The 288,358-nt window shown below is 41.2% G+C and overlaps 1 protein-coding gene across 6 annotated transcripts; it reads right to left on the bottom strand.

The window, feature by feature from the left end:
• Positions 1–123,581: 123,581 nt before the first annotated feature.
• On the bottom strand, positions 123,582–274,632 carry pcdh7b (protocadherin 7b). 6 transcript variants are annotated; one of them, XM_011487541.4, is made up of 4 exons: positions 270,530–274,626; positions 202,663–202,882; positions 128,680–128,698; positions 126,160–127,591 (listed from the first exon to the last, which is right to left on the bottom strand). In XM_011487541.4, the coding sequence occupies exons 1-3, from the start codon at positions 273,605–273,607 to the stop codon at positions 128,682–128,684; spliced, it is 3,315 nt and encodes a 1,104-aa protein (XP_011485843.1). In that variant the 5' UTR covers positions 273,608–274,626; the 3' UTR covers positions 126,160–127,591; positions 128,680–128,681. The 6 variants fall into 6 exon arrangements, with proteins under 6 accessions (XP_004079867.1, XP_011485841.1, XP_011485842.1 ...); XM_078936317.1 differs by having other exon boundaries at positions 202,687–202,882; XM_004079819.5 differs by lacking the exon at positions 128,680–128,698 and having other exon boundaries at positions 123,582–127,591; positions 270,530–274,632.
• Positions 274,633–288,358: the final 13,726 nt, after the last annotated feature.

Below are 288,358 nucleotides of genomic sequence, written 5' to 3'. Positions count from 1 at the left end.
CTTTTTATTTCAAATTAGACTGTTTTCGAGTGTTTTCTCACCCCCGGCTGGGGTGTTTGGGTCTATACTGACACCCCTGCCGAGAGGAGGACAGGGCAGACGGCGCTTTCTGGTTTCTCTTTATTCTGGTTTCTCTTTATTTGAATCACTTATTTATTATCCACTGGTGTTTGTCTTTGTGTATTTTATTGCGCGGGGCTAATTGAATGTATTTTATTGTATTTTATTGCATTTGTTTTTGTTTTTATGTACAGCACCTTGAGCTGTCTTTTCGTCATGAAAGGTGCTATATAAATAAAATTAATTTAATTTAATTTCCCCAAAAATGAAACCAGCACTCAATAACAGTGGAAAGTAGTCCGATCATCTGGTGGTCCCAAGTAGTAATCCAAGGACTATCCAGGCCCAACTCTGATTAGCTTCTTAAGATCAGATGGGATCAGATTTATCCAGAGACATTTCTTATGTTTGCGACCTGGCTGTGCAAAATCATTTTATCAACCATTCATTAAACCCACCTAATCCTTTTTTGTGGCCACATGGTTGCTGGAGCCTATCCCAACATCTGTTTGGCAAGGTGCGGGTCGATATATATATCCATACAACTACCATATTTTTCTGAGTATAAGTAGCATTTATTTGCATAGTTTGGTGAGAAGTGGGCCTTATACTCAAATGTGACTTGTATGAGATTTAAAAAAATAAATATCAACAACCACCAGGGGGCACTAAAGGTGTGTGTATCAGCATTTGCTTCTGACAGCAACACAGAAGAACAAATGCCACTCAATCTTACACCGGGTTTGGAAGATTTGTTCCAAAGAAACAAAAAGGATGGAGAAGTCAATGGATTTACTTATTTAAAGTGATATAAAGATTTGTGTTGACTTGTTAGCACGTTATTTATGCTACGTCATTGACCTTTCGGCATCTGCCTTCAGGGTTCGCCATTAGCTTTCCCTAATTTGCATGGGTGGTTAAACTGAGATTTTTAAGATGGATGCCCTTCCTGACATTACCCTGTGTTTTATCCGGGCTGGGGACCGGCACAGGGAGACCCAGACCCCGACTATATAGCTAAGCAATAGCGTAAAAGGTCTTGGCTAACGACATGCACTGGATGAAGCTCATTGCACCCCATGGTTTGCCTGGGTAGCACTTAAACGACTATGCTATCCAGCTGCTAGCATGTTTTTAATGATAATAATTTTTTATATGTTGAGCTGATATACTAGATTCCTCCTGTTTCATAAAGCTAAATAAGCACCAGTGTTACGTAGTGAAGCGTGCATTTACTAAATCTATTATTGTAATTTATTACATTATTATGATTTGCCTTTAAACAAGAATTATCTTCTCTTATTTTCTGTAGTTTCTTAAATACATTTCTCCCAAAAGTGCGACTTTGATATGAATTTTTTCTTCTTTGGCTGCTTCAACTTCTATTACAGACCAACTTACAGTCTGAAAAAGACGGTACACAAAAACTTACTATGCCACTCTGAAGAGCAAACAGTCAAGACCAGCATCATAACGTGTGCACAAACCAGCAAAATACCTTTACCCAAGATTTTGTCAAAGCATCTTTGCTGTGCTTTGTTGTGCTAATATAGCCAAAAAAGGGGGAAATAAATCCTTTTTGACAATGATCCTCCCTATAGTTTGCAGCAAAGCATTGTGGAAAGAAAAGAACAGTGGCTGAAAAAACAAACAACTTTAAAATGTATGGCTTTGAAATAAACTCAGGTCAGTTATGGTGCTTTTCCATGATACGCTTGTAGCACAACTCTCTTCTATGCGGCTTGACTTGTTTTCCATAACAATTGAGAACTTTTCTTTTGCGGGTTTCAGTGGCATAAAACTCCCTTCATGTCCTTCATGTCCACACAAAAGACATAAATAATGTAAGACATCAAGGCAATGGTCTACCTGCTGCTCGGTCTATGGCTTTTTGTCACACTCGAGATGAAAGAAGAGAAGTTAAGGAGGCTGCAGGTGGCAAGATGAAACATTCTTTAAAAAGTACAGCAGAGTTTGAGAAGTCAGACTGCAGCATCAAGTCAAGCACAGGAGATCTGCCGGCATAAGCGCTACTAATGTTAGCTTCCAAAAGATTATTATGAGAGATATGTTCTAAGTAAAATATTAGAATTAGGGGTGTGTATTGAAAAGGGTCTGGCGATACGATACACATCCTGATATTGTACCGGAACACATTTTCTTTCTTTTTCTTAAGAGTATGACCTAGAAAAAAACTCTACCTAAATATCAATATGTCTTTCACTGTAATAAAATTGTAAAATTCTGTTTATTTAATGATCACAATCTTAAGCACTGTGACTGTATTTCATACACAAGTTGCTTTTACCCAAGCAAATTCATAGTGCTTTTATTTTGGTTTCTTCAAATATATAAAGAGAACAGTCAACATTGATTTCCACAAAAAAAAAATATTTTTCAGGATATGAAAAAAATAATAATAATAGAATGAATGTGCCTTAACTGATAAAATTCTCAGAGTACGATTGAGGAAATAAATCCTCAATTCATTTTCAATATTCGTTAATGTAGCTTCTCCAGTACTTTTAAATGGTTCAGGGGCCTGAACGGTGCTTCAAAAATAAAGGGGAAAAAGAGCACAAATTCTTTTCAGAAACTGTAAACTGGGACAAGTCAAAATGACAGGGTGAAGGAGAGTGCAGTAATGTGGCAGTTTTCTCACATGCGGAAGTAAACAGGTATTACACCGGTCATTGCTTTGGCCTTTTTTCAGAGGGTTGTACACATCAGTCTGATCAATCGGGTCGCTAAACTAGAATCTATTGCTGTTAGGTTCAGCAGAACTTTGGCCTGCTTTGCCGACAGCATTTTGGCTGGTGCATTAGCCGCTGTTTCACATGCTCTTATCTGAGCTACAAAGCACCGCAATCCGCCTTTTTATATGATACTGGCAGAAGCGTGGCACACAGTTTCGGTTCGGTACCCATCCTCAAAGAGATCTTGTAGTCGTTTTGTGCGGTGTGGAGCTGCTCCAAGAGGCTTAGTGTGTTCTGCTGCCAACTAGTGGTCGGAGGTTTAAGTGGGAAAACAGGAGTCAGACGCTAAAGGACGCTCATAAATAATAAAATAAATTTCGTCCTGACAGCATACAACTATCGCCAAATGAAACATCATGATATATTGCCGAAACGATTTTTTCCAAGTCCCTTAATCAGAATGACTGAAAATCATCACTATTGAGGTCTAAAATAGTTATTTTGTTAGAAGTTTGGATGCTTTGTCTGTTTTTGGCATTATACTAAAAACAGAGTAGCATTAGCCGCTAGGGGTAGGTCCTACTCTAACCAGCAAGTTTTTGCAGACTAGACTTACTGGTGTGTTTCCGATGTGATTGCAATATAGAGTGGCATCCTGTTTTGATGAAAATAAAAAATAGAAGCTATTGCATTTCACAAACTTAAGGATGTGTCACGTGATACATGCGTGATAAACGTATTTTATAAGTGTTTCTTGCGTTTTTCATTCGGCGATGTGCGCAGATGTCTGTCAAAGGTTCAACCGTTGAAATAGACTTTGAGTTGTTCAAAAGTTTTGGTCTGTAGAGAATTACCCACTTTAGTATAAAATACATAAAATATGGGATTATTGCGTAAATTTTATCCAATTGTGCATGATTTTTGCTAAATGCATATGCAAATATGTAGCTTTCCACGACCGATCTAACAGACTTTTCACATATGTACCACAGATGTATAACTATTATACATTAACTCAACAGTCCTCCCAGATTGAAACTGTTTGGAGCCATTGTGCTTTTGAAACATGCCCAGCAGTGTCTACACTGTTAATGAATGTTATGTACCATGATTGTGTATTTGGGCTTTATGACAAAAAACTAACCAATTACAGCAGAGTATGTCCGAGGGCATTCGTTAACTTTAGACACTTGATACAAATACTCTCAAGGATCATTGATGTGGCTGCAATTGTGTGAGATGACAAATTATTTCAAAATACAGCAGAGTTTGGGAAGACATGCTACGGCATTAAGTGCTGATTTGCTAGCATTAGGGGTTGTTAGCGCTAGCTTGCAAATAATTGCCATCCATACATAGTATGTTCTAAGTACAACATCCGCATGACTGAGCACCGTCACTATTGGTGGTGTTGTTTGTGATTCTGATGCTGTTCTTGTTTTGGGTCCCACAAAAAAGACCCACTATTGGCTGTAGCACACAGAGGGGCGTAGCTTTGGCCGCCAGGGGTTGGGCCCACTCTAACCAGGATATTTGGAACACTGGCAAAATCACTGCAGTTGTGAGGTAGTTTAGAAGTGGAGCAGCATCATGTTGTGATGAATAGCAAAACTGACAAAAAATAGTCTTATGGTTTAGTCACAGCTGCCCTTACATGTGGATACGGGATGTCTGCGGGTGAAAAATGGACAAACCTGTACAGGGCACGCAGGTAGCCCTCACAGAAGATTAGGATTGTAGACTACTTGGTAAGCCCTTAGTCCAAAAAGGTTCATGCACATTTTTTCTATGGGCTTGCTGCAGGTGACGGGTCGTAGTGAACACTTACACAACACGAAAGGGTATTTAAGTGTTAAGTAGGTGAGACGCAGGCACGTCGTACAGATCTTTCATTTTTTCAACCCTTCCCCAAACCCTGCGTACTGTCCAAGGGCCACATTACAGCTGCCACACCAATATCAGTAAGGGACCAGTGCACACCCCTTACTAATGACTAAAGTGTGGCATAAGGGTACCGTACGATAACATGACATGTACGTCATAAATGCATCTTACGTCTGCGTCTGACAAATACTGCACGAAACACACACTCTACAATAGTACGTTACATTTTCATGATGCCTCCTAGGTTGGCTGTACGAGCCTCAAGGAAACTGCGGGACACACCTTTGATCATCTTAAGGTGCACCCCTCTATCCTACAACCCTACAACGTCTGCACTTGGAGGGACTTGGGGGGGGTCCCTGAGTCCATCCACCTTGAACAAAGCCTTCGTCCCCCCAAGTGCAGACGTAGGGACCCGGGCAACCCAAAAACCTGCAGCATACGGTTGACCCCCCATACAAGGCCTTACTAGAAAAATCTAATATGATAGGGGAAGGACAATAAATCACATGTTCTGGGTTAGCTTTGGGGAAACTCAATTTCACAAATCATGTCGAATGGAGACTGTGTGGAACGACTGAGCTTTTGTAGCATGTCAAGCAGGACCCAAGATCTGGGCCTTAGTAGTGATGATGTTTATTTTCTCATTGTGTCCAAAGCATGACATATAAGTCCTAACTTGGCACATTTGCTACTTTTTTCTAATGGGTTCTGAAAAAAGTAGCTTATATTATTATCCCTAATGAATAAAAAGCAAAACCTGGGTAGAGTCCAACCAACAACGGCCAAATACGTGCAAAGTGCATTAGTCAAGTGTACACGCAGGATGAGGGTATTCTTTAGGATTATGGTTGTAGCTGATTTAATGCAGTTCAAAGGAGTGGCATGGTGAATGGTGTTGTTTGTAGTTGCCTACAGTTGGTAAAAGCCTAAATTCACCCCGACATGGCAAAAGCAAAACACGACATTTGCTTCAGAGCTACTTTTCCAAAGAGTATTCCATTGAGTGTATAAGGCAATTTGAAGACTTCAAAACATCTAGGAGTAAAATGCTTTGGATGTTTTTTTCCATCAATTCAGATAGTGGATTATCTGCTCAGTGATGTTTGGCTCAAGCTAATAATCTATACCCATAGAAGACGGACATGTTGGCTTCTACTTTTGCTTTGTTCAAAAGTACAGATATGGGTATTTTAATGATGACTAATCTAAAAATAGGTAGTCTCTTAATGCCATGACACACAGCCACTACGTACAATTTGCACGCATTTTACAAATGAAAATTGGTCATATGTGAATATACATGGAAAAAGGGACAAAAGTTGTGGTCTTTATGTCAAATTTTCACAGATGTATCACAAATAAACCACTTTAAAAGTATCAATATACCACATAAACACGTAAACCATCATAGAACATGAACCGTTTGTGATTATTGTGCCGTTTATATGCAATTCATTAGTGATTTGTGCATCGATTAAGGAATTTTGACTAGATATGTGCACCGTTAACACCATGTAAAAGTTATTCATCGGTGGTACATGCATTAAAAATGGTCTGTGAAACAGGCGTGGAAATCCCAAAATTTGCCTATGTATCTCGCAAAAATCACACACAATTGTGTAAGAGTTACATAATAACTGAAAACAGACTACGTGAAATGTGTGGAAACGGTGTAAATTCACATAAAGACCCATTGGCCAACACTTCAACGGAAATCTGCGCACATCGACGAAAAGAAACGCAAAAAACCACTTATGAATTACGAACATCATGCATGGATCACGATAGACCGAAACTTCATACATGGAAAATACACAAAATGAATGTAATGATTGTGTGACATGGCCTTTAAAAACAACTCCCCGCCAATGTTTGCATTCATCTCAGTTACTCTGCCTGACTTCTGTGGATTAGCTTAAGCCAAACTCATTCTATTTTTCCCCCCCATTAATAGCTGAAAAAAACAAAATTTCATAAAGGTAATTAAACCACAAACAAGGCAACAAAAAAACCTTTGTAGAGTCTTAGCTTTGAAATACAGCAAAAAACATGCATGTTTTTTGCACTTCTTGTTATGAGTGTTCATTAAATTTTGATATGAAATTGGCTCTTTCAAGTATTCCCGCTTCAACATTTTTCAGCGCTTAATTGTAATATCTGCTATTACCACGCGCAGCTTATCAAAGCTGTGCTGTTTGAGGCTTACCATAAAGCGATAAAAATTCATACTTAGTTGAGTTAGGTTTTGCCTATTTGTCTGACACTCAACAGTTCCACATCCCCATGAGAATGCTGGAGGGGGGGAGGGCGTTTAAATGCCAATCTATGGTTTACAGATTCTACTTTCAGTTTGCAAGCTTGACTAACATTTATTCAAGTTTGAAGACTTTTTTTTTTTTCCCTTTGAATTTCCAGCCACAACCATTTTTAAAACACAGACAAACAAAGAAATAGGTGGCGAGACTGAAGCTTCTACATCTGGTATAGGTTGTGTCTAAATTCCTTCACTAGTCACCACTTAGTGCACTAAATTGGGCATTGGCCAATTTGTTGCGGTGTCCGAATCTACGATTCCAAAATCTTGAACACGTGTCGCCGAGGCGGATGTGAACATAGCCTTTTAGTGTAGTAGAGCAACCCGGACACTTGTCTTCTCCTTTCCAGGCTTTTCCGGTATTAACACAATTCTGTCAGAGCCATATAAAGAAGGCTAACCTTTTGTTACCAGGCCTCCATCCAAGCACTCACCTTCCATCTCTGCCACCACAGAACCCCCCCCCCCCCCCCCCCCCTCCACTCCTAAAATCACTGCAGCCTTTCCGCTCTGCAACTGGAAGCCATAATTATGCCGTCCCTCATCTGCAGAAGTCCCACTGTTGACCCTCTAGGGGCCTCTTTCTCATTTTTTAGGTGGCCATTGATGCCAAACACCTGATTCTCAAGAATGAGTTACATTTCCTTTTTATTGCGCTTCATGGTTAGTTAACTCTAAAGGCTTTTTATGGCAACGCCTGGAGTCAGATAGGTTTTCCCAAAGAACTTCATCACTGTGTCAAGATTTTAGACTGTCATGTACAGGTTTTGACAACGTCTTGGTTAAATATTTTAAATATAGGCTTTTATTTTGTAATTATATCAGGAATTTTCTTTTTTTTAATTGTCAGGTAAATCGGAAGTCCTGGTGATGCAGCACTTGTTTTTTTTTGGCTCTCTTTGAGTCCAGATGCCTCTTGCCTCGTGGCAGCTGCACTTGAGGATAATCCATTTAACTAATAGGCCAGTTTTTAAATGCATCTGTTCAGAGGAGGCGGTTGCGTTCCAAGCGGGCACATTGTGAGATGCTGACATTTCCACAGGAAGAGAAAGCAGACGGTGTGAAAATAGTCTTTGCTGAGGCAGATGCAAACGGAGGAAAATGTGACATTTTCAATCCAGCGTTTCGCGCCGATCTTTTATCATCTGTTAAAGTAATAACTGCGCGGCACAATGCCATGGAAACGGGGATGCGCGGCTGTTTGCGCTGAGGTCGTAGAGAGAGAAAAATAAGTTACCTCTGACATACACTTTTTTTTTTTTGTTCCTCTGTGAAAAGATTTGCCCTTTTAAGGCTGTAGCGACAGTCAGGACTGTATCAGTTACTTTAAATGTATCAAACGCAATGATCTTTACTATTTTATGAGATTTTCTTGCTGACACAACTTTCCCAGGCAGTTTGACAGACATAAGCACTTTTTACAGCAAATCCATATGAGCCCTGCTCACAAAGTAACTCCCGTCGTCGTAGGGGGCCATTTCTTTTGACATCATCAGTATAGGTTTTAAGTTACTCTATTTGAAATACACAGAAAAAAAACTGAATCAGAAAGACAAAAGGTAACGATGAAAAAGCTGGATTCACGTAGCTTGGAATTCAAGCTGTCTGATAGATATATATTCTCAAAGACAAAAACTTGTTCCAACAAGAAATTTATACAAACATAATTAATCCATAAAAACCTAGACCCCATTTTTGCTTAAATTTGGTCGGAGTTCCCCCGGAGTAAAGTTTGGTTGGATATTTCACAGACCAAGTGGACTAGAACGCACATTTCTGATGTTTTTCTGTTGCATTGATGTCATCAGTGGTTCTTATGGGTTAGTTTAGAATACTTTAGATATGAAAGTATCGAAAGTATTGACCTCATCACACTACTGTAGTAGCAATACGTCACCTTTGTATCATTACCCCCAAATGACTGCGCGCCTTATAATTAGGTGCAGAAAATACGGTACATAGAAAGCAAAACATTCTTTTAAAGTCTGATGGGGCACAACAACTTGGAAAAGTACAGTATAGGTATACACCATTTACCATTACGTATTTTGGGGTGTATTTTTTTTTTAATGACAGGTGTGTTGACCAAAAAGTGAATCCAATAGTTTTAAACATTTAAGGTACCCAATGAGTGTTGGGTTGGCGGGAGTTGACTCCAATCCATGTGCCGGCTTCACATCAGGTTTAACTTTTCCAGTGTATGTCTTTTGGTTTGACACATGGTATGTGTGAGAGGCCTTTTAGGAGGTTGTGTGCATTTGCTTTATGAAGACTGTTTTTTTTTCTTCACACCATGGAGCATCAGATTGCCAAAAGCCCAAGGGCATATGGGCGCTCTACCTCTGCACCATGCCTATTGCTCATATTGCATATTTTGTTGTGAAAGCAGACATTTATTTCTGTAAATCAGAATCTCTTCATCAGCTCCAACAAACAAGCCACACAAACTACAATAGCAACCGTGAGACTAAGACGCGGTGTTTCACATTAGTGCCACACCCAATACACACAGTATTTGCTGCATTTACCAAATAGCCATCATGACGTTTCCCTTGTTTTACTCAACTACTAAAACTTTATTATCGTTATGGTATTTTGGGCATTTTCTACTCATCAAATAATTCATTATTTCTCTGCCAGTTCTAAGTACTGTGTTTTACCACAGTGATTACCATTCTAGGAAGAGGTAATGGAGGGAAGGATGGGAGGAAAGGCAGGGAAGAAAAAAAAAACTGTGGCAGATTCAGAGGCAATACAGCCTACACAACAAATCAGCATTACTTTGTATGCATGGAGTGGCCAAAGCCGTCGTGTTATAAATTGGCATGTGGCAGCAGGCCAGCAGTGCATTGCATTAGTTAGATGCCCTCAATGTAATAAAATGCAGTGGGAGGAAAGAGAGTGGAAAAGAAAGGCAAGGGAGCTTTCTGTAGATTGAGATCTTAAAAAGGGAAGCTGCTGAACAATATATCTGGGCAGAAGCTTAGGCCAGTGGAGAAGATTGTATCAGTATGCAGGATTACGGTGAACTAAATGAGATGACATTCACTCTGACAAATAATTTCCTCCTGTTGTGTGCATATATGAACGGGGGACATGGTTTCCAACCAGAGCCACGCATATGAAGAGATAGAAAAATGAAGAAAAACCTGCAGTCAACCTTTTGTGCAGACTTCCATACTCACCTAGAGACCATCTAATGAGTAAGATCCAAATTGTAATGTTTTTTTCTTTTTTTTTTTCTTTTTTCAAGCAGTCAGACCATTTCAATTGCATTGGAGAAAAAGGAAGTGCATTTTACTTATTTTTTGTAAAGCTGCATAAATGCTGGGCATTTGACGCACATTCAAGAACACGGGTTCAGTCCCTGGTGTCAACACAGAACAGGCAGGTAGGGGCTTCTTCTTCCTTTTCACATGTTCATCACCTCCAGTTTAAAGGGCTAGGAGAGAAATGTCAAAACGGTGCAAATTCCACGATTTGTGGACAAAACAGAAACGTTTGCTAGCATCCTTGCAATGACAAATATGGATTAGCATCAAAGTGACCTTGGTTTACTTTTATTTTACTGACATCGCCAGGCTTGTTCCCCTGTCTGGGTCCATCAGTTTGGTGATTTTGCAGCCTCACTACATAATCTAAGTACCTAATAGGACAATGTTTGACCTGGTTTGGCAAGCAATGCACATTCAATGGCCACGCGTTTTGTACAAGTAGCCCAAAAACGGTTGTAAAAACCTGCGTAGCTATGCATAAATGCAAAATTGTTGAATTCTGATAGATGGATTTATGCCTATTCACATAGACTTTTGATTGGAAGTGGTCGCTTGAACGCGCATTGCCAAGTGTATTGTGCATGTAGCATTGTGTATGACTAATACTGTAACGGTTTCAGTTCTTTATGTTTGGTTCTTTGATTTTCTGTGATGTTTTGAGTTAACTTCCTGTTTTATTTTGAAAGGTTCCTTTGTTAGACCTTGGTTGTGAGTTTTACCTTGGTTCTCCTCTGTCCTGATTGTTTCCACCTGTGTCTCGTTGTCTTGTTTGTATTTAAGTCCTGTCTTTCCCTTCCTCCTGTGCTGGTCCATAAGTTCGAGTTTCTAGCATGGCGTATGCAATGGTTTTGGTTTATAGTCTTTTGTTAATATTAAAGCCCTTGTTTCCCCTGCAACCTCCTGCCTCCTCTCCTCTCTGCGCCTGGGTACATCCCCTACCATTCCCCGTGACAGATACCTGGTTCAGGCGCGTGTCACCTATTAGAACATGCCAGGGAAACCGTGCAGGATTGTGGCCCTCGATGCCTGCAGTTGCCCATCCCGGATCAAACCTCAACAACCATCAGCATCTAGGCTCTGTTTGTTTTTGTATTTTTATCATGATCTAAGGTCATCCTTTTCATGCTTGATGTCAATGGCACAGAGCCTAATCATCAAAGACTATGGACATATTCAATACTTATTTGGGCACAAAACATTGAATAAAGCTCAATGCACCCCCTGGGAAACAAACTGTAGTTCCCTACGTGTCAGTCCTACATGCAGCCAACTGAGCCATCCAGCCCCTTTTCTCCAAACCACCATAAACTCTCAAAGTATATTGTGTTACAATGTAAAAATTCAACACAGATGCAAAACAGCAATATGATTTTACAACAGCTAAAGTCATGGGACAACAAACATGATTTACTCTAAAAATGTAAATATTGGGGCAAATCAAGTTGGTCAAACATGTGGTTTGAGTAGAACGATGATCATTAACATATTATTTAAGTGGATTTGTCTTCTACGGTAATTAGATGCCGATTTCATGTCGGCAGATTGCTCGTGTGGGCAGAGATCTCGCCTTGAATCAGCTGTTGTCTGCTTTAACATATACTTAATGAGAACCTTCAAATAAGATATGAATGGCGACTGCATGTTATTAATAAAAAAAAAACTGTCTCTTTGTACTCCATAAAAGCATAGAGCTTTTTATTATGTGCAATTAAACGTTGCCCACATGAATTTACATCTAACAACACAGAGCAACTTTAATGCGCTTTTCTTTTAATCCATACATCATGAAATAACTTTTTTAAATATTTAAGATCATGTTCCACAGAGTCTGTGTTCAACTAATTAATTGAGTCATACTACTTTGATATTTCTTGTAGGAAAAAGGATCACAATATCGCCTCCAGTCTTGATAATATCTGCTTTCGGCGAACAATAGATGCTTTTGACATGTGAACCTAACAGCTTTTAAATCTACAGAGTCATTTTTCACAAGAACGATTGATTAATTGGTGGTAAAAGTCCCAAAGTGCTGTAGGTGGCAGGAATTAATACTGACTGGACTTTTGGTGGGTGAGTCAACCGCTCCGTCTGGGGATCTAAGGATAGTTCCCTCCAAACTGAACAGTGGCGCTCATTTCATCCGTTCCTGTTATTCTGCTTTGTATATGCTTACTGGTTATTGTAATAGAGAAAAGAATGTTGTGTCATCTACTCTTTCTGTGTTTCTACTCTTTCTGTGTTTTTTTAATGAATCTATATTGAATTTTTTTTTAAGTTTGCTCTTTAAATCGCAAAATTACTAAAGGAGAAACTTAATTAAGGAACCGTTTTATTAATTTTGTCTTTTTAATTTTCGCAGATTTTTACCCCAGTCACAAGTTATTTTAGGGTACCATAGTGGCCCGTCTCTAATAGACGCTGATCTCCAATCAACTAATAAACTCGGGTCTAACAGGTCTTCTTTACTTTAGAAGCTGGCATATAATGGTGGCCGAGCCTGAAACACGCTTACATTGCATGTACATAGACTATTCATTGGAAGTGGTCGCTTGAACACGCGTTTCAGAGCCTGGTGTGAACGTAGCATTGAAGTATTTTTTCTCTCTGGGTTAACTGTTTTCCTTTAATTATTTTAAAGTCTCTAATATTTTAAAATAAACCCACGTTGACATCCATGCAGAAAAAATTTAGCAAAAGATCTCAGAAACTGCTTTTGCAATGTCTAAATTGTCCAAAATGACTATAAAGTTAAATATTTGTTTACAGATGTGTGATATTAATGTACCAACATATAAATAAAGGTTTTATTAAACTAACTTTTTTTTATCTTGTGATTTGATCAGCGACTTGAAGAAGAAAAAAAAAAAAGCTTTTACTTCTGCACCAGTGCCTCCCCTTGCTCTTGCACCAGCTACAAACTTTGGACTCTCCTGAGGAATTAAAGGGAACCTCAACCTCATTCCAGTACCTGCCACCTTGGATTCTGTATTTCCACTCCATCACCTGAAATAACTCAGTTTAATGAATGAGGAAATTCAGTTCCACAGCGTTCAGCTCCGGTTCCTGTGGGAACGTTGGCTCCGCTCCATGTCACCATGGATTCTGGGAGCTGGCAGAGGGTTTAATGGCTGACTGGTATCTGTCAGGATTTTAAATGTATAATTTGGAGCAAATTTTGTCGGAATAACAGCGTAATAGGAAAAGGTTTGTTATGAATACGGAATTAGAAGACAACCCAGTGGCCTGAGGAAATGCATTTAAGCTAAAATTGACTAATTAAAGCATTGCACTTAAAAAAAATATTACAATAAAATGACTTTTTCTGAGGAAATACTAATCAATTAGCCTTGTACATGTTTTGCATTTTTCATGTATGAATTTTCGGTCCTTTGTGATACATTTGTGATATATGTAATTTATAGGTGTTTTATAGGTGCAGTTTCAAATTTTTGGTCGTTTGAGAATTACAACATATATGGGTATTGAACATACGCAGTTATTCTGTAAGTCATATGCAATTGTGCGTGATTTTTATGAGATGCATACACAAATGTGTACGTCTACCGTCAATGTATAACTTTTATTTCACGTTTACGGCACATATATCACATAAATTACGTAGTTGACGAACGAATCGCTAACAAATTGCATATACAGTATTCCCCCTGTGTTCGTGGAGGTTAGGGACCAGAGACACCCACAAATACGCAGAATCCGCGAAAACAGAGAACTTCCTCCTGCAGCAGAAGATCTATTCAGTGCCCCCCTGACCCTGAGGTGGGGCCCCAGTGTCAGTCTGGGAGATGTAGGGGACCTTATGTTAACAATGGTCCTGATCTAAGTTTGGCTCGCCACCTAGAACCCTTCTGCCACCCTTACCCCCTCCCTGTGATCACTCAAGCTCTCAACCCCACCCCACTGCGAAAACATGAGCTGAAGGGAAATGTTCTCCTTAAGGAATCTACGCATCATGTGAGTCAGGGCTGCCTAATCCTGGTCCTCGAGATCTACCACTCTGCCGGTTTTCCAGTTCTATCTTCACTGCTTTCTGCAAATTTATTGATTCAGGTGTTTCCTTATTCTGATTGACTCAACTTACCTGATTCTGGTACTCAGCAGCTGGAAAACTGTCTGGATGGTAGATCTTGAAGACCAGGACAGGGCAGCCCTGGTGAGTGGTTTCAATTCACAGTGAAAGAAAAACATGGTGATATTTGCCCTCTTTTGGCATTTTTGTGCCTCTCATTTGAAAACTGTAGGTATTTCCCTATGAAGCTGGAAATAGATGCACGTAAGGATGGGTGAGTAATAAAAAAGTCAGGTTTTTAATGTGGACTTCCATCAAATAGGCCGTCTATATGTACAGAAGGAGAACCAATGTTTACCATTACATCCTAAAGAGCTTTTATTTTGAAGACAAAAAAAAGAGAAAAAAGTCATCTTGATGGACCATAAACAAATTTCAGAGATGACTTCAGTCATTAGGGAGCATTATAGTATTTCTGGAGATCGCCTAGGGAAAAGATTTGGAGTGAAATCAAACGTAATAAAAAGAATATACAGTAACGGTAAACAAACAAGGATTTTTTTAATACTCAGTTTTTCTTGGATTTATAGATAATCATTTTAATAGGTTTTGCAAGAATCAGAGTTGCAAAGAACAGAATGTAGGGAAGGGTCTTGCGAAATCTATTTATTTATTCATTAAGTGTATTTTAGATTATTTTTTTATTTTGAAAAACCCATTGGGCCTTTTTGCCAGCGAATACAACCAAGTGGGAGCCTTTTGCATCTTGTTACTATACTACTGAAAAAAATAGACTTACTTTATTTATTTATTTATTTTCAAAATATAAAAAAAAAGTTTCAATAAAAATGAAAATTTTACTGAAGGATTTTACGTTTTGTTTTTTATTATTTATGTAATGCAAAGACTAATGTGTTGACCTTCCTAATGCCTTTGTCTATATGCTAACTATATTTACACATCACATCTACCAACTGTGTTCTTAAATTATTTATTTCTCAGACACGGCTGATTTGACAAGATAGAACAAAATAGGAAATGCAACGTCATTTATGAAATACCATGTCACACCTGCAATAAAACATACATTGGAGAAACAGGACGCACCTTCATCACAAGAAAAACAGAACATCAAAAAGAATGCGAAAAGGAAACAAGCAAAAAGAGCCAGACGACAACAGGCAGTTCGAGAAACTATGAAATCAGCCATTTCGGACCACTGCAAACAAGAAAACCACGTCATGGACTGGGAAAAGGCCAAAGTCATCCGCACTGAAGACAACAGACACCGCAGATGGATCATGGAGGCGGTGGAGATCCGAAAGCGAGGCCACACTTTCATGAACCGGGATGAGGGGGCCGTCCTTCTCTCCAATTCCCGGAGCAACATCCTCCAGCAAAAATCAGACATCAAGGGGCGGAGTCACCCGCCAAAGTCTGACAGGTGACTCCGCCTCAGTCACAATCATCTGTTTTTACAGACGTCACATCACCACCACCTGATGACGACTCTGACGAAGTCGTCATCAGTCGTCTACTATTAAAGGGTTAATGCTACGTGCACATTGGGTGTTCAAGAATCTGCTAAATGGTCGGTCTTGTATCATATGGTGTTTACACTGGACAGATACTCAATACAAGAGCATGTATTTATAGTTGGAAGAGTCTTGGTCTGAAATGTCAAAGCAATGCAAATCTCGCAAATATATTTTACAGTTCTATTCCGATATATAAAAAACTTGGTGAGATAGAATTCCGTCCGGACTCAAACTGCAATTATTAATTTCTCCTCCTTGAGCAATTTTCAAACAGTTGCCAGTTCTGTGTTTTGAAAAGGGACATTGTCCATATGTCACTGCCAAATCCGAATCCCCGATTGGTCAAAGTTCAACTGATTTATCTTAAATGCACCTTGAATGGACGCATTTCTACATAGTCCAAAACCGGACCATAAAAGTTGCACAGTGATGCATGACGAAGGGAATTTTCAACGTGAAATATTTTCGTCTGCAGCATATTTTTATAAACATAAATGTTTTAAGGGCTAGGCCGAAGACTGTTCTTATGGCTTTAGTCTACTTTCATACTTTTCCCACTTCCATTAGGGCTAAATCTAAACAAAACTACAATTCCTGGAATCCAATGTGAGTTTATGCTAATGGAAATTAATATTTTTTCTTGTGATAGTACAGGTAGCTGTAAACTCAGCCGTAACTCAACGCATCCAACTTTCAATCTGTGATTTCGCTTTGAAATGTATGCAAAAATCCATGTAAATGACATAAATAAAGGTTGACTTCTTTTATAGACACTTTTGTTATTATCCTTTTTTTTTTTTTTTTTTTTTACAATAGTGAGCCACAATGGCAAGATAAAATGAGCCACCTGTCGCTTCAGAGCCACAGGTTGTAAACCCCAAAGAATTGGGAAAAACAGACAAAAATCAGGAGGAAGGTCGAAGCTTTTTTCGCCTGATAGTAGCCATCTAAAGACTGTAGGATCGCTGCGAAGTGAAATCGAAAACCCAGGGAGCACTGACAGAGAAAGAAGTGGAGTATTGGTAAGGCACCATGTGGCAGCACATCTCCAACATGCTGCAGCTTCCAGACAATGGGGGTTAGACGATCAGAACAGCTATGGACTTATTTTTTTTTGTGTTGTGTTTTCGCCCTAGTTACGCTGTGCTACCTGCAGATGCAGCCATGTCCTGATGTGGGCACTTTCCTCTCTGCTGTATCCACTTGTTGGAGAGTAAAAAATAAAATAATAACAGTTCTTTCTTTATGTATTCTTCTCCTAATAATTTACTCTGCAACAGTGTAATTTCCACTTGGGGATAAAACAAAATTTGCTTCAGCTCAATTTATTTTTGGTTCCTTTGTTGTTTTTATAGTTGTGAAGGAGCAGTTTTAGGATTGTAAATCCTTTTAAGCCTCTGGAGTGGCTAACACGAAAAAAAGTTTTATGTGAGATTGATTGGTGGAATATTTTAGGTTTTGTTTACCCAATAGCTTAGTCCCATGCACCCACACAAGGGTCGACGCCTCAAGAGATGGCTGTCATGAAAGTAGAACATACAATTGTCTTGCGTGTGGTAGGTGTATTGTTAAAGTTGTATGCACTGATGCTGTCTTATGGTGCCATTACACCAGACTCTAGTCGTTACTCACCTGTGCCCTTATGAGTGGATACAGGGCCAAACATGGGCAAACTTGTAGGGGCACGCAGGTGGCCAGCCAGAAATAGCAAAGTCGTAGACCACTCCGTGAGTCAGTGGAGCGAAAATCTTCCATCCATAGATTTTCTATATGTCATGATTTGCAAGAAACGAAACAGACCCAGACGCTGGAACCCGGAAGGAAAACAGGAGAAAGTAAGGTAAGTTAAGATGATTTATTTTTTTGCAGGGCGTGGATCCGTTGGCGAGGATGACGGCTGGTGAATGCAGGTGAGTAGCTGAGCGAGAGAGGGGAAAACAGGGTTGAGGTCGTGGCGTGGCTGGAGGTTTGGCATGAGCAGGATTGTGGCGTAGCGAGGAGGTCCAAAAGATTCTAGAAGAGGTCCCCTGGTTTCCACTCGCGGAGGATTTGTTTCCTGGAAGCAAAGCGTAAGCAGAAATTAACTTGGTACAAGGGTTCGAGAGCAAAAACATAGATAACCAGACTAGGCACCATGGAGGAGCAACAAACTGGCGATGAATGCTGGATCTGGATCTCCTTATGAAGGCTGCAGGTAGATAAGTTGAGTGGAAACAGCTGGGAGTCCTCAGGAGCAGAGCAGCGAAGGGAGGGGGAGAAGCGTTGCCAGAGGCATCATGACACTATATCCCTTTTGGGGTTGAGGGGTTGCCGGAGCCTTTACCGACTACTGTTGGGCAAAGGTGGGGTACATCCTGGATAGGTTGCCAGTCTGTGGCAGGGCACCCAAGCACTGCATGCAAAACTAGGAACACGTTACACAAGGGTGGGCAATTTTTGACTTGTGGGCCACATACGGTTCTAAAATTGGATTAAAGGGCCGGACCAGGAGCAGATGCATGGAGTGAGAAAGAAACAACATGGAATCTGGATGAAAATATGTGGATTGAAAAATTATATTTTAAAACAAAACAGTTTAAAGTTTTTCGGTTAAAACTTTTGTTCTCAATTTAGAGCCAGTTGCACCAATGGCTTGATGTACCTCATGCTGTGTTCATTTGGTGTTTGAATGATAGGAAGAATGAAAAACAAATCTTTCAAACCACATGGATGCTAGAGCAGGGGTCCCCAAACTTTTTCTTGTGAGGGCCACAATAACCCTTTTCTTTAAACTTCTTTGATCTTTCTTTTAAAACCCTATAATATAGTTTTATTAATTCATGATCCTTTTAATAAAATAAATAACACTATTTATGAATAAAAAATGACCAAATAACTGATTTTCAACGACAAAAAGTCAGGAAAAAATATACTGATACATTTAAAAGAAAAAACAATAAATAATGGATCCTCTCCCGTCATTTTCCCGCTCAGACTTTGAGGACTGCAGCTCCTCAAACGTCTCACAGTTTGGATTAAAACTGAGCAGCAGTGTCCTGCATATCTGTTTCTCATCCAGTAATTATGAAAAAAAGCAAATTTGTATGTCTTCTGCTGCAGCTACATATATATCTGCGTTACCTTCTCACCAGTACAGAGTTCAGTAGTTTATTGCAGGAGGTACGTTCTAAAAATAACCGTGATCGGTGAAATTCACAGAGTTTGATTACAGGCATTTATGGCAGTAAAACTCCTCACTTCACACTTTCTACAGTTTTCTCAGACAGACATGAACATTTTCACCTTTTTCTCTTGTTTAAATTCTCAAACCTTCATATAAATGAAGTCCAGGATCTTGGAATGAAAACAAAGATCTGATCCATCAAAGATTTCTTTACTTTTGAAGAGCTCCGCGTGTCTGTACAGGAGGACATTGATTGACAAGGTTTATGTTTAAAAAAATGCAGCAAATTCGCTCTAAAGAATTAGCTAAACCAGGAAACATGAACTGCAACGTAGAAAGGGAAGACTGTCCTCTGTTCAGTTTGACAGGGATTTTAGAGGGTTTCAGGTTGGAGCACAGACTGCAGAAGGTGGGGAATAAAATGTCACGTTTTGATTGTGTGGCCAGATAAAAAAAAAAAAACATGGGTCTCTGATATTGTTCAGCGGGGTGGACCAAACATGGAGGCAGGCCGGATCCAGCCCGCGGGCCGTAGTATGCCCACCCCTGCTTTAGAGTAACCAACTAACCTACAGAGGGGAACATGCAAACTCCACACCCAACCGGTATTTGAACTAGAGCCTTCTCGCTGTGAGACGAGAGCACTAACGACCACACCACCGGCGTGCTACGGGCTATAGGTCATAGCAAACACTTGAACAACACGTAGGGGTAAGTAAGGGTGAAGTTAAGATGTTTTTATAGTTCATCTTTCCTAAACCTTATGCACTTCACAATGGGCCCATTAGTGCTGTTAGTGGCTCAGGTGGTTGAGCGGGTCGTCCAATGATCGAAGGGTTGGCGGTTCGATCCCCGCTCCCACCAGCCAAAATGTCTTGTGTCCTTGGGCAAGACACTTCACCCTCCTTGCCTCCAGAGCGGCTCCACTGGTGTGTGAATGTGCATGAATGTCCCGGTGATGGTCAGAGGGGCCGTAGGCGCGAACTGGCAGCCACGCCTCTGTCAGTCTGCCCCATGGCAGCTGTGGCTACAACCGTAGTTACTATCACCAAGTATGAATGAGGAGTGAATGAATAATGGACACACTGTAAGCGCTTTGAGTGTCTTGAAAAGCGCAGATAAATCCAATCCATTATTATTATTATTATTATTATTAATTACTACATGTATGCTACTTAGTGTCAAAAATAGGAAATTAGACAATCAGTGTAGGTTGTGTGGACATCCTACAGGCGTCCTACGGGTGCCTACGTATCACCAGCACACACGGTATCCACGGCATTTGCATGTGGTCAGTGAGGATACAGTAAAGAGCAGCCATTATGTCTTTGGTCTCAAAGGATTCAAGGATTCAAATGGGTTTATTGTCGTATGCACAGTAAGGAAACGGGTTTCCCTGTCCAATGAGTTGCTTACTTTGCTGTCTGCTCTGAATGCCAAAAGGTTAAATAAAATAAAGATAGAGTAGGATGTATACAGGATACCTGAAAACTTCACACATGCATCCACACAGGAGGTTAACCTATACAAGGTTATTGGGTTGTCTGGACCTGTGTGTGTGTGTGTGTGTGTGTGTGTGTGTGGGGGGGGGGTCTTAGACAGGAGGGGCTGCATTTTAAAGAGATCCCAGCTGCGTCTTGCAGTTCCCTTGTGGCCTGTACGTCCACCTTAAAGACTTCATGACGTGTTGTGGTAAGTGTATCGCGAAGCAGTCGTAAGGCCAATGCAAGCTACACTCACTTTTGACGCACAGGTGATGCTGTCATTCGATGGACAGTTGGGACTGAGACTGCAGTTGCAGGTTCATTAGAACAGTTGCAGTTACAGACTGTTCTCTATCGCAGCCACATCTCTCAGAGTTGATAATAATTCTCAAAAGGCCTTAATAAAACGTCTTCTTGTCATTAATAAAGAAACTAATGTCGAGACAATGATGGAGCCCTGAGATTTCCCTCACCGAGAATCACCAGGCAAAGTGCCTCATAAAGGGATCGCTCCCTTTGAATTCTCTGCTTTTTCTTATGAGCCACATTCACTTTCCATTTCGGGCTTCAAATTATTGTCTTTTACTGCTTAGAAGTGTATTTTCTAAAGACTTTGACGTCTGGTGTTTTCAGCAAAAGGACAGGTGTACGTCACATCCCGATCCTTCGCTTTCAGCTGAGGTGAAATTGGTTTGAAAATGTCAAGCGTGCTTTTAATGCACACTTACAAATGAGCTCTGACATTACATAATTCTAAGTAATAGAAGGCGTTTTCTGCTGGCTAATGGATAAAAGTAAGTGAACTGTTTTTGGTGTAATTTTATATTTCACCCTACAGTTACAGAGGAAATAAACTCCATACCGAACAAAATAATGGCAATTTAGAGTTCTCTGTCACATGGCGTCAGGGACTTAATATTTCAAGTAATTGTGTAAGTATTGATTCAGCAAACAATATGCAGCACCACTTTGTTTTTTATTACTCTGGAGACATCTCTGACCACACTGGCTGACTTGCTTGTGAAGCTGTGCATTGTGCGCACATCAAACATATTTGCATAAGGAATTTAAGGGAGGAAAGGAAAGACAGCTAAAAACAAAATAAATGGGTCTAACACATACTGTTCGCATCAAGGCTCTTCCCACTGTAGGTACGCACTGGTAAACCATAGAAAGAAAAGGAAGACGCATTCCCTGCTAGTCCAGAGCCACTTATAGTCAGAAAAATATAGTAGTCATAGTCGGACTAGTTTTTTTATTGGATTTTGTTATACTTCGGAAAAGCACAAAATTGCAACTCGATGTGAATTTTGGCCATGTTAGGAAAAATTTCAAGCATAATAAATTATAGCAGAATAGCAAAAGAAAGTGTGTTGTTAGCCACAATACACAGACGATGCTTGTTTTGGAAGCTTTGGTTGAATTTAACCACATTTAGGCGAAGAAATAAAAGATGCCGTGTGTTGACTTTCTGCACATTTGCTGCTATGTTACTTCTGTGACGTGTCAACTGTGGTCATGTGGCATATCGGTTTGCATTCGACTGGTTTTAAAAAACAAATACCAGGCGAACTTTGTGAAAAGAATCGAATTGAACATTTTCCTTTCCCTAAAAATACTTATGCAACTGACAAAAAAATTGCATATCAGAAATTGTACTCATAATGCCATATATTCATTCCTTTACAAAAAATAAATTAAATAAGATTCATATAATGGATGTTGTGTTAACACACAGTCTTGGTTGTGCATTTACGACTGTACAACTAAACTCATACACCGGGAGTCTCAAAATGTAAATTCACCACGGCCCCGGTGGTAGTTACCGTTTGCCCTCTCATCTGCTGTTTTCTAATCATCCCCCGTTATCTACGAAAAAGGAGACTGCAGGAATATTGTCAGAGTACAGCAGCCAATTTCTTTGCATATTTCCCCTTCGCTCTCCTGGCCATTCCGCCATCATTTGTGAAATCAGCTGTAGCAGCGGGAGGAGACTTTGCACAAAACGTACTTCCTGGAGTGTCTATTTCATGCCAGGAGGAGAGGAGACGGCAGCATCAACTAAGGGGAATAAGTGAGTGAGTGGAAGGTAATGAATAGAACAGTTGGAAAGCTAGCTGGAGATGGTCTCTGAACATTTTTCACTCCAACAGGACTTGTCTGTTTTGTGATATTGGATTTTGTTTTGTTTTTTATCGTTGTTTTGCAGGGACAGTTTTCAGGAGCCTTTTTTTTATTTCTTTTTTAGAACCAGTTTCTGGCATTGTGTCCTGTGGGATTTTAGCAATTATATGCCATTTCTGCCCTTTGCTTGGCTCATGCATGAGGAGAGAACAAAAGCAATCTAATCCTGGAGCCTATTCTATGGGGGGCCGTGGCGCAGTCACGCTACCTTATTGTTCCTTTGGGTTCAGAAATAGGCGAGTGGTGACTGTTGGCCCATCAAGTTCCTGCACCTCAATCCATCGTGACTGGCCTGGCTCTCACAGAAACCATCACACACAACAGCCAACAGTATCATTCCAAATATGCCAGTTTGTGATATGGTAGAGTGACCATTATGGCTGCCTGCTTGACCGTTTCCATGAACTTTCAAGCGTTTTGTTCACCTAAGCATTCCCTGAAAGGCGTTTTTTCACTACCTTGAAAGAATACAATAGACATCTGTACTGTATTTTCCACACTTAAATTAAAAGGCGCATTGAGTGACACAATTGAGTCAGGGAAAGGGTCATCAACTGGACTTTATTAACTGCGTTCACAGTAACTCTAGACCTTCTTTGGAACACGCTACACGTTAGAATTTTCAATTTTCAGAATGGAAGGTAGTGGGATTGGTTAGAACACAATTGTTCTCTAATGGGGGCGTGGCTTGAAGACATGGTTTTTGGAACCACTAGCATTTGCTGTCATGTTCAGCCAAAAGCAGTCCAAAGCAGAAAGAAAAACACGTTTTTCAATTAGACCAATGCGAACTGGTGGGTGAACTCAGAAAACAACTTTTAATTTGTAACTACTTATTGGTGTCAATAGAGATAAACATAGCTCCCAAAGGTAGGCTGAGATATATATCTCTACTTAAAGTGCATAAAACTGAATTACACAATTACAACTTTAAAAACAACTGGAATCTGGAATACTCCACTGCCTTTTCTTGTCCATCAAGTACTATTATCTCCAGATAACCATATGAAGAAGGCTTATTTATCTGTAACTGGTCTTTTCTTGGTGTTTTTGGCATTGAAGTGTAGATTTGAATATCTATTGACGACCATTATTTACCTTTAGTGCATCTTTGAATCTGGTGCTCATTTAAAGACATCCTCCAGGCTTGTTCCCTGTCTTCCCCCGTCGTCCTCTTGTCCCAGGAAAGCCCTTGGGTTGAAGAACTCTTGAGAAAATCAAGGGCGCAAATATACATGTGTGATGTTCAGGACTGGATAATGGCGCTCTTGTGCGGCGTAATTGGCCAGGAAAAGCACTGTAATTTGTAACTGGAGAACCCGCGACTTGACTTGAGGAAAATGTAAATGTGCAGCAGAGGAGCCCTTTGGTTAATCAGTTCTCACAAAGAGAATACTTTAAGTTCATTAGTGCTCCATTTGCATATTCACCCTCATAACGGAAGCGTTAATCCCAAATGAACCTGCATATTTCTTTCATAAAAGAGGGTTTATTCTGTAATTTCCCCCCTCATTGCCCCAGCTGAAATGCATTTGTGTGATCAGAACAAAAATACATCTTCCCATTAATAATCAATCCATTTGCCTTTCATGTTCTATGTTTTATGCAATGTGTACATTTATATGCTCAATCACTTGACTGCTTGATTATGATGAACATTTAGGTCTTATTTTAAAATGTTCATCTCATTAACTCATTCATTCCATCAATAGAAACACTAATAAAATAAAACAAAAAAGAAGAGTTAAATACATATCCAAAACATTAAAGCAAACTAATAAGGCCATTATATCTAATTATAGATTTTTTTTTTTTTTTGTAACTATAGAGCAGTGGTCTCCAACCCCCAGGCCGCGGAATGTTACTAGTCCATGGGAACGTCCCACAACCTACACATTTTCCATTTTATTAATAATCTGATTTTAAAGGAAGTTTTATTTTGAAAAAGTTTGATTTTTCTCCACCAAATCTGACTCATTCTTGACGCATGTCAATTCCGACATAAACCGTGTGTGACCATTGCACTGTTTGTGTGCAGTTCAGTAGTGATTCGTGTATCAAGTACGTAATTTTAACGTGATGTGTGCGCCGTTACGCAATAATAAAGCTATACAGCGGTGGTACAGGTGTGAAAAGTCAGTCAGAGATTCATGGAACGGTTGTGGAAAGCCACAAAGTTGCATTTTCACCTCGCAAAAATCACTCACAATTGCGTATGATGCATGTAATAACTGTGTTTAAACTACGTATAATTTGTGAAATCTGTGTAATTCTTAACTGACCAAAAAATGTTTACAGCTCAAAACCAAATAAAGGTAAAGACCCTTCGGCCAAGACCCTTGCTGGACATTTGCGCACATCAAAGAATGACGAACGCTAAAAGCACTTATGAATTTTGTATAGTTCAATTCAATTTTATTTTATTTATCTAGCCCAATATTTATAACAATAGTCAGGTAATTGTAATTGTGTAATAAACCCGGTAATTGTGTAATAAACATGAATCATAAAGAACATAAAGTCATTGAATTCAATAAGAAATAGCTAAACTAAACCGAGCATCCCTGCTCTCAGACCCTCCTTCGCGGTAAGGAAAAACTCCTAAAAAACAGATTCTGGTAAAAAAGAAGAAATCTCAAGGATGCGCACATGAAAGAGGGATTCTCCCCTCTGGAGGGACAGGCGATGTACCAGAACTCTTAGAGAAGAATGAGTTTATCTAACCCTACAACTACATGTTTAAATAGTCCAGTAGATGGGCTTCATCCAGATGAGTTGGGGGACAGCTGGGGGCGTGGGACGAGCTTTAGGTAGTGTCCACAAACAAGTGTGTAACCAGGAGCAGAGACGAGGTACACGGTCATATCAAGCAAGGATCACGAAAGACCGAAATCTCATGAGTTGAAAACTTACGTACTGGCCTTGGGACACGACCTTTAGATAATTTTAAGTAAGTGCATTATCAGAAATCAACACACTTCACGAAAGCAACCGTTTGACGCAAAGCAGGTTTCCTTGTCTAAAGGGAATTTTTGATAATACACAATTCGAAGGGCACAATCCCACTTATACCATGGTCACTTACAGAAGAAATAAGTATTCTATCAATTTTTCGTATTTTTTTTTTTTTTGGTTTAAACCTTTTGACTACAAGGGCAAAAGAAAGCGATATATGTGCTAATTCTGCTGATAGGTTAAATAAAGCATCAGTTCAGATTGAAGATTCCACCTTAACACCTGTTTTACTCCACTAAGCAATAGTTTGTTTTAAAGAAGCCAGTGTAGTGAAATCAAACATTTGTCTATGTGACTGGAACTTCTTTTTTCGGTGTGGATTGCCTTTTTAATCCACACCCAGCAGCCAATCAGAATCGAGTATTCCCACAGGGCATTGGTTCAACAAGCAGATAGGATGCTACACATGCATAGAAATGCGTTGCATGCACTCCATCCAGGCTTTACATTGGGGTATTTGCATTCACACTCTTGGGGGCAATTACAAAGTCCTCCTAACACGTGTACAGTTCAAGCGCAAAGGCCGGACAAAATGGACAGATGAACGCAGACAGGACGTGCTGGGAGCCGGTACAGAGATGCCCCACAGATTTGGCATCCTCCCGAACTCTCATGTGGGGACTTAAAAGGCTTGAAGAAAAGCACCCTACCCTCCTCACCCTCCAGCCCCCTTCCTCCCTGCTTTCATTATCTCCCCCTCCCACCTTCTGTCCTCAGTTTGGCCTCTGGCCAGACAACCAATCACATTGATGGCTTTGTTTTCAACTCTCTCAACTGCCTCACCCCTCCCGACCGTCAGACCATCGCATCATTTCCTCCTGCGGTGTGGGCAACATCCAGGAATCTAGAGCTGACGAGCCCAAAGAGATGTTTTGGGAAACAGCCAGCACTGCCTCGCCTAACTGAGACCAACGTTACTGTGATATTTGCTCAGTAAAAAAAACAAAAAAAAAATAACACATTAGTGGATTATATTACTTGTGCATCCTTGAATGGGTTTGATTTTAGTGTCTGTGCCCCTAAATCCTTTAAGCTCTCTGATACGTGACTTCAGCTGTGGAAGATTCTCTGTGGCATGATTAAATTGTCAAGTTCCAGTGGTTTTGACCAAATAAAAACTGTCACTTGAAAGTAAAGTCAACATGTCAATACATGGAAGGACCCATGTCTGTGATGCAAGTATCCAGTATCTTTAGGAGTAAAGCTGCATTCACTCCAAACACAATGTGTGCATACCATTTATTTTGTCGTGCATCAAATTCTTTGCCAAAAATGTGTTCATAAAATCTTGGTGTAAAAGAAGAAGGCATACCACACTTGGTCATTTGAAGGATTATGGACCCTTTTTTATTTTATTTCTCAGCATTACCTTAATATACTTTTTTTATTTACAAAATTCATAAAAAAATGCTTAATCATTTATTGATGATGGTTACATTGATTGATTTCTAATTATATTACTTCACTTGCTCCAAAAATGGATTTATAATTTTTCCTAATGAAACATATTTTGCACATATTTTTAACTTTTGATACTTGATCAATTTATGCTATGAAGATTTTTGAAACAGTGTTTTGCCTATTTTACTGATATAGTATTTTGTTAATCATATGCATGATTTTAATAATTAATATAATCTGCATATATTTTAGATAACTGATCTGCATTTGCCTTGTAGATTTCTAAAATAGTTATTTTTTACATAATATTTAAGTAATTCATCTTTGTCATGTGCTTTATTGATACTTAAGGATTCTTAATTCTGTCTGATAAAAGTTATGAACCGGATAATGATAAATCATGTAATAAAATGATCACGGTAGAACTGGGGCGGGAAAATATGAATTCACTTTCTTCCACTCCCTTTAAGCAATCTTTAATTTAATGTCTAATTATCCTAAGTTTTATACATCATTGTATGAATAAATAACTGATGGTTGTAATGTTTTTGTGTACTATTCTTATAGTTTAACCCTTGTGCTATCCTAGGCATTTTACCATTGGGAGTTGGGTCATCTAGACCCACTAGACAGTGCGCTGAACCTTTTTTCTTCAATGATTTGTGATCTTCACTGGTGTCCATGGATTACAATAAATCTTTCCACCTTTATCCACCTTTGTCATGGTAGGGAGAACACGTCAATGTAAGGGTGGGATCATCTAAGATAGCACAAGGGTTAATTGCCCAAACAGTTGAAGAGTTTTGGTAAGCAAAAAAAGAAAAAATGGTAAAGGATAAAACAATAGTTAACCCTGAAAAGGAAGGCGGGAAAAATTATGCTGGCAGGGGCAGATTTACTTGCTTAAGGCTACAAAACAGAGAGGGTGTCAAAATAAAAGCACTAGAGTCTAGTACAGTGAAAGTCTCATTGTTTGCAGCTAATTAGGTGGGACCACCTACTTTTATTGAAGCACCTGATTGGCCAGCATGAATAATTTGCACTAAAGAAAAAGTGTAATATTGATGAACATGATTGTGACGAAGTAGCGTCACAGGTTGCAGAACAGTGCCTGAAAATGAGCCTAAATTGTTTGTTTTTCTCTTTTCTCCCAGCCCAGTAACAGTTAATAGTTTTTTCAGACACAAATCATTCATTCATTGTTTTTAATTCTAAGGGTGCACACTTGGTTTTAAACAGAATCTCACTAACCATTCAAGTTTGCTTCCACCAACAGCCATATCCACAGGAAAGCACCTGCTCACTGGAATAACTTATAAAAGGTAAATTGATTTACTCAAACAAATTAATTTAAGTAAGCGGAAGGTGTCATATTTATCATTAATGTTATTTGTTTTCACGGGGAAGAGATTTGTAATCCACTTTTGTCCTTAAATGTTAAAGTTAAAGCTCTGCACGCCACTTTTGTCCCTGCTGGCCGCAGCCCTCGACGACAGGTAGGGTTAAGCAGTAAACGCGGTGTTTTCCAATGATGTGCGAGGAAGAGTGGTGAGTAGTAAGCCTTGGGAATTCGCTTTTGACAAAGGGGCAATGGGCGCTCTGTTCTTTTTCCACAGGCAGAAACTTTGCCAGGGGGAATCATCTTCACTGTCGTGGATTTCTTTTTGCTAAATTCCGCATCGTGGAGACCGAAAATGTGAGAAACTATTATTACGATTGTCATTATTTAGTTTTTCCATACTGTTCCACCCATGGGCTACCTTAAAGGATGGCATTATTCGATCAGGACACGGTGTACTTCTGTGTCTCAGTCAGCTGTCAATCATTCTCTGTGCACGTCTCCCGCAAAGAATGCGTTCGGTTTGTCAAGTTTACATAAATCGTCGATTTCAATCAGAGCTTTATTTTAATTTTAGAATGCTAAACTAAGTTTCTATGGAGATTTTTGCTTTGAGAGTTTAAAATGGAGAGAAAATGTTCCTGTCCTTTGGGAACAAGTGTATCAGTAAGGGTTAATGCCCGACGAAGTATGCATTATCACTTTTTAACGCACGCCGTGGAAGCCTATACTGTTCAACGTGAAGCGGTTCAGACCGTGTTTGTATACATACATACATACATACACACACACACACACACAAACACACACACACACATATATATATATATATATATATATATATATATATATATGTGTGTGTGTGTGTGTGTGTATGTATGTATATATATATCTATATACATAAATATATATATATATATATACACACATATATATATATATATTAATATATGTGTATATATATATATGTATATATGATAGTATATACGATATAAGTAATAACTCAAAAGTCAAAAATATGTTAAATACTGAAAAGAGAAACAAATGTAAAGTCGCATTAAGTTGTTTTATTTCAGAGCAATGGGAGCAATTCTAGCTTTTTCATTAGTTCACGGCTCACTGCCTTCATATCAGTCATTTGCTATTAAAAATAAACTTTCAAAACATTAAAATCAGAGTTACTCAGAAGTCTTCATGAAAAACAACTAATTCGACAGGAAATATCATCAGTGGTTTTGTCATTTTGTCTGCTAAAGTTCATTTCCTCCCTTCATGGGTGTTTGGCTCTCTCTGGCATCCGGTCCATATGTGCTGTTTCGCCACATTTCGAGGGGGGTTTGTTACCCTAAACCTCAACTCGGTGGCATCGCAAAAAATTGGAAATAACAGCCAAAATTGGGTCTTTGCTCACACCACAGTTGTCCTCCCTGTCACCTTTTATCAACTTTTTCTTGCTGGCTGGAGTTTTTATTTTTTATTTCTCCTTTCAGTTTAATTCGTGCTTCTTTGCTATTAGTGGCAATTTTCTCCTGTTTTCTTCCTGCATTTTTTAGGCTTAATTTGGCTCATCCTAAATACTCCTAGGATAATGTGATTAACCACGGTGAGCGTTTGAAACTCTGCAGTGGATAATGAAGGCAAACCCAATCCATTCTACTAAAAGGCATTACATTAGCGAGAAACTATCTTTTCTTTTTTTGTCCCTTTTTTGAGAAACACAATAGGAAATGAGGAGAATGGGGAAAATTTCGCTTTTCACACCAAATGAGGTGAATAACTTCGATTACCACTGAGGTTTTTTATTTTTTTTTAATCGAAGAAATGGCCTTGAGCTGGAAATGGCAAAGATATAAAAGAAATAAACTCACATACACAAGTCAGACAGATGTTGGCGCCGCACGCCGCCTCTAACTGTACAGAATGAAGGGAACTCACTGCTTTGTTCTGGCTCTAGCCCACCCCACGCTCAGTCAACTCTTTCACACCCGTCCTGTTCCCCTTCGTCTTTGCACCCTCCTCTTCCCCTCACATTTCATTCTCAGTCCAGCTTTTTGGGTGAAGAAGGGCTGAGGAGGAAAGCGAGTGGCGAAGGGAGTAGAACTGCAGGACAGCTTGGACACCAGCGTGGGGCCCATGCTTGTCCCTTCTCCTTCCACCCCCACCCCTCCGGCTGGCGGGGGGGCTGGCTGTACCTGGGCATCTGCGGAGCTCTGCTGGGTGGGTGGGGCGAGCGCCACAGGCCCCTGCACCTCTTTAGCAGCCAGGCAATCTGCTCTGTCAGCCTTGGCGCGCTTGTTGGACTGGGGAGGACGCGCACACGACATGCCGACCACCCGCTAAGGAGCACGGTCAGAGCTGAGGCAAGATGGTCGATGAAGCACAACAAACACATGCAGCCTTTACAGCACTCATTGGTGTCATGTTTTTCCTACTTTGTGGGAATTTGGAAGGATTTCGTCAGGGACACCAAGACTAATTTATGAATAATCAGATTGTCAGATTTATATTTTAATTAATGAGAAACTTTTAGACGTTTCAGATCTATTGGAAGGGTTTGCCCACAATAGTGCCGAGTTCATCCAGAGATCACCAGTGGATTATAGAGCATGGCTTTAGATCATTAAACTCTATTTACAAGAATCTGAGTACATCTTGGATGCTTCCTGTTTTGAAGTGTAATCAATTATGTTCTTGCTTTTACCTTTCTTGGTAAAACCCCAAATAATTGGGTGAATGGTTTATTGTAGTGCCAAAGAAGGATTCAATGTGTCCTTTACCAAAGGAGATTGTAAATGAATCGCTTGTTCGCATTTCCCTTTTTCCCAACTATCCATCTTTTATACCCACGTAACCCTTGTGTTATCGGCACTTTAACATTGGGAATTGGGTCATCTAGACCCACTAGACAGTGCGCTGAACCTTTTTTCTTCAATGATTTGTGATCTTTACTGGTGTCCATGGATTTCATGAAATCTTTCCACCTTTATCCACCTTTGTCATGATAGGGAGAACACGTCAATGTAAGGGTGGGGTTATAGGATAGCACAAGGGTTAAACCCTTTTGAGGCCATGGTGTTGCTGGAGCCTATCTTAGCCCCTGGAGGTACACCTGGATAGTTTGTCCGTCCATTACAGGGCCACACACTCTCACACGGAAACCTAAGGGACAATTTAGAGTCATCAATTAACCCTTGAAGATGTTTTTATCTTTATTCTTTGTTTTATAGTTAAACCTGTAAATATGTGGGGTCTGCTGCTTGAAAAGAGCAATACAATGACTTCTTAGATTTATTCAAATGTGTATAAAGTATGTGTTTTCCTGTCTAGATCTCACTTCTGCATCTGTAGAGGAAATGTATATCAAGCAGTGGATGCAGTTTATTTTTTCCCCAAACAGAAATGCAATTTTGGAAGTTTTGTTTCTGGATCCCATAGTGATGCTGTATGGACAAAATTCATTACAAATTTTGTCTTAATGGCTTGTATGTCCAATAATCTTAATCGGTTTATATTTTACTGTTTCTCTGTATAACTTTAAAAGTATTTGTTGTCCCCCATAAATAGTCTTCTTTCTCTTTCGGCTTTTCCCATCAGGGGTCGCCACAGCGAATCATCCTTTTCCACCTCACTCTATCATGAACATCTTCTACCCTAACGTTAGCCAACTTCATGTCCTCTGTTAAGACATCCATATATCTCCTCTTTGGCCGTCCTCTTGCCCTCCTGCCAGGCAGCTCCATCTCCAACATCCTTCTACCAATATATCCACTATCCCTCCTCTGAACATGTCCAAACCATCTCAGTCTGGCTTCTCTGACTTTGTCGCTAACACAGGCAACATGAGCCGTCCCTCTGATGTACTCGTTCCTTATCCTGTCTAACCTGGTCACTCCTAAGGAGAACCTCAACATCTTCATCTCCGCTACCTCCATCTCAGCCTCTTGTCTCTGTCTCACTGCTACCGTCTCTAACCCATAGAGCAGAGCTGGTCTCACCACTGTCTTGTACACCTTTCCTTTGAGTCTTGCTGACACTCTTCTGTCACACAACACTCCTGACACTTTCCTCCACCCGCTCCAACCTGCCTGCACTCGCCTCTTCACCTCTTTTCCACACTCCCCATCACACTGAACTGTTGACCCCAAGTACTTAAACTCCTGCACCTTCTTCACCTCAGTCCCCTGTAACCTAACGCTTCTACCTTGATCCCTCTCGTTCAGACACATGTATTCTGTCTTACTACGACTGACCTTCATACCTCTTCTTTCCAGAGCAAACCTCCACCTCTCTAGCTGTTCCTCCACCTGCTCTCTACTCTCACTGCAAATTACAATGTCATCCGCAAACATCATTGTCCAGGGAGATTCCTGTCTTACCTCGTCTGTCAGCCTGTCCATCAGCATAGCAAACAACCATCAGCATAGCAAACAAAATGTCCCCCATAAATATGTCCCCCATAAATATGTCCCCCATATATATGTCCCCCATAAATAGTAAACCTACTAATCTGATTTCCCACTATCTTTTTGGAAAATCAGATAAGTAATAATATTTCATGTATTTTCATTATTTTTTGTTTTTAGGTAAAATTTGTTAATGTGTGGGCTCTACTACATGAAAATAGAAACACAAAAACTCATTGAATTCATTAGAATTCACATTTCCCTCCATTTTATCAGGCAGTGGATGCAGTTTATTTATTCTTGACCTAAATGCAACACAATAAGTTTAGTTTGTCCATCACATTGTGGTGCTTTCTTGACAAAATTCATTGAGGGACTATCTTAGTTGATTTGAGGTTGCTAAAATACAACAAAAAAGTCTTTAAGTGTCCAACTCAAACACATGGGGGAAAAAAACAGGTAGAACCATAGCACAAAAGAAAAGGAAAAACTACTGGTAACATTTCTAAAATTAGAACCCCAGATTGACTTCCAGCATCAAAATAGCTCAAATTTTTTTAATTTTTCTTTAGGAATGGGTCATGTGAGCAAATATAAATACCCAACAGCTGTTTGGGGTTTCCTGTTTTGTACAAAAAAACTATTGGAAAAAAAAAAGATGCGCTGCTGTCTGTTGACATCCCTACATTCCTGTAGGTCACTTTTCTCTCATGTGCTGAATGCAGTCTACAGATTGGGGATGAGTTCTACCCCCCCCCCCCCCCCCACACACACACACACACGCACACACACACTCACTCCTCTTTTTCCGATTCCTCAGTGGAAGTGCTCTGGGCGTCTGGAGTAAGGAGCGAACAGCTGTTTGAATTAAATCTGCAAGAGTGAGTTTAGACGGGGCCAGGTTTATTGAAGCGATGCTGACTGTCAGATTGATGGAAGACAAGGGTGGGAGGGGGTGGCTGGTGGTGCTGGGGGGAGTGCTTAGCTCGTATACAGGTGAAGCCAAACTGGATTCTCTGCCTGTAAGCTGCTGTAAATCGTGTCTGTTTGATGGGAAGATTAGTTGTAATTCTGAAGACATAAACACTGTGAGCTTTAAAGTGAAGTTGGCTGGGAAACCATGAGACTGACAGTTGTACTGAATGTTGACTCGTAACAACCTCGCTTACACAAGCACACCAGAGCATTTGCTGTTGAATCGCTATCACCAATTTCCAGATGTGAACTTTTATCACGATTCCCAAAAGTATTACAATAACTGGTGATTTTTAAAAAATATTTCACTTTTTGAATTTTTTTGTTTTTCTGTTAACTTTCTGACACCCCATGTGCAATGATTTTCAATTATTCCACTTTAAAACTTGGTGTATCTTATTTCTTGGACCATGAGGCACATTTAAAATGTTGCAATTTTCTCGAAATTTGACAGTAATTTTTGTATAAATGTTGGTTATATTTACTGATCACAAACTAGTTTTCTGTGGAACACAACAATCAAAAATAAGCGACCTTGGGAGCATTTCGGGGCAGGCAACTCTGCAGGCTTTACTTCGGTTACTCCCCTAGGGCGGTTCAGTTAATCAACTCACCTGTGCAGCGTCCTATTTAAGTCCTGAAGCGCTGCGTTTGTCGCCCCACCATCCCACCCAGCTTCCACCTGTGAGCTCCGTTAGGGTAGTTGTTACCCAAATGTTTATGGAAATTTGTTTCATGGAATTGTACAGAGTCTTATGCCAAAACTAAAGGAATGTGAAATGCCAAATAGAGGAATGTGAAATGCAAAGTTAAAGGAATGTGAAATGCCAACTAGAGGAATGTGAAATGCAAAGTTAAAGGAATGTGAAAGCAAAACAAAGTATGTGAAAGCAAAACTAAAAGATGTAAAAATAAATATCATTACTACTGCATGAGTTGTCTGACTGAAATGTGGTAAAGTACAAAGCTGCACCACATTATTTATTGTTGGAGCATTATGGGTACAGTAGTCAGGACCCTGGTGGAGTGGACTTCAACATAATGAACTAAAAAAAGTGAGTTAATTATTTTGTATTTTAAGATTTTACAACTAAACAAAGTTGAGTTTTATTGTCAATACAGGTTTGACATATACTGTGTTGTCATCTCTGCAACATCAGGTTGTTAAAAGCTAGCGGCGCCCCGCCCATGTTGGTGATTTGGCTGGGCTGGATCTGTTTACTGCAGTAGGAGCGGAAGATGGAGAGCTTTACATTGGAAGTGGCTGCACCACCGTAATCCTCGCCTGGATTGAAGAATAACAGCGTTTCATAAAACGAAAGGTAAAGCTGCAAGCGCTACTGCCCTCAGTCGAATGGTGACTGTAGAGACGCTTCTCCCAGCTCTTCTCATCTCTAATCCATTGCTGGAGTTGCCTTTTTTTCTGGGGAAACTCAGCTGCGTCTTCTTGTCTTTTTCTGAGTTCGTTTTTCAGGTTCCTCCACTTGTGACCGGATTCATTCATCTTGAATTTTCTCGCAGCTGCTCGCATGTTCCTGGTGCAGTTTAAACTGTGCTTTGGCCATGTTGTTAACAATAATGCTCTGTGGTTTTCGCCCAGACTTCCCTCCCCCGTTCTGATGCTGTCTTCTTCTACGCCCCACAACACATTATGCGCACCGCCTCACAGGGCGCCCTCTACATTTACAATACATAAACTGCAGGACATTACATGAATCGCAAAACTGAGAATTTTGACTGAGCGCGGTGTACCTCTCAAAGTCACTTTGACATCTGTAAACACAACCAGAATTATTCCATAGATGAAGCACTCCATCATCCGGTCATTTTTTGAAATAAGGAGTGTGCCCCAAAGTGCGAGAAAATAGATTAGTTTCCTTTAAAAAGGTATATATATATATTCATTTTAAGGATTTGCAAATGACAAAACTGTGTCTATTTTTCAATAGACACATGCACAAAAATAATTTACTAGTTTTTTGTTTTAAAAGACAAAATGTGGTTTTGATTTTGAATATGCAATTTAGCAGCCCTATCTTTTTTCTGATTCCGTCCAAGATGCTTGGAATTGTTTGTTTTTCTTGCCACACATAAAGGATCATAGCAGTGAGGAACAATACAGAATGAGACAAACAATCGGTTGATCATTGACAAAATAACACTAGAAGCATCTTTGAAGGATCAGAGTTGGCTTCTGGCTCCTTGTCCGTTTATAAAAAAAAAGCCTAGCTGAGTCCAGACTTTTGACTGGTAAAGTGATATGCTATGGGGAGTTTACCCAACACGGCAAAAGACAAGACGGAAGGGATGGAGCAAAGTGGCAACAGCGGCTACAAGCAGAAAAAAGCTGGGAAAAACGTTTCATGAACATGATAATACAGAAACTGAATACAGCAGGAACGTCAGCCCTTCTTGAAATAATGGTTTCCAAACGAGGAAGTAAAAATATTGATAGTAATGTATTTGTCAATGCCACTGTCTGGGTAGACGATAAATGAAACAAAAATATGGATCACTTCATCAAGGTTTAGTTAATCATCTACCTGGTATCTGGATTATTTGATTCTTTTGTTGTGTTTTCTTTTATTACAGTTTTGCATCTCTTTTCTATGGTTCTTTGTTCTATAACGTTATATCATTTAAAAAAAAAACTTATTTGAAGGGCCTATACCATGCAATTCTTATGCCGTCAGAGTGAACTATATCCATATATATATAATAATATATTACATTTGGCACACTAATAAACATTTTTTGAATGAAATATAAGTTATTTTCGCAGCTCATTTTCCTACCTGGAAGTAGGAGGTAGGAGACTCAAGCTTTCGCTCCTTGTTCCTCCTACCTAGAGTTGACTTAGTCAGCGTGTCTACATTTCACCCACAAATACAGACAACATCTGAACTCTTCCAAAAATTGATGTGCATATAAAAGGAAATCGTTTCGCCAATCACTGCTAGCTCAGTGCTGTCAGCACAGACTCTTCCTGTTTTATGCAGTCGCACTATTAACTCCCATACGGCCGCACAATTCTCTGCAGCTTTTAACTCTACCATCATTTTACCAGAACATCAGAGCTGCAATTCAGATGTTGAGAACATGTCATCCTGCTTGTATTCAACCTGTCAAACTGTTTTAGACAGTGTAGCTCCACTAAAAGCAAGGCTCTCCAGGTTGAGGTCTGAGCCCTGGTTAGATGAGACCACTCGTGCCGTCAGGCGAGAGTGCAGGAGAGCCGAGCGGAAATTGAAGAAAGACTGGCTGCAAGTTTCCTTCCAGTTGTTGAGAGGCAGCTGGCGATCTTATCAAAAGACCATGAAGGCTGCTAAAACTAAACATTTTTCAGACATCATTGCAAGCAACCAGCACAATCCTCGGGTTTTATTTAAAACCATTAACTCTGTTTTAAATGTTCCACAACCGGTCTCTCTTGAGAACTCAACTGAGGTTTGTGAGATGTTTATGACCTTTTTTATTGATAAAATCAAGAACATTAGGACCCTCATTAGCCCCCCCTCTTTCAGTCACTCCGTCTCCACCTCATGTTCTACTGTTCTCCACCGGTTTGAGCATGTCAGTCTGTCTTACTTGGAAAAATTAATTAGTCAGATGAAGCCATCAGGATCTCCCAATGATCCAGTTCCACCTCGTCTTTTTAAAGAAGTGTTTACCACTCTGGCTCCCTATGTTCTCGATTTAATTAACGGCAGTTTAATTCATGGGAGTGTGCCTTCGTGCTTCAAACATGCAGTAGTAACACCACTTATTAAAAAGCCTGGCCTGGACTCCTCCATTTTGTCAAACTTTAGACCAATTTCTTTTTTTTTTTTTTTTTTTTTTTTAACTTGTCCTGTCCAACAGCTGGGCAGACAGACGAGAGCTGAGGGCCTCTTGTGTTGGACATATTTTGCTTTAACAAGAGGGGTTATTAATCTTCTGACAAACCAAAGGTATGTCTGAATAAACCCCTTTTGTAATTGAGGCCAAACTTTATTAATTTCAATCATGTCTGAAAATCTTTGGTGTTGGACCGGACGGAAAAGGAAAGAGGGGAAGAAGAGAGAGGGACGCTAGAGAGAGGGGGGGTAGGGGGTGATAATAGGAGGGGAAGGGGGATAAGACCATGAAGCAGCATACAGCAACAAGTTTACTGGTTGTTAATCATTATGGTAAGGTTCAAATGCAGTACAAAAAGGGCGGGGCCTGTCCACACACACTCAAATGTTATAAACACACCTGCTAGCTGCAAAAATGTCCACCTGTCGACATGTACACAAAACAGATAGTGTTCACACGCATACTTATGCCTGATAACCAACTAGTGTGAAATATTTCAGTCATTCAGTCATGCAAGCTATTAGTGCAAAGGTGAGCTAACACCAGTGCTCAGGTGAGGTTTTATGTTCTTCTAAAATGGATGGTGGAACGTGAAAAGAAGGAGGGAGAGTGCCCAGCCATCCCCACCCCAAGACCCCCACCGCAGCAGCAGCGGCAGCCGGAATCCCCCCAACGCCACACGGGAACCGGCAGGGAACAACCGCCGCCCGGGCGACCAAGCCCGCCACCCAGGCCAGGGCCAGCAGGGCCGCCGCAAGGCCCCCAGAGCCAGAGGCCAGGGAAGCACGGAGGGAAAGAGAGCGCCGCCCCAGCCCAACCAGGAGAGCAGCCCCCCCGCCGCGCCGGGAGAACCCAACGCAGAGCCCCACCGGAGAAGGACGCCCACAGCCCCAAACGAGCACCCCACCACCACCCAGGAGTTCCGGGCATCCCCCCGCCCCAACCCCAGGTACGAGCCAGGACCCCCCAGGCAACCATCCGCCCGGCCCACGGTTGGTCCAGGGAGGAGCGAGGCAGGGGGCCCGCCGCCCCCGCCCAGGAGGGGGGAACCCCGGGGAAAAAAAGAGGGCCCACAAGGGGTGTTATAAATATGGCCCGACCAGGCTCGGCCACAGTTGGAAATTTGGCGGGGCCCAGCACTCAGGAGCAAGGACCAGAACCCACCCCCCAGGGACCAGACACCCCCGGCTCAGATGTAATGTGAACTCCCCCACCGCGCGGAGAGAGCACCGCCGGGCCCAGGAAGCCGGCACCCCGGGGACACGGCCGCCGTTGCAAAGGGGGGCCCGCACCCCCCACCAGGGAAGAGGCAGGGGACAGACGGACCCAGGTCCCACCTTCCTTGCAAATTGTGTGTGCGTGTATGTGTGTTTGAGATGGTGTGTGTGTGCATGTGTGTGTGTTTATGTTGGGATGTATATATTGAGGGGGGAGGGGTGTGTGTACTAAGGGGGGTGCAGTTAAAATTGGCAGGTAGGGCACTAAGGGGACATCTCCTGATTACTCACAGTGACGTCCCCTCACCCTCCCCACCAAGGGGCCCTAAATGTCTAATGTGCGGTTAAAATTGGCGGGTAGGGTGCTAGGAGGACATCCGCTGCTTGCTGGCAGTGATGTCCAAGCACCCCCCCTACCAAGGGCCCTACATGTCTAAGGTGCAAATAAAACCGAAAGAGGGGGGGCCCACTCCATACGGCAACCATAGGAGGGGGGCCACTGCCTAGTAAACCCCCCCCAAGGCTCATCGCAGGCTAAGCCCCCCACCCCCTCACCCTATTATGAGGTTATATGAGGAAGGGGGTAAGTTGGGGACAGCTGATAAACTGTCCCCCGGTGGTCAAACAGCTGTCCCCCGCCAGTCCCCCAGCAAGGGGGCCACGCCCACCCAGCCCAGGGGCCCCACCCCCGGAGGCGCCGACACCCCAGGCCCAGCACCACCCCCCCCACACAGAGAGAGAGGAGCCAGAAAGCGCCGGCCCCCCCCCGGAGCAAGCCCAGGCCCCCACCCCCAAATGCCGGCCCTAGAAGAGCTCTGGTCAGGCCTCGACGGGACCGAGGCAGCCAACCGGCCGGGGAAACCGCCGATGGCCTCAGCGGAGACCCCGACCCGTCAACCCCCCCTGCCCCGTACCAATAGTGGACCCCCCCCCTCCCCCAGAATGCCCCCCCACAGGTCAGGGCCGACAAGACCCCCCACCCCACCCCCCCCCAGACCCCGCAGCCGAAGCGGAGGACACCCAGAGCGACCGGGGGCCCCGGTTGTCCCGTCCCGCCCCAGAGCCAGGGAAGGGCCGATCCCAGCCCCAGGCGTAGATGGGAAGCCCATCCAGTGCCGCTGCCCCACCCCCCCCCCCCCCCGAGCAGCGCCCCCCGCCGACCCCCCCCAGCACAGGCAAAGGGACCACCCCCCCAAGCCAGGCCAGACCACCACCCAACCCCCCCACCACGCACCCCCACACCCAAGCCCAAAGGACCACGCAGCGCCCCAGCCCGCCCCACCCAGGCGCCGGACCCGATCCCCCGACCAACGGAGCCCCCAACAACCCCCGCCAGGCACCGGAGGCCCCGACCCCCGTCCCCGGCCAACGACAGAAGGGCAAGGAGCAGCGACGACCAGGCCCCCCCCACCCCCTAAGTCACGGAGTTAGCTATGGGAGACCAGAGAGACCGAATTCTTTCGAAGTTACTTGAACTTTGGGCTGACATTTTTTCCAAGCTGATATGATCAAGCAGCAGATTTCTGTGTTGACTTATATTTATATTTTTTTTGCTTTTCCAATTTATTAAAATAGTTTTTTTAGCAATGCAAAGAGTTATGAAAATGATAGATGCTAATCCTCCTTCTACATCGATGGCACTCATGTCACCAAGCACACAAAGTGACGGTGAAGCTGTGATTGAAACCTTAAGCCAGACTGATAGATCGGCACATACCTGCCGCCAGAGAGCCTGGACAGGCGTGCAGAACCATAGTGCATGCATGTAATTGTCGGGTAGATTACTGTCACAGTGCTGACAAATGTCTGAGTTACTGAGACCCATCTTGAACATCCTCTGTCCAGTGTAGTAAATTCTGTGAAGAGTTTTGAAATGGATTAGCTGTAGATTTGGACTTTTTGTCATTTTAAAGGTGTTTAGACAAAGTTCTGACCAAAAACTTTCATCTGTGCTGATGCTTAAATCCGCATCCCATTTTGTTGTCGGAAGTGAAATATTGTTATCTAAATTGCATAAAAGTTTGTATATTTTGGAGAGAGTTTTATTCATTGAGAAATTGATCAGAGTGGTAACTACATCTGGTAGCTTTAAATCGTTGTCTCTGTATTTAAACTTTTTAGTAATAATTGATTTAAGTTGCTGATATTCCAAGAAGTTATATATTCCATGTTTGTCTTGAAGTTCCTGGGGAGTTATGAATCTTCTATCAATAATTATGTGCTCTAGTTGTTTTATGCCCCCTGCTTGCCAAGCTGGGAAGTGGATAATTTTTTTGTTTATGAGGATGTCTGGGTTGTTCCAGATGGGTGTCATTTTGCACGGTTGAATTGATAATTTTGATATTTTGAGAAATTCCCACCAGGCTGTTAAAGTGGCATTTATATTAATACTTTTGAAACAATCCTGTTTTTTAACTATTTGGCTAATAAATGGAAGATCTGACAGGTTGATCTTTCCACATAACGCCTGTTCCAAGTCTAACCATGAGTTAGTTTCTGGATTATTTTTTAACCATTTTAAGATATATTGTAATCTATTTGCAAGAAAGTAATTGTGGAAGTTAGGTAATTCTAATCCTCCACAGCTTTTTGCAGATTTTAAAGTTTTTAGACTAATTCTTGCAGGTTTATTGTTCCATAGAAAGCTTGATATGGATGAGTCTAATGTTTTGAACCATTTTAATGGCGGTTGTGTGGGAATCATTGAGAAGAGATAATTAACTTTGGGTAAGATTTTCATTTTTACCGTGGCTACCTTGCCCATAAGGGACAAAGGCAGGTTGGTCCAGCGTGTTAGATCGTCCTGTATGTTTTTCAGTAATGGGGTGTAGTTTAGCTGCACCAGTTCTGATATTTTGGGGGAAAAATAAATACCTAGATATTTGATATTTCCTGTTTTAACTGGTATTGTGAGTCCTTGCTCCGCATTACTGTTCAGTGGTAATAAAACAGATTTATTCCAATTAATGGAATAGTCTGATATAGAAGAGAATTCATTAATGATTGTTGCCGTTTCATTTACAGAATGTATATTACTTAAAAACAGTAATATGTCATCTGCATAGAGACTAAATTTATGATGGCTGTGTTTGGTTTTAATTCCTTTAATACTCTCATTCTGTCTTATTGCTGCAGCTAGAGGCTCGATAAATATTGCAAAAAGAGAGGGGGAGAGTGGGCAACCCTGTCTAGTTCCTCTTCCAAGAAAAAACCTGTTGGAAGCCTGTTTATTAGTTCTAACTGATGCATTGGGGTTGTGATATAATATTTTGATCCAATTGATGAATGATTCTCCAAACCCAAACTTATGGAGGGCAGCAATGAGGAACTTCCAGTTTACTCTATCAAAGGCTTTTTCAGCATCCAGTGATAGTATAGTCATTTCCTGGTTTTTGATGGTGGCAAAGTCTATTATGTTAACGAGTCTGCGGAATTTATCATCCGAGTGTCTGCCTTTGATGAATCCAGTTTGATCAAAGTCAATTATGTGAGGAGTGACTTTTTCTATTCTCTGTGCTAGTGCTTTGCAGATAATTTTTACATCTGCATTAATTAAAGAAATGGGGCGATAGCTTGAAGGACTCGTGGGGTCTTTGTCTGGTTTTAGAAGAAGGATAATGTTGGCAGAGTTCATGTTAGGTGGTAGAGATTGGCTTTCATTGATAAATTTTACCGTTTTATAAAACGTTGGTGCCAGTTGTTCCCAGAATTCCTTATAAAATTCTGCAGGAAAGCCGTCGGGTCCTGGTGCTTTGCTGTTAGGCATAAGTAACAGAGCTTCATGAAGCTCAGACAGCGAGAGCGGAGAGTCTAAATTTGTGATTTGATCTTCGTTTAACTTGGGCAGGTTTATATTGTTGAGAAATGAGTTGATGCTTTGTTCTGATGGATTGATCTGTGGAGTGTATAAGTTTTGATAAAAGTCTTTAAACGCATTATTAATTTTTACCGGGTCATGGGTGACATTCCCTGTTTGGTCCATAATAGAAGTGATTGTTGATTTTTCTTTATTAATTTTAAGCTGATTAGCTAGAAATTTGCCAGATTTATTTGAGTTTTCGTATCTTTCCAGTCGAAGCCTTTGTATCTGGAATTGTGTTTGTTTATTGATGATGTCATTTAACTGTAGCTTTAAATTTTTCATGTCGCCCAGTATGTGTTCCTGTGCAGAAGCAGCATAAGCAGTCTCCAGAGTTTTTATTTTATTTTCTAATTCTAATAAATCTGCTTTCTCTTTGCGTTTTTTATGCGTTGAATAAGAGATGATTTTCCCTCTCATGACTGCTTTTGCTGCTTCCCAAAGAATACTTGGTGATATTTCAGAAGTATTGTTGAATTCTAAGAAGGTTGCCCACTCTTTTTTAAAGAATTCAATAAATTCCTGGTCTTTTAACAGAGATGTATTAAACCTCCAGGTTGAACCCGAGGGTCTGGGTACTTCCCTTGAAATAGTAACAGAAACTGGTGCATGGTCACTGATAATAATTGGATGAATGTTGGAACTTTTAATTTCTTTCAAAAGGGAGTTACTGACTAATAAATAATCTAAACGAGAGTGTGAATGATGAACTGGAGAAAAAAAGGTGAACCCCTTAGTGCTTGGATGACATGAGCGCCAAGCGTCGCAGAGACCCAGATCATTCATGTACTGCTTTAGAATACTTGCAGACTGCCATGTACGCTGATTTGCTGGTGTGCTGAGTCTGTCAAGTTCAGGGTCCAAAACCAGGTTGACGTCTCCTCCTATAATGATTGTGGAGTCAGAGTGAGCTGAGAGTGAGGTGAAGAATCTGTGAAAGAAGGAAGAGTCGTCAACATTAGGGCCATAGATACTGGCGATGCAAAAGTCCTTATTCTGAATGGATATATTAATGATTACAAATCTGCCTTCTGGGTCAGTAACTGTATCCTTATGAGTAAATGTAACATTTTTATTAATCAAAACTGCAACTCCTCTTTGTTTGGAGTTGAAACTGGCAGAATACATAGCTGGATACTGGGAACAGCACAGGAGATGACCAGCTGATAAAGATAAATGGGTCTCCTGCAGTAGAGCTATATCTGCTTTAAGATCATTCAGGTGATTTAACACTTTCAATCTCTTTGGCCCAGAACCAAGTCCACGCACATTCCAGCTAACGATGTTAAGACTGTTCATAGCTGTTCTAACCGGGAGAGTGCAAGGCTAAATAGTGCGTGTGCCCGTCCGTGTGCGCGTGCACGCTGTGCGTTTCTGTTACACTGACAATCGCTGTGCGTTGTGGGTGAACGTGTCTTGGCTATGAGCTGCATGTTACGTGCGTCCTGTGTGAGCCTAAGTGAGGTTTTTGCAGTTTATCAACGTGTGTGTGCGGGATCGCGTGTGCATGCTCTTATGCGCGCTAGTATGCGCGCGCGCCCGTTCCGTGCATAAATAAATACTTACCGTGGTTGCGTTGACTTTACCTGATTCACATATGAGGAAATGGGAAGGGGGGGGGACAAGAGAAAAGAGAGAGGAAAAGAGAAAGAACAAAAAACAAAAACAACGAAACAACAACAGAAACATGAATGTGAGAGAAAGAAAAAACACTTTTCCTGAGAGGTGTGGATTATTGATGATCCGATTATTTCCTATTCAATTAAATAAGTTTGCGGGTTTCTTCTGGGCAGCGCAGATGTCAGTGCGCCTCTGAAAGCCTTCAGCACAGCCAGGGTGTTACTTCTGGGTCCCGGAACAGCTTGCCATTCACAAAAAGTTTATCAACGGCAACCACCGCGCGTGCTCCAGCAGACAGGTGCTTCCTCCTCAGCGGGAAGAGGATTTTCCGCCGGCGGAGGATCTCGCCTGGAAACTGATCATTAACACTGTAATGTGTGTCTTTCAGCTCTCGCCCTCTGCTTTTTACCTGCATCTTTTGTTTATAATGTTCAAATTTAGCAACAATAGGACGGGGACGCTGATTGTCCGGCCTCTTTCCTCCGAGCCGGTGAACCCTGTGGAAGGAGATCTTCTGGACTTCTTCCTTGGGGAGTTTCAGGTGGACCTCTATAAAGGACTTAACAATGTTCTCCGGGACTTCTCCTGCCTCTTCTGGAATCCCTGCGAACACTAGATTGTCCCTCATGCTCCTCGCCTGAAGATCCAGGAGGGTTTCCTTGATGGATCGGTTTTCCTCAGAGAGACGGGCGGTGTCGTGGCCCAAGGTCTTGACGGTCTCTCTGAGGGCCTGGTTCTCCGCTGCGAGCTCCTGCACCTGCTGTTGGCTGAACTCCAGAGACTCTCGCAGACCTTGGAATTCCTTATGGAGGATCTCCAGCAGATTTAAACGGCAATCAAGGCTGGAGAGCCTTTTATCAATTGAATCCAGGATGTCACTCATGTTGCTGCCTGGAGAGGAGGCAGCCCCGGGGGAGTCTTCGGGACGGTTGCGTTTGGTGGACGGAGTGGCGGTGTTGGATTTCTTCATGAGGCAGGTGTTGAAACACTCGTCGATGTAATTCTCCAGATCCTCCAGGTCCTCCAGGTCATCCAGGCTGGCAAATGCTTGACAAACTTTTTCAGATTTTTTTATTTTTTAACTTTCTGGATTATTTAAATATGGCGGTGTAATAAAATAAATCAAAAATGTTTGTTCACAACTTACGCGCCGCCAAGTAAACTCACCACACTCCTCTCGTCGGCTCTCGCGATACTACAGCATCACGTGTCCCTTGAGACCAATTTCTAAGCTCCCATTCCTTTCGAAGGTTTTGGAGAAAATTGTGTACTGCCAGTTAACAACGTTTTTAGAGGAGAACAACATTCTTGAGGTGTTTCAGTCAGGATTTAAACCCCGTCACAGTACCGAGTCTGCGCTATTGAGGGTTTCAAATGACATTTTTCTAGCAACGGATGCCGGTCACCATGTTGTTTTGGTTCTGCTCGATCTGGCAGCTGCATTCGACACAGTTGACCACCAAATCCTTTTGTCTCGCCTGGAAAGCTGGGTGGGTCTTCGAGGTAGTGCTTTAGAATGGTTCAGATCGTATTTAAATGAGAGGAGCTTCTGTGTCCGTCTTGGACGTGCAGAATCCCGTAGAGCAACTTTCACATGTGGTGTACCTCAGGGCTCTGTTCTGGGGCCTCTTCTTTTTTCATTGTACCTGCTTCCACTTGGGTCTATTCTCCGCAAACACGGGATTTCATTCCACCTCTATGCTGACGACAGTCAGATTTACATACCGTTAAAACAGGAAGAAGCATATTCTGCTCACCAGTTACTAGAATGTCTTGATGACATTAAGACATGGATGTCATGTAACTTCCTGCACTTAAACCAGGAAAAAACAGAGGTTCTGCTATTTGGTCCAAGTGATGTCTCTAAGGCACATGTCGACTTAGGCGTTTTAAATGATCACCTGAAACAGACAGCAACAAGTCTAGGTGTGAAACTGGATAGCAATTTAACTTTTAATGCTCATATAAACTCAGTGGTGAAATCCAGCTTTTTTCACCTGAGACAACTGGCCAAGGTTAAACCTCTCCTCTCCCGCCATGACTTTGAGATTTTAATCCATGCTTTTATTTCAACACGTTTGGACTACTGTAATGCTCTCTATGTTGGGCTTTCCCAGAAATTACTTGCTCGTTTGCAGTTAGTCCAAAATGCAGCTGCCCGTCTTCTAACTGGTACACGGAAACAAGAACATATCACTCCCATTTTTGCATCTCTTCACTGGCTCCCAGTTCGCTTACGCATTGATTTTAAAATTCTCCTATTTGTTTTTAAATGTCTCCATGGACTCGCCCCAAAATATCTGTCTGACCTGATTCAGGTGTACAATCCCCCCCGCTCCCTTAGGTCAACAAATCAGACACAGCTGGTCGTCTCGAAGACCAGGAGAAAACTGAGAGGTGACCGAGCCTTCTCGGTCTTCGGACCAAAAATCTGGAACGAATTGCCCCTGTACCTCAGACAGATAAACTCACTCAGTATTTTTAAATCTGCTCTTAAAACATATTTTTTCACTTTGGCTTTTAACTGAGTTGGAATCCGGACCTATTTTATGTGTTTTATGCTTTATATTTTCAAGTGCTTTTATTAATTTTTGTATTGTTCAGCACTTTGGTGAACCTTGTTCTGTTTAAAGTGCTTTATAAATAAAGTTGAGTTGAGTTGAGTTGAGTTGAGTTGAGTTGGAAGGGGCTGTTCCTCATTTATCTACATCACAAAGTGATGTCTTTGTGGATTGGGGTTTCTTTTAGTGAGGAATGAACATTACAGTACACTTAAAGGCTCAAATAACTTAATTTAGCATGATATAGGTCATTCAATAGGTGTTGTTTACACTATGCTATTTGCGATAGTGAAACATTTTGAATAGAACTTCAAAAATAAGAAACAGTTAACACATTCTCTGCAAGGTTGACACGTGACAAAAGAGTTCACGAAACATCAAAATAAAAACTACTAATCTGCTGATAAACCCTGCATCCATCTTAAAATAAAGTGGCGGAGTGCACAAGACAAAATCTTTGCAAACGTTGCTAAATTCTACTCCGAAGTAACTCTGGACAAAGAAATTAGTATTTGGTCACCATTCCATAAAAAAACACTTGTGTTTCTCAAGCAGTTGTTTGTTGTAATTTATATAAACCACCTAAATGACAACTGAACTGAGTGTGATGTCACCCATAGAAAACAACTTACTGTCGGCTCCAATCAAATGAAGTCATTTCAATCACCGCTTTTTTCCCCCGAAACATGGGGTCATGTTGGAGCCAAACGACGTCAGTGAAGTGTTAGTAATCTATCAATCAAACGTTTGTAATGTTGGACATGGAGGCCAGCAAACACCACATGCTTTTACTGAGGCATCTGATCGGTCAGTTTATAATTTAAATAATTTTTGATCAAGAAACAATATCATGAAAAAAAAAGGCTTATCAAGACCTTGTTAAAAAAAAATTTACGTAGAATATGAATGTTTAGTCTGACAAATATGATGACTGAGTAATAGCTGTTTACTTCTCAATAGAAGTCTATGGGATTTTGGATTCTTGGAGTCAGCAGCTACTTCCTGTTTGGAACGCAGAGGGGGAGGGGTCAAATTTTCAAAATGTTTGATTGGCAGATTACGTTTAGTCCACCTTCAAGTAATTGGGGTGTGGACTGCCCAAAAAGCTCATTCCTGATTGATTAGAGTGGTTACAATGGTAAATTTGACTCAGACCACCTTTGGTTCCAAAATGGAGATGTCTGTATCGCAAAAAAAGAAAAGAAAAAAAAGACTGAATTGACTTTATTTGGTTGAAGCTGGGTGAGTGATGTCACATACACAGGATCCTTTTTACATCGTAATATTCAAATGATTACATTATTTTTCCGAAAATCATGTGTTTCTGCTGACCCAAATTAGGCACATTCGCATCGTGTAAGAGAGCTATGCGCTTATGTTTGACATATTTTTATGAGAAATGCCAAATTTTTGGATTTTTGTCAATTTTCAAGGGGTCAAATGTAAAGGCCTTTCACAAATACAAACAGGGTAAAATAGTTTTTGCAAATTTCAGACGGTTATTTGTCCCATAATAGAGATTTTAAGATTAAATACACATTTATTTGTTTTTTTTATTCTAAATTTTAATGAAAAATAAACTTTACATGGCAGTTTTAAGAAAAAATAAATATATCTACTTTTTGAATGTTATGTGTATATAATACATCTTTACTGGACATGCAGCTTGTGAATACATATTAAATAAAATAAAAAAACAAAAAAGTAGGCACTGATTGTGTTTTACTGAGTCTACTCAAACTGACAGTTTGAGTATCGGTGCCACCCACTCGTGCACAGAGACAGACACACAAGCACCACCTCCGACGCGCTGCCTTCAGATGGCACGCCGCTCCAACGCCAGGAGTTGGAGGCCAGCTTATAATTAACTCGCCTGCCAAGTGGCATTATATATCATCAAAGGCTCAATGCAGGCCTGCAGGAAGTCCAAAAAAAAAAAAAATGCCAGCTCAATTCTTTCCAACCTAATAAGGTCAACACTGTGGCAAAATAAATTACAGCCATTTAGAACAGTTACACAACAAATGCAGTGAGACATCAACTGCCTCTTAAACAAAAGCTTCTCTGCGGGAAAAAAAGAGATGCAAATCAGCTTTTTTTTGTCCAGCAGGATCAGCATGAAGAGCTTGTTTAATAGAAGTTTGGTTGTAATTATTTTTTTTGTCGGCGAGGGTAAGAAAAAGGAGTTTTTCTGACTTTAGATGGCGTTAACACTTGCTGTTTTTGAGCTCAAAGGCATTTTTTTTTTGTCCTCTTCGATTAACTCAGTGTGAGGGCACTTGTGGTTTGATGAGTACATAATTCATCTAAGTGGACACTCTTGCTCCACCTCCTACTGTTTGTTGCACTGTTTATTATTCAATGACGTTTAACAATTTTTATACCATGGTCCGGATAAAAAGCCGATTCTGATTGGCTGCTGGGTGTGGATTAAGTAAGGGTTAATGGGCGACGAAGTGTGCATTATCACTTTTTAACGCACGCCGTGGAAACCTTCTCGTTGGACGGTTGCTTCTGCGAAGTGCGTTAAAAAGGGATAAATCATACATCAAAGGCCATTAACCCGCTTATACCATGGTCACTTACAAAATAAATAAATATTAACCAATTTTTAGTCCTTAATTCTTTTTTTTTTTTTTTTTTGGATCGCTTTTTTCACGAAAAGCAGACTATTTGCGCATTGTCCCTGTAACGTGACACCACGGCTGCAGTAAAGATTCGGCAATACATATATGCTGATTGTCCCGATGGGTTGAATAAAGCATCAGTTTAAAGAAAAAGTTCACCTCTTACCGCTTGTTTTTGTCCAGGTGATGAAGCAAAAGCTTGTTTTAGAGAAGCCAGCGCAGTGATATAGCACATTTATGCTATAATGTGACTGAAACTACTTTTTTAGGCATGGTATATCACTGTGGTATATACATTTTTTAACCCTTGTGCTATCCTATGACCCCACCCTTAAATTGATGTGTCATTCCTACCATGAAAAAGGTGGATAAAGGTGAAGAGGATTTTATATACTCCATGGACACCAGTGAAGATCACAAATCATTGAAGAAAAAAGGTTCTAGATTACCTAACTCCCAATGTTACAGTGCCTAGAATAGCACAAGGGAAAATCCACACCCAGTAGCCAATCAGAGTAGAGTATTCACCCGGACCATGGTATAAAAAGTGATAATGCACGCCTAAAAAACGAGTTACGGTCACATAGCTTCTTTAAAACAAACTTTAGTTTAATCCTCTGGACGAAATCAAGCGGTAAGAGGTGAACTTTCTCTCTGAACAGATGCTTTATTTTCACCACGGCACTGGCGCTTATCATCATCTATCAAAGAAGACGTTGGCGTCTTATTCAGGCCATGGAGCGACAAGGTGTGGCCATCCGTAGCCGCATATGGGAAATCGTGGTTGGTGATTTTACAGAAGAGCCATGGATCCAATAATTCTGCATGACACGCTGAACTCTTGATGAGCTGTGTGATGCTGTGCGACCTCCTGTGGCGCCCGTTGTGCAGTGTCCGAGGACGCCAGATCCTACAAAGACGCGCACTGCCATCGCTATCTACAAACCAGATACCTGTTCTTTTGATTGGACTCCTTTGATTAGAAAAAAGTCTTTCTATTGCAGTTTTCCAAAAATATGTGTAACGGGGTGAAATTTTATTTTTTGCTTGTTCTTTGAAGGGGCCACCTAATTATTGGACACAGGTGTGCACTGGGGGCGTGCCCATGAGACTGCATTTAAAGACAGTAGGACATGAGGCAAGAGGGGAGATGAGCAGAGAGGCTCTGAAGGAGCAACTCTGGAGAGAGGCTCGGAAGGAGCCGCTCCAAAGGAGCAGGCTCTGGACAGCAGCAACACGAGAGCAGCAGCTCTCTACAGCCAGGAGACGGCGGGGGGTGCGGCTTTCAGCTGTTGATTACGTGGACGAGCGGAGCCACCGGAGCAGCGCCGATAGCAAAATACCGCGCTTGGAGTGAGGCATCTCCGGGTGAAGTGGCGGTGGAAGAAGTCCAGAAGCAGACGCCCCTGTGGATGGACGAGCGCTGACCGGCACCGGAGGAGCAGTTGAGCCAGGGGCCAAACAGCGTTCAGAGGGGGAAGCGACGTTGGAACGCAGAGGGGTGTGGTTGTGACCCGCCCCTCTTCGAGCTAAGTACGCCTCTGCTGTTTTATCTGTCTTCTTTAGATTACCCAAGAAAGACGCCAGAGCCACATTTTAATAATTGCATGCTATTAACATAACATTCGAGTGTGTGTGTGGACAGGCTCCGCCCTTTTTTTTTTTGTTTTTTTTCTACATTTGAACCTTACCATAATGATTAACAACCAGTAAACCTGTCTGCTCTATGCTGCTTCATGGTCTTATCCCCCTTCACCTCCTATTATCACCCCCTACCCCCCCTCTCTCTAACGTCCCTCTCTCTTCTTCCCCTCTTTCCTTTTCCGTCCAGTCCAACACCAAAGATTTTCAGACATGTTTGAAATTAATAAAGTTTGGCCTCAATTACAAAAGGGGTTTATTCAGACATACCTTTGGTTTGTCTGAAGATTAATAACCCCTCTTGTTAAAGTAAAATATGTCCAACCCAAGAGGCCCTCAGCTCTCATCTGTCTGCCTAGCTGTTGGACAGGACAAGTTAAAAAAAAAAAAAAAATTGCATGCTATTTATTTTCTGCTAATTGTGTGTGTTTTTAGTGGGTTTTATTGAGCCTGGTGTTTTAGCTTTTTTTTATGGACTTCTTGGGTTTTTACTTTATAGACGCAGGCTCCTGGCTCCAACGGATGGAAAGAGCAACGGACTCCTCAAATATTGCCTCCCTTAAATAAACTTTTTTTTGTGCTCCCTGTTGAACTGTGGTCCTGGGTGTCCTGTCTCCACGCAAATCCAAATCTAAGAATTCTGCGAGGCTACATATGTCCATTTCGACACGCCTCAAAAACCACCTCTTCCACGCCCACAAACTTTTATCGATACATTTTGAATTTGTAATGCTTACTTTAGGTAAATTTATCATCGCAAATCCAATATGCACAATTTAATAGTCACTAGCTGTGTCTCCATTGATTAAGAGTAAAAGAATTGTCTTGTTTTTTTTTAACTGCTCAAAAACCTTATAGACATCAAAAAACAGTAACACAAAAACACAAAGATGTTAACATTATCTATCATGTTGAGATGAAGGGTCTTTGTTATGTTGTTTATCTTGTTTGTGTATTTGTTTTACATCATAGCCAGTTAATAAGTGGTAACATAAATAATACATCTATAAGTTACTACTGGAGTGACATAAATAGTTTCTTCTGCAACACAAAACAATGTTTGATTTAAAATCAAGGTAATTTGTGCATACCTCTAGGTCTCATCGTCTATTCCATTATATTGTTCATAACAACCCTTATAAATTATTTGATATTTTTGTAAATCTTGGAAAAGTGCCTGAACTTCCTTGAATTTTTCTAACAATACAACCGAACAAGAATTTTGGTTCATGATGAAAGATTATTACCTTTTCTCTGCTCAATTAACCTGTTTCTGCAGAACGAATACAGAATTTTCAAATGTCAAAATTCCAGCTAAATTGTAGTTTTAACATAATAACTTAAGTGTGCGCTTGAATGTGTCACAATGTGTTCCGTACTTGAAACCACTGCCAAAAAACTTTATTTCCATACAAAATCCACTCAATTCATCTTAGAATAATACACAGCAATACTGGAAGTGTTAGGATTATACAAAGCTTTGAAGAACTGCAAGAAAAATGTGGATTTTGTGCGTTGTTGGTGTTTTTAAGCACATCGTGACTACATCAAACATGAAGGTTACACTATATTCAAAGTCCCAATACAATCTTCAATGATATGTTGTAAAAGCATTCCCAGTGGTTTCCTAATTATGATTATGCGGCAGGAGTTGATTAGGAATTCACCTCTGAGTTGTGGGCGGGACTGTTGGCACAGAAATAAGCCTCTGCTGATATCCCATCATCATCCCATTTGTTTACACTTTCTCCCGCTAGCTTACATCCCCTCCCTACCCCAAGTCGCACAGTTTTGAGCCAGACACCACCTTTTTTTGACAGTTAGTAGTTTTTGTGCTAATGGGTGAGAAGCATCATTAATACAGTAAATAAAAAAGCACCAATATAAGAAAGCATTTGTGTAGCATAATAAAAAATAAGTCAATACCAAAAATGCTTTTTTATTTTTAAAATGAAGCTACATTTGTCGACTCAAAATAAAAAGGAAAAATAAATCATCCAAACCCCTTTTTTTTTTTCCTTTTTCAACACCGCTTTTAATACTTTTGCATTTTACTTTTTCGTCAAACCTCAAGGACAAGTGTGCTTGGATGAATAACAAAGTTGCCCCATGGTCCACCCAATTTCTCCAATTACCCTCCCAAACAAAGCAGAGAGTCTATTTGCAATTGAGCAAACCATCAATTTGCACTAATGAATTTATTTCCCTCTGTGATCACACAAACAAAATACCCACAGTCCAATTTTCTTTATAGATAACATGACTTGGATAAACCAAATGGTCCCTTTCTTCAAATATGGATTCTCTTTTTAAAGATTATTTTTTCCTCCTAAATTTACGAACCCTCTGAAAACTGTTGCTTTGCTCATTCCCTATTACAGTTCAAATTGAAGTTTTAAGTAAAACAACTCAGCCTGTAGGTGTTGTTCAAATGATAGGTGCTTGTCTGTTAGACTATAGGAAACTAGACAAAGAGAGAGCTAACCCAGAATGCAAAGATCGTGCCAATACTCACCTATGGTCATCAGCTCTGGGTCATGACCAAAGGAACGAGATCCCAAATACAAGCGGCAAAAATTAACTTTCTTTGTAGGGTGGCTGGATGTTCCCTTAGGGGTAGGGTGAGAAGCTCGGTCACCCGAAGAGAGCTCAGAGTTGAGCCGCTTCTTCACGTCAAGAGGCATCGGGTCTGGATGCCTCCTGGACTCCTCCCTGGGGAAGTGTTTCGGGCTTGTCCCAATAGGCGGAGACCTCAGGGAATACCCAGGACCTGCTAGAAAGACCACATCTCTTAAATCGCCTGGGAACGCCTGTAGTTCCCTTAAGATGTGGGGGATTGACCAGCACAGGTCAATCCTTATACAGATACATGTGAGTAATGTCTTAGTCACATGGGGTTGACCTGTGCTTTGGGTAATTGGGTTGTCTGGCTCCGTGGAAGGTTGATGTCAGGAGTTGCTGCATCTTAAAGGGGGCGTAGGTGTTTCAAATCCACTGTAACCCTTGTGCTATCCAAGGCAAGTTGGGAGTGGTGTCATCTAGACCCACCTTTTTTATTATTAATAATAATGACTGCGGGAGTGAGTCCATGTCCCGTAGACCTGAGGGGAGTGAGTTCCTGAATGCTCTGCCCCCCATGGTGACGAGCTGAGCATTTTTCCACCTTTATCCACCTTTTTCATGGTAGGGAGAACACATCAATGTAAGGATCTGGTCATCTGGACCCCATAGGATAGCAAAAGGGTTAAGGGACGTCATCCAAACAGAACACAGGATTGTTGTGTGTGTTGTACATGTATGTTGAAGTATTTGTAAGGATAATGTAGATCACACACACTTGTGATGTACAAGCTATGCTATTGTAGGGTGCACTTCCATTAGTGAGGCTCCTTACTAACCGCACGCAAATACTGATCACACGGGATGTGCCCGTAGGATGCCTACACATACTGCACTCTGTCTAATTCCCTAGTTTCTTACAGTCAGTTTGAACAGCACTAACAGACCCCTTGTGCAGGGCGCAAGTTTCGAGGAGTTGAAAAAAAAAAGTCAAATCTGTACTACATGACATTGTCTCACCTACTTCACCTTTTCTTACTTTTACGTGTAGTTCAAGTGTTGGCTATAACACTGACCTGGAAAACAAATATGCATGAACGTTTTCAATCTAAAGTGGTCATCCAGTGGTCTTTGATCTTAAAATGTTGTCCGGGCCAAATGCGTACCATGTGCAGATTTTTCGCCCATTTTTCCAAGAGGACCTGGCTGCAGACAACGAGATGGCACCCAGACATCGTTTGCCACAACCGGATGTCCTTAACCCTTGTGCTATCCTATGGGGTCCAGATGACCCAATCCTTACGTTGACATGTTATCCCTACCATGATAAAAGTGAAGATGATGTCATGCAATCCATGGACACCAGTTCTGGTGGGGTCTAGATGACCCCAATCTAAATGTTAAAGTGCCTAGGATAGCACAAGGGTTATCCAGAACCAGAAGTTCCCGTCTCCCCCACCCCATTTTGGTTTTTAAAATACAAAAAAGATTTAACTTGCAACTCTAACAGTTCCGTTGCTTGTTTGGTTCCCCCCCCCCCCCCCCCCCCCCACCACCAGTTTTAGGCTTTAACCTTTTACACCGGAGACGTCTCTGTCAAAACAATACCCTCTGAATTACTGTAATTCCTTAAGCAATCAACAGAAAACGTCAGAAAAAAGCAGCTTTTGTGTCGGTATGAAACACAATGAAGTGGCTAGTCACCTACATGCAAACAGTATGTTAAGGGTTGAAAAGTTCCAGTAGTCAAAGGAATATGAACACTGGAGCTAAAGCTCCATTGTAACAGTTTTCCAGATCTGAACACTTTTGTTAATATCAATCTTGATAGGAATAAAACCATTACCATTTTTTTGTCCCATTCTAAGGTTATCTTGCACACCGAACCGTTTATTCACATTGAAATTATTTATTTTTTTAGTAAAGATGCTACAATTCTAAAGATGTGTGGAATTTTTGCTTGTGGCTAATGTCTGTGCGCCATCTTGTCTGCAGCCTGGTCCCGTATCATTTTTACCAGCAGACAGCCCAGATCCACCCATAAGGGAAGTTGTGACTAAACCACATGGCTTTACCATTTATTTATTTTTTAAAATGTACTGTTTTATACTAAAGGTTTTGGTGTGCAGGAAGCTTTCTCAGGCAGAGACATGGCTGTTTTTCAATCCAATAGTTCTCATTCTTCAACAGCTGGTTAAAATGACAAAATTCCATTGGGAGAGATACCACTTTTAAACACGCTCTTCACTTGTACTTGTACATTTCTCTTCAACTGGAATGTCAGCAATAATAATATAACCTAATAGGGCCAAAGCGACTGACCAATTCCCAGAAACAGACCATATTTGCCCAAGATGGTCATTCAAACATGTACCTGGTGATAAAGCAAAGATGTCTTATCGGTGCGCGGGTCTGGCGGAGGTTTTATTTCCACGTTTGTGTGTGTGTGTGCGTGTGTCAAACAAGATCATGTAGCTGATAATGTGTGTGCTTGATCAAATACAAGCCTGATTGTCCATTTTGTTCATCCAGCTGGAACCTCTCTATTCCATCTGGAGTCCTTTGCCTTTCCTAATCTTAAAAAGAAGGGCATAAAATGTAATAGAGATCTAAATTACACTCACCCAATATTACCTTTGCCAATTACAATTACACACTATGGATTAGGCAAATCATTTGGGCTGAGGCAGTTATTGGAGTTGAATGTCACCTTTGCGGGAGAAGTATTTCCATAAGGAGCAGCAATGATTAAACAGGTATATTGTCTCCTATAGATGTGTGACCCTTCCCCTCCCCCCAAGAGTGTCTTAACTCTTTAACTTGCACCATTTTTTTCTTCGACAAACCGCTGACTTTCTTAAATAGAGTATTCCCAGGGGTTTAACCTGTTTTTCTTCTCGTTTAGTGCATATTCCTGCATTTTTTTTTTTTCTGCTCTTGTGCAACTCTATGGTGGAATTACAATAAACTAATTCCTGCCTGTTTGGTGTAGACTTTGAATAATGGGAGTGGAGGGACAAAAAAAGGGGAAAAAAAGGGTCACGGAGCAGCAATATTGGTACAGCCTCCGAGCTCTGTTTTGTTAGGCTTGACTAGCTTTTGTAATTATGTTCTCGCCAACCGTCCCCTGACCGTGGCCCAAAACTGCCGAATTCAAATTACTGAAGTATAAATTGCATTCCACGTCGCATTGTGGTGGTCTAATTTAAAGCAATGTGGTTTTATTTTTTGAGCATCATCATTTGAGCAGGTATTGTTTACCTTCAGGAGGTGTTGGAGCTGTTTGGATTGTGAAATAATTTGCACAAGATGTGGCAAGATCAGTGTTTTTTTCCCCATCTTTTAAGCAGTATTTATTTAGGTTTACATGTCTGCTTTTGACCTAGGAAAAACACTGACTTCCTGTTTTAAGCTGGTTCGAAAAAAGAAAAAAAAGTCACAGGTCAGTTCGCCAACTTACCACTAGGTGGCTTATTAAACATAAAAGTGAATTGGTCAAAGACCATACAGAGACAACATTACCTACAGTCTAGGCTTGCATGTTAATTTGAAAATGTGTCGTCATCGTGACATCAGTCAGTGCGATGTCTGTATTGCAAAAAATGGCATTAGCTGCAATGATTACCTTATGTGTTTACACACATGTTACAACAATATCATGGCAGCTTGAAGTATGTAATATTTAAAATACAGACCTTAACACATTTTACCAATCAGATGGATCCCCTTCACGTTGTTGACCAATCAAGTGTAGCTCTTTGATCTCTGATGCCCACCTCTTATGTAGACATGGGTCTTTTGGAGTATAATTCAAGTTACGTTGACTTTTAAATAAAACTGTTGCAGTAATATGGAGATGTTGCATCAGTTGTTTCCTGTTTGCTATTTTTTGTTAGATCGCAAGTAATATCTTCATCGCAATATTGATCATTAATATCGCACATCATAAGTTTACCTCATATCGTGCCCCTGTATACAGTCTACTTTAACCCTTGTGCTATCCTAGGCACTTTAACATTGGGAGTTGGGTCATCTAGACCCACTAGACAGTGCGCTGGACCCTTTTCATTCAATGATTTGTGATCTTCATTGGTGTCCATGGATTACATGAAATCTTTCCACCTTTATCCACCTTTGTCATGGTAGGAAGAACACGTCAATGTAAGGGTGGGGTCGTCTAAGATAGCACAAGGGTTAAGAAGATTTTTGCCTTTCTGATGATGTCAATAACTAAGAGAAGTGTTTTCATTTGAGCTTTTACATTGGGGTGTGGCCATCTGATTGACAGGTGTATCCTCAGCAATGTAAAAGCCTTTCTGGGTAAATTGCAAGTATTGACTGTATATAAAATGGACTAAGTTAGTGTGACGTCACCCATAGTACAGGGCTTACTTGCCACTTTAACAAATTGAAGTCAATTCGGTCACGATATGGAGATCGTGGACACAATCAGTGATTGGTCCGAATTGATCTGAGTCATCACTTCTTGGGCAACCATTCTTGCCAAACAGGAGTTAGCTTGTTGCAACTCCACACCATTAGGACTTGAAAGCAGATGACATCAATTGAACGAAACGCTATGAATGTTCAAAGTAATACTATATAATTTTATCAAGGCATCTGATTGCCACTTTACAGCAATTAACTTGCACTACAGAAATGTTGAAAGAAAGGTAGCAGAGCAAGAATGATTAATATGACAAATAGAATGAGTGAGTAATAGCTGTTTATTCCTGATTAGAAGCCTGTGAGATTTTGGCTTCTAGGAACCAGCGGGTACTGGGGTTTATTGACATAATCAACCAAGAAATGTATATGTTGGGCCATCACCACACAGTCATTTTTTGTGACATCTTTGTTGTTGATGTCTGTCACAACTTGCAAATCAAAGCAATCACTCAGTGTGACTTTTTAGGACTCTAAACTGACTGTGAAGCACTTCAGAATGTGCCTATGTGCTTTCTAAAACAGTGTAATTACTCTTAATAGTTATTTTGAATAGTGCCATCTTAAGAACAGTACCAAAAAAAATGTCACAGAATCTTGCTAAACTTATCTTGCAGGACGTAATTGCCTCAGCTTAATGAGTCACAATCAACAAATGTTCCCCCCAATTTCCCAGTGGCATCCCAGCACGAGTTTGGGTTCAGGGGCTTGAAGTGGGGGGGAGTGTGTTTCCTTAATGAAACCCAGCATGGCGTCCCTCAAAAACGCAGAACACAGTGATTAGAAGCTTACACAAACACACACAAAAAAAGATTGCAAACAGTGATTAGGGTCTAATTGTAATCCTGTAAAAGAAAAGGGGGAGAAATCTCTGTCGAGAAAGGGGTTAATTAAGAGCAGGAAGGCGCAGGAGGTTATCCAGTGGTCTTGAAAAGAACATAAAAAGGAAAACATATTTAATATTCAGGGTTACCCTTTCATAGGTGCTGAAATTAATTGAAATAGTCATTCTGTCCGGACTAATAACACAGTTCCAATTGCCCTTAAGGGTAGATATGGGCTGTCTGGGGAATCTTTACCGGACAGGGACTTGGGCCACAAGAAATATCAAAGTTGTAGACCCCTCCGTGAGCCAATAGGTTGTACATTTTCTTGCACAACATTCTGCTGTGGACATGTCGTAACAAAGACTTATACTATGTGCAGGAGTAAGTAAATGTGAAGTAGGCAAGACCCAGGCACGTTGTATGTATTTATCACGATATCAACCCTTCACATAGTGCAGGAACCCCTTCAGTGCTGCTCAAATATCTTGCGTGAAGCCTGACTGTTAGAAATTAGACAATCTGAGTGTAGTTTGTGTGGATATGCAACACATGTCTTACGGACACTTACTAATGTATTTCCTGCACACCCAACATGTGCAGCATTTGGTTGCGGTCAGTAAGGAGCCAAAACTTGCGTCTTCTGATGACTGTAGTGTAGCATAAGGACACCGAACGATAGCATCACCTGTATGTCATAAGTGCATGTAACTCACACTATCCTTGCATTTGACAACCATGTTCCATTGTCACATCATTTTCTTGAGGCAGCCAAGGGAACTTAACAGTTGTACTATCCTAGGCACTTTAACAATGGGAGTTGGGTCATCTAGACCCCACAAGACAGTGCGCTGAACCTTTTTTCTTCAATGATTTGTGATCTTCACTGGTGTCCATGGATTTCATGAAATCCTCTTCACCTTTATCCACCTTTGTCATGGTAGGGTTAACACGTCAATGTAAGGGTGGGGTCATAGGATAACACAAGGGTTAAACATTTGCACCTGTGCTCCCCTCAAGATGTGTCTACGACCCTCTACAGGCCCAGGAAACCCACAGCACCTGTTAATTCACCCTGATGTGAGCGAGTGTGGTTGTATGGCCCTGCGATGGACTGGCAAACAAACTGTGGATAGGATAGGCTCCAGTCTCCCCGTGACCCCAACAAGGATTTGGCAAAATTTAATTGATTGATGAATGAATGGATGTTTACAGTAGAGCAGCTGTGTGTTCTCACTTTAACCATGAATCAGAATCACCCGATCCTAGCAGGAATTGAGAGCCACCCCTTTCCCCAACCCCTCTCTTTTAAATGTCAGTGCCACTCTAAAGTCTGCAGGCTATCTGTGCATATGGCCAATTTGGACCGGTCACAGCTGGCAGGATTGACGTTGGGGCTCTTGACCTTTCGTGGACAGTGTAGACCCAACCTGCAGCCCCCCTCTGTTTATCCCCACTATCCGTCACACCAAAAAAAGGTAGGATTGAGTGGGATGTAGTGAAACCTGCCCCCCCACAGAGGCTTTATAATGATGACAAGGTCTTCCTCCAAGGCTCATTAAGGATATCATCTACAGGAGACTCCCTTAAAAGTGCATAAAATCACTGTCTGGATGTACGAGCAGCCTGAGCATGTTCTCTCCCAGGGATTACAGGCCAATTTGCGGAGTGTGAACTAGAGCAGCTCATGCACACGGCATCCAATCTTCCACCCCAGCGTGTCCCTCAGTTCTTTGGAGATAAAAGTTTCAGATAAATAGCAATTAAACGGGCAACACAACATGTCCCTGGTGCAAACGTGATGCTGGAATGGAGATTCATGACTTCATTAATGACTTTGTTGATCTCGTCAGCACAACAAGACTGTTGTCCCTGACTCTGTGCATGCTTGCTAGCCCTTCTGTCTCCCTCTCAATCCCCACCACCACCACCTCCCTTCTCTCCCTCCGTATGATCTTGTCGACGGAGAGTTAAAGATCTTCCTTAATCAGCCCAATGTTCACGCTGGCAGGTGTTTGCTTGCTTTTTTTTCTCTCTCTCTTTGGCATCCTGACCATGCCTCAGGGAGGGTTCCAGCCTCCGAAGCATGGTGCTCGGCAGGAGATGTCATCAGGAGGAGAGCCCTCCCATGGTGCCGACAGAATCCAGTAAACTGCTCTCTTCGCAGCTACAGGGAAAGGTTAAGGGCCACAGATTTAATCCGGGCTATGATCCAAAAAGATTCAGTAAGAAGGTGGTGAGGTACAGCAGTTTACCACTACCATCATCAGGTTTAAGTCATTAAAAGATGCTACAAAGTGAAAGCAATTACAAAAGAATAGCTAAGCGTGCTGGTATTGCAATCAGAATAATCCATTACTTAAGAAAAACATATCGTTAAAAAAACCAAACAAATTCTTCTAACAATGCTAACTATGCTATTACTGAGTTTAGCATCATCAATTACCTAAAAAATCATTGCTAAAAATGCTAATTTTGCTAACACTGCTAACTATGCTCTTACTGCTATGGGTGTTAGCCACTGTGTTTTTCTGAGGTAAACATAATACTATGTCCGAATTCCTTCACTACTCACTAAAAAGTGTACAATATACAGTGATGGACAAAATTGTTGGTACCCCTCAGTTAAAGAAAGTCCACAATGCTCACTGAAATGACTTGAAACGTTCAAAAGTAACAATAAATTAAAATTTATTGAAAATTAAATAATCAAAATCAGCCATTATTTTTGAGTTGTTGATTAATAGAATTATTTAAAAAACAAACTAATGAAATAGGGCTGGACAAAAATGATGGTACCTTCATAAATGACTGAGAATTAATTCCCCAGGGGGTCATGATGAACTCAGGTATGACATTTAATTGACATCACAGCTGTTTTCAAACCCATAATCAGTCAGTCTACCTATTAAAAGGGAGACAAATAGTCACGTTGCTGAAAAGGTGTGTACCACACTGAACATGGACAACAGAAAGCGCCGGAGAGAATTGTCCCAGGACATTAGAAACAAATTTATAGACAAACATTGTAAAGGTAAAGGCTATAATGCCATCTCTAAGCAGCTTGAAGTTCCTGTGACGACAGTGGCACATATTATTCAGAAGTTTAAGACCCACGGGACAGTAGCCAACCTCCCTGGACCGTGGCCGGAAGAGGAAAATTAATGACAAATTGAGGATACGGATAGTTGGAACTGTATCCAAAGAGCCCAGAACAACCTCCAAAGACATTAAAGGTGAACTCCTAGATCAAGGTACATCAGTGTCAGATCGCACCATTCGTTATTGTTTGAGCCAGAGTGGACTTCATGGGAGACGACCAAGGAGGACGAAATCATGAATGCATGTTGACACGCCACAAAGCTTCTGGGAAAATGTCCTTTGGACAGATGAGACAAAACTGGGGATTTTTGATAAGGCACATCAGCTCTATATTTGTAGACTCAAAAATGAAGCATACAACAAAGAGAATACTGTCCCTACTGTGAGACATAGATGAGGCTCAGTTCTGTTTTGGGGCTGCTCTGCTGGATCTGGCCCAGGGTGTCTTGGAGTTGTGCAAGGTAAAAGGAAATCTCAAGATTATCAAGACATTCTGGATAGAAATGTGCTGCCTGGTGTCAGAAAGCTTGGTCTCAGTCGCAGGTCATGGGTCTTCCAACAGGACAACGATCCAAAACACACAGCCAAAAACCCCCAAAAATGGCTAAGAGAAAAGCGTTGGACTATTCTGAAGTGGCCTTCTATGAGCCCAGATCTGAATTCCATTGAACATCTGTGGAAGGAGCTGAAACATGCCATTTGGAGAAGACACCCGTCAAACCTGAGACAACTGGAGCAGTTTGCTCATGAGGAGTGGGCCAAAATACCTGTGGACAGGTGCAGAAGGCTCAGTGACAAATACAGAAACTGTTTCATTGCAGTGATTGCCTCAAAAGGTAATGCAACAAAATATTAAGTTATGGGTACCATCATTTTTGTCCAGCCCTATTTCATTAGTTTTTTTTTTTTTAAATAATTCTGTTAATCAACAACTCAAAAGTAATGGCTGATTTTGAACATTAAATTTTCAATAAATTTTAATTTATTGTTACTTTTGAACGTTTCAAGTCATTTCAGTGAGCATTGTGGACTTTCTTTCATTAAGTGAGGGGTACCAACAATTTTGTCCACCACTGTATTGTGCGTTTACCATTTTTAGTTTTTTAATGATGTCTGAATGTACATTCCAAGTGTCCTAGAAATTTCCCAGAAGTCTCTGCGAAAACCCAGCGGGCATCGATGCTCACTCGATTGTCGAATATAGACCACGATGCATTGCGTTTGACCAATTTTTGCAAAGAAAATGTATTTAAATGTTTTTTTTAAATAAAATATCAACGTTTTCATTTTCAGAACAGTGGATTCATAAATGGCCGTCGCAAAACATTCATATCAATAAGATTTTTTACTTCTCGAAATAAAAAATAAGTAAAAGTAAAATTAGTAGTAAGAATGGTGTCCGAATTGCTTTTAAAATCCAGGGTACTACATAGACCCACTCTTTAGTTTTTTAGGGACTAGGGTGGGAATTCGGAGACAACAGTTGTTAAAAATCCTAGTAATGCTAACTTTGTTAACAACTAGCAATATTCATATATTTGTTTTGTTTTCCGCGGAGAGGGGCAATGGGTGGCCTTATTTTCTTACTGTAATTCACTTTTCTGTAACCCTTGTGCTATTCTAGGCACTTTAACATTGGGAGTTGGGTCATCTAGACCCACTAGACAGTGCTCTGAACCTTTTTTCTTCAATGATTTGTGATCTTCACTGGTGTCATTGGATTACATGAAATCTTTCCACCTTTATCCACCTTTGTTATGGTAGAGAGAACACGTCAATGTAAGGGTGGGGTCATAGGATAGCACAAGGGATAACCAAGCGAGTTGCTAGTTTTCGAAATGTTGCTCAGTCACCATGGCAAAGCCAGTTTAGGTTTTATTTTCAAGTGATCATAACCCAATAGGTGGTGTCAGAGATGATTGCTCCAGTATTTATTTATCTTAACTCCAACGACAAAGCAGAATCAGCTTCACTAGAAATAAAACCAATTGGCTAATGTTCTGGTTTAGGTGCAATCCTGCTAATTCTAAGCAAATCATCATAATTTATGCTAGAACTAGGCCATGAAGACTGTGTTACATGAGGAAGATTTTTCTATTATTATTATTCTAGGTTTGGGGGACTGCTAATTTTCTGAATATACCCCCCCCCCCCGCCCCATACTAGCTCTTTTCAGCACAATCAAAGAGGCTTTCACAAAGAGTTTCACGTAATCCTAACAATGTCCACAATTAGGCGCCTTGAGAAGCATCAAACGCAGTCAACAATTTTAAATTAAGACAATTTTACCTGCAGAGCTTTGCAGAAAGATTGTGGTATCAATAAAAAGCCAATACACTAAGTTAGTCTTGGCTGTTAATTCTGACTGTTGAGCTGCAGAAGACATCAGTTCACCTTTTGGTTATTAAGGTAGAATTTAGGTGCTTTAGGATTAACATCACTCTTCTTTTTCAACACCAAAAGGAAAAAAAAGAAATCCAACAGGTCCAATTTTAATAAAATATTCTGTAGGGCAAAGTAATACATTTTCACTTCAATTGGCAGAATTATTATTATTCGATTGCATTCTTCCCTTGTTATTCTGACTCCTGCGTTGACACCTTGGAATTTGACATTACAGTCTGCTAAGACCCAAGTTCTTAAGTGTGTCCCTAATTGGATGACTTCTTCATAAATATTGCATTTAATAAAAGCTTTAAGACAGTTTTCACCTGAGTAAGTTTGTTAATGACTATTTCCATAAATTGAGTTGGAAGTTGCATTACACAATAATTCCTCAAATGTGTCCTTAAGTTTAAGAAGTTAATTTGAACTTTGTGGTGGTGTCAGCAGCACATGTAGGTGCTGCAAGAAACCCTACAGCTTTGGTTTTTTTCTTCTTCTTTTTTTACCCTGGTTCCAAGAATAAACAGGATTCAAAATTTGACATATTAGAAACTTGTTTATACAAAGTATTTTTAAAAGTCCTTTGGTCATTTTTCCGAGTACATTTTTTTGTAAATATCCCTCTTGAGATAAGATAATCTGCTGGCATGCTCTGTAAAAAACTCTAAATAAAAATTGTATGTAGCCACGGTTAAAATGAAAATCTTACCCAAAGTTAATTATCTCTTCTCAATGATTCCCACACAACCGCCATTAAAATGGTTCAAAACATTAGACTCATCCATATCAAGCTTTCTATGGAACAATAAACCTGCAAGAATTAGTCTAAAAACTTTAAAATCTGCAAAAAGCTGTGGAGGATTAGAATTACCTAACTTCTACAATTACTTTCTTGCAAATAGATTACAATACATCTTAAAATGGTTAAAAAATAATCCAGAAACCAACTCATGGTTAGACTTGGAACAGGCGTTATGTGGAAAGATCAACCTGTCAGATCTTCCATTTATTTGTCAAATAGTTAAAAAACAGGATTGTTTCAAAAGTATTAATATAAATGCCACTTCAACAGCCTGGTGGGAATTTCTCAAAATATCAAAATCATCAATTCAACCGTGCAAAATGACACCCATCTGGAACAACCCAGACATCCTCATAAACAAAAAAATTATCCACTTCCCAGCTTGGCAAGCAGGGGGCATAAAACAACTAGAGCACATAATTATTGATAGAAGATTCATAACTCCTCAGGAACTTCAAGACAAACATGGAATATATAACTTCTTGGAATATCAGCAACTTAAATCAATTATTACTAAAAAGTTTAAATACAGAGACAACGATTTAAAGCTACCAGATGTAGTTACCACTCTGATCAATTTCTCAATGAATAAAACTCTCTCAAAATATACAAACTTTTATGTAATTTAGATAACAATATTTCACTTCCGACAACAAAATGGGATGCGGATTTGAGCATCAGCACAGATGAAAGTTTTTGGTCAGAACTTTGTCTAAACACCTTTAAAATGACAAAAAGTCCAAATCTGCAGCTAATCCATTTCAAAACTCTTCACAGAATTTACTACACTGGACAGAGGATGTTCAAGATGGGTCTCAGTAACTCAGACATTTGTCAGCACTGTGAGAGTAATCTACCCGACAATTACATGCATGCACTATGGTTCTGCACGCCTGTCCAGGCTCTCTGGCAGCAGGTATGTGCCGGTCTATCAGTCTGGCTTAAGGTTTCAATCACAGCTTCACCGTCACTTTGTGTGCTTGGTGATATGAATGCCATCGATGTAGAAGGAGGATTAGGCTCTATCATTTTCATAACTCTTTGTATTGCTAAAAAAACTATTTTAATAAATTGGAAAAGCAAAAAAAATATAAATATAAGTCAACACAGAAATCTGCTGCTTGATCATATCAGCTTGGAAAAAATGTCAGCCCAAAGTTCAAGTAACTTTGAAAGAATTCGGTCTCTCTGGTCTCCCATAGCTAACTCCGTGACTTAGGGGGTGGGGGGGCATGGTCGTCGCTGCTCCTTGCCCTTCTGCCGTGGGCCGGGGTGGGGGTCGCGGCCTCCGCTGCCTGGCCGGGGGTGGTGGGGGCTCCGTTGGTCGGGGGGTCGGGTCCGGCGCCTGGGTGGGGCGGCCTGGGGCGCTGCGTGGTCCTCTGGGCTTGGGTGTGGGGGTGCGTGGTGGGGGGGTGGGGCGGTGGTCTGGCTTGGCTTGGGGGGGTGGTCCCTTTGCCTGTGCTGGGGGGGGTTGGCGCGGGGCGCTGCTCGGAGGGGGGGCCCAGCGGCGCTGGATGGGCTTCCCATCTACACCTGGGGCTGGGATCGGCCCTTCCCTGGCTCTGGGGCGGGACGGGGCAACCCTCTTGGGGCCCCCGGTCGCTCTGGGTGTCATCCGCTTCGGCTGCGGGGTCTGGGGGGGGGTGGGGTGGGGGTTTTGTCGGCCCTGTCCTGTGGGGGGGCTGGGTGGGCCTGGCCCCCTTGCTGGGGGGGGGGGGCGGGGGACAGCTGTTTGACCACCGGGGGACAGTCTTTCATCTGTCCCCAACTTACCCCCTTCCTCATATAACCTCATAATAGGGTGAGGGGGTGGGGGGCTTAGCCTGCGATGAGCCTTGGGGGGGGTTTACTAGGCAGTGGCCCCCCTCCTGTGGTTGCCGTATGGAGTGGGCCCCCCTTCTTTCGGTTTTATTTGCACCTTAGACATGTAGGGCCCTTGGTAGGGGGGGTGCTTGGACATCACTGCCAGCAAGCAGCGGATGTCCTCCTAGCACCCTACCCGCCAATTTTAACCGCACCTTAGACATTTAGGGCCCCTTGGTGGGGAGGGTGAGGGGACGTCACTGTGAGTAATCAGGGAGTGTCCCCTTAGTGCCCTACCCGCCAATTTTAACCGCACCCCCCTTAGTACACACACCCCTCCCCCCTCAATATATACATCCCAACATAAACACACACACATGCACACACCCTTTCAAACACACATACACGCACACACATTTTGCAATGAAGGTGGGACCTGGGTCCGTCTGTCCCCTGCCTCTTCCCTGGTGGGGGGTACGGGCCCCTTTGCAGCGGCGGCCGTGTCCCCGGGGTGCCGGCTTCCTGGGCCCGGCGGTGCTCTCTCCGCGCGGTGGGGGGGTTCACATTACATCTGAGCCGGGGGTGTCTTGTCCCTGGGGGGTGGGTTCTGGTCCTTGCTCCTGAGTGCTGGGCCCCGCCAAATTTCCAACTGTGGCCGAGCCTGGTCGGGCCATATTTACAACACCCCTTGTGGGCCCTCTTTTTTCCCCGGGGTTCCCCCCTCCTGGGCGGGGGCGGCGGGCCCCTGCCTCGCTCCTCCCTGGACCAACCGTGGGCCGGGCGGGTGGCTGCCTGGAGTGCGGAGCGGGTCTCCCTTGGGGGGTCCTGGCTCGTACCTGGGGTTGGGGCGGGGGGATGCCCGGAACTCCTGGGTGGTGGTGGGGTGCTCGTTTGGGGCTGTGGGCGTCCTTCTCCGGTAGGGCCCTGCGTTGGGTTCTCCCGGCGCGGCGGGGGGGCTGCTCTCCTGGTTGGGCTGGGGCGGCGCTCTCTTTCCCTCCGTGCGTCCCTGGCCTCTGGCTCTGGGGGCCTTGCGGCGGCCCTGCTGGCCCTGGCCTGGGTGGCGGGCTTGGTCGCCCGGGCGGCGGTTGTTCCCTGCCGGTTCCCGTGTGGCGTTGGGGGGATTCCGGCTGCCGCTGCTGCTGCGGTGGGGGTCTTGGGGTGGGGATGGCTGGGCACTCTCCCTCCTTCTTTTCACGTTCCACCATCCATTTTAGAAGAACATAAACACTCACCTGAGCACTGGTGTTAACTCACCTTTGCACTAACAGTTTGCATGACTGAATGACTGAAATATTTCACACTAGTTGGTTTTAAGGCATAAGTATGCATGTGAACACTATCTGTTTTGTGTACATGTCGACAGGTGGACATTTTTGCAGCTAGCAGGTGTGTTTATAACATTTGAGTGTGTGTGTGGACAGGCTCCGCCCCTTTTTTTTTTCTTTTTTTTTTTTTCTACATTTGAACCTTACCATAATGATTATCAACCAGTAAACTTGTTGCTTTATGCTGCTTCATGGTCTTATCCCCCTTCCCCTCCTATTATCACCCCCTACCCCCCCTCTCTCTAACGTCCCTCTCTCTTCTTCCCTTCTTTCCTTTTCCGTCCGGTCCAACACCAAAGATTTTCAGACATGATTGAAATTAATAAAGTTTGGCCTCAATTACAAAAGGGGTTTATTCAGACATACCTTTGGTTTGTCTGAAGATTAATAACCCCTCTTGTTAAAGTAAAATATGTCCAACACAAGAGGCCCTCAGCTCTCATCTGTCTGCCCAGCTGTTGGACAGGACAAGTTAAAAAAAAAAAAAAAAAAAAAAATTGTATGCTGCTTTATAATATATTTTTTTAAGAATTCAAAATGAAGTTTTTTAGGTCTTGCTTTGAAACAGTCTCTCTTTGTCTCTGTTTTCTGGTATGCATTTTAAAACCATATGAATTTCTCTCACCACCCCCCACCTATACATCGCCCCCCTCCGTGGGTGGTTTCTCACCCAAGTTCGGGTCCTCTACCAGAGGCCTGGGAGCTTGAGGGCCCTGCACTGTGCTTTTCTAGACTGAGAGGTCTGAGGTATTTCCAGGTATCTGTTGTAGCCACTCCTCCATCTTGGGGGTTACTGCCCTGAGTGCTCCAGTTACAACGGGCACCACTGTCACCTTCACTTACCAGGCTTTCTCCAGTTCTTCTCTGAGTTCCTGCTTTAAAACATGTCGCCTTGTCCTGCTATAATTATCCATCATAAGATGGTATACACTGTGATCATAAGGGGATGATCCGTAACAATACTAAGGTAGGCTGTAGCGTTGGAACCCTGCTCAATTGATACTAGGAGCCCAAAGTGTGCTAAGAAAATATCCCCCACACCATGACTATACCACCACCAGCCTGAATTGTTGCCACCCCTCACCCTCAGGTCTCTTCCAGTTCACTGTGATGCCTTTTGGATTGCATGGAGCACCTGCAACATTCCAAAGGCTCATGAATAGGGTACTCCAGGGGTGTGAGGAGTTCAGTGCAGCATACCTGGATGATGTTGTGATCTTCAGTAGTACCTGGGAGGAACATCTCCAACACTTGAAGAGGGTCCTGGGGAAACTCAAAGACTCGGGGCTGACCCTCAACATCTCTAAATGTGAGTGGGCAAAACAAGAAACCCAGTACCTGGGATACCAGCTTGGAAAAGGTGAGGTGCGACCACAGTTGGACAAGGTGGAAGCTGTCCGGAATTGCCCTCGGCCTAAAACCAAGAAGGAGATCCGGTCTTTTCTTGGGCTAGCTGGTTGGTACCATCGGTTTGTGCCAGACTTTGCTACAATTGCAGCACCACTCACTGCATTCACAGCTAAAGGCCAGAAAAATCCACTTTGTTGGAGTGAGGAATGTGAGAGAGCCTTCAATGCATTAAAAGCCTGTTTATGCTCTACTCCAGTCCTCAGAAGCCCAGACTTCAACAAGCGATTCCTGGTTCAGGTGGATGCCTCTGAAGTGGGTCTTGGAGCTATCTTGGTACAAGGGGATCCAAGTAAAGAACATCCTGTCCTGTACCTAAGTCGGAAACTGCTTCCAAGGGAAACAAGGTATTCTGTAGTGGAGAAAGAAGCCCTTGCCATCAAGTGGGCATTGGAACGTCTGCGGTATTACCTTTTAGGAGGAGAGTTTGACCTAGAGACTGATCACAGAGCGCTGACATGGATCACAACAGTCGAATCACCCGATGGTACCTGTCCCTGCAACCATTTAGGTTCGATGTTCGTCATCGATCTGGCAAGATGAACCTGGTGGCTGATTATCTTTCCATACAGCGCCAACCTTGGAGAGGAGGGGGATGATGTAACGAAGTAGCGTCACAGGTTGCAGGACGGAGCCTGAACATGAGCCTTAGTTGTTTGTTTTTTTCTCTTTTCTCCCTGCCCAGTAACCGTTTATAGTTTTGTGGGACAAATTATTCACATTTCATGTTTTGTTTCATTCTAAGGGTGCACACTTGGTTTTAAACAGAACCTCCCTCACCATCAAAGTTTTCCTCCACCAACAGCCAAACCAGAGCCATGGACACATCAGCATTTATATCCACAGGAAACAGGAAGTGACTTCACATGTCAGAATTGTTGTTGTTTTTTTGCTTCGTTCCCCTTCTTGTCCAATTGATTTTGTTTCAAACCTATTTCCGTATTTCAATTGTTGTTTTTTCCTGTTAAATATCTGTAAGTTTGAAGTTGTGTTGATTCTTCCAGTAATTTGTTTTAAGGAATTGTTTGGATAATTGGCCTGTGGGAGGGGCTAAGCCTTTATAAGGGGTGAACTTTTCTCAGTTGAGGGAGAGCAGTCTTGGTTGCAGTGGTGGCAACAAGCTCTCCCAGAATCAGCTGAATTCTTTGTCTGATTGTTATTTTTTTGGGGGGATCAATAAAATCCCATTTTTGAAATTTTGAGTCTGCTGGCTTGGCCATCTTATTTGCGAGTTATTTATTTTTTCGCTGCTGAGAAGAACCCTGTCACAGTTGTTGATGTCAAATTCTGAGCCTACCATCTGAATGTCATAACAGAAATGGAGACTCATTAGAGCAGATAAATGTTTTTTTCAATCTTCTTTTGTCCACTTTTGGTGAGTATGAATTGGAGCCTCAGTTTCCCGTTCTTAGTTGACATGAGTGGCTCATGGTTTTTGGCCTTCTGCTGCTGTAGACCACCTGCTTCAAGGATATTGTTAGAGTTACTGGCTTGAACCAGTCTGGTCATTCTCCTCTGACCTCTAGCATCAACAAGGCGTTTTTGCCCACAGAACTGCGGTTCACTGCATATTTTCTCTTTGTCAGACCATTCTCTGTAAACCCTAGAAATGGTTGTGGGTGAAAATTCCAGTAGATCAGGAGTTCCTGAAAAAACTCCGACCCAACCACTGCATTCAAGGTCACTTCAATCAACTTTCTTCCTCTTTCTGATGCTCAGTTTGAACTGCAGCAGATCAGCTTGACCATGTTTGCATGTTTCTCAATGCATCTAGTTGCTGACATGTGGTTGGTTGGATGATAAGACATTTGCATTAACAAACAGTTGAGTATAGAAAGAGGCCATTGAGTGTATATGCACCAAACACACTTAAATTAAATTTAAAAAAAAAGCAAACCTACCAAGTCCATTTTAAAATTTTGATTTGATTTATTTATTTTTGATACGGTTGATTTTGATTTGATTTATGGATTTATTTCAAGCATTGTAGTCAAAGCAATAAAGAATTTACACATTTTTATCCAACTCATTTCAGAAATGTTGAAAAGACAGAAAATAAAACAAAACAACAATCATTGATTACTATTAGAACAGATGATCACAATAAACTAGTAATTATTGCTACACATTGCAGATCAAGTAAAGAAAATCAATAACTTATTGATTGTAATTAAAACCTTTCAGTAATCATTATTGCACATTACAATGTAATACTCTTTGATTGTAATTAAAGAGCTTTGACTATTTCACCACAATCAAGTTTACACATTTTTGGAAATAATTTGGAATTATTCAAATACCTATTGATTCCTAACTCCTCTTATCTTAATATTGTGAAATCAGAGTTTCTTTATACCTTTTCCTTGAATATTTGGACATTTGAGCTCATTACTTAACCCGTTCCAAAGTTTAGTGCCACACACCGACACAGAAACTTTTCTTTGTGGTTCATCTCTATTTGATCTTGATCCTACATCCCCTCAGTTTGGAGCCACCTTTATTTTCTAAGAACTGTTTTTGGATGTTGAATGGTAACGATTTCACACTGACTCTGTATAAAAATTGCACAGTGTAAAAATCAACAAGGTCATACAGTTTTAAAAGTTTAGATTGATAAAATAAATTGTATGATCAAGATATCCGATATTATGTACAATTCAATATAGTAATATGAAGGAACAGTATAATAAATATCTACTGTTGTATTCTAATATATATTTAGACTTATTTATGATTGAAATCCTTTTTGAGACTACAGTTTGTATGTGTCTGATGTGTGAATTCCAACTTAGTTTGTCATCGATAACAACCACCAAGAATTTAATTTCTGTACCACTTTAAATTGAGACATTATTTATTTCAATTGAGAGCTCTGTAATTGGTGTTCTACTCACCAAAAAATATCACTTTGGTTTTGGTTTTTTTAAAGATAATTTGTTGTAATCCATCCATGATTTTATTTTGTTTAACTCTGTGTTTACCACGTTGATAAGTTCCCTATGATTGTCTGTAGAATAGAATATGTTTGTGTCATCAGCAAATAATATGAGTTTCATAAGCTTTGAAACATTGAATATATCACTTTTTTTTTTTTTTTTTTTTTTTGAATATATCACTTGTGTATATATTGAATAGCAGGGGGCCCAGAATTGATCTTTATGGGGCACCGCAACTTTTCTCTATGGTTTCTGATATAAATTCATCAATTTTGACAAAATGTTTTCTTCCCGGTAATCCTTGTGCTATCCTAGGCACTTTAACGTTGGGAGTTGGGTCATCTAGACCCACTAAACAGTGCTCTGAACCTTTTTTCTTCAATGATTTGTGATCTTCACTGGTGTCCATGGATTACATGAAATCTTTCCACCTTTATCCACCTTTGTCATGGTAGGGAGAACACTTCAATGTAAGGGTGGGGTCATCTAAGACAGCACAATAGCTTTTGACCAAGTTAGCGCTAGTCCCTGAATCAAACCACAAAGTCCTTACATCCTGGTTTCATGGATCTATCATGGACTCTTTTCTTTACTTTCTATGAAAGTGTGTGTGTGTTAGTGGTAGGGGGAGTTGTCAATCATTTCAATTCTTTTTTAAATTTGCATACATTTAAAGATGTGTATTGATAAGCAAGGCAAATCAGCTTCAAACTATGTTTTGTCCCACCCAATTGCCTTTTTTGGAAGGTTCTCTAGTTGGAAACAGCCAAATTCTGTCAATGTGCCTGTCCCACTTCCTCCAATAACACATTCGTCAATTATTTGACAGGCCGATCATTCTCGCTTCCTCCGTTGTCATTCAGGCTAGTCCCCCAGGACAAGAAAGTGTATTTAACTTCGCCGATGGTAAGTATGAGGGCGCCTGTCACCTGCCTGAAGTGTAAAAGCCACAGGATGACATGTCAAGTATTTCCCGGTACAGCGTTGGCGATGTAGCTGAACACATATGCCCAGTACAGCAGTTCTTGCTTGCCAGGTAAATTGTTGAACTTTTCAGAAAAAAAAAAAAAAAAAGTTTCATACAAAGAGATGTGTGGATCCAAAGCACGCTCTTTTTTCCCCCCTGCAGCTTCTCCCTCTCTGGAGAAAGCTCAGCCACATTCATCCCTCAATCTGTCCATGTCAGCAGTCTCAACTTGACAGGGAGGCGCTTCACAGACGGAAGTGATTTCTATCCTTCCATGTGTGGTATATTCAACACGCGACGGAAATGTGGGACTCCTTCTCGGCGCTATCAGCCCACGGCTCTTTCAAAAGGTCTTTGGATAGCTGGAAGGCAGATTTCCATCAGGCCGCTTTCAACTAAAAACAGCATTACTGTCTTGTGTTGCCTTCTTTTTTTTTTTATTTTTTGGTCCACTTGAGCAACATGCTTCTCAGAGGGAACCTGAGGGGGGCCACTTTAATGACCAAACCTTCCTGCCTCACGTTTTTGTTTTTTTTTCACAGCAGAAATCTGGCTGTGTCATAGCAGGAAAAGCATAAGTGAAACACATTTTGTTAATGACGGCTCAGTTCCTTTAAGTGCCTGGAAAAGCGGTGGCAGTGAGCCAGCATGCATTACACGTTGGCTTTTTCTGCCTCGACTCCCCACATGTCTGGAAATAAAATGGAAAATTAAAAAAAAAAAGCCAATCTTTATTTTATGAAAGGGAAGCTCCATTTAATCTTTCATTGTGTTGACATGCAATGTCATGTCATGAAGAAATTGAAGGCTGAATTCTACAAAGGGGACTTTTTTGTATGTTATAAAGAGGAGGTAAACCCTTTTAGGCTCAGCTTTTGCATATTGCATCTGTCCGTTTGGATTTAAGTTAGTCCAAAGTGACTGTTCAAAAGCCAACCATTCCCCTAAAAAAAAAAGCTATTTTGATATTTGTTGACCTAAGGGAGCGGGGGGGAGTGTACACCTGAATCAGGTCAGACAGATATTTTGGAGCGAGTCCATGGAGACATTTAAAAAAACAAATAGGAGAATTTTAAAATCAATGCGTAAGCGAACTGGGAGCCAATAAAGAGAGGCTAAAATGGGAGTGATATGTTCTTGTTTCCGTGTACCAGTTAGAAGTCGGGCAGCAGCATTTTGGACTAACTGCAAACGAGCAAGTAATTTCTGGGAAAGCCCAACATAGAGAGCATTACAGTAGTCCAAACGTGTTGAAATAAAAGCATGGATTAAAATCTCAAAGTCATGGCGAGAGAGGAGAGGTTTAACCTTGGCCAGTTGTCTCAGGTGAAAAAAACTGGATTTCACCACTGAGTTGATATGAACATTAAAAGTTAAATTGCTATCCAAGTTTCACACCTAGACTTGTTGCTGTCTGTTTCAGGTGATCATTTAAAACGCCTAAGTCGACATGTGCCTTAGAGACGTCACTTGACACAAATAGCAAAACCTCTGTTTTTTTCCAGTTTAAGTGCAAGAAGTTACATGACATCCATGTCTTAATGTTATCAAGACATTCTACTAACTGGTGAGCAGAATATGCTTCTTCCTGTTTTAACGGTATGTAAATCTGACTGTCGTCAGCATAGAGGTGGATTGAAATCCCGTGTTTGCGGAGAATAGACCCAAGTGGAAGCAGGTACAATGAAAAAAGAAGAGGCCCCAGAACAGAGCCCTGAGGTACGCCACATGTGAAAGTTGCTCTACGGGATTCTGTACTGGAGTACTGGATAAAGAACAGAGGAAAGCCGTTGTGGTGGATGTGGCAGTGCCAAGCGATGGGAACATCAGGAAGAAGGAACATGAGAAACTGGAGAAATACTAGGGACTCAGACAAGAACTGGAGAAAGCATGGAAAGTGAAGGTGACAGTGGTGCCTGTGGTAATTGGAGCACTCGGGGCAGTAACCCCCAAGCCGGAGGAGTGGCTACAACAGATACCTGGAAAGACCTCAGACCTTTCAGTCCAGAAAGCACAGTGCTAGGAACAGCTAAGATACTGTGGAGGACCCTCAAGCTCCCAGGCCTCTGGTAGAGGACCCAAGCTTGGAGGAGAAACCACCTGCGGAAGGGTGAGAGGGGCGTTTTTATTTTTTAATCAGTTGGGACCTCTCCCTCCAGGTCGGCTACTGTTCAGTCTCTGCAGCTCTAGATGGGGAGTTGCACCACCATTTAGCTGTGGTGAGGCTGGTCCCCACCTGTGATGCTGCATTTGGCTGGCTATGCAAGTATTCACAGAGTGGGAGGTCCCAAATATTAGCAATTTAAACAACTAATATTTTGCTTTCGTGCTCAGCCTATTTCTCATTGTCTATCCCCATCAGCTAGGGGGTGGGAGGGTTGAAAGGGGTGGGGTGTAGATCTAGGGAGGGGGAGCTCTAGTTTTCATTTTTGTGCTTGTATTTATATTATTTATATGGTATTAAGAAAGTTTTTATTTTTTTTAACTTGTCCTGTCCAACAGCTAGGCAGACAGATGAGAGCTGACGGCCTCTTGTGTTGGACATATTTTACTTTAACAATAGGGGTTATTAATCTTCATTCAAACCAGAGGTATGTCTGAATAAACCCCTTTTGTAATTGAGGCCAAACTTTATTAATTTCAACCATGTTTGAAAATCTTTGGTGTTAGACCGGACGGAAAAGGAAAGAAAGGAAGAAGAGAGAGGGATGTTAGAGAGGGGGGGTGATAGTGAGAGGGGGGAAGGGGATAAGACCATGAAGCAGCATAAAGCAACAAGTTTACTGGTTGTTTATCGTTACAGTAAGGTTCAAATGTAGTACAATAAGGGCGGGGCCTGTCCACACACACACTCAAATGTTATCAACACACCTGTTAGCTGCAAAAATGTCCACATGTCGACATGTACACAAAACAGATAGTGTTCACACGCATACTTATGCCTTCAAACCTACTAGTGTGAAATAGTTCAGTCATTAAACCATGCAAACTGTTAGTGCAAAGGTGAGCTAACACCTGTGCTCAGGTGAGTGTTTATGTTCTTCTAAAATGGATGGTGGAACGTGAAAAGAAGGAGGGTGAGTGCCCAGCCATCCCCACCCCAAGACCCCCGCCGCAGAAGCAGCGGCAGCCGGAATCCCCCCAACGCACCGAAAAGGCAGGGAACAACCGCACCCCGGGCGACCAAGACCGCCAGCAGGACCGCCGCGAGGCCCCCAGAGCCAGAGAGCAGGGAGGCACGGAGGGAAAGAGAGCGCCGCCCCAGCCCAACCAGGAGAGCAGCCCCCCCGCCGCGCCGGGAGAGCCCAACGCAGGGCCCCACCGGAGAAGGACGCCCACAGCCCCAGACGAGCACCCCGTCACCACCCAGGAGTTCCGGGCATCCCCCCGCCCCAACCCCAGGTACGAGCCAAGACCCCCCAAGGGAGACCCACTCCGCACTCCAGGCAGCCACCCACCCAGCCCACGGTTGGTCCAGGGAGGAGCAAGGCAGGGGCCAGCCGCCCCCGCCCAGGAGGGGGGAACCCCGGGGGGAAAAAAAAGGGGGCCCAACAGGGTTGTTGTAAATATGGCCCGACCAGGCTCGGCCACAGTTGGAAATTTGGCGGGGCCCAGTGCTCAGGGGCAAGGACCAGGACCCACCCCCCAGGGACACGAACACCCCCGGCTCAGGTGTAATGTAAACCCCCCCACCGCGCGGAGAGAGAACCGCCGGGCCCAGGAAGCCGGCACCCAAGGGACACGGCCCACACCCCCCACCAGGGAAGGGGCAGGGGACAGATGGTCCTAGGTCCCACCTTCCTTGAAAAATGTGTGTGCGTGTATGTGTGTTTGAGAGGGTGTGTGTGTGCATGTGTGTGTGTTTATGTTGGAATGTATATATTGAGGGGGGACGGGTGTGTGGTATTAAGAAAGTTAATGACGGGAGCATGCAGGCTGGAAGATATAGGCCCCAGGCTGGACTTTGGAAATGCCTTTTTTGGGGTTTGAGGCTTTTTTTTGTTTTGTTTTTTTCCCCTAAAACATTGCTTTCTTAGTATATTTGGGCTTAAGAAAGTAGACAAGCATTGACAAGTTTTTTTTACCAGATCTTCACAGTAAAGTTTAAATCAGATTATTAGAAAACTCTGATGACCCTGCACTCTAGAAGCTTTTGAACACATCATTTACACATGAATCTTGAGACTTGGAAGGAGTCTCAAATTTGATTTTTACTTAAATGCGGTTTTGTGTGTGCGTCATTGGTGTGTACCTTTTAAAGATTTGTATACATATGGAGCTATTTTGAATTCATAATAAGTTTTAAGCTGTTGTCATTTTTTATTTTATTTTATGTTCGCTTTTGATATTCAAGTGTACATGTGAATACATAATGGCGAGTACACACAGGCAAACCCAAAATCCATTGCATGAATTACAAACCAAGAATTATGCACACACAAATCCTAAGTTACACACTAACTTGCAGGCACAAGTTAAAAATCTATGTAAATTACGGACTGTTTAGTCTTACAAATCGGGTGAAACTAATTTCTCCTCATATCCCATTCAATGAAAACAGCAAATAAGATACAGAATCTCATTATTTATAACTATCATTTAACTGAATCAGACAGAAAGAAGCGAATAACAAAAACCACTATAAATGTTTCATGTGAAACTTGATCTGTGTCTGCCTTTTTTAGTATAAAAAAAAATCATTTGTTGCAAAAAAGTATGGTAAATCCATCCAGACCCAATAGTTCTGGCCTACATCTGTTTAAAGGCAGCTCAGATCACAGCCAACAAGCCTGTCAGTAGAATTTTAGACATCTGTGTAGACAGGAGCAGTGAAGCTGCTGACCAAAAAGAAAAGAAAATAAAAACAGCCTACTCTGGAGCAGCATCATTTGCTTGGCTATATATAGTGGTGCCAAGATGGAAGAAGCAGATAAAATAGCGACATGATTATATTGGCGATGTCAGAGAGAGTTGAACAATTTTCTAGTTTGTCGGTTTAAGGGTAAAGAGTTGAAAACATTCATCGTCTTTTGTTTGAAGACGTTGAAAATGCCGGAATTAGCAAAAAAAAAAGAAAAAGAGTTTGCTCGGAAAAAGATGATGCCGAAACAAGCGTAAATAGAACTCCACCACGATAATCCCTGGCGGGGAAAGGGCCCGCTCTCTCTGTTTTTTTTACCTTCTGCTTCAAAGCATGGATGAAACCTCAGATATAAGCAGTCTTAAAGGGAATGTGGGTCGAACATTACTGGCCTGAAAATGTGGAGCTCCATCTTGGCTCTTCTCTTGCTGCCCTCGCTCTTTTGCCTCATCTGTTCGCTCTCTTTAATTAGCTTCTACAGCAAGCGCAGACTGGACAGCTGCCTATAATGGAGCCAGATGTTTGAAGAGATTTCACCCCGCAGGGGAAAGTTTTGTTTGCTACAAGATGAAAACAACATTCTTGCCCTTGCTTTTACGTTTTGATTTTTTTAATAAGAAAAAAAGATAATCGCATTTCCATTTTTGTTTTGGTAGAGATTCAAAAATCAAACCTCAACAACCACTTATAACAAACTATATATTTTCTCTATTAATATTTTTGGTTAGTTATTTGACAAATCCATGCGATTATTATATTTTCTGCACTATTATACACTCCTAAAAGCCTTATTTTTTTTTTTTTTTAAAGTGTGGTTTACAATCGTAAGAGCCTTATATATAGATTCATTCAAGTTCTGCTTACCCCTGTTGAAGTGATTTAGAGAGGTATGGGTCAAAAATGTTTTGTTGGGTGTTCTTGCGAATACGCTAACGCTGCTAGCTTGTTGCAATATCGTACTGTGTTTTTTTTGTGTGTAACTAACGAGTTGGGGAATAAGCTTAGTGGCAGTATTGTTGGTTTTAGTAGTACCGGTATAGGTAGCGTAAACATACGGCCTGCAATAACCGTTCGGTCATTCATCCTTTCGACTGAGGATAACGTCACACTAAGGTAGCCCCACTTGGACATACTACGTAGCGCTGAGATCTGCTCGGACTCTACTTATTTTCATTTCACGTTTCCCTCGTAACCCTTGTGCTATCCTATGGGGTCAAGATGACCATTGACGTGTTTTCCCTACCATGACAAAGATGGATAAAGGTGGAGAGGATTTCATGTAATCCATGGACACCAGTGAAGATCACAAATCATTGAAGAAAAAAGTTCTGTCTTGTGGGGTCTAGTTGACCTCATTCCCAATGCTAAAGTGTCTAGGATAGCACAAGGGTTAAGTTGTGTCTGACATTATTCTTTGTAGTGTTTATAGAGAGATTATGCCACAACCCACTTTGTAAAAAGATCTCTTGCTGTTAGAATAAACCTGCTGCTCTACACAAGCAAACCGTGTCTGTGATCAGAGCAGATGGAGTCTCGTAGCTTCGTGTTTGCAGGCAGGGAAGGTGCTTTGTTATAGAGTGCGGTCCGGAGAAGGGTTCAGAATGCAGTTCGTTCTGCTGCAAATGCACTTAATAATCATTACAATAATAAAAGCATGTTTAGAAGATAATGGAGCTCTGTTTGTTTACAATGGAACGCATAATTTCTTCTTCTATGGTAGTATCATAATTTGTCCAGACCAATCAATATCTGACATGTCATCAGACCAACGGACAGCCAATCACATAATGTGACGTCAGCACTAGTCCAAGGACCCCAAACGGTTTGTCCAGGCTGGTTATGGTATCTACACTGGTCTGGGAGTTACAGGTGTTGTGAATATGCTAACACAGCTAACTTTTATCAATATCAGTCTGTGTTTTAAACATTTTGCTAACATGGTTGGGAGTTAGTGTAGTCACAGTGATGTTTGTTTTAGCTGTATCAGTCTGTTGTTTTTGCGTAACGTCAACAAGGTTGGGAGTTCCAGGTTTTGTGAATACACTGATGCGGCTACCATGAAGTCGTGTTGGACCGTGTTTTTTTTTAACATGTTACTAACGAATTTGGGAATTAACTTAGCTGCATTAACGTTGGTTTTAGCGGTACCAGTGTGGGTTTTTATCGTGTTGCAAACAAGGTTGGTGAGATAGAGGTATTGTGAATATGCTAACACAGCAAACATATAGCAATATTAGTCTGGGTTTTCTACATGTTGCTAACAAAGTTGGGAGTTAGCATAGTCACAGCAACATTTGTTTTATCTGTATCAGTTTTTTACTTGTAATTGAGGTTGGGTATTGTCGATATGCTAACGCAGCTAATTCGAGATTCAAGATTCAAAGGGTTTACTATCACATGCACAGTAAGGAAACGGGTTTCCCTGTACAATGAAATTCTTGCATTGCTGTCTGCTCCGAATGCCAAAAGTTAAATAAAATAAAATAAATAAATTAAAATATAACAAAAATAAAAATAGGACTACGATATGTACAGGATAACGGAAATTCACACATAACATAAAATATAATATAACTATGCATCAGTAAATGGCTAAACCTATATACAAAGCAGAAGTTATGCAAATACAGCTGAGTCTAATTGCGCAAAGTGACTTACATGAGCTAAATGCGCAAGAAAAATTATTATAAGCAATGAGTATGTGCAAAGGTGTAGTTTGTTGTTCTAGACTCCTGTCAGCTGTTAAGGAGTCTGATGGCAGAGGGAAAGAGAGTTTCTGAGTCTGGTGGTCCTGCATGTCACAGTCCTGTACGTCCATCCCGAGGGGAGGAGAGTGAACAGACCAAGTTGCGGGTGGGTGGGGTCCTCGATCCCTCCCTGCAGCGAGGGCAAAGGAGTCCCGGGGATCTCAGACGCAGTCTTCACCACTCTGCAGGTGTTTGCTGACCATGGCGGTAGAGCTGCCGTACCACACTGTGATGAAGCTGGTCAGGATGGACTCAACAACGCAGCTTTAGAAGTTACGTTGTGTAATGCACAACTGTGTTAAATTATTAATTATATATGTTACTAACAATGTAGCATATTCATAGTAACATTTGTTTTAGCTGTATCAGTTTTTACTTTTTACAAGTTACACAATGGAAAATATGGGGAACGGTGATATTGATGTTGTGGGCACCAGGTTGAAATGTTTGTTGAGGAATGGTGCAACGTCCAATCCAAAACAAATTCATATCAGTAGATCAGCATAAATGTGCCAGTGCATCTCCATTACATCATCCTACCCAACACTTATCACTCCCAAAAATTGTCATATAACCTATCTCTCGGATGATTCATTTAGCAATGGTCTAGCCTATTGAGGATGTATCTTAATCAACAGGGAGAGAAAAGGGGAAAGAGTGCCTGGGTCTATACATCAAGTACAGCAGAAAAACAAATGAAATCACTTGAAATCAACTCCATCAGCATCTCGTAGTGATTCTTGAAGCAGGATTAGGACGGCGAGTCGATGAGCCCAATGTAGAATGTCACAGGCGGGTGTGTGATTGGACAGTAATGCCCTCACTCTCATCAGTGTCTTGAGATCTGCCGAGTTTGTAATTGGGTAGTGCTCAAGGCTCAAACTACTGATAAGGATGATTAGTCCAACGGCATTGGAAGGCACTGCAGAGCTTTACCAAAGACAGCCGCAAATGAAATGGACTTCAGAAGTTGATCGCTGGGTCATTAGAGAAAAAAATAAGGAGTGGCACTGAGTTTCTGCAGTCAGTGCACTGTATCTGGGGAAAGGAATTATTCTGCCAATCTGGAACACCCAAAACTATGCCATTTGTCCACCGAAACGGTATTTTGGTGACTATTTTCCTTTGTTTTGTTTTTCACCAGTTATTTTGCTACTCCTGGTTTCAATTACTGCAAATGAAAAAGAAAAAAATATATATTTTTAAAAAACTATTTTATGTCACTACACTCAATTGAGAGCAAAAGAACATATTACTTTACGCCAACAACTTATAGAGCTCTGACAGACAGTGCTCATCTTTTTCCCACCTCCGGTAGTAGTATTAATATTTTTTTATTGAATTATTCATAAAAAACCTATTGATGCTTAATTTTACTCTTATTTTTCGAAAGTGATACGATACAAACCTTAAGAGACAATTGTCTGGATTTATTTTATTTTATTTTTTACTATCATATTTCATTTTAATTTCTAAAGCAGGAATGGTCGCTCTAAGGCTAGCCTTTAGCCTCAGTTAGCCATGTACCAGAAATATCAAAAATTAGATGTAAAACTTGTAAAAGTCCCGTTGAAAATACAATTAGTAACAGTAAATTAATAATTGTAATGCTGTAATTGTAATAACTGAATCATGTTTACAGTCAGGAACATAAATATTTGGAAAGAGACACATTCTTTCTAAAAAATGCTTTAAATGTTAAAATGCTTTTAACATTTTTATGCAATCTTTTTGTTCAACCCATGGTATAAAAGCTTAAAGTCTGCACTTCAATGGCATCTCAGTTGTTTTATTTAAAATTCACTGTGGTAATGTACAGAAACTAAATTAGAAATAATGTGTCTCTGTCCAGATATTTATGGTCCTGACTGTAAACATGATTCAGCAGATCATCAATTGTCTGAAATCAGCTAACTAGCATGTATTTCTAACTTAGCTTTGGGATAATTTATCTAAACCGTATTTATCATTAAGTTAAAACAAAAACAAGGTATTTTTAAAGCTGAACTTCATTTTTGTATTTCAAGCTTGGTTCTTTTTTAAGGTATGGTCATACTGAAGTTGGACTAATTTAGGCTAAAGGCTAGCCTTAGAGCTACCATTCAGTTTTTGAAAGTGCTTAAAATATTGTAATTGAAGCGCTAGTTGTTTCTTTCAATACAAGCAGACAATCCTAGATCCTAGTGTCATATTGATCGAATATCAAATCTTTTAAAAAAAGTTTGGGACATGTTTTATTTGTATTAATTTTTTATTATCCCATTCAATTCAATGGTAAGTAACAAAACCAAATTTGTTTTTTGGTTTGTGTGTACTCTTTGAAACTGAGGTCAATAGAACGACAAGGGGGAAAAAAATGAAACTATCAGCCACAAGAGTTTTGGATCTAACCCTTCTTTTTGTTGTTTGTTTGTTGTTTGAACGTGTAAGTAGGAGAAAATCACAATCACATTAGCATGAAGTCAAATCTGCCTTTTCAGAAACGCCAATCCAATTAGAACGTTCTCGTTTAGCTCCCCGTTTCTAAATGCAGGTCTTTTTGCGTCTTTTATAAGGATGATGTGGAATAAAAAGGCACAATTTGTAAACTGTGAGGCCCCTGGGCTCCCCTTTGTGGGATTTCTAACTAGGTGGCTAATAAAATGGGTAAATAAAAACAGCGAGGCACTCTGAAAGGGAGGTCACGTGGAGCACAAGCTCACAGTAGAGACGGGTTTTCTGGAAAGTTAAGCTTAAAGGAAGGGTATCTTGGATGTACGGATAAGATATTTATGGATAAATCAACTTTAAAAAGCTAAGAGCACCATATGACAGAATCAGTTGTAACTGTTGCGCAGCGTTCACATCGGGCATGTGATTAACGCTCAAGAACACACTAAATTCCTATTGTTCAACGCGCTGTCAGCATATGGTCTTCACACTGGACAAGCAGGAAGGGGGATCTTCATATTTTTCTTTTGCTAATACTTACCAGCTCATACCCCCCCCCCCCCCCCCCCCCCCCGAGTTGGAAGAGACTTGGTGCAAAATGTTGAAGCGGTGCAAATCTGGTATATCTTGCTCCAGGCTTTTTCCTTCACAGATGTCACGCAGCTTCAACCGGCTCTATTTTAATAAATGTGGTGTCATGGAATTCCGGCCGGACACAAACTGTAATTAAGAAATTCTCCTTATGATCAATTTTGAAGCAGTTGGCACTTGCGTGTTTCATACGCCGCTACCAATGTCAAGTGTCTGATTGGCCAAAGTTTTAATGGTTTACCTTTTGGCGCAGGTTCAACTACCACGCAATTTGTACGTAGAGCCCGCAAACAGATTTGGAAGCTTATTTTACGACGCTTGAACGCGAGAGTTTTGAACGTGGAAGCCCCGAAACGCGCATATGGGTGCGTTTACATTGACTTTTCAGTGGAAACAGTCGTTCCAACGCACGTTTCCAAGCCCGGTATGAACGTAGCATTAAACCCCTTGTTCTTTAGTATAACCACAACATAGACTGTCTGGAAACAACCTCATTGTTTTTATTTAAAAAAAAAAAGAGGAAAAGTTTGTTTTGTTTTTTTTTATAAATGCAATCAAATAAACCAGGGGTCGGGAACCTTTTTGGCCAAGAGAGCCATAAATGCCACATATTTTGAAATGTAATTTTTTTTTTTTTTTTTTTTTTTTTTTTTTTTTAAACTTGTCCTGTCCAACAGCTGGGCAGACAGATGAGAGCTGAGGGCCTCTTGTGTTGGACAGATTTTACTTTAACAAGAGGGGTTATTAATCTTCAGACAAACCAAAGGTATGTCTGGATAAACCCCTTTTGTAATTGAGGCCAAACTTTATTAATTTCAATCATGTCTGAAAATCTTTGGTGTTGGACCGGACGGAAAAGGAAAGAGGGGAAGAAGAGAGAGGGACGATAGAGAGAGGGGGGGTAGGGGGTGATAATAGGAGGGGAAGGGGGATAAGACCATGAAGCAGCATAAAGCAACAAGTTTACTGGTTGTTAATCATTATGGTAACGTTCAAATGTAGTACAATAAGGGCGGAGCCTGTCCACACACACACTCAAATGTTATAAACACACCTGCTAGCTGCAAAAAATGTCCACCTGTCGACATATATACAAAACAGATAGTGTTCACACGCATACTTATGCCTTAAAACCAACTAGTGTGAAATATTTCAGTCATTCAGTCATGCAAACTGTAAGTGCAAAGGTGAGCTAACACCTGTGCTCAGGTGAGTGTTTATGTTCTTCTAAAATGGATGGTGGAACGTGGAAAGAAGGAGGGAGAGTGCCCAGCCATCCCCACCCCAAGACCCCCACCGCAGCAGCAGCGGCAGCCGGAATCCCCCCAACGCCACACGGGAACCGGCAGGGAACAACCGCCGCCCGGGCGACCAAGCCCGCCACCCAGGCCAGGGCCAGCAGGACCGCCGCAAGGCCCCCAGAGCCAGAGAGCAGGGAAGCACGGAGGGAGAGAGAGCGCCGCCCCAGCCCAACCAGGAGAGCAGCCCCCCCGCCGCGCCGGGAGAACCCAACGCAGGGCCCCACCGGAGACGGACGCCCACAGCCCCAGACGAGCACCCCACCACCACCCAGGAGTTCCGGGCATCCCCCCGCCCCAACCCCAGGTACGAGCCAGGACCCCCCAAGGGAGACCCGCTCCGCGCTCCAGGCAGCCATCCGCCCGGCCCGCGGCTGGTCCAGGGAGGAGCGGGGCAGGGGCCCGCCGCCCCCGCCCAAGAGGGGGGGAACCCCGGGGAAAAAAAGAGGGCCCACAAGGGGTGTTGTAAATATGGCCCGACCAGGCTCGGCCACAGTTGGAAATATGGCGGGGCCCAGCGCCCAGGAGCAAGGACCAGAACCCACCCCCCAGGGACACGAACACTCCCGGCTCAGATGTAATGTGAACCCCCCCGCCGCGCGGAGAGAGCACCGCCGGGCCCAGGAAGCCGGCACCCCGGGGACACGGCCGCCGTTGCAAAGGGGCCCGTACCCCCCACCAGGGAAGAGGCAGGGGACAGATGGTCCTAGGTCCCACCTTCCTTGCAAAATGTGTGTGCGTGTATGTGTGTTTGAGAGGGTGTGTGTGTGCATGTGTGTGTGTTTATGTTGGAATGTATATATTGAGGGGGGAGGGGTGTGTGTGCTAAGGGGGGTGCAGTTAAAATTGGCGGGTAGGGCACTGAGGGGACATCTCCTGATTACTCACAGTGACGTCCCCTCACCCTCCCCACCAAGGGACCCTAAATGTCTAAGGTGTGGTTAAAATTGGCGGGTAGGGTGCCAGGAGGACATCCGCTGCTTGCTGGCAGTGATGTCCAAGCACCCCCCCTACCAAGGGCCCTACATGTCTAAGGTGCAAATAAAACCGAAAGAGGGGGGGCCCACTCCATACGGCAACCATGGGAGGGGGGCCACTGCCTAGTAAACCCCCCCCCCCAAGGCTCATCGCAGGCTAAGCCCCCCACCCCCTCACCCTATTATGAGGTTATATGAGGAAGGGGGTAAGTTGGGGACAGCTGGTAGACTGTCCCCCGGTGGTCAGACAGCTGCCCCCCCCCCCCCCCCCCCAGCAAGGGGGCCAGGCCCACCCAGCCCAGGGGCCCCACCCCCGGAGGCGCCGACACCCCAGGCCCAGCACCACCCCCCCCCACACAGAGAGAGAGGAGCCAGAAAGCGTCGGCCCCCCCCAGGAGCAAGCCCAGGCCCCCACCCCCAAACGCCGGCCCCGGAAGAGCTCTGGTCAGGCCTCGACGGGACCGAGGCAGCCGACCGGCCGGGGAAACCGCCGATGGCCTCAGCGGAGACCCCGACCCGTCAACCCCCCCTGCCCCGTACCAATAGTGCCCCCCCCCCTCCCCCAGAATGCCCCCCCACAAGGCAGGGCCGACAAGACCCCCCACCCCACCACCCCCCAGACCCCGCAGCCAAAGCGGATGACACCCAGAGCGACCGGGGGCCCCAAGAGGGCTGTCCCGTCCCGCCCCAGAGCCAGGGAAGGGCCGATCCCAGCCCCAGGTGTAGGTGGGAAGCCCATCCAGCGCCGCTGGGCCCCCCCCCGAGCAGCGCCCCCCGCCAACCCCCCCCAGCACAGGCAAAGGGACCACCCCCCCAAGCCAAGCCAGACCACCACCCCACCCCCCCACCACGCACCCCCACACCCAAGCCCAGAGGACCACGCAGCGCCCCAGCCCGCCCAACCCAGGCGCCGGACCCGACCCCCCGACCAACGGAGCCCCCACCACCCCCCGCCAGGCACCGGAGGCCCCGACCCCCACCCCAGCCCACGGCAGAAGGGCAAGGAGCGGCGACGACCAGGCCCCCCCCACCCCCTAAGTCACGGAGTTAGCTATGGGAGACCAGAGAGACTGAGCTCTTTCAAAGTTACTTGAACCTTGGGCTGACATTTTTTCCAAGCTGATATGATCAAGCAGCAGATTTCTGTGTTGACTTATATTTATATTTTTCTTGCTTTTCCAATTTATTAAAATAGTTTTTTTAGCAATGCAAAGAGTTATGAAAATGATAGAGCCTAATCCTCCTTCTACATCGATGGCACTCATGTCACCAAGCACACAAAGTGACGGTGAAGCTGTGATTGAAACCTTAAGCCAGACTGATAGATCGGCACATACCTGCTGCCAGAGAGCCTGGACAGGCGTGCAGAACCACAGTGCATGCATGTAATTGTCGGGTAGATTACTGTCACAGTGCTGACAAATGTCTGAGTTACTGAGACCCATCTTGAACATCCTCTGTCCAGTGTAGTAAATTCTGTGAAGAGTTTTGAAATGGATTAGCTGCAGATTTGGACTTTTTGTCAGTTTAAAGGTGTTTAGACAAAGTTCTGACCAAAAGCTTTCATCTGTGCTGATGCTCAAATCCGCATCCCATTTTGTTGTCGGAAGTGAAATATTATTATCTAAATTACATAAAAGTTTGTATATTTTGGAGAGAGTTTTATTCATTGTGAAATTGATCAGAGTGGTAACTACATCTGGTAGCTTTAAATCGTTGTCTCTGTATTTAAACTTTTTAGTAATAATTGATTTAAGTTGCTGATATTCCAAGAAGTTATATATTCCATGTTTGTCTTGAAGTTCCTGGGGAGTTATGAATCTTCTATCAATAATTATGTGCTCTAGTTGTTTTATGCCCCCTGCTTGCCAAGCTGGGAAGTGGATAATCTTTTTGTTTATGAGGATGTCTGGGTTGTTCCAGATGGGTGTCATTTTGCACGGTTGAATTGATGATTTTGATATTTTGAGAAATTCCCACCATGCTGTTAAAGTGGCATTTATATTAATACTTTTGAAACAATCCTGTTTTTTAACTGTTTGGCTAATAAATGGAAGATCTGATAGGTTGATCTTTCCACATAACGCCTGTTCCAAGTCTAACCATGAGTTGGTTTCTGGATTATTTTTTAACCATTTTAAGATGTATTGTAGTCTATTTGCAAGAAAGTAATTGTGGAAATTAGGTAATTCTAATCCTCCACAGCTTTTTGCAGATTTTAAAGTTTTTAGACTAATTCTTGCAGGTTTATTGTTCCATAGAAATCTTGATATGGATGAGTCTAATGTTTTGAACCATTTTAATGGCGGTTGTGTGGGAATCATTGAGAATAGATAATTAACTTTGGGTAAGATTTTCATTTTTACCGTGGCTACCTTGCCCATAAGGGACAGAGGCAGGTTGGTCCAGCGTGTTAGATCGTCCTGTATGTTTTTCAGTAATGGGGTGTAGTTTAGCTGCACCAGTTCTGATATTTTGGGGGGAAAATAAATACCTAGATATTTTATATTGCCTGATTTAACTGGTATTGTGGGTCCTTGCTCCGCATTACTGTTCAGTGGTAATAAAACAGATTTATTCCAATTAATGGAATAGTCTGATATAGAAGAGAATTCATTAATGATTGTTGCCGTTTCATTTACAGAATGTATATTACTTAAAAACAGTAATATGTCATCTGCATAGAGACTAATTTTATGATGGCTGTGTTTGGTTTTAATTCCTTTGATACTCTCATTCTGTCTTATTGCTGCAGCTAGAGGCTCGATAAATATTGCAAAAAGAGAGGGGGAGAGTGGGCAACCCTGTCTAGTTCCTCTTCCAAGAAAAAAACTGTTGGAAGTCTGTTTATTAGTTCTAACTGATGCATTGGGGTTGTGATATAATATTTTGATCCAATTGATGAATGATTCTCCAAACCCAAACTTATGGAGGGCAGCAATGAGGAACTTCCAATTTACTCTATCAAAGGCTTTTTCAGCATCCAGTGATAGTATAGTCATTTCCTGGTTTTTGATGGTGGCAAAGTCTATTATGTTAACGAGTCTGCGGACATTGTCATCCGAGTGTCTGCCTTTGATGAATCCAGTTTGATCAAGGTGAATTATGTGAGGAGTGACTTTTTCTATTCTCTGTGCTAGTGCTTTGCAGATAATTTTTACATCTGCATTAATTAAAGAAATGGGGCGATAGCTTGAAGGACTCGTGGGGTCTTTGTCTGGTTTTAGAAGAAGGATAATGTTGGCAGAGTTCATGTTAGGTGGTAGAGATTGGCTTTCATTGATAAATTTTACCGTTTTATAAAACGTTGGTGCCAGTTGTTCCCAGAATTCCTTATAAAACTCTGCTGGAAAGCCGTCGGGTCCTGGTGCTTTGCTGTTAGGCATAAGTAACAGAGCTTCATGAAGCTCAGACAACGAGAGCGGAGAGTCTAAATTTGTGATTTGATCTTCGTTTAACTTGGGCAGGTTTATATTGTTAAGAAATGAGTTGATGCTTTGTTCTGATGGATTGATCTGTGGAGTGTATAAGTTTTGATAAAAGTCTTTAAACGCATTATTAATTTTTACCGGGTCATGGGTGACATTCCCTGTTTTGTCCATAATAGAAGCGATTGTTGATTTTTCTTTATTAATTTTAAGCTGATTAGCTAGAAATTTGCCAGATTTATTCGAGTTTTCATATCTTTCCAGTCGAAGCCTTTGTATCTGGAATTGTGTTTGTTTATTGATGATGTCATTAAACTGCAGCTTTAAATTTTTCAGGTCGCCCAGTATGTGTTCCTGTGCAGAAGCAGCATAAGCAGTCTCCAGGGTTTTGATTTTATTTTCTAATTCTAATAAATCTGCTTTCTCTTTGCGTTTTTTATGCGTTGAATAAGAGATGATTTTCCCTCTCATGACTGCTTTTGCTGTTTCCCAAAGAATACTTGGTGATATTTCAGAAGTATTGTTGAATTCTAAGAAGGTTGCCCACTCTTTTTTAAAGAATTCAATAAATTCCTGGTCTTTTAACAGAGACGTATTAAATCTCCAGGTTGAACCTGAGGGTGTGGGTACTTCCCTTGAAATAGTAACAGAAACTGGTGCATGGTCACTGATAATAATTGGATGAATGTTGGAACTTTTAATTTCTTTCAAAAGGGAGTTACTGACTAATAAATAATCTAAACGAGAGTGTGAATGATGAACTGGAGAGAAAAAGGTGAACCCTTTAGTGTTTGGATGACATGAGCGCCAAGCGTCGCAGAGACCCAGATCATTCATGTACTGCTTTAGAATACTTGCAGACTGCCATGTACGCTGGTTTGCTGCTGTGCTGAGTCTGTCAAGTTCAGGGTCCATAACAAGGTTGACGTCTCCTCCTATAATGATTGTGGAGTCAGAGTGAGCTGAGAGTGAGGTGAAGAATCTGTGAAAGAAGGAAGAGTCGTCAACATTCGGACCATAGATGCTGGCGATGCAAAAGTCTTTATTCTGAATGGATATATTAATGATTACAAATCTGCCTTCTGGGTCAGTTACTGTGTCCTTATGAGTAAATGTAACATTTTTCTTAATCAAAACTGCAACCCCTCTTTGTTTGGAGTTGAAACTGGCAGAATACATAACTGGATACTGGGAACAGCACAGGAGATTACCAGCTGATAAAGATAAATGGGTCTCCTGCAGCAGAGCTATATCTGCTTTAAGATCATTCAGGTGATTTAACACTTTCAATCTCTTTGGTCCAGCGCCAAGTCCACGCACATTCCAGCTAACGATGTTAAGACTGTTCATAGCTGTTCTAACCGGGAGAGTGCAAGGCTAAATAGTGCGTGTGCCCGTCCGTGTGCGCGTTGAAATGTAATTTTGAAAGAGCCATACAATAATGTAGCGTTTCCCACACTGAGGCACGGAGACTTAACCTCTTTTAAGATTCTTTATTCTGGTTACTGCAGACCGCAACAAACGCCGTACAATTAATTCAGCAACTCCTGAATCTCTCCCGCCGAGACGAGAGCGCTTCTCCCAACTTTATATTCCCCTGCTCCCGCTGCAGCCCTCCCATTTCCCTTATTCGGCCCATAGCTGAACCCCATTGGTCCAAACTACCTAACAACAGGCTGAGCGACAGAACTGAGAGCCAATCAGATCTCTGCTTGACGCGTTCAATGAACTCCAGAACTTTTAACGCGGCCCAACAGCCACCCAGTCCAACTCAGTCCGCGACAATTTGTTTAAAACTAAATATACACATTAATGAGTGCATTTGATTTAATTTCAACATTTTTAAAGTACAATAAGTCTGTAGATTCTTTTTAATAACATTGTTATTCTGTTGCTAATAAATGATGAGTATTTCTCGTGGTAGTTTTGCTGATGGTCTAGTCTGGTTGATACGTGGTGAGTTTCTGCTTCGTGCAGGCGTTGAGACTTTAAACGTGATCGTAGGTATGAATGTTCTGTAGATGTGAGAAAGACTGCTCACATGCAGACGGGGAGCCAAACATATACTCACACGCCGCAGTGGGTGACAGGCAGCGGGTTTTACGTTTTTATAATCCCTGCGCGATTCACCTGCTGTCCCCACAACCCCTCACCCCCACCCCTCTGCTTTCTCCCTCACACATCCCGTCCCCGCATCTGCGCGCTCTTTCTCAGAGACGGGAGCGCGCAGTTTTAGGCACGGCAATTCACAGGTTTCCAGCTGGTACAAACTCTGTGAAATAATAGATAATAGTAACTGATAGCGCTGGCGCAGATTTCTCTCTCTAAGCACTGTTACTACTGCGCGCCTCTGGCATCGCATCGCGCCCGAGAAGGACTGGTCTAATGAAAAAAAGAACTATAATTAAAGATTTGTCTGCGAGCCACATGTGACCATCAAAAGAGCCATATATGGCTCGCGAGCCATAGGTTCCCGACCCCTGAAATAAACCAACAGTCATGGAACTTTTATAGTGTAACTTTTTTTTTTTTAAGTGACAGACTTGTATGGTATCAAACTCCATCTAAAGGCTTCTGGTCATTCGTGTTTACCTTTTTTTTATTTTTTTTTACAACCCCCCATCCCCCGAGTGGATGCAGCTTGCAGGAAACCCAGCGGACCTTAAACTATCCCTTTTCTTGTGCGGGCTCTTTTCATTATTTCAGCTCTCTTGCACACCATTCCTTTACTCCAGGACATTTTACCCACAGTTCTATCTGTTGTCGCTTGAGCGTTATTTTCTTGCTTTCTTCTCCTCTCCTCGCTCCGGTCCCTGCTCCTGCCAATTTCAAGCCAGGCCAGTCCTTGGAGAATCACCAAGGGCATTGTAAACAATCAGCAAACTCTTCCACTACCCCCAAAAAGAAATGTAAAAACCTAAGTTCCCCATAGGTAACCATTGACTTTGCTGTCTCCCACAATTAAGAAGCAAAAGATGGAAATTATTTTTAGACATCGTTCTTGGTTTCCATTTCATTTTTCACAGTTCAAGATTATTTATCGAAACACAGCACCATGCGACTGAGCATTCTATAGCCCCACAGCTATTTTCCACATGGGCAACCGTGAAGTCGTATTGACACTAAACATATGGTCGGCCCCTGTTCAGATACACTTGCAGACTGGCAGCATTTTCACTTGTCTTAATGAATAATACCATGGTGGATTCTGGCGTCTGGAATCAGTGGGACTTTTCTTTTTTTTTTTTTTTTTTTTGCAGCGGCACCGACCCTGCTCTTTCATGCACGAATTAACGCTGGGCATTTCCATTCCCTACACGCTACTAGAGAATGCAAATGTTTGTTATTTCATTTGCAAAATTAGAAGTGAGAGAATGCAACAACAACAAAAAAAACAGGGGAAAAAAAGATGCCCGTTCTGCATGTCATAAGTGGGCCCGATTCATCCTGATTCCAATTCCATTCCAGCTGAGTGCGTCTTGGCACAATGAAAAGATTTGAAGCATTTGAGCAAAATCAATTATATTTTACAGTGCTAAACCACCAATGCTTAGGGATAGATCCCTTTTGTTTTTGAAATGCATTTCTTTTAGAGGACCTTGGCTTTGTATCAAGACTGGAGCTATTCCTGTGCGCTCCAAAATGAATAAACCTAATACCAAATGACAGGATAGCAGTAGGGGAAAATAATGAGATCTCATAAATATAGTTTCGGAAGACAAACCATCGACGAGAAACAGGGATATTTCTGTCCTCAGACCTATTTTTGGTGACCTCTGAGGGGGGAGACATAAGCAGATGTGTGCGTAAGTTTTATGTGTGTGTTTGTGCCTCCTGTAAAAGGTCAAAACAGGAACAGAATGATGCCAGCAAATCTAACAGGAGATACAGAGAAGATAAGATTAACTCTCTCACCAGTGTTTTGTCATTGTTGGCTCAAAGCGAGAGCTGATCTGAAGATGACGGTGACATATTTGAATAGCTTTTTTAATCTTTTTTTTTTGTTATAAAACTGCAGTTTGACAGGCTGTTAAAACACGAAATGTTGAAAAATGTGAGCTATTTTTTGTTTTTAAATGACCAGAGTTTGGGTTGCAGAGGCACCCACCTTTGACCACATTGCATCGACCCCTTTGCAGCTCTCTTGCAGGTGGTGAGCACACAGGAGAGTCATCCCACATTGTTCTTTCGGGCCAGACCAGGCCCCAATCCTGGTGACGTTACAAAATCTTTGATCGTACTTCTCTTAACCCTTGTGCTGTCCTAGGCACTTTGACATCGGGAGTGAGGTCAACTAGACCCACTAGACAGTGCGCTGAACTTTTTTCTTCAGTGATTTGTGATCTTCACTGGTGTCCATGGATTATATGAAATCCTCTTCACCTTTATCCACCTTTGTCATGGTAGGGAGAACACGTCAATGGTCATCTTGAACCCTAAGGATAGCACAAGGGCTAAAGGGGTTCTGAACTGTCTGGCTCGTCCCCCAAGACCCGTCTGGCATGGGAGACCCTAACATGGACCGAAGCCCCAGACCTCATAGGTCCTGAGATCACTCAAGCACTGAAACCCCAACACTACATTAAGGTTGCAGTTCAAGGAGGGTGGCTGGGCGCTCCCTTAGACCTTGTGCTATCCAAGGCACTTTAACATTGGGAGTTGGGTCATCTGGACCCCACTAGACAGTGCGCTGAACATTTTTTTTTTTCAATAATTTGTGATCTTCACTGGTATCCATGGATTACATATCCACTTTTGTCATGGTAGGGATAACACGTCAATGTGAGGGTGGGGTCATCTGGACCCCATAAGGTAGCACAAGGGTTAGAGATAGGGTGAGATGCTGTGTGTCCCACAGAGAGTTCGGAGAGCCGCTGCTCCTCCACATTGAGAAGAAACAGTTGAGTTGGCTCGGGCATCTGGTTTGGATGCCTCCTGGACGCCTCCCTGGGGAGGTGTTTCGGGCATGCCCCACTAAGCGGATGCCCTGGGGAAGACCCAGGACACGCTGGGGAGGCTATGTCTCTTTGCCTGCATGGGACTTACTCAGGGTCCCCCCCAGAAGAGCTGGAGTAAGCGGCCGGGGAGAGGGAAATCTGGGTATCTTTGGTTAGACTGCTGCCCCCACAGATGAGCGAAAGAAAATACATGTTTCAGAAAGAAAATTTAAATAAATTAAACACGTTTAATTAGGTGATTTCAGGCAATGTTAGGCAGAGTGGTACTTTCTGTTATCTGTAATTAATAATTACAAAAATAACTTCTTGAATAGAAATGTTACCTACCCTATGGTTTGTCATGGTTTGTTACCAGTAATCTACCACTCTGCCACATCTCAAATGTACTCTATTGGGTTGAGATCTGGTGACTTTGGAGGCCATTTCAGTCCAGTGAAATAGTCATTTTCAAGAAACCAGTCTGAGATGATTCCAGCTTTTTGACATGGCATTATCTGTTCAAGACATTATCCTCCTGGAAGTAGCCATCAGAAGATGGTACACTGTAGCCATAGGGATGGACATGGTCAGCAACAATACTCAGGTAAGCTGAGGCGCTGGAACCATTCTCAACTGGTATTAAGGGACCCAAAGTGTGCCAAGAAAATATCTCCCACAGCATGCCTCCACCACCACCAGCCTGAACAATTGATACAAGACAGGATGATTATTTCTTTCATGTTTTTGACAACAATAAGTCACTTCTGAGTATACAGTATGTCCCACCTATGAACTGAAAAGAAAATGTATACTACAGAAAATACAGTACATGAATCCTGATGCAGATTTAACCCTTGTGCTATCTCAGATGACCCCACCCTTACATTGACGTGTTCTCCCTACCATGACAAAGGTGGATAAAGGTGGAAAGATTTCATGTAATCCATGGACAGCAGTAAAGATCACAAATCATTGAAGAAAAAAGGTTCAGCACAGTGTCTAGTGGGTCTAGAAGAGAAAGAATTGGTAATACTTATGCTTACTAACCGCCAAATTTGGTACACTTTTGAGTTCATGCAAATTCCTTACTAGAAAAGGATAAAGTATTAAATAATAAAGACTTTGACAAAAACGGTTATGCCTGCAAACCGGCTAACACCGGAGCTCTAGCTCTAGTGTTGACATTCTTGCTATTTAACAAACAAGTGTGTCCTTTTATCATTTAATCTATAGACGTGGAGAATATTTTTGTGCTGTTGCAAGTCTGCAATTGGAGGTTCCGGGGCCACATGTGGCTCTGGTTGAACAATTATAAAATGTCCTTAATTTAAAAAGAAAAAAAAGCATTATTTTTGGACAATACGGCACATGACGTACAACAAAGCAGATGAGTCAAACTTCTTTCAACAAAGCATTCCGCCAGTCCCTCAAATTTATGTTCACACTGGGCATATGACGCCTGTTTGTTAAAGGAATGTGTACATTTTTGTTGTGGTTTTAACTGCAAATTAAAAGAGTGATTGAACGCTAGTTGGCCTACACATCGGGTTTGACCTAATGTGCTTGACTAATGAAGAAGTTATGCTTTGTTGTCGGCCGGCACAATAAATTTATCGTTATTGCAATATCAAGCTGTGAAATACGCATATCGCAAAAGTTGGCGAAAATTGCGATAAAAGGTTGCCTTAAATGTGCTAAAACAATCTTATAGCAGCTTGAAGTATTTAACAATTTAAATAAATACCTTTGACGAATCGGATAAAGGCCTTGATGCTCGCCTCCTATGCAGAATTGGGTCATTTGGAGTAGAATTTAAGTTACGTTGACTTTTTTTTTTAATTATACTGTTGCAGTGAATCACTAAAATCACAAATTTGTGAGTTTTCCTCATACCGTGCAGCTCTACTTTGTGTGCAAAGTAACTTTCCACATGCCAGTCTAAGAGGAAACATCACTGCCAGGAAAAGGGGAATTGTGTGGAAAGTAGCTGACAATGTTTGAAAGCATAACTGCTCTATACAGGATATTTGCATTTGCCCCAGTTTGACTCTTTCTAGGACTGCAACAAGGAAGCAACGACATATCAGGCTTCCAAAAAATTGTACTGATAACTAATGATCCACTCCCATGTAATTAGGACTAACAAACTAAATAAATAGAGGAGGGGGATCCTCAGAGTAGTTAAGCAGATGTAACTGGATGTTCGTCTGTCTTTGTCTGCCGGTGCGAGAAATCGTACTCAGGCTCCAAACTCTGTTTGTTAACCCTTGTGCTATCTTACATGACCCCACCCTTAAATTGACGTGTTATTCCTACCATGACAAAGGTGGATAAAGGTGGAAAGATTTCATGTAATCCATGGACACCAGTGAGGTTGACAAATCATTGAAGAAAAAAGGTTAAGAGCACTGTCTAGTGCACATGTGTCAAACACAAGGCCTGCGGGCCAAATGTGGCCCTCCATGTTATTTTATGTGGCCCGCGAGAGCATAAAAGTTTTTAATTTCTTGAAATAAAATTAAAAATTGGTGTGTATTTATTCATATTTTGGGGGAATCAGGCTTGAAATATGGGACTGGGCAACTATACATTAGGACTTAAACACTGTCCATATAACCTAACCTGACAGAATCAAATTTAAAAGGATTTATGCTAGAGTAACATGCAAACATATGTTTTCTATGCAACTGTAATTGTCACTTCAAAAAGTTATAATACATAAATAATTAATTATTTATTTTTCATTACATTTAGTTGCATGTTTAAGTTACACCTGGCCCTTTGAGGACAGCCACTATGCTGATGTGGCCCTCGGTGAAAATGAGTTTGACACCCCTGGTCTACTGGGTCTAGATGACCCAACTCCCAATGTTAAAGTGCCTAGGATAGCACAAGGGTTAAGTTGTGTCTGACATTATTCTTTGTAGTGTTTACAGAGAGATTTTGCCACAAAGATCTGTGGCAGTCAGAATAAACCTGCTGGTCTACCCAAGCGATGTGTTGCAGACCTCTGATCTAAGGCCGAACATTGAATAAAGTTTTGCTCTCCTTTACAAAAAAAAATGTAAATCCTGATTATTTTTATGCACATCATAAGCAATCCGAAGAATTAAAACTCGCATTACCTGAAATTTCCTGTCTCACCTGTCCAGATAATTCAAATCCGGCAGCAAATACAAGCTGACGTGGAGCCCTAATTAAGGGGGAATGTCAGGGTCGCTGCATTTATGCTTCCAGGAACGAGAAGCAAACATGAAATCTCAAGTTACTGACAGCTCGGATGGAATAAGCTTTTAGGCAAAGCCACTTAAGACATTCTTGCTCGCTCCTCTGCCTCACCATTAATTGTTGCAAAGTTGCTAAATTCAAAAAAGTGTGTTTAAGTTGATACTAAGCTAAGTTTTTATCAGATTTTAGTAAGTATGCATATTTTTCCCCCGAAAAAATAAAAATAATCCCAAAAGGCTTTGACGAGTGGACAATCTTCAATTTTATGGAAAAAAAATAAAAATAATGAAATCTGACAAAGCAAAAAATAGAAATAAAAGCAATAGAAAACTAAAAACCTGTTTAAATTCTAAAGGAGAAAAAGTATTTTGACTCTGCTAAAAATCTTTTTTAACCAAAATGAAAGCATCTCATTGGGACAAAGTGAACAAAGTGATCTTTGCATTTTTAAAATGTAATTGAGCACAACTTTGATCAAGGTGTTAATATGTTTCCATTATGGATACGTTCTACGAGAAATCTCAATAAAGGGAAAAAAAATAGTAGTACCTTTAGTTGTTAAATTACAGAGGTCTAAACAAATGAGCCTATTCTGATTTTTCCTGCTTTTTAACTAAATCAACCCTTGTGCTATCCTATCCTCTTTATCATTGGGTGTTGGGTCATCTAGACCCACTAGACAGTGCTCTGAACCTTTTTTCTTCAATGATTTGTGATCTTCACTGGTGTCCATGGATTACATGAAATCTTTCCACCTTTATCCACCTTTGTCATGGTAGGGAGAACACGTCAATGTAAGGGTGGGGTCATCTAAGATAGCACAAGGGTTAATATTAAAAAAAAGTTATGAATATCAAAAACAATGGTAAAAATAATGCTTATGTTCGTTTGGATGCTTTTAGTTAAGGTTAAAAAGCTCTGAACTGTAGCAAGATCAAGTCTCTATCAGACTTTTGCTATTTATAAGAGCATGTTGTGCTTAAGGGATGAAAAAGTAAAACTGAAGTGCCATTCAAGGTCAATACAGTTTAAGGATGTTTTGAAGTCGATTCATTTCCGCACAGATAAAGAAAGGTTGAGGGGCCACTAATTTGCCTTTTGACCATTTTCAGAGAAGTTCAAGCACTCTCAAATTGCTCTTAATTGCAGCCCTCAAACAAACCATCCTTCTGCTTTGTCAACAGCTTTTTCACATATAAAATTAATATAAAATCATTTCTAGCATGTGTGTCTGGTTCACTATTACTGATTTCACCCTCCTAATTTTTTATGTATAACAGAAAAAATAGGAACATTTTGTCCGCTTCCGAACACTGTTGACTATGAATCATGTTGGACTGGAGCATCGAAATCCTGCAGATTTATAGCGGTTGTTTCGCTGCGTCTTCTAATGCAACCTGATCGATGGCTTTGGATGCTTTTGAAAGATGAAACTAAGAAAAATATTTAAAAACGTCGTCCTCACTGTGATGAATTACCCAGAAAAAAAAACACATTTTAGGGAGACACATTATTTTATGAGTAGAAAAGTGAAATATTTGTAATAATCTGCTCCGAGGCTGGTTTGCTGCTTAACAGGCAGAAAAAAAGCACCAGAAACTTTTTTTTTTTACATAAATGCATTTACTGGGTAAAAACACAATGAAAAAATTATTTTACCTCAAAGGGAAAAAAAACAAATGTAAATTCTTATTCCAAAAAACTCACTCATACCACTTTTTTTGCATTACCCAAAAAACAAGAGGATATTGATGACGGTGCAATACCAACCAGTGTAATGAATACCCAAGTAATATTGAAAGGACATTGAGAGCAATGTGGGCCATTTATCACCCTCTGCCTTGCTTATTCTTAGCCCATTGAGCAATTAGAATGACTTGGCTGAGTAGATTGTTAATTCTGGATCAAGCCCAGGGAGATGTGGTCAGGGGAGGCAGGTGAGGCAGTGCCTCACTTGTCATCATGAGATGTATGCTACTAATAAAATATGTTTTTTTTATTTTTATGTATAAATGTAATCATTTCAATTAATTTTTTAAATTGCTGTAATATGCATATTTTCTGTTTAATTACAGCTTGGCTATGAGGAGAGTCAGGACCGAGTTCTGCCTAACCCTTGTGCCATCGTTTGGGGTCAAAATGACCCCACCCTTACATTGATGTGTTCTCCCTACCATGACAAAGGTGGATAAAGGTGGAGAGGATTTCATGTAATCCATGGACACCAGTGAAGATCACAAATCAGAGCAGAAAAAAGGCTCAGTGCACCTTTAGCATACGCTACTAATGAATAAGATCGTTTTTTTTTTTTACATTCTTAACATTTTTATGACATGTCCTCACTTTAACAGGCCCCTATTTTCTGCACTTCAAGGCAATCCTGGTTATGAGGCGTAACGTCCTTAAATTGACTATCTTCAAACTTTTATCTTATATAAAGGTACACCAATTATTAAATTAAACGCGACAAAACAATCATAGAAGAGTCTGTCCATCAGACTTTTTTACCTCACTAACCACACTAACTCTAAAACTTCTTTGGAACACGCTACGTATTAGCCGCGCTAAAAGCCTTAGCCGTGTTAGCATAGTCACAACACCTCTAACTCCCAACCTTGTTTCCAATACGTAAAAGAAATTAATAAATAGAGTCTGATAATGCTAAAACAAATGCTAATGTGACCACACTAACGCTCAACCTTGTTTGTCAAAAGTAAAAAAAAAAAAAAACAACAACATTAAGCATTAGCTGTGTTAGCATATTCACAGCAACACCCAAGAGAGCGCTCAAAATTGCTGCAACATCGGTTAGCACAATCCGAATTAATCTATTTGTGTGGGGCAACGAATTATAAGGCACATTGTTGTTGTTTGACACAAACGCAAAGTTCAGGATTCAATCCGGACCAAATTAACCCTTTTGCTATCCAAGGCACTTTAACATTGTGAGTGAGGTCATCTAGACCCACTAGACAGTGCGCTGAACCTTTTTTCTTCAATGATTTGTTATCTTCACTGGTGTCCATGGATTACATGAAATCTTTCCACCTTTGTCATGGTAGGGACAACACGTCAATGTAAGGGTGGGGTCATTTTGACCCCATAAGATAGCACAAGGGCTAAGTGTGCCTTGTGGTGCGGAAAATATGGTAACATAGTCCAAGTTTGTGTAGTGTTCATTTAGTGTTTGGATCTGCCTCACCAGACACAAATTTCACTGCACGTCACTCCAACGCCATCCTGAAACCCGAAAAACTCAAGAAAGTCCAGCATTAAGCCAGCCCTTCCATGTTTTTCTTCTTCAGGTGTCATCGCTTCACCGCTGCTGCATGTGCAGCCAAGAAGAGAGCAAACACACACACACAAACGCACGCATGCATGCTGGATAAGTCACTGAAAACGATGAGAGTCCGTCACACACGCTGCATGGCCTCGGAGTACATTACAAAAGTCGGCGGGAAATATCTCACAGCCCCTCGAACTGACAGGGAAAGAGGATTGACCACCGCTGAGCCTAAAACCAAACACTTTAACTTTGTCTGCGATGCACAAGATTATGGCAGTGAAGTGCTGAGGCTTTAACACAAAGAATTCTGGGCTGCAATAAAAAAAAAAAAAAAATGCCACAAATAGGCCTAACTGTTTTTGATTCTCACACTTCTTTACTTTATTTTTTTTTTCCAGGAGAAAAGCATATTTTCTTTATTTTCGGATGTAAAGGTCAAGGTAAAAAGGCATGTTTGAGGAGTCTGATTGAAAACCGAAATGTCAGACAGGGAAACACGGGAGAGGTGGAAGTAGGACGGCAGAGCGGCAGGCAACCTGGGAGTTACAGGCCAACATCACAGCGGCTTAGCTGGGCGACACCCTGAAGAAACTCGAGGAGGTGTGGTAATAATGTTAGGAAATCCAACCATGGTACTAAACTGGTAGTATAGTAGTCTTCTTCTTTCACTTTCGGTTTCTCCCATCAGGGGTCGCCACAGCGAAACAACCCTCCCACGAGGATGACTCGCATGGTTAACTTGGCAATGTTTTTACGCCGGATGCCCTTCCTGACGCAACCCTCTCAATCCAACCGGGCTTGGGACCGGCACAGCAGCAGAGAAGGGAATTAGCTGGTAGTATAGTAGTAATGAACAGAATTAAAGCGTCATAGGTGGTACCCGCCCCCTTTTGACCCACCCTTACTTGCTGGGTGGCTGTTACATGCCCCTTACTCTCCCCTTCTGTCCCTGCCACCCCGGTCAGAGCTGTGGCTTTTCTGTTGGTTTTATCCCCATAGCAACCATTGTGTGTTTTGGTCTCCTGGTAGTGACGAACACGTCTGTGTAAGTTTTAGAAAAAAGAAAAAATCAGCGAAAGTACATTTTTTTATTTCCTTAGCAATGGAGATTTTTATGTTATTCTCAAGTCTACATTTCTAGTATGTTGATATTGTACGTTATACTATTGTTGTTTAGCTTGAGCCAAGAATTCCTATGTTCAATTTTAACAACAGTCAAAAATAAGAAAAAACAACAGACAAAAATAAGTAATAGAAACGCCACCTTTGGGAGCTAGCTATGCTAACAAAAGTAGCTTCCAAATGAAGCTTCAGGAGTTGGCAGGTGATAGATTTAAATCCCTGGGAGGAGTTTATATTTATGAATGGTACAAAAAATGTCTTTTTTTATTCAACTTGGCGACCCTTCCCTAAGGTCAAAAGTCAACAAAAATTCGGTTGTGGTTGTAGACTTAACTTAGTGGCGTGTATGAGTAAAGTTTTGTGCAGATCACTCCAACAATTTTTTTTTTTCATACTTTGGAAAAAGTTGAAAATTGCCACTTTGCAACACTCCCATAATCATCCCATAATAATTTCAAGGCTTCCATTGGATATTCTGGAGATCTGTGTTTCGGTTTCATGAATTGACTTTGAACATTTTGAGCCCCATTCGTTCTTTTTTTTAAGGTTCTGTGATGTCATCATTTTATGGAGGGCGGCGGGCGGTGTCATCTATTTAGTCAAAAATTCATTTTTTTTTGAGTACAACATTTTTGCTAAAAATGAAGAGAGAAGAATGGCAAAAACAATGTGGTCCTTATGGCTGCTCTGGGCCATAAGAGTTAAAAGGTAGCACCCATATCGGCATGTTAGCAACCACCGCAGTGGCTACTCCAGGCCAGATAGAAGGACAGAAAAGCCTGAAAGATGTCCGCTCAAATCTGGCTGCGCTCTTCATAGTTCCTCCAAGTCACAGCTTCCTCTGTTGTTTCATCGTTAGTTCACGTCTCCAGTGGCCAACTGTCAACTCAGAGCCGCCCAGAGAGAAAAATGCAAATATTTTAAAACTCAAGCCCTCATTGAGATGCACTGCAAACAAGACGCCAGCGGCCTCCGCTCTTCCAAACACTTGTGTCAATAGAGGAAGGGGGCAGAGATATAATGCGGTTTGATAGACTGCCGACTTTCTTCTGTGATCAGAAATGTTGGCCGAATGACGGATAAACCATTAAATCTCGCAGAAATACTGAAAGTAGGGAATGCTGAAGCTCCAAAGGTCCTTCTATTCGCTCTTGTGTAGGTACGGGCACCAGGGAAACGAAATCCTGTTTTTTTCCCCCACATGTGCTTCTCTGGCATGTTCGAATTGGCCGGACACACCTGGTCCAGCTAATCAGCCGTGAACAAGCCAAGGAGATCTGGAAAATATGCAGACATGCCGACCCATAAGGGCTTGAATTCCCCATCCGCTTATCTAGAGTGTGTTGGTCAAAACACCAAATGACAGCTGTGTTACACTTGTCCCACATTGTTTTTTGTTTTTTTTTAATAGAATGCCTTTTTAACTCATAAAATAATTTTTTTTATTGTGTAATTCATAAGTCTTTAATGACACTAAAACGGATTTGTCACAAGCACAGGCTCCAAATGCTGCAGGTTTATTAGCGAAGCTAAAAGTCCACAAAGCTAAATCATGGTCAGGCAGGAAGAAGTCAATAACAGGTATAAGTAGGGATGGCCCGTTTGACACGGACGCTTCAGCGCCTGTTTCACCTTCATGAAACAGAGCGGTTCGGCACTATGTTTCGGGGCGTGTGTCAGCTAGCGCAGATCCCGTGGTTAATGACGTATGAAGTGCCAAATGGATGGTTTGGTCGAACCACGGCTTTTGTTTGAACAGTGGGCGCGCTATTCTCTGTAAATACAAATAAATCCCTAACGTTTCCCCGACAAGTTCTATTGTTTCGCCTGTATTGGAATCAGCATCAGTTCATTGCACTTTAACATGGTTCCTGGTAAAAAAAAAAAAAAAAAACATAATGTGGCTCAGGATTGTTTCTACTCAGTTTCCCCTAATAAGACAATTCACTATGAACGTTATTTATAAAGAAAATACTTCTACCATTATTTAATGGCAATATAACATTGGAGTGGTAGAGATAGCTCAGTGGAATAGTCATAGCGTCTCCATTCAGAGAACCTGGGTTTAAGACTACTGTTTTACAATTATTTTTTTTTATTTTGCGTTGCGTTTATTTTCTTCATGTGATGTGTGTTTTGCTGTGTTAAGCACTTTTCATAGAAAATGTAACTCGTTGTGTTGTTTTACGTTATTTTTTTATCATCATTAACAACATTGTTTTGTCTTACGTTTTTTTCATATTCATTTCCCCATTGAAGTGTTACGAGGGGCTTAGTTGAAGCATATGATATACGTCCAGTCCGCCACCAGATGCCGCTGTTCTGTGTGGTTTCAAAGCCCTGAATGGTTGGTTCATTTTTCCCGGCACAATTACATGAACCCCTAGGAAAGCTTCATGGGGCTTCTATTCCCATCCGTAGGCATAAGTACTTGAGAGGAGAGACAGGGTAGTCAGGATGCGGGGCAAGTCGGGGCAGCCAAATAGAATCAGACACAGGGTCAGAAAATCAGAAGAACAGGTCCAAATATAATGCACAGTAAGGACAGCAAAGTGACCCAAACAATACTTCACACTGCATGTAGCTCAGTGCAGAGCTTAAGTAGATTGTGGTTGATTGAGTGAATGACAGTCAGGTGTGTGGCATCCAGGAAGTGCCTGCTGGAGTTGCTTGCTGGGAGATGAGGTGCATCCAGGACTCTTCCTGCTGGTGACCAGAGGGGGAGACAGAGTTCTGACTTCTGACAGGAACAACTGAATCCATCAGAAAACAATGCTCATACTTTTGGCCACCTTATCCACCTTAATCATTTTGATTTAACGTATTGCTTTATTTCAAGCATTGTAGTCAAAGCAATAAAGAATTTGCACATATTTATCAAACTCATTACAAACATTATTACATTACTTAAATACAGTGATCATCAACTAAAGTCGAGTAGAGCTTGATTTATTGCTTGAAAAGGAGTGGAAAGAAGCAAGCTTATATAATCCCACCCCTACTGAGTTCATTCATTTTATAGTTTTACAGTTTTTGTAATCCAGATCTGATATGATAGATTATTTTCAAGCAACAAAATCCAGTGCCTAGAAGTGATTGATTATCTTCAGAAAACATTCATTCGTGATTTTAGTAAACAGTAACGGTAGGGATAACACAATCGCGGTAGAGATAACATGTCAGTGGAAGGGTGGGTCATTTTGACCCCACAAGACAGTCCAAGGGATATGGAGGCGTGTATATATAGCTCTCTAAAGGTTTCATTTCAAAAAGCTAACAAGGGATCATTGGGGTGAGTCATTTCCTCTTCAGTCTGGATTCTGCTTCAGCATGTCATTTTTTTATTTATTTTTTTCCTGTGGAGGATGTTCTCGCCTTCATGCCTATCGATGCAAATATGGATCAAATTACTTTGGCTCCAACAGTACCTTCATGCAGCATCTACATGAAAGCAAAAACACAAGGAAAAATCTTTTTTCAAAGCTGGAAATGAATTCAGACATCAAGGGATTAAAAAGTTGTGTCCTTTTTCTTACAGTTGAAAAGGTTTTCCAGCCTTGGTTTGAAAAAGAAATGCTGCAAAAGCAGCAAAAATCTAGTATTATAAAAAAAAAAAAGCCTTTATTTATGAGACGGTTTATCCGTTTTTATAATTTTGCACTTCTGAAACATTCAACAAAAGAGGCATTTTTTTAAACTTCATGGAACAAATACAATTATCAAAAAGTACCAAAAATCAAACAATTAAAGACATTTTTTTTAGAATTAATTTTGACCTTGTGTCTAAATTTTTGGTGGAGTCTCCAGTGTAGCTAATAACTGATAACAGAAATCAAGAATTTCAAAGTCAGTATAACCTCTTTCAAATAAATGTTTAAAACCAAAATTCTTGTAATATACTTGTTTTTAAATCCAGGCTAAATTATAAGAAATATTAAAAATCAGAAGCAGTTTTTAACTGCTTTAGAACTGATGGGAGAGTATACTTAATGTCTTATTGAAAGTGAAAGTTAGCACTAACATTAGTTTCAGAGGGGTCAAAATGAGGTTCTGTAGGTTTAATACCAGTGCTCCCAGGGTCACTTACTACAGGTATGAAGCCCCTTGAGATGACTATTGTTGTGATATTGGGCTATATAAATACAATTGAATTGAATGAATTGTTGCCTTTAAAAACAGTGTTCTGGTTGGGAACCCCAAACACAACTGAAATATAAACACAGTCGTTTAAAATAGACATATAAAGCGATACAGTGTGCATGAAAAAGAGTGGGTTGAAGAAAAATCTTTTCTGATCCTACCCAATTTTTACAACACCTGATGATGTGCATATTTTTTTTACAGATGTGTACAGAACATTCACATTACATTCTGCATGCCGACTGCATGCCGACTGTGCAAAAGTGACATTTTTTGTTTTATTAATCATTCAAAAAAGAAATGCACAAAATCAGGAAAAATCCTACTCACGATACCCAAGTTGGACATTCATTTGAGTCGTCAGCTGTCTTAGGTGCCAACTTAACCTGTGTTTTATGGGCTGTAGCGCCCTATCATAATGTATTAGGCTAGTTCACGCTATGCAAGTGTAAATTAGACCTGAAGCTGCTCTGACTTGGTAAGACTCATTTAATGAGACTGTCATCGCAACACGATGCCGTCAAATTTATGGAAATCTCTTGCATCCGCTTTCCCTTCTTTCACCATGATTGTGCTCTCAAACTTTAACTGACGATGCATGGAGAGGATGAGAGCCAATGCCCAAATACTACCACTGCGCAGCAGATAGACAGACAAGACATCTGCATTGTGCAGTTGTGTGCACAATTCATCTCTTTAACTTTCCGGCTCCCTCGTCTCCTCACATCTGTCCCCTCTGCCCCCAGGCTAAACACACTATTGTGTTTCTTTGTGTTGACTTGCTACATAAACTGTCACCAGTGCTCTAGTCCTGTGCCATCATCTGGCTCTCTTTAGAGCTGAGCAGTGGTGGCTCTGTGTGATGCTGTGTGGTGTTTGCATGTGTCTGTGGGTGGGATGCCATCCCCTCTGTTTCTGCTGAACTGATTGGCATGGCAGCAGAGAGAGCAGACACTAATCTCCTGTGCCAGGTTGGAGGCGCTGCATGGGCTGCTATCACTTCCACAGATAAACAAGTTACTCTTACAGAAGTAGTGCTGCCACATTAAGTCGGCAGACTCAATCAGTGACAAAGAGACGAGGAAGCTGAGCTTTATGCAATCGCCTTGCATGAAGTAGGTACTGTTTTGCACAAAACGTATCCACAACACAAAGAACATTGTCTATTTTGTTGTATACATTTGTAAAAAAGAAAAAAAAAAAGAACAACAAGGGAGGCAAACAGGATATTGTTGATCATGGATTTTAGCTGGATGAAGTAGAAAATGATCTACATTTTTTCCCCATTTATTTTATTTGCTTCTTTCAAAAGCAAAGAAATTATGTTTTACTTTTGCAGAGAAAGACCAAAAGTTTCCTTCATTTCTTTTTATTGATCTAAAAATTTAGTCACCACTACAGTCCTTTGTCTCATCTGGAGTAGTGATTAATACCATGGAAATATACAGTAAATATATACTGGACAGCTGACCTGATGTCACCCATTAATTCTAAATGGGAATGGCTGAGAGACACTCATATTGGTTGGATTTTGCTCCGCCCACTTTAACATGATAAAATGGACCCATTAAATCTGCCCGAAATGTACCATTTTTAGGCTCCGGTTGGCTGTAGGTCCATGGAAAAATGAAAAAGGCCCAGATAGGGCGGAGGAGTCTTCTCTCAAACAACGTCAAATGCTTTGTATATATGAAGTGCCAAAAAAAAGTGGTAAAAATTAGCTGGTGGCTACACCTCCATTGTTGATGATGTTGGCTTCAATCCACATGCGCCATGACGGTCCAACTTTGAGAGGAAAACGAAAAAACAAACCCACCTCTTAAAATCATTCTAGAATCTTATAATTATAATCTTATCTTATCTTATAATCTTATCTTTGCCTTGGGCAAAAGATAAAAGTTCAGATACTGTAAGCTTTCAATTTTTTTAACTGAATAAGATGGACCAACAGACTGATAAATCAGTGTAAAAGTGTGCTAAAAGCCAAATACATTGATAACAACCAAGACACAACAGACAAAACTGAGGGAAGTGTTCAACAATGCATTCAATAGTGTGTAGCTTCTCACAGTTACTCTACATGTCTAGAAATGGGGGTTTTGCGATGTAATTGATAAGCCGCTAGTAGCAAATCTCATGTGGGCATAAACTCACAGGAAAATTGGATTATAATTTACTTTGCTTTTCTTCGCTGAGCAGAAATGCATTTACTGATTCAAAGAAATAAGATTCGTAGAAGAATTCTCTCTGTTTGCCTGAGCCACCTACGCTCACCGCACAAATTAGTGACACAAAGGTCAAAAACATTAGCATTCCTCTTTGGTCTTAATATTTGACAGGTTTAATTATGCTCTGCATTATTTGTGGAGACTCGGACTAAAGCCCTCCAAATGTGGATTTTGATCGGGAAAGTTTTCCCTGAAGAATGCTTATTGCAAACGGAGAATCGACTCAGATGGTGTTTGTTTGGTCACGTAGCCATTGCACTTTATCTAACCCTTGTGCTATCTTAAATGACCCCACCCTTCCATTGACGTGTTCTCCCTACCATGACAAAGGTGGAGAAAGGTGGAAAGATTTCATGTAATCCATGGACACCAGTGAAGATCACAAATCATTGAAGAAAAAAGGTTCAGCGCACTGTCTAGTGGGTCTAGATGACCCAACTCCTATTGTTAAAGTGCCTAGGATAGCACAAGGAATACATGGGTATTAGCTGCACAATGATGCTATTTGTTGCTGTTCTGGGGGATTTCTGCAGCCAACACTGATGCAGACGGACAGATTTTATTATTACCCTTCATCTTCACTGCATCCAGAAAAAAAGAAAAAAGTCGTTTTTCTTAGCTGCCGCTTTCAGTGCAGCAATTGACCCAGTGTCATACTCTGACTGAAATGCAGTGCCTTATTTTTTAGCAGCAATCGGGTAACAGGGAAGGTCGAAGGTCTTGCTCAAGGGCGCTCTTTTGGCAGCTGCGAATGGAGCGGCAAATTCCATGGCAGTAAGAACAGCAGACAGAAAAGAAACCTCCAATGAAATCTGACGTTTCCAAATAAAAAAATCATAATAATCCTGAACTTCCCCATGGCGACACAGGTGATCTTAACACAGATTTATGCTGCTCGTGACCCAATTGCTCAGAGACGGGAGACTGAAATCAAAACAGCAATGGGAGCCGGCATCGCTAGACCCATGCGATTAATAAAGAGGATGAGAGCAGGGGTGGAGGGGATGCTGACATTAGGGTGACATTGTGCACGTAAACATCTGTTTTGTTTTGTCAAGACAGCTTGCTCCCTGGGGTGCTTGCTGCTTAGCGTCATCAAATCCATGTGGATTTTGCTGTGCGAGTGTGTTTATGATTACACACGTGTGTGGGATTACCACACGTGTGAGGGGTGAGTGTGTGAGGCAATCTGTGGCTTCTGTGTGTGTGTGTGTGTGTGTGTTTTTTTTGCAGAAAAAAAGGTTTAGCTCATGACACAAAGCACACAATTCCTTGTTGGGGGATGAAAGCTGAGGTGTTTAGAAAAAGGAAGAAGATGGCCTTTGAAGGGAAATACGCTGTTAGCGCCATTGACTGAAATGAGAACTGGACTGAGTGACCCCTCCCCCTTCACATTCCAAACAGGAAGTACCCAATGGCTCTACAAAATCCCATAGACTTTTCTGTAAAAGTAAACATCTATTAATCAGTCATTCTATTTATCAGAATAGCAGCTCATTTCTAACAAGTTCTTGATTGTTTTTGTTCATGATATTATTTCTGTAGTGCAAGTTATTCACCTTACAAACTGACCAATCAGATTCCTCAATAAACGTAAGTGGTCTCGCATCAAACGTTCCAAATTTCTGTTTGATAGATTTTCCCGAGCCGGCTTTCAAGTGGTACAGGTGTGGACTTCCAACAAGCTCACTCCTGATTGGTGAGAGTGGTTGCCATAGAAATTTTGACTCGGACATACTCGGCCCAATTGCTACTTACTGTCGTCATCTGGCTCCAACATGGCATCTGTATCATGAAAAAAATGGCGACTGTATTCACTTCATTTCGTTTGAGCCAAAAGTCAGCCATTTTCAATGGGTGACATCACACTCACCCTGTCCAGTTCTCATATACAGTCAGTGGTTGGTGCCAAGCCCAACTAACCCCACCACACTGATATTTTCATGCTACTTTCTTGTGTTTGCTCTTACAGGGATTTTTTTAAGCTAAATTATAAAGAGTGGTGTTACCCTTACCTTTGGGCTTCACACGCAAATGGCTTTGCAGTTGCTGAGGACGTTGCTGAGGGGATTTGCCCGCCTTAGTTAGTTGGCACATCAATCAATCAATAAATACTTTATTGTCCCGTGAGGAAAATTTGTCTTGGGCTGAGGAGCCCACAGCTACAACATATAGAACACAACTGAATAAACATACACAATAAGACAACACCCACAAAAAAAAAACAACCAGAGGCACTGCCTCTAGACCATTCACAGTTTGTTCAGCAGTCTCATGGCTGATGGAACGAATGAGTTCTTATATCTGTTGGTTTTGTATTTGGCTGCTCTGAAGCGTCGTCCGGATGGTAATAATTCAAAGTCAGAAAACAGAAGATGAGATGGATCACTGGTGATTTTATGAGCTAGACGTGTCGCAGAACACTCATAAATTTGCTGCAAAGATGGAATTTCATGTGTACCCATGACCTTCATAGCTGTTTTTACCATATTACCAATCCCATTTTTTCTTTTGAACAGACAAACAGCCAAACCAGACACATACTGTCTGGTGCTACTGACACCAAAGAGCCTCAGATGTTGTAAAAAGCGTATCCTTTGGGCCAGAAGGGCACAGAGAGAGTCAGTGTGAGCATGAAAGAATAAACCTATACATTAAGAAGACAAGAAGTGTCACTTCTTTATTGCCACCAAATTATGTATTACATTATAAATGATAGAGTCCTGTTTAGCCTGAATTTATGTCGGTGAAGGTTGTCATTCATCCAGGTCTTCATGTTGAGTCATAGCAACTGCACTTACTGTATTTTTGGCACTATAAGATACACTTAAAAGCCTTAACCTTTTCAAAATTCAACAGTGTGCCTTAAAATCCGGAGCCTCTTATACTGTCACAAAAACAGGAAGGATCCAAATGCAGTAAGTTAATTAGCTCAGCTAAAAGTCCACAAAGCTAAATCAGGGTCAGGCAGGCAGGAATCCATAACAGGCATGAGATCATCAGAGGAGAAACAGGGTAGTCAGGATGCAGGCGAGAGTCGGGGCAGGCGGCGGGCAAACAGAGTCAGACACAAGGCAAATACAACGCTCAGTAAGGAAGGCAGAGGGGCACAAACATTACTTAAGTATGCTGTGGTTAATGAATGAATGAGTGTCAGGTGTGCGGCATACAGGAAGCATGTGCTGGGGTTGCTGGGAGCTGTAGTGTGGCTAGAACTTTGGGGACGGCTCCCACCGGTGACCAGAGTGGGAGGCAGAGCTCTTTCTGCTGACATTTACAATATATGGATTAATACTGCCGGAAACAGGGTTGGATGTTATAGTTAATTCGCTAACGCTAAAGTGCTAATGTGTGTTTATCTGAGTTTTTTTTTACAAGATTGGGCATTAAAGTAGTCACAAAAGCTATGGTATCAGTCTGGTTTTTATGTGTTATGAACAAGGTTAGGAGTTAAAGGCAATTGTGAATATGCTTCTAACTTAGCTAACTTGTAGCATATTACAAACAAGTTCTAGAGTTATTGTGAACGCAGTTTATCAAGTCTGACTGACTGACAGAGTTATCTCTGACTCTTTTGTTTTGCTTAATGTGCCTTATAGATGGTGCACCTTATATGACGTAAGTTGGAAAATAGACCATTGATTGACCTCCTCAGTCTGAGTGGTCGTTTGGCGTCATCGCGACACCGTGACCCTCTTGTAAGAGGGATTACAAGAGATTTCTCTGGTTTTTCTTCCTTTTAACCCTTGTGCTATCCTAGGCACCTTACCATTGGGAGTTGGGTCATGTAGACCCTCTAGACAGTGAGCTGAACCTTTTTTCTTCAATGATTTGTGATCTTCACTGGTGTCCATGGGTTACATGAAATCTTTCCACCTTTATCCACCTTTGTCATGGTAGGAAGAACACGTCAATGCACGGGTGGGGTCATCTAAGATACCACAAGGAGTAATGAGCCACCCAATGGCAGGAATGGAGGTGATCCATCTTTGTAGTTCACCTTTCAGCATTTCCCTTCAGGGGTCGCCACAGTGAATCATCTTTCACTGATTCATACGGGTGGTTTGGCAGAGATTTTTTACGCCAGATGCCCTTCCTGAGATAACCCTGTATTATAACCGGGCTGGGGACTGGCACACGGAGACCCAGACATGGGCCCCCTTTTGGGGCAGTAGCGCAAACGGTCTTACCAAGGACCCACACTGGATGAAGCTCATCATGCACACTGGGAACTGAACCCCACCTGGAGGACGCAAGACTGACCTCAACACCATTCAGACTGATGAAGGCACTTAAATGAGCGGCGAAGTTTTTCAAGAAAGAAGATTTTACGTCCAGTGGGCTCAACTTTATAAGCCACCTCCCTCCAATCAGAAAAGACTAAGGCTCAAAGGGGGTGGAGCATCAACAAAAACCACTCGTGTCTGAAAGAATGAAAGGGAAAAAATATCCAATGAATGACCATTAGAAACCAATGCAACAAATGAACATTAAATATGATGATGTGGACCATTTAAAAATCATTTTACATTGGAGCTTTTAGGAGGATCTGAAACTCATGGTTCCTCTTTATTGAGTGGTAATCTCCATGAAAACTTTTAATGTAAGCAAACATGAAATGAATAAAATAAAAACAACCCCCGCTATGGCATCCCATACCTTAAAATATACATTTTGCACACTTTAGCAAAATTCTTGCTGCAGTCAGATGCAAATTAATTATGTAAAAGGGGGAAAAAAAAACATAGAAAATGCATATAAAAGAAAACCAATTCATCACATCATCACGAAGACAGACTGCAGTCTTGGTTTGGAATAATCTGTGCATACATTTTCTTTGTACATGTATCAAACGAGTATTTTGCTCAGTGGAGCTGATGATATGGAAAGAGGGAATGAGGAGACAAACAAGTAAATAACATAAAAGAGCAGACAAAAAGAGGAATCTCATGAGATTGGGCTCTTGGATCAAAACTGTTTCTTTTTCATTAGTTGTACCGTATTAGCCTGCGTCGATCTCCATCTATTGATCTGTGCCGAAGCTGGTAATTAATTCACATAGTTGTGAGTGAGGATCAGTGAGAAGACAGAGACGTAAGAAAGACGTGTGGTAGTTGTATCCGGCGCCAGAGGACACAAAAGCTTGGTACCTCATGTGAACACCCCATTGGTGAATTATTCATGGGCGTGGTGGTGGTGGGCAGCATTATTATTAGTCAAAAGAGAAAGAATGTTCCTAATTTCAGAAGCAGTGGGGCTTTCTCTGTCGTTCCCATTTTTTCCCTTTTTCAATTTGGCTTCTTTATGAAGTTTTTGAGGGGGTTTAACAATTATGGAAAAGTGTAGCGCTGGGGTAGAGCTAGTACTTCAGGGGCAGGGAAATGGATCGGCGTCTATCAAAGTGTCGGAGCGCAATATTTCTGCAACGCACTCTGCCTCGCAGCCACTGTGTGAGTCAGAAGGTCTGCACACATTTGCAGCGGAGTGCAATGTCCACACAATCTCGGTCAATGCCTGTATTTGTGTTTTTGCATCGGAGTGTGAAGAGCCTGGGAGAACCATGCTGGAAACATCTCTGCAACGGCAAGACAGTAGGTTAATTCTCCCTTTGTGTGTCAAGAGCTTCAGGGCTCCTAAGACACAAAAGAGTTCACTTCCATGTGTGCGTTCTGGCCCCCAACGCACGGCTGTGCCGCGCATTATACATTTACCCACATGGGAAATATTGAGATCACTAAGATCATTCTCATAAAAACAGGGAAATCTATTGCATTTTCATGGCTAGTGCCCTGTGCATTCTATCAGCATGAGGCGAGAAGCATCTCCACGCGCCGCTCATACTTTATTTCCCTTTAGCTCTTTTTAATACACAACTTTTAATATGCAAAGAAAACCAAATAGGATTATTGTAGACCTGTTCAGGGTCTACCAATCCTTCACCCAACAATAGCCAGGAAGGGCTACGTCAACTAGGCGTGTGTATTGGCAAGAGTCTGGCGATACGATGCGTATCCTGATATGCGCCCCACGATACGATATATATCCCAATATTGTACAGGAACACATTTTTTCTCTTTTTTTAAATAAAAATATGACTTAGAAAAAAACTCTACCTGAATTTCAATACGTCTTTCACTGTAATGAAATAGACAAATTCAATTTATTTAATGATCACAATGTTAAGCACTGCAACTGTATCTCATATATAAGTTGCTTTTACCCAGGCAAATTCATAGTGCTTTTATTTTGGTAACTTAAAATATATAGAAAGGGAACAGTCAACATTGTCCTATTTCCACGATAAAATATATTTCAGCATAAGATAAAAAATTGAATGAATGTGCCTTAAACAATAAGGTTGTAAAAGGATGATCGGGGAACTAAAGCACTTTTTATTTTCAATCTTGCTTAATGTAGCTTCTCCACTACTTTTAAACAGTTCAGGAGCCTGAACTGTGTTTCAAAAATACTACTTCTTTCCAGGAACAATAAAGTGTGATGATGAGGCAGCATGACAGGATGAAGGAAAGCTCTTTTAATGTGACAAAGATGGTTTGTTTACATATCTGCACTTCACCGTTGCAGCCACGCAACGGCTGTAAATTAACGCTGATCCCCACGATGTCGGCCTTTTTTCAGAGCGTTGTACACATCACTCTGATCGATCAGGTCGCTGAACTAGAATCCATTGCAGGGAGGTTCTGCAGAACTATGGCCTGCTTTGCCGATAGCATTTTGGTTGATGCTAAGTGCATTAGTCTATTAGCCGCTGTGCAGCTGCGGTGCTTCACTCTTTCTTATCTGTGCCTCTAAAAAGCACTGCATTCTGCGTTTTTACATGTTACTGGCATCAACATGGCTCAGAGTTTCATTTCAGTACCCATCCCAAGTAAAAACTAAGTAGTTCATGTCTCATAACAACGAAAAAAGCTGCCTCTAGCTGAGGTCTTTGTGTTGTTTGTGCAGATTAGAGCTGCTCAAAGAGGCTCTGTGTGCTCTGCTGCCAACTAGTGGTCAGAGGGTGAAGTTGAAAACAAGAGTCAGACACTGAAAGACTCTCAGAAATAATTAAATAAATATTGTCCTGACAGCATTTTGAATCGATATTGAATATCGCGAAATGAACTATCACGATATATTGCCAAATACATTTTTTGTAACACCCCTAACGTCAACCCAGTGATCCTGAAAGGGCTCTAACGGGTTTAGAAAATGGATGGATGGCTTACTGTAAAGTAAGGACCTACTGCCACCAGCTTGAAAGTAGAGTGTTTCACCTTTTCAAATCAATCTAACCAGTTGACATCAGGTGATTTTTGTCTTCTTTTTTTTCCAAAAATTAGTGCAGCATAGCAAAATGGTCAAATTCAAACATGAATACACCATCTTGCATGTGGAAAAGTGCAACGATGATGGATATGACCGCCACCCCCAAAGTGTAAGCAGTGAAACATCACCACCGAGGCTAGTTTTGGATGATTTATTTCAATGAATCACAAGTCAAAGATGAACTTTTGTTTCAGTAAATGTCTTAACCGATCAGCTCTTTTTTGGCAGCCTTAACTAAGCAGTCAAACAGATCCTTCCAGCCCTGCAACAGACGGGTCAGGGTATACCTTGCCTTCACCCCAAAGGAGACTGGCATAGACTCCAGCAACCCCATGAGCCTGAAAGGGATTCAGTGTTTGGATATTCCGTCCCTGTAGATGGATGGATGGATGGATGGATGGATGGATGGATGGATGGATGGATGGATGGATGGATGGATGGATGGATGGATGGATGGATGGATGGATGGATGGATGGATGGATGGATGGATGGATGGATGGATGGATGGATGGATGGATGGATGGATGGATGGATGGATAGATAGATAGATAGATAGATAGATAGATAGATAGATAGATAGATAGATAGATAGATAGATAGATAGATAGATAGATAGATAGATAGATAGATAGATAGATAGATAGATAGATAGATAGAAGTCTATCGACCGATCTATAGATCTATAGATCTATCGATATGGGGAGTTCGTCTCACAAGCATTAGTTAGTTTACATTAACTCTGTTACGTGTCCGGCCCGTCCCCCCTCCCCCTTGGCTCCCAGAGGAGTGGTTTGTCCTGCCACCCCCATGTCGAGTAGTTCGTCCCGCTTTTCATGCTCATCCAAAACTTAAGCAATCAGGCCTCATGCCGTCTCCTTTCTTCTAAAAGGTTTTTTGTACGTCCAAAATTAAATTCAATGGTGTTATATGCGGTGTCTGTTACTGTGTAGACACATCACCTTAAAAATAAAATACAATTTCATTAAGTTTTATTTTGAAAGCACAAAGGAAGTCATTATTTTGAAAACCTGGGCCATTTTCTGGTTCTCGTTAACTGTCTGGAAATAGAAGTCCTGCGTAAAGCTTGGGTTGCAGAGAGATGGATGCCAGATGCAGACATGACAGTCAATGTGAACATTCTGATTGTTTAAAGAATTCTTTATGTTTTGTGTTCACGCAATGCAACAGCCTAAACAGGCCATCGTAAATCAGCCTATAGGAGGCTCAAAGGCCAAACACTGGCGCCAACCTAACACCACCAGGAGCGATGTGATGTCCAGCGTCTTGCTCATGGACACTTTGACACATGGGCGAGCAGAGGCTAAACTGGACCTGCGATCTTTCAATCTGACGTTGTCTGCTCTACCTTTGCACCACGCCGCCCCTATGATACAGAAGAAAATACAGAAGTGTTACACAACCAGAATTTTAAGGATTAAAGTCCAAAAGTTACTAGTAACAAAAGACTGCAATAAAAATATGTGTGAACAAGTACGATTACTTACCCAAAAGTAGCTTCAACTGAAGGGTCCTCTGTCTAACACACTTTCAAATGGTACCATAGGGTGCGCTTGATCTTCAAACAAAAAACAAAAACACAATATTACAACAACAACAAAAATAAACCCAACCCACCCTTCACCCTTCCCACTCCCCTCCGTAAAAACTTACGACTGATGACCCCACACACATTGAATACTGATAAAAGTAACTTCTAAAAGAAATGTAAGGCTTGGTTCTCCTGTGAGGAAACAGTATTTAGGAATCTTTTCATATCAGAAGTCAGCTCGGCCATAGGAGCATCGCCGCAGTGCCCGCCCAGAATGGGACATCAAGGGGTCCAATTTACAGCTGTGAGGCTGCAATGTTAAACTCCAGCCGCCCCAGCAAGGGCGACAACCGCAGCACCAACCACCGACCAAGTCAGCAAGTCCTGTCAGAAAAGAAAACATGAGACATATTTGTGCCCTGGGTCCAAAATGTCTTGGAATCATCTCCGCACTCACAGCAGGAAAGGGCATCTGCCAGTGACTTTGATGGCAGTGGGATGTGGGAGGGGCAGACGGAAATACCTGTAACTGTGTAAATGCGTATATATATATATATATATCAAAAAGCTTGGCTGCACCAAAAATGTCTCATTTTGTAAAATATTAAAAGAGTAAATCATAACCAACTTGCAGTTTTAGCTGTTGAGAGTTGCAGCAATTTTCTGAAATTCTCAGACTGAATTGATTGAATTCCATTTGTAAACATCGACTTTTGTTGGATAAAATGCAATCGCAAGTTGGCCTGCTTACTGTATGCACGCCCCCCCCCCCCTTACCCCCACCTCAGAAAGAAATAATATTATCCCTAACGACATCATCCTCTCGGGTGTGATTGCGGAAAAAAATTGACGGGATTTACCCGATGACGATTAAATCAAAGTTAAAGTTATTGCCGGAGTTTGCTCATGAACTTGTTTATTTGTTTCAAGCACCACATAAAAAAAAATAAAAATAGCCTTTAATACTTCCATGCTCTCATAAAATAAACATGAAATCAATTTAACAAAGAGTAAATAGCTATTCTTCGTCTGCCGTTCCCCTGCAGCTGAGCTAGGAAAAAAAAAAAATTAAAGGCAATAAAGGGAGTCATGAATTGTGGATATATCAAATAGATTCTTTCAAGGTTTATGGTTGGATTCCCCAAAGCTAATATGATTCGGGGGGGTCGTTATTTTGCACCAGTGAGCACAAAAGAAATTGGAAATTTATATGGGGAATTTGTGTTTGATGTGATGTAGGTGATCAATGGTTTCATTAATTGGCTTCATATAGTTGAGCTGAGGGAGCACTATCTTTTCTATGCTCTTTATCTCTCTTTACCCGCTGTGCTATGCTCAGACCGTCACGCTCTTATCCTCATAGGTCTTTTATCTGCCCACCTGCCCCACGTTATCTGTCCTCATAGGCTGTTTAACACAAACAAGCTGCACAGAATACCTTTGATTTAGGAGAGGGAGTGTTTACCTTCCATGTCAAAGGTAAACCAAGGAATGGTGGGCCCTAAACACAAAGGACCACATTTGTACAATTAGACTAAAGATGACTTCAATTACTCAAATGGCCAATTCAATTGTTCAATCTTAGTATGTGAGTAGAATTGAATGGAATCAACACCAAGCATCAGGTATGCATTGTTTTACTTATATAATATGTATCTATTTACACAAGAGTCTGAAATATAAATCAATCGTTGCATCTTGTAAAAAACAAAACAAAAAAAAACACATTGATACCATGATCTACGTCTTACTTTTGTCATTATCAGTTTGTTTGTTTTTGTAAATCGGACCAAAATTAAGCATTTTGTGTTCATTTTCTGTATCTGCTAAGCTTTGTGTCATTGTTTATTGCCTTATCCAATAAAGCATCCATCTTTACATACATTAGCATCTCTGGTCTGTAGAACTCATCGGGCTCAACAATCAGCGTGGTGACTGAAAAATTCATCGACTATGATCAATCACAATCTCATAACTTACCTGAACTATACCAAAACCTCTTCTCACCCCCTGTGGGTGATTTTTCACCAAATCTTGGGTCAGCTTGAGGTTCCAGTGCAGTTCCAAGCAAAACACATATCTGCTGTGGCCACTGCTTCAGTTTGGGGGATACTGGTCCGAGTACTCCAATCACCACAGCCACCACTGTCTCCTTCACCAGTTCTCCACAGAGTCCTTGTTTTGTCTACGATTTCTTAAAGTTTTTTCTTGATGTTGCCATCACTTGGATAACAAACACAAGGTTTCTCTTCTCAGAAATATATTCAATAATTTAACCCTCGTGCTATCCTATGACACCCCCCCCCCCCCCCCCCTTACATTGACGTGTTCTCCCTACCATGACAAAGGTGGATAAAGGTGGAAAGATTTCATGTAATCCATGGACACCAGTGAAGATCACAAATCATTGAAGAAAAAAGGTTCAGAGCACTGTCTAGTGGGTCTAGATGACCCAACACCCAATGTTAAAGTGCCTTGGATAGCACAAGGGTTACATACTTTGATTTGAAAAGATACAAAACCCTACTTTCAAGCAGGTGGGAGTAGGTCCTTTTTAACCTTTTCCTCCTCCATCGTCAGATAAAAATCTCCTCATAAAGACTAAATATTAAATGTTTTTTCATGGAAAGACAAGATGCTTTAGTGCTTCTTTCTGTGAGAATAGCATCTAATTTCTCACAAATGATTGTTATTCATCCAGTAGCTGGTATGCATTAACTAAATATTAATAATGTTCAGGTTCAGCCTAAATTGTCAGAACTCTACCTTATTTAAAACCTGAATCCAGCCCTTTACTGAGGCTGTTGAAATTCCTCCGCCAGAACAAAACAATGAGTTTAGCAATTAGCATACCAGCAGGGATTAAGTGTTGCTTAAATAAAGCATCTATGAATAGAAAACAATAAGATAAAAGGCCAGGTGTAAGATTTTTCAGTTGAAATCATGTATAACTTGCCAGTAACATAAAAAAATACATCTTTTTTTATTTTCAGACAGCATTTTTAAGGTAATCCTGTGACACTGCTGTTAACCATGTTTTACAACACTAAACACTTTTTGAACATCTGATAAGCAATTTTACGCCTTCATTGCAATTCTCTTTTGGCAATCAATACCACTTTTTTATTTATTTATTTTTCCAGCTGACTGTTGCTTACATAGTGAGATGCCTTTGGTTTTAGGGTGCTAAAGAGGCTGCAGCCTGCTGTTCATCCCAGCGTAAGGAATGGATTAAAACGGATTACCTACACTGTAATCTCCGTCTGCATCAAAGCAGACACACCGAAGGTGTAACAAATACTGAAAACAAATTTATAAATATGAATTTTTGGCTTCAAATATTATCATTGTCTAAGTTTACATAGAAACAAATTACAGGGTTTAAAATGGTGTCTTGATAAATAAAGTGTGTGGACAAAACCTTGTCTGATAACAAAAGAACAAAGAAGTCACACTTGTGGATTTGTATCATTTGTCCTTCTTTTAAAAAAAAAAAAAAGCGAAAATGCACTTAATAATCCGGAGCGCTCTGTATATGGAAAAATTCTGGTTGTGCGTACCATTGTTGGAACGATTTTGAGATTAAGACAAAATCGGATTTTTGATTCATTTAGTTCAAGCATTGTAGTCAATACAAATTTTTTTTAAATCCCACAGATTTATCAAACTCATTACAAAAATGATGAAATGCATAGAAAAGAAAGACAAAGAAAACTTAAGTCACATTGGATTAATTAAATATTTAACTAAAGTCAAGTAGAGCTTGTTTTATATCTTGAAAAGGAGTGAGAAGAAGCAAGTTTATATAATCCCATCCTTACTGAGTCCCCTATCAGTCTGTTTGTTTTGTTTTTTTTACGAGCTGCAAACCAGATTGTGAGTTACATTTCTTGTAAATACGCTAACATGGCCAACATGTGGTGGTATCGGACTGTTTTTTTTTTTATTCATTTTTTATGAACAAGGTCGGGAGTTAGCGTGGTCACAGTAACGTTTGTTTTACCTCTATCAGTCTTTTTTTTCCCTTTTTTTACATTTTATAATCAAGGTAGGGAGTTAGCGTAGTCGCAGTAACGTTTGCTTTAGCTTTACCAGTCTTTTATTTTTTTACATGCTGCAAACCAGATTGTGAGTTACATTCATTGTAAATCCGCTAACACGGCCAACATGTGGCGGTATCGGACTTTTTTTTATTTTTACATTTTATAAACATGGTAGGGAGTAGGCATAATCACACTAACGTTTTACGTGAGTCTTGTTTTTTGTGTGTGTTGCAAACAAGATTGGAAGTTCCAGGTATCGTGAATACGCTAACATGGCTAGCATGTAGCGTGTTACGAAGAAAGTTCTAGAATTATTGTGAACGCATTTAATCAAGTGTGACTGACCTCTGGACTTATCTCTAACTCTTTTGTCTCACTAAATGCCCCTTATAGTTTGGTGCGCCTTGTATATGACATAAAATTGAAAATTTGATAATTCATTGACGGTGTACCCTATAGGGCAGAAAATACAGTATATAAGACAAAAACACAAGTGACATAAAATGAAGCTTTCTATAAAAGGGTACATAGTGTGAACTGTTCTAGATTCATGATGTTTTCCTCTTGAAAATGGTCTAAATATAAACACAATAACTTGTAATTGCTTGCAAGAAGCTATTACTATGACCAAAAGTTGTCCTGTGCACAGGACAAATCGATTACACACCACATGCTCACCGGTTGTCCGCAGAACGTGGTGACTTTGAAAATCCAAACTGCTGTACAGTTTTCGATATTAAACCAAATTAAGTGTAAAGAAATAGTGTCAATGACTTTTAGGTGCATAGAACAAATAAATGGTTAAAATATATCTAAGGAATCTCCAAAAGGGGAGTATACATTTATTCCTGACACATGTATTTCACTTTACTGAGACAGTGCAAGACTCAAACTTATTTGAGAAAAATCATTTGAAGTCACACTAAAACAGCCTTTTATGACAAACATGATCACAAATGTAATATTGATAGTTGCGCTTTTTCTGGCCTGCTAGAATGATGACGCCAACTCTTTTATATTTTGGAATAACCTGGCGCAAGATTTGCAATAAGCCTCTTTTCACTGTAGGTGGCGGACAAGCGCTAGAAAAGAGTAAAAATACAACAGAAGAAGAAGCCGCTGTGTGAAGAACACCACCGGCTGGATGTACATTCATGAGACCATGTATACAAGATCTCGAATGCGTCACACTGTAGCTACTTTTACAATGGAACATCCATGATACTATAGTGCAGGGAAAATTTGTGCAGGTCCAGTGAAATAAACAACTTTTATATCAGATTTTTTTTTTCCTTAGTTCATTGGATTGTAGACTTTTAACTGAAGCCAAAGCACTTTTGACTCGTATCGGTTACATGTCAGTTATAAAAGGTCATCACTAACTATTACTATCACTAAATATTTTTAGTAGGGACCTTTTTATCTTCAAATGAACCAAAGAAAAAGAAATGTACATTTTACATATGTCCTTTTAAAACATAATTAAATGCATTTTTAATGTTCACATTCCTTTGGTTACAGATAAAAAGCACCATGCTTAAATTAACCCAGCATATTAGGTGGCCAGGAGGTTTAAACATAATGAGTCAGGAGAAAATGAATGAATAATATATTATATTAGAATAATATTATATTATTATTCTAATATTAATATTATTTCATTACACAAAATAGCTATAAAAAGAGAGGAAAAGATTCATGAATACATTTTTTTAACCATGTTATATTTTATTTTCTGCAGAGACAAAAATGACAAGCAATTTATTTACACAAACCTGTACAAAAGCAAATTAAATTATGTAAAATATCTCATAAATAGAAGTGGACTTGCGTTCAATACACTGCCAATGTTCAGCTAAGCTGCGTGCATAGTGACTCATATTAAACGATGATAAGTTTGTTCCTCAAATTTCTATATCAACATCCAGGTCGCAGGACAAATAGTAATGGTTAATATTACATATCTCATCACACGTTGTGAATGCTTCACAAATGGGGGGAGAGCGCCTCCAGAACACAAACCCCCAGGCTGGTGTACCTTGTGTTTTCCGACAGCCGGGAAGATCCCCGGAAGCCAGATTTCGGTTGTAACGAATTGCGGATTAGCAAATGGAAAAGGATAGAGTGTGGATTCAACTCAGTGTGTCAAATTTCTGTTTTTAACGCATAAACACGGAGTCGAGGCGCAACGCTCCAGCACTCAAGCTTTCGGATGTATAGAAATTCGTAATAGTGCGAATGTAGGCTACATAACCCTGTGGGTGTGCGTTCTGCTCGGCGCTCTCCTTTACTGACCCCCACCCACCCCCTCCCCTCCCCCGATCGGCATTTTATTTCCACAAACTTTCTACTCTTAAGTGTCTTTCCATATTTTTTTCTTCCCCTTCCAAAATTTTCGTTGTCAGACTTAGAGCTTGTTTCATGCATTAACTTGTTTCTGTTGTCACACATGTACATGAGCAAAAAAGGTTACCAAAATAAAAATAAAAAGGTATACGAAAAAAAATTAAAACGTAAAAAAAAAATGATGTCAGTGTTTTGTTTTGTTTTCCCCAAAAGTAACTTTCCTTGATAATATGAATATTTCTGGCCTAATTGAATCAACAGAACAGCCAATTAGACTCCTACATCTAAAGGTTCACTGACATTTAACTTTCCGGGAAACTAAAATAAAAAACAAAACAAAAAAATCAGTATTCCACTTCTAAAATATGCAAATGTATTTCAGTCCTTAAAATGCCACCCCGTCTACTTTTGTGAGCTTGTCAGTGTAATCATGTATGCACCATCCCATACCCACATTTAACCATACCAATTGGTATAAAAAGGCACAGTTGCATATTAGCATTCACTCTATTTTTTATTTTATTTCGTTTTTATGTTTTTATTTGTGTTTTTTTTCGTCAGAAGCACTCTAAATATACAAAGTGGCACCACAAAGAAAACACGTAGTACATCGTAATGAGCATTTCCACGTTTTTGTTTCTTCGTGGGATTCAAATAAAACAAAAATGTCATTACAAGTTATCTAATCTAATGGTATGAAGCTCGTAAAAAAAATTAGGGGTGTCGTGATATGGGACAATTATTAAATTTGATGTTTAAGTAAAAAGAAAATGAAAAACCGATTTGATGTACTAAGTGTTACTACAGTACATGGCTAATGTTCCAGGTGATGACGAATGCAATCAACAAGATGAGTTTCCATGTTTACAGAGATTTTTTTTTGTCATTTTCTTTTCTTAAATCCTCCTTTTCCGTAGGTGAAGTAAGTTCCCATTAAACGTGCAGTAAAAAGTATTTATTTATGTATACAGCTGATAAGTATAGGAGCACTTTCTTTCAAACAACAAGTAGTACTTACAGGTTATAGATTGCCGGAGTGCCTCAAAAAAGAAGAAGAAAGAAAAAAAAAAGCACATCCGATCAAACTGAAAGGGGTTTTTGCTAACATACAAAAAGTTCAGTTGCATCGAATATTTTTTGATTACAGTTGTGAGATTTTTGTGCCTCTGCAGCTGCAAAGTAAAACAATAACAAAAATAAAAAAAACGTAGACAGGGAGGCACACCATCTCAACATTTAAACGTGTCAAGTGTCTGATCTGAGGATGTAATAGATGTTTTGTTGAGACATCACATTCTTATCATTCAAGGTAAATCGTTCCATAGCGAAATAAAAAAAAGATACTGAGAAAATTGATGTCATTAAAGCAAAGTTCTCCAAGATTTCCTTTGTGTTTGCGTGAAAGGGGTGGGCACAAAAAGAGTGTTTTTTTTATCCTCTTTGCGATGCTTTGGTTTCACTTTGACACCAACCGTCTCAGCTTGTGATGCAAACAGCTCCTTCTCACTCAGATGTTTTGTTTCCTGTTTTTTTTTTTTTTTTGTGTGATTGTTAACAAATGATGATTCTTACATTCATGCCAATGAATGCAACAGCTAAGAGGACTCCAGACTAGCGTCAACCTTGTAGGCTTTGAAAAGGGTGTTGAAGAAAGATGCTCGTCGTCTGCGTGTCGCGGACAGTGTTGCATTTATTGCTCATATCACACACGCTCATAAAAGAAAGGAAAGTAGCTGTAAAACGCTGTCCTTACAGAGGTTTCAGGATCAACTTGCCGTTGCTTACACCTCTTTTAGCTTTTTACGTGTATAAAGTCACTCTGAGCCAACAGTTCAATTGCATCTCCAGAGCTGCAATCTCCAGCCAAACACTGTGCTTCCCCAGGACTTTCAATCAGTAGCAGCATCACTGGCCTCAAATGACTTCATTTGGCGATGTGTGCCTACGTAGTTTTCTTTACTTTTTTTTTTTTTCTCGGTGATCAAAACCAGTTTGGTAAGACAGAACGTCTGGCTAAGGAGTTCCAAAGGGAACCACCCCATACTTTTTTGAAGCTGATGTGTAAGATCTTGTATTACTCAGACGGGGATTTTGGTTTCCAACTCACCAAACAAAAGAAAAACTCAAAAAGCTACGAAAAAGGTAAAAAGACTTAAGGGAACAAGAGTGATGTCACTGTGGTCCAATGGCTGTGTACAAATGAGTGACGGTATGCTCTCCGTTGGTTAGCATCAGTCCTCCGGTGTATCGTAGACGGCAGCTAAAGTGTTGCTTCCGCGAATTCTAGTCAACTAATCTCTATGCGAAAGTATCCATCTCAAAGTGAGGACTATGTACTTAAAGCTCAGTCTTTTCCATGCTTGTGAGACTCACTTCCACCTTTTGCTTTTAGGTTTAAAAGTTGACAGTGGTCGGCGCAAGTCCCGTTGGTTTCTTCAACCATGGGGGCTCTTGGCCGGACTGTTGGACTGTACTTAAATTAAAGGCAAATCCACTGTAAAAACTGTTTACATGTACATTTTATGATCTAAAAAAATGAAAGATGTGGCTTTTGCCTCATTTCAAAGAAGAAGAACGGGGAGAACCTGGCATGCTTCATGTAAAATGAGTTCCTGTACAGATTGACTGTCAGGCAGCAGAATGTGTCCCAAGAGCCCGACGAGCTAGTAAAACAACCTCCACCACCTCTCCTTCTGGTCAGGTGCTGGAGTTATCACTTTATATTATAAAAAAGGTAGGGTGTGATATCCACTTGCATCCTTCATGAAGGGATTCTTGCAAAAGTCTTTGGAGAAACTGTAGTCCTACTTGGTTGGCTAAAGGCTTCTAGAAATGCGACGGTCACGGGTAAGCAGCTATGCTTAATAGTCAGTGGAGATGTGTAAGCCATCTTGCTCACAGGTACACCTCCCGTCGCGTCAGAGTACCACAGGAAGTGGGTTTATACTCTCCGGTAGGTGCAAGGGGGATCTCCTCGGTCGGGTGGCCCAGCACTTCCTCCCCAACTCCCGGCGATCCGTAGGACGGTGAGCCAAAGGCCTCGTAGGAGGAGGAGGAGGAGGCCATTTTCCTATTGAGCAGGTTACAGTTGCGGTCTCCCATCATATGTGCGGCTGTGGGGTCTCCGTTGGCCATGGCGGCCATGGCGAGGGTCTCCTGGCTGCCGGGCTGTTCGGCACTGCTGCTGCCGCTGCTGCCGTTGCCGGTCATGAACGTGGAAAGTTTTGGTTGTTGAGGGTTAGTGGTTGGTTTGGATGGCCGTAGCTCGGGCGATGTGCGCACAGGCATCCAGCAGGAGTCTGAGTGGCCGTACTCGTCACATTCCCGGGTGCACTTGCCAGTCATGGCTACGTCAGGCAGAGGCCGGGAGTCTGGAAAAAACAGGAAAAGAGGAAGTCAGTCACTAAAGTTAGCATCCACCAAATAAATCATTTTTAAGGGTGATCTATCAATGGAGAGGTAAAACTTGCTATCACTCAGTGTTTGTTGTGATATGTGTCATATGACTTGGTTATCACAGTAGATGCGTGAACCTCTCTTTTATCGTTCCATCAACGCATCTGAATGTTAATGGAGAAAATACGAAGCAACAAAAAGTGGCCACAATGGTTAACCGGCACAGATTTCGAAAGGACATTAAAATCTTTTGTGTGTTTTTTTTCAGATCACTGGCAAATACAACATATCTGTTACCAATACAGCTGCATTGTGTTCATGCAGAACCCATACCACATGACAGAAAAAATAGCAAAAGATGACGACAATGAACAGAAGAAAACACCACTATCTACGTCAACAGTCTCCAAAATGATAAAAACAAAAGAAGTGATGTCAATCAGTGTTCAAATAAGGTCATGCTTCATCTGTGCTGAAAGACGGGGGAGGGTGGGAAGGAAGGGCAGCAAATGGAGGCAAGGGGAGGAGGTCAGTTTGTGTACTCTTGAAGGTAGTGCCGTCGATTTTCTTATCTCCGCTGATTGACAGATGGCAATCACGCTCTAGTCTAAGTAGCTTAATAGCTTTGTGTGGCTCAGGCGCTCTGATATCCTCTTAAACCCACTATTAGAGGTCTTAACCAATTACCTAGTGGAGCACTGGACTCAGATTAGCTACGTCTGTTGCTCTATTGCCAAAGAAAATAACAGCAACTATTGTGCTTCATCGGGACAACTGCTGCCAATCCCTACGGTTGGATGTGAAAAAATAATCCAATGACATAACGGGATGGTGAAGGAAGTTAGGAAACAAGGAACCTGCTCTGTTCCTCAAAATGATTGTACAGGACATATGCTAGGAATGCTGTTAGGCGCTATTTTTATTTTTTTAATGGCCTTATACAAATTATGAGAAACCAAAATCAAGCAAGAGCGAGGGTGAGTGGAAATCAAGCCAAGCATGCCTTTGCCCAAGGTTGAAAAAAAAGGAAAAAAGAAAGTGATCAGTTTGGACCATGGCTTACTTTTAATGTTCTTTATCTCCTGTAAAAGAAAAAAAATAAAATAAATCACTCTTCAGGACTTTAACTCTGCATTATTATTATTGAGTTGTATGAGAAGTCTTGAGAAACGCAGACACTGGAAGTGAAAGACATATCGACAACAGCATGAAAAAAAGTGTTGTGCAGAGCAGGCACATGACTGAGAACAACATGCAGCTCAGAAAAGGACAGGAAGAAAAAGACAAGACAGGAAAAAGTAGAATGACAGCTAAGGTCCTGCAACTTTTTTTAATTCTACTTTTTTAAGGTAAAGGAAGTGAATCCTTGTTCTTAAATTTAATTCTAGACAATGTTCATTCAAGAGTGCCATTCATTGATTATGGTTCTGATTGTATTCTCCTTGCCTTTGGTGCAAAAATACTTCAAAGGACTACACGCCATTTTGGCTGTTTGGGGAAACGCCCAAAAAACCCACTAACCGCTACCTTTTAATATTGTTGTTCACCTTTAGGCAAAGGGGTCACCACAGCAAATCAGCTTTCACTGATCTTCACAGTTGGTTTGGCAGAGATTTTTCCTTCAGATGCCATTCCTGACACAACCTTGTATTCTTTTTGGGTAGGGTTGCTACCCTTGTGGCTACATAGTTAGACAGCAGCACAAATGGGCTGGCCCAAGGACCCACACTTGATGAAGCTCATCGCGCCCCTTGGAAAACCCTGGTTTTCTATGCACCAGTCGTACACACAACCAACTGAGCCATCCAGCTGCCTTACCGCTACCGTCCGACTCGCCAATAAATAAGACAAGTAAAATGAAGAAACAGAGAGATGGAACTGCATTTATCGCCCAAGTCACAATTTCCCTTACAGGTGGATATGGGATGTCGATGAAAATTTGCAAACTTGTATGGGGCACATAGGTGGGCCATATGCAATTTTTGCATAATAGACCATTTGGTAGGTCCGCAAAGTGAACATTTGTGACAGGTTGTACAGTGCTAACGAGTACAGTGCTGTGTACAACAGCATCACCCATATGTCATGAGTGCATGTAACTTCCATTGTCCTTACAAATACCCCGCGATACATTTACCACACACACAACATCGTACATTCCATTTTAATGACGTCACTTAACCCTTGTGCTATCTTAGATGACCCCACCCTTACATTAACGTGTTCTCCCTACCATGACAAAGGTGGAAAGATTTCATGTGAAGATCACAAATCATTGAAGAAAAAAGGTTCAGCGCACTGTCTAGTGGGTCTAGATGACCCAACTCCCAACGTTAAAGTGCCTAGGATAGCACAAGGGTTAAAGTGTCCATACTAGCTTCAAGGGAATTGCAAGACACACTTCGTAAGATGCGGACACACCGTCCTACAACCCTCAATGCCAAAAAACATGCAGTCCCCGTACAGGTCAACTAAGGTCAACATAAGACTAAGGCATAACTGATGTGACGAGAATAAGAAGTGTGCCTTTGGATGCCAGCATTGGACTTTGCTTGGCGATCACAGCCATCAACTAGGGTTCCAGGTACAAACTACAACCCCCTTGAGGAGGGCCACCCACAGGATACAGCAGCGACCTCGCCCATTCTTTTTCAGCAAGCTTTTCCAATTGGCTCCCAACTTCCAATCAAATTCAATAGTTACATTTTTAAAAACATAGCCATGGTGGGTAATCAGCCAACATTTGGCAATGCATCTCTCTTAGCCCTGCACAGTTAGACACCAGTGTAGTTAGGCAGGGCTCTGCTTGTTGTGTATGCCGAATGAGAGTTGATTTCTTAGCCATGGTCCATTGACTCTGCAGGCTTGCTAAAATTGAGGAATTTTCCCACTGAGTTAATGAATTTGGCTGCCTTTCCAAAGCAAACAGAAAAAATAGAATCGTTCCCTTTCTCTCTGTTGGGCTGGGTTATCTGTGTGAGTAATTTCAAACCCATCTGTCCTTTTTACCTTTAACTGGGTATAGGCACAGACCTTTTTCTGTCGGTTGACTTGCTTTAGATTGAACTTTTGCAGTCCAAAAAGCTCCAGGTGTTCATGGATGTCCCCTTTTGTCGACAACATAGACCCCTCTCCGATTTAAAAATAAAAAATGCGTTTGCGTCAAAAAAAAAAAAAATTACATAGAGTGAGAGAGAAAAAAAATAGACCTTTGATTGTTTGATGTAGTTACTTTGGAAAAGGGCTCGAAGCTTTGCTTCCATACGCATCATATGCCCCGACAAGACCCAGTTCAGAAATCAGGACATATACAAAGTATCTTCAAAGAAAAATCCCTTTGAGCACACGCAGCACAGTAGCTGACTTTTGTTACATATTCAAAAAATATCCTGCAAACCCACACTACTAACCATAACACAGCACAATACAACTGGGTCACCCTGCCATATTAAAAAAATAATAATAATAAAGAAAGAGAGAGAGAAAAAAAAGCCACACTGAACACTTAGAGCCAAATAAGCAGGCCTCTGCGTCCCGGGTTACATCCCCAGGGCTAAGACCTTGTAATTTGCAGGGCTAGAGTAGCTACACGGTGGCATTGTCTGGGAGCCGCAGACAAGGTCTGCTCTCTCCATCGTTGGAAGACAAAAAGCTTTCAGCGGAGGCTCCTGATGGAAACCGAAAGGGTGGGCAGGGCTGAAGAACGGCGGCTTTTGTTAAGATTTCGTACACTTCCACGCTGATGACTACAGTCAGACATCACCCTTCAGTGCAGCTGTGAGATATTAGTCGTCATCCCCACCCCATGCTGTGCCTATTCAGAGAGTCTTTAGAGTCTATGGAGAGGACTTTGTCTGCATTTGTGCGAGGAAAGCAGCAGAGCGTGGGCATTTGGCTGCACTGGTTAAGCTGTGGCTTTTCTTAGCGGGGTTTAGTCAGCCGCACTTTCAGCAGACTAGCTTACACTAGAGATATTCGAAAAAGAAACAGAAATCAATAAAAGTTCGTTTTGCATACAATCCGATGTGGTGTCTTTAGGATTTGTCGCAGTCGTACGAGAAAAAGAACAAAAGAGGTTTCTGGTTCCTCCAGAGGACATGCATCCTGCTGTGTAAGGGGGGAAGATTTGGAAGTGTTTACCAGTTGTTGTTGACATGTTTCATGTTTAGAAGCCCAGAATGTTTATACAGTATTTGCAAAGTGACGAGGCAGAACTTAACCTGCAACCGTGCTAGACTTCCTCCTAAGCCACTGTATTTGTGTAAGTATTATTTTGCATGGATGTAGATTCTTTCTAATACAATCACTGATGAATGAAAAAAAGGGTGGATGAATGAATTAACGCCCCTGTTCAGGGTCAGATTGACCGGTTTGAATTTTAAAAAGCAAAAAATAAATAAAAACTGAAAAGCATTTTTCTACTTTGATGTTATCAGCATATTAAGTAAAAAGGGTTCATAAACTTTAATTGTAATTCAATAGGGACTGCATATCGGTGAATAGCATGTGTGGGTCTCCTACGGATTCTCTGGTTTCTTCCTGAAATCCAGAAACATGGTTCATAGGCTGATTAGTGAATCTAAATTGCCCTTAGGTCTGCAGGTGTGTGCATATGTGTGGCCCAATGACAGACTGGCGACCTGTTCAGGGTGTACCACGCCCTTGCCCAACACTAGCTGAGTTGGCGCCAGAAAACCCTGTAAACCCAAAAAGAGATTCAGTGGGTTTTTAAGATGGATGGATGGACGGACAGACGGATGGATGGTAATTCAAATAGAAACAAGCATCAACGCTGTTCCTCAAAAACAAACAAAGCAAGAGGGTTAAGGTCAGAAGGAAGGAAGTAATCAATACATAAAAGGGATTGAATGAATGAAAAACCGATTAACCAATGGATGGATGATTGAGTGAATGAAAGAATAAACAAACAAGTCCATGAATGAAAAGATGGATGAATGAATCAATTAGGTAATCAATAAATACATTTATGAGTGAGGTAATAAATGAAAAAAATCAACGAACAAACAAACAAATCAATGAACCGATGGTGGGTGGATGAATGAATGAATGAGTGAGTGAATGATTGAATAAACTGATGACCAAACAAATGGATGGACCAATTAGTGACTAAAAGAAATGAATGCATGAGTGATTGAGTGGACGTAAAAACAAACAAGTAGATGAATAAATAAATAAACAAACAAATGAACAAGATGGATGAATGAATGAATGGATAAATGCATGAACGAACAAAGAAACGAATGGACAGCTGAATGAGTGAGTGAGTGAGTGAGTGAGTGAGTGAGTGAGTGAGTGAGTGAGTGAGTGAGTGAGTGAGTGAGTGAGTGAGTGAGTGAGTGGAAAATAATGGAAGCCAATATAAACCAGTTTTGCACCAGCATCCATTTCTGACTTTAACAGACGCTGCATACAGCTGGATGGCAGAAAGGTGTTATTGCAGGCAGAATTTAAAAATTATATATATATATATATATATATATATATATATATATATATATATATATATATATATATATATATATATATATATATATATATATATATGAACGAATGAAGACAGGAATGCTGTGGGAATCCCATAGATTGACAGAAAGTGAATAAAAGAGACGAAGGGGAGAGTGTGTGGCGAGCACAGCAAGGTCAGGGCATGGGCGAAGGGAAAAGGCAGTATGAGTGAAGAAGACAGCACGGTTGCCTCTGGCCCGTCACATGGCAAAGTCGCTGCTAAAAGAGAGCAGCGAGTGGACAGGAGGGAAGACAGGATGAGAGAAAGGAGAGTTGAGGGCATTACTGAAGACAGGAGAGAGAAGCGGGAAGAGGTAAGGACAGGAGGGGAACAATGAGATGACAAAAAACCGCTTTGATAGCAAAATGTACCGTGGCAGTAAATAGATTTTGGGAACATGTGCTCCCCAGGAACGCACACATTAACTTATCAATCCAAAGCATGTTTAGGCCTTCAAATGATCTTTTCAACAATGGGGCTCTGTGTCCAGGCAGCTGCAAGGGCTGCAAAAACTCTCCTCTAACTCAATCTAATATGCTTCTATCTCATTCCCTGCATTACGGAGGCATAAAAATAAACACTTTAACCTACAAATTCCATTTGCAACCATCCGCGTGATATCAATTTGAAACCAAAAGGGGGGCATCTTCTCCATCAAGACAAGAAATGAAGTTCAACTGTCCTGGGAGTCTGAGTGCATCAATAAGTGTAATCTGGAAATGGGTTTGAAACCTCCGGAAAAGTATTTTGCAAGTAGGGAGGGAGGCCTTAAAGATGATCACATCAACTCACTTTATTTTTATGAAGAGTAAAAACTCTTTTTTTTTTTTTTTTTATTCTGCATTGGTTTTTTAAATTATATTTTCAAAGTTCCGATACTAAAAGTACACAGAAATCTATAATTATTCTCAACATCCAACCATCTGTTCCAGTGATCTGACAAACAGTTTTTTTTAAGAAAAAGAAAAAAGAAAAACTGAGGTTGGTTGTAACGCAAACAAATCATGGGTAATTGCTAACTGCTTCCAAATGCTAACTGTTGTTTTTTTTCCAACTTTTCGGTACGTCCCTTTGGGGGTGCCGCTTTTTCGCAAATTTGGCAGAGATTTTTACTCCAGATGCCTTTCCTGATACCACCCTGTATGTTATCCGGGCTAAAATGCCCATGCTAACTAAAAGAATTAGCATTTGGGAACTTAACTGCCATGTTTTGGTTTTTCTTTCTTCTTCTTTTTTTTAAATATATCTGAAAATGTGTATTCTGGAAAACGTTGTTTCTGACAAAATGCTCAAAAAGAAACGCTAACACTGATAGAACGGTGAGGGCTAACAAGCTAAAAAGCAATCCACAGCAAAAAATCCTACTAAAAAAAAAAAAAACAAAGGGCGACTGTTGCCATAGACATCACTAAAAAGAGCTACATTTCCCTCTGCAATTGCTCTTTCTTATTTCCTCCTTTTTTACTCATTCTCACCTCGAACAGGGTCCTGTTTAATTTGGTGAAATGTGCAGACTAATTACAGTGTGGCAGCGTGTCTCCTTGTGTTTAGCTGTCTCACTTTGCAGGGGTCCCTGTGGTAATGCCTCACAACCGAGAGGTCCTGAGCAGCAAACCCAGATGAGGAGGCAGATCCTCTGCATGAGCACAACTTAAGGAGACTAGGGCAAGAAAAAGAAGGTGATGGAAAAAGGAAAAAACAAACAAACAGAGGAGATAGAATGGCCTAAGAGGAAAAAAAAAATAAGGTGAGGCAGGAAGTGTTTCTGAACTGTAGGAGCAGCGAGACAGAGAATAGGTGCTAAATTATTTACGTGGCAGCGTAGGGTTCAGAGAGAACAATATCCACAGGAAAAGAGTGATATTTGTCTTTCTCTCACAGAGATGTTTGCCAGACAATTAAAGAAAGACAGAAGGGATGCACTGGAGGGGTGACTGCGGATGGAAACCAAAGACATGGGGCGTTGGGACTTTTCACGGCTGAACTCGTGGCAGTAAAAGCATTGATTGATCGCATTTTGTCATCAGTTGGATGTGTTATAAATGGCACACAAGTTAAATGCCCCAGGTCCCTCACTACTCAGTGCACCATGTAGAGTGTTTGCCTATTTTTAGGGCTGTCCAAATCTACAATTCCAAAAATCAGAGGTGCCTGGAAATTTCCCAGATGTCTCTGCAATAAACTAGTGTGTGCCGCTTCTCACTAGATTGGTGAATTTAGACCACAATGCATTTGAACGATAAGTCATTTAAATTCTTTCTAATTAAAATTCATTTCATGTAAACCATCCAACTTTTTTCATCACAAAACACTGGATTCATAAATAGTCTTTGTAAAATGTTTGTATTTATCAGGTTTTTACCTTGACTAATGGCGAACGTCATATTTGGCGTTTAAAAAAATAGTGAGTGTGGGTCCAAATTGCATCAAAATCCAGGGCACCCAATATCGGACAGAAGCGTATATTGTAAACATCTGCCTCATCTTGAAGTTCAAACCCTGCTGCAGAAAGCTATAAAAACTATGAGCGTTAGAGAAGTGGAGAGCCATTCATTCAAATTGCCATTCTAGGGTGACACACTTAAATTTGGGACTATGACGCAATCTCACCTAGACCTACACTATAAATTGAAAATGTACCATCATTGCGCTACCAGCTTTTGCGATACGCATATAGCAAAAGACGGCGTTAAATTACCATTTAAGGTAACCAAAAACCATTTTATGGCAGCTTGAAATATAGCGCCTATATATTTGACCAATTGGATTTGTCCTTTTATCCTATTGACTAAACTCCTTTGTAGTTGCTTCTTGTTTTTTTTTAGTTGTTCATGTATCTCAAATCATGTTTCCGTGTTGATCACTAATTTTGCACACTGTGAGTTTTACGACAACCAACATTTTATGAGAACCATGTTTATTGTTTCTATTGTAGCCTTTAGTAACGTCGCTGTATGTGGACCTATATACCCCAGCCTTGAAAGCTTCTTGAAGTCCTCACTGCCTGACAAGTGCAAGTCAGGGAATCATCTGAAACCCCACAACCACCACCACCCTCCAGAGTTTCAAGATGGACACGGTGAAAAACGTAGAGAAGTGAGAGCAAGCGAGGGGGACGCTTCAGAGCCCTGATCAAGTTTTGTAATGAGCTGTCACCTCCTTTTGCCTCACTTTCCAAGACGCCCGTACCTTTCAGTGGAACGAAAGCAGGACACGTGAAGCTACTCACTCCTTATAGGAGGAATGTCTAGGTTTTATTCAGGCAGGTGATGACACAGCTCCCATTTCAGCATTTCTCTTTTGCCCTGCAGCCTGTTGGCTAACAAGCGATGCAACAACACTCTAAGTTTAGGGTAAGATATGGCTGCCATTGGCTTCTAGCAGATATTCTCTCTGAACCGTGGCCTGCTCCTCAGGTAATTAATTGTCGGTTAATTAACTAGCCAGATTTCATTCTGGCGTCCATCTTTCTGGCCAATTATCAAAAACCAGCTTGCTCTCTCCTGCCCTCTGTGTGTGTCACATTACCCTGGGGTCGCCGTATGACCATTTGAGAAATGATGGGAAGGAGCTGAAGAGCTCATACAGCATCACTGCACGTCTCCCCGCATCCTCATTCATCTAGGCCGTGCTTGGACAGATGGAGCCTTTTAATACAGCTAAGTAGGTGGTTACTGTTTAGTAAAAAAACATTTTCTTCTCTGTCATCCAGGTGTAGAACAGTGCAATTAAGAACAACACATCTTTATACTATCTTTGACCTTAAAACGAAGTCTCATATGTTACTACTTAAAAAACAGACACTACACCCACTTTAAGGATCTGGAAATACCAATTGATGCCATCTAACACCTTAACTTTGGCTCCAGTATTGATATTCTTTAAATTACCATACCTCTTCAAAATTTTATGCAATCAATGGATTATGAATTGGAGAAAAACTGTTCTGCGCTAATATGCAACATCAAGTAGTTTTGATGTTTTATGTTGTTTAGCCCGCCTTTAAATCCAGTGCGTCTCATGGTCCGAAAAATACGATACCACTCTCTCCAGATGTTTTGCTGGTATATAAATCCAACCCAAAAAAGTTGCCCTGTCATTGTTTACCTGATATATCAACATTTAGCATGCTAACGAATTTAGCATATGCTAGCTTGTTGAGTCTGAAATCTCCATCTAATGCTGGTTTCTCACATCACTTCTTCATTATAAAGACTGGAAAGATCCTCTTAGAAGTTTTCTACACACTAAAATGTTTTTTTTTAATGGTTGCTTGTTTTGGCAGGTATACGTGAACCCAGGTCAATGCAGGTGCAGTTTAGTGACAAGTTAATTGCAGGTGGCCTTTTATTTAGCGTTAATTTGCTCAATCAAACCAAATTCACTTGGTTAAATTAAAGCTCCCATATGAGTAACATATTGCTTTAACATATTTTATAATTTTCTTTAAGTCTAGTGCATATTGGTTTATGGAACATACGATAATGATTTGATATTATATCTACCAGCTCTAAGGTTTAGAATCCGGACCACCTTTAAAAACCACCTTACATGCTACAGTTTTCTTCCCTGTAATTTAACCATCTTTGTAAAGCAGCCATTTTAAATCCAATGCGTATACGTTCAGTAAGAGGCAGAAGGATTAAAATTAGCCAATAAAATGGTGTATACATGCAACACTGTTTGCAACTGATAAAACATTATGGCGAGTTTAGCTTATTGTATCCCTGCACACACACACATCCAGGCAAACCTTGCATTTAGCAGGCAGTGTGTGTATGAAGCTTTACGTATCTGAAAGCTTGGGATTCCCAAGCAGGAAGGCAAGCACACAGCGTTAACTGATAACACAGACAGAACACACATGAAGGAGAAGAGTGTGGAAAATGGTAGGGCTTGTTGTTCTACCATGTGTGTGTGTAATGGGTTGATCTCATTTTAGCTTATTTTTATGTACTTTCACATTTATTATTTTTCTAAATTCTCTTGCCTTGCTTATGCATGCACACACTCGCACACACAAACACCCTTCTTTCCCTCGCATTTCTTTGGAAAAGAAGTGTCATTGCTTCTCCCTCCACTGTTAGTCTTATCGCACACACCCAGGCACACTCACACAATAGCCCTTTTTACACCATTAAATGGTTATTTGTCAAAATACAATTTCAATTAAATCCTCCTCAAAATAAAAAAAATAAATAAACGGTAGGCAGTCTGTGGTTTGTGCTTTTCAATCATTGTACAAATGATGGCAAACATCTGAATCCTTGGTTTAAAGTAGGTCTACCTGGAAAGAGGGGTGAGTAATGGAGAACACGGAGTCTTTGTGAGAAACTAACAGCCATAATATATATTTCTTATTTCTTTAGTTGTTTTTACAACTCGAGTAGACACAATCCTCGCAGGAGAAATAGTTGTGGCTAATGCTAAGCAACAAATGGTGAATTTCTTAACGAAATGTAAGAGACTTGCAGCAACTAACGCTAAGCTACAAGTATCATATTTCCCAACATTATGTTGCATTTATGTAGCAGCTAACGCTAAGCTACAACTAGCATATTTTCTAACACTATATTGCATATTGGTAGCAGCTAAGTTTAAGCTACAAGTAGCGTATTTCCCTGAGCTATGTTTTGTTCTGGTAGCAGCTAACATTAGGCTACAAATAGCATATTTTCTAATGCTATCTTAGGTATTGGTAGCAGCTAACTACTAGCTACAAATAGTATATTTCAAAACGCTAAGCTACGTATTGGTAGCAGCTAATGCTAAGCTACAAAGAGCGGATTTCCTACTGCTATCCTATTTATTGGTATTAGCTAACACTAAGCTACAAATACTGTATTTCCTAACGCTATTTACGTTTTTTAGAATTTTGTTTTCAGCACAAGACAAACTTTAGTGACAAGGCTAAAGTCTTCAACTTGTTTATACACAGTATACATAAAAAAGGTAAATATAAAGATTTCAAAATCATCCAAATATCACATCTGTAATGCTAGTAGTATGCCAGTTATAAAAGCGCAATAAAGTTTGTTATTTTGTGAGTCAGCCAAATAACACCTGCAATCTACCATTGTTGCTAGCCCAAGTTGTCAACCTGAGAGTGGAAATTAGCCCTCAGCTCTGGCTGCTTGCACATTCTGGGCCACAGCGAGCTGGGCATGGTGAGTCACAACCTTAATGGAAAGCTAGTGTTGAAAACGTGGAGGGGGTAATTATGTTGACCTAAAGCGACAGGCTTTCAGTTTTTTTCAGCATGTAGGCTCATAAACAGGCAAAGTGAGCTCTACTCTGGGGCAGAAAAGCCAAATTATCTAGAGCCTGCGTTACCCCAGAGGGATTAGTTCTCAGTTTCTTAGCAGGTTCAAAATGAAAAAGAACATGACAGGCTGTTGTATTCTATCAAAGCTTTTTGGGGAAAAAAAGAACTTAAAATACTACTTTTTTATACAGAATTTGGACTGTAACTAGATCTCATGGCAAAATATATACACAAAATGTCCATCCATTTTTACTTTTATGAGTACTTTCAACATCACAGATATACCCGGTATATTTGCCCAAACCAACAACATCACACGCATCCACCACAATACCTACTGATGAATTTGATCTTTATTAGCAAAAAAAAAGAAAGGCATAAATGGTCTACAAAGGTGTAGCGTAAAATTACATGAAGAAAAAAAAGCCAAAGAAGTCAAAAAAGAATTCACTGATATTTTGCTCCAGAGACTGATAGAATACCTACTGGGAAGGTTAAAAAACAAACCGCATCAAGTGGCTGCTCACAGTGCAGCCCCTGATAAAAGTGCTAAAAGGATGTGCCAGTCAGTAAATCGGTTTTCCAACAGCCCTTTAATGTATCCTTGAGTCTGTCCGGGGTGCCTCAGCTGTGTAAAACCTCCCACAGTGATTGAGTGTTCAAAAATGAAAGTAAAGGCTTCAATAACCACATTACGGCCGCATCCGATGGTAGACATCTGTGGAGAGACTTTTAATCAGGGCATTTGCACATTACTTGTATGTAAATAGCTAGCATATTTTTGACAAGAAAAAATGTTTATGTTGTGATCGTTGGGTTTATGTGTTTGTTTGAGATCTCAGTAGTATCAAACAAACTTTCCAGTCAATCTTTATTCAGGCAGAGGCAAAGCGCTATGCATCTTGATAACACCAAGGTGTCCTGGATTATGGGCTATCTCTCAGTTGGACCACAGTGTCTTCACTGTTGGAGCTGATATTGGATTTTCTGATGAAAGGAATCAGTGCACTGTCACTGTTGTTTTTTTTTTTTCCACTCTTTATCTTTGATTAAAGTCAAGGGGGAGATTATGCCACCTTTGGATGCTTGTGCCATTTATGGAACAGGTCTTTAGAAAAGTAGAGGTGGTGTGCATGACCTTGGTGCAAGATCAATTATCTGGACATTTAATATATGTGGGAAATTTTGACCAGGTCTTCAGCAGTCTGTAAGTACAACCAAGATGGTTAATGTATTAGCGCTAACTTTTATCTAGTGAATAGATAGTTGTGCGAAAGAGTTTAGGAAGAAGGGTTCAGCTAATTGAGTGGAAAGCAATCCAGGATGTTATGGAACAAGCTAGTATTGAAAATGGATGGATGGATGGATGGATGGATGGATGGATGGTTTCCAGCTTGGTCCATTGTCTACCAATATACAATAGAGATACAACGATTCAATTTCCCTACAATTTGGTTTAAACCTTCATTTCTGGTTTTATTTCTGTTCGATACAAGATTTGATTATTACGAAATAACAACGAAAAACTAAAAATTCAGAAAAATCATTTTTGTTAATTTGCTATTAAGGAGAAAACAATTAAGAAAACCCTTACGATTATACTAAGCCTGGTCTGATCTAACGAGACAATAAATAATAACTCCTTCTTACACACTTGTTTGACACTTAAGGTAGACATACTGGTATGTTGCATGTATACAACAATTTACTTTCCCCATGATTCAGTTCAAATAAATAACATTTACAGTTTTGAACAATTGTGGCATCCCTAGTGGAAACCAAGAATGAAGCCAGTATAGACTGTATCTAAAAGGAAGTTGGACCATATATGTTTCCTAATATACTCATTTTCCTTGGCTAAAGCTGGACTTAATTGGGTCTTAAACTACTCTCACACCACCCTTAGCAACGAGCATTCAAGGGACCACTTCCTATGAAAAGTTTATATAAATGCAGGCAAATGCAAGTTCCAGGCTTCTGCGTTCAAAACTCTTTTGTTACACATTTTAGCACCATTTTCAACCATTTACATTAGTACATAGACCATTTTTTGAGTTCTATGTAGAAATGCCATTGAACACGTATTGATAGTTAAACCAGGCCAAACCTTGACAAATCAGGGACTTGGATTTAGTAGTGACAAATGGATGGAGTCTCTTTTAAATGACGGAAGTATCAACCATTTGAAAAACAGATTATGAAGGAGAAATTTATAATTGTGGTTTGTACCCGGCTGGAATTATATACCATTTCGGAATAAAGCTGTGAAAGAAAACGTCTGGAGCAAGATTCACAAGATTTGCGCCACTTCAACCTTTCACATTTAGTCTCTTCAAATTAAAGGTGGGGAACATGTGCAAGTAAACACGAAAAGGAGGAAGAATCCCCTCTCTGCTTGTCCAGTGAGAACACTATGGCATATCCAAGAATCATCGTTGAATGCATTCTTGGATGCGCATCAAATGCCCAGTGTGTCCGTAGCTATAGACAGAAGAAGCATTTACCATTTATCAAAATTATTTTTAAAGTACTTTTAACAAGATTTTCAAAGGTGATAAACCCAACAATCTGGCAAGCTAGTTATCTCTTTAAAATTCGTTTTTTTGTAATTTTAATTTGATGCGTTTGATACATTACTGCAGGGACATTATAATTGGATCCCTTTTTTTTTCTGAGCAACGTGCATGCATGTCTTAAGATCACACAAACTCTGTGTGTCCTATTCACGCACATCTCCCCAAGGTTTTGGAAGTTGGGTCAGATTTTTCCATAGGAAAAGGCATAAGCACAGCTGTACTCTTTTTCATCTTTGCTCGCTTTGCCCTCACCATCTAAGAAAGCGTAAGCAACAGTGGCACATTACAACTGAAACTTTCATCATCCTGTAATTCTGTAGTAGGGAACGCTACAGGGAGACGACAGTACTTGTGTGAACATAGTTGCTTCCTGTAACTAAAACTCCAGATCCAGACAGGCATAAAAGTGGACACCTAAAAGTAAAGCTTATTTAAAACATAATAAACTTTTTTTTTTTAAGTTTGGAATTAAAACCTTTTAAGTTAGGGTAACCCCTCTCAACCTAAAAACCCTTCTTAACAGACCAGTTTAGCAGTATAAAAATAGAGTGCTGTAGTCATATCCATACACAGTTTTATTTAAAGCACCAGGGGCCCAATTTGTCACTCTGGCGAGCTCATCACAGACGAATATCTTTTATGAAATGCAGTTTTCACGCTGCCTGTCGGAGGGATCAAAGGGAAAGCAGCAGCCTTGCCCGCTTCTCCCTCTACAGCATCCATGCTCCGATTCCCACTGACAAAATGAGTCAATTTAAACCAAATGGATCCCCCATCAAAAAACGAGTACGACGAGGGAGACAGACAGGAGGGAAAAAAAAGAGAAGATTCATATTGTGGGTAGGTAAAATTTGAAGTAACTAGGGACCTAGGACACTCAGCCCCACTTATGTGGAGAAAAAATAGTTGGATAAAGGATAGAAATGCAATCATCGACCTTGGGGCTGAACTCAATTTTGAGCTACATGGGGAAGATGGTCACACTAGGCTGTTAAAAACAGAAAGAATGTCAGGCCACTCAGATTGAGTAAAACAATTATCCATCAAAATCAAATTCAGTCAAGGGAAAAAAGTTAGCAGCATCCGGTCAAAACTGTTAGAAATGGTAGCAATGACGACTGTAACTTCATTTTTTCCGCAAATAATTAACTAAGCAATTTAAGACCTCCCAAAATACTTTAGCTTGTTTTAATTTGGTAAACTATATCTAAGGAAAGCTCCTGCTAACTTCTGCGTGTTCATTGATGAGGAAGAAAGTGACAAGAAAACTCAATCGGAATTGAGTCCTTTTCATAAAAAGTTGGATCAAAGGCATACAGAGTACTCTGGATCGTCACCATGACAAACACCCAGTAAATTGGACCCTACAGATATATATCCCCAGGGGTGTGCCCTATGCGGCTTCAGGCCAATGTCTGGAAGGACAAAAGAAGCCCCCATTGTCCATTAATACCTTAAATTCATCTTCACCAAATCTACGCTTTGAGTGGTCAGTGTCCCTGTCCCCCTGCTCCTGCCAGCAAGATAATTGATACCCTTGTTTTTCAGTCCTAATGAGGTCCTTGAAGAACCCCCTAAGTGGTTTCAACAAGCTTACAGCGGCTTAGGATTCGGTAAGTGGGTTAATGTTAGAAAAATGTATTCATCAATGTATAAGTATAGAAAGCCTTTATTTAGAATAAGAAGCCTTTCAAGTGACAACAGTATTACTAAACAACTACAAAATTTAGCTCAGACTACTACAAAATGTAGCCAGGGGGTCACTTGCCTTGCATAGGTGGGATGTCCCTTAAATTGCACTATGACTTGTGTGTTAGACTTTGTTGTTTGTTTGAAAAAATACATTTTAGGGGTTTTAGGATACACCAGGGGTTATTACAGCTACATTACTAAGAATTGTTTATTTCACCTACAAATATGTGAATAATGTAAAGTTGTTTGTTTAAAGCCTACAGTTAGCACTTTGAACAACTGTACCGTATTTCATAAGGCGCACTTAAAAGTCTTAAAATTTCTCCAAAATGTAGTGGGCACCCTATGAGAGACAGACTCTGACGATGACGAAAGGGAAGCTGGCGTGTTTGATAGAAATGTAGCCCGGCTGTTCATTTTAGATACAGAAGATGAGGACTTTGATGGATTCTTGGATGCTGATTGAGGACTGAAAAAATGAAAAATAAATCACAACCAACTCAGTTTTGCTCCCGCTGCTTTTTTTAATACGTGCCCGCGCCTTAAAACCCTGTGCACCCATAACTGAAACTGCGCCCTACAACCCAGTGCGCCCTATGGTCGTGAACATATGGTATATGACTAGTCCATCATTTACCTTTAACCCTGACCCCTTGTGTCAATGTGTTGCATAACGACTGATCCCTTACAAAGACGAGCGAGAATACTAATCGGAGACTTAAAAGAGTTCGTAATGGTCTCAATCGCCTCAACCATCGCTGCGTTTGTTCTCTTTGCACTCGGTCTACACTGAAAAGCAAGCATGTATCATAACTTCACTGTTTCCTGCCTTTGAAGCACAGAAAACATGTTTCATTATTCACCCAGCTTGGCAGGCCTATTTTCAACGCTTCAACCCCTTCCTCGCCCACCACCATCACCACTCCACCCCATTTTAAGCAAAGCTCTCAGCCAATTGATTTTTTTCTTCCTTCCTCAGCCTTTCTGTGTGTGTGTGTGTGTGTGTGTGTGTGTGTTCTGTTGTTGTTGTTTTTTTTTTTTGCCCTTGATTCTAATGCTTCTGGGTTGTGGGAAATATTTATTCACATTGATCGACGACAAAGCTGATAGGTCTTTCATGGGCGTCAGAATTCAAACTGTTTTTGTCCCAAAGATGTCTCCAAAAATCAATCATTGGTGGGAAGAAATGCTGGCTGGACTGCAGATTAGGCACGTGAAGGCCCAGAGGCCAGACTGATTTTTTATACAGCTGCATGGAGAAACAGGAAAATAAACACCAAATAGTAGCAGTTTGACCGATGATGGAGTGTTCGCTCATTTCTCCCGTTGGGTTCTTTGGTCAAAGACAGTGTTTCAAAGGGACGGATTCGTAAAACGCTATAGCAAAAACCTGAAGCACGTCCGGAAGAAGTCGTCCTAAAGCTGCAAAAAAGTTTTTTTTTAAATTGAAAGCCCCGCAGGTCGTGGTACATAAAGCCACGGAGAGCATTCTGATAACAATTCCTACTTTTGCTTGGCCCGTATTAAAAATGCAGTGCAGACAGGACTTTTTCTCCATCAAAATTTCATCGCGCCAAGCAGTCTCGACAGCCCCATCTAACAGACACAAAGACTCTCACGTAAGAATGATGAAGTTCCTCAAGCCTGTTTATTCCCTCTAAATGGATGCAGACTGGAAACAGGGGATGTGGGAGCAAAAACAGTGCTCATGTACGATCGTCTTCATGCAGCGTGATGTTAAGACACTAAACTCCTTTAAAAACAACAATAATTGCTCCTCAGTGAGCTTTATCATGATTTTATTTATTTATTTATTTTTGCTTGATGTGTGAAATGAAATGTCACTCCACACGTCCAGTTGGTAGAGTACAGTCAGCAGCAGCTAAGGTAGTAAATACATTATGGCTAATCCTCATGAATATCCCAGTCCTATGCTGACTCAAATACTTTTATTTATTTATTTTTTATCCAACTTCTAAGCACATCATTCCGACAAAATAAGTCTCACCGTTCTACCAATTTCTGCAAGCAAGGTCATATGTAAATACTTTTTCTTAGTTGGAAGGCAGCATCAGCACCCTTGTTGGCGTCACATAAAAAAAAAGAAAAAAAATGAAGAGGTGTATTTGATAAATATGCCTGGTCCTGAGCCATGGGCATTACCCGGGGCCTGGGAGAGCTGCATTACATTATGAGGGGAAAAGAAAGATGTGGTAGGGTTCTTTTGCTTTTTCTATTCTTTTTTTTTTTTTTTAAACTGCTGTGCTGGCCCGATGAAGATCTATGCACTCTACATCCTCATTATCACGCCTGCACACAGCGTGTTCTCCTCCTATGTGAGGAAACCAGAAACAGGTCAGCGTGAGGAGCCCCATTAAAACTGCTGTAACGGAGAAAAGAAAAAAAAAAGACGTTGCCGTTGTTTCAGCGCAATATTTGGCTTGTAGTACTTAAAGACCCACCCAAACGAAAATTTTTGGTGTTTTTAACATGTTCCTGAGGTATTTTTTACATGCTGGATGACATGTATAAAAATAATTTTCCAAGTATTTCTGTACTTACTGCAAAAGTAAGCGGAAAACTTAGCAGTGAGATAGATGCTACAATCGGTAGACCACTCCGTTACTTCATTCTGATGCATCCACTTGCAGACAAATAGATCCATGTTCGTCTCTTGTTTTCCTCGTTTGAGCATCTGGCACAAAACTCTACCGCTGGATAGGTAGGGGTGGTGAGGGGCTGTACACTAATGTGAGAGCGTGTACAGAACATAGGGATAATGGGAAATGGGGGTGAGCTTACTACGCGTCAACAGTAACGTCCACAACTCAGAGTTGAATTTCTAATGAACTCCTGCCGCTCTTAGAAAACGATTGAGTTTTTTTAAACGGTAAAATTGTAACTAAAATACAATTGGGAACGATTTTACATTAGATCGAAAGATGATTGGGACTTTATTGGAGCGAAGGTAAAAACCTACGAAAGCATTAAGGACAACTTTATAAATATCGAAACCCTTTTAAAAAACAATAGATTCTCTTTAAAAAGAACACAAAAACAAAAAAGTATGATATAAAGGAATTTAAAAGAGGCTAGCGAATCCCTTGGTTTCTCAGTCACGTGGCACAATTTACATTCTTTGACTATAAAGGGGTTCCTTGATTAGACATCACAGCAGAAACCTCCAAAGCAAATGAGTTCCTGAGATAAAGAAGGTTCTGGAGACTACCTGATGAGCTTCTATGAAAAAGTAAGATGTATTTACTTCTGTTTCCTCTGGAGGGTTGGAATGAGGGTTGTTGCGTTAAAGCAGATGCAGCCAAATGAATATAGGGAGAAACATAATCATTGCAGATCAGAGAAGGAGTGAAACGTGCGAGTGTGTGCCGCAGAGGAAAGAAAGATAGAGCGGGGGACTAGAAATATGCTTGGGAATTAAATAAGGCTCAGCGCTGCTCTATAATATCAGCCGCTTCACAGTGTCCTCTGGGAAACGTGAAATGTGCCGATACAGGATGATGCCTTCCTTTGACGAACGGGGCGAAGCTAAAAGCACCCTGGGAAAAAAAAAAGAAATAAAAAATAATAAGGCACGTGTCGCTGCCAATACTAGCAAACATGCTTGTGCTCCTGGCGCCACTTTAAAGAGGCATTAACTTTCGTCTTTTTCTTATGCTGGAATTCACTAATACCTCCCCCCCCAACACACACACACATTTTAAGGTCACACAATTCTTCAGACTCCAGCTGAATAATGACATTTTTATTCGTAGAAGTGTTGGCTGACATGATCGATGGATTTTTAAGGGAGTTCCTGTTGTGTTTCGATGCAATTTTTCTACACACACAGGGGTGGACCTGCAAGAGGGGGCAACCTGCCACCCCCCCCCCCCCCCCCCAAGCAAAAAAAAAGTCAAAGATTATTTATTGACAAAGATAGTTGTCAAAAATAATAAAACCGTTGAAAATACATATTTTTTAACCTTTCAACACACGTGCAACCCTTTCAAAGTCTACTGCCCCCCTCCTTTAAAAAGTTCCAGCACCGCCTTTTGTGCACACACATTTATAAAAATGCCACAAAAAAAACACAGAGGAGCTCGAGTTCATTCAGCCACTTTCAAGCCTTTTAGGCATTTTTAAATGCGACGACCACTTTAGCAAAAAAAAAAAAAGAAATGTTGGTCAAGAACTTTAGAGACCAATTACTACCAAAACTAACAATGTTAAAGCTCAAAAGACTTTTCAGAATTATTGATGTCAAGCGTTGGTTTTAATTGTGTTTCGGTTCAAAGTTATAATAAAAAGGGAATATGAATGAGGATTTGCATATTTGATATGTCTCAGGAGTGAATATCTTCATACTATGAAGGAAATCTGGTGGATTAAAAATCTGAATAAAAAGGTTAGGACTGCTGATCTTTAGCAGATTCTTTTATCCAAATCAAATCAGGAGTAAATACAGGGAAAAAGAGGTTTCACCTAGGCCTGGGTGAAAAATTAATTGAATGAATTAATTCAAATTTTCTGTTACGGGCGATTTAAAAAATAACAAAATCGAGATTTATTGTAATGGAGCATTTTTGGCTCCCCAGAGCTTCTGTAGCGTTATTTTCACACAGAGGTATGGCAAGCGACAAACAACAACATCATAACACACTTACGAAATCGCAAGCGACAGCATGGCTACTGGTGAGAGTGGGAAGTTTGTTCCCAAGAAAGGAATAAAATTATCTGTTGTTTGGAACTGCTGTGGGTTTGCTGCCACAGACGTGGAGGAAGAGACCCCACCCACGCTGCAACATTTGCAGTCAAAGGCAGCAGCACCACAAATCGGAATCAGGAAAAAAAAATCTGAAATCGAATTAAAAAAAAATAAAATCTGAGAAAAGTTGGTGCTGGCTGAAATTTTGGTTGTTGGAATGATCGAGAAAATAGCTGTCCGTCAGGAAAGCAACAAATCTTCCAACACCACATGAATGCAGAATAACTTTCTGAACCTAAACAAAGGTCAATGTATTTATAGAGAGTCATCCATGGGCAGACACCAGAGATTCCAGGGAAAATAAACATTTAATTAGGATTATCAATATAATATTTTCCAGTTTGGCGGGCCAGAATAATTAGCTCACATACGACCCCCTGGGCCATGGTTTGCCCACGCCTGTTTTAACCTCTGTTTCTAAGACATTTTCAGCTTTACAGCTGGGAGTCCTCCACAGAGTCACGATACGGTTACCTCTAATACTTTGGGAATTCTCATTTATTTAAGAAATATTTTAACACTTGACTGAGTCTTACAAAAAATGGAAGGAAACATTTTAAACATTTTACAAAAAACAATTTTAAGACTTACTAAAAACCAGTTGGTCTCAAGTTAACCCTTGTGCTATCTTAGATGACCCCACCCTTACTTTGACGTGTTCTCCCTACCATGACAAAGGTGGATAAAGGTGGAAAGATTTCATGTAATCCATGGACACCAGTGAAGATCACAAATCATTGAAGAAAAAAGGTTCAGAACACTGTCTAGTGGGTCTAGATGACCCAACTACCAATGTTAAAGTGCCTAAGATAGCACAAGGGTTAAATGTTGAAAGAAAATTCAACAAAAGCTATTCAACTAAATGTGTCTGAATTCACACAACTTTCTGCATTTAATGGATACTCAGAGAGAAAATAAAAAAAGCAAATCACTCCTTCCCTTTCTGCATTACTTTTGTTTACTTCCCCTCAGGTGTATTTATGTCGAGTCTTCTACAGGTCTGTCAAGCTCAATGTGTCTATGTTGGCATCAACAAGAAAAGCACCCCTCCCCAACCCCAACCCCGTCCTCTTGAACTGTCATGTTATGTCAAATGAGCAGACAGACAGACAGCCTCGTGCTCTGTTGAGTCCCATGACATTTATGAACCACTCTCCATGATGGTGTGGGAATCCCACCACCACCACCACCACCACCAAACCCCCTTTGGCTATACTAGACGTCAACATTTAGGACGGGCGCTTCTTCAGTCATATGCCTTCATCAGCCAAAGTTGGATCTACTAACGCTTGACTGCAATTGTCTAAAATTTCTTAATTTCTGCCCAAATAAAAGACAAAAAATCTTCACGTTGGGTATCTGATGGAAGATCCTGAAATGGGTTAAATAAAATATAGGCATATTTCTTGTTTCTGTCAATGAGCAGACACTGATCTTCACATTGTTCACCTCCTCCTATGTCCATCCTCCCTCACAACTCTCCTCCTTACCAAATTCATGAGATCGATCAGTTTTGCACCGGCGGGTTTACAAAATAACCCCCCGCCACTGCTTTTCCCCCAAGACACAACCTCTACGCTGCACGCTATGTGGCACCCATAACCCTGCCAGAACAACGCTGAAGCTATATCACTTAACATGCACTGGGCTCAACTCCCACAAGGGGGAGGGGCAGAGGAAGAAAATGGAGTGGCATCTGAGCGGAATACTAATAAATTTGAGTGTATGAAAAGAATAAAGTTTAAAGAAGAGAGTGTGGATGAACAAATCACAACTCAACAGGATTTAGTTAGCCACTATGTTCCATTTTTGTGTTTGTGCATATGCAAGAGCAGCAGTTTTCTAGACAGATACAATAAAAATATTTATGATTGGTGGATTTATTTGTTGTAACAGTGCTTGCATAAAACCTAATGGAAACACAAATCCTATTTGACTGGAGTCAGTTTATTTTTGTGTTGGTACATTTGGAAGGAAAAGTCATCTAATCTGCTCTGCTTATTCTACTGCTGATAATTGTAATATGGTTTGGGTAAGGAAGGCTAAAGAAACATTTTATTTTGTTTCATTTTTTGGACTGGGATCTCAGAGTGTACCCTGCCTTTGAACATTGACAGCTGAGATAGTCTCTAGCACCATACCTTTGTGCATATGTATCCCTTGTGCTATCCTAGGGACTTTAACATTGGGAGTTGGGTCATCTAGACCCACTACACAGTGCGCTGAACCTTTTTTCTTCAATGATTTGTGATCTTCACTGGTGTCCATGGATTACATGAAATCTTTCCACCTTTATCCACCTTTGTCATGGTAGGGAGAACGCGTCAATGTAAGGGTGGGGTCATCTAAGATAGCACAAGGGATAAAAATATTTATATATGTGCTTGGACGGATGGATAGAGTTTGTCATATAATTCCTTGCAGCTCCATATTAAGCATTGGTCACAACTGCCCTACTGTCTAGGTACGGGCAGTCTGCAGACAAAAAATGGGCAAACCTATATGAAGTAGACCGCTCGATGAGCCTGTAGTGCAAAATTGTTCATAAACATTTTTTTCTATGTGCATGCTACGAGCAAGCACCTGGACAACAGGTCAGAGTAGAGTAAGTGGGAGGCAGGGGTGCGTGATGGGTTAGTACTCTGATAAAACTACTGACTAGAGGGTGGAGTCTGTAATATGCTACGTTCACATCGTGAGGAAGCGACCATTTCCAATGAAAATTAAGTAAACGGACAAAAATGGGCGTTTTGGGCTTCCACATTTAAAACTCACATCCATTTTCGGGCTCTATGTACAAATTGCCATTGAGTACATATCTGAAAATTAACCAGTCAAACTTTGACCAGTCAAGGACTTGGATTTGGTAGTGACTTATGGGTAGCGTCCTTTTCAAAATGCGGAAGTACCAACCCTTTGAAAATTGATCACAACTTAAACCGGCCACTATTCTCTACGACCCTCCACAGGTTCAAACAACCCAAAGACCTGCAGGACCCATATGGGTCAACCACCATACAGGTGCACGTGACTGATACCTTTATGATCAAAAGTCTGGCACTACAGAAACGTTAGATGCGGTTCACAAGACTACTGGCAGCAAAGTCAGTGTTTTTTGTCTCCTCTACCGACTGTCATAGCTACCAACTTGTCATATTTTTGGTTTTATTGCAGATGTTCCATTGATTTTGTGAATGCCTGAATTCCTGTCCTCTATGACTCCAGCCTCTTAGAAGTAATGGTCAACCTGATTGAGTCTGTAGAAGTGATGGTTCCATCGTGTGCATTCCTTCATTTATAGGGACATGTTACTTCTGGATACTACTAAAGACATTTTCAGAGGATATAAATCTTTAATCAGTTCCTTATTTTGGAATGATCTTGCACCATTTCACAAACCCCTCTCTGGTCAGCACAAGACCAAGGATGGGTTTGGTACCAGACTGCAGGGAAATCTGCTTACTAAATTTTGTCACACACTAGTATGAGTGGAGATCTTTTCCCCTACATGTCGAGTCTATTTTTTTGCACTGAGATATGGCCCCACACCACAACACTGCATCCACTGCAAGGTGTCCCTCTATGGGTGCAGGAATCCGCATTTGGTTGTCATCATCTCCTACACTCTGACCCTGCAAGCCCCATTGCCTAAGGGAGAATCTGGACCCGTGGGGCCCATCCACACGAGCTGCAACAAACCAGGACCTCATCGTCAGGACGAAGAGCGCAAGGAGCCTAAAAAAATGTCAACACCAATAATAAAAAAGCTGTTTGGTATAAGAATACATTTAAAATATATATATATAAACGTATAAACGTAATAACGTAAAACGCATAGCCCATTTAGGGGTGTTAAAGTGGTTTAATTTTCATATGTCATTTTTATGACTCATATTTTGATTCTTTTTGAACAACCATGTGCATATAAGACATGTTTTATTAAATCTGAACAGGCTTTAACTCAAATATAAGGAATTGCCTCAAATACATATTCTATTAAAAAAAAAAAGATAAAATATTGATGATGTATAAAGGCTGTCAAAAGGAGTCACACACCCCTATTCTGACATGTTTTAAATCCTGTTTGAATGTTAGGTTTGTGTGTTACTTCATTGTATATCATGCTAAAATGTCTAAATCCATATGTTTTGGTTGATAAAAGCATTTCCTTTAGTAGAGGGAAACAGAAAAAGGAGCTTCTTTCATTTCTCCAACTCCACAGTTTCAGACAAAGGAGGCTTTTCCAAAAATAGTCCATGTTTTATGGGATGTAAGCCCCTTTCCAACCATTCACAGTGGAAGGAAATGCTAGCAAAGCATAGTTTTCTTGCTTTTTTTAAAGTCACTAATGATGAAGAATCTAAACTATTTTTTTTCAAGATGTTGCAAAGAACAGTGTGTGCCTGCTGCTATGACTACAGTAAAGCAGATAATTCGATGGACAATAATCCTTGGACTGCTTGTCAATTTGCCCCATTTCAGTCAGGAATAAACATGCTGGCCATGTTTAATTTTCCATTTAGGATACATTTGTTAAAAAAATAAAAACAGCTATTTTTTGCCCATGGCAGCATTCAGTTGTTGTTCATTAATATTAGGCATGGAGGGGGAGACAAGTAAAAGAAAAACATTCAGTGCGACGTGAGAGGCCAGATTTATGGATGTCTTTGCGCCATCAAAGTGGCAGCTGCTCTTAAGCTACTTGTGAACTCTCATCTCTCTCAGCCTCAAGAGATGAGACTTTTTCTTTTTTTTATTAGCCAGGAATAAAACCCACAAGGTTGCTGAGGTTTTTGCCGGAACTTTATGGATGTTCTGTGTCTTGTCCAGGCACCTTGTGCAAGCTTTTCACTGACAGCAACTGCAGAATGATTGAGGGACCTGAGGGGTTTCAATTTTATATGCCTAATATGTGACCTGCTGGACCCATGACCAGACCATAAAAAAATTCAGGCCACGTTTGGATTCAAGCTACAATATATTAGGAAAAACCTAAAACTATCGCTCTACGATTAACAAGGTAGATCAGGAGTGTCCAAATGTTTTCAAGAAATCCTGCCTCATCTGCTGCTGATTACCTGGATTCGGTGTGTTTAGTCAAAAAGAAGCTTCAATGGCAGGTAGTACACATGTAGGTCACTGGTCCTCAATGCTTGGAATTTGACACCCCTGATGTAGATGAACTTTAGCCAAGGGGTGAATTTTCAGACATGTGGGGAAATTTCATTGGATGAGGAAAACCGGATAAAGTGTATTCCATCGTTTGGCCTGCCTTCAAACTGCGACTTTCAATATGAACTTTGTGCTGCTATGACCACTACTCGTTTTGTAGCAGCGTCCACCAATTTTCAAAACCCACTTGATCTCCTTCCAGGGTTCCAGGAAGCCTATCCCTTGTTCTGTCGGGTACACCCATGGAGAGTGGTAGATAGGAGCGGCCAGATCTCAAAGGGAATGCAGATGTGTCTTATAGTTCCCTTGAGGGTCGTGCGGCCACCTCAATGGACGACAACAAAATGGAACATGTGATTCTCACACCTTACATCATGTGATGAGTGTATTATTTGTGAGGCAAATGCAAGTTGCACGCACTTATGACATACGGGTGATGCTGTGGTACAGAGTCCTTACACCAAACTCAAGTCATATAAGTTGCGCATACTGGACCCTTACTGACGGCTTGCAAATGCTCGATGCACAGACTGTGCACATGGTACTTTTTTATTTTATTTTATTTAACGTTTATTTAACCAGGAAAGTCCCATTGAGATTAAAAACCTCTTTTACAAGGGAGTCCTGGCCAAGAGGCAGCAAAAAGTTACAAACACAGACAACAAATAAAATTTACTTAAGTCGTCGTAGGATGCCCATAGGACGTACATGGAAACTACGCTTTGATTGTCTCATTTCCTAAATTCTAACTTCTCCATTCCCTTGAACAGGACTAAGAGGTTCGCTGCCCAAGTCCACAGGGGGTTGGGAGGGTTCTGAAAAAAAGGAAAAACCCTTAGTGATGCCCGTTTCATTCCTACTTTACCCTTAGATGTTATTCAAGTTTCCAGTATGAGCTGTCACCTCCAGCATGACTGTAGAAAAAATGTACTTGAAACATTTATGCCCTGCGGTCTCAACGACTGGTTTAAGACCTTGATATTTCATGCAGGCCACCTACGTGCCCTATTTTAGTTTGACCATTTTTTGCCCGTATTGACCCATAAGGACAGTTGTGACTAAAGGTTTAGCTTACTTCCCCAGTTGTGATGCTTGGGAGGGGCATGTAATACATTCCTCTAAATCAATAAAAAGTTCTCTATTTTTTATTAATTTTATTCAAAACCATTAACACAAACAATTGTGGATGGCAGGAGGTAAACTTAAAAACAAAAATTTAACTAAATTTAACTTGTAGATTCCACCTAATTATTTAAAATACACCAACTCACAGCTCATGTCTCTCAAGGCATGACACAAGGAAGGCAAGAAAATAATAAGTTTTTTTGGAAAGTCTGTTGACTGAAGGTTGGATCTCACTGGGCAGCAGCTATTGCCAAAAAATTGCAAGCAGACGTTTCCAAAATATATTTGAAAAAAGGTTGTTGTTTTCTTTTAAAAATCAATTTCTCATTATTCAGTTTGATTGTGTCAGTAGCAAGACAGTGCTCTTGTGTTACTGGAACATTTTTGAGCGTGTTAACACATTTTGCATATTATCTTTTCGTTGCGGGGGATCTTTAAAACCAAAACTGATTCTGTTTCTTAAAGTAAACAAAAGTGTGAGGAAAAAAAAGTAAAGGCTTGGCAACAAATTGGAAGAAAAACAATCATTTAAAACACACATTTCCCATAATTCAGTGTGATTAAAAATGAAAATTGGTACTATTTGGTGCACATGGGAATATTTCAGAGCTTTATCTAGTTTTTACTGCCCGTTGAGTTAAAAAACAACCACGTCTGGGTAACTCTGACATTACTCAATGTTTGTTTGAGGCTATGAACAACAAACTGTTTACTTTGTGTCAAAAAATTGCAGTTTGCAACCAAGCATAAAAGAAAAAAATAACCCTGGAAATGCCTTGTGACATTGGTAATGAATCCTTGCTCAGACTGCTCTCAAGTGCTCAATTAAATCAGTTATCAATTCAAAAGCCTTTCTTTGACACACAGTACTTTGTCCTGGACCTTTTAACCCTCCACACACTTAATATTATTCATTCAAAACATGGCACACTTTTAGTTTTATACCTGAACTACACTAAAAAAAAAAAAAAAAGAGATAAAAAAAAGCTGCAGGATTTTTGAATTCATCAGTGACATCCTTCTTGTGTGGAAACCTCTGACAAATATGAAAACATTAACTGTCAGCATTGCGTTAGTGCTAACATAGACGTCTTTTTTTTTTCTTTGTTTTGATTGTTCACACATCCCAGTTATAATTTTTTATACCAAACCACATGCATGACCTTTTCACCTCAACTCTTTCTTAAAGGCTGTGTCAGACAGCCACTACGTACAATCTGTGCATTTTCTATATATGAAATTTCGGTCTTTTGTGATATATGTGTGGTATACATCATTCATGTGCGTTTTTGGGGTTCGTCATTCGTCAATGTGTGTGTAGATGTCTGTTGATGGTTTTGACCGAAGGGGTCTCTACCTGAATTCGGGTTTTGAGCTGAGAATCACGCAGTTTATGCCTATATTACGTAGTTACAATTATTAAGTAAATCTTTTGCAGTTGTGCGTGATTTTTGAAAGATGTATACACAAATTTGTAGCTTTCTACGACCGTTCTATGCATGTCTAACAGACTTTCCATGCATGTACCACAGATGTATATTTTTTATATCGCGGTAAGGGGCACATATCACGTTAAAATTACGTAGTTGATGCACAAATCACAAATGTACTGCATGTAAACAGCTCAATAATCACGCATTGTTCAGGTTCTACGTTGCTTTACGTGTCCTTGCGTGGTTTATTCATGCTTCTTCCATTGTTTTAACGTGGTTAATTCATGATACAACTATGAAAATTTCACCACTTTTCTCACTTTGTCCACATTTATTCGCGTATGACCAATTTTCTACTGTACAATATGCAAAAATTGTTGGTAACGGCTGTGTGACAGGACTTTAAGTCTGTTACAGAATAGATTTAACACACTGGCATAGGTCCATACCTGTCATTCACTATGTTGTAGTAGACTGTCTGCAATAAGAATGGACTATCCAATGAGTTCTAGACTAGCATTTTAGAGTTGCCCTTGTTGGCCCACATCGGAGCTTAAATGAGACTTCACCACTGCAAGACAAAAAGAGGAATCCAAAGAAGAAGAATGTGCACATCTTTGTTTTCCTCATTGTGTGCATTTAGCTCTAAATTGCATTTTTGTAGCACCGGTTATGTTAGCTTGGGGTTTGAAGGGGTTTGAAGGGGCTGTAAGGTATAAGGAGAACACCTAAACAGATGGGTAATGGGAAATGGGGGTGTGCTTACGCCACATGAACAGACCCGATGCCCACAACTCACAGACAAATCACAAATGAACTATTGTCGCTCTGCAAAAACTAAACTTTGAAAAAACTGTTTTCTTGACCACAGGGAACACAAAAAGATCAAAAGATTATCCCGAGCTTTAGCTTTAGCATTAACATTCTTTCGGCTATCGTAACTTTACTGTAGTGTTTATGCAATCAACATAATTTAGACGATCGTGTGGCAGAAACAAGTGGCTCTGTGTCATTATGTAACAATTTACGTTAGTGAAGTAAAGCCACTTTTCTCCGTGTCAGAGTCAATAGATTCGTGTTGATCGCAAAAAACGTCGAAGAGTCACACTAGGTCATTTAGGTGTCACCGGTGACATATTAGGTGTTAAAGGGTTAAAGCCAAAGCTTCTGAAGTATTTAATAATGTGATGCTTTTTTATCATTTTCACACAAAAATTATTTGAAAAAAATACTTTTACTGCAGAAGAATAAATGATTAGGCATAAACTTGTACTAGAATTTTCTTGGAATTTTAGTATTAACCCTTGTGCTATCCTAGGCACTTTACCATTGGGAGTTGGGTCATCTAGACCCACTAGACAGTGCACTGAACCTTTTTTCTTCAATGATTTGTGATCTTCACTGGTGTCCATGGATTACATGAAATCTTTCCACCTTTATCCACCTTTTTCATGGTAGGGAGAACACGTCAATGTAAGGGTGGGGTCATCTAAGATAGCACAAGGGTTAAGCATGTGGCATCAGTACACGTCCCCCAGTTTAGAGTCTTGATGGTTAAGTGTTACCTAACAGGTAGAAAAATGAAATGTATTTCCCTTTTGTCCCACACATCTATCTCCTTATCCAGGATCATGGGGTTACCAAAGCCTGCCTTGGCAACTATTAGGCTAAGGCAGAGTACATCCTGGACAGGGTCTGTTCTAAACAAAATGTCCATAATAAACACTTTTCAAATGTGTCAACCGCTTCTAACAGACTTTAGAAACTGCAACACGATCCCTAAATCTCCACAAGCTGGGGCTGCTGCTGGGGATCCCACAACAAGCCTGGGCAGCACACATTCACTGCACAACAAACACATCAGCCACTAACAGCTGAGTATGGATTAGGGCATCTTCCGAGGAATTTGCGCGTGTTTACTGACACAAACAAGCTAAAGGGAATATTACGGAGACGTGCATTGCCGCCTGCCAGCATATGAGCGGTAAATGAGACTTTGCGGGCCATGTTGTAACATTTGTCACAAAATAGGAAAATAAACAACACCAGAGTCTGCTCAGTTCATCAACGTCAGGATATGAAGATTTGGATGAGTGACGTTTAGATAAACAGGCAAAAGATTTGTTTTCTAATTGTGATGCACTTCTTGATTACAGCAATAAACTGAGTTTCTATACCAGCAGATATTAAAAAGCTTTGCCATCTGTGCCATAAACTCAGCAAATGCTGATAGGAGGAAAGTTCTCCTCATATCTTATTTTGTATTATCTTTAAATCTCCCTCTGAAGCTGACAGCCTACATACAGGAAAAACACCTGTCACCTGCAAACAGGACCAACAAATGGGCTCTGACCTCACGGTTGTAGATGGGTATTGTTTTTTATCGATTGCAGTTTGGTGAGGAGCTGGTGACAGGGAGTCTCCACTCATCAGGGGAGCTTATCGATTAGCTACGGAGGAGCGGCAGGGGCGCACTGGGCATCCAGCGTTCAAGTTCAAAGAGTTGGAATGCGGCCCGATGCAAAGCCGGAGCGCCATCCCGGAGACGGATAATTAATGTGGAAGTCGATTTCTCTTTGGATAGAAAAGGGCTGTTGCGATGCTGACAGGCTTAGTGGTGCAGAGCACAACAACTTAAGGCAAAACGCAACAAAGGAGACCCAGTGGACCAGACAGGACATGGGAGGAAAGGCTTTGTTTGGACCAAACCAAGGAGGCACATTTCACGAAAATGAAGAATGACAACCATCAAACGCTATTCGTTGATGCCAAAGAGAAAGTAAAAGATTTGACACCTGTAGTAAATTAAAATAACAGAGCAGTCACCCTAGATAACAGAATCAAATGACTTTAATTGGGAGTATTTTTGAACATGATGGTGTAGTAATCCTCTATGGACGTACTGACGGAGAGAAGTAGTAAGGCTACGGCAGGAGGACAAGAGGAATCGTGTTCTGAAAAAGCGTAACCAAAGGCACCACTTCCCTGAAGATTGTTGTCTGGTAGCGCTTAAACATGAAACGTAACTCTGACACAGGGGCAAGCAATGGTTAGGGAACTTGACGAGACGACAGACGCTCAGAAGGTATGTAGTGGTCATTGATATGACTTGACATAACCCTTTAACACCAGAGTTTTAGCTCCAGTGCTGACATTCCCTTGACTACCATAATTCAACCATTCACACAACCTTTCACACGATCTGTCTTTACTGTTGATGTTTATGCAAAGGACACAACATTACAACGCTGGTTCAGCTGATTGAACCCATTTGTTGCAGCTTCTATTGGGTAATACTTCATTGCACAGCAGTTCCCTTCCACCTTTCCTATCCAACAAAGAAGATGAGATCATTTGATCTCATCCTTTAAAGGCATTTCATTCTGTTTATTTTCATTAGCACGGCAGTCTTTCTTCTTTTTTCAGGACCCGTGGAAAAAGTGCATCCTTCATGGCTGTGAGCACTTTAACAAGAAAAAAATTAAATAAAAAAATAAATAAAATGCAGGCTGCTTTGGAAGTTTGGGTTTGACTCCAGGGCTAGGCTTTTTATCCGCGCCCCGCCTTCCACCCATATCCTGCCTCTCGCTGCTGTTTCTTTCTGCACTGCAGGCATGAACTGAATTGGAAACAACAGCTCTGTGTTTGGTGATGAATCTGAGGAACCCAGACACTCTAGCTTTGGAGACTGCTGACATGGAAGGATGTTTGCTGACAGAGACAACACTAAATAGCTAAGGAAGAATCCCTTTTTTTTTCTTTTTGTCTTGTCTTCAGAAAAAAAAGAACATGTTTGCTTGGGTGGCCCCTAGAGCTCAATGGAATGGACCACCAACCAATCTCGGGTCTAATATTCTCATTCGGTGACCCAGAATCATCTTCTAGGTCAGGGCCGGTTTCCAACATGTTTTCCAACCAACCTGCTATTGAAGTTCCATTTTTGGCTAAACACACCTGGTCCAGGTAATTTACAGTAGATAAGGCAGGGTATCTGGAAGACCATTGGTTAATTTTGCTTATATATAAAAAAAATACCAAAATTAACCCACAGAATCACCAGTCTTCCCCCAAAAAAGGTTGGGCGTTCACTCCCCCAAACTCTCCAAAAACTGCTTCCACCATCGGTAAACTTCTAATAATGTTTGCCGGGCATCAATTAGGTTGATTGGCTGCGGCTTGTTCTTGGCCAGCCCAGAGGATTGGCAGTTGCAGGCAACTTGTCCAATTAAGTGAGCGCAAGCAGTTGCCAATAAGGGGTGAATAATGGGCCTTGAAGGGGAGGGGGTATGAATTATCCACAGAGTGTGGTACTGGGTAGGGGGGCCGTTCAATGTGGGAAGAAGAGAAAAAAAAAACCCATAGATTTCTCTTTTCACATTACAATCAATATCCCCCCTATGGCTTTAACAATGGCTTTAATGAAGGATTAGACTGCAAAGATGTTGGTACCCTGGGTGGATGCCAATAGTCACACCAAATGCCCCCCCCCCTCTGAGAGAAGCATGTGCAAATGTCAACACCTGCTTTCGTTGAATACTGTGGATACAATCACACTCAGGCACACTCATCAATGGACGAGGTCTGACGTACTGCGACAATTAGTTCATGTTGAGTTGTCAAGATTAGCCATTTTTTTGCATGCAAATTCTGCGTAGAGTTTTTTTTTCCTTGAGTGAGACTGGAAGAAAAAAATAGGCACTTATAGTACTCCGATATTATACTTCATTAGGACAGATTTCAGAGGTTGGAGTATTTCGCTGCCCCCTTCCCCCTCTTAACGTCTTAAATAGCAGCGAGTCGTCGAAAAGCTTTAATTTCCCTCTGACATCACATCCACAGCCTCTTTTGTTGTGCTGGCAGGTTTCTTAATGTCGCAGAGAAGAACTGTTATTTAATGCGCCGGCCGCGGCGTCTGACAATAGCAGTTTTAATCCCCCCCCCCCCGTCAAATGCTTTTTAGGACAAGCACAAGATCATAGACCCAGAATGTGAGATGCCATAAAATTGCATGTTCAATAGACCAATTTGGAATAATGAGTCACAGACAGATAGAAGAGAAGAAGAAACCCATATTTTGATTCCTAATTTCTATCGTTTTTGTTGCATTGTCTCTATTTTATGATTAAGTTGCATTTATAGGTAGAGATAGTTGATGAGGTCTTAACCTGTTGAGATACTTCTAGAAAAAAGGTGCCAAGTTGGTGGCCTAGTCAGAAAGTTCTCTACCTGAAGGCCATTTCACACAGCTATGAACATTTTACGCATTATTTACGTATGAACTTTGGTCTTTTGTGACACATGCGTGATATCCGTAATACATGTTTCTTGCATTCGTCCATATGCGCAGATGTCCGTCAAGGGGTTTCAGCCGATGGGTCTTTACGTGAATTCGATTTTGAGCTGTTCAGAAGTCGGTTGAGTATCATGCAGTTCACGCGTGTTTTACATAGTTTATACAGAATTTTTACGTTAAATTTACGCAATTGTGTGTGACTTTTGCAAGATGCATACACAGATATCACATTCAAGTTGCATAATTGACACACAAACCACTAATAAATTTCATGTACACAGCGCAATAATAACGCACGGCTCATGTACTATGTTGATTTACTGATTTACGTGTTCTTTATTCGGACCTCCTATGTGGTTTTAACATGGTTCATTCGTGATACATCTGTGAAAATTTCACGGAAACACAGCAAATTTTCACACATTTTCCACGTGCATCCATGTAACATGTCCAACTTTTCCAAACGCTACTTAGTGGCTGTGTGTCCTGGGCTTGAGGCTGGAAGGTCAAGAGTTCGAATCCATGGTCAAGTTGAACCAAAGACTTGTTGCTCCCTTTATTACGTCAAAAATACGCTAGGCGGGCCACAAGCTTCCTGCTCTACTCCCTTCTAACGTATCTACTTGTCGACGATTATATCCTTGTTTTCCTAATCCAAGTTCCGATATTGCTTGCCATTTTTGTTGCACCTGTTGCAATAATAAGTTTGGGGTGTAAGAGTGTAAACAGACATCTCTCAGCAACGGATTGGGGAAGGGGGCTGGGGTTACTCCACACCAATGGTCCCACCCAAAACTCTTTCTAATGAACAACTGCCGCTCTGCAGAAAAATTGTCCTAGAAAAGGAACAGGTTTTTGGATTTTGGTTAAAAACGGCACAATCGTAGTTAAAAGACTACAGGGAAGGGGTTGGATTGGGGGGGTTAAACCACCAAACGGTTCCCAAGCCTGACTATGTCCTCATCTCACCACTCCCCAGGGTCAGATGCGGAAAACAAATTTCACACACCCAGGTGTGTGACAACTAATGGGACATACTCCATCTCCTTTTTTATCCTTTTCCTGTTCGTGCTGGGTTCAACAACGACGCAGGCAACATTGGGGAAATGCACACTAGTGCGACAGAGCAACCGTTCCCCTGATGGTCGCACTCCTTTGCTGATACCACAGCTGTCAGTCAACATAAACTGAGAAATGTGTGCGTTTGGTACAAACAAGAGACAGAAAATATTTGAAAGCAGCAGAGGACTCTACCCTCCACTAAAACCTTCCTCCATTATCTCAGCCCTCTCTACCTTTGCTGCCTCCCATCTGAACAGTTACGTAACCCTTGCTTTCATGAGAGGGAGCTGGAGTGTTTGTGTATTTGTCCAGCTGCTATCACATAATTATCTTGAAGACGAGTTTCACTTGTGGTTTAAACTCTAGACATATCAGAGGAAAGAGGAGGTCAGCATGTCAGGGAAAGACGGTGACAAACACAGCCTCCAGACACATCGAAAACATCAGGGCAAGAAAAATTTGCCCATGATGCTATGCAGTTGCCAGTGGGGCATTATGGGGGGAAAAAAAAGCAATTTGCCGCCGTGAAGCTCAATGGCCTTGTGAATCACGCCAGTCCGGACGAGGCGAGAGTGCCGTGGGGACTGTGCCGCGCGGCGATCCACTTAATGCTGCTCTGCTATGAAAACAGACAAATAAAAACCGTGTGACGCTCAAACCTCCTGGACTGACTGGTTGTCATTGGACCTTATGCTCCTACTTTTAGTGAGAAACGTTATCGTCTGGGTGAGTGCGGTTCATAGGTGCCCCGAATTAATACAAAGGTGCCCCCACCAAACCACCCACCCAATGCACCTCATGTGCCGTGCTTCTGCGTGTATTGTGCTTCTGTTACAGTGGTATGATCTTTTCTTTAATTGTACACAGTGGTATATTCTTTTCGTTCATAGTACACACTGTGGAGGTGCAACTGTACATATATATATGCTTTTTTCGGTCCCCATTGACCTTAGCCTCCTCTTCTAACCTTATAAATCTGTACCCACACTAAGCAAGGGGCGCTTCTTCATGGGGTCACGGCAAAAACAAAAAAGTATTTTTTGTCTAGGTTGTCTGTCTAATCCTGTTTTGGGTATTACTTAAACCAATTTCAATATTGGGTGAATTTCAATTTGTGAGGTTAATGAAGTTTTATTCAATAACAATCAATATCTTTAGTTTTCAGAAAAAAAACTTCCACTTTTTGTCTTGCAAACCTGTAAGCTCTGGACTGAGTAAAAAACACCTGTCATTCCCCACCTACAAGCCTCCTCTGGTGGTTAGCTGCACCGCTCAAGCTGCTAATGGTAATGACGGCAATCAAAACAGTGGCGCTAATGCCGCTAATAGTGATGATAGTGCTAATGAGCTCACTACCTGGAAGGTTGTTTGCTTAAGCTGTTTTCCTGCTTTCTCCCTCCGGGAAGGCAAGGAAGTGATCTTGATATCCCGTCGCAGCATACCCCCCCTGTGGCCTCCGCTGTGTCCTGAAAGGCCTTCGCCTGCGCCGGCTAACTGCTAATACATGCCGCTAATTACAAACAAGGGAAATGAGGTAATAGCAAAAGAAAAAAAAGAGAGCCTCTTGGGATCAGGGGAGCACCGTGGCTCTCGTCTCTGCTTAAACACTCATGTTTTTCTGTTGTTAGATTTAAAAACAAAAACAAGAGTGGGGATGAAAAGTGTTTTACCTTGTAAAGCCCACAACATCAAAGAATCAACAATAAAAGGTATTAAATAGTAATATTTTGATACCTTGTTTTATTTAGTAAGTTTATTTAGTAATTTTGTATCCACAACAATATTAGTTTAAAATGCAAAAATATTGACATTTGATCCATACCTTTTTAACAAAGTTTAACTGTATATAAAAACTAATTATCAACAAAATATTAACAAATTCTTCTTTATTTTAAAGCAGCAAGTAGTCATTTAAAGAAATGAATAGCAATAGAGGAGTTATTCTCATCATAAAGTTGTGAAAGTTAGCTAGACCTTTAAAGATTTAACGGAGGCAGCCATTTTGAAATCACCAGGAAAAGCTCTTCTACTGCCCCTTGTGGAATGATGATGAACTACAATATAGAAATCATGGACAAAATTCTTTACAATGGGTTTTTAAGGAATGAGGTATTGGATCATGATTATGAGATTGGGGTCTCCGGAATGCATGTATCAAATAGGATAGGTTATATAGGGTTAAGTCATTCTACAGCTCTCAGAATAGCAATCACAACTGAAATATTACACTGCAAAAGGGATGCATTCCTGATCAATGTGACGGTGGAGGAGCAGACGTGTAAAATGAGATAGAACAGGAGCTTTTCAGCTCGTCCGTGTTGATGAATGCTATTTCTGTGTTTCCTGTTTTCCGAACATAAAAATATGAAGCAAAGAAAGAGAGGGGGGGGGCGGCGGTGGATTACAATGTTGTGGGACCACCTTTGTCATGCTAAATCCCATTCTAAATCTGGCAGTGTTGATTGGCCATCGCAAGCATCCATTTACTAAAAAAAAAAAAAAGGAAGGGATTGTGGGGGCTGAGGGGGTGGACAAAGCAACGCTTGGTGCTTCCAAATGGTCGAGACGGTGGAAAAACCAAAGGCTGAGTTCATATTAAATATAAAATAAAAAGACAAGGATAATGCTCTTTCATGAACCACTCGCCATGAGCACAAGGAAAAGAAAAACTCTCCAGAGCAAGATGGAAGCTGAAACAAGACAAAAAAAAGTGGTTACACAGGAGACTTCCTGTTTTCTTTTGGCTTGGATATCTGGCCTTTTAAAAATAAATAAATAAATCAAATGAGAGCTGGTAGGATCCAATTGAGCCCAATCCCCTGTCCAGTCATTAAAAGCAGTTTCTAGAACGGTATCCATCTGCTGCCTCTCCTCATTAATGCAGAGAGCGATGGCGGTAAACGTTCCTAAATACGGTACTGGCGAGTTGTCGGTGCGACCCTCGACCCTGGAAGTGTCTGCTGCCAGCGTGTGGACACGAACGCGCTCTGGTTTTCCAACACACACAGCATATGTGGTCATATCATTAAGCTTAGATGGCTCCACCATTTCCAGAGTCGGGGTTTCCCCTTTGATGCTGCGTTTGAGCTTGGGTTCAGCGCAGCCACCTCCGCTAATGTAAAGGAGTTCATCGAAATTTAAGGCAGATTTAAATGGATCCGTCTGCACTGTGTGTCCGTTGCGTTGACACCAAAAAAAATATAGAATGTTAATTTTTAATCGGAAATTTACATCGCTCCCTGTGACAGACTTGCAACTTGTCCGGGATGTACCCCACCTTCTCCCAACAGTACCAGGGACAGGCTCCAGCAACCATCCCGAAATAGTTATAGATATATATGGATGGATATTTACATCACCGCCATCATGTCTTCCCTGTCCCTCCGCAACGGAAGCTTTGCAGATCTATTTCCTACTCGTTGACGCATCAATTTTTCAGTTAAAAGCCGGAGAAATGGGGAAAAGGTCTGGGTTTAAAAAAAAAAAGCGTCTGTTGAACTTACTGTAACAGTAATTTTAGATATTTAGAGATTTTTATATTTCGCAATAACGCATGTGGATAACACCATCGTCCATTTTCACCATGATTACATGATGACCATTTTTCAAGGACTGATTGAGGAAGGAGAGACTACGGGCTAGGTTTTGAATGAACTACTCGACACAGGGACGGCAGGACCAACCATTCCTCTGAGAGCCAGCCCCTGGAGGAGAGACGGACTGGAGACGGCAGCAAACTATGTAACCCTTGTGCTATCCTAGGCACTTTAACATTGGGAGTTGGGTCATCTAGACCCACTAGACAGTGCTCTGAACGTTTTTTCTTCAATGATTTGTGATCTTCACTGGTGTCCATGGATTACATGAAATCTTTCCACCTTTATCCACCTTTGCCATGGTAGGGAGAACAAGTCAATGTAAGGATGGGGTCATCTAAAATAGAACAAGGGTTAAACTGACTGACCCTCATCAGATGGACTCCTCATGCAACGCAACAGAGACGCACTGCAGGTGAACCAGTGTAATGCCAACTTGTTCTTTCCCTTCCAGACCTGTTTCCTTCCCTTCCTCCTTTAGTGACATGAGCCCAAAAAATCAAATATGTGAAATGGGCAACAAAGCGTCGCGAAAGAGCTAAGCCGTGACTCAGCAAACAGCACATTCACTGAGGAGAAAAGCCTTTCTCCACAGCAGCCATTTTGATTTCACAACCTCAAGTCGCTTCAGGCACAATTTTTTTTCTCTCCTCAACCGATGTGAAAATCTCTCCATGGCTCAGAATATGTACTTCTATTTTTTTTCATTTTTTCCAAGCCCTTGTCTCTATCGCCCTCTCTCCATCCTTTAGCTGTGGCGTATCGCTCCCATTAATTACCTGCTCGCTGTGGCGTTGGGCCTGCCAGGACCCCGGCAGAAATAGAGCGTGCTGGGGAGTTTCTCCTGATTTTGGCTCATGACAAATGTCTTGCAGCCTCCGGACACACCTACACAAGCATTTAACAAATGCCATCACCCGAACCCCTCCTCGCTATTTGTCTCGGACAAACTCGCACAGAAGAGACCACCCTATGCAGACTGGGGGACTAAATATGTAAAAGACTGCATGTAGTGGAAGGCGGTCCCCAGATCAGCGTTTGGCCTCCATGTTGGCTCCACAAACATCTGACAGAAAGTCCCGACAGTTTGAACCTGCTGTGTTTGGACCAACCAAACAGGTCAAACGATCAGGGAAATAGACCAGGACAAAAAAACAAACCGCGGTCAACACATGAGCTACACAGCCCCAACCAGCTCCTCGCCAACATAGCTTTCGTCAGTTTTGCAGTTCTTCCTTGTGTCTCTCACTCCCTCCCGAGGCGTATCCCAGAGAGTCTTGGCGGAGGCCGATCCAGCGGCTGGTTGTTGCAGCCGAGCTGATAGGGTACCAGGGCACCTTGGGGGCGCACAGAGCGAAGGGCTGCAGGCGGCGTTTGAGGTAAAGGATAAATCTGGTGCTATGTAGAAAAAAGGAGGATGTAGATACTTACTACTGTCCTCCAAACTTAAACCACACTAAATGTTGAGTCATATGTAGTATTTGTACATGTCATATGCAACAGGGAAACAAGGTTCTCAGTACAGGTGAAGTTCTTACTTCGTCGCATACTGTGCAAACGCGTATAAACAAAAAAAAAAAATAATAATCCAAGTAATACATGTAAAAAAAAAAAAATCAATCCATAAAATAGAAAGTAGTGCATAAAAAAACAATTAATGCTATAAGGTTATTATGTTTTCATCTTTATGTCATATTAATCTAACAAAGCAGCACAAACATAAAACTGAAGTCTCAATTTTCCTCTTTTGCCTCAAAAAGCAGCTAAAAAAATTCTCGATCACTCTTCCCGCTACCGTCTGTTGAGAATTAGTCAGATAGGCGATTGGTCCAAAAGGCTTTTTGATTGAACTGTAAGCATCAAACGGCTAAAAGCTTTCACGAAACTATAAAGACACACAGCAAGCACAAAAACATTGATAACGAGCGGCAAAACTCATTAGTTCCGGTTACCAAGGAAATCCAAAACCCAGACTGGTTCATAGACTTGTTGCACACGACAGCAGCACAATAAAGGGGATGCTCTGAACCCATAAAAGCCAACCTTCTGGTCGCCGGTACACTGTGCTCTGCCTGAAAGACGGAGACAACAGCGGCATCGTATGAACATTGACTGTATATAAAAACTGGTCTAAGTGACCCCTCCCACCTTGAGTGCAACCAAAAAGCACCCGCTCGTCCAAAAAAGCAAAAATCCCAAACTTCAACTTAGAAATAAGCAGCTATTACTTAGTAAAAATATCCATACTTGCACGTCATGACATTTTTCTTTCTGTAGTGCAAAATATTCAAATTATATACGGACCGATCCGATGCCTCAATGAAAGTATGTGGTGTCATGTCGCTTGTTGGAAACGTTCAATTGACAAATTTACCCCCTTATAAGTGGTAGGGGTGTGGACTTCCAACGAGCTTACTCCTGATTGGCTAGAGTAGTTCCCATAGAAATGTTGACTCAGACCAAGAAGGAGCAATCACCACTTCCTGATGATTCCTGGTTCCAACATGGCGACGTCTATATCGACAAAAAATGGCGACTGGTTGGACCTTCCTTGGAACTGGAAGTAAGCAATTTTCTGTGGGTGATGTCACCAGGTCCATATATTTCTATTTATATAGTCGATGCTTATGATGGTCCAAAAAAAAATGTTGAAGCCAGTCGGAGAAGAAAAAAACCCAAAATGGTTTATGTCATACCGTGAGAATGGAAAGAGGAGCCTTGCAGAGAAGGTTCAACAGCTGACTGGATCATGGCCATCAGAAGTGAATCCAGCTCGGCCCCATGGGGACCGAGCAGCCTGTCGGTCAGGACAACTGCCAACCGCCCAACAAAAAGTCCAGTCAATTCTCTGATTCAAGTTTCATTATTCCACCTTTAATTACTTGCCCAATTTGGGGCTATAGCCGGCCTTGATTAAAATGGACACTATTTAATAACCCCAGCCCCCTCCAAAGGGGAGCGCACCTTAAGAGATGGAATAATTAAAAGCAGGAGACAGATAAGATTCCTATCACCCCTTTCTGCAAATTGGAAGCGCTCTTGGAAAGAGAACGAAGTCGGCCAGCGGAGGACGAAAGCAACAAAAGGGGGAGGAAATGGAAGGGGGAAAAAAAGGACTGCGAGTGAGCGGAAAGATTTGACGGACGGTTGAGGAAGAAAGGTGAAAGGAGGAGACACGGGGAATGTGGAAATTAAAAGCACAGTCGGCGGTAGCTTGACCGATAAACTCGTGATATCTAACAAGTCCGGACATTTCAGAAGGGTAAAAAGGAGCTGGAGAATGTGGGCGGGTTTGAAGGGTAGACTTTGCACACGTCCAGCTGTGGCCCCAAAGGGGGCCGCTATTTAAAGAAAGGGACGGACAGCAGTCTGCCTCTTTTACTAAAACGTAAAAAAGAAGAAGAAAAAAACAAGGGGAAAGAAGTGGAGCAGGACATTTTCGGTGTCCTCCGCAGACATGTATGTGGAGTTCAAAAAGTGAATAAAAATGTGACTTCCTGTTGGATTCACAAACAAAAATCCTGAACGCGGTTTTACGTCGTCTTAGTCCTCGTCTTCCGTTGGTTTCAGGATTACCGGCCAAAGCAGGAGTGGGGGAGTTTTTCTTCCACCTGTCCTTTTCCGTTTTAGAAATCGACAAACCACGGACATCTCATGCCTGCTGCAGCCAACACGCTTGGCTCCAAAGCAGTCGAGCAATTTTATTTGTATTTTTTATTTTAGGACCATCTCCTCATGGAAGAGGGAAAAAAACCATGTGGGGCACGAGCGTGGATTGTGGTGCATTAGGAGTGTGCTCGTCGCTGTAACAAGCACTAACCCGTGTGCCCTCAAAGCCTCACCTAGTGAGAATGCCATGGCTCGTTAAGCTGGCAAAGATGATAGGCCCTGACATCTATTTACCGCAGCCACGCAAACACACACAGGCACACACAAATGGCCCACTTTGGCCAACGGGATCACCTCTAGCAATTTTATGACTCTCTCCCTTTGACTCTTTTCCTTTCATTACACCGGCCTCTCTAGCTCCCCCTCCCCTTCCCAAGCCTTCCTCCTGCCTCTGAGCCTCCATTCCAGTCTGAAGCGATTAGTGTCATACCTGGCAATCAGGTAAAAAACACGGAGAAGGGTTATTCTGTACTAGTACGACTGTGATGTTCTAGTGAATAGATTTTCATTTGGTTTTGTTAAGATGGCTGTTTGTTTGGGGATTTAAAAAAGAACCTCGTATTGTACATATATCCTTACTTATTTACATTTTTAAGTATATGTATATTCATGTACACACCTATAAATATATTAATATATTATCTGAGAGCAAAAAATTACTTAAGTGCAGTTACGCAATAATGACCCGCGTCTATTAAAGACAATAACCCTGCGACAACCACTACCTCAAAGAATACACACTTTTTTAAAGAATTAAGATGTTACTTAAATTTAATGAAATCTAAATCTACGGAAGAGTTTTGGGCCATTGAGATGGAAAAAGAAAAATGGGCACAGAAAGGCCCTTTTTTCTTTTTCTCTCTCAATGGCCCAAAACTCAAAAACATCATTAATTTTATTAGATATAGATATATATTAATTGTGATCTTTTGGGAGATTAGTTAAGTTTTGCTCATGATTTTATCTAAAAATGCAAAAATATTGACATGAGACACCTTATTTAGCCACTGTCTCAAATTTGATTGACACATTTTCAACATGGAGTACTAGTATAATACATAAAAAAAGAACAATAGATAGATATTCTCACTAGAAAATTTTGAAAAATTTGCCAAAAAAATTTCTACCAAAAATGTTGAGGTTTCAGGGAAGCAGCCATTTGGAAATGAGCAGTAAAAAGCCCTTCTACTGCCCCAAGTGGAATAATAATGCACTACAGGGAAGAACACACAGATTAGTTTTTATACAATGGGTTTTTAAGAAAAGTGTGGATCATGCTGAGAAAGAGGTTTGAAAAATGCTCCTATTAAAACAGATACAAATTGTTACATAAGATTTCAAAAAATCTAATTCTTCTTTGCTGTTTATTTTCTGTAAGAATTAAAAACGTGCATGTTGTTTTTTTATTATACTTTCTGCCATTTTCGTTAAAATTACACATTGATTTTGTACTACTGGACCTTTTCTCCTTCAGTTTCTGTGTCGTCATTAATTTGTGATCTTTGATCCTTGCTTGGAAACAGATTCTCTTATTCCCTGAGTCACTTCTTAACAACTTGGACCCAAATGAATCATACAATGGTCATTCTGTTTATGATCTGAAAGTAGTTGCCTGAGTTTGCAGTAGATATTGGGTAAAACCGTTGAAATTTGGTTGCCGAAATAGTGAATTTGATGGTAAATGTGGGATAGTGTCGTTCCTATTCATCCAGATTGTCCCCAAGCCATTCATTGAAAAAGAAGAACATTTTATTAAGGTTAACACAATGCTATGCTTGTTGAATGAGTTTCTTTCAAGGACTTTAGAAAGCTCATTAAGGTAGTACAATGAACTATTTTTGGGGAACATCCAATTTCTAAACATGTTAACCTAGCCCACATCATTATACCTCCACCACAGGCTGCAGTCCAGTCAATAGGTTAGATTCTTGTACTGTTCTATGACCCTGTTGAACCCTCAACACTGGAAGTTTAAACGACTGTATAACATTTTGCCAGTTAAATCTGCGACTCAGTATTTTTTCTTTCTATTTAAAAAGGCTAAATATTTTCAACGAGAAAAGACTGGACTTTTTCTTTTTTTCTTTTTTTGTTAAAGGGTAGAACAATCTAGAGGTTCCGAGCAATCCCGGGGTGACTGAAAGTGGTTGTACAATAACAAAAAAATGTAATCATAACATTCCAGCTCAAACAATTATATAAGTAACTTTGTAATGTAAATGTAGGATGCATCTAGGGATTTTGCCAATATCATAAGTTAAGACCCATTAAAATTTCATCTGTGCTGTTTGGCCTGCGCAAGCATTTTCCTAGTGCTTTTGGAGTTCTCTATGAAACAGCTGTGAATGAGCGAAACCAGGGCGGGAGTTTAATGTAGACCGACGGTTAAAGGGAGCAATGGGAAATCACAGCTTGCTACCTCAGACTTTGAAAGATCAGTGCCGTTTAGGTCAGCACATTTGAAGTTATAGGGGGGAAAAAAAAAGTCTTAAACGGTTCTTCAGACGACTTCAAATAAAGCCGACGGAGACCGCTGACCTTTCCGAACCAAAGGGTCTGAAGTGAAAAGAGGGAGAGGAACGTAAGACAATGGAAAGACCTGGCATGACTTAAACAGTGTTACTCTTTTTATAATGGCTAGAAAGTTTTCACCAATGCCTCTTCTTACCTACGATTGATCATTGTGCAAATTTAGTCCATGGTAGAAATGGTCGTAGACCATTTATCGTCATACACTTAATTGCAATTACATGATTTGTGTGAAATGTGTATTTCTTAATTTCTGAAAAAGATGCTTGTTTATACTGTCATGAACGATGATAAATCTCCTGAGAGGTATTTGCTTAGGCGCGACGGACGTTTGACCGGAAATTGTGTGTCAAGCGAGCAGGTGGGGTGTTCATCAATAAGGACAATTAAACACCTCCAAGGCACTCGGCCAAATCTTCCCTCTGTCCCTTTTGCTTTGCTGTACCCTCCACCGCCTCCCTCTGTCCTCCTCACATGGACCGACAGATGATAATTCAGCGGGATTGGAAGGGGTCACGGCCCTGACAGCGAAGGGCACCGTCGGCTGCGATAACCATCTCCGGACGCAGACAGTCAACAACAAGTTTGGCCACGACAGAAAAACAAAAAAACAAAACACCAAAACAGACGGGAGGAGAACTTTTCAAAGGCGATGGCGCGACGACCTGCATTTTAACTAATGTAAGACGGGTGTGTTAACGTCGCTGCTGAGTCAGCGCGTTCCGGTGGAAGATGGCGCAGCTACACTACGGAGGAGGCAACGCTGCTTACTCATCCTGACTCAACCCCCTGGAGTATACCAGAGACGCACAAACACAAGAAGAGGCAAAACACAAAAGCATATCATTGCTAGGTCCTCGTCTAGGTCAAAGAGGCTCTAGGTTTCATCTAAAATGCTTGCTAATTACAATGAGTTGATACTGTACCCTCTCTAATTGCTTGAATATTCTAGAAGGACTGAAAATACTTCTGTCACTTGCACATCCTCAAAGGAGGGATTATATTCCCAAACTAGAGAAGAGGAATAAAAAAAAAAAAAAGAGGGGAGGGGGTGTATCGCCTGTCAGTCTAGCTAATTATCCGTGCTGAAAAGAGCAAGCTTCATTTCCCGGACTTACGTCGAGGGGAATCATTGGTGGCGACCTCATCCCCGACTTTATGAAAAGAAACATTACATCCCATGATATAACCGACTCCCCCCCCCACACCCAACCCCGCCGCTTCGTCCCACTATTCTTCCACGCTCTCCTCGGTGTGGCTCTCATTTTGACGACTAATTCCGCTGTTTTTCATTTCAGAGGCTTGAGCTTAGTTCTAATGCATATTAGGAAATTACAAGAGGGGGGTATCTGTGGCGGCAGACCACACACACACACACACACACACACATCCTTGGATGAAACATGGAGTCTACTCTTCAGCTACAGCTACAGTCAAATGCAAGAGCAGCCCGCTGAGTGATTGCTTCTGCCCGGTTTGCTCATATTAGTGCTCCTTTAATGTACTGACACGGCTGTGCCTTTACAGCGAGTGACACCGACACTCCACCTTTAATCTAAGTTCACGGGAGGGAAGAAGTGCAGCAAGGTCGAAGCCGGGGCAGTCAAATGATCGATGCTAACGTGATTAGTGACAAGCCCTGCGTTCAGCCAGGCGCTACGGCGGCTCTAGGGGGTTAGTTAAGGGCTTTCCTTCCCATCATAGCTGCGTACGCGAACCGGGGAGCAGATGTGTGTGCAGGTTGCTGTCGAGCTGCCCATAGACCATAATCCATTTAGGACTGTAAACCTGAAGGAAGATGAGTGGGGGGGAAAGGTGGGAGGGGGGGTTACTGTCAGACAGCACTTGCCACAGCTGGTATATCATCTACCTGTCAAAAGCCTGAACACTCCCTATCTAAAACCTCTACTCCCTCTCAGTTAGCATGCTTTTTTTGTGCCTACCTCTCCGACTATCCTGGCTTCCCTCCAAACTCCAGACAAACCCCTATTAGTGTGTTCTGAATTAGACTTTGACTAGACTAGACAGTTCGTGTGATAATGCATGGTTGTTTATACCGTTCGTCCTGTAAAGGATCAGTGTCCCTGTCGAGTTATGACCTTCTCTTTAGTGCCAGACGACAGCCGCAGTGTCTTTATGCCTCCCACATCACCATAAAGCAGGTAGATATATAAATAATTGATGAGATAGATGGACCCTCATTTAGTTCTCGTCCTGTTTTTTGTTCTATATAATCTTACGTTGTTGCTTATTACCAACAGGTTTAATAATTTAGTGGTAGTTTAGTCAAGTGCAGTTATACTGATTGGTAGCCATGAAGGAAGTCATGTTTAGGAGGTGGTGACATTTTAAAGCCAACTAGAAGTATCGCTCAAAAAGCCAATATGGACTTTCAGGTAGATTCATGGTAGCGGCATCCTGAAAATAGATCATCTGTAACCCTTGTGCTATCCTAGGCACTTTAACGTTGGGAGTTGGGTCATTTGGACCCACTAAACAGTGCTCTGAACCTTTTTTCTTCAATGATTTGTCTTCTTCACTGGTGTCCATGGATTACATGAAATCTTTCCACCTTTATCCACCTTTGTTATTGTACGGAGAACACACATCAATGTAAGGGTGGGGTCATCTAAGATAGCACAAGGGTTAATAACGGCAATCCATGCTTTAGTACCTATTCTTTTGAAAGTGTACAGTCAAAATTAGTAACATCTAACGCAGGGATGGGCAACTCCAGGCCTCAAGGGCCACATTCCTGTATTTTTTCCAACATACCCCTCTCTGGCATGTTCTAATTGGTAGGACACACCTAAACCAGGTAATCAGTCATGAGTAGGGCTTGGATATTTGGAAATCATGCATATACGCCGGCCCGCAAGGCTTGGAGTTGCCAAACTTAAGACCTAATTCAGTAACTCAATATACGTCAATACCAATCTATACTAAAACATGGACGGGAGGAAAGCAAAGACCATTGACGCTAAAGTTACTGTTGAAGCACACATTTTCAAGAACAAAACAACTACACTTGTAGCTCCAATCTGACTGTTGTTCACCTTTCGACATGTCCTTTCAGGGGTTGCCAAAACAGCTTCCATGATGCACACAGGTGGTTTGGCAGAGATTTTTATGCCGGATGCCCTTCCTGTTACACAAACCCAGCACAGACTTGGGCCTCCCTGTGGCTACAGTCAGGCAGTAGTGCAAAGGGTCTTGCCTAAGGACCCACACAGAAAGAAGCTCATCACATCACCTAGGAAACGACCCCTGGTTTCCCACGTGCCAGTCCTACACGCAGCTAACTGAGCCCTCCAGCCTCTCCATAGCTAAAATCTGAATATATCTCCAAAAAAAAAAAAAATTACATTTAGTGACCACCTTATGAGCAGGTAATGTCAGTATTCTGCCAGGAATTCTTCTTCCTTGTGTAAAAGTCCTTCTTGGCCACTACTTGATTGGCCAATACTTGATTGGAACCGTCCAAACAAGGAGCTGTTGTAACTGCTCCCTTGAATTCAGTCCTCCAGGTTTCTTTTGTCTCCCATGCTCTTAACAACTACAGACTAAGCTAGAAAAAGTGAAATTCAAGAAAAAAAATAACCTTTTTGGTGCCCCTCAATCACCAAAAAAAAAAGAAGTTTTTTTTTAATCGAGAACACAGGGATTAAAGTACTATCGAAGGTGAGGCTTTTAACTCAACAAATCAGGAACTGAAGGCAACACCCACTTAAAAAAGGATTATCCCAGGAAGCCTTTGATCTCTGAGCAGTAGTTTTCTTTACCTTCTTGAGTTATGCAACCTTTGCTATGGCATATGGAGGGCACTACGGCATCGCCATATACGCCTAGGAGAAAGTTTATGGGACGGAAATATACCAGGAGTCAAAAGTTAATTTTTTATTACTCTTGTGTGTTGTGTATGCACATGCAAACATCCCCTTCAAAATCTCCTTATCTTAGAGTCCAGACCTTCTATTATTTGGGAAGAATTCTCCAGCAGCAGGTCCTTTTGACTTTTTCCTTTAGTTTCCTTTTGCCCCAGTGCGCAATTGTGACCGCTTTGGTTGTAGAATCCACTGACCTTCTTCCCACTAGGAAAAAACGCAATTAACCTTAAACATTTAGACCTATTGAGTTTTATTTTCTGGGCAAAACACCTGGCTATTTATTTATTATTTATGGTCCTATTTTGTTAGACATGTTTCAGGTCAGGTAGTGTAGTCCAGCTGTTCCGTTCCGTCTAGACTGATTTTCCTTCTTGTGCAAAGCTGCTAATCACCTACTGGATTCCTGTAGATTGAAAACGGAAAAGGATGGAGGGAGAAATTAGTTAAGTGCACTGTGTGAATTTTAAGTACTTGCGGCGTGTTATTCCTGTTGATATTTATCAGCAGCAGCAATGTACATGGAATTTCATCATCTGTAAACTGCTTGGTAAACAGAATAATAATGAGCTTGGGCTCCCTATTTACAGTGATTGCAGCAGATGGACTCGAGCCAGACAGCTCTCTGAAAGAGACAGTCTGTCCTTTGCGGAAATAAATATATTTATGTGCTGGTTTGTTTAAATGAATTTGCTGCTATCCATAAAATCATTCGGTCCCACACATACAGACTCTGCCTCATCCTCGAAGATAATAAGCTGAAACTTTCCTTCTACTGCAGAAAATCTCATGGCAGCAAGCTTGCTCATCGAAAGACCTATCAGTCTATTATTAGCAGCAGGAGTGACTGTCGCTCCCCTCACCCCACAGACACACTGCTCTCATCAGAAATGACTGGCTTCTAATTGGACACATAGGACGCCGCGTCCACGTTTCGTACTTCGGGAACGACCATCAACTACTGGGAAATCAAAATTTTCCAATAACATATTTTATGCACTATAGAGAACCCCGGATTATAAAGCGCACCGTCAGTGAATGGTCTATTTTCGAAATAATGTCATTTATAAGGCGCACCGAAGTATCAGTCAGTAGAATACTACTGCCTTCACAGTAACTCTAAAACTTGTTTGTAACATGCTATATGTTAGCCAGGTTAGAAGTGATAGCTATGTTAGTCTATTCACAATACCTATAATTACTATCCTTGTTTGCATTACGTTAAAAAAAAATTAATTGCTTCCACTAAAACAAACGGTACTGTGACTACGTCAACTCCAAACCTTGTTAGTAACATGTAAAAAAACAAAACAGTTTGACACTGCTACAAGTTAGCCGTGTTAGCGTAATAAAATTAACATCAAACTCCACAAATCGTTTAAAAAAGAAAAAACATTTAGACAGACCGCTGTGTACTTTTCTAAAGCACTTCAACATCAGGAAGTGCAACCAGAATTATTATATATGGATATATACACACACACATATATATATATATATATATACACACAAACATACACACACCTATATATATATATATATAAATATACATGCACACCCACTGGAGAAAACACTGCTTCTCAGAATGAGAAGAGACTTGAGAGGAAATATGGTGCAATTTTTTTCCAGCTCTCTGCCTGTCAGGGTGAGTAAAGAGAGTCCTGTCCGGCAGACCTTTAGCAGTCCGTGCACGCACCGGCGCGCCCGCATCACACTCTGGTGTCACTGAGCGGGTTGTGAAGCTTTTCAACTGATTTGTGGCAACTCGCTCTAGATTATCCCACTAGTCCTGCTGTCTGTTTCCTTTCTCCACAGGTGCACATTGGTCTGTGGCCCCTTTTCAACACAAAGTGATTTTTACCCCCAAAATGGCAGAAAACATTGGGTTTACTGGGTTGGTCTTTTTCGTCAAAAAGAAAATTCCGGTAAACTCTAGGGGTGGGCGATACTGGGACTTTAGGAATCGATATGATACTAAATAATCACAGGGTCGGTATTGCCATTATTGATACCCATACTTTTCTTGAAATGTTTGAATATAGAAGATATTTTTTTTGTTTCATTATGTGTATAACAAAACACAGGACAGAGATTTTTGGCAGATAAAAATGTTAGTTAACTCATTACAACAATCTGAACCAAACATGCATCAAAAATAGAACATGTATATTAGTAATGGCATAGTAATAATAATAATTGTAAGAACGAAACAGTGACAAGTGCAACAATTTGAAAAGGTTACTACAATGTAACAAAAATAAAATAAAAATTTATATTTTCTTTAAATGAAGACATTAAGAAAATAAAGTTGCTAGTAAAACAAGAAGTTCAAGAGCATTACTAATAAAGTTAAGTGAAAGTCCCTTTAGTTGTCACACACCTAATGGGAAATTTGTTCTCCGCATTTGACCGCTGGGGGAGCACTGAGCTGCAGACACAGCTGCTCTGGAACCATTTGGGGGTTTACAGGTGAATACAAAAATGTAAAGAACACAACAAACAACCCTGCCATTAGTGCAGAAATGTGGCCTTTAATGAATCTTTCCGCTACCCAATGAAGCAGGGAGGGGAGGGGTGAGGCATGAGCGTGAGGGGGGGGGGCACTGTTTAAGCACAGTGTTGCCAGAATGGGGAGTTTTCAGCTCAAATCGCACAATTTTTGCTCAATCTGGCATTACTGGCGACAGACAGACGCTGCGCCCGCATGGACTCAGTAAGTAAATTCAAGCTGGAATGTAAAAAAGGAAAAAATAGAAAAGAAAGTATGGATCTTATCATGTTAGTATCAATACTTCACCTCGTTATTGATACTATTGATACTCAGATCTATCCGCCCAAAGATACAAATGTATTCAACATAAAAAAAGCTTAGCCTAAATTACAAAAGGGGTTTATACAAATATACACCTTGTGTGTCAGAAGATCCTGTTGTAAAGTCTCATGGATTAAATGTGATACCTGTTAAACCAAAGAAAAACTAAGTCCAGATAACTTTTTGAACAACTTTTTCTGAGATAAAGCCATCCTGAATTAACACAGGTTTTTACAGATATGCTTCTATTATATGTTTATTTTATGCATGTGAGTGTCCTTGGGAAAACAATGATGAAGTACTTTCAATGAAAAAGCATTACGAATTGAAGAAGATTTTGTATTTTATTAGAGAAAGTGCTTTTCTAGAACCATGTGTTATTTATTTCTCATTATTTTTTTAGCCCCATTCACACACTTAGCACCTCAGATTAAACTGACACAATCTCCTGCCTGCGTGTGATGACGCACACGCAAAAATTGCGAGAAGAGGAAAGAGTCTACTCTCCGGGTTGCATAACGTTCAGCAGAGAACACAATGGCATCTACAAACTTACACAAGTGTGCTCTTCTTCTCTCACTCCTCATCATCACCTCCGGCTGAGGATAAACTCTCTGGCAAGCAGAATTTCTATCAAAGCCCCAAAACTACCAAAGGAGCTTGTGGATCCCCCCCCCCCCCCCTTCTTTTTATTGTTGCAGTCCTCTGCAGAAATCAGTTTAAAGGCTTTCACCCCTCTGCCTGATCAATCCCCACCCCCCTTGACGCTTGAGATCCAAATTGCTTTGTCCTCACGCGCAATTCAGCCAAAGAACACGCGTGTTTGACAGCCATGGTCTTTCCAAGAGGATAGGGGGATTACGGCATGTTTGCATCGAGGTGGATTAGGACCTTGACGCTAATGAAAGGGTCCCAACTGCGGCATCTTTTAATAAATTGGTCAGTGAATATTAAGCCCAGATAAAACGTGTAAGGCCAAAATCAAATCACCAAAACCTGGGACAGCTATAATAATAAAGTAACAGCACTGTCACCGAGCGGAGGAAAGGACATCACGAACAATCAGTCTGGAAGACACCATTTTCAGCCCCAAAAAACAAAACATCTGTTCTTCAGCCTTATAATCTGCAGCAGCTTTTGATTAAGATTTACCCTGACTTGAACCCTGTGAGCTGCGAAAGGAGGGCAGCGTTTTTTTTATGTTTTTTTTTATTTTTGCCTATACAGAGATGAGTGTATCAAAAGATTAACCATTTGATCAGCACTGATTAAAATACTTGGAAATTCAAGCTTTGACCTCTAAACTAGTATTGGAGGATACATCAGGGCTTTTTGAAGATGAAGCTAGCATAGAGAAAAAAATCAATATAAATATATTATATATAAAAATAAGTTATTATTTGAAAAAGGAGGTGGATCGGTCAAAAACGTACTCAAAATTTGGCGTAATTTGTCAATGTGATAATTAACCCTTGTGCTGTCCTATGGGGTCCAGATGACCCGATCCTTACATTGACGTGTTCTCCCTACCATGACAAAGGTGGAAAGATTTCATGTAATCCATGGACACCAGTGAAGATCACATATTATTGAACAAAAAGGTTCAGCGCACTGTCCTGTGGGGTCCAGATGACCCAACTCCCAACGTTAAAGTGTCTTGGATAGCACAAGGTTTAAAAATTTGAAATATTTGAATCTATTCCGACTTCAGTTTGGCCATAGTGTGAAAATTTGACCACATAGGCAGTATTTAACCCTTGTGCTATGCTAGGCACTTTAACAATGGGAGTTGGGTCAACTACACCCCATAAAACAGTGCTCTGAACCTTTTTTCTTCAATGATTTGTGATCTTCACTGGTGTCCATGGATTACATGAAATCTTTCCACCTTTATCCACCTTTGTCATGGTAGGGAGAACACGTCAATGCAAGGGTGGGGTCATATTGACCGCAAAAGATAGCACAAGGGTTAAGCATGTCTCAAGCTTGAAGAAATAGGTTTATAACATGCTTTTTAAGTTAATTACACAACTTCCTGGAACATTTTTTTTTTTTTAGTAAAAACCTTTTACTCTACCTTTTTACAGTGTAAAAGACTGTAAAAAAGAATTCTCTGTTCATATGTTTTCTGCGGGAAGCCTCTATTCTGCTTTATGGTATGAGATGAAATAACTATAGATCCTACAGTGCAGGTATTTAATAATTATAGCTCCAAAAGCTATAGTAAGGTGCATAGAATAAAAATGTACACAGATTTAATTAGGTGCAAGGCACATGTCACTGAGAAATTTACAATTACACAAAGTGAAAACACTTCTACACAAATGTTCAAATCAAAACTTTACTGGATGATGTTGGTGAAATGGAGTGATTAGACTCAAACCTCTGGGGATGACAAACGTTTCAAGAAAGGAGATGTCTGGATGCCATGACAACACAAGAGGTTACACATAGGGTGGGGGCTGTCATTCGGATTGGTTGTTCAGTCTAACGCTACGTTCACCCCAAACACAATTCGTGCGGTGAATTTACGCCTTCTGGTTGAACACATTCGCTGCTAGACGAAGTTCCAATAATTGAACTCCTGTGTTAGAACCGTCGCCACACTGCACCATGGCTGCACCTGCCCATGGTATCGTAATCAGACTGTCTCGTATCGCCACAAAGTTAGTTAACCCTTGTGCTATCCTAGGCAGTGTTACATTTGGAGTTGGGTCATCTAGACCCACTAGACAGTGCTCTGAACCTTTTTTCTTCAATGATTTGTGATCTTCACTGGTGTCCATAGATTACGTGAAATCTTTCCACCTTTATACACCTTTGTCATGGTAGGGAGAACACGTCAAGGTAAGGATGGGGTCATCTAAGATAGCACAAGGGTTAAATATTTACTGTATTAATTCGTAGACCATGTATCAAGATGCCTATTGATCCATGTAAGACGGAATGATACACAATATTGCTGTAGCTTTTAATGTAAAGTGGAACAATCCGGAAAAAAGGTTTCTTTTTGCTGTGTGAGTCTTGAAATGAGACAACTACCCAAAGAGTAGTTCCGAGAACGAAGTTTGTCATAACGGCTTCTGTAAAACTAGATAATGACTGTAAGTTGTTTCCCCGCGCAGTGTGTGAACCCAATCTGTCACTTCCAGAAGAATTTCAAAATCCGAGCAGTACATTGTGTGTGGGAGGCTGCCTAAACAGCTCTCCTCTCCATCCTTTAGCCCCTATTCACATGCAGAGAGGAGCACAGCCGCCCGGTGCAGCAGGAAACATCTGAAAACGATCCAAAAACAAACGATCTTCATTTTTCAGGTTTTTCGTATGTAGCACCTGCAGATACCCCTTACGTTCACACACACACACACACACACACACACACACCACCCATTAATATGCCCTTAGGTCCTTAAGGAAAAAAAATCTCTATACAGTGTTTGCAAAGCCTTTCAAAAGCTGATCTGCAAAAACAGATAAAGAAAGATGTGTCTAAATCTGCTCGGCGACATATGTATTGAGTTGTGTGCTTTTTTCGCATGAGTACGTGTGTCATATTTGCGGGGCATTGTGAGGGGATTTGCTGGCACATCATCTGGATTAAGATCCTCTGTTTTGTCAGCTCATCTGCGGTGGGTGTGCATGCAAACGAAAGAAAAAAAAAGGAGGGGGGGGGCGTGTCTTTTGTCAACACGTCAGTCTCTTCTACTCGTTTCCTCAAACCTGATAAAAGTCGAAGGGTCTGTTAGGAGCCGAGACAATTCAAAAAATCAGCGCTGGAAAAGATGAAAAGCCAGACGCGATAAGGAGAAATCAGCCCTTCTTCGTTTTGGGGGGGGGGGGTTGCACCTCACTTAGATCCAATCCTGTGTAACCAATGGCTGCATTCTTGCCAGGAGTCTAACAACCTTTCTTTAAAGTCCTGGCTGGAGGCTTCGTTTGAGCTGCAGACAAGATAAATGCTATGGTTTTAGCCTTCAAGGTAGCCATTAGTCTGCTGGCGGAGACTGCAAACAAAAAGGGCAGGAAACAAGACAAAAGAACCACACACTTTGCCACAAGCTCCCAGAAAGAGAAAAAAAACTAAACAAAACAGGTGTTGCCCCCATTGCAATTGTTCAAAGAGTTCATCTTTTGTAACGACCGACTGACTGCACCTCGTCACATCCACCCTCATTTAAGCCTCATTGTTTAAGTTGGAATGTCGTGTTACTTTGGTGTCTGTTGACGCTCTTTGACTCTCCTGTGCTTTTCTTTCTTCTTTTCTCTATTGTCTAAAATAGAGGGCTTTGGGCTGCCACTTTGGCTTTTCCTCATCCCTCACGGGAAGTTGCGCTCCTGTCATCGCAGGAGGCACGCATCGCCGAGCGGCCCCCGCTTTGTTGGGGGGGGAGTGATTGGAGTATTTAGAGACTTGAAAAGGCCGCTGCCACAGTACACAAAAGGAGGATAATTCAGATTTTGCTCCTTGTTTTGGCAACCTGATAGCTTAAAAAAAAAGAAAGAAAAACACCTGCAGGAAAGGGTGGGATCTTGATAACTGGTTTGCCGGGCTCTGCCACCAGGTGGATTTTTTAGACACGGTGGGTTGAAAGCAGATTCCTGCGGTCAAGCTGTCAAAAGACTTTTTTTGAAAAAAGTGCCCCCCCCTCTCCCACAGCAGGAAGAGGAAACCATGCCCTGAAATAATTCCAGAGCTGTCAGCACAGCCTGGACCATTCTCTGGCATTCCGATGATGAAATTCCACTTTAAGTTTCTTCCATTTCAGAGGACCAGCAAAAATCTATGAGTAGAAAAGTAAACCAGTTCAAACCCCCCCCCCCCCCCCCCCCGCCCTTTTTTTTCTTTTCTTCATAAAACTAAAGTGCACACATTAACCTTCTGCAGGTGAATTCATGCAGAGGAATAACAGCAAGCTGAGAGAGCTCTTAAATGGGTCACTGATGCATAAGCAAGCAGCTTCTCGAGACAGAAGCAGGCAAAGTACAAGTATTAGCCGTTCATAGACTGTTGCCCCATTGCACTCGTGTAGACCATCGACGGTGAATGGGACCTGGACCGAGTGAGTGTGACATCACCCATAGAAAATGACTTACTTTTTGGCTCCAATGAAATTCAGGTGCCATTTTTCTTTTCGGGATACAGACGCCACCATGTTGGAAGCACATGTTCTCAGTAAGCAGTGAATTACAGTGGTCTCTGTCGCGTTGTGTAAGGAGTCCGTCTCCCAGAGGAGTGGTTTGTCCTGTCACCCCCGTGTCAAGTAGTTCGTCCCGCTCTCTTTGCTCATCTAACACTTAAAAGATCAAACCCCGTGCCCCTCTCGTTCCCAATCGAGCCCTTGTTTTGTGTCATATATGATGTTGTGTTTTTTTAAACCTCCACAATGAAACTGTCATCGTCCAGTGTGGTGTTATCGGCAGTGTTAACGTGCGTTACCTCGTGAGCACATTTCCGTAAATACGAAATTAAGTCTTATTTTGAAAGTACAACAGAAGTTTTTATTTTGAAACAGGAAATAGAACTCCTACATAGAGCTTGCATTGCATTGCGGAGGGGACGGACGTGGAACGCAGACGTGACTGAGGCGATGAAAACATTCTGATTGATGAATGAACTTTCTACTTTTTTGTGTCAACCCAACGCAGAGGAGACACAATCTAGACAGACCAGTGGAAATCAGCCCTGACTAAACATTTCTTTGGTAACCACTCGCCATTTAGGAATAAGCTTGATGATAGATTTTGTAAGCCTCACTTCTATGAAATGTATCAAATATTTCGAACATCCGATGTGAGAACAAATATTTTTACTGAGCCATGTGATTGGTTGGACAGTCCTTGAATCACTTGCATGACAGACAAAATATAACCAAAAAAAAAATTAAATTGGATTAGCAGCAACATGTTAAAAATAAAGGTAGCAGAACAAGAATAGTTATTCTGACAAATACATTGTAGCTTTCTTGTTTCTCAGTGGACGTTTATGGGATTTGGACTTCTTCGAGCCAGCAGGAACTTCCTATTTGGAATGCAAAAGAGGGCGGGATCACTCAGTCCAGGTCTCAGTCAACATTTTGGATCCACAAAACATAGCAATATCATGACTGCACTTGTATTAAGCTAGGTGAGCGCCCAGAGTCTTCGTAAAACATTCATGACGTTGACCGCCACAGGGTGGTATAAATCAGGTGCTTTCTTCCAATCCCGACTCTCAAGGTCCAGCTTCCCCAGATGCTATATATTACCTGGATCAGGTGAGTCTGAATTGCATTGACTTCACATAGCTGGTGCCAGCGGTTTAACAGTGAGGAAGATGGAAAGAAACACCCCAGCAAAATAAAAGATTGGATTTCTCCAAATACATCAAGCCCAGTGGAGGAAGTAGACAAAAAAAGTCGCTTCTATCTCTAAAATCACTGGTGTGCCGATACACAGTACAACCTGGCGACGCTGCCTCTTGAAAAAAATTCCTCCTGAAAGGAAGTGAGGCAGGAGGAGATAATGAAATTCCTCAGCCAGCACGGCTCAGGAGGATATTGTCCCCCCCCAGGTGAAAAGAGGGTGGACATGCATGCATACAGCTGTATACTAGAGGTATTTGAGAGGCCTTTGTGTGTGCGTCAGAGCTTTGTATACGTCTCTTTGTGTGCGGGGATGTATGCATGAGTTATGAAACCGCAGCACGCCGCCTGTGTCAAAGGTTGCGCGGGAGCCTCGAACACGGTCTCTCGAGGAGGCCGGGAAACCGGAGTCTGCCGCCGTTCATTTCAACTGCTCCCCAGCCTTCTGCTGCGGGGTACATTAAACTGTGTCCTCAAAAAGATAGGAGGAGAGGGAAAACGCCAGAGGATAATCCCCCCCCCCCCCCCCCCCACACTCCTCCATTGTTACGCTCTTTCATCTATTTTTATAATGCCAGGAGCGGGGGGGGGGCAAGGAGGAACGAGTGAAGTAAAAATAAGTTCTGGTGGGCTGCGGTAGTCTTGCCGCACCACAGAGGGAACGATGCATCCCTGCTTGGATTCGAGTGCATGTGAGAGGAACCTGCACACGGGTTTCCACTTTGCATGCACCAAACGAATTCATAACGGCGACGAATATCTAGCCATTCTGTCGTTCCTTAGCCGGTTATTATTCAAGATCTGATTGAGCTAATCGAGTGTTTTCAGAAGAGTCCGAAAAGTTTCGCCCATTGACTATATCATGTTTTCCACACTTAAAAGCCTTAATTAAAAAAAAAAATATATATATATATATATATATATATATATATATATATATATATATATATATATATATATGACAGTATGCCCTATGGTATGCCCTATAGTATGGCCAAGCATCTCACTACAACGGCTAAGCACAATGGTGATAACTGCTAAGCACGGTGGTGATAACTGCTAAGCACGGTGGTGATAACTGCTAAGCACGGTGGTGATAATATTATGATGAGGGGTTGTCAACTAATACGTTCATTTTGGATTAAAACTGCTAAATCTAATGTGACCCCATCTGCTGATTGGATAAAAACGAAATATTTGCCATCATTAATTATGGACTACCTTATGAAATTCAACCAGGACAACACACTGAAAAAAAACACAATGGGTATGTATTTTATTTTAAAAAAAACAACAAAATTATGGTAAAACTGAGAGCCTCGTTGGTTTTACCAAAAAAATCCTTAATGCTAAGCCATCGATATTGATTGATGGTTACCCTTGTGCTATCCTAGGCACTTTGACATTGGGAGTTGGGTCATCTAGACCCACTAGACAGTGCTCTGAACCTTTTTTCTTCAATGATTTGTGATCTTCACTGGTGTCCATGGATTACATGAAATCTTTCCACCTTTATCCACCTTTGTCATGGTAGGGAGAACATGTCAATGCAAGGGTGGGGTCGTCTAAGATAGCACAAGGGTTAAACGTTAAACTTTTTACATTTAGCATTGTTATGATTTACTGCATTACCAGAAAAGCACGGAACAATTGTCTACTTTTTTTAGAAGTTGCAAATAAAGTTGTGTCATTGTAAATACACCAATGCAGCTAACATGTAGCCCCATTTTTTTTCGTTTTACTATCAAGGTTGTCTGTTGAGGGTTCCAGACGACGGTTCTATTACATGAATTTGATTTTGAGCTGTTCGAATTTTTTGATGACTGACTGTCGCCCAAGCTACTGTCAGCCAAAGGTGGGGCACACCCATGGAGGGTTTGCCAGTCCAACGCAGGGCAACACCTTAACAACCTAAACCTTGTTCACCCCTTGCGCTATCTTGAGGGGTCCAGATGACCCCACCCTTACATTGACGTGTTCTCCCTACCATGACAAAGGTGGATAAAGGTGGAAAGATTTCATGTAATCCATGGACACCAGTGAAGATCACAAATCATTGAAGAAAAAAGGTTCAGAGCACTGTCTAGTGGGTCTAGATGACCCCACTACCAACGTTAAAGTGCCTCCAAGGCAAATTAAAGTTGGACCATCACGGGTTTCAACAGTAGCTCCGCCCTAACTGGTCCGTTCCATTTTTCTACAACCAACAGGGGGCCTAAAAATGGTATGGTATGGTTCGGTCAATTTCAATGGGTCCACTTTATAATGGAGATGCTCAAAACACCAGACTGTACTGTACCACTCAGTGGAAATGAGGCTTCAGAGTCATCGATCCGTTTAAGATGTTTAACTCTGGGAAGAGACCGGCCTGGATAAAAAACACGGATGCTCAAAGAGAACACGCAAACGTCAGACTGAAAGGTCCCAGCTGAGATTCAAACTAGTGCTTACTTGCTGTGGGGCAAGGGTGCTAACCGCTACGCAAACACGCGCTCAGAAGTTGGTTACTGTATAATCCCTTTTTATTTTATTTTTAGCATAACCTTAGATGACAGGTAAACCTCTGATCTTCACCTCAGGTCTAGAATGCTTCACTGAGGTGCTAGAAAAACCTTCAGGTGGTTTTTTCGTTTCACCTATTTTCCAACTTTTGGAAAGACAGGGCTTCGTTGACGTCCCTCTATGAGCAGTCGTCTGCGTCACAGCGTTTACAGCCAGAATGGATAACTCCAGTCCTCGCGGCTCCACTGTCCCACTTGTTTTCCAAATAACTCGGTCCTAGCCATTGTTGAACACACGGATGTGTTGTTTTCAGCCGCTCAGGAGCCGCAAGGACAGCAGCGGTCAGAGACGAGGCGTGACAGGAGGCCCTCAAGGCCGCGAGCTGTCCATCCCTGGTGTAAAACGCAACAGGACAGAAGATGACAGCCGGAGTTGAGTTAGAATCACTCGAGCAGACATCAATTTGATCATTTGAGTAAAAGAAGGGATTTTGAAAAGCTTTTGATCTTACTAAAATCAAAAAAGGCTTTAAAGTCTGGACGTGTGCCAAGCTCAATTCATGAACATTAAAGAAATAAAAGCTGATGGCAGCCAAACCAGACCTGAAAACACTTTAGTTATTTTGTTAGAGTAATAAAGATTGCATTAGAGGGGAACTCTCTTCTTTTTTTTTTATCTGAGAAACAGAAGTGAATTTAAATTACAGCACGTTGGTTAAATGTCAAGCTCTTGTCATTCAGAAAGATAAATACTGCATGACAAGTTAAAGTACTGAACGATTTATGCCTTATGTAAAAAAAAAAAAAGAAAAAAAAGAGGTTTGACAGCAGTATGTGACGACAGAGCAGGTTCCAAACGCAGAAAACCAGGCAAAGCACAGTGGAGATGATATTATAATGAGGGGTGATTAACCAATACGTTTTTTTTAACTATTAATCCGCAAAATCAAGAGTTGTTCTGTTAAATGGGTGAAGACAAAACATTTATGTCATCAAAAGTGTTAAGGAAGTCAGCCAGTTAAAGTTAAATGAAATAAAACTGAGGTAACTGTGGTATTTAGCACGAGCATATGTGGTATTTTATTCATTTATTTATTTGGTTTCATATGTGGTATTTTACTTATTTATTTTTATATGCGGTATTTACAAAAACGGCAAACAAAAAAAAAATGTGGTAAAAAAGATAAGAGATTTAAAAAACAATTGCTCAATCACCACACCATTTCCTTTCTGCGAGACTGGCGCAGTTTGAAGACGGATGGCACGCATAAGTAAAGTCTGTAGGCAAACAGTCGTTTGTTTGTTTGCGTTGTGACAGTTTTACAGCATTTAACAGTGTCTGAGTCACAAAACCAAGCAGATTAAAGGCAAAAAAAATAAAAAGATGTCAAATTCCTAAGCAATTCGACCTAATTGCTATCAATTAGTGGTAGCAGCTGACACTGCTGGCAGAGCGAGGAGTTTTCCCGACGAAAATCCTTTCACAGAAGGAACGCCAGTCTGCAGTCTGCTGAAGAACACAAGCCGTTCTGTAAATTCTGTAAAAGTCACGAGGGGAAACCTAGATGACAAGGCACCAAGACAGAAACAAAAATATAAAAGGCTATATTTCATATTTTTGTTACCAATGCTTTATTTAAATGGACAAGAACGGCGAGAGTAAATCTGCAAGTTGGCTGTAAACTATACATGAAACATTTTACAATGTGAGATCATTCACAAAGCACTGTTAAGTACTTCGCCTTAAAAGTATGACCAAAAAAAAAAAAAAAAAATTCTACTGCAACCTCCAAATGTTGGAAATCTTGCCTAAAAATCAACTAATTAATTTTTTTTTTTTTTTTTTTTTTTTTTTTATTTCATGTTTATGATGAACATCAAATCAACTAATTACTTAACTACATCGACTGAATATGATCAGATCAAGTTCCAGCAACTTTAAATATCTTGTGTTTTTTGAGTAATACACAGCTAAAAGAGGTAGCCCAAAAATAGGAAAAGAACAAGAAACTCACTAGTAACTAATTAAAAAAAATAGATAAATAAATCTGCCCATGCAGCAAATGTTCTTTAATTTATAAGAAATCAAAATCTGTAAAGCACGAATTCCACACGAGCATCAACCAATGGGGAAATAAGTGATAGAGAAGCTAACTGTTAGATAGAATTACTTCAAATAAAAACATTTTAAAGTCCAAATTTTTTTTTACCTCATTGTAGTTCATTTGGATGTAAAATGAATGTATTAGGTGGGAATAACTTATTTTAGAACAAAATGTGAACAAAATTTAGATCTTAATACAATGAATACATTTAAAACATAAATCTAAGATTCTTTTTCTAACATAATGTCATCGAATGCCAGTTTAACGTGTCAACATTTATTTGAATCTTAAAATAACATCCTAATATGACCTTCAAAAAAAAATACAATGATAGCACTTATAAAATGTAAACAAAATGCTTTGAGATGTATTAGGACCATCTCCTAATCAAGAAATTTAAGTTTTTTTTGGTCGTATGGAATATAATTTTCTTATTTTAAAAAAGATTTTGAGAACATCTTGGAAAGATATAGACCAAAAATGAATTATAACAACTTGAAACCTGTTCAAATATCTTGAGGTTTTAATCTTTGCAAGTATCTAATAGTTTGCATCAGATCAGTCTTTCATGTTTTACGATCAAAACAAAAACAGGGGGGAAGTAAAAATGGATTCCAGTCGTTTTTATGCAGAGATTTTTGTCATAACTATGTGGGATCTGAAAGGATGGGGGAAAAGATACCCCTTGCTCATAAAACATAGTATGTTGGGCCAATGCATGAATGAATGCATGAGAGGCTCCAGCACGGCTGTGGCCTGCAGAATGTGTGAACACCTGAATGTGTTTCCGTTCCCCCCCCCTGCAAATTCTTGTAACAAATTCTGTTGAAGTGAGAAAAAAAAGGAGTCCAGACGTCTTTCTTTTCTTTTTGTGTTTCTTCATAGTGTGAAGTCATCTTGCAGAGGCATATGTGTATCCCATCAACACAGTTGTCCGCTTGTGGCGTACTTCCTCTCTAAAGCTCGGCGCGTTGTTGCGACATACCACGGCGGTTCTCGGGGCTTTATTTAGCTCGTCTGCCCATTTTACGTGGAAATAAATAAATACATAAACAACATGTTGCCTCACCTGATGTTCCTGCAGGCTGCAGAAAATGCTACTCCTACTCCTCACAGCTCATTCATCTTACCACAGCCATGCACGGAATATCAAGTTGTCTTTGTGGCAAGAGACAAGAAAGTTAATGAGGGGAGAGATGACCAGAAGGAAGAATAGAAAAAAAAAAGGAGGTGTTCATCGTCTTCATTGGCCCCAAAAAAGTCGTTTCACCTGACATGCATCCATCAGTGGAAACGTGATGATGTCACGGGAAAGAGGTGCGGTGCATGTGAGCTGCAGCTATTGATTGTATATGAGAACTGGACTGAGCGACCCCACCCACCCGTTCGTGTTCTAAACAGGAAGTACCTACTGGTTCCAAGGACCCACAACAAACAAACAGCAAATACTAGGGCTGCACGATATGAGGAAAACTTGCGATATTAGAGATTAATATTGCGATAACGATATAGTTTGCGGTATATAAATAAATAGCAAAATAACCAAAAACATCATTCCCATTTCACTGCAACAGTTTAAAAATTATACTCCAAATGACCCTCGTCGATATAGTTGACAAACATCTAACATAATAGGCCTCCATGTGATTGGTCAACAACGTGAACGTGCCCATCCGATTGGTCAAATGCATAAAGGGATTTATTTGATTCATTAAATGTCTCAAGCTGCCATAAGATTGTTTGAACTCATTTAAGGTTTACGATTTACTGCGATATTCGCCGTCTTTTGCGATATGCATATTCCAGATCTGGATTTTGCGATAACGATAAATTTGCGGTATATTGTGCAGGCCTAGCAAATACTCTTCATTGCTACCTCTTAACCTTTTCTTGCAAATCCTCTTTTTTCACACGAGTTATTCAAGTCTTAAACTGGCCAATCAAAGCAAGCGCCATCATGTTGAACGTTCCAAACGTTTTGATTGACAGATTCTACCTTTCGAATGGTAGGGATGTGGACTCAGACATGAAAGACTCAGACAGATTCAGACCAATCAGTGCTTACTGACGATGTCTCCAACGTGGCCGCATCCGTATCGCGAAAAAAATGGCAAATCAATCGACTTCCTTTGGTTGGAGTCCTTTTCTGTGGGGTGACATCACAACCAGTAGTACAGGGGTAACCTTTTGTAAAGTCAATGACTACAGTCAAAGAAAGTGAATTCGTATCGTGACATGTGTAGCGGTTGCTCCTAAAAAAAAAAAAAAAAAAAGGACAGATTGGGTAGACAGTCTGTGGCGCCATCTCAACAACTCCCTCCGGGGGGAGTGGGAGTGTTTCCAGATTTTGTGCTCCTGTACTTGTCTGTGGACCTTACCTCTGGCTCATCTGTGCCCCCGTACCTGACCATGTACCTCATCTCTGCTCCTGCTTACACACTTGGTTGTGGACCCTACATCTGGGTCATATTGGCCCCCAGCAGTCCCCCTACTCCATATGGACGAACCCCATCTGCTGGAACAGCTCTACAACATGTAGTTGTAGAGTTAGATAAGCCAATTCCCTCTAAGAGTTCTGGTACATCGCCTGTACGTCCTGGGGGAGGATCCCTCCTTCATGTGGACGCCCGTGAGGTTTCTTCGATTTTTCAGGTATTTATTTTTTCTTAGGTGTTTTTCCTTACACAGAAGGAGTGTCTAAGGGCAGGGATGCCCAGTTTAGTTTAGCAATCAGCTATTAAATTATATGACTTTATGTTCTTTATGATTCATGTTTATTACACAGTAACCGGCATGAAGCCCATTGAGACGACTATTGTTGTAAATTTTGGGCTATATAAATAAAATTGAATTGAACTCTCTTTCAGCCTCTTGTACAAGACCAGTTCTGCACTTCTGCAACTGTTCATTCTAGACTGTCGTCATGGAAAATCATCTTTGTCCTAAAAGAATGACGTGTTTGGACGCTCTGAAATGCTTTTCAAAAAGCTTTATTGTCCTTTCATAAAGTAGGCATGTCATACATGTCACGTGCCGGGAGTCTGCGAAAAGCTTTCTTCTAACAATCAGTGCTGATAAACCTGATTTGTAGGTTTGGGTAGGACTGTTTGTGTGTGTGGGGGGGGTTCATACTCATCAGAAGTTATTTGAAGCAAGTATCTGCCTTGTTGGTGGGTAGGATGGCTCAAGCTGAACTCAAGCCTGGGTCAACACAGGTGAAAATGGCTGAAAATTAGAGTTTTGGTTTGCTAACAAGGGAGTCTTTGTGTGATCCTGCCCTTGTTTTGCCCCCACTAATGAGTCTGTCAATCCAGCAGATCAAAAAGGAAAACATAAAATGTGCATTTACGGAGAAAAAACTAAATTATAAAAATTCATAGGTCAATACACCAAAAAAATGTTGGGAGATGTCTTGTCAGGTAACTTGAACAGAAAAAATTAAATGGTATGCCAATTCTATGACTACAATAAAACCTTTTTTTTTTCTTTCCCCTATTTGGATTGGTATGCGGGGCTGCATGGTGGTGCAGTGGTTACCGCTCCCGCCTCAGTTCAAGTCCCGGCTAGGGGACCTAAACCAGAACACCAATGGGGGACCTTTCTGTGTGGAGTTTGCATGTTCCCCCCCGTGCATGCGTGGGGTTTTCTCCGGCAACTCCGGCTGCCTCCCATTGTGCAAAAACATTGTAATTGAATCTAAGTTGGTGTGAATGTGAGCGTGCATGGCTGTGTTATTTGTGTGGCCCTGCGACAGATTGGCGACCTGTCCAGGGCGTCCCCTGCCGTTGCTTCACAAGTTGCTTCACAAGTTGCTTCACAAGTGGCTCCAGCAGCCCCGAAAGGGACAAAACGGGTTTAGAAGATGAATAAATGAAGGGTTGGCATGCTAGCTTTGCCGTCTTCTTTTTGCTTGTTTTTTAGTCAGGACTCCTTTTGAACAATAGCTCCCTCATATGGCCAACTGGGGCAATTACGTCACTTTCCAGGCGCTTCATATGGCTCCTGTGGGTTCATTGTGACAGTGAACCAAACAAACAAAAGGGTCGACATTTTCTGAAACTTCTGTCCAATCAAACCAATCGTATTGATATTTGGCTGACCAATTTCTACAAAATAATATATGAATAAATCAAATGGTTAAATTAAAAGAAATATATAATTTTCTAAGGTATCCATTTTTTTAATAAAACATTTAATATCCAAGATCCAGAACTTAAGACAAAGTGATTTTTTTTAATCTGTAATACTTTTTAAACATTTTCAGTAAAAAAATAAGCAACAAATAAATCATAATTAAGATGTTCATCATAAATGATTTGGGATTTATTTAAATACTTAAATAAGTAGAGCGCCTTTGAACAATCAATTTGTTATGAAACTGATTTATTTCAAAATAGCTTACAATTATTTAATCTTTATTTAAATAGATTTTTCCTTTTTAACAAAATTCATACATATATATATATATATATGAATTTTGTTATGTGTATATATTTATATACGTATAAAAATATTTATATACGTATAAATATATATATGTATATATATATATATATTTTTTTATTATTATTTATTTTTTTTTTTTACCAAAGTAAATGGAACAATAGTTGCATGATCCCTTCTGGTTCCACAGACATCATAAATAAGCCTCCTTTAACTTTACTGCAGAACCTATAGGTACCTTTCTCTGGATTTATTTAGCAGGAACAGTGCGTGATGGGACAGGAGCGGTAATGGGGAGGTTTCACAGCACCCGAGTGAGGAGACGAAGAAGATGAGACTGTGGATGTGACCCTGGGGTACGATTTGAATACCTGCCCGCTACTGCTGAGTAGTGATCAATCATTTCGCTGTCAACTAGCACTCCCTGCTGACAACTTCCCCTCTCATGTAACCTCCCCTGTTTCAAGTCCCGCGTTCCTCTTCTTCTCTAATATTTTATTTTTAATCTTCATCTGACAGCCTTTAGTATGGAGCCCCAAATTGTTGATAATTACAAAAAATAAAGAAATAACACATTGTGCAATCAAGCAACCAATAAATCTCTCTTAAATATATAAAAAAGATCATGAAATTGTGAAAAAACCTGCACACAGATTTTAAATTAGCCTTTATATTATTAAATATATTTCATTTTGCTCTAAAGAGCTGTTCATTGTTTCAAAACAGCATTTTATGCTTTCAGAAACTCTGATTTCATAATCAATATTTTCCATAGTAGCTTTGCTTTTATATCACATTGCCTTATTTATTTCATTATGAGCTTTTGTGGCAGAATGAGTCTGTCTGTCAATCAAACCAGAGAAGGCGGAGTTTGATTACTAAGTTTGAACCAACAGCAGCTGGACTTGGGGAGAGACGGATTTCATTTCAGGGTAATTCAATTGTTTAGTTGTTAAACTAAGGTTATAGATTATCAACACAGATATGTTTGACTTTTTTTTCTTTTAATATTTGGAGAATGCATTCATTTTGCAGCAGGGGATGATGATCCACAAAATTTCAAAGCAACTATTGAGGAGAACTTCCCTCAGTTGAAAGATACAGGGGGGTTTGAACTGCTGCAAATCTCTGGTACAACCAGATATGAGTAGATGTAGATACGTTTACCTTTTTGTTGAGTTAATCTTTTTTATTTTTTTCAGGGGATGCTGCTGTTGGTAAAGAGGGGTGAAGGGATTTTCCTTTTCCAAATTATTTTCCCTTGTTCAGTTTGGCTTTCATTTGGACTTTGGTATGCAATTTAGTGTCATATCAGAATCTAGATTTAGGTAGTACAAAAAATACTGAAATCTGTAATAGGAATACTTAAATTTGAGGGGTTTGTTACACCATAAATAGTTAAGACAGTAAATCAATTCAGACCCATTTTATCAACCTAGCCCCAAATGAAGTTGGCCTAATTCTCTGTGGGTTTTTTGGCCAGTTAATTGCATACAAGCAGCTGCTAATATTGTCCAAAACTGTCTGTGTTGCAGCATCATGTGAACGACGAGACGCCCTTCTCAAATTCTGGACTGGACGGGAAGTACTGCCCAGACAAATGAGTGCTGAAGTGGTGAACAGCCAAACTTTCCAAAAGTCCTCCCCCCGTTTTGAGGTTCTACGTATTCCTGCACATTACCAAAACTATGAGTCACTTTTGGTGGACATGCAGGCATGTCTCGCCTCCTCTTAAATGGGTTTTGGTCTAGTTTAGGAGGGCTTTGCAATACAAGATCTTCTGAAGTTACACTGCACTTGGCTGTATTCTTGTCTGATTTGAGTTCCAATGCAGTTTGCCTTGTTTTGTTCTGATACAGTCACACCAAGTTTCAGATAAATATTTAGGTGGCGCAGTGGTTTAGCCCTCTTGCCTGACAGCAAGAAGGCCCCTGGTTCAACTCCCGGCTGGGGGACCTGAGAACAGAACAACAATGGAGGACCTTTATGTGTGGAGTTTGCATGTTCTCCCTGTGCATGCCTGGGTTCTCTCCCGTGTCTCCGGCTTCCTCCCACTGTCCAAAAACATTCTTCATAGGTAAATTGGTCAGTCTAAATTGTCCCTAGGTGTGAGTGTGAATGGGTGTGTGATTGTGACCCTGTGACAGACTGGCGACCTGTCCAGGGTGTCCTCTGCCTTTGCACACAAGTGGCCAGGATAGCCTCCAGCAGTGCCATGACCTCGAATTGGTAAAAACAGAAAAAATATATGTATATACTAAAAAAAATACGTGTCAGAAGTTAAGTTTTGGTTTCAAAAAATCGGAAGTTTTGGAATGATGATTTCCCCCCATTTTTTTTGTTTTTTTTTCTTTCACCATCAAGCCCAAGTCTACAAGGACAAACTCTCTATATTGTGATCGGCTGAGCTTATTATGTGATTATGTGCATGTTTTGTTATTACAAGAAAATTGAAGAGGAAAAAAAAGCAGTTAAATGTCATTTGAATTCAATTTTTTTTTTTGTTTGTTTTTGCTTAGGAAGTCATTTTGTTCAGTTCTACGGAAAAAACAAAATCTCACTCAGCAAATAGGGGCAGGTCATAAGCAGGGCCAGTTAGCATTTTATTTCTTATTTGCATTTGTTTCTTTCTACCTACCTGCCTGTGGCCTCTAATGACAGATGCCATGAAAAGAAATAAGGATCAGGACAGGAAGGGGACAGATGGAACCCAATGAGTGACACTTGGCGTTGACTGCTAGCAATCGCTGATTATAAACCTCGGCTGCCAAGCACACCTGAATCTCTTTTTATAGCCAACAATCAGTCTTATTCACCTCTGGCCTATTTTTAATTTACATAATAATATTGCAGTGCTTTTATTCCACACACACTGTAACCTTGGGCATGGCTTTCAAAGCATCCAGGGGGGCATCCGTCGTCGATGGGTTGATGGGAAAGATGCTGATTGATAGCCTCAGCGCCGAGGTTATTTTTCACTACATCTCGTGTTGTTTAGCACACAGCACGCAAGAAAAGAAATTTTTACTGCCACAATTGAGAAAGATCCTACTTGAAGCCAAAGCTTTTATCAAATTGTTTTTAATCAAACTGCCTTGATTTGCCCATGTGGAGAAAGGACAGAGAGAGAGAGTCTTATGCCTCGGACTGCATTCCAATGGGTTAAAGACTCAAATTATGAGAAAACTGTGAATGTGGGGATCGAGTGAGTCGCTTCACTTGGCATCAAAATGACTTGGTGTCATTTTTCAGAAGGCTAAATGAAGTGTGCGAGCAATGGCAGGACCCCGTTTATTTTCACGCGACCCAACCTGTGTGCTCCTACTTAGCCTTACCTTCCTCTGCGAGTGTGTGTGAGTACACGCCAAAGAGTGCCTTCTACTTTCCTTTGTCAGTTTCTCAGTAAAGGCTCAGCGAGAGGCTGCCCTCACTCCCTTACCTGGCTGATAGATGCTGTGATGTGCCACTTGTCTGTCCTGCCGTGCTAAAGCAGCTAGCCAGCACTAAATGATGATCTTTGTAATCCAACCGCGATACCCCGAGTTTTCTCAGCAGGAGGCTGGAGCGAGTCTCAGTGTGGTCCTTGTGTGTTTGTGTGTGAGGTTTTCCTGGCAGCGAAGGCAGAAAGGAAATGGAAGAGGCAGGCTAGTAGCGTGTAAATCATCCTCTCTGATGGTCTAAGACCTTGAAACAAAACGTACAGTATATGTTACCAATACTATGATCCCGATCAACCGGTCAATCACGTAGGCAGCTCGAGAGCCATCAAAAATTAAAAAAACAAACAAAAAAAAAAGCTACAAAATATACCAACGACCAATCATTAACCTTGCTGGGAAGTACGTCACTTGATTGACCTGCAGAACGGCTAATCGAACATCCTCTGATGTATACTTCGCTACTCTGCGACCAATGTGGAGTTTGTATTTTTACCTAAACTTTAGAAAGGTTTTGAGTGTTCAGCATCAGACTCCCAACTGTGGATGTAGCTGTTAATGGCCAATTTTTTTCCTTCAACTGGCGTGTAGTCAGTCATGAAAGAAGAACCATGACCAGAACACACACAAAATGTCTTTACTGTCATTGCGCCATCCGCTACACTGCTGTTGACATGACAACACCAACACACAGGTCCAAATCAACAAACTGTTGAAGGAAAAATGACAGATATATTTTTTGTCATGTTGAAAACTTACATTTTCATCTAAATGTATAAATTAAATACAAAACAATTGAGTGCTTCACTTTAAGATCTGCTTTTCATGGTAAGTCTGGGTATTTAGGTATAAAAATACGAAATTATAATTTTAAACATATATATATATATATATATATATATATATATATATATATATATATATATATATATATATATATGTTGGGAAAGTGGATTGTTCAATCCCTACACCATTAGTTTGACATGTGTTGTGCTAAATTAAATATATTTATTGTTGAGTCATTATATTACAACAGGCTTAATGAAAGCTAACTATTAGATTTATTTCCTTATTTCTTGCCTAATAGAAATTTACAAAAACAAAAAAAGAAGTAATACAGAACCGAAGATATCTCCCGATATGTCAATCTAGAATTTAGCATAGATGTTTTGCCCGTAAGATAGAAAATTTAACGAAATTGATACGGACTCTACTGCCTTTACAGAAGATGAAACATAACAAAAATCGTCTCAGCCAGGGCTATCCCACTTCCTTTTGGGGCTAACGTAGCATCCATGATTCACCTTAGTTCCTAATATAGGCATGTGAGTCTAAGTGGAATTTTACAGTCATAAATTTCCATATTTTATCCTCATGAAAAAAAAAAAAGATGTAACAAATGATGCTATGGAACAAACGCGATAGATCCTCTGCGATGTGACTCGTAGCACACGCCGTATCTGCACTGATGTGCTGAAAAAAAGAAGAAAAAATCCCATCACATCTTTAGCGCCGGGAGCTGCTCGGATCCACGCACAAGTCAGGAATGACAAACTCTTCCTAGACTTTAGGTATAGCTCGCTCAGCATAAAAGCGCAAAGGAAGCGTGTTATTTTAAAGGTGTGCTTGAACTGACATGTCAAGAATTCAAAAAATAATCTAGTTTTTTTTTCCCTCCTTCTCCAATCCTCACTGCAGAGATCAATAACACAGCTCGAGTCTTTGACCCCTCCGATAACAGAAGTACTTCTGGAAGCCCTCTTCCACATCCGTAAAACCGTAATCGTCCGTTTGACTCCAAACACACGGCTCTTATGAATATGTGATGAAGACCAGGGTGAGCTTCTGAATAAGTGAGGCAACCATCTGTGGTTAAAACACACTTTGGAAAAGACATTGCAGTGGGGGAAAAAGGTGTACCTTATAGACATAAGAGCATCACATGTTATTTTCTTAACCAACTGCAGATACCTGAATGTGGAGTGAGTTGTCAAAATGGTTTTGCCAACTCGCCACATTTTGGTAGGTGAAGAATGTGCACTTACACTGACACTAACAATCTCTCTTTTCAGCCACTCCCAAAAGAATTTGATTTCTTTTTTCAGGCCTCTCTTTTTTACCTTGTAGCAGTTCTCATTGGGAGAATTTCTGACAGAAAATAATAAAGTTTGAAACCTAACCTTGGTCAAATAAAATAGAGCGAGACAAAAAAAAAGCTGTCCCTCGGCTTGCCTGTGCAGAGGTGAAAAGAAAGAAGGAGAAGCGGGAGACACAGGAGTTAGCGTTTACCCTCACCGATTGGGATGTATTTGTGCGGGGAGGCCTGTTAGTGCACGTCGTGTGAACATTGATCCACAGTGAGCAAGACAGAGCTGGGAACTGCACAAATCACAGAAAGGATATTCGTTTTTTTTGTCTGCTTTTCACCCTGACACGCGGTAAAAATAAAAAAGCAATAAATCAATATGACAGAGGTAGGAAAAAAAAAAGTTTCAATCTGTTGTTAAATTTTCAAATTGATAGTTTTTTTAGTGCGAGTCTGACAATACTGCTCACTTACATCTGAAATCTAACCAATGTATTATTTTAGCTCCAAAAGAAAATCTCAAATCATTCTTGCTAGCATGCTTAAACGTTTGTAGCTAACGCCTTTAGCGCCGCAGATCACCTGTTAACCTTTGCTATTAATCTTTGGCCTGAGCCACATATTAACCAACTCCTAATAAGAAGTATATTGAGACTTTACAGCACAAAAAAAAAAAAAAGATTTGCTAGCTTAATTAGCAGCAATTAGCGACAAAACCTTAACATTTAGCAAACTAGCATTAGGATGTTTCTTAGCATTTAGCATGTTGGACTGGCGCATGGTTAGTTTCCCAGCTGGGCTTATCTAGCTTTATTTAATGTGGGCCTTGGTCAAGACTCTTCGTGCCACTTCCTAACAATGTAGCCTCAAGCGGGCCTCAAGTCTGGTTCTCCCTGTGCCGGTCCCCAGCCCGGAAAATTGCAAGGTTGTGTCAGGAAGGGCATCCAGCGTGTAAATCTCTGCCAAAACCAAAATGTGTGACTCAGCTTATTTGCTACAGAGACCCCTGATGGGATATGCCGAATTGTAAACAACAACATCAGCATTTAGCATATTTACCAGAATTTATTTTATTTCAAATACATTTTCACCAACAGGATGAAGTCTATTAATAGGAGAATTCACACACTAAAATCATAAAAAATCCCTGAATTTTCATTTGAATACACAAAATAAAAGTAATAAAACAGTTAATATGATACAATAAAAAATAAAATTAAAAAAATAACGTTTTTTAAGGTCACATTTGATGCATGAAGAGGGATTTTTTTTTTTACCTCTGAAAAAGAACCTGAACAGGTGACTTTGTTGCTACAAACTGTAACTTTGAGATTTTACAATGATTTAATAACAATAATGTGAAGATCCTCACACACCCTTTGGCAATTAATCTCAATGGTACTGCATTTCTTTGTACGAACACTCACGCAAACACAGTTCAGCTGATGTCAGTAAAGATAGCAGGCTGCAGTAGAGCGCGTTGCTTGTTTTAGATGGAGACTGATTCGTGAATTGACCTTGACTCTATTCTTCAGCAAATCTTTCCCCAAGCGCTGAGGGACTTTTCACTTGTGCCGTAGAAACTGCAGACCGACTATACATTCTTAGTCCATCTTCTTTTCTCATTTAGTCGTGTGCAGGGTCATGAGAGTTGGAAGACCCTATCCCAGCTACATCAAAGTAAAGGGAGGGTATACCCTGGACAAGTCATTAGTCAATTGTAGGGTCAGATACAGACAGGAACTCTTACTTTGATCATAAGGGACAATTAAGATCCACTAATAAAACTATAAAGTATGTTTTGGAGTGTGAGGGGTCGCAGGAGTGCCAAGAGTTGAAGAAAAAATGCCTTGGTAAAACAAAAAAAAGGACCCAGACACAATTCCAACAAGGGCTTTCTCGCTGTGAGGCAATCTATGACACTACCATGAAACTGTATACTGTTAGCAAAATGCTTAATCAACCAACATTTAGATCAGAAATTGGTGTAAAACAATACTTCCTGGTTTATTTGTTGCCCCTGTTGAAGTAAAACTAAGACATAAGAAATGGATCCAACTAAATTTGAAGAAAACTCAATCTTTCCATTGCGCCCACTCATTTTCTTGGCTGGAGTCTTTTTACATCACAACCTACAGAACAGCAATTCTCCCACTCAAATGCAGGAAAATGAAAGGCATTTGTAATGGCCACGAGACAAATACATGTAAGAAAAACAGCTGTCGCTTTCGATTCTGAAAAACTGAGGATTGAACCTTCTGCTGTGACACCCTGTTTAGGTTCTCAAAGACTGTGGGGCAAGATAAGGAGATCTTCTTGAGGATCTATCCTACACGACAAAAGAGATTCATCGGGAATTGTAAATTTATTAGAACAGCAGTGTTTCAAAAAGAAAAAAGACGATGTGAAAGGTGTTCGTCTAAAAGAAAACGTCTGTTACATATATTCCCTCGTGGGTCTCCTTTGATCAGACAAGCCTGATGTTGCGCAAACACAGCCGAATGTGTGAGAGTAAAGTCCCCAGGCCACACCGTCACCTGATCTGTGAATGGGACGTGGCTGCTACGTCATGAAGGCCACAGCACATCTGACAGACGCCCGTTCTCACCAGAGGAACCAAGGATCAGAAGTCTGTGTTTGTGATTTGAACCTACTTGATCTCTAGCCATTATGTGCATGTGTGCTCCCTTTCTCTAAACGATTTCTTAATCTTCTTTTAGTGTTTGCCCCTACCATTTTCCATGTGCTCTGCCTCACCGACACTGCCATCAGGCGTTGTCCTCTCGTAGCTGTCCTCGGGGAGGGGAAGGGCGCCCAGCCGGGGGCCCGACGAGCTCTTGCTGCTGGGCGTCTCCGACTCATCCAGGCCGCTGTCGTAGCAGCTCTGCAGCGATCCCTGCTGGTGAGGGTCCTGGGGCTGGCTCACCACCGAGAAGGTCACTCGGCGAAACGGCTACAAGAGAAACCAAACGGCCGGGGGTCACTATAAAAGGGACTATTTGCTTTGAATTTTTGTGAAAAGAAAGATTGGGAACTTTGGTCCACTGGAATTGAGAGAGAAGATTTGGGTCAGGGTAGCTGGGAAATAGGTTACGAAGAAGATAAAGGCAGGGAGGCAGAGCGTGTTTGTTAGTTTTAGCGGAAGAGCTAATGACGCTATTAGCTAATTTAAAGGTAAAAAAGGCCAGCTAATCTCCTTGTAACTATTTTGTCTTACAGCAAAATATTTTCTGAACTGTTAGCTATTAAAGAAGGTGTAAAGGCATGTCTTTTCTCGTTACAAGAAGAATTCTATTTAAAAACTGTACTAATGAAGCTGGGACCTGAGCCTACAAATCTGACAAAGCTAGTTACATTTTTGTCACTTCAAAAAGAACCATCACTAAAACTTTTTTGATAGGCACATTTAGGTAAGGCTAGGTGGTAAATAGGTTTCAGATAGGTTAGCAAGCTGGGTCCTCACAATGAGAATTAAAGCACAGCGATGATGATGCTACTAGATAATTTAAAAATAAACAAGCATGCTAACCCAAAGCTGAAAGTCACTATTCTGCTACAACATGTACACACATACATGTATAAAGATTTTTCTATGTCTGAATTCAAGCACTACTCCCTAAATGCCGTGTCACACAACCACTACGTTAATTTTACGCATATTCCCAGTATGAAATTTCTGTCTTTGATCATCCATGCGTGATGTACATAATTCGTAAGTGTTTCTTTATTGCATTTGTCATTTGTTCTTTACGTGAATTTGGTTTTGAGCTGTTCAAAATTTTTGGTCAGTTGAGAATTACTGAGTTCACGAGTATTATCTGTAGCCTATATGCAATTATTACGTACATTTTATTTTTGATTTTTATATAAATTTTATATACATTTTATATACATTATACATTTTATATTTGATTTTTGCAATATGCATAGGTAAATTTCACAGCTTTCCACGATCATTCTATATTATGTCCAAGTATTTCTAACGGACTTTTCATGGATGTACCTACCGATAATGTAGAACTTTTATATCAAGTATCCTTGGGACATCTCAAGTTCAAATTCTATAACTGGCGCATATACCACTACTGAATTTCATATAAACAGCGCAGTTTATGTTCTGCATTGATTTACGTGTTCTTTGCGTGGTTATTCATACTTCTTTTGAAGTTTTAACGTGGTTCATTCGTGATACATCTGTGAAAATTCAAGTAAAGACCCCAACTTTTCTGTGCAATATATGAAAAAATGTACGTAGTGGCTGTGGGACACGACCTTGACACCCCTCAAACACTATGTAGTACTATTTAGCATATGCTTGCTACTCAGAGTTTTTCCAATTTAACTGCAAAAGTAAAAGCCCAATAAATATGAAAAATTTGCGAAGATTATTTATAACCCTTTTGCTATCCAAGGCACTTTAACATTGGTAGTTGGGTCATCTGGACCCCATAAGACAGTGCGCTGAACCTTTTTTCTTCAATGATTTGTGATCTTCACTGGTGTCCATGGATTACATGAAATCCTCTCCACCTTCATCATGGTAGGAATAACACGTCAATGGAAGGGTGGGGGTCATCTGGACCCCACAAGATAACACAAGGGGTAAAGCCACTGTGTTCTGATGACAAAAACTTAATTTATTAAAAACAAATTTAAAGACATTTTATCTTAAATGACAATTCGCTCACACTGCAGCGCTACACACTGGTTTTTATTGGGAGGTTTTGGTAAATTCCAGGGCACTTGATTTTTGGATTGACCTGGTTTAACTTTCAACGCGTTTGTAGCTAGAGCCAAAAGACAGTTCCAGAAACATACATTTACACACGTTTTTTTCGATGGAAGTGGCCTCTTGAACCCGTGTTGCCGAGGGCGCTGAGAACGTATCCTAACAGACTCGGCTTATAACTCTTCCTCCATGTGCTTCTATCCCCTTCTAATTGTTGCACAGAGATAGAGGAAGAAAGGAATGATATAAGGATGGTGAGCACAAGGTGAATGAAAGCCCTCGTTCAGTCATTATTGAACCGGATAACAAATTGCTCCTGCTGTTCATTAATTGAACACAAACGGTGTCAGAGTCGGCCTCCGTTGCTTCACCCTTCATGTGCCGAGCTGGACTTTGTCGCTCTTTCATGCGCTTTGCTGCTTTCATCCCTCCTTTTCCCCTCTGTGTTCCTTGTTTCCTTGTTCCATCATAAGAATATTACACGGGGCAGAGAGACCCATTACTCAGAAATGCTCTCTGCCTTTCACCCCAACACCCCCCCCCCCCTCGCATTTATTCTCCAATTGTCTCACCTGATGAAGTGGAATCGGTTAGCTACACTGAACACTAACTGCTTCTTTGAACGGGTGGATGATGGATAACTCGTCTTTCCCCGTCCAAGAACCTTACAAGCGGAGAACAAAACATAATTTTAAGTCCGTCCTCCGCTGGCAGTCGTTTGATAGCTCTGAGATGTAAGACAATGGAGTAATGAGCCATCTTGGGGAGGTGGACCTTCGGCAATCTCCGCATCCCAAGACACTTGCTCTACAGTAAGCAATCGGCCAAGCAAAAGCTGGACAAAAATATATATATATATTTTTTTCTTCCGATAATGGAATTTCCTTCAAGCCACTAAGAGAAACGGAAAAAAAAAAAAAAGTCTTCATTTAGCCGTGTGTGCGTGTGTGTCTTTATGAATTCTGGATTTATTAATGTATTTCTGCCCAGTTCTGTTTCTCTCTGACTGGCTAGCTACCACAGGGATCTTGGCAATAAATCATGTTTCCATGTAATTACAATCAACACTCAACAAATGAATTGGTATAAATATTCATGCAAATTTCACTTGGATAGACAAACCTATGTTGCATAATTAAAACGAGGGCCAGAAGGAAAACAGCTCTCTAAAAAATGTAATAACACTTGAAGAGATGTTAGGATAATAAAACACTTTTTTTTTGTTTTTTTTCATGGATTCTCTACCCCATACTTACAAACAGTTGTTAGGTGTGAGGTGTTTGTCTTGCAACATATTTCAGACAGTCTGTCTGACTCCGATTGGGTTGTTGCATAACTCTTCAGGAAGGTTTTTTTAATGATACAAATTAAACAACTGTTATCTAATAAATTAGCAGCAAATTGCAAAAGGGAGAAAAAAACAAACAAAAAAAACCACTTAGGCTAAGACTCACTAAAGGAAAATTGAGTTTGCGAGGGAGAAAAAGAAGCAGGCGAAAGGGAGAGAAAAAGAAGTTAAATGAACAAATAGGTTCTATTCAGTGAATTTTCCTTTTATTTTCGTTGAAAGGCGAGAGCAAGGTAGTGGAGAATGGTGGGAACAAAAAAATAAAAGAAAGCTAATTTGTTTGCATACCAGAAAAAGAGTTCATGCAGAGATTGTTAAAGGTTCTGCACTGGAATCTGCAGCGTCCACAGTTTGCACAGCAACCTTTGCCCTCTTCTTTCCTAACAAAATCGGCTTCAATGACATCTCCGTGGTTATTTGTTAATTTTTATATTAAAGATATTAAAAGGAGAGCGCGAAAAAAAAAAGAGTTTTTTGTGGCCTGACCACAACGAACACGCCACAGTGCGTAGTGTCATTTGATGCTCAATAGAAGCATTAAAATTTAGAGTTAAGCTATGTTCCACTGGGCATGTGTCACATGTTTACGAACACACTGACTATGCGGGTTCTTGAATGCGTTTTTTACAATATAGTGTTCATGCTGGACTGTCCCTACACGATACTAGCACATGTACCTTTTTTTCTTTCACAACTCTATTCCGACAAACGTAAGACTTGGTGTTGTATTATTTCGGCCGGTCACAAACCGCAATGACTGATTTTGCCTTATATAAGCAATTCTCAAATGGTTGGTACCTCCAAAAATGAATGATTCCATCCAAATGTCACTACCAAATCCAAGATCCTGATTGGTCAAAGTTTAACTGATCTAATTTTAACGTGTTTAATGGTTGCACGTTTTGTACGTAAATGGACTAAAAAAATTGTGGAATTTTGAACGCGGAAGCCTGAAATGTGTGAATACTTGTGTTTACATAGACTTTTCATTGAAAGTGGTCGCTATAACATGCGTTGCCGTGACCAGTGTAATTGTAGTATTAAACTTGTCAATGCATGAGTTGTTATTTAACAAAGTAGAAATATTTAATTTTAGGGGATGTTGAATACTGCAAAAGTTATTACTAGCCTTGCAATGACTGAAAAAACGTCCATGGTGTACCCCACCAATAGTGGGTTGAAAAGACCCCAGCAACCCTGTAACTCCTAAAGTGCTTCTTAAAAACCCACTCTGATGAAAAAGGCGTTTTTGGTGTTTTTAACATGTGTTGGTGGGGTTTTACTGTAGATGCAGAACATATACAAAAAAAATTAGGCATCAAATTGCATTTCTAAAGTTTTTTATTTGTTTCAAATTGTTGGGAACTGAGAGATCGAGAAATTTGTTTGAAAAAATTTGCAGTTTTTACGTAGAAAATACAAGATGAAAAAAAAAAACAGATCCATGTACGTCTAAGTTTTCCTTGTTCGAGCTGGCATTTGGCTCAAAACTGTACAGTTGGATGGCTCCAATATTGCTCACCGTTTTGCACTTCTGCAGAACTATTGTCCCAGAAAACGACATTTTTGATTTTGGCTAAAAACGGCATTATTAAAAGAGCGCTCAAAAGATGGACTTCAAGGGGGTTTGGAAAATGGGTGAATAGATGGAAGTTAAAACAATTAAAATCTCAAAGTAGACGTCTCTATTGTCCCACTTTATCTAAGAACGGGGCTAAAAAGGTCTTGTTTCAGCCGGTTGTATAAGTGCTTTGGAGTGTGGGAGGGGCTGAGTCACCAAACCACAGCTACCCCTAAGAAGATACAATGCAGGACCTTCATGTAAACAAGCTGGACACTGTGCTGCAATGAAGAAAGCCTCCACAGCATCATGTTTATTTGAAAACCTTTTCAAATGTCTGTTCTTTCAGCGCTTTTAGATTTTGGGTTGGACGCTATTATGCACCCACACACGCTGGCTAAACACCATGCAGTGCCCCACCGCAGAGAAGCCAGGGCTTTAATGTGTCTTTCATTACTACTTCACACTATTCCGCTTGATTTTTGCCAGATGTTGGGAAGTGTTTCAGAGTTGAACTCCAGCTGTGACAGCAACGGGCGATTGAGCAAATCCGTCATCCTAAAATGTGAGGAATGGAAAAAATAAAGACAAAAAGGCCACAGGTGGAGCTAGGTGCTTCGGGCTCGGCCAGGCCTTATTTCCTGTGAGCTAAAGAGCAAACACATGGTCTGAGTGACTCGAGCTGGTGTGTCGCCAACATCAACAGGGCCGTGCTACTCGTGTCAATAATGTTTGACCTCTCAGATTTGATTTTCATTTCCCTCTTGAGCTAACAAAACATTTGGCCGCTGCCAGAAGGCTCTCATTGAGTCTCAATCATCCTTTTTCTGCCTGTAAACCTTGAACGAAGTTACAAGTCCAAAAGACAAAGAATCCCTCTTTGTCTTAGCAAAGAAGAAGAAGAGCGTCGAAAAACCCATTTGTAGCACATGTTTTGTCAGTACTTTACATTCATATCAAAGGTTTTCTAAGGAATTTCTTCTTTAGCCAAAGCAGAGGCCCCACAGTGACTCTGTATGTGCTCTACTTGATTCCATTCTTAGAGCTTGCATGGCTCTCACATTTACATAAGTGTCTGGATGAAATGAGGTATGAGGGAAAAACGTCATTAAAGGATACGATCTGTGCAAATTCAGCTGTAAATACGGCATAGACGGGCTACAGGAAGTAACTACAGGAAGTGGTTATGTCCCACCGCAGACCGGTACTGTAAGGACCACATTGTTTTTGCTATTCTTCTTTCTTACTTTGAGCAGAAGTTTCACATACTTAAAAACCCACCAACATTTGCACATGCCTTGTAATAATTATAATAATAATAATTGATACTTTATTCATCCCACAATGGGGAAATTCTTCTCCGCATTTTGACCCATCCCCTGGGGGGAGCGGTGAGTTGCAGACTAGCCGCACTCGGGGGGTGGGGGGCGACAGCTGGCTGGGGTGAAAGGGGATCAATCTGCCGTCCAGTACCTGGTGAAAAAGAATTTTTTGGCCACACTGAAGGACCCCCTCCCCCCACCACAAAACGAATGACATCACAGCGAGCGAAACTGTCCAAACTGGATGGGCCCAAAACTTCTTATGGGGCTCAAAAACATTGTTTCAAAACCTACTAACAAGACCAAAACACGTCTTGGGGATATCCAGAAAAAGTTGTAAAGTCATTATGGGATGGCCATACAACCTACGGCTTGATGCCATATTGTAGCAAATATGGGAAATTTGGCCATTTTCACATTTTTCCACAATATGGGAAAAGAAAACTTTCAATGGTCTCCACAAAATGTTCCCACCAGGTTATGTCTACAACCAGAAACTAAGTATCATTGACTTTTGACCTCAGGGAGAGGCTGCCATCTTAATTGTAAAAAAATTAGCTTTATTACCTTCTACAAATGTAAACTTCTCCTAGGACTTTAAAGTTATTGCCTCCTAACTCCACGTGCGTCATTGGAAAGCAATTTTTTTTTATTTTAAGTTTGTTAATTTTGAACAGCGTAAGCAGGGAGAGCTCACAAAAGTTGCGTTCCCCTGTTGCTCACACATTTTATGACGGAATATTGTGAAAATGTAATACATGAATCCTTGGCTCAAACTGAACAAAATGATATAATATACAATATGACTATATTAGGAATGTGGCTGTGGTTAATAAAAACCCCTGTTGCTAAAGAAATTAAAAGGTTACTTTTCCGGATGCATCTAAAAATGACATAGACCTGTTCGTCACCCCCAGGCGACCCAAACATAAAATGGTTGCTATGGAGATAAAACCAACAGAAAAGCCGTCATTTTGAAAAAAAGTCGTTTTTCTTTGATTTGTCATGAGCAGATCTCACCAGGGTGGAAGGAGAAGGGAGGGGAAGGGGTGTGTAGGAGCCGCTCATACATTGAGGGGGTAAAAAGGGGTTCTGAGGGGGCGGCGAAGGCGGGTAGTGCTTGCGGGCCATACAACGCCACTTGTGGCTTTAGATGTGATTTACTTGTGGAGAGACAATGGCTACCAGATAAGTGTGTCATTGCAGTCAACCAGGAGAAACGCATTGATCTAAAGGAAGGAAAGCTGAACAAGTACAACAAAATGGAAGATTAGGAGTTTGAGAAACCCCACAAGGCTGGTTGACGCATGGCTCCAGGTGTATTTGCCAAAAGTGGCGGTCTGTGATTAAGACCTTGCGCTACATTTTTAATGCACTGCCAGTCAGTGACCTGATACACCACAGGAGTTGAACAGAAAGCGCCAAACGGCCGCGGTACACCGACCAGCATGCACGCCGGGATGTTTAATTGGCTTAACCTAATTGCAGATACCTGCTTCAGCGAAGCCTAACCGCCACAAATACTTGGTGTAATTCCACATCTCTGAAATACAGATAGAGAGATACACTGATACCGTCGTGACAAATGAGACAAATGCCCTCCAGCTGAACTGACTGAAAGTCAATTGGAATTTGATCAAGGAAGATTTGGTTGGATTTAGGTTCTGATCTGCTCCGCGCCGTCAGAAGAAAAAATTATTACAGCAGTCTCTGAACCAATGGGCCAAAGCCCCTTCCAGATGGGTCCTTTTGGTGCTTTAGACCAACCTGTCCGTCGGTTGGACGGGAATTTTAAAAGGTTAGGGTTGAGTAAGTTGTGGGAATGTCAATGAAAGAGTCGCTCACATCTTAGTTAGGCCAACCGTCCGCTGAGTCTCAGGTGTCCCGCTCTGGTCTGACTGATAGCTTCGGCTCTGTCAAGCTCGAGTGACTTTCTACAAGTTACCTTTTTCTTTGTCTTCTCCCCTTTCCTCCACTACTCACATTCCTCCCAGGTCAATGCTTCCCAGATCAAGAAAAAACAGAACATTATAAACAAGAAAAGTGGGTAAGAGCTCAAAAGAATCCAGGACAGGAGAAAGAAAAACAAAGGGGAAGATGAAAGACGGTCAAGCGAGTTATCTCCAGAATCAACAAAGATGCAGAGTGTCTGTTATCTTTTTTTTTCTTTTGGGGTTGGTGTCAAATGAGTTTTCAGCTCATTTCAGGTTTAAAGATCCACTCTGATTAAAATTGTTTTCCTTTTATTGTATCTTTAACATGTTCTTGTTGCATTTTTTTAATAATGGAGGACAGAAATTAAGAAAATTAATCTTAAGATTGCATTTCTTTATTCGAATCAATGTGAATTAGGAGTAGACGAATCGGATTTGTTACGTAGAAAATACAATGGGCGGGCCACCAGCTCCTTGCTCCGCCACATTCTGATGCATCCACTTTTAGACGACTAGATCCATGTGCGTTTTCGTTTTCCTTGACTCGAACTGGCATCTGGCTCAAAACAGTACGAGGGGCTGTAAGCTATCGGGGAGAGCATGTAAACAGAGATCTCTCAGCAACAGGGGGGGGGGGGGGTAAGAGGGGGGTGGGATTTCTCTGTGGCAACAGTCCCGCCCACAACTCAGAGGCGAATTTCTAATAAACTCCTGCCGCTTTGCAGAAACTATAGCAGAATCCGAACTGCTACCCCACCTCTCTGGCTCCTCCCTATTGCTCCTATTTTAGGCGCCAAATGCGCCTAAAATAGGAGCAATAGGGAGGAGCCAGAGAGGTGGGGTGTAAACGTGTTTTTTTAAGGAGCTGTAGCGACTTAAACCTCACTATCCATCCGCCGGTAGGGTGAGAAACCCATTTCTTCATATAACTATTGCGTTTTTGTATGACTTTTAAACTAATAAAAAAAGGGATGTATGTATTTTCCGAGTGCTGGCAGCTACGCGCTAATGTAGACGACCGGAGGCTCTTGATGACGTCATCGAGCGGTAGGGACGTCTGAATTTGAAAATACTTTTTTTTCCATAAGTCTTCGCTTGGACGTATAAATGTTGGGGAAGGGGAAGAATATGGTTTCAGTCTATGTCCTAGAAAACGATGCAGGTTATTTTTTTTGTATTTGGGCTAAAAACCACATCATTCAAAATCCACTGGGAATGCTTTTAAATAGTTCAAAACATGGTCTGTGTCTTGTAAAGCTTCTTGTCCTAGCGGTGTGCGCTAATACAAAAATAAAATATCGTAAATCACATCAGTGTCCAACACGTTGCCAAAAAAGTTGTATTCTAATCCTTTTCAGTTCCTTAAAATCACCTTTATTACAGAAGGACCACGATTATTGGTAACATGGCCTTGTTTGGAGGTAATGATGCTCTTAGCGCTCTCTTCTCAATCTTGTGTTTTGTTTTCTAGCCTTCCATTCTACCATGCAGCTGCTTTTTGGTCTGAAGAGAATTCCGATCGTAGGAGAACTCACCTAAGTCTTATTGACCCTCATTTGGCAAAAAGAAAAAGAGTTGCATAAATACATGTGTTTCTGAAAGAGCCGAGCTCGACAGCGGGACACCCAAAGCACAAACTGCCCCCGATGAATGATTGGGGGTTTTGCCATAAATAAAAGCTGTTGCTGGGCACAATTTTTTATTTTTTTCCAAGGGAATGCTGCGGGGAAACAAAAAAACTGCTTTCGGATTCAACGACAGGAAGTGGCAAACAAAATGTAAATGCCGCAGAGAGTAGTGGGGGGGAAAAAAAAAAAAAAAAGATGTCGCAAATGGAAAAAGAAGAAGTAGAGGAGAAGAAAGTTGTGACCTTTCAATCCAGACCCCTATTTTCCCAATCTTTCATGCACTTTTAGAATATCCCCGCGACGGTATGGTTTGGAATGCCTTTGGACGAGTGCCACAGCTGGTGTTTCCCTATTAGCATGCGCTCCACGCATGCAGCCAGAGACTCTACCCCACAGGAAAAGAAAGAGAAAAAAGATCACACATGGACACTTTCCTAGAGTCTGGGCTAAACTTTTAATTGCTCTTCAAGTGGCGGATTAGGCCACGGGTGTAAGAGAGAAACCATTCCGGGGGGGGGGGGGGGGGGGGGGGGGGGGGGCTGTCTTCAGAAGCTTAGCTCAATCTCTGACTTGTTCTGAAAGGCAAAGAAGACCTTTGATTCATTTAAGTTGGTTTCCTTTTTCCTCTTTTTCTATTCAACATTAACGATAAGGACAACAATGAGGGAGAATTGATTGATTGGCTTTTGATTAGCTGGCGGCATGGCAACAAAAGAAAAAGGATATAGAAAGGAAAAGTACAAGCTTAAAGCAGCAAAATATAGTTGGGCCGTCTAGTTTCATTATGAAGTTAATGTACAGACACGTTTTGAGTGTCAATATTTCGGTTAAAATATCAGAACTTTGGTGAATCCGACCGACTGCTTTAACCAATCCGGAACTCTTTATGACGTCTTTATGACCTAATCAGAAGGTGCAGCTTTCAGTGAAAGAGGCGTGGACTGCCATCATCGTTACTCAAGTAGTTGCCATAGAAAAGCTGGCTCAGAAAAAAAAAAAGGCGCCCGTATCGTCTAATAATGTCCTTATTGGCCGGAGCTGGAGGTCAATCATTTTCTGTGGGTGACATCACACCTGGCTGTGTCCATCGATGGTTTGGTATGAAGGTAGCACAAGTGAACTAGAGCTCGTCTACCTCAATCTCGAGGTGTTGTCGTTTGTTTGTGTTGCTGTAACCTTTGAGGATTTACTCAGAAAAATCCACTTCAGTCAAGTGCGAATTATGTTACATCCTTTCACAGGGGAACAGATAGGTCCTTCTCCTGTGTCGCCTTGTTAGAGGCACTGCTTGTGGCAGAAGTGGTAAAGGAAGAAGTGTCAACCAAAACCCCGACCCCGGTGTTGCTTACATAGACTGTAGGTCTTGCTATCGCATTTCCTGCCTTTATTTATTTATTTATTTATTTATTTGTTTTACAGTCTGTTGCCGGTTTAAAGAGTTGAAGGGAGTCTCCCTCACTGAGTGACAGCTTATGTGCACATGCACTGCATCTTTGTTTATCCTTGAGCACAGATCACCCGCCCCTGTGTGTCATTTCACTGTTGCCATGCCATCCGCTTTGCTTGCAAGTCAAAGGCATGGGGTTAGACGGGTGGTTTTGGGAGTCTGGATCCTTTTCTGAGCCCTTGCAGTGCTGTACCTGTCCAACGGCCCTACTACTGTCACCTGCCTGAGGGCTGGTGCTAGCGTTAGCTTGTTGTGACAAGCTTTTGGGTGTCAGCACATATGCCTGACATGGTATCAACAGAGTGGCCAAATGCCAGAACAGAGCATGATCTGTTGAGGATAAATGATGGCAAGAAGTAACCATCTGAGCAAAGACTTCAAATAGGAAATCTAAAGAACGGATGTCACCATACTGAGAACAACAACAAAAAAAGATACGATCAAAACACAAAGGAGAAAGGAAAAGCCCAAGATAAGAAAATGAGACAGTGTAGTTTAATGGGGCTTATAAATGCTTATTTTCTTTACCATCCTGATTTGTCGATGAAAGATAGCCTGCATGTAACACTCAGGGACTGAACACACAGGCACACACAATGGTCAAAAACATCAACAACAGCCTGTATCATCGTACAAAAAAAACACATGGATTAAATAACCACTACACTATCTGTCCCTTATCTGTTCATCTTAAGCCATCAATCTGAAGCAGGGGTTATCCAACGTTTTTGCATAGACACAAATCTGGTAAGGGGAAAATGTTTGACAGCCAAGCAGTGGCGGAACATTTTAAATGGGAGGGGCTTTAGAAGGGTGGCAAATGAGAACAACAAAGTGGGGGGGGGGGGGGGGTAAGTTCCTCTTGCCATAGCAAGGACACAGCATGGATTGTGCCGAAGGCCCAGATGGGCTGGAATGCAAAATACTTCGAGGGGCTCCAAATTTCATTTTTAAACATTGCTTTTGATATTTTCACAATTCTCAAAGAAGCTTGTGTTGACTTATTTTTCTCTGTCAATACTGATACAAATGTTGCCTAGAAAATTAGGGGGGGCAAATCTTTCTACTGGCAGGGCAGCTGCCCCCCTTTGCGCCACTGTAGCTCCGGCCCTGCAGCCAACCACTTGGCCTGCATTCTTTGAGCTATTTCTTATTCTCATTAAATGTAAATGAACTATGTAATAAACATTTTATTGCAACGGCATGCTTACTTTTTCTTCCCGTAGAACACTAATACAACTAAAATGTTTGTTTTTAACCAAAATAATCTATAAATCTATAAGGGCTTGCTATCTAAACAGGTACAACTAGGAAGGCTAGAGGGAGATCACAGGCGGTTAGGGAGCACATCCAGCTCATCCTCCAATGAGGCGTTCTACTGGAGTCTGATCGGGCATCATTCATTCATGGGATAAGAAGCGTGTGTCGCCTCCGTCGCTCGTGTTCCCATGTGTTCATTCTTAAAACCCCCGACACGCCGGGTTTTATTTCGCTAACAAATTGCCACTGGGTGGTTCGTCTGAGTGACCGTATTGTGCGAAATGCACACACAACACTTTGCTTACAGGTTCCATCCACCACCTGTTCCTGTCAAGGGGGGAGGGGGGGAGGGGGAACAAATTATGACTCCTCACAATTACGAAAACAATTATTACAAATGAGTAATTAAACCCAAACGTCAGGATGAATAAACAAACGGGGAGACAGTAGAGGATGAAGGAGGATGGAAGGAGCCCAAAGGCAAAGCGAGGGGAGGAATGAATAACGAGACCTGGGATAGAGGAGGAATTGAAAGAGAGATATGCCGAGTCGTCGCAGTAAACTCTGGTGGTGCAACATAAGGATTATCGGAAATGGAATGACTTTTCGCATACACATACCCTTCCTGTCATGTCCCTCATTCCTCCATCCTCGTTCATCATGTCAACTCCTTATCTCCTGGCTCCTCTCTCCTCCTCTCTCTTCCCTATCTCTGCCGCTCTAGCTGCCCCCCCCCCTTTCACCCATCTCTCCCTAAGTCACTATCTCCGTTGAGATCACGCAAGGTCAAACCTCCCCGACGTTTGACGGATGAAAATGGAATTAGGATGAAAGCACGCTTTCAGATAATGAAGATATGCAAAGAGAGATTAGGGGGAATGGGGGGTGTTGGTGAGGTTCAGATCAAGATTAAGAAAGAAATAGGAGTGCCCCCTTTTTGTTATTTTACCAGTAGGGTGCCAAGTGGAAAACATGACCAAAAATATAATGAACAAGGCTGGGGTGACACCTCTTCTTTAGATGGCGTGCCAATCCACGATAAACAGCAGAGAGGGCGCCGCTTTGCATGGGACATTTTAAGGATCTCCTTCCCTGGTAGAGGAGTCCAGGTGTAACGTATTTACATACCGAGACGCGCCCATTCCTGTCATTTGCATGCGCTTTGAAAGCGATACAAGCTATTTTGCAAAAGGTGACACAAGCGAGCACATATATAGTACATCTTACAACCCAATCTCCTCCATCTAAGCAGTTCTGAGGGGGCTGCATCAGTGTATGTGTGTTTGAGGAGCGTGTTACGGAAGATAGGAGAAAGGGATAAGTCGCCTCTGCCTCAGAAGGCTTCAAAGACTGGCAGCCTATCAAGGCCTCGTATCACTGTCTGATGATGGCGATATGCACACTAATCCCCATGTAAAATAGTCCTCTCCTTCAAGGCTCCCCTTTAAGTGCACTTAGCTAACAGTCTGTGCTCTCTGTATAGTCATTCTCTCTTCACTATTTTCTGTGAATAAAAATGAAAAGGGAAAAAAGAAAAGAAAAGATTCTTAGGACTTCAACTCCATTTGATCTTATTAGTCAGTTGTTGACTGGGTAGCCATTTTGGGTTGCTAATGTGAAACTTAATAATGGCGTCAGGTTTGTTTGCAGCGCTCCATCATTCCTGCTGCTTGTTGAACTTTATGACTTACAAGAATGGACTAAAAATAGATAACGTAAAAATCATCTTAAGTCTTAGTCACATGCGACTGTGATGGTAGTTTGGGTATTCTGGGCACATGGAGGGTCATAGAGAGGAGTGGCTACTTCTTAATCTTTATATTGTGCTTGGGTCAAAGTTGACCCGCTTTCACAAAATGGGTCAATTTGACCCAAACAAAATTAAGGGGTTAAGATGAGCGCAGGTGTGTCTTGCATTTCCCTTGACGTCATCATGACGTCCCCTTAGGTGCCTGTATGTCTTATACAACCACCTAAGGGGACGTCATGAAAATGCAACGTAGGATTGTTTTGAGTGTGGTAAATGAATCATAAAGTATTTCTTAGGCTTTTGTAAGTTGCACCCGTAAAGGGGGCTGCGAGTTTTTGGGGTGTCCGGGCCCGTAGAGGGTCGTAGACAGGAGTGGCCACATCTTGAGGTGAGGGTAGGTGTGTCTTGCAGTTCCCTTGTCATGAAAATGGAACCTATGATTGTTGTGCATGTGGTATAGGGGTGTAGAGAAACATTGATTTGGTGATACATTGCTGTATTTCATTGATCGATTTAAAATGCTGTAAGGACGACATTGATTCAATTTTTTACGAGCGTCTGACTCCTGTTTTCCACTTACTCCACTTACTCCTGTTTTCCCAACCGCTAGTTGGCAGAACAGCACACTGAGCCTCTTTGAGCAGCTCTAAACGACACCAAAACAACAAAATCACGCGAGAATCGGCTTGTGTTAAAAGCTAAGTGTTCAGTCAGCCTTGCAGTTTTTGTTGTTATGAGACATGTACCACTACGTTTTTGCTTGGGATGGGTACTGAACCGAAACTCTATGTAACATTGCTGCCTGTACCATATAAAACCGCGGATTGCGGTGCTTTGTAGTGGGCTCCAGATGAGGAGATGTACCGTGATACATGTCACATCCTGAGAAGCGTATCCCAATATGCAATGTATCACCAGACTTTTGCCAATACCCACCCCTAGTGTGTTAAGTGTATAGTAAAGTTCACAGGTTGGCCATAGGAGCTCAGTAGAGAGAAAATGTCAAGATGGGAGCAAAAGACTCGATTCTGGGGCTCCAACTGTGTTCTTCACTTTATTAATAAAGACCATCAATCTTACAAAGTAAGGGGTGCTATGAGCTTCATCCAGTGCGAGTCCTTGGGCAAGATTTTTTTGCATGACTGCCTAACTATGTTGCTTACAAAGGGGGCCAAGTCTGGATCTTCCAGTGTCGGTCCCCTGCCCAGAGAAAAAAAACACAGGAAGGCCATCCGGCATAAAAAACTCTCTGCCAAACCACCTGTAAAAATCAGTGACAGCCGATTCACTGTGGCGACCTATGAAGGGATATGACGAAAGCCGAACAACTATAACAACCTTATGAAGCCTGGTTGGATCTTGAAATGTACAGAAATAAAACAAGATCAGAACACAACGACTCTCACAATCGCATATAAAAGGAGGTGCAGCACAAGCAAGTGTGACTGAGTGTGCGCTTCAGTACTGTGAGACAAACTGATGACTTAATCATTATAGAAGGCCCCTGCGGTCTCGCCAACTTCTTCTTATACCTAGCCTTGCGTGTCAAGTGTTCACTACGAACTATTGCCTGCAGGATGCACGAAGCAAGAAAAATGTGCATGACCATTTTCCCCCTTCGGGTTCACAGAGCGGTCTACGAAAATTTCGTACCCGTGTACCCATTTTTCACCCACAGACAGCCCGTATCCAAACGTAAGGCCATTTGTGACTGAGGCATTTAAAAAAATAAAAATAAAAGTCAGGAAACTCAAAAAACGTATTCATGCTTAATCGTTTTTTTTGTTTTTTTTCCGTATCCTTCCAAAGCCGTTACCCGTTCCGCTGCTTTGTATAAGAAGCAGGGAAAAATCTGGTCAGGTTACACGGGGGGATCGCAAACAACGTTGCTTTTTTGTTGAAGCTTTAGGTAAACAGGGACAATGTGGAAAATTCACCATTTTATTTTACACAAGCAAAGGGTACGGAAAGGTCAAACAGACTTGATTACTGAACACCTGTGCCTGCTCTCCGCCGTGCTCTGTACCAATGTACCACTGCCCATTGTGCGATCAATCCCCGCCTGCGAGAGTGTGCGTGTGCATGTGTGTGTATGTTTCACCTATCACCTTACCAGCAGCTGGTATCCAAGGAATAAAAAGCACCATCAGTGAGATAGCCAGAAAAGAAAAAAAAAAGCATGCTGGGAGGGAGGGCTGCTAAAGTAAGTTCTGTGTCTCCTCCTCAAAGGGCAGCCGAAAGCACCTAACTGTATGCATGACTTCCCTCCACCTCCGCCTTCCTTCTAATCAAGAGATGGATGGAAGCAGGACAAGAGGGGGCTTTGAGGGGAAGCGGACAAACAATGGCTGCTATTGAAGTAACCTGAGCTAACAGGGAGATGGATGAGCAGACACACGCTCTGCGCCTGTTGTGGTCAGTCGTTTTTTTTTTGTTTTTTGTGTTTTCTTCCTCATTTGATGAAGGAGCTGGTTGTAGGCGAAGGTCATTGACTTCGAGATAGCTATTGATTTAAAGTGACATCGACAGATATTGGCGACTGCCGCTAAGAATGGCGCTGGGTGTCATTACAGATCCGGGGTGTTGGATCAATATTCAGGCATGATGTCAGGTTAGCGATATGTTTGTTTGCGATCGCTATGAATAGTTTTTTTTTTTCTTGCATCGTTGTCGGGTTGCAGGGAAAGCAGACATAAGAAACGGTTTTAAATCTTCTTCGACTATTTTTTTTTTACTGCTACATCCCACGTGTCGCTCAATCACAAGAACCAGCAAAAAAAAAGAAGAAAAAAAAAAGATATCAAACCCAAGGCCAGAATTGACGCCGTGATACAAAGAGACAAAACATCTTTTCTTTCATTTGCGCTCATGTTACATTACAATTTTCCTTTTCTTTGATCTAAGAACAATGCCTTACTTTGCTTTACTTCCCAGCCCATCCGCTCTGCTTTACTTAGTTTTTGCAGAACAGGTTTTCTTCCTTTTCACTCATTCACAATGGAGGATTCAACAAAGCACTCATGTTGGCCCTCATAAGGATGGACTGTCCAACTCACCTGGATATTTTAAAGACAAAGATCATAGGTGGACAGGTTGTGAAGACATTTATCACACCATAAAGACCCATTCCAATGAAAATGGTGTTTCTGACAAGCTCTTGTGCCATTGTTCTGATAATGGAGGACATCTATAAAGATTTTAAGCTTGCATTTCTGAGAATTTTTTTATAAAAATCATTGTGAAAATTAGAGCAAACGGAAACATGCAGTTCGAAACAAGATTGTATTTGCTACGTGGAAAATACACAAGCTCCATTCTGATCCACCCACATACAGATCATACGCTGAAAAAGTGAGAAAAGTTGCGCTCTTTACGTAAAATCTTCACAGTTGTATTACAAATGGACCACCTTAAAATCAAGAAAGAGGTACGAATAAACCACGCAAATCTGGCGTGGAATACCACCAATAACATAATTTTAATGTGATATTTGTGCCGTATATGTTATAAAAAAGAAACATCGGTGATACATGCATGAAACTACACATACGTGGAACCACAAATTTGCGTATGTATCTTACAAAAATCAAGAGCAATTCTCTATGATTTACTTAATAGTTGTGTATAAGCTACGTAAAATAAGCGTAAACTGTGTAAATCTCAACCAACCAAAAATTGTGAACAGCTCAAAACCGAATTCACGTGCTCATCGACGAATGATAAAACACTTATGAATAGATAACGCATCTATCCGAAAAAAACGAAATTTCATATGTTGAAAATGTGCAAAATGTACGTAGTGGCTGCGGCCTTAACCCTTGTGCTATCTTTTGGGGTCAAAATGACCCCACCCTTCCATTGACGTGTTCTCCCTACCATGACAAAGGTGGATAAAGGTGGAAAGATTTCATGTAATCCATGGACACCAGTGAGGATCACAAATCATTGAAGGAAAAAGGTTCAGCGCACTGTCTAGTGGGTCTAGATGACCCCACCACCAATGTTAAAGTGCCTTGAATAGCACAAGGGTTATAAATAAACTTCGCAAATTGTTCATATTTATTGGGCTTTTACTTTTGCAGTTTAATTGTCTTGTGGGGTCCAGATGACCCCACACCCAACGTTAAAGTGCCTTGGAGGCAAGATAGCACGAGGGTTAAGTTAGTGCACAGACTGCATTTTCTCACAAGTTTATTTCCCCTCAGTATTGAAGCTGTTGTCAAGACATCATTGAATATTTTTTTTCTCCCTATCAAAATACTTTTCTTTCTTATTCTGCCAAGGCATGCAGATGTGATCATCCCCATTTCTGAGGTTTGTTTCTTTTTTAGCACCATCAACTTTTTCATTTGTCATCCATCTGTCAGGACGATCACCCAACAAGATATCCATCACCCAAGATTCCCTTCCTAATTCTCATGTGTGCCTCTCTGCTCATCTCCATACTTTGGAGCTGAGGAGTAATACTAACACTGCAGGAAAAGACAAATGCGTCGTCGAGTTGGGAATCAACAGGACAAGCCTGGAGTTTCATATCCGTTTTATTTTTAGTATTTGACACATAGGACCATTGAGGAATTTTCCTGAGCTTTCACTCTCATATAAGAGCATGAATAAAGGTCCCTGTCATGCCTCCTCCACTGCACTAATGAGATCCATTTCATTCCCACATTCCTTTACATGACCCTATCAGCCACACTAGTGTAGAGTTCCAATACCTTTCCCCGCCCCAACCCTCCACGTCTGTACGGTGCTTTCCAGAGCGGACAATCTCTGTTGACTCCTACAACCTACTTAATTTTTCATCAAGTGGGGAATTTATCATCTGCATGTCACAATCCGGGCCCTCTGCAATTAAAAACTCCAACAGCGACCTGTCGAGGTTCTTTTTTTTTTTTCTTTCCTCCTTGTTCTTCCTCTTCCTTCCTCTCACCTATCTGCTTGGCCTTTAATAAAAAAAAAGAATTAACAAGATGAAATTAATTGAGATCTTGCCATGCCCTCATAGAACAATTCCTGAAAGAGTCTACGGGAAAGTCGACAAGACAAGACTTATTGACCCAGTACTACGTGACTACAAAAGGTTATAGGTAAAGGTTATAACAGAAAAAAAAGGAAATGACTATGTTATTAATGGAAGTTCTTTGAGTTAACAAAAGATTGCCTCAATAAGGACCAGGTCTCCCTAACGTTAACCCTTTGACACCGGAGCTTTAGCGTCAGTGTTGATAGTCTTTTTCATTTTTCAACCGTTTACCCAATTTACCCAATCCCAGTAGATTCTGAAGCGGAGAAAAGCCGCCTTGCATTGATATGCAACACTTTATGTTTGTAAAGCGCATGTTGGTGAAAAGCCGGTAAGATAAACCGCTTCTCTCCAGGTCAGAATCAGGTGATACACGGTGAACGCGTCAAAGACTGACAGTATGTCAAAGAGTGTGTGTTATTTAGGTGTTGCCTTGACTTCCCCGCTTTTAACCCTTGTGTCTTATGGGGTCCAGATGACCCCACCCTTACATTAACATGTTCTCCCTACCAGGACAAAGGTGGACAAAGGTGAATAGGATTTCATGTAATCCATGGACACCAGTGAAGATCACAAATCATTGAAGAAAAAAGGTTCAGCGCACTGTCTAGTGGGTCTAGATGACCCAACTCCCAACTTTAACGTGCCTCCAAGGCACAAGGGCTAAACGGTTAAGACAAGCATGTCCAAAGTCCGTCCCATCCCGTTACATCATGCCTCAATAATATTCCTCCAGCACTTTCTACTCTTTTCGATTTCTTGATTGTCAGTAGCTAAAGTAAGTCAACGTGTGGCAACAACCTGTGGGTACTTGACCTTAAGGGTTAAACGAGAAGAACAGAACTTTTTTTTTTGTCTGTGACCAAACTGATCTGAGTAAGACAACTATTGGGTTATTTTCCTGTTCACATGATTAGATAGAACTTTTTTTTAGTTCTAAATTATATGTAACATTATATATGACCCCAGATTTAATGATGATGCAGTTCTTCATTTTATTTTTGGTCTAAAAATATGAAATTTACAGCTATTTTTGTTAAAAATATATTTATATTTCACTCTGTTCTATGTGATAAAAGGAAAATGATCCTCTTACAAAAAAAGAAAGAAATCATTGAATAGTTTATTTGCTACTATAAGGGTCCAAAATAATGCAGACCAAATAGTTGGCCCTAATGCATTTTTTACCTCACCAAAACTGCCCCCTTTGCAAAAAGTTTGGACGCCCCCAGGTAAGGATCTACCGTTCCGCTTGGTTTGCAGCCAATTCCTGACCTATTTTCTGCTGAATACTTGTAACACCAAAACCTACAGCTAAGATCTACCACCATGCTTGGAAAACAAGCATCTTAATCACCAGGGTGGAGCAGCAAATTTAGCTGGCAAATTATTTTCAATAGATTGGTCCACAGAAATCCACAATCTGATAACAGATGGGATCAATGAGCCACAGGAATGTAAACAGGGTGGCTTTAGAAGAGATTAAAAAGATAACCGGGTTTTATCTGCTTAACGTTGCCAAGATGAATTTATAAGAGGCAAAAAAGGGGGCTCATGTTAATTGAATGAATGGTGTTCTTGTTTCTTAGACATTCAATGTGGGTCAAGAGAACATCGGACTCAGAGCCAATGATTGGATTTAGATTAGTCACCATTGCAAATAAAAGCCTGACATGCACTGTTCTGCAACACAAGAAGAGTGCTGCGGCCTTTTTGCAATATATATATATATACAAAGGTAAAAATGGGATGGGGTACATTTGTTAAAAATTTAAATTAGACCCCAAAATATATGAAATCTAAAAAGTTACCATGGCAACAGAATGGTCCATAGATGGCCTATTTAAGAGAATGGGTTCAGAAATTTAGCAAATGTAAACCCGAGCTCCTTATGGCATTTTTTCATCAAAAAGAGATGGCTCAGTTGAAGTCTTTTACGCCGTGTTAGAAAAACAAACTCAGTAATGCAGAAACGCCAGTGAACGGAATGTTAAAATGACAGATCACACCTGCAGATGCAACTTTTGATCCGAGCTTGTGTGATCCGGGACGTGCGAGGCAAGACGTCCCCATCTCGCGCACACCCCAGATCTGTCCGTCAACCACGTGTTTAGTCAACCTGCAAAAACTCCACCAATCAAGGCAGAAGCTGAGGCTTGTCAGTCACACATTAGTAGCCGAGTCACTGCGCGGCAGAGGAGGTGATGAGGCTAAATGCCTATTAGTGGCTGTGAAATCTTAGCCTCAAAGCCCCTCTTGCATTCTCTAGCTTCAGAAAGAAAAGCAGTACAGCTTTTCTTCAAGAGGATTTAAGTATTCTCACCTCACAGACGGAGAGCAAGCAGTCTTGGACGAAAGCACGAATATGTCCAAAAAAGAAAAGAAAAAAATTGGTATAAACATGCAAATGTCTCCCACTAATAGTTATTTTGGCATAAGTAACTTCCAGAGGATCTCTTCAGGGGTCATTTCAACCTACACAAATCTGAGGAGTACTGGCTCTCGAGGGTTTGGCTTTCAATCACAGAACAGTTGGTGCACATTTTGAATTGTCTGTGAAAACGAGAAGAGCGGATACTGACGACAGTATTTAAGCTAAAACATGACCCGTGGGACGGGTCCTCACACCAGGACAGTCCCGGGTACTCGTACGTTTGGTTTGCTTTTAAACCACCAGCAAAGGTCATACTGTTTCATTTGTTTGTGGAATACCACAGATGACATTTAGTCTTTGTTACTTATATTTTTGCTTCCATGCCACTGTTACATAGAAAGATTCTAGTTCAACCAATATCACTGAAAACCGTCGTTTTTTTTTTTCCCCTACATCAGCAGAAACACATTCTGACACTAAGGACCGCTGTGTGACGAGAGATATTTGTTTTTGACGAAAACATCCAAACACTCATCTCATATTAACCTCTCTATTCTCCGTTTTAATGTTTATTGCTTCTTTTTCTGCTTCTGTTGTTTGGTCTATGAGCCTCTGCTCAGAGATGTCCCCTCGATAAAACACAACTCTCTTATCAATCTACTGACTAGAAGTTTGACTGATTCTGATTGCATTCATCTATTTCTGCAGCACAGTGAAGATTGTGGACCACCCTATCAGTCGTGGTCCAGTTAGGAACGGTTTCATTTTACTGAAACACACATTTTATACGCATTTTATCCCCACTGTAGGAAGGTAGATCCTTTTTGTTTTGCCCAAGGGCCAACAAATTTTTCTCTAGATCATGTGTACCCCACCGAGTGAGACCTTACATGAGGCCCCAGGTGGAAAGAGGTCATCAAGGATCTAATAATTGTTCCATTTAAAAAAAAAATAAATAAATAAAAAACCTCATACAGTTTCACCAAGCTTCTTGCTTTTCTAGATTCATCCCAGTCTTCTTCAGGTCTTCAATCTTCTCTCTGGTATCCTTTGACAGCTCTTTGGTCTTGGTCATGATGGAGGGGTTGCAGTCTTTTATACAGAGGACAATTTCAAATAGGAGCCATTAATAAGAACTTCTTGAAGTAGTAACAGGTCTGCTAGTACAATGTAAATTCTGTCTATCACTGTTAAAATGTATCTATGAGGAACATTACAGGTCTCTCTCATCTATGAAAGTTAGGCAGCTTGTAGAGAAAGTGACTGACAAAAACCACAATTTCCACACTATAAGGCACACTTACACAACTTAATTTTTCTTTTCCAAAACAACAATAGTTCACCTTATAATCTGGAGCACCTGATATATGTATGAATTCTGGTTGATTTTACTGATATCAAAGCAATAGTTACATGGCATGCTGTCAAAATGTTAGTTTGTCTTTTTTTACAAGTACCAAAAATGTGTAGCGGTGTCGGACTGTGTGTTTTTAATGTGTGGATTGGGTTGACAGAGTTGGGAGTTGATGTTCTTTTAGCAATGTTTGTTTGAGCTGTATCTGTCTGGTTTTTTTTACGTGTTGCAAACAAGGTTGGGAGATGCAGGTATTCCGAATAGTTTAACGTGGCTAACATATTGCCTGTTACTCTAGGTTTACTGTGAACGCAAATAATAAAGTCTGATAGACTGACTGACGAACTTCTCTCTTCCTCTTTGCGTTTTTGCTGTCGACAACAGTGTTGTAATAAATGTATCCTAGAATATTCATCAGACAGATGTGACTACTTTACACTTGGAGGACTGTACAGGCTGCAAAGCTTTTTTTCTGATTCTGCTTCCAATAGCAAACCAACAAACAGCTTCTGTCAGTCAGAGCTTGATAGAATTTCTTAAAAGTCCTCGACTCCAAGCTTTTTTTAAATAGCAGCCATGAGTCACGACTAGAAGAAAACCCCCGCTATAAAAGGGGAAAAGAAATACAACTAGAACAAAAGAGGCAATTAAATGTGACCAAACATCAGCAGACTATTATGAAAACAGATCAGCTCTCTCAGCAGCATAATTAGGACGGCAGGCTTTAACAGTAAAGCAGAACACATTTCGACATTTGATTCGATAAAAACACGATTCAAACCGAGTCGGACCATCAGGCGTAAGACTATCTGTGCTCAATCTGCGTCTTCCTTGATCAGCAAGGCAGAACCAAAGAGCAAACAAGCCTATCACAGGAGGGTTTTGCAAACAAAAGCAAGGCAAAGAGCTACAAATAAATAACACACAAATGCGCCAGCCCCGCATGAAGAATTCTGGGTTGCATAATTAGGCAAAAATTCATAATACATGACCGGTGGGAGAGATGGGAGGAGAGCCTGAAAGAAGAAAAGCAGAGAGGATTTGGAGGCAGTAAAGCTTGATGCGCTATCATTGATCAGAGTGGGTATGTGTGCGCCGCAGTGTTTATTTCCATCATGTGCTTAGTCCTTTGTGTGTGCATGGTTGTGTGATGGAGGCAGAAGGCCTGTGGCAGGTGGAAAATGACCCGGGCTTTTTCATTTGACACAGCTGCGCCTTTAAACAAACTACCTAAGGCCCCTGCACACACCCATAATCCATTCAAGGTAACAAGCAATTTTCATTATTGACTGGTGAGAAACACAGGCAAGAGAAGGAGAGACAGCCGAAGAAAAGATGGGAAAGAGAGTGACATGGCTGAGTGGTGAGAGATTAAAGTAGTAAAAAAAAAAAAAGCTAGAGGTTGAAGAAACAGCAAGGTACTGGCAAAGAAAAAAAAATCTGAGAGGAAAAAAGGAGAAAATAGATTACAAGAAAGGAAGGCGCTAAAGTGAAAAGGAAGGTGGGGTAGCGAGATCCAAGAGATAGAAACTATTCTGAGTGATTCACCTGGAGGGGGCAGGGAAAATGGAGAGTGCAGATGAAGCGGATGCAATCACAGAAGTCGCTAATGTATGTGTACAAATATAGAAGTTCATGTTTGCCAATGCCAAGTTGCCATATGAGCGAGAAATAACCTGTCACCTTGGTATATATGCATAATCTAAGTGCAGACAAAGATGTGCGGTCTCACCTGTCACCTAGGATAGGTGTCCTATTATTCTAAAGTGTAAAAAAACACCGATTACCAACTTTTATATGCCTGACATAAAATCAGGAGCATAAAACCATTACAAAACTAATTTAGTAATTTAAAAAGCATTGGGAAATATCAAAGGTTTACATAACTTAGTGTTTAAGATTGCTCTTTAAAATAAATCAATATAAAAGGATGACCAATAAATTGTAAAGGGAAGTGTTTTTCTTGTATACCTCAAGCTACTTTGCTAGCCACCTAGCTTGCGATCAAAGTGTAATACAAACCTTTAATACATACCTTCTTGTATTTTATTTTAAAAAGGACACACTCTGCTGTATTTTGATAGGTTTACCATCTTTTCCACTTTTCTAATGGTCATAGTGTCCAAGACCCAGCACTGGATAATGCTAAAGCTAAAATTAAGCATCTAAAGTCAACTAACCACTAATGGCCATAAAAAGTGTTGCCACCAGCATTAATTTTTATTTGGTTTAAGACAATTATTTTACATAGTTCATAGCGTGGCAATGCTTTATTTTCATTTTTTATATAAATTGCAAAAAAAGATGTACTTGCTAGCAAAATTGTACTTGCTAGCAGACGGCCCCTAGCAAACCAGCGCCACCTACACCTAGCTTACTGATGTAGATGTTGGTTTGTGTTCTGTCATATTTTTTTGAAAAGTATAAAAACCTGAAAGGTGAGGTTTAGGACCCTCCGTAATGTAATTTTTATTTATTTTATATTGGGGTGGGGGGAGGACATGATTGTCACAAAAAATACGTATAGCTAAAAACATTGTCAACAATTGGTAGCAGATTTTTCATCAAAAAATCCATTCTTACTGGCTGCTGCTACTGGTGTATTAGTTAAATTTACCCGGTACTACATTTGTTTTTATTTACGAGTTTCCTTGAATCTTCAAATTTGAAGTAAGCTTTTTATTTGATTTATTTTTTTCCTTAAAAGTCAAATCTTTTTTTAAAGGTACAGGCTTTAGGGAACTTGAAGATTTTTTCTGGAAATAAATAATAATAATAAGTTGTGAAAATAATGAGAATGATGGGCAATCATTCAAATATTTGTTTTATCGTGAAATAAAAGGTAGTACTTTTTTATTGCTACGCTAAAACAATCAATTGGTATGTTGATCCGGCTCTAAGTAATAAGTGACAAACAAAGTGAACCAACGTAAGGTTAAACCACATAAAAGTATATAAACACCAGATCTTTATTGACATGGCTACAGTACGAGTTATAGGGACGCCCAGAAGCCATGCTTACTCCAGACATCGCCAATTGGACTAAGCTTCTCACTCGATCCAGTTTCCACGCGGAGCTGTCAGGCGCTGCGGCATTTGTTACACTCCCACAAACACTCTCCTCTCACTTTATATCTTCTTTGTGCTTTTCATCTCAGAAATAATAAGTCAAGTGAAATTCTACCTCCGCTTGTCATTTTTGCCGCCGTTTCAAAGTATTTTGCTTTTAAAGATCTGTCAAGAACATTGACGGAGCACTTCAGGACAGACTCATTGAAATGCAGTGCGGCAAACTGCAAGGCAGAGAAAGCTGAAAGAAACACAGTCGACAGATATCTAGAGAAGGGGAGGGTGGTTGAAACAGAGTTGTTAACCCATTAAAAAAAAAAAAGCTACACCTTTTCTTGTTCCTTAAAAATCACACATTTGTACTTTTATCCATCAGCAGAAACACAACTCAGCTCCTTTGAGGGAGGGATATCAAGCTTATGGGTAAAACTTTTAACCAAAAGAATAATATTATGAAACATTCCAAGTGAAGTATTTGTCATATTTCTAACAATAGAACCACATGTTATTATGTTCACATAGATGTTTTGCTAGTCAAACGATATTTTGAATTGTTCATATTTTCCATACACCTGAAAGCCTTAATTTCTCCAATAACAGACAGTGTGCGCTATAATCTGGTGCGCCTCAGATATGAATAAATTCTGCTTGTCCTTATTGATATTGAAGCGATAGAGTTGCTTGAGATGAGAGGTACACTAAGCTCTGTCCAAATGTTTGGTATTGTGTTTACCTTAACGTGGCTAACCTATAGGATAGTATTTTTTGTTTATTTTTACGTCTTGCCAACCAATAATGGAATAATTTGCTTTTCCCATGAGTTCCGACTCACAAGCTGCTAAGAAAATCTCCGCGTTCTGCCACAATCCATCTTGGGATATGGACAACATAGAAGGATACACCGCACCAATCCTTGAAATCAGGAAAAAGAAGGCCGTATTCGTTGGCCGCATTTGACGGAATGGTTGAATTTGGACAGCACTTGTCCCGGCACTGTGACGTAAACAGCCTGAAAATGCAGCCCAGGAGGAACGCAGCCCTCCAATCTGGACACAGCCTGTGTGTGTGTGTTTTTTTTTCTCGTATTACTAACATGGTTGGCAGTTAGCGTAGTCACAGTAACATTGGTTTTAGCTTTGTCTGATTTTTTCGACAGGGTTGGGAGTTGCAGGTACTGGTATTATGAATATGCTAACGTGGCTAATGTTTCTAAAACCTGTAGCTTTTACTGACTGGTTTCTTTGTGTATTTTTTCGTGTTACTAACAAGGTTGGTAGTTAGCGTAGTCACGGTAACGTTGGTTTTAACGGTATCGGCCTGTATTTTAAACAAGGTTGGTAGTTACAGGTATTATGAAAACCGTAACACTGGTAACGCTTGAAACGTGGCTAGTACACGCTTGCCACGTTTCAAGCGTCACCAGTGAACGAGTTCCAGAGTTACTGTGAACTCAGTTAATAAAGTCTGACTGACCTACTTTCTCTTTCATCTCACTTAATGTCCCTTATATCTGACATAGGTGCAAAAAGTAGACCATTCATTCAATGTTTTTTTTTTTCTTTTTCAGAAACCTATAATAGGGCTAGGCTATGATAGGGCTTTAAGCATCCCCTGAATCACTGTATGCCTGGAGGGCAAAAAACAGCTGAGACAACAGGAAACATTTGTAACAAACTGGGGAAACGGTGGTAGAAAGGGATTATTCACATTCATCCAAGCCTTATTACAGTTATGGCTGGGGTTTTTTTTTATATCAAAAGGAATCAGTTGGGGAAAAGTGCAACCTGTGGAAGCCCGGATGCCTCCTAGCTGAAAGATCACAGCAGGAAAACTTTGCTGGAAAGGTTAGCACCCCCCCCCCCCCCCCCCCCCCGCCGCACGCGCCCTGCAGAGCGTGCATGCTCGCATTGTGTCTGGATGCACATTACATCTCTGCAGCATCATCAAACTTCTTCCTGCAGTAACCAATCAATGTCAAAATCCCTCTATTGTTCTACCTCACGTCTTGCTTTAAATTGTTCGCCATAACATCCCATCCCAGTCAGCTCCTCCTTTCTCGGTAGACCACACCCACTTTATTTCACCTCCATCAAACACACACACTTCACACACTGTCTCACACCTTTTTTTTTCTTTACGGCCAGAGCTGGGATCTAAAGTTGCCTCTGTCAGCACAATGAGGCTCGGTAATGGATAGTAATCATTCAGCCAGCATAGCTGCTTTGGCTAACATGAAAAAAGAAAAAGAAAGTAAGAGAAAGAGAATGATTGGGGGAGGGGGGGCTGACTCCTCTGCTGCTAATCTCAGCTAATGGCTTCTGCAGAGCCAAGAGACAGCCATATACACTAATAATGCAGAGAGGGAAGAGACAGAGGTTGCTGCTGTCGGTGGTTGGGGTGGGGGGGTTAGCTGAGTGTTAAGAAAGTGTGGAGCGTGAAGAGAAAGATAGAGAGGGAGGTGTGTGTGTGTGAGACTGGAAAAGAAGAGGAGGGTGATGGGAGGAAGGAAAGCAAAGTCAGCTTAAGTGGAGGGTTTAATAGCATCATTATTATGGGGAGGCACCCGCTGTGGGATTTAGAGCACATACACTTTTTTTTTTGTGTTTTTTTTTTTTTTTTAACCGAGGATGTACACCGTTCATATGCAGCTGAAGAGGCGCAGACAAAGATCAGTCTTTCTGGGAAAATACCTTGTGCAAATAGAGTATATTTACTCAAGTTATGAAATGGTACAAATTCTCGCTGTTATACGATGAAGTGGTAAACGGAGCGGCATCCAGTGGTCCCTCACTACAGTGTGGTACAGCTTTTGAGTGTCATTTTGTATGCTTTTTTTGTTTTCCTTTTCATAGAGTATTGTGTTCTGCATCCTGATTGTTTTTTGTCAATCATTTGCCTCCATTCCGTGTCTCTTTTCCTGAATGCATTCAGTTTGCTAAAACTACATAAGATATTTGTTTTCATTCTGTAATACTAGACTTATTTTATCTATGACTGTTTGATCTTTCTGAGTTTAAATGAGAAAAAAAATGGTATGCATGTTAATACCTGGCTGAGAAAAGTGAATAAAGTGTGTAGTTAAAGTTCCTTTTATAGCATAACTTCCACGATAAACAAGGGACTACTGTATACATAAATAGCTCTTTTCTACCTACTTCAAGGCCCAAGTTGCTTGAGAATACTATAAATGACAGGATCCTGCCCAAGGACCAATCATGAGCTGACCTGTGTTCCTATAAAAAGTTGACTGGTCTACCTTTGAACATTGGCTGCTCCAATTATTTAACCCTTGTGCTGTCCTAGACACTTTAACGTTGGGAGTTGGGTCATCTATTTTTTTTTTATTTTTTTTATTTTTTTTAGTTGGGTCATCTAGACCCACTAGACAGTGCGCTGAACCTTTTTTCTTCAATGATTTGTCTTCTTCACTGGTATCCATGGATAACATGAAATCTTTCCACCTTTATCCACCTTTGTCATGGTAGGGAGAACACGTCAATGTAAGGGTGGGGTCATCTAAGATAGCACAAGGGTTAAACTTCTAATTCATTGGATACATAGTTATTGGTTTAGAAACTAGACAGACAACAGTTTTTTGTAAAAAAATGAGGTTCCAGACCAGTAACGACGTGCTAACAGGGAAATCAACATGCTAACAGGAATTTTGTATTCATTTCTAATTTGTTTCAGATACTCTTCCAATGTTTTCATGTAGGTTCATCAAATAATGGAAAAGCTTTAAAAAGAGCAGATGTAGTCAAAAAGATTCTATTTCCAATTTCAAAAATTAGGTATTGGTTAAACAAAAATGTGTTAAACAATAATAGTAATACATTTCAAGTTAAACAGAGAACCACTGCTTAAGGCATCTTTAAAAACTGTCAGAAATCAGGTCAGTTCAGTAAGTAACCACAAGGTGGATGGTCACTACGGAATTATCCGTCATGTCAATGTCCGATGTGCGTAGATGTCCGTCGAGGGTTTTGGCCGATGGGTCTCTACATGAATTTGTTTTTTTAGCTGTTCAAAATTTTTGGTCAGTTAAAAACTCCAAAGCTTACATAATTTCTTTGGTTAATAAGCATACATAACATCATTTTTACGCAATTGTATGTGATTTTTGCGAAACGCATACGCAAATTTTCCACAACCGTTCCACATATGTCTAACGTACTTTTCAAGCATGTACCACTAATGTATAATTTTTATGTGTATTCGGGGCACATATCACGCTAAAATGACGTAATTGAGGCACAAATCACTAATGAATTGCATGTAAAAAGCGCAATGATAAGACAGTCTTTACGTAGTTTATTCATAACTATGTAGTGGATTTAACAAAATTTATTCATGACAGATTTGTGAAAATTTCACTTTTTCTCATGTATGTTTGCCCATCTTTCCAATATTTGTAATATGCGCAAAATATATATAGTGGCTGTGTGACATGGCCTTTACTCAGTAACCTTCATTTAATGCTACGGTGTTTGTTTTTATTTGTCAGTATTGAAAAAGTTGACAACCACAGAGGACAAAAAAGACAAAAAACTAGCTTTAAATCACATACAACCATGTTTTTTTGATTTTTCTTTTTCTCTGCATCAGAATCAACTGACATACGTTGCGTAAATTGTCGAAGAGTTACAATATGTCAAAGACTAGAAGGTTTTTTAGGTGTCGCTGGCAACATCTCCTGTTTTAACTAGCATAAGTTCTAGGGCTAGCATGAATACATCTGTTTTTAGAGAAGGTACAAGAGTGAACTAAGAGTTTTATGTGCAGCTATTCTAAAACTTACTGACATTTGTCTTCATTTTTCAGATTTTCCATAATAAATATGTCAAATTGCCTTTTAAAAACTAGATGGCATTACATTTAAAGTGAAGAATAAAACAAGTCTATTAATACTACCTACTTTTTACACATCTAGTAAGTTGAACTAGCGACAAACCCCCCCCCCCCCCGTAAAAAAAAAAGCTTTTGTAAAAGTAACGAGTATTATTTCGTTTTATGTTTGAAAAAAAATGTCTGGATTTCTTTTCCCTTTAGGACAAAGAAACAAAGCCATGTTTGCTAACGAAAGAGCTTAGCAAGGAATTATAAAATATGTGTGGGTTGTTTGTTGAAGCTATACTAAATGTCTGTTTTGTAGACATGGAATTATCAGTAATGTTTCTGAAACTCCATGGTTTACGAATGTATCATCCGTAGAAGCTCTGCTTTTGTGTGTACAGCTAGCAATATACCAGATGTTTATTTCAACGAAAAAAAAATAAAAATACGAAGACTAAAGCTCAATCAGAGTAATAAAAAAAAAAAAAAAATTCTGGTATTTATAAAAAATAAACTCTTTAAAGGTCTGTAAACAATTATCGTTTGATATTGCAGTACAAAGGCTATGAGCATGATCCTTTGAAGGATTGGATGTTTGTCTAAAGGGATTAAGCTGCGGGGATAAGCAGAATGTTTCTCCTATCTCTTTAGCCTGACTGAGCAAACGGGCAGCAAAATAGTAATTGTTTGTCCCTGGCTCATTTTCCATTTCCGAATAGATATTTATCCTTTTATCCGGTTTTCATCATCCACAAGGTTATGCAAGCATGAGCAGCAAACGGAGCTTTGAGGCTGAACCTATAAAAGGCTCATACCAAATGACTGGTGACCGGCGCTCACGAGCGGGACTGCGGCGGAGGATTGGTTGCGACAGAACAGCAGGGGGGTTCTCTCTCGTTTACAAGGCCAACAGATACAGATGGCCGCGGCCAGAGCAGGGGATCAAATCCCTTGGACGGCGCCCAATGGGTGAGCTTTCCCATGTAAAGCAGTCGCTGAAAGAGAGAAGCCTGAAAGGAGAAAAGTGGGGAAAGTTCACCTCTTCTGTTGGGAGATAATGAAAAGCTTTGAGTAGATGAGAGTCAAATTAAATTTAATTTGAGGAATAGCTGTCTGTGTTGCCAGTGTCATTTACAGTAAGAGATGAACAGTGGTTTCACTTAGTGATGATGGGAACATTTATCCATATCAACATGGTCAGGCTTTTGAAATATTCTCTCAGAGGGATTCAGAAAATATGACATGCGGAGGGTTTTATACAATTATCTTTGCTAGACCGACTGCAGTGAGAAAGGAAGGAGAAAAAGAAAATCTCACTGAGTCTTTCAAGAAAAAAATAGGTCACATTTTTGCATACAGAAGAGGAACAAAGCTTAATTCTTTTTTTTTACAGTGCAAATAAAATGTCACCCAAAGAAGGGGAGAAAAAAAATCAGAGGAGGACAGAAAAAGGCATTTTCATGTTTTCAATGTCATACTTTCAAATGACCTTGGTGATCCACTGGCTTTTTAGAAAGCTCTCCCTTCATTCCCTCATATTTCTTTTGCTTTTGACAGTTGTAAACAGTGGATTTACTTTTTTATTAGTGCTAATTATCACCCGCAAGCCGCTATACAAGTATATGCCATTTACCATACGTGACACACAGCCACTATGTACATTTTCCACGTATGAAATGTCATTTTTTTCGTGATGCATTCGTGATATATATCTAATTTATTGGCATTTCTTGCGCTTTTAATTCTCTATCAAAAGCCCGTCATGCTTGTCTAGTGTGAACACCATGGGCCACATCACGTACGTCAAATGTGTACGTAGCTTTAGGTTTGAACGGCTTTTTTTTTTTTTGATAAAACAGGATAGAAGGGGCTGATTTATTTTTGTACAAAAAAGTTTTTGTACTTTTGGGCTATATCTGATTTCCTCAACTACTCACTTCATCGCGCACTATATAGTGTGTTCGCCATTTTGTAGTGTTGTCCGAATCTACAATTCTAAAATCGAGTGTCCTAGAAATTTCCCAGAAGTCTCCAGTGGGCATCGCTGCTCACTAGATTGGCGTATATAGATCACAACCCTTTGCGTTTAAACAATTTTTGCCCAAAAAATGCATTCAAATGTATTTTGGAAATGTATTTTTAAAAAAAGAAAAAAGCAAAAGGTAGTGATTATGGTGTCCGAATTGCTTTTAAAATCTAGGGCACTACGTAGTCCCGCACTATATAGTTTTTATTAATTAGGAATTGTGGTGGGAATTCAGACACAGTCTTCCTTCTTACTTCCTCTTTTTATAATCTCACCCCCCCCCCCACCCCATCTCCGTTTACTACTTATTTTTTCACCCACACAGTTTCTGTGACGATCAGAAGTCTTCGCGTTTAAGTAACGGAAACGGCACGTTCATCAACAAAGAGTCGCCTCGTCAGTCAGACTGCACGCCCAAACTAAGCTAATACTATCAGAGGCGCCTGACATCTCTGTCTGGAAGTGTCTGCGCGGCGGGTCTTGTGTCTGAGTATAAACACACCTCCTTGAACCTTTTCCACCCGCCGCGGCTGACTGGAGGCAGTGTGTAGCATGCTCCGTGCTCCTTTTGTTGTTGTTGACATTCAAACAGTGTAGTGGGTTTTTGTTGCGAGTGAAGTGCCAGAGGTGGAATCAGCTGGCATCATAAAGAAACGTGTTGACAAAATAGTGCATTTTCAGATATAAAAGTACAGTTGAGAGTGTGTGAGAACATGTGTGTGTGTGTGTGTGTCTGTGTGGAGGACTAATCCCCACAAAGGAGCCATGAATCATGTTTACACCCCAAGTGTGAGACCTTTCATCCATCATCGCAGCGTGCTCGCAAACATCCGTGCGGATGTGTGCGTGTGCTTGAGTGCAGGTTGCTGCTCTCCTAATTTGTGCAGAGAATGAGTGAATGTTATCATTTTCCTGCCCTTGACCTGTTCTTCCAAACCCGTGACGGAAACAGCAGATTGAGCAAAGATTGAATGAGGGGACTAAATAAACAAAAGATGGGGGAAAAAAGAAAAGAAAAAGGAAAAGGCCGACGGAGGACAAAAAAAAAAGAATTATAATTATTTCTGAACATGTTTTATCAAAAGTTCAAGCTTTTTTTCTATGTTCAGGGTGGAAAATCCTATTTTCAACAAGACAGTCCAGTGCAATTATTGGATCTCCAAACTTAGGGCGCTTCCATACTGTGTCATTACACAAAAGTTCTCCTCAGCAGATCGATTAGTTTTGCTTTTCCTCACTCAGACTTTGACCTTTAAATGTAAATTGCAGAGAGTTATCAAGAGACAAGCTGAAGACTGAAAGGCAGACGAAGGGCTGCCCGATATGAAAAAAAAAACTTGCGATGTTAGTGACCAATACTGCAATGATGATAGGACTGGCCTGTTACGGCTGTGGTCGTAATTCTTTTTTTTTTTTGCACTTTTGGAGCATTTTCTGTCTCTCTTTTCTTTTTTTTCTGCTCCAGTCGGAGGTTATGGCTTTCTTTTTCTTTCCCTCCTATGTGTGCAGATTGGAGCCCAAATTGTCCGGAGCACCTGATTGGCTGAGGACGTCCAGCTCAGGGTTTAAATACTGCCACATCATCAATACATTGCTAGCTGATTTCCAGCCTGGGTTTGTTTGTTACATCATTTTACAAGCCTCAAGAGAAATTGGGGGAACCCAAGACCTCGTGAAAAAAAAGCAAAACAAACAACTAATAATTCATTCCCGTTACACTACAACAGTTTGAATAGAAGTCAACATAACTTAAAATATATTCCTCATCTACGTAAGAGCGCGGATCTATCATAAAAGGGTTCCGTTCAATTGGTCGAGGAAGAGACATATCTCAGTATTATTCAACCTTTTGTACACTATTTTCCTTTACAAGAACCCCACGGCACACCAGTAACTAAAAGTACGAAAAAAAAGTGAAACTCTGTAGTCGGTACTGATGTACAGTCGCTCCACGATCTTACATGTATTTTTCTTTATATTTGAGGCACAAAAAATTTGCAATAGTTTTAGCAATAATCTTCAAATAACTTAGTTGAAAATGTGCCCAGGTAGTGGTTTGTCCTTCCAGATTATGAAAATGCAATTTCCTGACCTTGCAAAAACCAAATAAAACTATATTCTTTTTAAACTGTAACTAAGTTTTTTGATATTTTTGTTTATTTGTACAAAAGCAACTGTAATTATTGAACAAATATATATAAAGACAGCATGTTTGATCAATTTTATACAAAAAAGACCAATATTATATTGTACTAGTTAATTGTAACTACACAAAGGGGACTCTAATTGGTCAAATGCGTAAAGGGCTGGATGTGATACGTCCAAAACTTTAAGCTACCATGTCTTTCTTTTTAAACCAATAGATCTCCCTGTCAGTTTTTGACATTAGCAGCTGCTGTAATGGGATTCTTGCACGTCATCCGGCGTTTGATCTGGCTCTGGTTGAGGTGACATCCTCCTACCAGTAACGAGGCCTCCTCTTCAGGAAGGAGAACCTGATGTCGGAGAGGCGACTACCGTTCCGCTGCCTTTCATTTAACGGTTTTCTTGAAAAGCCCACCTGTCTGTCTTGCCTGAGCTAAGATTAAAGAGCTTCAGAAACAGACAGTGGAAGAAGAAGAAAAAACAAGGAAAAAGTTCAATGACAACAAAAATAAAAGTCTTGGCTGTCAAAACTCAATGTCATCGCGTCTCACAAGGAAATATGTGATTGGTTGGGAGAGTAGGAGGGGAAAGGGGAGCTGGAAACAAGACGGGACCGCAGGCTTCTTCAGCCGCACAGTGCTGTTCTGAGTGGATATGCTGGACACGTCATTTGTAGCCCCAGGCAGAGAGAGGCCAGCGCAGCTGCAAGAAGCCTCACCTCAACAACATAGTTCTAAAACAGTATTGATGTCAAAGGGGGTATAAAACCCAACAGAGCTTCCCATTGTTGTTGAGGTAAAAAAGACAAAGTGGGAGCCCCTCTCCTACTGTGATTAAGACAGGATATGTTGCTGTGAGTCATAAGGAATTACCACTGGCTGCTTGGTGGTTAGCCACACCACTTACTGGGAGCAGCAAAGGATTATCTTCCGAACAGAGACAGACCTTTAATGATACAAACTCTTGGGTCGAAAGACAAACGAGCCGAGACCAAAAAGGCACTATCCCCCTTCATCGTAAAAAGCTAAGTTTGCATCTAATTGCACAGTTTATCAGAATCTGAAAAGATTGAAATCCATTTGAAAGGGGAAAAAAAGCCCATTTCTAATGCTTTCCTCAGAAATTACAAGATCTCTAGCTGGTCAGTTTACATAAATGGTGAACACCAAATTCAAGGGATATAGTATTGACTTCATGACTGAAGCACCTTCAAAATTAAAAATATTGCAAACCAGGCTTGTGAATACAAGGTATACAAGCACGTTAGTTACCATTTATTCTAACTTAACATGGCCCATTAACAAAAAGGATGATTTTGTCAAAATTATAGCCAGCCAAAATGAAAATGACTATAGAGGTTTAACTCATATTGTGTTCACAACTGACCTGTTTACAAGTGTGAAAGTGTGAAAGTGACCCGAACACAATATAAGAGTTAAAAAAAAACTTCCCAGAAAGTAGCCCATTTCCAATGGGACATGTAACTCTGTAATTTTTTGACATCTTATCTCCCCTACTAAACACTATATCCAAAGGGACCAAATTTTGACTTCCGGACTGAAGCACCTTTAAAATTGAAACTACAAAGTAGTAGTTTCCTAATTATTGCCAATTTTCAACAAGTCATCCAAGTAAGTTAGTTCCCATTTATTTTAATGTAATATGACCCATTAACAAAAACACTAATTAACAAATGTTATAGCCAAAGATGATGGAAATGTTTTATATGACAGTGGTTACTTGCTTTATCGCGTTTTGCTGTTTTGGGACTTTTTAAGAGTAATTTTGCGCGGCTTTTAAACATTTTTTTTACAACATACTTTTCTGCATACTGATTGGATGTTAACCATTTTTAATCTCCTTGTCTCCTGTACAGAATGCATTTAGTTTGCTGAACGCATTTGTTTTCATTCTATAATACTGGACTTTTTTTTTCTACGAAGGTCTGAGAAAAGTGTATGAAGGGTGTAGTGAGGAGTTTTACAGTCTTAAAACATCTATAATCCTACTTCGCAGATTTTATCTGTCAAGGGTCATTTTTGAAATGGAACTCCTGCGAGGACCACGGCATAATAAAGCTTTAAATCAATGGGACATGTTACCACACTTTAAGTCCATTTCGTATGCCAGTTAAGCTGTGCATATCACAATAAATCTATCTATCTGATTATTGTTATCTTTTTACAACTCATCGCTTCTGCCAAAACAAAAAGACTTTTGTCCGATATTTCACTTTAAATTGCTTACATTTTATTTGCTGGCTCCAACAGACTCTCCTCTACAAGACAGAATGCTACCATAAAAAGATCTATCTCCAAATCTCCACAGTAATCTTCAATAAAGGCCTCGGTGTCCTTTGGAGAAAGTGCAAAAGTGTTAGCGCTCATAAACTCTCTGTCATTCAGCGCATCCCTCATTGCCTGAAAGGAATTTACTGGTTTAAGAGTTCATGCGAGGACAAGCTGAGCCGATTGAGGCAGAAAGAGGGCTGGTGCGAGATTCAAAGGAGTTTCCCAATCCTATGAAAATGACACGTATTTGTCCGAGTCCATGCAGTATTCTGAGGCGACAGCAACAAAATGAATAAGAAAAAGCTCTGTTACATTCATTCCATTCAGTAAAAAGATTTTAGATGCAATTTGGATGGAAGGATGGATAGACAGATTCTACAGAGCCAACTTTCAAGTTGTAGGGGTGTAATCCTCCAACAAGCTCACTCCTAAATTGGCAAAAGTGGTCGCCATAGAAACACTGTTTACTGACGAGGTCTACCCCCAACATGGTAGCGTCCATATCGACAAAAAACTGGTGACTAAATTGACTTAATTTTGTTGGAGCCAGAAGTAAGTTGTTTTCTATAGGTGATCTCACACTCATTCAGTCCAGTTCCCTTATACAGTCAATGATCAGGCTGCATGGTGGGGTAGTGGTTAGCACTCCCGCCAAGAAGGTTTGATTCCCAGCTTGGTTTGAGTTGAGGGTTGAGTTTTCCCTGGTTTCCTCCCAACATAACTCAAAGGTTAATTGGTGATTTTGAATTGTTCTTAGTTGTAAATGTGAGTGTGTGATGTCTGCTCTTAAAACCAACTGTCTGGGGCAGAAATGGACAGCTTCAGGCCTTGAGGGCCACATAACCTGCATGGTTTCCCACGTATCTCTGCTCCGGCATCTTTTAATTGACTGGACACACCTGGACCAGGTAGTCAGTCATAAGTGGAGCTTGATATCAGGAATTAGAGCTGACACACCGGGCCTCATGGCCTGAAGTTGGTCTAGGGCAGGGGTCGGGAACCTATGGCTCGCGAGCCATATATGGCTCTTTTGATGGTCACATGTGGCTCGCAGACAAATCTTTAATTATACTTTTTTTTTTTCTTTCATTAGACCAGTCCTTGTCTGGCGCGATGCGATGCCAGAGGCGTGCAGTAGTAGCGGTGCTTGGAGAACAAAATCTACACCAGCACTATCAGTTACTATTATCTATTATTTCACAGAGTTTGTACCAGCCGGAAACCTGTGAATTGACGTGCCTAAAACTGCGCGCTCCCGTCTCTGAGAAAGAGCGCGCAGTTGCGGGGACGGGATGTTAGAGGAAGAAAGCGGGGGGGGGGGCACGGCCAGTAAGGTGAACCGCGCAGGGATTGTAATCACGTAAAACCCGCTGCCCGTCACTCACTGCAGCGTGTGAGTGTGTGTTTGGCTCCAGGTCTGCATGTGAGCAGACTGTATCACATCTAAAGAACATTCAGACCTACGATCGCGTTTCAAGTCTCAACACCTGCATGAAGCAGAAACTCACCACGTATCAACCAGACTAGACAATCAGCAAAACTACTACGAGAAATATTCATCATTTATCAGCAACAGCATAACAATGTTATTCAAAAGAATCCACAGACTTATTGTACTTTAAAAATGTTGAAATTACATCAAATGCACACATTCATTTGTATATTTAGTTTTAAACATATTGTTGCGGACTTAGTTTAACTTGGCTGTTGGGCTGCGTTAAAAGTTCTGGAGTTAATTAAACGCATCAAGCAGAGATCTGATTGGCTCTCAGTTCTGTCACTCAGGTGGTTGTTAGGTAGTTTGGACCAATGGGGTTCAGCTATGGGCAGAATAAGGGAAATGGGAGGGCTGACGCGGCAGTGAGCGAATATAAAGTTGGTAGAAGCGCTCTCGGCTCGGCGGGAGAGATTCAGGAGCTGCTAAATTATTTGTACGGCGTTCGTTGCGGTCTGCAGTCACCAGAATAAAGAACCTTAAAAGAGGTTAAGTCTCCGTGCCTCAGTGTGGGAAAGGGACACTACATTATTGTATGGCTCTTTCGAAATTACATTTCAAAATATGTGGCGTTTATGGCTCTCTTGGCCAAAAAGGTTCCCGACCCCTGGTCTAGGGTGTACCCCAAGTTAAAATATCAAATTAGTACCAAGACTTCAAAGTAAGTAGTTTATCTCAAGCTAAATGCCCTAATAACTGACCGAAAATAAAATGTATGAAAACTTTTTTTCATGCCAGGGCAGTAACTTGAACTCAACTTATGACACATTTTCTACCGCCACGTGCACCCTGAGTCTGTAGTGTTTTCCCTTTCCCTTTAAGGCAATTTGTTTAGATTTAGTCTGGCGCTTATCTGTCACCCTGCTCTGTATCTTACAGATTTACTCTACTTGGTTGTTTGGGTATATTACTAAAACCTGCAAGGTTTGTCCAGATGGTCATTTTCCTGCATGACAGATTCCAAAAAAAAAGTGTTAAAAAAAAAAAGCCAATGCTTTTGGATATCACTGAAGCACTTTACATTTAATATTTAAGGGGAGCATAATACTTGCATGCTCTGGGACGCAGGAATTCACTTCAAAGGAAGGTTGTATTTAACCTAGAATATATAGCATTTTGGTAAACCTGGTGGTTTCCAAAGGTGCCTATTTGTATGTTTTAATATAAATTGAAACGCAACAAACCCCCAAAAAATGTATTTTGATATAGACTTCATTTTCTGTATGTGGTGTTGAGCGGAGTTTCAGCAAACGCCAATGTGTACATGCCTGTCGGTTTGAAGACACCGACACATAAGGTCCCCTGACACTTTTTCTAGTGCAGACGTTAAAACGCTGCTGTCTGTGTGTGTTCCTTTTCTCTCTGGCCCAGCATCCACTACCTCATCTTTTGTGCCGCTGACACGCTCGTACGTTCCCACTTTTTTTTTTCCTTCTCTTTTTTTCTCTGCTGCGCTATGTCATGATCAATTTACCGCTCGGCACATGACGGGCCCTAGCGCCTCAGAGGATTTGAAGGACTTTGTGTGCAATCCCAGCCTGCCTTGATTCCCCCCCCCATACAAAACGGGCATTTGTATTTGTATGCGGCTTTGGCCACCGAGCAGGAATCTGTCCTAGCTTCTTGCCTCTCTGATTTTGGCGTTTCTTGTTTTGAAAAAAAAAAAAAAAAGAAGAAACATACCCAGCTGTCTATCAAGCAACGTGTTTTCTTGTTAGGAGAGGGGGGAAAACTACTTTACAAACCGATACCGCTACACATTAGCCAAGTTAGACACGTTAGCTGTGTTAGAGTATTCAAAAACTCGGAAACTCCCAAGTAACACATTTGCAATGTGTGAAAAAAGACCAATGCTGTCACGACGCTAACTCCCAACTATATTAGTAATACGTAAAAAAAAAAAAAAAAAAAGTCCTACACCGTTATGTTAGCAGAGTTCGAATTTTTTTTATAGCCGTAATTTCCAACCTTGTTTGTGACAGGTAATAAAAAACAGATTGATACCGCCAAAAAAAACAACAAAAAAAAACAAATGTTACTGTAACTACGTTAACTCCCAACCCTGTTCATAACACGAAATACAATAAAAACACCAAAAGACACGACTATATGTTAGGCATGTTGGTATATTCACAATACCTGTAATTCTTAACCTTGATACTAACACATAAAAAAATTAGAAACTAAGGGTACGACATCGCTATACATTAGCCGAATCAGCGTATTTCTACTACTAACTACGCTGATTATTATGCTGACAACACTACGCTATGCTAGTAACACATTAAAAAAATAAATAAATACACTGTCCGATATCGCTACACATTAGCCACATTAGCATGTTTACAATAACAACTACCTTGTTTGCAGTAGAATTAATCCATACATATATTCCATATATATCCATTTATGGAAGGCGCACTGTTCTTTTTTGAAACAATGAAGGCTTTTGAACACTCCTAATAGTGTGGAAAAAACTGGACTTTTGACACGTAGTTCCAACTGCAAACTATCAGTGTCAGGTTTGCAAAGCTCTGGTTTTACAGGCATGCAAAGACAGAGCAAGAAACGCTTGATTACTTTGCAAACATCAGGCTCAATTATAGTCAGTTTAATCAGGACCAAGAGAAACTGTAAAAAAAAGGAACAAGGTTGGAAACAGCCAACCAGCCAGCCAGCAGTATGTCGGTGCACCTGCCTGAAATGTGCCTCTGCCAGGGAAGTACACAAATTATGCTTGCCAAACATAAAAACATAAAAAGCTGCTATCTTCCGGACATCAAATTACCGCATAATTCAAACTCAAACAGCAGCCAGCATTTCTTTTTCAGCTTTTATGAAAGAAAAAAAAAAACACTGCAAACTAAGAGCCGTTCAGCATTTCTGTGTGCTATTCCAAGAACAAGAGCTGAGATGGTAAATAGCTTGGTTAATTAGCCAACAAACCAAGTACAATTCTGTGCAGATATTTGCAATTCAGCAACCGTCATTATGGAGTTGCCACCCCAATCTTGCCAAAACATATTATCATTCTGATTCCGTATTCTGATATGTGCGGCTGCCACTGGCAAGGCTCAGCAAGTGAATATTCGGCTGTTTTTTTTGCATCATTTAGTTGGCTGAGGCCTAAACGTGTTGATGCACACCATGGTTTTGGAATTCTATCCCTCCGTCTCCGTCGTGAAGTATCTGTGATCCACCGAGTCCCACGCCAGAGACGTTCGTGGCAGAGCCTCTTTTACTCGTTGCTGTAATTGAATATCGCACTGTACAATGAAACCTCCCCCTCATTAAAAGCGGGCCTTCTTTGGATCAAAATGCTGAGGCGAACACATTTTCCTCATGTAGAGGTAACCTAATGGATTCAGTTACCCCCGGTAATGAAGTGAAAATGCAATTTGACCAACGGGCTGAAATTTATCAGCTTTCCAGTGGTGCTGGTGGCGCTCTCCTGCCTGATAGCATATGATCCGGACTTTTAGATTCAGAGTGTGCGTTCATGGCTGTCATGTTTCTCCAACACATTTTGAATATACGTTTGGTTATTCGCTAACCTTTTACTGCAACTCATGGCGAGACCTATCAAATTTAAATGGCATATTAAAAATACAATGTACCAAAGCACGTTTGCTGGTTTCTCCGGATCCCCATGGAATGAGTTGAAAATTGTCCAGCGATGCATAACGCCACTGATCTTTGCGTCACAGCTCTTTTCTTTTACAGTCCGTCTTGTCATCAATAATAATAATAATGGTGGAGCTGCTGAAATCTATACCGACCACATTATGTTTTGCAGATAACAAAGAAACAATTCATTAATTTAATACCTACCTAATAGGGATACAAAGGTTCAATTTTCCCATGATTTGCTTCAAACCTTGATTTTTAGGTAATAGTTTTGTTCCGGTTCAAAAGAAATTATATATATATAAATAAATCCACAATGTCCACAAATGATTTCCTTTCTACAAAAAGAAAGTCCAGTTAGAATGTGATAAACCAGGCTAAAGTAAAGGGTCACAATAATAGAGAATATATATATATATATATATATATATATATATATATATATATATATATATATATATATATATATATATATATATATATATATATATTGTGCAGGAATAAATTATCAGAGTTTTGCGGGCGCGGGCGGGATGAAGAAAACAGTCCCGCTCTACTGTGGACTCCACTGTGACCCTTTACTTTAGCCTGGTTTATCACATTCTGACTGGCCTTTCTTATTGGCCTCCCCAAGAAGGGAAATCATTTGTGGACAGCAGATATACCACCACCAAAAAAACATACACAAAAAAGGGAGCTAACCATGTGGACTCAGTTTATAGTTGGACAAAATGACATATTTTCTCATTTCTTTTTTTTTTTGCAGACCTTTTACCAAATAAATTCCAATGAATCCTCCTAGTCTTAATATAAATGTTTGATTTCTTTGGCTAATACAGATATGCAGAGTTTTTCTCATTATCTGAGGCGGATGGAAGTGCTTCAAACAACACCCAGGCAACCGTGTCTCATGTGAGGCCTGAAAAAAAGATGAGGGAAAGTGAAAGGATGAAAAGTTAATGTTTAATCTGCAAAAAAAAAAAAAAAAAAAAAAAAACCTCACTAATGAATTTTCAAAGTTTCCTTCTCTTGCTTGAAGTTCCTTGTTTGGTTTGGTTTTAACACAGTGTGCTGATTTAGACATAAAGAAAAAAAGAGAAGGAAAGTAATGGAGATGAGAGAAACACAGGGGCAGGGAGGAATGTTTGTGCAGAAACACCTTATTTGGACTTTTTTGGGGGTGATTCAGCAGCACTCTGCCAAAACGCAGACGCCAGAGCACTAGCGGGAGACAAGATACGTTTTTTTTCTTTTTCTTTGTGACTCCTTACAGGTCCTGGGAACTCCACATATGAGCTGAAATATCATTGTGTACAAAATCTGACATCTTTTCGAAACATCTCATAAATCTAGTGAAAGAAAAGAACAGGTAGTCATGGTGACCTGGAAGATGGAGTGGAAGATGGGAGAAATTTCTCATAAAATGTCACCCGTGACATACGGTAATATCTTCAGAAATGGTATGCTCTCTGCTTTTTGAGGGGGAATTTGTTGTATTTCACACAGAAGGTTTTTTTTTTCATGTTTTTTTCAGAACAGTAAATTGTGACTTCTATTGCTGTCTCTCACAATGGAACATTAACAATTAACCTTTGTCTACAATTTAAACACACTAACAATAAGAACAACAACAAAACATCGGAATATGACGAGATTTCAAATCTATAGGGATACTGAGTTGGTAAAAAAAATATGTTGTGCTCTCTGGCTTTTGACGGGGACTTTATGGACCCCGTAGAGGGCCATTAAAAAACAAAAATGGGCACCTGTTAGTTTTTTTGTTGTTGTTTTTTTAATTCAATTGTTTGTTTTTCTTCAATAGGTTCAATAGGTTTCTTCGTAGGTTAAAAAATGGTATAGTCGCTGGTTTGACACGGAAAATTTCGGATTGACCTGAAACTTTATGAAGGGACCTCCACAAAGTACTAAGGAAATGACTGTAAACTTAACCCATTAACCCTTACTTATCACATGGTCCGGGTGAATACCACATCACTGCGCGGGATTCTTTAAAACAAACTTTAGTTTCATCATCTGGACAAAAACAAGTGGGAAGAGATTAACTATCTCTCTTAACTGATGCTTTATTTAACTCATTGTGGACACCAGCATATATCACTTTTCTTTGCTGCTGCAGTCTAGGTCGGTGCCGGCTTAGCGGCTCGTTGTCATGTTACCGCGACAACACGGCGAACCACATAAAAAAATAGTCGGCTTTTTGTGAAGAAAGCAATCCAAACCGAAAAAAACACAACAAGAATAAAGTATTAAAACTGTTTGAATATTCATTTATTTTTTTCGCGGGAGCTTTGTGTCAGATAGTTAAGGCTTCCACGGCATGCGTTAAGTAAGGGTTAATGGCCAACGAAGTGTGCGTTTATTACTTTTTAACGCACGGCGTGGAAGCCTGAACCGTCCGATGCGAAGCTTTGCTTCCGCGAAGTGCGTTAAAAAGTAATGAACGCACATTTCAAAGGCCATTAACCTGCTTATACCATGGTCAGTTACAAAAGCAATACGTATTAACCTGGTTTTAGTCCTTAATTCTTGTTTGTTTCTCGATTTGGATCGCTGATGCGCCTCATCACGTAACATATAGTCCGCGTCACCGCGCAACACCACCGCTGCAGTCAAGATTTGGCGATATATATATGCTGATTGTCCCGATGGGTTGAATGCATCAATTCGGAGAGAAAGTTCACCTCTTACCGCTTTTTGTCCAGATGATGAAGCAAAAGGTTGTTTTAAAGAAGCCGGCGCAGTGATACAAAACATTTAAGCTAGCTGACCGGAACTTCTTTTTCACTGTGCGGTTATCAGGTCTTAATGCACACCCAGCAGCCAATCAGAATAGAGTATTCAACCGGACCATGGTATAATTTCTGATAATGCACATTTCGTCGGCCATTTACCTTTACGTATTTAAGTGGTAATTTGTCGTATTTGACTACTAAACCTTGTGGAGTAACTTGTATATCTATTTCTGACAATGGAACGGTATAAAGGAGCCTCCACAAACAACTAAGGGAAACATCTGAAATTTAGGAAGCAAAAAAGAAAACATCAGAAGATAACTAGCTTTCAAGTCTACGGTGAGTCTGAGTTTGTAGATATGGTATGTTCCCCAGTTTTTGAGCGGGAGGTTTTGTTTGTTTGACACAGCAGGGTTTTGAAACTTTTTTTTCTTTTCTAGAACATTTCAGAAAACCTTTTATTTTTGGCAAACTTTGGAACAAAATGAAGATTCTAAAACAAATATATGAAATATCTGGAAAAACAACAAAAAACGAAAACATTAGAATATGAGGAGCTTTCAAGTCTATGGAGATCCTGGATTTGAAGGGGGGGGGGGAGCATTACTCTTCAGTGTTGTGACCTCGCTGCATCTGTGGCAGGAATTAGCAAACAGGAGGTAAACAGGAAAACCGCACACACATTTGCATGTAGAGACAAAAAAGTACAAAGAAGTGTGTCCTATGATTACTGTACTTACTGCACAGAAGCAGGAGCAACTGTGTCATTCCACAGTGACAGAAACAGGATGGGTACACCCTTGAAAAAACAAAGAAAACCGGTTTCTCCGCTTTTTTTCAGCGCACAGTCAAGCTAACAACAACCTGACTAGCTAACGTGTTTATTATCAGGAGGCGTTTTACCTCAGAGCGTTTCTCACTTAGGAGCTTTGGAAGTACGCGTAAAGAAATGTAATCCTTCCTGTTCCTTTGTGGGTAAGCCCACACTTAAGTTTGTGGCTTCCCATTGAAAAGGTGAGTGACATGTTCTGCGCTTACAACTAGCTTGCCTGGGCTGGCCAAAGCACTGCTGCACTTGTCAGCAACTTCTATCAACGCTAGGCAATCTTGTTTATCCTCTTATATTAAGTAGCCTGTCATTCCCAAACTAACCAAACTAATTCCCCTTCTATTGGGGTTAAGAAACCAAAACAAACTTCCTTATCATCTTAACTCACAACTTTAAAAGCCTACTGCATATAGCTGCTTCTTTAATAAAGAAAAAGAGAATTTCCATCCTAAAAGAACCACAAACGTCCCTAGACGATGTGAGGACTGTTTGTTCCACCTTATCACAAGAAATGTAATTATGCTAGGTGCTTTATGTTCTTTTTTAATGTCATTCTTGCTTTTATATATTTTAATTTTTTTTTTCCAACTGTCTTGTCGGCCTGTAATTAGTGATCACTGACTAGAATCAAATAATCAAGAAAGACAGTTTTTTTTTTCCCTGCTCTCTTTTCTTTTTCTTTCTTTATTCCCCCTGAGAGGAAGTGACCTCCAACGCATTCGATTCAGAGCCTGGTGCCCAAATCTGACTTTATATAACAATCGCAGATTGATGCTTCTTGCGTCCCTGCGACCATGCGGGATTTCCTATTAATAATTCCAAAAAAAAAAAAACAGGGGATAGGATGAGGCGCCACAATCCTGCCGACGTCTTGGCGTTTTGTTTTGTTCCTCCTGTACAGAGCAAACACTCCAACCGGTATTCTGAAGCATTCTAAAGCCTTTGTCGCAGCGCTTTGATACGTTTTATCCTCTGCAGAGGGAAACCAATGGAAAACTGGAGTCTTAAAATGAGGCTTGGGAAATGCTCCCTTTTCTTTTTTACATCACAATTAAATAAAATCGGCACTTGTTCAAAGCTTTTAAGAAATAATCCCAACGTTTTCTTTGCAAGGAACTCACACAGATGGTCTTCATTGACATTTTTTTTGTCAAAACAGCTTTGAAAAGTTGATTGTATTATATTTTTTAAACATTTCTAGATGCACTGTAAATCAAACCATGAAGTAAAACGTTATAGAAAAAGGAAGTGTGCTATATTTTAGAGGACTGAAAATTTTTGAGACCTTTTATGAAATACCTGACATTTTTTGGTCACAGAAAGCCATAAAGTGTCTTTTACAATTCTGTTCAGAGCCTCTGCTTGTAGGTGATGAACCTCCAACCTGCTTGTTTTGACAATTTTCTGTAGATGTTTGTATGTCAAATGTGTCACAGCATGTTTAGCAATCTTCTATTTTCCTTTGATGACCCAAAACGCGTTACAGTCACAGTCCCCTTCACCCATGTGAAGATATATTCACACACTAGCGAACATTGGCGCAAACTTATAACCACCAGTAGTGATGTGGGGTTCCGGTCTTGCCCAGAAACACTTTGACACATGGTCGCACAAGGCAGAAACTGAACATGCGATCTTTGGATCAGAGATTGAACGCCACATCCCAAAAGTACATCATAGTTGGGAGTTTTGCAAAAAAAAGGGTCTACCCAAAAAATTTGAGGTGAATACAACATCCATCACTCTACTGTATTTTCCGTACTATTGGGCGTATCGGATTATAAGGCGTGCCATCAATTTTCGAGACAAAAGAGTCAGACATAAGTCCGTCAGTCAGATTTTTGTTAACCCTTGTGCTATCTTAGATGACCCCCCCCTTACATTGACGTGTTCTGTTCTCCCTACCATGACAAAGGTGGATAAAGGTGAAGAGGACTTCATGTAATCCATGGACATCAGTGAGGATCACAAATCATTGAAGAAAAAAAATATAACGTACTGTCTAGTGGGTCTAGATGACCCAACTCCAAACGTTAAAGTGCCTAGGATAGCACAAGAGTTACCTGTGTCCACAGTAGCTCTACAACTTGTATGTAACATGTTATTGGTTAAAAGTGTTTGAAATGTTCTTTTGACTATGTTAACTGCCAATCTTGTTAGGAACACTTAAAGAAACACAGTCCGACACCGCAACAATTTAGCCGTGTTAGCGGCTTCACAATAAAACCCAACCTTGTTTAGAACTCGTTAAAAACTGACAACAGAGCGCCACGTACCTCTCAAAATCACTTCAACATCAATATACACAGCCAGAATTCATCTATAAATAAGCCTATCTGGATTTAAAAGCATTTTTTGAAAAAGAAAAAATAGGCAACATTTAGCGCAGAAAATATGGTAATTTCATACTTTTAAAGCAAATATATACTTTATTTTTGTAAAGTTGAATCATTTGCATTTGGGTGAATGGAGACGAATTTCATTGTATCACAAAACTCCTGCTGGTTACTTTGTAAGTTGCCCGTAGATACTTTTGCTTTTTAAACAAGCTTCAATCCGGAAGTTAAAGGCTTTCTCCTGATACTGACAGCTTTAAACTCCTAGCTACCTTTTTGTTGTTGTTTTTGATTTAATTTGAAATTGGTTACAGTCCCTCCCATGCAAGGCCGTGTCACACAGCCACTACATACACTTCGTGGATTTTCCACATAGGAAATTTCTGTCTTTCGTGGTACATATGTGATATACCTAATTCATAAGTGTTTCTTGTGTTCGTCATCTGTCGATGTGCGCAGATGTCCGCTGATGGTTTCGGCTGACGGCTCTTTATGTGAATTTGGTTTTGAGGTGTTCAAAATTTTTGGTTAGTTTAAAATTAGGCAGTTTACACGTTGTTTACACAGAATTTGCAAATATTACATAAAACCTACCCAATTATGCCTGATTTTTGCGAGATACATACGCAAATTTGTGGATTTCCACGCCCGTCTCATGTATGTTAAGTTTTATACACATGTACCACCGATGTATAACTTTTATATCATGTATATGGCGCACATATGGCGTTCTAATCCAAAAGTTAGACAACAGTTCCAACACAATAACAATTTTTCTTTGACTTAAAAACAAAGTGCATGTCATTTGATGACAAAAAAGTACAAATGTCATCTGACCCTGGGCTCCCACTGCATCCAGTCCAGCTGCGGTGCTGTGCAGCTGCGGTCTTTACATAACTAGAAAAGTGCGAGCGGGACTCACACGGCATACGGTCCGGCCTCTCCGGCGGTCCGAATCCATGTTGTTGGCTTCCAAAAAGTGAGCCAGAGCACTTTTTTTGTGAAATTGGAGCAAATGAAACCAACCACAACCGAAAACTTTGCGAGCGAGCTTAAAGTCCGTCCGCTACCTTTCCACCCCAACCTTTATGATACTGCACATGCTTTTTGTAAAAGTACAGAGCCCGGGCTGCTGCAGGACTACGGTCATCCGTAGCCAATGTGAGTCATCTGCCGTAGCCAGACCCCCGGACCGGATGCAGTGTTAGGGTTAAAAAAAAAAAAAAAGTTTACAATTTCACTTAAACTACAACCGGTCAGATCACAAAGACTTTCTTTTTGCATACATTTGTTTTAAGGGTACTCTATTTATCGAAGTGACAGTATTCATGGAGTGTTTGCTCCCCGTCCTATGACACGCGAGAGCCAAAAACACGATGAAGCCATAGCAGGTAATTTTATGTCATATTGTAACAAGAAGAAAAAAAAAAAGAAAAACCCAGTAAAGATCGCAACCGCTGTTTCTTTGAGCAACCCAAAGACCTTTTGTTTGTCCACCACTTATCTCCTCCAACCCCAACTGCCCATTAGACCTAAATGGGAGGACGAGCAGTTTTAAGGAATAAACATTACAGGAAATCTACACCCAATACCGTTCATTTTTACAACTTCTTCAACTTGGACCGCCATCATCATATCTTCTGGGGTGGGCGTCAAAAAGGGATTTTTTAACAAGGCTGCCATTTTGCTCTTGTTTACATTACTTTTATCCTCCTAACGGCCCTTCAACCACAATCTCTGGATGCACGCAATACTTCTGTGTGCCCCTCGCTCTCTGTGCAAAAACAGATTGCACCAGCCTCTCTGAATCAGCCTTGTTGCTATGCCAGTGCAAAGTCCACATCTCCTAGAAGCTGTGGAGGGTCCAGGGAGGGGTTATATTGCTTGCAACAGTGGGCGGACGCATCATAGGCAACAGGGAGCAGATGCTTTAAGATTGAAAAGCACGTTATAGATGTGGATAGTCAGAGTTAAAGCAAACCCTGCGGCTGCTTTTCTTTTTTTTTTTCTGGGCTGTGATAAAAAACAATGATCCAGGAGCAAGCCAAATTTAGAGACGAGAGCTGGGTCTCCCAGGAAGCATCTCCATTTGGGCTGCAGTGGCAAACGTGACCCTCATCTCTCCGCTCTTCACCTTCTCCTAATTGAATCAGGCTGCTGCCCAGGATAATTCAGAGTGTGTGCGAGCAGGCGTGTGTGCATAACAATGAGAAAATCTGTACAGTCGCTCCCAAGGAATCTGTTAGATAACGTTGAAATGCATTCAGTTTTTTTTCTCTTGGTTTTTTGAGCTGTCACTGATTCCAGGTAACGGATTTGTCATGAAAAGAATCTACACTGTATTTTCCGCACTATAAGTCACTCTGGAGTGCATGGACACTCTAGGCATGTGACCCGAGAATGGCTAATCGTGCACTCTTTAACGTGAGTACAGCCCATGGATGGTCAACTCCAGGCCATTGTTTCAAACATACCCTGCTCTGGCATGTTCTATAGGAGTTGCCCATTCCCTGGTAAAGCCCGTGGTGTTCACACTGAACAAGCAGGGAAGGTCGAGGTACAACTAGTTTTAACCTTCAACATGCATTCAATGGCTGTGTATTTTTTTGGCGTAGATCACGAAAACAGTCATAGCAACGTTTAAAGCTATACGTTGCGTTCACGCAAGTTTTGAACGTGGAACCCCTTTTTCATCGGAAGTGGTTGCTGGAACAGTCGTTGCCGAGGGCGATGTGGACGGTTTAATTGCAGGTGCCAAAAAAAACAAAACAAAAAACACAACAGAAGTAAAAAAAAATCATTTACGAGTCGCACTTTTAGCAGAAATGTATTCAACAAAGTTCGGGACCAAGTACAAGCATTTCATATCAAACATCACTTATAAAACGCATTGACGCTTATTTAGCTTCATAATGCATAGTAGGTAAGATCTAGTATAGTAGCGCAACGTATTAACAATTACTCAGATAACCAAGAAAATGCTAACAACTCAGCTATCATTTTAAATCTAAATCTGTTTCGTTCTTTATCCTTTGTGTCGCTTCTGGACAACTCTGCCAGGCCCGACGTAAGACTGAGCAGTGCCTCTTCTTCTGTGTTCCTTAAACACACACCTACAGTGCCCCCTAGTGGTTGCTGCTATTTACTTTAACCCTTGTGCTATCCTAGGAACTTTAACATTGGGAGTTGGGTCATCTAGACCCACTAGACAGTGCGCTGAACCTTTTTTCTTCAATGATTTGTGATCTTCACTGGTGTCCATGGATTACATGAAATCTTTCCACCTTTGTCCACCTATGTCATGGTAGGGATAACACGTCAATGTAAGGGTGGGGTCATGTAAGATAGCACAAGGGTTACAATATGACAAAATAATGCAAAAAAAAAAGCTACATTTACTCTGAAACGAAGTTCCAGTCTTTTGGAAAAGGAACTACGTTTTTATTTTTTAAGTAGGACATTTTTTTTTTCCCACACGGACAGTGCAAATAAATCTATCCTACATTTTTAAGCCTCTAAAATCCACCTTTGAAACAAGGCGTTTTGCCACATTCTGATGCATGGATTTAATTAAGAACCAGCGGAATAAACATTAAAAATGTATGATCGGAAATTGCCGCAAGTTCTTAATCCTCTTTTTTCGCCCCTTTTTCTTTTATTGTGCCCTCCATTGAATCTACCAAAACAATATTTAAGCACTTTTCAGAGCATTAATTAAAGTTTTTTTTTCTCCTGCATTAAGACTCATAAAATCTTGGCATCATCAAGGCCAGACATGGACAGAAAAAGAAGAGGGGATGCTCAAGGGGAAAAGCTCTTGTTAGTCTTCCTGTGATATTTGGATTTTTTTTCTCTCTCTCTCTCAACAACTACGACCCCACTCCTCTCATCAAGCTTGCAGGATTTAAGCAGGGCTTTGAGGAGCCTGTGCCTGATAAATAATCAGTAGTCTGCTTTAAGAATGGTGAGGTAAACATGGTTTAATTAGGAAGGCTAGAGCTATATGGGACAGATGTGCAGGAGGACTCATGCTGTGACTGTTTTTGGATCATGAAGCAATGAGGCAAGAAAAGAACTTCCCTATCGCACAGAGATGGGAGGGGGGGGAAAATGAATTGGTTCAAAGAATTTCCTGCATACATAAAGACATGCATGCAGCTCGTGTGTCTGGATCTATAGGAGGTTGTTGTTTTTACAAGATTCTATTAAAAATTTTTCTCAGTTTGTGTTAATTTCACCAATACAAAGCCAAACCCTAAGTACAATAAGCTCACTTGAAGGGCTACTTGAAAAATTTGGTTTATAGTCAACAAATTTCCTCAAATTTAGATCCATAAACAACTCTCATGATCTCCATCCATCTACCTTCCAAACCCACTCAATCCCTATTAGTCTCGTCTGCTGGACTTTTATATATGTAGTTGTAGATTTAGATAAGTTAATTCTTCTCTAAGATTTCTGGTAAATCGCCTGTCCGTCCTGGGGGAGGATCCCTCCTTCATGTGGGCACCCCTGAGGTTTCTTCGTTTTTTCCGGAATCCGGTTTTTTTGGGAGTTTTTCCTTACCGCGAAGGGGGGTCTAAGGGCAGGGATGCCAGTATAGCTTAGTTAGTTTGTTAGTTCATTTTAGTATTTTTCTATTGAACTCTTTGTATTCGTGATCCTTTTGATTTCATGTTTTACTTCGAAGCCCATCGAGACGACTGTTGTTGTGATTTTGGGCTATACAAATAAAATTGAATTGAATTGAATTGAATAGTCTCATAAGGTTGCTGGAGCCTATCCTAGCTAATGCTGGGTGAATGCGGGGCCCTATGACATGCATATGTATAAACAAAGAAAACAACAGCAGTTTTATATAAACTGCGATGGACTGGCGATCTGTTCAGGATGTATCTGGGCTTTGCTCAACAGTAGTTAGGATAGGCTCCAGCGTCCCTGTGTCCCCAAAGGGGATTAACCGGGTTTAGAAAATTGATGGATGGAGGTTAAAGACAGGTTTTTTTTTACAAGTTATTGTGGCATTATTTTCATTTTGGAGCTAAGCATATGAAGCTTAAAATTGCATTTCTGAGTTTTTCTTTATTTAAATTGTTGTAAATCGAGAGAGAAAAAAATGCAGTTAAAAAAGATTGTTTTGTGACGTGGAAAATACCACAAGCCCCTCACTCTGCTCCATTCTGGTGTTAACCAAACCAAATTCACATGAAGACCCGTCGGCCAAAAGTCTCAACGGACACAATGATGAACGCAAGAAACACTTAAGAATTACTTATAATTGTAAAATTGCAAATGTATCACGAAAGAACGAAATTTCATTCATGGAAAATGCGCAAAATGCATGTAGTGGCTGTGTGTTATGGCTTTAAGGGGCCAGTAACCGCATCTTAATTATACTATCCTTACAAATACTTCATGATACGCTACCCACACGCATGACAATTCCTTTTTCATGACATCCCTTAATTTGGCTGCACGAGCCTAAAGGGAACTGGAAGACAGACTTGTGCTCGGTTTACGATGAGGTCACACCTGTCTACAACACTCTACAGGCCCGGACAACCCAAAAACCTGCAGCACCTGTACAGCTCAACCCTTGTGTTGGTGCATGTGCAGTTGTAAACAACTTCAGAAGACTGTCACTTTATTAATGAAACAAAAACCAAGGTTGAAAACTTGTGGGCGGTACTCATAGCCGCGATTAAAAGAAATGAAAAACAAGTAGGTATGCCCAAAAATGGTGTTAGCTCACCTTTGCACTAATATTTGGCGTGATTGAATGAAATATTTGACACTAGTTGGTTTTGAAGGCATAAGTATGTGTGTGTGAACAATATATGTATTGTGTACATGTTGACATGTGAAATTTTTTGGAAACAACAGGTGTGTTTATAACATTTGAGTGTGTGTGTAGACAGGCCCCGCCCTTATAGACTTGTATTACATGTGAACCTGACTGTAATCACCATCCAGAAACCTGTTGCTTTGTGTTGCTTCATGGTTCCCCCCCCCCCATAATCACCCTCCTATCCCCCCTCTCTTTTCTTTCCTCCTTTCTTTTTCCGTCCGGTCCAACACAGAAGATTTTCAAATACGATTAAAATGAATAAAGTTTGGTCTCGATTACAAAAGGGGTTTATTCAGACATACCTCTGGTTTGTCAGAAGATTCATAACCTCTGTTGTTGAAGTAAAATATGTCCAACACATGAGGCCTTCAGCTCTCATCTGTTTGCCCAGCTGTTGGACAGGACAAGTTAAAAAAAAAAAAAAAAAAAAGGTATACCCAAAAATAGGAAGATAATTTGTTGGTTTAGTTCTGCTTGGGTGACCTGTGGCCGTCAATTAAGTTTATAGCTCCTCATGCCGGGACAGGTATTCCACTTGTCGTTTGCCTTCTTGACTTACCTGCCGAGGGGTCAAAGCTCAACCCAAAGCCAGACCTCCCCCTTGATTTCAAGAGACCCCTAAAGATGATGGGCAGTGGCCGAACAAGGATCAGCGGCTAACAATGTGGCAGCCGAGACACCATTTTGGGAAGGCAACAAAAGCAAACACACCTAAGGCGGGCTTTAAGGAGCCTAAGCCTTAAATAACCACGTCCTCTAAGCTGGAGAAACAGCGGCGCGGGAGAGGTGGGGGTGTGAGAATGAGAGGGAGACAGCGAAACACGTAGGGGAGATGGGGGAGTAGCCGAGAGAATGGAGTGTTAAAAAAAGGAGATGATGAGAAGCAAGAGTGAGAAAATGAAAGCTTTGAGGGGCAGATGAGGATGACAGTAAAAACGTTGGAGGGAGGCAGGGAGAGCAAGAGAGAAAAGAAGGGGAAGGAAGAAAAAAAACAAGCATTCTTGACAGAAGCAACGCGGCAGGATCACACAGCTATTTTTCATTCACACTCCTCTGCATTCGCGCATGATTTCAAAAGGTACCCAAGCCCCGAGGAAGCCTTCCAGCAAACGGTGTTTGCCAATTTTTCAAGCCTGTCACTCCCTTTTGGTGTATCAGCGCGTGCCGCACAAAAAGGGCCTCCTCCTGCCGCCGTCGCAACTGTTGTTGTCATTGTGCCGACGCAAGGTACACATATAAGGTCGCCTCGTCCATCTCCCCCTCCCACAATGCATCACCAACAGATCACGTCGTAAGGAGACAAACATATTGACAGAAAAGAGGGTGAATTCCTTGTTTTCTTGCATTCAACAGAACATGGGGCCAAGATTTTTCAGGGCATGAATGCCGGAGTATGGGGAGAACTGGTTTTTCACCTCTATGATGCTTTGTAATAAACATTTATCACTCTCCACCTCTCTCCAACTTGCTGATGCGCCGCGTTGCCACCAACACCTGGACCTCTGACAGGAAGTCTCAGCCACAGCGGGACGGATGCTAAGACATACATGTACACTCAAGCCTTTTTTATTTCGTTTTTGTCTTTTTTCCTTCAAGGATAAACAGCATTCGCTGTCTTCATGATGAACTCTGACATGAAGTCTCCACAGTACCTGAGGAAGGTATATAGACAAGTTCTAGAACATTCCATTTAGCAGTTTTAACAGCTTTTGCACCCAGTTAGAGAGAATTTCAAATATAGAAAATATTCCAATGGCACCATCAATAGTTCCTTTGATATCAACTTTGCGAATAACACCGTATATGTTGGAGTAGTGGGCCGCCTCTCAATGATTCTCATTTCCGACAAACGCAAGGTTTGAAGAGATCCTGCAGCAAATAGACGCCGTTCCCTTTAATGCTAAATAATTTTCTAAAGATAAAGGCCAGGTTAACTATTGGAAGATATACGGTACTGTGCTTTATTAAATTATATCCAATCTCAAGTTGTAATGTATATGGGTGAGTTTGGATCTAATCATGTTTCCTTTAGCTCTGCGGAGGACTTGTTGGGCTGATGAGCACTTTTATGTGAAATTCGGTCTGGTACAGGCAAGTTCTTGCGTCATCATTGGCAAGAAAGTTCATTAGACGTCTATCGTACCTGCTTTTCTTGCTTACGGTAAAACTGTACACTGATTTGACACATATTAATGGATATATATATATCAAACTACATTGGTTCCATAATTACCTTATTTTGCTATCTACTGGAAAGCAAAAACATAAGTATTTTTTTTGTTTAAATAGAAATATAATGCAGGCGGCATGGGGTTAATAATACCAAACTTCTATGTTGACAATATTGTTAAATCCTGAAATATTAATCTGATGTAGTGGCATGAATACAGACCAATACTGTATTTTACTGGCAACTTAACTCCGTTAACCAAGCACCATTCAAATACTACCTGGTCTCAAGCAACTACTGGATGTCTTTTTTTTTTTTTTTTACACAGGAACTTTCGACTATTCTAACTTGTCAACCATTTACACAATTGACGTACTTCCAGCATATTCTGAAGTGAAGAAAAGCATCTTTGTGCTGAAATGCAACACACACACTTCGCATATTGGTACAAAGCTGATACAAGAGGCCGTTTTTTTCTCCTCATTAAAATCAACTACAAGTTGATCTCGCACATGGTCAAAGAATTATTGTATGTCAAAAAGTGTGTGTTATGTTGGTGTTGCTACTATAGTGCGATTGGAAGATGTACGCTAGATGAAGTTAAACCTTTATTATATAGATTCTTATGTTACGAGTTGTAAAACACTCCCCAGAAGCTCTTCTTGTACTGCGTTTTAGGTTGATATCGTCAATACAAAACTTTTTTTTACATTATAGTGGTTGATTTCCACACACCTCTGCAGACACTTGACTATTCAGGTCCTTCCTTTTACTTGTTTTATTCGTCTTTAAGGGGTTTGTTACGACAGTCCTGCCCTCGCATGTCAGGACTGAGAAAAGGCCGTCAGTGTGACCGAATCCCCATTGAAATGCTTTTGTTTTGCTGGGGTGATGCTCGCTTTTCTCCCAGCTGAAACAAACCGACGCTGTACTTTAATTAAACCTGCTTCTCAAAGTCGCTAGCAATTCCCGGGATGTGTTGGGGGTGGGGTAACAGCCATCGCACGGGCAGAGTCGAGGCGGCCTTCATTTACAGAGCAAAGGATTGTGCCTGCATTGATGTTCCCTCACTGTGTAATTTGATCTTATAAATCAAGAACTCCAAGTGGGGAAGGGGCAGTAAATCCCTGAGGTTTCCCGAGGAGCCGCGACACAGTGAAGAGATGAGCCCACTGTGGCAAAGCAAACTGCTGCCAGTTTAGTGTTCGGGGACGTTCATCTTTGAAACGCTCCCCGCTTACCCAGATGGCTTTATCAAAACACTTTAGCGGAGCACAACGTTCCCACGCCTCATCCAAATCCAGGCCAATGCTCTTAGAAAGACCACGACTTTTTCGCTTGGGATGTTACTTTTCGACACCGAGGTGTTGAAATGACTGCTTAAGTCTTCCAAAGAGTAACAAATACTTTGGAGGGGAAAAAAATAGATATGGCCTTTAGAGGAGTCGCAATAGGGAGGTATATCGCCATAGTAACAGTTAGAGCCCACCAACATTTCTTGAACAAACACAAGCAAAAGGCTTAAACGAATACTGAAGACCCCAACCAGCGGGCCCCCTTGTTCCAACAATAGGATTGTCGCTGGCATCTCAAACATAAATTACGACCTCTCCGGTGGACGTGTCTCCAATTCAGCGGACCAAGAGGCTGCCACGGCTAGCATAAAGAAAGATAAAGCTTATTCAAAGAGATTTAAAAAGAGTAAGCACACAGAGGCACACGCCCAGACGTAAATCTTTCAAATGTGCAGAGGAGGGCAAGGGAGGAAAGTGCGGGTATGCATGTTAAGCACATTTGCTTAGACATCAAACGCCGTAGTCGGCTTCACGGGGGGAAAGTAATCGGCGCTGCTCAAACATTTGGTGCAGCAGTCGCAGAATTTTGATGGCGATTAAACAGAAAGTAACCATCTCCACCGGCAGTCCAGCCGGGGATCTCCATGGCACACTCATAAATGTCACCCATGCGGAGGCGCCGCTGCTTGTCGCACTCACCACAAGCAGACGTCAGGTTTATAGAAGCTCTTCACGGCATGATGGGCGTCTTTTCTGCACTTATGTTCCCAGCGGCTAGCCACCTCTCATGCAGGGCTTTTATTAATATATCATTACAGGCGGATTAGCAATGACGAATCCCGCTTTGAATGGAGCTTATTCAGCAGTTTGAGCAGGAAGTTGGTGTAAAATATGAAAAATACTGGTAGTGTATAAGCAGCTTTGTTTACCATTATTGTAATCATTTTACCGCCCCCAGACATGTCAATTTGATTGATACCCTCGCCTCTCCCCCAATCCCAGAACTCATCAAGCTACAACCAAACAGCAACGCATGTAACAACATTCCTTAGTTTCCCCACCTCTGTGGCCTCGCACCCCCCTCAAGGCACCTCTCGGCATTCAATTCTGTAATTTACAATTGGCTATTGTGTCCCAAGTGCTGCGACTCAAAGCAAAATGAACCGAGTCCCCCCCCCCAAAAAATACCAAAAACGGTCTTTAAATCTTGATTACAACCTTCCCCAGTTTTGTCTTTCCCCATAACTGCAAAAGCCACAGCTCCCAACGTGTTATTATTCAAGCACCTGTGTCCAGGTTGGCGAGAACAGAGGCCCATTTCTTTGCCGGCGGTTGGGTCGTTACAAAGAACCCCGGTGGCGTCTGGAGAGGAGGAGAAATAACCAAGAGACTCCATTCTCCCGAGATTGTGTGAGAAAAAAAGAGCAATGGGTGAAACCGAAGCTGGATAATAAACAGGCTATAGGGCGAGGTGCTGCAAATCAATACACCAAACCATATTAAATGTCTGGAGCTCCTCAATCCACAGCAGAATTTGTCTGACTAAAGTCAGCATTTGAGTCAAAGCTACTTTATATCACAGTTTACAGCCCGGCTGGCCACCGGCTAGAGCCTAAATCTTATTCAAGCTGTTAAAATGTGTGGCAGTGGGGGAGCATTACCCAACAATAGAGCCACAGAGCAACATTTAAGGGGATGACAGCTATGCTTATTTACTCCTTGATACGACAGATCTTGTTACTGCAGTTTCCAGCCGATTGGACTAGTTTGTTGAGGAATGTTACCCAACCGCAAGAGGTAGAAGACACCTGCCTTCCAGCGCTAAAAAGCAAAAGCAAACAACTAAACCAAAGACTTTGTACATTGGATTCCTGAAAGCCTGAAGACAACAGAGCTCAATTTGGGCTACATTTGTCTACATAGGCAGGTACAGTGCAGTATACCTACAAACTGATCCATTTCAACAGCACCTTCAGCTCTTATATCACATGTGTCATCAGGTACCATGAGTAGGTCTAAAAACCCCACCTTCCTAACCCTAACCCCCTAGCAAAAAGCTTTGTCCCCCCACTTTCCCCTTTAGTTTTTAATCAATATTGGTATCCTTATTGACAAAGATTAATAAATTATCAATACAAGCTTCTTTGTTAGTAAACGCAACTTCGCTAAAGGGACTGCTGTTTTCATATCAATAACAACAAAACTGTTTGACAGACATATTTATGATCCTTTTATTTGCAATAGTCGTCAACTACGTTGTTCTCATTTGCCACCCTTCCCAAGTCTTCTAGCCCCCCAATGTTCTAACCCTAACGTTCCGCTCCTCTTTGAGTCATCACAACCAGGAGTTTAGAAGATTGTTGCAAACATGTTAGAAATTTGATACAAGTCATTTTGTGTGCCAACCACAAGACAAGAAAGCAGAGGGACAGGTAAGAGGCGGGATAAAAAAATTGAATCATTATATATATATATATATATATATATATATATATATATATATATATATATATATATATATATATATATATATATATATATATATATAAATGAGAAAAAGGCAGGCTTGTCCTGATGTTTGATAGCAACTACCTTGCGAGGTCTGTCGTAACTCCAACTGGCCTGTGACCTTCATTCTTCAGCAGACTGGCAGATTCTTGCAGCCTCCGACAAGATTTATCGGACCTGGCTAATAGCCTGCTCTCTGCCAGGTACGGCCTCATCGATACCGGGGCTTTGGCTGCCCCTGCCTGGGCTTTGCTAATGAATATTTTGGCTCATTTTTCACATATTCAGACGTTTTAATACAGGCGGTATGTAACTGTCAAAAACCTCCAGAAACATCCAAACTCTTGAGTTTTAACTTCTTTTTCTTTTCGGTGGCTTTTTAACAGGCGAGATTGCTTGAGCCTTCAGGCTCCATCTGCCTTGGTACACATGTGTGCAGGGAGTATATGTAATAACCAGACACACATACAAATATAATGAACTGCATTCCTTGGGTAAACACGGCAGTCCGGGCGCACAAACACACACAGGCGGACGCGCGCACGCACAGGATATTGAAACCCTCTCAGGCATGTTGCTGCTCGTGTGCCCGCCACGCAGGATGATGGAGAGGCTGAACTGTGGAGGCCTCGTTTGCTCTCGTCTGCAGGCCTCACAGGGCACACGAACGCAGGAGCGTGCAAAAAAAAAAAAAAAAACCACACTGGAACTCCTACTGTACGCCCGCGCGGTTTATCACACCCTTCCACACGCGTGTGCATCAACGCAGCCAGCAGACCTGCTGAGAATACATGCGCAAACTTTCACAGACAACACCTCCCCAACCACCTCCGCCCCCCACCGAGGCTTTGATGGATAGCCGGTGAGCGCTCCACCTCCTGTTTCTTCCACGTCTAATCTCATTTGGGGGAGGAATGGTGGAAGCCACACCAAAACGGGGCTAATAGAAGCAGTCAAGCTGTCCTATTCCCTTCCCAAATAGATCATATCTATTATCGTCACTTTCACTCGCTTTTTGGAAAAAAACGATCTTTTCAATAACAGAAAATGAGGCTTTACATGTTGTGCCATGCAGGAAATGTTGAGCCTGTCTCTACAAATTACAGGATTTCGGCCCCTATTAGAATGTCAGTATCTTTTTAGTTTTATCCAAATAGGTAGTAGCATTTTTTTAAGACCCACTCTGGTGAAAGTTTTGTTTTGAACATTCTGTTGAAGCAATTTTCTCATGATGGAGGACAAAAAATAAGCATTTCTGATCATTGCTTTACTCAAATTGCGAATCAGAATATAGAACAAATTATCAAATGGAGTTCAGAATGAAGAAATGGATAAAAGCCTCTTGGTTAAGAGTTGAAATGTCTTCAACCTATAAAATAAGTCCCTTTTAAGGCTTTTTCTGTTATGGGACCACCCTTAATAAATGACAGTCTTCATAGGTACACTGCTAACCTCCTCCTCTGTTTATGTCCGCACGCCCATCATCACCTTAAAGGCACCAAAAGGCAAAGTTCTACCTACAGGTAGATACTTGTACAGTAAATCATATGTAAAGCTTGTGAGAAAAGTTATGGATCACATACATCTGGCTTTCATTGCTTCTATTCTTGTCTCCACGAAGGCCATTCGCCGTCAGCCATGTTGTCACGGCTAACGGCGAATGGCTTTTAAATCACCACCTCCTGACGAGGGCCACCGACCCTTTCCGACAGCTGCCTTGACACCACGGACCTGCGCGAACGTCGTCGACAACAAATGATGGATCTGATTCGCTTCTGAGACCCCTCCACCAAAGAGCTAGCATGTTTAAAAGTGCTGTCGGGGGAAAAAAAAAAGACAGAGCCCTCTTGTGGTAAAAATGAAAAATTAGGTGTGAAATAAAAAACAATCAAAAAATGTTGAAAAAGAAGCAAATGGGAGCACTTGCTTAAGACAGAGTTTGAAAAAAGAAATTCTGGTGTAAAAGAAAGAGGAACAAAAAAAAAGAAGCACACGTGAGCACATGCTAAACAAAGAGCTAGCTTGTTTAAAAAATAATGAATACTAGAAGAAAAAACAAATAAATACAAGAAAAAAAAATGCACACGTGAGCACATGCAAAAAACAGCGTTAGCTTGTTTAAAAAATCTGGTGTAAAACAAAGAACAATTAGAAAAAGAAAAACAGGAGAGCACATGCTAAAGACTGAGCTAGCTTGTTTTAAAAATAATCAGTGGATAAAGAAAGTTTTAACAAAAAATTGTTGTAAAAGACAGAGGACTAAAAAAAATAGTTACCATGGCCACCTGTTTGAATGAACATGAAAGACACAAATAGGCGGCGTTGTCTGCTAGACAAAAGCTGAATAAATAAACCGTGTTACTAGAAGCTTTTGCTTTGCCAAGTACTGTTGCAATTTTGATAAGCATTACCGTTTCGCCTATTAACCCCACAAACAACAAGCCTTTACTTTTGATCCATGTTGCGATCCAACTCTCTGACAGAGAACTGTTCCCCAGGGTTGCGAGTCTGTGGATCTAAGTGATGTTCTCATTTAGTCGCACTTTTTTTTTTTTTTTCTCTTAAGAGTGGATGTGAGAGGACAGCTATGGAGAAAACAAGCAGGCTGGCACGGCACATCATAAACCTTGGGAGCCTTGTAAAAGTCAGTTTACTGTACAAACTCACCCTAACAGTTGCTATGGAAGAAGAAGAAGAAAAAAAAGAAGTGTGTGATATGGTGAGTGTGCAGTGATTGATAGTGGCACGCGAAGGGGAGAATCTGCAAAAAAAAAAGCAGCTTTATCCTCGTGAGCCCCATCTAATGTGATCTCTGCCGACTATGAAATGAAATTCCATTTTTCCGCCACGTGAAATTGAAAGAAGCGGCGAGGAGAAGGTGGCATCCTCGTCACTGCCACTTACAATCAGCGGCGTGGAGAGCAATCAAGGTGGCATCTGGCTCACCCCCCACCCCCCAAGCCCACCCCCGCCTTATTGCCATTCTCTCTTTACAAGTGTTGAAGCTCCTTCAGCATCTTCTGTCACGAGTGTTTATTTGCAGCCTAACTGGGAAAGAGGGCGCTTAGGAAGAGGCAAGAATGAAGACAAAGCTCTATTTTTTTCCCTGCATAAGCAAAAAAAAAAAAAAGTACGAGTATTAAATGCTATCCAGGGTGATATTGCAGCCGCTATAGCAACCGGTTCCAGCAATCTCCACAGCTTTCCTATTTCAGTCTCCAACCAATTCTGCCGGCATATCAGGTACGTCTAATCCTTTGATTAGTAATTGCCTCAGAGCGAAAGCATTCAAATCACCAAACAAAATGATCCCAGAAAAATGCTGCCCGCTGCAATTTCACGAGTATTGCTGTGCTCTCTTGCGCTGCTTCCATTCCATTCCTTTTTTGTTTTTTTTGTTTTGCGGAAGATAAACAACAAAAGGCCCGAGTGGCCGTACATTGAATTAGGCTGTAATAGATCCAAAGCAATTCTGATAGCATTAGACACAGTCAGCAGCACCAAGGACATGCTACGACAACAAAGCTGCAATAAATAAATCAGCTCACTACACATCATTTTAGCTCTTGTGAAAAGGCAACACCTTCAGTTTCCCCAACTTTTACCCAAAAACTTTGTTGTTTTTGGATAAAATTGATTAACTCTTCTTTTGACTACCGTAAGTCTTCGACCATTTACACAATTCCAGTGAATTCACAACAGTAATGAAGTGCTTATGCAATAAACGTAAATCAGCTAAGTCTGTTGTATAAAAAAGCGGCTTGGCGCCGCTAGCCAACACTTTACGTTAGTAATGTGTTGCTTATTGGTGCAAAGCAGATATGAAAAGATGTTATTTTCCACGTCAGAGTCAGTTGATTCATGCTGATCGCGTAAACAGTCAAAGGGTTACATTAGGTCAAAGAGCGTTTGGTATTTAGACGTCACTGACGACGTCCCAGGTGTTAAAGGGTTAATTGCTTGTGTGACTTTGCTATGAGGTCATCCTTTGCAATCCCTAAAAATATAGTGACCTTTTTCAGGTTACCGTAAGAAGAAGCTTAACCCTTTAACACCGGAGACGGTGACACCTATATAATGCACGGTCTTTGACATAACCATAACTCTTGGACCGTTTTTGCTATCAACCTAAACCAGCTGATTCTGACGTGGAGAAAAGCAGCTCTTCATATTGACTTTGCACTTATAACGATGCAAAGTCACTTTTCTTGGCTTCAGAACCAGCTGGAATAAAGTTAAGGGTTATGGTGATTGAAAGAATGTAAACTTTGGAGCTAAAGCTCTGGTGTGAAAGGGTCAATGTATAGAAAAGTAGACGTCCAGGTAAAATCCTCAGACATTACTTGAAAGTGCTGGTTTGTGTTGTGTGGCACATTTTCAAGTAATACTAAGCTGGAAGTTGCATCTTTATCAGCTGTGGCTTTGTACAGGTGTTGACATGGCTACTCATGTATTTTTTTAAGTTGAAACAAATGAGCCCACAGAGAAAGAGCTACATTTTCATATTGGTTTCCTGAACTGCCTGCCAACCTCAAGGGCAATCGCTTCCTCCGTTTTGGCTACAAACACCACCTCGGTAACCTTCATTTGCATGGTGATATTGCTTGTCCCGTGGAAGTGGCAGTGGGGTTTGAGAGCTTGCCCCCATGCAAATGGGAAGTTCGGCGACCTCATTCACCAAGGGGGGGGCACCAACGTAGCGCTGTAGGAACAGCTGCTTGGAGCGCCGTGGAGACGAGCGCAGGGAGCGAAGTTCCAGCCAATGTCCGGTTATGCTTGCTGCATTAGCCCGCAGGCGAGATAACCTAGTTTAAGTGTGTGAACCAGGCCTTCGTCTGCCCTGAGGGGCTAAGCTGCAAGAGCGCAGAATACAAGCTGCTGTGGCTCACCACTGATTAAAAGTGATCCACCTGGGCACAAGTGGCGCTTTGAAGTGCAATGATGAAACAAAAGCTGATGGCTTGTGTTAATTCAAGGGCTAAGTGATTTCATTCCTCCCCGCATTACTGTTGGACTGCATTATTTTCCGGCGCTAGCGTGAACGGTCTGCATAAAGTAATAAAATCGAGTGCACTGGTAAGAGAAAGCACTTCATCGACTCCAAGCAGGTTAAAACAGGGTGGAGCATAACGTCTACGGCCAAAAAAGTAGCAAAGGAAATCACAAGACTATTAACTAAATAAAAGTCAGATTAGGCAACGAACAAAATCTTATTTCATTGACACTCATTAAGTGGTGGGCTAGAAGCAAAGATCTGCTTTCCCCCAGTTGCCTAGTTACCTATTCCTGCAAGTTATCTTGGGTAGAATGGTGTGTTCAGGTGAGAGAAGAAGGGCACTAAGGCGAAATCTTATATCTCTATGACCACAATTAGTGTTTAGCCCAATTGGTTCTCACCGTCATCTCTAGTTGTCCAACCCAACCTGGAGTCCCAAAAAGAAAAAGTGAGAGCCATTCTCTGCAACTGAGTCTATCTTTTCATCCTCAAAAAAAGTCTGGAATACTAATATACCACAATAAAAAATAAATAAAACACCACAGAATATGTTTAATGGCCAAAATAAAACACAAAAACTGCTGTTTTTATTTGAGTTTTTATGCTTAAAGCGTCCCCTATGATTCAGGTTTTGACACCATGCTTCCTCCGACCCACACACACACACACACACACACACGCACAAACACGTGTCCTTGAGTGTTGTCTCAAGCTCAGGAGGCCAGACAAAAGCATATATTTTTAGACGCAGTGTCTCTAAAGCCAAGAGCATGACCGCTTCCCCGCCTAATCTGATAAAGATGTAGCTGTTTAATGCCATAAATTGGAGCACATGAGCAAACACCTTCCCTTCAATTAGCTGCCGTTGCACAGCAATCGCGCTCAGGATTGAGAAAAGTCTTTACTGTCTGGGATTTCCCAACCTAATGGGTACAAATTTGTAATTCGAATAACTGCTGGATGCTCTATATTTGATTACGAACCCATCTGCGCGGCCCGGTAGATACAAACTATGGTGTATTTCAAAGATTACAACTTTATTCCACTATATTTTCACTTTTGAATGGTTCCATGAGAATTCCTGCAGCGTTAATGCAGAAAGTAAATAAATAATTATATAAGCGGAGCATAGTGACACACAATATATGCTGCTGCCGCAGCAGCAAATAGAGTGCCCTTTTAATTATGCAGGAGACATCCGAAAGCAACAGCACTCCTCACACTCCGGGAAGCAGCTCAGTGAATACACCATATTAGAGGCTGTAACAGACAGAGAGCCTGGGAGGGAAAAAAAAGGGAAGGGGAGAGCTGCGGGGAAAAAAAAAGGGAACTGAAATGATTTGAGATGAGAAATAGTGGTGAAAAAAAAAACCAGATGGGAGTTACAGAGATGTGAAGACAAGTCAAGGCACAAGCACACTATTGTAAGTAGTATGATGCAGCAGAGGCTGGGGGGGGGGGGGGGGGGGGGCACTGGACCAAAGGCGGCAATTGGGGAAGTACAGGATACAAACGAGTTCTATACTCGACCATTGATGGATGGGGTTTAAAACAGAGACCCAACAACGGACGCTTATTGGATATGCGATGACCGGAGCAATACAAGTCTTCAATGCCAAAGGAATAGAACTGAAATAAAGTAAAAGAAAGATCAATATTTCATTAAAACTGTAATGTACAGGGATGGTGTTATTGTCCCTTAAAAAATAAAGAAAAAAAACCCAAAGAAAATCGACTTGTTCTAGAGGGTTTAAAGGGAATGTCTCTCTACCGTTGTAGCGGAACATAAGGATTGTTTCCCAAATCTCATGGAATTAAAATCTCTGATCAAATACAGCCTCCAACTGTAAAACTTTGGTTGGAGGCTGTGCAAAAAAGCTATACAAAAAAAGTAGAAAAGAGGCCAGAAGAGGTGGATATTTGCACGCAGGCAAAAAGATAAGACGCTGAGTTGCAGTGACGATGTGAGAATGTTGCTGTCCGATGGATTGATGCAAACCACAAAGCAAGGTGGAATGTTAATTAGGCCTCCTGGTTAGGCGTTTCCCCTCTAACAGCAACTCTAATAGTTATAAAACCACAAGCAAGTTGATTTTTCAACCTTTTTTCAAATCTTCTGTTCCTCACACCTTCCCTTTCATAAGACGAAAGGGCAAGCAGTGTAACCGCCAGAGGGGGCAGGTCATGGCTTGACACTTCTAAGGACAGTGAGGGGATTGTTGCCAGCTCTCATCACCCAACCTTTGGGATGTAATAACTGCAAACCAAGTCCTTATGTGAGCTGTCTGCAACCCTCAAACACATTTTTGCCGGGGTTAGTAGCTTTGACGCCCCTGACGGAAAAGGCAGCCTGCGATGTGAGAGAAAACAGTCAAACATGTTTAGTCGAGGGGGTAACCGAATCCCCTACCCAGCCCTCTCTGAACCTTTTCCATTTCTTCCCACATAACATGTGAATGGCACTCCAAACCCCAAACTGATCAATACCACTAACTTGACACACATTAGCACCATAAAGGCAACAAGACTACTGAGACTAGCACTGTCAGAAAGCATTATGGTGGAAAGGACACTAAGAAGAAGAAGCAGGAGACATTTAGGAGTGGTGGAGGGAAACAAGGGACAACTGACGTGAGCTTTTCTTACCTGTTTGTTGTATTTGTTGATCGTCTGAGTGCTGTACTCGGAGCAGTGGTCAGATCCGAGGGAAATGTTATCTCCGGTGCCGACAAAGGTGTTGGCAGGGGGCAAGTCCTGAACTGCCTGGTGCTTTTTTCCCGCTGTCGGTGACTGTGGGTGAAGTTGGACGGTGGGAAGAGGCGAACTGGACTTGTAGTGCCGTGCCAGGTCTGGGCTCCCCGGCCCGCCGTTCACCGAGCGGTACCTGCCCATGCCGGGGCTGTCCGACAGCTTCTCGCTGACGCCATCGTAGCGCTGCCCATTGGGTTTGGAGGCCTCTACGGTGACGATGCTACTGTAGAGAGGCTGTTTGGACTTTTGTTTCTTTTTATCCTTTTTAGGCTTTTTAGACTTCTCATGCTGCTGCGGCGTAAAAAAGTCTTCGTGATCCTTCTTGCCAGCCTCGTAGCCGTTCTTGTTTTTTGGACGGCAATAACGGGCCATAACAACGACCAGAATGATGAGGATGACAGTCATAATGCCTGACACCACTCCAATTACAATACTCAGACGCTGTTTGCTTAGATCATAGTTGGGGTCCCCTGCAATGTTAGTGTTCAGAGATGTGCTCAAACTCCTAGCCACTTGGGTCTCCACTATTGTGGAGTTAGATAGAGTCTCATTAACATACACATGAACCAAGGTGGTGGTGCTCTGAGAGGGTTGCCCATTGTCAGTCACCTGGACCACTAGTCTGTGGAGGCCATAATGCTTCTGCTCCAGCTTAGCCATCAGCGATATGACCCCAGTCGCCCCATCAATCTCAAAAAGCCTGAAGGGATTTCCCCCGATGATGCTGTAGTTGAGGTCTGCATTTATCCCAGTGTCTGTATCTGTGGCTATTACCGTTCTGACCACCGTCCTGACAGTACTTGAGGGAGGAAGGAGCGTGTAGGAGCTGTTTATGGGGAAAGTTACTGTTGGAGCGTTGTCATTTTCATCCATGACAAAGAGCGAGACCGTAGCAGTGGCTGATCTGGGAGGGTCGCCCCCATCCACAGCTTTGACGCGAAATGTGTACGTAGTTTTCTGCTCTCTGTCAAAGGACAGGGTGGAAAAAATGGTCCCAGTCTCATTCTCGATGGAAAAGATCTCCTCCTCTTCCTCAATAAAAAGCCCCATTTCTGCATTTTGCCCTTTATCTGCATCAATTACAGTAACCATGCCAACTGGGCTGTTTGGATCAAGGTTCTCTTTGACATAGAAGGTGAAAACATCTTGCATGAACTTTGGTTCATTGTCATTCTTATCGTCCACAAGGACAACCACGGTTGCAGAACCCTGAAGGGTGTTTATGCCCTTATCTTTAGCTATTACTTTGAATTCGTAGCGCTCTTTTTGCTCTCTATCCAGGTTGGTGTTTACTCGGATGTCTCCACTGTCTGAGTCGATAGAGAAAATCCCGTTTACTGATGAGTCTAGGGAATAGGATATTTCCGCATTCTTTCCACTATCTGCATCAGTGGCTGTCACTGTTGTCACCCTCTCGCCAGGAGCATTGTTTTCAGGGAAAGACACCTGAACTACATTTTTGCTGAAGATAGGAGGGTTGTCATTAGTGTCACCCACTTTGACCAGGAGAGAGTTGTTACTCGTGAGACTGGGGCTTCCGGAGTCCACAGCCACGATGACCACATTGTATTCCTGCGTGGTCTCGTAGTCCAGTGGAGCAGAGGTGTGGAGGAAATATTTCTTCTTGTTCTGCTCACCCTCCATCTCACTCGCTGGTTTGAGCTGAAAAGGCACATCCCCTACCACCGTACAGGTCACGATCCCGTTTTCTCCCTGATCCCGGTCTGACACCTGTACCAAAGCGATGGGCGTGTCCACAACCACGTCTTCGGCCACGTTGGCCACCCCGTCTTTCAGGAAAATGCGTCCAATTTTGCGGATTTCAATGGCGGGGACGTTGTCGTTTTCGTCTTTGATGTTCAACACCACCGTTGCCTTGTCCATTTTGGGGGGCTGACCTCGGTCACGGGCCATTACCGTAAACCTCAGTTGGCTCACTTCTTCACGGTCGATGCGGTGCAACACACTCAGCCACCCCGTGCTCTCATCCAACCTCAGCAGCCTCCGCACTGACTCTGTGGCCGCCCCAAACACATATTCAATCTGACCGTTAACCCCGACGTCTGCATCGGCTGCTTTCAACTGTAATATGGGGGAGCCGGGGGAACTGTTTTCGGGCAAGTCGGCTTCATACACGCTCTTCTCAAACCGAGGGTTGTTGTCATTCACGTCAGTGATCATTACCCTCAAAATGGCCTGAGAGGAGCGAGGGGGGTCTCCTCCGTCCCTAACGCGCAACGTGAGCTCATAGGAGTCTCTCTGTTCCCTATCAAGGGCCCCTTTAATAATGAGTTGAGGCTGCTTCTCTCCATCAGTGGTGTCAGCAACTTGGAGTTCAAAGACACTGCTCCTGCTCGCTCCCTCATCAAATCTCCTTTTCCCAGAGTACGAATCCCCGGAGGACCCAGAGCGCCTCGAGTTTTCCCCATTGTCCTGAATGAGCTCATATCTCTCAATCCCATTTCTGCCAAAATCTCTGTCTGTAGCTGTGGGCAGCAGATACAAGGTTCCAATGGGTCTGTTTTCCTCCACAGACAGTGTCAGGACAGGGGACGGAAACGACGGGGTGTTGTCATTTATATCTAAAATGATGACTTTCCCCTCGAAGAGGTCGACCCAGCTCTGCGCCGGCCCGATCACGGACACTTCGAAATCTATAAAGCACTCGTTTTCGTCAAATATCATTTGGCACTGCTGTAGTTTCTCACGGTCGATCCGCTTCTCGTTGGTGGTGAGCTCACCTGTTATATTGTCTATTTTGAAAAACTCCGACCCCGACTCCAGGGTGAATGTCACCTCCCTGGACCCGGCCACCATCCCCAAGTCTGCAGCCACGTTGCCCACCCTCACATCGGCCGGTCCCTCTTCGGCCAAACGGTACCGAAGCACCTGCTTGGCAGCTGGCTGATGCGCAAGCTGCAGAATGAGCATGCAATAGTACAAACAGTCCACTGCAGCAGCATTAGTCCTCATCGTTTCCCTTGTTGAAATGAACCTCCACTGAAATAAAAATTAAAAAAAATGTCAAAAAGTGTTTCACTGGTGGAGAGTCTGATGGGGAGATGGAGTTTATGAGTAAAGCTCCTTGCTTTGGGATGCGTGAGACTTCATCCTCCGGACACTTCCTCCATCTGCTGCAGTGGAAAGCGGCAAAGTGCACAAAGCTCCCCTCCTATAGTAACTGCTATATTTTTTTTGTTTAAAAAATAAAAAAGGTAGGAGGAGAAAAAAATGTAACGCCAGAGAGGATCCACAAAAATGTTGATTGACACGCTCGTGAAAGCCAAAAAAATTATTGTCCAAGCGTCAGCAGAAAGTCAATTCAGTCCACGTTGCTCCGTTTTACCTACACTTTGTGGGATTTTTTTTATTTTGTTTTTGTTTAGAAATGTCTTCTTTTATTTCTGGGTGAGGCTGCACTATTCCTCTGTTTGCAGATGAAGGGATTCGCTCAAATGCCCGCGCACTTTCCAAACTCCTCCGCTGGTGAGTGCGGAATGCACGCGCGGAGCTGCAACCTGCCCGGTCCGGCTGCCGATTCTCCTCCAAGTCACTCGCAACAAGCAGAACGGAGAGTCTCTCTGCCTCGCTCTGTCCCTAAAAGATGCACACGGGAGGGAAAGGAGAGAGGGGGGCAAATATAACCAAAAAAAAAGGTTGTAAAAAATCTGAGATGTGGATAAAAAATAATGGAAGAGGGGGAAAAAAAGGCAAATCCAGCGAAGCTTTTTAGGAAGCGTGGGTTGAATTCCCGGCTGTCTCCAGCATGTTCATCCCCGCTCTTTCACCTGCAGACACGCCGCGCGTGTTGGCAGCCCCTATCTGCAGCACTGTGAGAGGGATTCACAAATGATATTGCAGTCGTTGTCTCCCCCCTCTTCGCTCCATCTCCTCCCTCTCTCTTTCTCCCTATGCCTTTCCTGCTCTCTCTACCCCCCCCCCCCCCCCTTCCCTCTTTCCCTCCAAGCAGCGCACGTAAACAAGGTCGGAGTTGGTCTGGATCGCCGGGTCCGGAGGGCAGCAGAGAATCTGCCCCTCTGTCCTATAAAAAAAAAAAAGGATGTGCATTCAGAGGGTTTAATCGTGTGCCATTTTCTCGCACGTTCCGCCGCGCGTCATTGCGCGCACCGCCACACCAGAAAGCCGCTACTGTCTGAAGTCCACGATTGTCACCACTCTTGGGTTTTTATATTATTTTGTTTTACGCATTTGGCTGCGAGCCAGTGTGTGGATGTGTAACTTTTACGCACTCTGGGGGTCGACACAAGTTATGGTGACGCAACGTCCAGGTGACTGTGGAGCGGAGCGGCGTGGGGAATGCGCACTGTATCCGGCGGCGCACTGATCCATCCGCTCCGGCCGCATTTGCACACAGAAGGATCGCCAAATTGGCTTTTCTGGATCAGCTTGGAGAAGGGGTTTAGTTTGCGGTCATTGTGGTGGAGCACGCGCCTTTGCGCGCGGCTCCAAATGCGCAGTTATCAACTTGAAATAATTAAAAACGGAAAAAAATAAAAATAAGAGATGATCTTATGCGCGTGAACACGGATTTCCCAACACTTATGACTTGGAAACTAGTCTTTTAATGGCTGCACGGACATCGAAGCGCTGCATGCGCGCGCGTAAAATTATACAGTGAGTGAGCGTAATGATTGAGAGAAGTAGTGAGGGACAGTCACGGAAAGGGGGAGTGAGAAATAAAAAAAAGCCCAGTCTCAGCAGCTGCACCTTTCACAGACAGCAGTCTGAATTCCAGCAGTGGCTTTATCCTTGCTGACGAGCGCCCTCTATTGCCAAAATGTCATCAGAACCGCAGCAAAGTGCTCTGAAAGTGGCAGGAAAAACTGAATTCTCATGTTGCACGTTTGCGGCAAGCACTCAGATGGATCCGTCTGCACACCAGGACAACAATTTAGAGGCTATTCTGCTCAAAGAAGGAAGAAGACGCTTCACTGTTTGTCAAACTGTCATTACAAGGAGGAAGAGAAGAAGGAATCCCCGATGAAGAAAAATGTGCCAAAGCAAAATAGTGCGAATTATGTATGACCAAAAGCTTAAAACCTTTAGAGTTGCTCTAGCTGAGAGTTTCTTTTTTACATCTGAATTGATGGAAGTAAATACCCTTCCAGGCATACAGCTTCTTCAAAAGTAAAGCTATTTCCCTGTAGAGGCTTAAATGTAATTTGACAGTTGATGGGAAAGCTCTTTCATGCGCCGACTTTTTTAGAGGTTCCTTCATCAATTCAGCCATCTACCATGACGCTTTGTGTTTAGAAGAAGCTGTGAAAAGAAGAAAAACAGGTGATAGTGTGGCAGCAACTGTAAAACAAATCCATCACTTTCAAAAGAGAGACTTTAAAGCAGCTAAATCATCAGTCGGGACCAAAAAGGAAAAGCATATTGATCAGAGGAATGATGTAAAAAGATCTGGACCTCCACAGTAAAGACGGTAGGTAATTGCTTGATCGCTTCATCCTCTCCTTCACGACATCGAACCAAGGGAAGAACACTCACCAGGAGGTAGACATCATTATCCACGTCTACCGAAAACAGGAGGCTTCACAGGGGTTCACCGCAAGCTGTAGACTGTTTATATGTCGCAGCGTCAGATGGACGAAGCTGATATTTGCCACAAAAAGGCGGGGAAAAAAGATTTCCAGCTCAGAGTTTTACCTGAACAAAGGACAGGAGTCAAAGAGTTGTCGCTGATCTGAAGCAGATGCTGTGTGAATGTGTAAATGTTAGGCCCTAGAGTCACAACTAACCAAGTTACGGGTGAACATGAGCAAAAAATGAGCAAATCTGGTGACCGGCATAATATTTTCAGACCGTGGACCACTCTGTGAGACCATGAAAGGAAAATGTTCATGCACATTTTTTCTACGGACATGCTGCAGGCGACGGGTCGTAAAGGACACAACACATAAGGGTAATTAGGGGGGAATTGAGACGCAGGCGTGCCGTACAGATTTTTTTTTGTTTTTCAACAGCCTTGGAGCCCAGTAGCGGTTTTAGGCACGGGCAATACGGGCGATTGCCCGGGGCGCAAATTTCAATCATATTTCTTCCTCGTGCTTAGAAGAAAAGAAAAATTGCGCCACTATCAGTTTTCTATCATCTATTATTTCACAGACTTTGGAACGGCCTAAAACCAGTGAATCGGCGCCCCCGCAGCTGCGTGCGCTCCTGTCTTGGAGAAGGAAAAGGGGAGGGCTAGTGGGCGCAGGCTGCGAGGAGCGCTGCCTGGATAACGCAACACCTGCATCATCGTGTGCCCTTGGTTTACTAAGCTCATGTATATAATGTGATTATTTACTAAGTATTGTATAAATATTTATTATTACGTGTCTTTACTGTCATTTAGTTGGCATCAGACATAAAGACAGCAGGTAACGCAGGCATTAAAACAGGACGTCACACACCAAGAAATGAACTTATTGATAAAAATGATGCCAGGAGTCCAGCGCTAAAAAGATGAGAAAATTTGATTTCTTCTTATAATTTACAGGCTTTGTTGGTTTTGTTCTGCAGGACGTTCATATTTGTATAATTTTGACAGAATATATTTTTATGGAGTGCAAATTATTAAACGTTATTTAAGGTTAAACTTGATTTATTCTGGATTAATATTCCTGTCTGTTTTTATTCGCATTCATGTTAAAAAAAAAAATCTGTTTAAAAGGTTTAAAAGTTTAGCTTTAGTGTGTTCAATAACTGTTCATCTAGTTCGACCCGCAACATAAAGTGTGTTTTTAATTTCGGCCCCCTGTGTTTCTGAGTTTGACCCACCTGTAATACGAGTTATATAAAATGTTAAAGATACAGACAAAAGAATGTCGTCTAAATTATATGTGTGCGGGGGGGGGGGTTACTCGCCTGGGGAGTAAGTTAGTGAGGAACCGCCACTGATGGAGCCCATTAGTAGTCCTTGTGCACCCGTTGCACTGTCATATAGTGTTTAGCCTGGACTGTTCCTACCCAATGTTAGCCCTGTTCAGTTGAAAGAGGCTTGGTGTGAATTATAGAAGTGGTGGAAATATTGCGTTAGACTTTTTCTTTCACAGCTCTCTTCTGATATATGAAATACTTAAAGTCATATAATTCTGGCCGGGTACAAACAGCAATTATTCGTTTCTCCTTTATGATCAATTTTTCAAACGGTGGAAACTTCCATGAGTGAGGAGGGACTCCATCTATACGTCACTACCAAATCGAAGTCCCTGATCGGTCAAGGTTTAACCTGGTTTAACTTTCAAGGAGTGTTCAAGAGCCACATGTTTTGTACGTACAGGCCAAAAATGGTTAAAGAAACTTGTGTAGTGACACGTGACGTGCAGCATTAGGGCACCGCACCACTGTCATAAGTATGGGTAACTTAAATTATCGTTACAAATACTTCACACGGCAATAGTACGTCCCATTTTCATGACACGGCCGCACAAGCCTCAGGAGGACTGCAAGACACACCTGCCTAGGGTCCTCCACAGGTCCAACGTCCACCCAAAAACCTGAAGCACCTGACAAACATCAACCGAAGCCTTAAAGAAATATGCAAATGACTAGAAAGGCCAATAATAATAAGATGTTCCATTAAGTGGTGTACTGTGGCTCTGATATCGTGCCTACCATGTGTATCTGTAAGACACACCCCTTAAAATGCATCTTGATATGACCATTCTTCTACGACTTTCCAGAGGTTTGGACACCTCCAAAACCCACTGTATCTGTACAAGTCAACATCTATACGGGTGCATGTGACTACACCTGTAAGCTAATATAGAAAACAATTAAACTTCTACGTCGGATAATTAGTGTCAGGTGTGCCTACTGAGGAATCTGTTTTTCTTTTGATTTAGAAATTGCAGAACAAGCAAAAGAATAAAAAATACTTCAATCAAATTTGCTGTTTTTGACGTGTTATTCTTGTATTAAAATCTTGTCAATTATACTCCTTTTTTGCTATTTTAACCAAAGTCTATCAACATTTGTTTTTTTTCTGAAAAGCATAGTACTAGGGATAGGAGTATCAATCCAAGGTATCGCAATATAGATACCTGTACATCACCAATTTTAGTATTTACTACACTATTAAAGTATTGATTACTGATTCATAAATGAGTAAATAAAAGTGTATGTGTCATTTCTAGATGTATTTGGTCATTAGGTAAGTTACTCTGTTTTTTGCTGAAATACCCCCCATGTCCATGACATATTGAACTGCTTCGTCACTGCACAGTGTAGGTGATTTTAGAAAGAGCGGTTTAAACACATTAAAGATGTTACCCGGTTAGTTTGTGATGCTTTTTATGTTTAGAATAACATAAAATATGTTTGAGGAAAAAAAATTACCAATGACAAATTACCAGTAAATGGTATCAGTGACTGGTGTTGAACATTTTATGTAAAAAGTCATCGGTATTGTATCGAATCTTAAAAGTTTGGCATCCCTCATTGCTATATCCCTTGTGCTTTCTTGTGGGGTCAAGGCAGGTTAATATCTGGACCCCACTAGACAGTTCGCTGAACCTTTTTTCTTCAATGATTTGTGATCTTAACTGGTGTCCATGGATTACATGAAATCCTCTTCACCTTTATCCACCTTTGTCATGGTAGAGAGAACACGTCATTGAAAGGGTGGGGTCATCTGGACCCCACAAGATAGCACAAGGGTTATGTTAGTCTACTTCTCAATGTTTTCCTTTGTTTTTGCAATGATGTTAAGTTTTAAAGCCTAAAAACAAATGCAACACATTCATGTTATTGTTATTGGAGGCTATCTTGTTAAATAACCAAACCAACAACTTCATCAGGCGATACAAAGGAGCCAGGGATGTCATGGAGACAGAAAGAAAATGACTTTGTACCCCAAGGCAGATGCAATAAAAGTAAAAATGGACTTAAAGGGGATTGGATGTTCGCCGTAGCTGACAACACAGTGATGCAGGGTTGAACATCGTCACTGAAAATCCCGGTCACAGATGTGCGTAACCTGCTCTGAAGTGGATGAGTGCTCGGAAAGGATGCAAGGGAGAGAGAGCACTTGGTGCACTTACGTAGACCTCATCCGTGACAACAAGAGCAAAAAACGAGTAAATAAAAAAACATGACTCCCACACGCTGACTGATACTGATTAAAAAAAGCTTTTGATCAGGAGATTAGACATCATTTCGCTCCCAAATAGGACGCGCTTTGGACTAAACGCGGTGCATGTAATGCAAATGTGCGACCGTGGCCGCTTAACCAAAACGGCTTTAGCCTCAGAAAACTCATCTCAAAAGGGGTTCGCATCTTCCTTTACTTCTGCCTATTTTGCCCGTTGCCCACAGACAGCCTGGAAGCATTAATGAAATGTGGGGAGAGAAAATGAAAAACTGACATGATTGCACAGTCTGCTGAATTAATGCTTTCCATTTCATAAACATAATGCAAGCAGGAAAGTCTGTCTACCTTATTTACATTTTTTTTCCTGTTGGTTAATGCTTACTGTAATATTGTGACACTGTGTGAAAGAGATTTGCAATTATGGTGGCCGTTAACATAAAATTACACCTTTGTTGTCCAGCAATGTGGGAATGAGGCTATTCAAATGACATATGGCTACACAAAAATATGCCATTTTGTTATTATGGTTAATTCAATGATTTGACATGTTTTGCTGAACAGGAATTTGTCAAATCTGTATAGTTTTTTGTCTGACCACATTTATTTAATTGAAATCCACAGCCACAATTTGGAATCTTTTGCCATCAAAGGTGGTGTACCCCAAGGCTCTGTATTTGGAACATTTTTTTTTTTTACGTGTGAGCCTTAACTTTAATTAAATTAATGCACTTTTTATTTTGTTATTTAACTAAAAAATACTTTCTTTCATGTTTAAGCGGCTCAATTTGTGGTCACTCAATTGGTAGAGATCAAAGCAGGAACTCCACAACTAAGTGTAGAAATTTTAAGGAAAGAGTAGAAATATAGGATATAAACTTTTTTATTTTGGCGGGACTCCATTTACAGATAAACATGAAACCTTTGTTGGGACCAGTTTATTAACAGAGTGGAATCCCTTATGAATCAGTGGAAATGTTTTTTACGCGACTAGAATTTTCCGGTAAGGAGAAAAAAGTGTGGAACACTAGTCTTTCACTGGTTCTTAGCCTTAGATTTATTTTGTAGAAAAGGAAGTTTGATATATTTAAAGATAAGAACTTACCAGTCTTTCCAAAGAAATTGTGTTAGGTATTTGCACTGCTTTAACACCCCTCAGTGCTTGCACTGGAGATGAGAACTAGAAATATGTACATTATTGTTTGTAAACCAGAAATAAGGATTTTATTTCTTATATTTATTCAACTAGAAAATGCAAAAGAGTGCAGCTCTTTCCAAAAGCAGGTAACTGCCAAGTTGAGAATCATCTAACGGCTCACTTCTCGCTGAAGCTCACAGCTCTACAAGCCAGAGGAATACCGCCTTATGTTAATTCTTATTCACTTCATGTTTACAGAAAAGTAAAATCGTTTGCCCAACAAGTTAAAAGGCACCAAAAAAAAAAAAAAAAATCAATCCAGCTGCTGAATCTTCACTCATATTTTGAGCTCAGTTTAAAAGAGTACTGCTAATTTGAAGTGCTCGGGTGCATATGTCTGCTTGCCTAAGGTGGTTGTAAAAGGCACAAAACTTTGACCTAGCACTTAACATTCACTACAACACAAATCAACACAAACTGAACATGCACCGTTCAGTAAGGTGTTCCTATCAGAACAGCAAATCCAATTTAGATTACTGTAGCCATTTGGTGCAAAATCGAGTGACTTTAAACCATTGGGACATGTGGACAGAAAAAATAAGTGTTTAGAATGGGCAGACAGGCAGAGGAGCACCCCGGCAACCTCTTTACAACAGGCAAACGGGAAGAGGAGTGACCTAATTAGAACAGGCAGACAGGAAGAGGGGGACACTGCAACCTCTGTAGAACAGACAGACAGGAAGAGGAGCGGCGCACTAATCTATTCACAACAGTTTAATAGAAAGAGAAATGCCCCAGCAACCTCATTTAAAAAGGCAGACGGGAAGAGGAGCACCCTGCTACCTCTTTAAAACAAGCAGACAGTAAGAGGAGAGCCCCAGCGACTTCTTTAGATCAGGCTGAAAGTAGGAGGAGCACCTAGTGACCTCTTTAGAACAGGCAGACAGGAAGAGGAGCGTACCCGGAACCTCTTTGGAACAGGGAGACAGAGAGTGTGGCACCCCAGTGACCCCCTCAAGACCAGGCAGAAAGAAACAGGAGGACCCTATAGTGACCTCCGTAGAACAGGCAAACAAAAAGAAAGGTTCCAAAAACAACCAAGACATGATAGTGCTTGATGTTTGCTGTCGTGGCAAAATAGGGCTATCAGTACAGTACAAAAAAAAAAAAAAAAGAAAAACAACCTTGTATTCTGGAACTCAGGGGGGTTGGTCACCGTTTTCAAAATGTATTACACAGGACCCAAATGCAGAAGAACATTGGTATGACAGAAACTCAAATCATGTACGAAGTGGACCAAACAAGACAAACTTGACTCCAGAAATAAACTAAAACATATACTACTGACGTAGGCTTCTGTGCCTTCTACATTTTAATTTACCACTGCATTAGCATTAAAGAGACAGTGTCAACATCTGTGTTCAAGGGATATCTCTTTGTTTTCTTGATATGTACATATATCTATCTATCTATCTACCTACCTATCTACCTACCTACCTACCTACCTACCTATCATCCATCTATCCATCCATCCATCCATCCATCCATCCATCCATCTATCTATCTATCTATCTATCTACCTATCATCTATCTATCTATATATATTATTTAAAACGTTGCATATGCTTCAAAACAGCATGCACACTTTGTGTTTAATACTAAACTGAGTGGATTCCCACTGGTAAGGGTGGATTTTTATTCTGATCGTCTGCTTCTTTTGCAAAGTGAAAATGCCCAACCGAACCCGGGATGGTCTCTGTTAGGTGTAAAAGTAAACCATGGAGTGATTTTTATCCCATTATTCCAAGTGCAACACTCACTGTTTTGAGCGTAAAACGGTCAACATTTTGTGCTCAAGACATCATTTTGCATTCAAAACAGAAAAAAATACACTTGAAACTCAAAAGTATGTGCAATCAAAACAAATGCAACTCGAGAGAATATCTCCCTCTTCTGCGCTCGAAACAGAGCAGGGCACAGCGTTACAAATGTGCCCCAAAAGCCAGACCATCACAGACATGGACATCTGATTGGTCAGGAATTCTTCCAATTGTGCACAAACCTGACCCAGTCTATGAGTTGATTGGAAGAATTTCTGACCAATCAGCATCAATCTTCCTGTCCATGTCTGTAACTGTCCCTTGTCCTGCCCTGTGTTGTGCTCGAAATAATGGCACAAAAATCACTCCTTAGTAAACTAGATAGAAAACAAATAACTTCAGCCCTGTTTTAATAAAAGTAGCAAAATAAGTCTTACATTATGAGAATCATTTTGTAATTCTTATTAAAAAAAGTCTAAAAATGTCTAACAAGGTACAACTGATGAAGTAAGGAGGTACGATCTCCTGATTTTTACTATCCTCTGTCCATTTAAACGAGCCCACCTTTAAAGACTCATCAGTTGTTGGCACTGCCAGATAAAAAGGAACCAAAGTCTACATAGCTATAGTGCTTCGCCTACAGTACTGTGGCACACGAGTCCTTATCCTTTGTATTTTATCAGTCTCAATCTGTGTGGGTGCTAGCATTCATTAACACTTCTTTTTCATATGTGCTGGGTTCCCTTTGTAAGTGTGGATTTGAGTGTGTGAACCTCCAGCCGCAGGAACGAAAACAAGAACGTGTAAAAAGTCGGCTAGAAGGCGAGTGGGCAGCCAGCCAGGCCAATCTCAGGCAACTCTGTAGTGCTGCCCAAAAGGTAATGTGTCACGGCATCTTCTGCTTTGTACAGCACAAAGAAGCATCAACAAAGAGGGGGACTCAAAGGCAACGTCCGGCGCTACCGTGGTGGAGCTCAGCGAGCCTTTCTTTCTCTCCAACTCCCCTCTGGCAAGCGTCTATTTTGAGACTCCCGTCTCCTTGTTCTGCCGTGTCCCTCTGGGCTTTGGAAGAAACGGTGACGAGATCTCTGCACAACAGGTTTGTTCAAGATTTTTTAATGCCGACCAGGACAGTCGGCACGATTGGTGAAGAGGGAAGTGTGACTGGGCTGCCGCTTGTCTCAAAAACATTCAACTGTTGCCGCTACTTTAATTTTTTATGCATTTTGACAAAAAAAATAACGCCAGTTGCATTTTGTGTTTGGCCAAATACAAGTAGAAAAAAAAGCCGATAACTAATAAAAAACAATGTAATATGTGAACTGATGTAAAATGCGATGATCAAAATCCAGGGTTTCAGAATAAAAGTAATGGAGCTGTTGTTTTGTTAATACTACACTTTTCTTGCTTTTATCTGTCAAAGACAGACTTTTAACCTTTTCCTTTTTTACCATCTGGCACTCAATTTGTTATTCTTCTGGCTCCAATGTAGATGGAATGACTTCACAATCATCCATGCTGGGAAAAACTAAGTCCAAGAAGCATCTGCTGATATACTGATACCATAAACCAATATAAATGTAAACAAATGACTTCTCTGAACTTCCTGTTTCCTTGTATTTTATTGTAGCCTCTGTCTTTTGTTTGTTACCTTTGCGGTTTTCTCACCTGCCTCCAGAATGATAGGAGAAGAGTATTTAAGCCTTTTAACTATCTTTAACAGATTTTTGCGGTTCTAACTAACACACGCCCAACTTTAAGGCTAATAAGTTAACGATAGAAAAAAAAAAACATTGTTTAAATTGTTTCCCTTCTGGCCAATCCCTTCCAGGGATGCCCTTCCAGAAACAAAACTGTATTATTATCCGGGCTAGGGACAAGTGTAGGGAGACCAGGATGTGGGCCCCCTTGTAGCTACATAGTTAGACGGTTGAGTGAAGGTTCTTGCCCATGGACCCACACTGGATGAAAATTCATTGCATCCCCTGGGAATTAAAAAATAATTTCCGAGTCCTGCGCTTAAACAGCTGAGCTATCCAGCCGGTGGTCGATTGTTCAAATAATGGCAGTAATTTATGTACCCTTACAAAGTGCCTAAGGAGTAGCGGGACCCTGGTTGGGAATCACTGTTTTAGAAGTATGAACTGTTAGAAGCATTTGCAGTGGGTCACTAGTGGAGGTAGATATTAGGAAATTGGACGATCAGAGTGTAGTCTGTGTGGGCGTCTTACAAATACTTTATGACATGCTCAACAGCAGCTGGATAGAACAGCTGGTTAAGCTGCACATGGGAATTTAGGTTTAGATACCTGGCGGTCGCAATGAGTTTCATCCAATGTGAGTCCTTGGGCAAGACGCTTCATGCTACTGCCTAACTATGCAGCCACAAGAGGACCCAAGTCTGGGTCTCCCTGTGCCTGTCCCCAACCCGGATAAATTACTGGGTTGTGTCAGGAAGGGCAAACGGCGTAAAAACTCTGTCAAACCACCTGTGCGAGTACCTTGAGAGATATGCCAATTGGTGAACAACAACTTACCACACATACAATTGTGCGTTCCTTGAGGTGGCTGTATGGGTTGTGAGTTAACTGCAAAACCTGTGTACCCCTTACGATCCTCCATGGGTCTGGGCAACCCAAAATCGCTGGGTTTGAAGTCGCTGCATTGGCTCCCTGTGCGTTTCAGGATTGATTTTAAAGTTATCTTAAAGGTTTATAAATGTTTCTATGGACTATTTTATCATTTACATAGCGATTTTTTTTTTCTTGCTCCAGTGCTTCCTCGTGGGGATCCATCCTTCTGAGGCACTAACGGCTCCTCCTGTATGGCTACCCAAGCCGTTCAGCATTCTCATTAGGCCGGCTGGGGTCCTTCTCTGTGGTCTAATAGCTGTAAAATGGGCCCTGCGCTGCTGTGTTGGGCGGGCGCTGTGCCATAGACCCCCGTGGTTGGCCTCGGAATAAATGTATCCCCATTACATTGTTTATGCACAGCAGTACCGAGCCAGCCTGTTTCTTTAAGCTGCACTTCTTACGTTTTTTAATAATAACAATGGATTGGATTTATCTGCGCTTTTCCAGACGCTCAAAGGGCTATCAATGTATGTCCACTATTCATCCAATTATCATTCGTTTTTGGTGATGGTAACTACTGTTGTAGCCACAGCTGCCCTGGGGCAGACTGACAGAGGGGTGGCTGGCAGTTCACGCTTACGGCCCCTCTGACCATCACCGGGACATTCATACACATTCACACATCAGTGGAGCCACAGGGTGACGTGTCTTGCCCGTCGGGGGAGCAGGGATCGAACCGCCGACCCTTCTATCATGCTCACGACCTGCCTGAGCCACTGTTGTTTTTGTTCAGTTTTGATATAAGGGTTTTATTGGCAGAACTGGGCGGGTGGAGGGAGGAATCTGGTGAGGGAGTGGTGCCAACTGTATTTGATTGTCCTGTGTTTTCTGTTTTAAGGAATTTTCATATTTTATGACTATTTTATTTGCTTTTATGTAAAACGCTTTGTGTTTTCAACTGGACTGACGGGCGCTACACAAAAAAATAAAGTTTGAAGTCTGAAAAACATGCTGCACCTGTACGTGTAAACCTACATATGACTAGGGCTTTCCAAAGGAGGTGCTCCCCCCGCCACAAAAAAACCAAACACCCACCAAAAAAAAAAAAAGTCGCTCAAAGCAGCTTTTCTAAAAGTCTTCCTTCAGTCGGATGAAGGTCGCAGCAGCGTCGACTAATCGTTTGAACGTCGGTTGCGGTTTTTCCAGTGTCAGTCTCTATAGTTCAGTTCGTCCTATGAGAGCTCTGGACTTGTCACAGAGAACAAGAAGCCCTGTAAATCTGACACTTAAAAGGACAGTTTAGCACAATAACCCCTCTAATTATGAAACGCCCCAAGCCATGCAAGAAAAGAAAAAGAAAAAAACCACCAGATCATGCACCAGTAGCCACACTATTAGAGTGTGGCGAGGCAATAATAAGGATGAATTACTCCTCCCTTTCCTGTGACCTAAAAATTGCAGAGCATACTAAATCATGCCCTCCGTGTCAGTGTCTGCCTGTTATTTGCATACATTAAAGTGGGAGTAGCGGCTCTGTTTCGTGACACTCGCGTGGTGGCGTGTGGACAGCCAAAGATTGTCCCTCAATTTCTCTCAACTTCAAAAAAATAAATATTTGTCGGGGGGGGGTAGTCATTGGCGATGCATAGTTACTTACTGAGTGCCCCTGCTCTGTTTATATGCGTGTGTGAGAGTGGCTGTTCGCCTGTCTGCATGGTCCGCCAGTGTGTTTATCTGTTTATGAGCAGCGTCTGAGTGCTTTCTCTGCACCATCCCACTGTTTCAGCAGAAACTGAGCTGGCTGTCAAAACAGGAATGAAATTGTGGTGAGGCAGAAAAAAAAAAAGAAAAAGACAAAAAAAAAAAGCTCAGCAGCTCTGAGATATATCTATTCTTGCTCCTCGCTTCCCTCAAGCTGCTTGTAGGAGACTTCAAAATGGCTGCGCCCCATGCCACAGAGTGGGCTCTGCCCTGTCAAAACGTCTTTGAATGGAAAACACAGACTGCAAAGTTTCCTCCCTTCTTCCTCTCCCCCCGTTGTTTTTCTCTCCTTCCTCTCCGCTTGCCTCATCCCTTTCTGTCCATCCTTCATCACTCATCGAAAGGGCATCTCATCCTCACCAGAGAGGCTTTCATTGACTGCTGCCTTTACTCAGAAAAACTGGCTCTTCCTCTGCCTCTCCCTTTCGCTGGAGCCCTGCCAGAGCTCTCTGTCTCAGCGAGGTAAGGTATCTGCCAGTCACTCAGAGGCCCTTTCCTTTTTTCTTTCATAAAAACATGATGTCTATCTCCCGGGTCCTGTCTGGGAAACCGCGCAGGTCTTGGCACCTTTGTCAGGAGCGATTATGATCTGTGCAACCGACAAAATCACAAACAAATGGACAGTTAGAAAAAGTTAACAGAGGGGTTCTTTGATGAGAGAACAGATATATTTTATTTTAATTAAAAAGAATATTTTGTTTTTTAGAGAGAGACGCCAAATCCATTCAGAAGAATTGCAGGCCTTTTACATTATTTTGTTGCAAAAACTTCTTAAAAGTTCTTGTAGCCTGATGACGTCGCTATATTACAAGGTGCGCTGATCCGATCATGGCTAAAGATTAAGCTTACTCTGTTTTTTGAAATGTTTTTTTTTCTACAGTCTAAAAGGTACATTCACATCGCATGTTCTAGCGACCACTTTCACCAAGAAGTCTATGTAAATATGCATATGTGCACATTTAAGGCTTCTGTGTTCAAAATTCAGACATTCATACAAGTTTTCCAAGACTATTTTTGGGCTCTACGTACAAAATGTGCATCCACTGAATACAATAAAGGGCCTATTTTATGTATAATGTCATGGTGCCTCTGTCAGTTCTCCTCCCCCTCCCCTCTCTGCTTGGCCACTGATTCATCCCGGCTGCGTCCACTCACCTCATCACGCCGCCAGACCTTCTTAAGGAACTTCAGGACCAGTATTCATTGCCAGTTCGTTGCCCCTGATTGTGCTTAGTCTGGTCTTCGTAGTTTTCATGCTATGTACTTTTTGCTCTCGCCTCACGAACCTTTGCCTTGTCTTCAGGACCTTCAAAACCACAAGTGGACGTCAGA

The sequence above is a fragment of the Oryzias latipes genome, chromosome 18 (assembly GCF_053564925.1).
Source record: "Oryzias latipes strain Hd-rR chromosome 18, Olatipes_Hd-rR_3.1".
Classification (NCBI taxonomy): Eukaryota; Metazoa; Chordata; class Actinopteri; order Beloniformes; family Adrianichthyidae; genus Oryzias; species Oryzias latipes.
This window is presented reverse-complemented; position numbering and strand designations above follow the sequence as displayed.

Bases quoted from the DNA above. Each gene is read 5' to 3' on its own strand.
- pcdh7b (XM_004079819.5), bottom strand. From the start codon at position 273,607: ATGAGGACTAATGCTGCTGCAGTGGACTGTTTGTACTATTGCATGCTC. The intron at 202,883-270,529 runs GTAAGAAAAGCT...TTTCTCTTGTAG, and splicing joins TCAACAAATACAACAAACAG to CCGTTTCGCCGAGTGACCTT. The intron at 127,592-202,662 runs GTAGGGGCAAAC...TGTTTTTTCCAG, and splicing joins GGCAGAGCACATGGAAAATG to ACTCCCGGCCTCTGCCTGAC.